The following is a 260,846-nucleotide window of genomic DNA, read 5'->3' on the forward strand; positions in this document are numbered from 1 at the left end:
AAAGGCCATTCAAGACGTTTTGCTGCCTCAGTCATAAAGCAGATGGTGCCATGATTTTCCTCTCCCCTCCTAGACAAGAAGGCTCCAAGTCCAATCAAGTGATATAATTGGTGTCTTAAACAGTTATTTGCCTTCTGCTTCTAACTTTCCTAGAAATAAAAATAGAAGAGACATATATAAAGGAATTAAGTATTTGCAACTCTTGCATGATTTTTAGTTCACTGTGCCTAAGAGTCATACTTACTGGAGAAAATGAATCCCACTACACCTAATTAGTAGGAAAGGCAGAATGTCATAACTACTGTTTTTAGAAACGGTTGTTTTTCCTTGTTCTGTTCTCTATTAAATATAGGTGAAACACAACCCATCTGGTAATCAAGATTTGTGAGCTTAAATTTTGGGGGTATATCCTCCACTTCCATATAAGCAACCACCATGATTGCCATAGGATTCTTTGAATGAAGAGGATAACTAAGTCACAAGCTAATAAGCTGCATTAGTTTGATTATTATTATTTTAATTAAGGAAGCATATTTGCATAAGAATCTGCTGCCTACCCACCCTCAAAGAATAAGAAATATATTAGTTATTAGAGATATATTCAATGTCACAGCCAAATGTTATTGCTAATATTAGTTCTTTGGTGCAGTTCTTTCTCATATTTCAAAATGTTCACTTTATAATCTGCATTTGAATCTTATCTAACTGTAGACTTATGAGGACATTTCTGTTCCCACACCTTTAACTTTAAAATGTGATTGAGTTTTAGGAGGAAAACATGGAAGGGGATTCAATTTCACTTGAGTTATTGCTGACATATCCTCTTAAACAATAAGAGAATTGATACCTGAAGAGTGTTTACATTCTCCAGAAAATAAAATTGGTTTTATGTAAGACTTGAAAAGTTCTGTTTTATGTAAATATGACTGTGGATGGGGGAAAATGCTATTTGAACACTAATGAAATAATATTGCCAAGTAAAAGCTCTTTAATGTTGTGTGTTTGTGTGTGGGTGTGAGACAGAGCGCGAGTGCTAGGCTTCTGTGAATATAGAGACTACAGAAAATACAGAACTGTATGATTTCATAATTTTTATCACATTGACATAACATCTTTCTAGGGAAAAGCACATTATATCAGAGGAAAAAAAAAATTAAGATCATCTTTTGAAGTCACAGTTGCTATTCAATAAAGCTCTTGAAATTTGCATATTGTTTCAATATGCGATCTTTCTGTCAAAAGGTAAGTTAGGAAATTTGAACCTTATACCAAAATATACTCCTCATGCACAGATGACACAACTTTTTGAATTCCAAATCTAACAAAAGGGACACTTTGCACCAAACCAGAGGCGGTACTCAGCAATTTGCTGAACACATTTGCCCCTGGATCTCCATTTGTACCTCCAATATGAGCTACAAATTCAGACCTTTTCTCATTTTCAGATGGTGAGAAGTTTGGGAAACAAAAATCATGCTACCCTTTTAAATAACAGGAAACCCCCTCCCCAACTGGGTCTCCCTTATGAAATATGGGGGTTGTAAAGATTGCCTACTGCTGAGCTAAGCTCTAATGGTTAGCATAGTTTGGGCTTAGTGTGTGTTGTGCAAACCCAGCCATATTTTTTATTCAATAAATCATTGGTGAAAACAGAGTAGGGCTTAGAATAAGTTGGGGAACCTTTCTGTAATGGCTCAACATTTTTCTGTGGTTTGTGGGTGCATAAAATAGTAGCATGACTGAGGAGATGGGGAAAGATGTTGGCTTTTTGGTGTGTGTTTTATGTGTACTCAGTGGGTCAAGAACACTGAGTCGTAAAGCACTTGTGTTGCACTTTTTGCCTTTTGCTAAAAAGGTTATACATCTTGCTAATGAAAACCAGCATTTTTGCTTTGCAGTCTAGAGATATTTTGAAGCAGAGATCAGCTAAGTGATCAAAGCCAGGCCCTTTTTATGTAGTATTGCATGTGTAGCACATGAAAATGGGTGCACTTTGATTGCACAATAGAGGCAGACATCAATAATTCTTTGACCCATCTGCTCTAGTATCTGCAAAATAATGGGGCCAGGTGAGATGCACAGGTCCAGTTGAGTCTGATGTGTTTTATTATGACAGAGATGGTGGTCCCTGTCTCCAAGATGGATAAAGCTATGTCTTGTTCAAGCTGGATTAGGTTGATGGGAATTCAAGATGAAACTTCAGGAAGATGCTGTTGTCCTTATTCATCATGCCAGAAATGAAATGATGCTAAAAAGATCATGAGGGCCCTAGGAATGTTTGAGTTTCCCCCACCTCTCTCTTAGAGCATAATTAGAATTGGGGAAGGAAGTCTTTATCTTTAAACTTGCAACATCATAATAAATCTATGACTCTCTTCACATAACTTGCATTAAAGCCAAGCAAAACACAATGTGATTTATTGTGTTATGCAAATCCACCTAAGCTGTTGTGTGAATACTATCTACAAGTCAACAGCAACATAATACGTCAGACAAAATCATGCTTTGTTTTCATTATGGATCATCAATCCATACTAGACCATTTATTAATAATTGTACCATCTGTACAACTCCAAAATATGTGTTCTCCCTGTCACATCACCCAGCTGCTTACTACATTGTGTAGCGTATCTAACCTTGCTATATATTTTGACTCCCTGAAATAATTTCTCAGGATTATTTGTATACATCTGTTTGTTAAATGGTGAGCAGTGAGATTTATTTATTTATTTTGTCAAGCGATTATTAGATAACAGGTATAAATATAAACATGGCTATGAATACATCAAATGGATACGAATAAGAAAAAAAAAACAATAACACAGGGGTGGTAGGCACGTCGGTGCACTTATGCACGCCCCCTACAAACCTCTTAGGAAAGGGGTGAGGTCAATAGTAGACAAAGGTTAAAGTTTTTGGGGTTTGGGGAAGAAACCACAGAGTCAGGTAGAATATTCCAGACATTGACCACTCTGTTGCTGAAGTTGTATTTCCTGCAATCAAGTTTGGTGTGGTTTACCTTGAGTTTCTATCTATTGTGTGTTCTTGTATTGTTGTGGTTGAAGCTGAAGTATTCATTGACAGGTAGGACATTTCAATATATAAGTTTATGTACTATACTTAGATCGGACCGAAGGTGACATAGTTCTAGGTTGTCTAGGTCTAAAATGTCAAGTCTGGTGGCATAAGATATTCCACTACGAGTAGAGGAGTAGAGGAGTAGAGGCTGAGATTTTATTTTATTTGTGCATATAAGTTGTAAAGGGGGATGAAAAAATTGACAGCTGTGGCGATTGTGCACATACAGTGGTCTGAGCAAGTTCTCAAAATTTACATACAGAAGAATGTTTAATTTTTAATAATCAATACCCCCCACCAGAAAGTCTGGTCAGTTAAACATCTTAATTTCAGTAACATCACTACCTATTTGCTATTGAGTATCATTTGTTCCTTTTTATTATTAATTGCTTTTGAATAAATCATTATATGTGATTAATAACTAGGTAGTATCACCAGAGATGGGAGGATTAGGAGATGTTTAAGTGAAAAACAGAAGTGTCAAATTTTAGTCAAGATTAATAGATCTATTGTGTACCTTGTTAGGAACAAAAATGAAAAATTGCATTGCACAAAATAGGTGGTTTTCCATCAGGTTTTGAGAGGATTGGTTTGGAGAGCAGCTGCAGTCCAATATCTTTCCGCATTGACACTAGAAATCCTTCCAATGCATTTAAGCTTAAGCCCTGTTAGTCTTGATTTGCCTTGTTTCATAATTTGATTTGCCAGCTTATCCTCCTACTCTTCTCCCTGAGTTTTAGTAACTTAAACACACTAAAACCACCTGCCTTGGTTTTCCTCACCCAAAATAAAACTAAATATCATTAAAAATAAAATCAACAATGGTAAAATACATATGAAATATATTTTATAGCATAGTTATATAATGTATAAAATATATAAAATAAAGTTTCCTTGGCAAAATTAGCTGCCTCACTGCTAATTTCCAATTATGAAATATTATAACACAGTACAGGTAGTCCTTCACTTACAACCACAACTGAGCCCCAAACTTCTGTTGTTAAGCAAGACATTTGTTAAGTAAGTCTTGCCCCATTTTACGACCTTTCTTGCCACAATTGTTCAGTAAATCACTGCAGTTGATAAGTTGATGAACCGGTTGTTAAGTGAATCTGGCTTCTCCATTGACTTTGCTTATCAGAAGGTCGCAAAAGGTGAATCTGCATGAACCCGGGACACTGCAGCTGTCATAAATATGAGCCAATTGCCAAGTGTTTGAATTTTGATCACATGACTACAGGGATGGAACAATAGTCGTACGTGTGAAAAATGGCCCTGTCACTTTTTTCACTGCTGTTTTAACTTTGTACAGTCACTAATCGAACTGTTGTAAGTTGAGGACTACAAATAATAAAGGTTATTATTATTCCCTGTGGAAGATGTCCATTTTTCCTCCACTACGTGCACTTCTCTACTCATTTGCCCCTCCCTATTAGGATGTGTCCTTTTAGCCTATGCCTTGAAAGCTTATTCCTTTAAAGCATGTGTGTTTATCCTTTTCTTCACTGGAATTCTTGAGTTTACCTTCTGCTTTTTGCAGTTTGGCTCATTTTAACTTTGAAGCAACTGACAGCACCACAGGATCCCTTTCTATTCTTTCTAGGTAAGAATCTTAAAGGGGAAGTGTAAAGTCATCTAAAACCTACTCATTGTATTTTGAGCACCAATTGTCCTAATGGTTGGAAATAAAAGTAATAAGTGGTCTATATATGCCAGTCATAACAGATCTGGTTTTATTCCCAGACTCAGCATAGGCAAAGTTGATAGTCAGTGAGTGTGTGTGTCTGTGGATGAGTATATGTGCATGTATGTGTAAGAATCTTATTCTGGAATTTCATGCATGTCTGCTCCAAAGATAAACAGGGAACAAATTTGTCAGTAATGACTGGTCACCATTCTTCACTTCTAATGTCAGTTGTTTAACATATTTTATTTGAGTCTGGATTTGCTTGTATATCTGGCACTATTAAACAGATAATTTCTTAATGAGCTTTGCCTGTTCACAAAGCTTCAACCATAATCTTCAGAGGAGGGAAAAGGCTAGTGGATTAAAATCTGCATTCACCTAGTAATTTATATAACTGTGTTTAGACTAGTAATCTCACAAAGATTTGTTTTATTTTTTTAAATATTCCACACTAAAACAGCACTGTTCTAGGATCACAAAGCTAGCCATACTGCTGGGAATTCTGGGAGTTGTAGCTCATTTGGAAGATAGCAGGTTTACATATCAACAATATCTGTCATTGTAGGAGGGGAGGTGTGTTAATTATGGTGGCAAAAAGGAAAATCAAGGATCTTGTTAAGTATGGTCGGTGGGTCCCATGAATAGACGAGGCTCGAGTAGTGAACAACAGCTCTTTATTTAACAGAAAGATTCTGAACCGAAAAACCCTAGCGCGCGGCAGCTCTTCTTATAGAGCTGGCCGTGGCTAGGCAGCCAATGACAACTCTTTGAGTTTGCCGCGCTTGGTTTCAGCCAATCGCGGCAAACCCTGTATGAGCCAATCAGGAACGTTCAAGCCATCCAATCACGATCCGGTTTTTCTGGACCAATAGGAACGCAGGGTTTCAAGCCTGCTAATATGGAACACCCCTCCCCTCTTGGTTCCGTCCAAGGGGCGGGGTAACGTAGTCACATAAGTAGGCGGGTCTTTGGACCTGCCTACTTGACTTGCGCGGTTCATAATGTCTCTGGTTGTCGTCAGGTTCGGACGGGCTCCGCGTCGCTCTCAAGCTTCTCGATGAATCGCCTGGAAGGATGAGCTGGGCCTATAGCTGCGACTCCCGCCTGGTGTATCCGGGTTGGTCGAGTCGTTCGCTCTGTCGCTCCTGCCTGGATTCTCTGGGCTGGTTGAGCTTGTCCGGCTGCTACTTCCAGGTGAAACACCCGTCTGCCTCGGTTCCCTGTTTGTAGGTAAGTATTGCTGGTTTAATGTTTGATTTTTATTTAATGTGTGTGTGGGGTGTTCTGCTTGCGCAGATTCTGGTTCTTTTTCTAAGTTTGAGGTTTCCCCCCCCTCTGATTTCTTGGTTAGAGTCTGTGAGGGGAAAAGTGGCCAGCCTAGACTGTAGCTGGTCAATGTGCCGTTTCCAGCTCCTCCCGTCGGTGGTCTCGAGTCGGTAGGTCCGGGGGCCGGTGACTTGGGTGATCTTTGCAGGTAGCCATAGTGGATCCCCAGTAAAGTTTTTAGCGAAAACAGTGTCTCCCACGTTGAAGGCTTGGTGTCTGCTAGTAGATCCAGGGGGTTTCTCTGGAGTGTAAGTAGGGTGCAGACGGTCTAGAGGTGACCGGAGCCTTCTGCCCATGAGTAATTCCGCTGGGCATTTGTTCGTGGTGGTGTTGGGTGTGATATGTTGGATTAGAAGCATTTTGTTGATTTTTTTCATGGATGTTGCCGTGTTCAATCTTTTGGATGGTTTTTTTTGTGAACTGAACCATGCGTTCAGCTCGCCCGTTCGCCGCCGGGTGAGCGGGCGATGTCAATGCATGTCGGATGCCACGGTCTGCCAAGTATTGCTCAAACGCCAATGCGGTAAATTGAGGTCCATTGTCAGATACTATCACATCTGGCAGACCATGTGTGGCGAAAAGTTTGTTTAATTTTTTGATAACGGCTTCTGTGGTGGTTGTTTTCATCTTGCTTACTTCGAGCCAATTTGAGTAAGCATCAACAGTGATTAAAAAGGTATGTCCTTTGGTTGGCCCCGCGAAGTCAATATGGATTCGCGACCAGGGACCAGGGTTTCCCATTCTAGTGGTGGAGCTGCAGGGGGAGTCGAGCGAGTCTCTTGGCATCTGCTGCAAGCGGCGACCCAAGTTTCTATTTGTTTGTCCATGCCTGGCCACCAAGTGTAGCTTCTGGCCAGGGCTTTCATCCGTACAATGCCCGGGTGCCCGTCGTGCAGCATGGCTAGAACTTTTTTCTGTAATGTTTCTGGTATAACCACCCGGTCTCCCCAAAGAATGCACCCCCTTTGTGAAAAAAGTTCAGTTTGCCGGTTTTTAAATGGTTTAAAGAGTTCATTTTTTTCACTTTCTGGCCAACCTTTCTCCACCCAGCTGAGGACTCGCACCAAGCGTTTGTCCCTTCTTGTTTCGCGGGCAATGTCCTGCGCGGTCAATGGTGGCGTGGTTACTGTTTCTATTTGTAATATTGATAATGTGGGTGCTGGGTCGTCTTGCATGTCTGGTAGGGGGGATCGGCTTAAAGCATCAGCGTGCGAGATGGTCTTGCCAGGTCGGTGTGCTAAATGGTAATTATAAGCGGCAAGAAATTCCGACCATCTTGTCATCCTAGGTGACAGGATGTTTGGAGTGGCTTTGTTCCCAGCCAAAATGCCTAGTAGGGGTTTGTGGTCCGTAATAATTGAAAAGGTCCTACCATAAATGTATTCGTGGAATCTTTTCACTGCGGAGACGATGGCTAGGGCTTCTTTGTCCAGCTGGCTGTAGTTCCTCTCGGGCTTGGACAGGGTTCGTGAGAAGAATGCGATGGGAGCCTCTTTCCCATTCGGCAAGGTGTGGCTTAGGATTGCCCCAACGCCAAAGGGTGATGCGTCGCATGTGACAGTCAGCGGCAGGGTTTCATTATACTGAATAAGGACTGCGTCAGAAGTTAAAAGGTTTTTTATTTGTTGGAAAGCATGTTCCTCTCGCCTTCCCCAGATCCAGGATGCCGCTTTATTCAGGAGCCTATGCAAGGGTTCTGCGACAGTCACCTTCTGGGGTAGGAAAACATTATAGAAATTAATGAGTCCAAGGAATGTTTGGAGTTCCGTTTTATTTTTTGGTCTGGGGGCTTCCTTGATGGCTTTTAACTTTTTGTCAGTAGGGTGAATTCCATGTTTGTCTAGGAGGTACCCCAGGAATTCGACCCTTTCAGTACATAGTTGGCACTTCTCTTTTTTTACTTTGAGGCCGGAGTCTTTAAATTTTTGTAAGACTGCTCTTAGCCTTTTCTCCAATTGTTTCTTATTGGGGGCTGCTACTAGCACGTCGTTGAAATAGGGTACGACTCCTTTAATTCCCTGCAGCAGTCTTTCCATTAGGCTTTGGAAAACCCCAGGTGCGATGCTGACTCCAAATTGGAGTCGGTTGCATTTAAATGCCCCTCGATGTGTCACGATCGTTTGTGCCTTGGCGGTTTCAGCATCGACCGGCAGTTGTTGATAGGCTTGTGCCAGGTCGACCTTTGCAAAGATTCTGCCACCCCCAAGTGAGTGTAGGAGATGTTGGACTACTGGCACAGGGTAGGCACTCTGCTGCAGGGCATGGTTCAGGGTGGCCTTGTAGTCTCCACAGATTCTCAGGGAGCCATCTGGTTTGATGGGGGTGACAATGGGTGTTTCCCAACGGGCATGTTCGATAGGTTCTAAAACCCCTTGCGTGATGAGCTTATTTAATTGCTCGTCTATCTTAGGCTTGAGTGCAAATGGCACTCGACGCGGCTTGAGGTGGATGGGAGCGATGTCTGTATGGTGGTTTGACATTGAAATGAGACACAGGGAACTGTCTCTGAGAAAAATGCCAACCCTGAGAGAACTCAGGTAGCAGTATTTATTGAGAAAAAACACAAGCAAAATATACAGTATGCATATTCAGAAAACAATGACCTCAACAGGAGATTACTTCACCAGCATAAGAACACACAATCTTGGAAAGTCCCAGATGTTACCTTGCTAGGGTGAGATCATGCAGCCACGGAAAGTCTCATGGGAAAGTTTGGAAAGTCCCATGAGAAAGCACAACTGTGTATCTTGTACCTTGAACTTTCACCCATTTTCCTATTCCTTCTAAACTGGCAGAATCAAAACAGAATGAGGCACTCTGAGCAAAGATACTCCTACCCCCACCAAGAATGCCCACATCTTCCTAGACTTACTGCTAGTTATACAAAGGCCTTACAGAAAATGATAAAATGATCAATAGGTTATATTACCACATTCCCTCCTTTTTTATTTATTCAAAGATAGGGGGTGTTTTAGTGGCATAGTACACAGTTCCCTCATGACCTGATCCCTCACGCCGGAAGACTGAGGTACACATTTGTAATAGATTAGGTATACATTGAATAAAACAACATAATAAGATACATATAGCAATAATAATAACAACCCCTTGCAATAAGGAGCGAAACCATGATCCATCAGGAAGCCAGGACCACAGACTGTCCCAGAATGATGCATTAAACCCATCGGCTCCAGATTGATGCTGAGCAATACGATCTTCCATGTCCTGAACAGTTTTTGTAATGTTTGGCTCATAATTATGTATAAAAACACAACAATGTGAATGAATTAAAGCACAAACTCCTCCTTGAGCAGCTAACATAATATCTAAAGCATATCGATTTTGCAAAGTAACTGTACGAATTTCAGACATTTCTACATTAATCATCTTAATATTCTTTATAGTATCATTAAACATAGCAACAGTAAAATTATTTAAAATATGAATATCCCTATAGTTCATAGCAATTCCCAAAGGTGGGATAAGACCTCGAAAATTTGTGTCCATAGATTACCTCCCATGGTTAGACCCGAATCCAATTCCCGACGATTTCGGATCCGAACCTCAGGAGGTAATGTATCTAACTTATAGATAACCGGAATGACAAACCCCAAAGTACATGTCCCTGACCAATTTGCAGGGATTTGTTGATATGCCCACAGTCCACATAAAAACCAAAACCCTTCCAGCTGTACATAACCTTGTTGACTTGCCGCTTGCATCAGCTGTTTCATGTCTAGATATTGATACTGGCCAAATGCGTCAGACTCATTTTTCCATTTACCCAAGTTATGTTGTTCTCTGAACCATTTGTCCACTTAATAGTGTAATTGCAGACACTATGATTCCCCAAGAATTGTGAGTTTGTAATGTTTTGGAAACATAAATGTGCTGGAGACTGCAGTGCAGTCTTCACCTTGACTGTGAAGTTCATGGCATATGAAATGTTATGCTTTCCGGTCTGCAAAGTAGACCGATTAAATGGAACTCCATGTAGAGTCAGTCCTTCTCCCACTCTCCCAGGAAGGTGCATACACAACCAACAATTGGTGATGTTCAAGTTTTTGGCAGTTGTGCGCAAATCTTTAATGTAATTATTATCGGTCCACAAATCATCGCCCAAATCTCCGGCACGCTGAACATGCTGTCGCTGCTCTCTCCGCACCCGAGCAGCCCAGGACAGATTAGGCAGAATCAGCAGGATCAGGAACCACAGATGCGCCATCCTGCTCCTCCGAAACTTCCTTCACAGGTGCCTGCGAATGATCAGGCCGAACACACCGACCAGGAACCCAACGAATTTGACCAAGATGTTCAACTGCTGCATAACCACGTCCCCACGTTATCAGCTCAGCAGGAACCCATGCCGGATCTGGAAGGAACCGCACCAACACCCGAGGTCTCACCGCATCTGTAGAAGGAGAAGAAAAATGCCTGCTGGCCGCGCCGCAGGGGGTTACCAGACAAATTTAAAAATTTAAAGTATATAAAGCTAGATTTAATTGATCTTGAATCGCCGGAAGCCCCAGGAGCTTCCCTCCTTTTTTATTTAATTTAGTTAACATGGTCTTGAGTAAGTATCCACAGTCACATGTATATATTTCCAGGGCGCAAATGGTGGATATTGAGTAACATCCATTTGCCAAATCATTGAAGGTTTCAACCCTCTGGGGTTAACTCCCATAGGGATATTCGTGCCCTGCTTTGAACAAGTTGGACATTGTTGAATTATGGCAGCAGCTTCTGCAGTAGTAAGTTTAAATTGCTGTGCCAATGCTTTAGCGTTTTGATGAAAATAACTATGACTGTCCCATGGCTGGACAGTGAGAACTGAAGTTACAGCACTGTCAGCTTTGGCATTACCTTGTGATAAAATTCCAGGCAAATTACTATGACTACGAATATGAGCAACAAAACACACATTCACACGCTGCTCCAAACATCCTTGTAACAGCAAAAGCAATCTTAAAATATCAGGTGATATTCCAGGAGACAAATAAGAACCTGCTACAAAGGGTAACAAATTATACACATACAATGAATCCACTATTAAATTAAAATCCTGATTGTGAAAATTTTGAAAAGCCAAAACTACAGCAGCAAGTTCTGCCTGCTGGGCAGACTTCTGCTCTGATGTCACTTTTGTATGCCAAATTCCAGATTTATCTTTCCAAACACAAGCACCAAAAACTTTCCCTCCATCAGTAAAAACTGTAGGAGCATCTGATATGCCCAATGGTATCCTTTCTTACATTTTGGGCACACTGATTTAGGACGAACACCCTGTCCCATTGATCTCTTATACTGCTGACTTTGACCTCCTCCAGGAGCCCGACATTGCGCTTTAAATGTCCAGGCTTCCCACAATTGAAACAATTCCCCTTTTGAGCATGTCCTGTTTGTAAAGCCAGAGCTAAAGTTTCCATGTTAAAAGACTGACTCCCAACCTTCCTACATGCATTAATCAAATCTGCGATTTCTCGCTCCCCACTTGCTACCAGTGGATTTAAAATCTTTTTGCAATCTGTATTAGCTTGTTCTACTGCTAACTTAAAAGCAACTCTTTCTGGGCGAATTGATTATCAATTTGTCTTTCAATAGCCAATTTCAGTCTGCTAATGAAATTTTCATAGGGTTCATTGTTCCCTTGTTTGATGTTAGTAAAGGTCTTCTCACCACCTTCGCCGTCAGGGAGAGACCCTATGGCTTGAAAAATTATTTGTGGGAGAAGAATGAACCCTTCCTCAGGCATACCATCTCTCTGTTGTTCCACTGTTGTAAAATTACCAGCTCCGTAAAGCTGATCTGGGGTAACATTTGCTGTTCCCCTCTGGACTGCCAGCTGTCTCCATTTCTGATCTAACACCAAATATTGAGCTGGAGTTAAAATCATATTCAACAGAGCTTTCCAGTCAGCCGGAATCATTTTATTTCCATAACCAACTGCTTCTAACAATGCCTGAGTATATGGCGTTCTAACACCATATTCTTTTGCTGCTTGCTTAACTTCCCTCAAAATTCTGAGCTGTAAAGGCTTCCACTCCCGCTGCGGATTTAATGCAGCATCCATGACAATTTCCACTGGATTAAGTTGAATTTCTACTCCAAACTCCACCAAATCATCTCCTGATAATTCCCCTCTATTCTTTGCTTCTTGAATAGCTGCAGTAACTGCATCCACCTGAACCCTTAAAGGTAAACTCTTATCCTCTGACAAAGTATTTCTAGCGCCAGACAGTCCCCCAGATTTATCTGGAGGTGCCGTCGGCGGCAACAAACGTACCGCATGGTAAAGCGGCAAACCTTCTTCGGGGGTGATAGGAGCGGTTGTTCATAAGTAGCTAATGCATCCATAATCACTCTCCAGGTTAACAAAATTGAAGAAGGGGCACGGGTTCCTCGTGCAAAAATTTCCCTATCTTTTCCAGGACTCTACTTTAATACTACCTCCCTCCGGATATGACTTAATATTTTTCCAAACATACTGTAGTAAGTCCTCAATTTCTTTCTTTCCTACAGCACAACCCCTACTGCCAATTCCAAACCCAAAACTATTCCCAATGATCCCTCTCAATTCCCTGATGTGCTCTTTCTGAGCCTTCGAGAGATCTCCCCATACTCACGAAAGAATCTATCTTCGTCCAGCGAAGAAGATGAGGGCCCAGTCGACGTCCGCGACGATGAGTATAGGATGCGGGAAACGTATAGCTTTCAAGCTATCACGTCGGGGTCACCATTTATGGTGGTTTGACATTGAAATGAGACACAGGGAACTGTCTCTGAGAAAATGCCAACCCTGAGAGAACTCAGGTAGCAGTATTTATTGAGAAAAACACAAGCAAAATATACAGTATGCATATTCAGAAAACAATGACCTCAACAGGAGATTACTTCACCAGCATAAGAACACACAATCTTGGAAAGTCCCAGATGTTACCTTGCTAGGGTGAGATCATGCAGCCACGGAAAGTCTCATGGGAAAGTTTGGAAAGTCCCATGAGAAAGCACAACTGTGTATCTTGTACCTTGAACTTTCACCCATTTTCCTATTCCTTCTAAACTGGCAGAATCAAAACAGAATGAGGCACTCTGAGCAAAGATACTCCTACCCCCACCAAGAATGCCCACATCTTCCTAGACTTACTGCTAGTTATACAAAGGCCTTACAGAAAATGATAAAATGATCAATAGGTTATATTACCACAGTCTGGGCTAAGATTGAAGGAGATTGGGGACCCCTTGTACTTGCCTAATGTGTCATCGAAGACCTCTTGGAAGTCTCATACGAGCGTCGCCTCCCAATCTTCTTCGTCTGTGTGATTGATGCCTGCCATCTCGATCCCTAGCGGTGTGAACCATTGTAATCCGAGTAGGCTGGGGTGGTCTTTATCTACAATTGTAAGTGGTAGAATATTGGTGCGGTTTTTGAAGGTGATCTTGAAATGCCCGATGCCAGCCACTGGGATGCGGTTCCCTTGGTAGTCCCTCAGGATCAATTTCTGGTCACTTAGTTCCTGGCGGCGTATGCTGGGTATTAGACGCTTTATGGTGCGCCAGGAGACCATGGAAAGGTAGGAGCCAGAATCTACCTCCATGGTGCATGGTTGGTTTTCGATACCGACCTCAATGCGTATCTTCCGTGCATCTATTGGTGAAGAATGGGCGATGATAACTGTTTGGTGTGTTTCTTCTCTTCACGGTGCCTCGTTGCATCTTTTGTTTCGGCCGTCCCGGCTCCACCGGCTGTCAGTCTGGCAGTCCCGGTTTTTGGTGGGGGTGCCATCTTGTCTTCTCGGGCTGTTACCTCGACGCCGGGAGCTGAAGTTTCTTTTATTACACCATACTTTAGCAATATGCCCCCGCTTCTCGCAATGTCGGCAAACAGCGTCCAGGAACTTGCATTCGGAACACGGGTGATTTCCTCCGCAGCCAGCACACTGGTACCCCGACTTACGACCTCGCCGGTCTTGCTGATCACGTTCTGACTGAAGTCGGTGAATCTCTTCTTCTTCGCTGTCAGAAGGGGATTCGATGTCGCCATGGTGGGTGGTGGCTGCAAGTTTTTCTGGTGTGGTCGTTGCCTCGCTGGTCGATTGACAATCGGTTCCGTTTGAACGCCGCATTCAGGCTGCTGATTTGTGGGTAGCTTCGGCTGCGGTTGCTTCGGCTATGGCGTTGGCCAGGGAGATGTCACCCTTGGCCATTAGTCTGCTTTGGAGCGCTGGGTCTTTCAGGCCGAGAAGGACTCGGTCTCGCATGGCCTCATCTAGGTTAGCAAATCCGCACAAACCTCCAAGGTCCCTCAGGTCGGCCACGAATTCACCGATGCTCTCACCCTCGCGCTGGTCTCGTTGATAAAAATCATGCCTTCGGATAAGAGTCGGAATGGGCGGAGCATAGTGGTTTCGGAGGATGGGAGCTAGGTTGTCCCAATCCATCATTTTGACATCTGCGGGCTTTGCTAGCGCCTTGGCCATTTTGAAAACGGCGGGCCCACAGTGCATTAAAAATACCACACGTTTCTTGCTGCCGGTGGCGTCTTTCAAGTTGTTGGATTCCAAAAACATTTGGAAATGATCAATGTAGGATTCCCAGTCCTCGCTGGCTGGGTTAAATGGTGCGGGCGGCGTGGTGCTGCTGGCCATTTCACTGGTCGTCTCTGCGCCGTTTGCCACATGCTGGTTAACCTTGTTGTCTCAGAATCCCATCCTCGTCGCCAGTGTTAGGTATGGTCGGTGGGTCCCATGAATAGACGAGGCTCGAGTAGTGAACAACAGCTCTTTATTTAACAGAAAGATTCTGAACCGAAAAACCCTAGCGCGTGGCAGCTCTTCTTATAGAGCTGGCTGTGGCTAGGCAGCCAATGACAACTCTTTGAGTTTGCCGCGCTTGGTTTCAGCCAATCACGGCAAACCCTGTATGAGCCAATCAGGAACGTTCAAGCCATCCAATCACGATCCGGTTTTTCTGGACCAATAGGAACACAGGGTTTCAAGCCTGCTAATATGGAACAGATCTGATAATATTTGTTCTGATTTTATTAAAAAGTATATCATTTGGGCTGATGTAAACAAGCATAAAATACATTAATTAGAATCTATCATTAAATCTATCTATCATGGATCTGAAGGCATGGATGTTCTCAGGGAGAAACAAGATGGCGGTATAGGATCTTAATCAAAGCCTTGCCCATTTTATACATGAATGTCAAGTGGTTGGATTTTGATCACAGTACTGGACCCACCATCTTGCAGATTTTGACTGCCTCTTGTAGACACTTCTGCTTAAAGATAGAAGTCCTCTGCATACTATTCTTTTGATCTTCTTTTATGCTGTTTTTAATATATTTTACAGAGCTATCTTTCTTGGGCAGGGGGGTTAGACTAGAAGACCTCCAAAGTCTCTTCCAGCCCTTTGATTATATGATTCTAAGAAGGCTGCTGACATAGCTTCTTACTGAGAAGGTACCCTCTAAAATTTGTTCCTATCCATTTCATGATATTATTATGGTAATTGACTGAAGAAGTGGGGAGACCCAGTGTGGTATATTAGCTAGTTTTATATAGAGACTCATGTACTAGTTTACCCTCAGTTATAGAAACTCGGTGGTTGACTTTGGGCCATCACTCACTGAATCCAACTTACCTAATGGCTGTAGTTGGAGGGCAGGGATGGGGAGGAGAGAAGACTACATCGGTTGCCTTCAACTCCTGAACAAAAGAAATGGTATATAAATTTAAGAAATAAGTAAAGAAATAATAAAAGTATAATCAATCTAAGCAGAAAAGATGGTTATTTATACCTTCTTCTTGGATAGTGGATTTAATGTATGAATATGTGCAGCATCCCCCCTCCTTTCAATGCTAGCGGTACAATCCTCAATATATTGCTTAAGAGGAAATTCAGTGAATTGAGCTGCTAATTAGCTTGTATCAGCCATAGTTCCTACAGAAAGTTCTGGTTTTTGTAACAGGAAACTTTAACGTTAGTTTTTATAAATATTTGACTTTCCTGTCTAGAAAACAGAAATCGTTTTTCTCTGGAGTCAAGATGGAGTCAAGGCTCTATTTCCCCCGCCCCCCAAGGGATACAGAGGACATCTCTTAGTCTGGAAAGTGTCATTTCTTAATATTGTTAGTCTGAAATATAAATAAGCCATTTTCTGGAACAGAGGGCAAGCCATGCTAGCCTGTGAAGAGACACAATTAGTCTTAAAAAAACTAACAGTTTGGGGGCAACACAGGTCACTTCATTAGAGTCATGAAGTTGTGAGGTACATATATACAATGAAGCCAGAAGGAAATTAAATACAGAAAGTACAGATTGAGGCTACTGCATTATTAACACTATTCTCAAAATGAGACCATGTCAATTATTGATAAACCAGTGTTTTGTATGTATGTATGTGTGTATATGTGTGTGTGTGTGTATAATAGCCCATTTTTCTGATTCACATGCACAATGAAGAGTTCTTGGATTGGCCTGGAGAAATGTCTATGAAAAGACAATGGTTAAAAAAAAAAAGCCTATCCCAGAAAACTAGGCTTTTAGGAGGGAATACTTTCAACATGGAACAGAAGAGAAGTCATCATTGGAAAGAAAAATTACAAGAACGAAATCTAAAGATATTTCAAAGGCTCATGTACAGTATATGACTTGTAGAATGAATGAGATCAATAGCAAACTGAATATATTTAAATGAATGTGACATTATTCCCAGGAGCAGAGGCAGTCCTTGAATTATGAACACAATTGAGCCCAAAATTTACGTTGCTAAGTGAGACATTTGTTAAAGGCGTTTAACAAATCACTGCTGTTGTGTAATTAGTAACATGGTTATAAAGTGAATCTGATTTCCTCATTGTCTTTGCTTGTCAGAAGGTTGCAAAAGTGACCCTGGGACACTGGGCAACCATCATAAATATGAATCAATTGCCAAACATCTGAATTTTGATCATGGAGGTGCTGCATCAGTCATAAGTGTAAAAATGTTCATAAGTTACTTTTTTCAGTGCTGTTGTAACTTTGAGCGGTCAATAAATGAACTGTTGCAAGTCAAGGACTATCTGTAATAGAAATACCGTGAAAGCTAATTTTCCAGGGTCACTCAATAGTAAGCAAAAACCAGACAGAAGCAGTGGTGGGATTCAATTTTTTTTTACTACCGGTTCTGTAGGCGTGGCTTGGTGGGTGTGGCAGGGGAAGGAGACTGTAAAATCTCCAGTCAGAGGTGGTATTTGCCGGATCTCTGAACTACTCAAAATTTCCAGACCTGGTCAGAACCTGCTGAATACCACCTCTGGACAGAAGCAAATGTTGTTTAAAATAATAGAAGCTTTAATCTTCAAGAAGAAATTGGGAAAGTGTGTCAGTAAGCATTACAAAATACAGATTTGCAATATTATAAATTTCATAGAAACAAAAAATCTTGCTAAGAAAGGTTCTTAATAAACTGTGTTTTACTAGTTTGCATTTTAAATATACTTTACAGCATTAAGGAAATTGGTTAATATGATGTTCACAAGTTAAACCCCCATTTCAATGTGTGTTATTATTCAAAATAAAACAACCTCTAAACATTATATTTTATTGCATCCTGAATGAATCTGTATTCTATATATACCTCTAGTTGGTGGGATGTGATGAAAAGAACATTGGCTTGCAAAATAATCTTATATCAGAGACCCTAATCATGTTTGGGTTGTATTTGTTCAGGGGTGGGATTCTACCAGTTCGCACTTATTCGCTAAAACCAATTGTTAACATTCTAAGCAGTTTGGAGAACCGGTTGTTAGAAGAAATTACTGGCCTAATCCTGTAAGGAAGGCAGGAAGGAAACATTCTGGTGTTGCTTACAGAAACTGCCGTTCCGTTAACCTTATTACATTCTTGGCAGGACTAGACTTCCTGTCTTAGGAATGTCTCTGGAGTTTTTTCCCCCTCCTTTGCTGGTACTTTGCTTGTGCAGAGTGACCATTCAAAGTTACAATGGCACTGAAAAAAGTGACTTATGACCATTTTTCACACTTATGACTGTTGCAGCATCCCCACAGTCATGAGAGGCCAGACAAGGAGATGCGTGCCTCGATGTGAGAGATATAGAGTTGGCCACACCCAGCCAATAACATGACCACCAAGCCATGTCCACCCAGTCACATGACCACCAAGTCACACCCACCACCTAAGCCACGCCCACAGAACCGGTTGTTAAAAAATTTGAATGCCACCCCTGTATTTGTTGTACATTAGCTAAAATGTCCCCAAGCAGAGGTTGATGATGTGGCGTGGGTACAACTGAAGGTGGTTGTCTCAAATTGTATTTTTTTGTTTTGCCAAAAAGCTTACACAAAAGCCTTGTTTGATCATGTTTACTTAGCATTTAAGCTGATCTTTTCTTGCACTTGCGGCAACTTAAGTCCAAAAGCAAAAACATAATTGGACAATGACACTTTTGTGACAGTGCACAAAGGATTCAGTCCAGATTGCATGGCTATCACGCCCCTCTATTGGAGAGCTGCCTGGCTACTGTGCTCTCACACTTTTCCACACCAGAAAAGCAATAGCAGTCATACCAGTGTGGAATATTTTAATATCTATGATATATATGTACAGTATGTAAGAGTGGCATTTATTTATACATATGTGTGTGTGTGTGTCCCAGATATTTACAGAAGTATATATATATATATATATATATATATATATATTATATATATATATATATATATATATATATATATATATATATATATATATATATATATATATTATATATATAAATTTTATTTGGTTTGTCAATTGCTTACAAGATAATAGGTATAAGTAAAAACATAGTTATGGATACATGGATACATATAAGAAAAATAAAAGAAACAATATCTAAATGATATTAAATTAGGCTCATACAACAACAACCTTTAACATAACAAATCTTTTCTTGCCAGTTATTTTACACTCAATTAACCTCGAGTTCTTTTCTTCTTCATTAGTGCTGAAACAGCATACTATCTAATAGCTTTACCAAGTAAGAAAAATGTTGATTTGAAACCCAAAAGATTTTAAAATGAGTATTCTTTTTACTTCACTTTGAAATTCTTGCACTTCAAGGAAACTGAAAAAATAAAGGAACAATTGAACCTTCTTCATTAAGTCCTCAGCTACCTAAGAAAAGAAAATTAACCTAGGAAACAAAATAGTAATTTTTAAAAAGCACTGTTTATTTCCTAAGGGAATAGCAATGTATGTATGTGTGTGTGTGTGTGTATGTATGTATGTATGTGTGTATGTATGTATGTATATGTGTGTGTGTGTGTTTCTCTCTCTCTCTCTCTCTCTCTGTGTTATTTGATCACCAAGAAGCCCTTTAGTTATACCAAATTTGAAAAAGGAAAAGTATGATATGAAATTTAAATGATACAGTAAATAAAATTTCTCTTAGTCCTTTTACAGGATTAGATGGTCATGAATTCTAGAAGTCTTCCATCTGCCCCCATCTCCCTTGGTAGTCACCCATTCAAGCAAGATTTTTCTATATACATTCAATACATTTCAATATTTTAATACCTGACACCTGTTACTTCCTGAACAAGTTGTTCCTCAATGAAGTAAGAAACAAACTGAGACATATTACAGGTAGTCCTCGTTTAACAACCACGATTGGGACCTGCAACTCTGTTGCAAAATGATGCCATTGTTTAACATCAAGTGATCACCACAGGCTTACATTCACTGCAGTCATTAAGCAAGAAATCATGTGATTACAACTCTTACTTCCAGCTTTCTCACTGACTTTACTTGTCAACAGCTGGTTGTACAGTGGGCAAATGGCAATCATTGACTGTGGGATGCCATGATGTATATCTGAAGAGAAAGTTAGAGAGAATATAAATATAAGAAACACAATCCAACTCCCCCAAGTGACAATATATATCTGTACAATAATATACAAAGATTATGCTTTGTTCAAAGTTCTACTTGAGTTTACAATATGGGGAAGCACTGCATGCCAAAAATGTTCATAAATTTTTAGAAGAAGGGATAAAAGCAGGAAAAAAAATCTTTTTGCTGACTGTAGCAATGCTGAAGTAAACATGTCAACTCTTTGAGGTACATTTCAAAACATCAAGTAGTTTGCTATAATTTATCAAAAATATGCTTAGAGCAATTTAAAAGTAAAGATCCTATAATGTTGCCCAGGTTTAATAATTATAAGGTAGATTGATTTAAGAAAAGAACCTCAGGAATAAGCCAATCAACAATTCTGAAAGTCTTTGGCAGATTAATTGCTCCAAATTTCAAAAATAAGATACTACACATTAAAAGCAATATTTGGAGTTTCCCGCTTCTTCATAGTTTTGTTCATGCTGTTTAAGATGTCTTTGTCTAACAATGTTTTCAATCAGTCTCTGTAGTCCACCATATATGAAGGGTATCACATTGGAAAAAGGTGGGTTGATGTTGCATTTGTTATCCTTGTGATGATCGTAACCATACATGTTTTAATTGGTAGCAAACAGCCTTTGCTAAAGTAATCCATAATAGTTTATAACCTCAACATCTTCACGCCTGAAATTAAGGCACATGGGAACCTTTCACAGATCTGATTTGTGCAATGCATGGATTTTGTTCATGTGAAATAAACTGTGAAAGACTGCTATTTTTAGTTTCATGGCACATTCCTGGCCAGTTTTAGCTTTGACATTTGCAATTCAGAGTGATTTAAGCCAAAATGGAAAAATAATAATACTCATTTCCACTTTCCAGAATCTCCAAATCCAGCTTGGATGTAAACATTGCTTCCTTGTTTATTATTTCTTATTTAACCAAAAGCTGTTGTTTCTCTGCAGTTTAACTAGTATCTGGCACTAGCACATTTATACGTATTTGCAAACCCCCCACCCCCACATGTCCTTCAGTTACATGTCTTTGACCCTTTACCCATTGTGAGATGGCAGAAAATAATATCCACATAAAATTTGCAGCTCCCCATCACTGATTCCTACCCTGTCTCCGTTGCACAAGAATGCCAACATCATTTATGATGCTAAACAAGCACTGTACCAGTTGGAGGGAAAAAACATTATTATTTGTTCAATTATTAAACCTATCTTGCTGTGGGGCTACTGTAGGTGACCAGTTCCATATTTTGATTCAGTAGGAATGGAAAGAGATAGGATTTGACAAAAATGGCACTACTCTGCTTAGGCTTCTATCAATTGTTCTCTTTCTCTCCTTTTACACTCATCTGTTAAAATACAAGTTGACTAAAGTGTAAAAAAACACCCACAGGAATTGCAAGGAGAGAGTCAAGTCATTGGCAGAGATTCTCAAGGGAGAGCACTTCTGGCTACTATGTAGTCAGAAGACAGACACCAGATCGCAATACAGCAATCTTCCAAGGTAATTGTGTGGAGTAAGATAATGGTTTCTCCCAGAAATGGTTGCCCTTTTTAGATTTCTCTTAAAAAGTGCAGTCATTTCTGGGAGGAAACATTATCTTGCCCCACATGATTACCCTGAAAGGATGCTGCATTGTGATCTGATGTGTTTCTTCTGGCAATGTAGTTCTGTGGGGACCATGTGGAGGAGGACACTTAAAAGGCTGGGACAGTAAAACAATGAACAATCTATTGTTCAATGCTGCAGCAGGAGGAGGAACGCTAAACTCCCTGGCAATCTTTCTTTTTCTTTTTTTTTAAAAATATACTGTAGCGTACTTGTATTGCTGGCAAAAAATTATCAGCTCTAGCAAAGATATTTCTGTTTTAACCTTAGCTGCTGCACTTTTTTTAAAAAAAAGTAAAATTTCTGCCAAGATATTGTTTCCTATATTGTTTCCTTATTGTTTCCTATAGAGTAGAAGTACATAATCTGAGACCTAGAGATATATACTTTGTTACCCCAATGTCTTCAGTATACATGCCCCAGCAACTCTGCTAAAGCTGTTATTGAATTCTGATTTTTAATATGAAAGAAGAAAATTAAGTGTGGTGTTACCAGTAGTGTCAATTGCTGTAAGATTATCGCTACAGGAAAAATTGAGCATGGACTATTGCCACTTGGAAGAAAATGGATTGATTACAAATTTTCACTTGTAAAGCTAACCAATTAAAATTATTGTTGGCATTCATTTATATTTATATGAACTTAATTTCATTTATTTTCTTGGCTGCACTTAGTTGCTTCCTTTTCTATATTGGATATAGATGCAGGCTCCTTAAATGTTGAAATGTAGAACATTTTTCCCAGAATAGATGTCTCTCAAGGGGCAAAACAGAAATCTCTCATTTTAGTTTTTCTCCAGAGCAACTAGTTTTGTTACTCATAACTGATACTGTAGTGGCCATGTTGCTATATATATTTAGCTATATCAAATTTCCTTGTGAGCAGAAATAATTAACTTGCTCCATTAAGAGCAATCTAAAACGATGAAAATTGGATCACTGATATAAATGATAACAGCATTCTTGCAATGGATACAATAATTCCATACTTATGCCAATGCAAGTGAAAATGGGACAAGACAAGTTATGATAGGATAAGCCAACCTTCTAAGAGCTGCCTTTTCTCTAAACAGCATTCCTAATTTGTTTTACATTCTGGTCTATTTTTGTCTCATGTCTGAACTATGTAAAATGGCCCAGTAATCATTCAAGATTTGTACAGGATGTGTAATTTAAACAGATATTACTCAGAGCAGAAGAAAGTTTAGAAGAAACAGAATTGAATTTAGTTTCTTTAAAGCAGCACCACTGGGGACTGATGGTGCCAGCGGTGTATATGTTTACATAAAAGCAAGTGCAACATGTTGAGAATCAGTGCCCTGCTCAAAAAGGGCTGCACAGATACAGGATAACCCTACATCACGTTTTCAAAGAACAGATGCCCACCTGAGATACCTTACTTTTTGGCTTACTTTTTCATATTAACATTTCTTTACTATCTTCAATCTGCCCTATTTTCTGCCATTGCCTATCCCAACCGTAATGGTATGTGGGAATGATCATGGGAGACAGAAGCTAAATTAACAGTCTGATAAAAAAAAATTGAGTGCAAAGGACAAGGAGTGGCAGAATATTGCAGAAGGGATCCTTCCTGGTTTTCAGGAGAATAAAAGTGAAAGATGGGGAGGAACTTTTAGACTTGCAAGCTTCTGCTAATGTAATCTCACCTTTGAGCTAAAACTCCTGGTTGTGCGTCTTGCAAAGTTAACTAATAGAACAATGATTGCAGCTAACCTGACTTGAGTTTGAGTTACTTCGCTGACAGACCGAAACTGCAATCGTGCGCGGTTTCGATCTGTGCTCGCCGCCGGAGCGCCCTGAGCCGGCTGGTTTTGGGGCTAAGCCACCCCGTAGAGGTGGTGAAGAGGGGGGAGACTGCCAGCAGGATTGAGAAGAGCCGCATCTCTCCTCCCCAGCTGGCCATTACTCCCTTTCCTGAAGGCGCTTGCAGTGGTGGTCAGAAATGGCCACCTCAAAGAAGAACTTGACCGGAAAAGAATGTGCAGGAGGAAGATAAGAAGAAAAAGTTTTGGTCGACTGGGTTAAACTGCAAAAGCAACAACGTAAGGTACCCTGGAATTTAAAGTATAAAAAAAAAATAACATTGTTCCCAAAGAAGATTTTGCAGCAGCGAAGGAGAGAGGAAAGGGAAAGGATTTGGTTTTTTTCCCCTTCCCTATACTGACAGCTAAGAGATCTTAAGCAAGAAATTGAAAAAAAAAATCCACTTTGACATCAATAGGCATTTAAGCTGAAAATAAAATATCAAAGGGATAATAAAGATTTCTGGATACTTAAAAGCTTTTAAAAGCAGGAAAGGAGAGAAAAAGAATAAAAGGGCAGGATCTGGAAAAATGGAGGAGACTGCCTGGAATTAAAAGGAATTTACAGTGAAACCTCAACAAGATTCCTAAAAGATACATTTTAACTGAAACTTGGCAACAAAATAATAGAACCCCAGGAAGAGAAAGTGGAAAAAAGAAGCAAGAAGAAATAGCTTTGGATTATTTGGATTACTTGGTGATCTTTGGATTTTTGATTATTGCATTTAAATGACTAAAATCAATCGGGTGGTTGTTTAAAAGTGTTTAAAATGGCATCACTTTTAGAAGAACTGAAAATGGAACTTAAAAAACAGAAAGAAGATGCACAAGAAGGAAGAGGTTCTTTTGGCTTCGTATTTCAATGGAGATCTGGAACTATGAGAAACAACAAGAAACACTTGTAGAACAAGAAGACTGGGACAAAGAAGGAGCCATCTTTAATGATCAAGTAATTTTTTTGTGGGGGGAAAAAAGGAAAGGGGGGAAAGAGAATGAAAAGTTTAAGATTTGAAAAAACAACCAAAAAAAGAGAATAGTTTGAAAAATAAGTATAATATTAGAAAACAACAGAAGAGGGGATTACAGAAGAGAGAATTACAAGTAGAGAGACAAGGGGGTAAAAAGGGGAGGGAGAAGAAGAGGGGGAAGAAGGAAAGCAAAAGAAGTTATAAAGGACAGAAACAAGATATAGAGAAACAGGGAAAAGGTATAAGAATTGAAAGTATAAGCCTGTTTAGAGATAATGGGTGAAAACTTAATTGTAAAAGGGATTCTGCAAAGGTACATAAGATAGTATTGTTATATTACAAATATAAATTTTTAGAAAATATGATTAAAATGATGGATAAAATATTTATCGTAATCTAGTGGAATGTTTGTTAATAAATAAATGAAATAAAGTGAATGAGAAAATTAAATTAGGAAAGGATGGAAACATTTTAATTATTAATGATTTATAAAATATAAGTGAAGAGAAATATGGGGGGGGGGAGAATTAATTATGGAAAGTTTATAAGTGTTCCCAAGGAAGTATGATATTTAATTGAAAAGAAATGTTAAATATGTTAAGATTTTAATGAATATTAATGATAGAATTGAATTGGAATGGAATGAGTGCTTTATTTACATATATATATATATATATATATATATATATATATATATATATATATATATATATATATATATATATATATATACCCTGTTTCTCCAACAATACGGCCTCCCAATAGGAAGTCCCAGCATGTTTTATAGGCATGAAATGAAATTAAGCCCTCCCCCAAATTAAGGCCTATATTAAAACATGCGAAATGGGGGAATGGTGGGGGCTTGCCATTAGGAAGTACTTTTGTTGCACACCGGATATGGTGCTGCCTGCATTGACCCTGATACGAAGTGCCCACCAACGCCGAGGTCAACATCCAAGCCGTCGCTACCCGCCCGAAGATGCAAGGGGGATTAAGTCACCCCTGAAAGACGGCCAGCCATTTTTCGGCTCAAAAAAATAAGACCCGGCCTTATTATATATAATCTTTTTAAGAATATAGTGTGTATTTTAGAATGTACCAAGCAGAATTCGATTGGAAGTTATGTATTATATCGAATGTTATAATCTTAAAGGTATACATTGAAGCTTAAATAAGAGTTGAATGGATAAAATTAAAAGATATAAAGGTGTCATACTCCAATTAGTAACTACAGGGGAAAATTTGCTTAATGAGAAAAGATAATATGAAATTGAAACAGGACAGACAAAAGTATAAATATAATGATTTGAACTGAGTTGAGATAATCAAAATAAAATTGAGAAAATTAAAAGAGAGGAAAAATTATGTAGAAAAGGTAAAACAGTAATAAGATATGGAATAGAACATAAAAATGAACATGAAATTGAGTTTGTGTCTGATGAAGAAGTGATAACCCGGGACCATGCTATTTTCAAAAAAAGATGTTTTATTTGTATTATGTTTTTTTGTGTGAAAACCCAAATAAAATTTTCAAAAAAAAATAAAATAATTGCAGCTAACCTTTAAAGCCTTTTATCATGCAACATCATGATACATCGGCCAATGTCTTTTCGAAACTGAATCTGCCATCAAGAAATTGGTCTGTTTCTGCTTCTACAGCCTCACACAGTTCAAAATGAGAGGGTTAGGTGAAAAGCATTCTCAGTGGTGGTCTCCTATTTTATGGAATACTTCTGGAGGTACAGATGATCCCAGCTTTTTGGCATTTCACAAACTGACTAGAGTGGTCAGCTTTTTCTGGGTATTTGTCCTTTAATGAGCACCTTTAGGAGACTGAATTCTTCGATGACAGTCAGGATTTCAGGCAGACCCCAAATACCCAGCTCTTTATTTTGACTTACAACTCAGATAGGGTTTTACTAAGTTTATGCTATCTGTTAATTTGGATGTTTTTACTTTATTGTTCTTATATTTTTATTATCATTGTAATAATGAAGCCAATTTAATACAAATTGAAATGATTTATTAACTAAAATGATAGACTGCTCATTTCTCCAAACCTTTTTAATGTAAATGTTTTAAATAGTTTAAATCGATTGACAATTCAAGAAAAATTGCCTTGAGTTGAATGGCCAACTTTATTCTGTAATGTCACATGTCTACATTTTCCCTTGTGACTTTTTGTAATATTTGCTTTGATCATTTTACATATTCCATCACCGCTGTTGTCGCTATTCCAAGCAACTTGCACTTCTATTAACATTCTACACAGTAGGTTGCAGAATGAATTACAATTACTCATCATCTTCTAAAAGGTTTTTACAACTCACAGTTTCAAGACATGTCCATAACTCAAAGGCAGAAAAAAGGATCAAAGAACCATAACAAACTGGAGGGTTATGTTTTCACATTGTATAGGAATCAAATATTTAATTCCATTGCTGTGAATTGATATCAGTTTTCATGCAACAAACAAGCAATACTAATAAAACACATTGTTGCTTTGTCTTATAATTTCCCCTCTCTTTTTCAATTGTTAGAGAGTATATGATTTCATGCAATGTGTGTATATATCAAAATGGAATTGTTTATTACAATTATAGATAATTGGTTATATAACCATTCTTTATAACAGAATAACAGAGTTGGAAGAGACCTTGGAGGTCATCTAATCCAACCCCCTTGCTGAAGCAGGAGACCCTATACCATTCCAGACAAGTGGTTATCCAGCCTCTTCTTGTAAACCTCCAGTGATAGCACATCCACAACTTCTGAAGGCAAGCTATACCACTGGTTAATTATTCTCACTGTTAGAACAATGTATTTACTACACAATATATTTGTATTATATAATGTATTTATATAGTACAGTGTATTTATTTGCTTATCAATCAATCAAATTTAGATGCCACCAATTTCATTTTGACTTGTGGCTTACAACAGTTAAATTGCACATGAAATGCATGACAGTATAAGCAACAAAACACCCACACCTATAGTAAGAAGTAAAACATTAAAAGTATTCACTAACATGTTCATGGAAAACAATCTAACAAAGAACACAAAGCAGTATAATGCCCTACCATTATAGTTAACTAAAATATACCCCTAAAGACAGCAACAATTTTATGCTATCAAACAATTTAAACTTGCAAAATAGAAAGAAGTCCACAGGCTCTCCCATATAGCTTGTCTTTCTTGCTTTCCAGAAGATGCTCACAGTGGGGATTTACTTAATTCCAAAGGAAGCTGTGGTATAACTTTGATGTTAGCAGAAAAACATGATGTCCTAGCCTGATTCCCTTTATCTCAAGAAAATGTGAGATTAGCCAGAGTTTCTCCCATAATTAATATACCAGTTGGTTCTAATTGGAACACAGCCTGCTTCCTACAGCAGAAAGACTGACCATTTGTTGAAGTCATGTCTCCATCTCATGACCAGCTTGCTGTTGAGCTGGAGAAAGCATTCTGGCATGAAAATAGTATTTTGTATTTTATGCTAGCACCAGGCCTCCTTTGTTGTGGATTCTTAATTTGTTGAGGACCTTTTTGGAAATTGATGATTTGTTGAAATTTGGCTGTGCCAGACCTGGAATTATTATTAAATACTCGAAGGACACAAGTTGCTATTTGGAAGAAGATGAAGAGTCAAACCAATGGGTTGCATTCTCCAACACAGCATTTTTCAGCCTTGGCAACTTTAATATGTATGGACTCCAATTCCAAAAATCCCCAGACAGCATGCTTTAAGATGTGTGGACTACAACTCTGCAACTGGGGAAGTATGGAAGTTGAAGTCCACACATCTTAAAATTGGTAAGGTTGGGAAACATTGCTGTAATCCAAATCCCTACTGGAAGCATGCACAATGCTTCCCTGGTTCATTATTTCTACTAGCTGCCTCTTTTCTCTATGGTGTTTTCTATGGAATTGATTTATGTATTTTTCTTAAAGCTGGTAGACAATAAAACTGATCCCATTGTCTTGATAGTCGGGACAAAGGATAAAGGAAGAACTAAGATATCAGCTGGGCTGCTTCACAGACAGTTGTCAAGGTCATAGCATTAGAAATGGCATCTCCATCTAAAGGCAAGGAAAAGCCATAGCTGAAGTGAGAATATGATTCTGGATTGAGGATCCAGAGTGAAGAAATAATAGATGCTCATATCATATGGAAGTGAATATGGTTATAAACTTCCTTCGTGAATGTAAAACCCCAAACCCCCAAAAAAAAAATCAACCCTAAATAAAACAGTCATAAGAGGAGTTTACGTGCAAGGAAATGAAAAACTGAATGAGAGTCAATCAAGAAAAATATGAAAATGGAGAGATGGGCGGAAACTAGGAAAAGTATACTATGTGCACTAGAAAAATGCATCAGAACCAGTGGTGTATTAACCATTAAGCACACTAAGCACGTGCTTAGGGCACCAGGCCCAAAGGGGGCACCACAAAGTTGAGAATATGGCTTCATTTGTACAGTATGTTACAAAGGAGGGGGATACCAAGATTTGCCAGTGCTTAGGGCACCAGTGAGCCTTAATCCACCACTGATCAGAATTACACCAAACAAATATTTTAGTGCTTTGCTTCTAATTTTAATTTATGGAAAGGTAATACTTATACCACACTTCTGAATTAGTTTTGCCATTGCAAAAGCTTCCAGTCAGTTCAAGCACCCAAACCAAACAAATACCGGTAGTCCTCGACTTGCGACCACAATGGAGCCCAAATTTTATGTTGTTAAATGAAACATTTCCCCATTGATTTGCGTGTCAGAAGTTTGCAAAAGCAGATCACATGAAAACCAGGATATGGCAATGTTCAGAAATATGAACCAGTTGTCAAGGGTCCGAATTTTGATCCCGTGGCCATGGGGATGGTGCAAAGGTCATAAGTGTGAAAAATGGCCATACGTCACATTTTTTTCAGTGCCGTTGTAACTTTGAATGGTCACTGAATGAAAGTCGAGGACTTGTAAGTCGAGGACTACCTGTACCAAGGGGTGAGCACTATCAGGGTCAGAGCTTCTGTTTACAAGCTGAAAAGAAAACAGTCACAAGGTCATTGGAGAAATTCCTTTAGGCAGAGGCAGCGTGGTCTTCCGTTTCATGTTCAGGCGACATAACAGTATCAGGGCAAATAGTTAATAGTTGCGTGTGAGGTGGGGTGGAGGAGCACGTGTGTTGGGGGCAAAAGTTGTCCCATTAAAACTACTGCGCTCCCGAAACGTCTATCCACGCGAAAGGGAACATTAGTGGGGTGGAGAGGGATTCTCCATAACTTTCTACTAAAACTACTCGGGGGCAGGGACAGAACAGGTGAGAATAAGCCATGTTCCTTCTGTAACGTGGTGGTCGGAGACAGCCTGTGAAGACAGGACCTGAGGAGATGGAGGAGGAGAGGCCATAAATCCACCGCTCGCCTTCGGGCGGGCGAAGCGGCGCGCGGCGAGGACAAGCGAGGCGAGAGCGTGCGCAGCGCGGCGTAGTCGGGCGCTTGGGCGCGTCTCGCTTTCAGATCCCTCCACTTGAGCTCAGTCGCCTCCTTATCCTTAGGCAGACGCCGACTCCCGGTCAGAGCCTCACTCGAGCGGAGACGCTCTGGGGCGCAGCTCCTCCTGGCTAAAGCGGGCAATCATGGACCATGGCCTCAAAGAAGGGGACGCTGCCGGGCCGACTGCTGGCGGCGCCGCGCGAGGAAATAATGCCGCCGCTACCACTGCCGCCGCCTCCTCCTCCGGCGGCGTGGTCGTGCAAGTGCGCGAGAAGAAGGGACCCTTGCGTGCCGCCATCCCCTACATGCCGTTCCCTGTAGCCGTCCTCTGCTTGTTCCTCAACACCTTCGTACCTGGACTAGGTAAGCCGCCCCTGCCCTTCGCAATTGCGCGCCCGCTAGGCGGCGCTCGCGTGACTCCACTTGCAGGGAAAGGGGGGAAATCACTAGGCGGGTGCCCAAAACCAGCGGAAATTCCTCCGTAAGCGAGGCGCAACTTAGCCGCCCAGGTGCGAAGGTGTTGCCTGGCGTGGCGGCTGGGCGGGATACTCCGACTTGCGTCGGTCTCTTCCTGTACGTTTTGGGTTAGCGGGGAGCTGCCACTTAGGCAGCCGCTTTCGCTGTCACCCTCGGGCGGCTACTTGATTCCGACGGTTATCGCGGTTGCTGGGGAGGTGAGAAAGTGGGTCTATTAGAAGCGTTCGCTGGCAAACGAGTCAAGCTGCCTGACAGGCTAGTGGGAGCAAGTCGCATGGAGAAGAGGAAAGTCCGCACAACACGTTTGACGGCTGTAATAACTCTTCTCTACAGTATCACTGAGTAGAGGGAGTAGAGCTTGCAACTCCCTCGCGGTGGGTTTCTTATAGGGGAAAGCGGGGCTTTCTGTTGGATCAGGCCGAATGTTCAGTATACACAGTCTAGGACTGTCTTTTTTTGGGCAGTTGACCAAATATACAAGCAGAGCCCAAAAACATTTTTAATTGTTGTTGGTAGAGCTGTATTCCATTTGATTATCCAAAGTTCTGGAGCTAAGAACTATAATCATCTTTATCCTCTGTGAATTTCTTTCAATTGCTGTTAAAAATAGTACTCATTTAAGTTAGTAACTGTTGCTAAGTACTGGGGTTTTGAATTTTGTAAACCGATTTTGGGTTGTTTATCCTGAATTCATTGTGATGTTTTAGAATGGAGCCAGGAGAAGTCTGTTCTCAAAATACTTTATTCAAAACCCCAAGTGAAAGTTGAATAATGCTTTTGCTCGCTCAAGTTCTGGCTTTCTTGTTAGGACATGAACAACTACAGGTGGGGAAAGAAGTGTAAGCATCTTTTGCTTTAATTGTAAGAACATCTATAGTAGTATAAAATACACATTTTCTTTTAAAGTTGGTGAGGTTGATCTGCAATCACCAGGCGAAATGTTTTTGCATTTGATTGTTGCCTTTTTCTTTTAAACACTGGGTTCTCTTCAATAGAAGCCTCAATTCTCCACAAAATTTCCATTTAGTTAGAAAAATACAAACTCTTTCACATGATGAAACAAATCCATCTCAAATGGAAAAAGAAAATGCTCTTGCATTAGAATGGGAATATTTAGAAAAAAAAGTCATCATCCAGAATTAGGTCAGTTTTATCAAAGAAAAAGATTACTAAAGTTTCATGCCATCCCATGGCTGAATTATACCTCTTCTGATATGAAGATTCAGAGAAGCAAAAATCCCATCTGTTGTATTTCTCCTTCTAGTATCTGATGTGACAACCTGTCAAAAAGATGAGTTATTTTCTTCTTCTAGCTATATTGACTATTCATGAATGAAATTCCTCTTTGTCTTGTCTTTCCTTTGAGAAATGTTAAATTTTGCAATTATTTAAACTTGTTAATATAGCTGGGATAGAATGACAGAACTAGAGGCTATTTGCAAAAAAAAAGAGAGAGAGAGAAATTGTCACAATTTCTTTATTATGAAGAAATACTATGGAAAATATGAGCAACTGTGTGTGGTTGGCAAAATTCTTGAGTACAAAATAACTGGGTAATGTGTCCTTCAGCAGCACTGAGTGAGATAAAACTTTACATATGGTGACATTGTTAAAATAGCATGCTGTTTAATCCTCCTGTAAATATCTTAAAAGCCAAAGGATATTGCCATGGAATTGGCTCTAGACGTTCTTTTGCATGGTGTGTTATTTCACCAGCACATTGTTGATAATAATGCATGCTAATAGTTGTTATATTTTAATTAAATTTTAAATTTATGAAATATCAATCAGCATAAATGAATTTCCTAAATGTTATGTCCCTTCTTGATAAGGTACTGGTGCAATCTAAGACCCCCTTCAAATATCTCCATGATATATGGCATATATTCAAAAGGAAATACTGTGAAGAATATTTTGTAGTGTTTCCTCTGGAGTTGCATTACATACCCTTTCCCATAAATAAGAACTACCTTGTCTTACCTGCTGGGACTACCCTTTTCCTCTTGTATCATAATTGTATCACAGAAAACCATGCCATTTGAATCTAAGATTGTGCCCTAAGCTACCAAATCCACCAGTCAAAGCTGCACATTTGAGGAGAGCTGACTGATCTGCCCCTCAGCCTCTCCATACAATATAGACACTATTTGGGGGCATCTTAGAAAGGTCTAGGACTTTTCATCTCCTACCCTTGGCTGCACCTTCTTTTCCGCCAGTGTTCCTCCTTGGGCAATTCTCCTCTGACTTTTCTCCTTGGCTGACATGCCTGATTGGTTGAAGGCTAACTGTCCTGGACGGCGAAAAGCCCAAGACGAACCCTGCTTGGGCAAATCGGCCATGCCGAAGTGCACAAGATGGAGGGGCCCAGGGCGAATGGGCGGGGGCGTGTCAGCCGAGGAGAAAAGTCAGAAGAAAATTGCCCGAGGAGGAACACTGGCAGAGAAAGAGGCGTGGCCAAAGGTAGGAAACAAAAAGTCCCATTCCATCTTGGAAGCAGGTCTATTTCAGAGTGGCTTCATTGCAGCTGCTTCCAAAATAGTGCTCACTTCTGGGACGGTGCCACACTGCCTCCATGTAGGAAGGCCATGTGGCAGAGGGGCTATTTCCCAAATGGCATCTATAAAAAATGTAAGTGACCGAGCTGTGATGGGGATTGGGGAGGAGGATGCGAGACCCAGCAGGGTGAGAAGCAGGCTCAAAGCCTGCAGGGACCTGGCAGGGAGGGTTGTGGGAGGAAGGAAGGTAGGCAAGGGAGTTGCTGCAACATACCTGCAATTGATCGTAAGGTGAATAGAGTAGGTGAATTCAGGAGCATCTGAATTTTGTTCATGTGACCATATTGGCACTTCAGTGACCATAAATTCAGGCAGGAGTCCTAAGTCCCTTAATTCAGCACCATCATAATTTTGAACGGTCACTGAATGAAGGGACTATTTATAAGGCATGACATCACACACAGACTTGATTATCAGATTCTGCAACAGGTACAATGATACACCTGACTGTAATTTCTCCTTCAAATGAATTGATGATCCTAGAGGTTCACATCCTAATACATCAATGAACAAGTATAGTGTTTTTGACTCATTTGATTAAGTGTGTTCCCTTTATTTAGTTTTAGGATTTGTGTGGAAAACAAATAAGATTTTAGGTCATATTTATGCAGAAATATTAAAGATGCTTACAAACTTGTAGGTACCACTGTTTCTAATATGAAAATGAAAAGTCACTAACCAACCAAAGTTTTTAAAATTCAGAGCATCAAAGCATTCAGATTGGGAAAATATATATTTCCATTCAGCAATTTTAGGTAGGTTGTATTCTTTTCATAGCATTCCCAAAGTCTTAAAAGTAGTAGCAGTGATATGCTAATTAAAGGTGTTAACTTTTTTTTAAATAAAACTTTTCATGCACTAGGAATTATTTCAGACAATTTCTCATGAGAAGTATTAGATTTAAATCTTATTCCTAGTAATATGTTTTGGTGTCTGTTGTTTTCAATACAGCTAATTTCCAAACAAATTACAGCTGAATGCCTGTCAGAATATCAGAGGAGCCAAATAATAATTTTCTAGTTGTACCCATAGAGGCTCACATTCAAAATAATTTCCATTCCAAAGAATGTCAGAAGCCCAATGGTATAATTGAAAATCTGGAAAATTAAACCCACTATTTTTAGCTGGGAGTGGCAGTAAAACAGAGATAATTGTGGGTCTTTCGTCCTGATTCCTTTATTAAAAATCCATCAACTGTTGATTAATTTGTGTAAAATATCTATAGTAGGTGGGATTAACATATTCTTCTTAAAATCTATTGAACTAAGTGTTGCAACAAAATTCATTTTCGCAAGATTTATTATTTCCCATACACTCAGAGATATTTTCAACTGTTGTTATAACTCATATTGTTAATATCATTTACTCATTTTACTGCATCTACATCTAACAAAAATATTTTTCTTGGAATTACTACCCCAAATATTTAAGAGATCCCAAACAAATAAATCCTAGTGTTTATACATTATAGAGTAACACAAATATCTTGGAAGAAAGTATGCAACAACTATGTTTCAATTTTATTTTATTTAGTAAATTTATATGATTCCCCTCCAACTCACACATAGGTAGATTTCAGGCAGAGTTATTGTTACTAAAACATTAACTTAGCATTGGAAAACAGGAACACATGATTGCCTTCACCTTCAGACTCTGAAGAAAGAAAGGCAAAATGCTGACAGGTTTTCAATATTGTTAGTATAGCTTATATTAATAAATCAAGTACATATTAACAAAATATTTCTTATGATGTCTATATCGTGATACAGCTTTCTTCAGAGGGCAGAGATTATTATGCAATTGGTAATATTTTTTAAATTCCAATTTATTGTACATTCAGAAAATATACTTGGGTAGAGAAGCTTAAAAGTTGTTGATTAGACCAAAGTGTTGTCAGCATGTAATTACAACTTGTATTTAATTTCAGCTAAACCTTAAATACCTATAGATTGTCTATTGAAACAGGCCAAATATTCTAAGGCAATGGTAGATATGTTTTAACATTCTTGATGGATTTTATAATAAGGTCACCCAGGATTTTTAATGACAAATTTCCAATGGAATAAGATAATTTTAACTCTATTCTGAAAGCTCAGTAGGGGGAGTAGCCAATCTGGTAGGGTGAGAAGGGGGAAGGCTGTGTATAACAGCTGAACCACAATTATAGGTGGGAGTCGAGGTAAGTAAGCCTTTTAAAATTATCAACAGCACTTTGAATTGCATTCGGAAGCCAATTGGCAACCAATATTCGCTATGCATAGATGGCACGCAGCAGAACAATACATCAGACTTAAACTGCAGGGATCTTGGCCCATAATGAGTATTTTAACAGCAAAAAGCATTGGAAAATAATTGGAGGTAAGCCCACCCATAGCTTTACTTTGCTTTAGTCAATTGGCCTAGCAACTCTTTTTTCAGTAGAACTTAATCCCAATATTACAACATAGCTAGGAGAGAAAATTATTTTGAGTGGATGCTACATATATAAAATTGATTTCCTTTATCCACTACTTTGCAGGCCTCAAATAAGAGGTGGAGGGAGGCGAATTAAGAATCGATGAGTAAAAATGATGCCTGGATTTGAGAGTTGCTTGTTTCATTCTATTCTCCTAAAATCGTTGTATTTCAGGGATGGTGACAACATTAAGCCATAGCACAATTATAATAGACATAAGTAGCAAAGTCTTAGTTTATATTTTGCATACCTATGGAACACATTTTCCTTCATTCACCCACACAGTTCAGTCACGGGAATGCAGGATCATTGGCTGAGCCCCAAGTTGTGCTGCTACAATGTTGGGGCAAATTCTTGCTCAGGTGTTGGGTTAGTTGTTATTATGGCATTCTATATATTGGTCATCTGTGCATTCGCTTGCTGCTAGTGTTTCAAGAATGCTACTGCCAGATGCTTAGCAGATAGTGGAGTTCCTTGGGAAATGGCGGCCATTCCTGAAATTCCTCTCTTTGAAAGACAATAGGAAACTTGCAAAATTGATGTTGATTTCATGGGATAAACCAGGTAAGAATCATGATCAGATGAGCTACTTCTACTTTATTGTAAATCTATATTGACAAAATCTTTCAACTGATTTCAGTTCTCTCCCCTGTCTCATTTACAACACAAGAAAGTGGAGAAGGTCTCTTCTAAGCCTCTGGGCCCACCCACTGTCCAGTCGTGACTGTGCTATTTCTTATCTAAGGGCTCTCTTGTCTTTGCCCAATCTCCCATGGTCTTTCTCACATATCATTACATAGCCCAAGTGACAGAAAAGATGTTACAAGTTCATTGGCAGACACATTGGATGCAGGGGTGGGATACGACAGGGTTAACTACCGGTTCGGGATTTACGAGCTTCCCTACCTGCTGTGAGCTACGCGCCTGTAAATCGTCATTAGCACACTGCGTGCCAAGAAACAGCCTTTGAAACAGCCCTCTTTTCTTGTTTTTTTAACTGCAGCTGTGTCTCGTTCGGCAGCTGAAGTTGAAAAATCAGGAAATAAAGATCAGGTTGGTGGGCGGGCAAAAACATCAGCAGACATAGAACTGGTTCTATGTCTGCTGCTCTTCAGAGCTACCGGTTCTACAGAGGTGGACAGAACCGGTAGAAACCCACCCCTGATTGGATGGGACTAACAAGTTTGAAGTACCAAATGCAAGAGGGAATTAATTGAGGGATGCCTCATATAAAAGATCCATCAATGGAAACTACATGTCCTCAAAGACTCAACTATAGAAAAGAGTAGTAGGAATTTCTCCACCATGGATATGAGGAGTAAAGAAGCAGTAGTCTTAGTAATCCTTGTCCAAATAAAACTCCTAGCCAGGCTTTTTGAATTTGCCAGTCTATAAGTGTAAATAAATAATCATGGTTGCCAAAGCTAAAAAGATTAAAATCCAGATGGCAATTTCTTAAGCCATTTTCATTTCTAGTGAGAGAGAAAAGCAGCCTAAAGCTGCTGTGCGGAACAATCCTTTAGCTTAATGTTATAGGTAAACCAAACCAATCCAGCTTGTTCAACAAATTATTATTAACACAAATTAGTTCTGTTTTTGAAGTCAGGTTTTTCATGAACAGCAAATGTTTCATTTACACTGTTGGAATGCTTCTCTCAATTTTGTGCCTTCCTGTTAGAAATTTTTAATTAACAGCCATCCTCATCGTGTGTGAAATTTATGTAGGCATTTCTGTGATTTGGATTAATTTGTTTACAGTTCAGGTGTTAATATCAACCCATCATCATAACAAGAGAGCAGTGAACCAGGCTTCCTACCTGTGTTTTTATTAGACTGATCAAACTCTGTCTTCAAAAATATTCTTTTGCTAATATGGTTCAAAATATTTATAAGAATGTCAATATTTTTATCCTTCTAGCAAGAATGTTTAAGTTGCTAATTAAAAATTCTGGTATGATAGCTTTATTAAAGATACATCTTGAGCATTCTGGATGCTTACTCCTGCAAATCATTTGTACATTTTTTTTATCTGTTGGTTGCAAAATATGTACTGTAATGCAATTATTACTAGAACTAGATGATTTTTTTCAAGCTGGTAATAGATGGCATGTAATTAGTAGTTGCAGAATTGTATTCGTAATGGTGTTAAAATCTCTCATGGATAATTTATTTGTATTAAAAACTATATGTTTAAGATAACTATTACAGCCATTAATGATTATTTAAAAGTAACAAATATAAATTACATTTCATCTGAATCTGATAAATGAGTCCTGGGGTAGAATCTGGAGCTGAAGTGAGAGGGGAAAAGTTAGGAGACTGACTAGCTTAGAATTGCTGAGGGGAGTGGGGGAATAAAGGAAAGTGTATCCTCTCTAAAGTAGTTTCTCTAGTCAGTGCATGGATTCCTGTTAATAGGCAAGTAACAATAAACACCATTCTGAGCAGCTGCCTGTGTCATCCTTGTTCCTTGCACCTGACAGTTCAACAACATTTTATAACTGTAAAAAATAAAGAGTTTTTCTTAGAAGTTTACAAACAAAATACAACAATAATTGTGAATTGCAGTTTTTGCCTAAGTCGAAAGTTACAATAATTGTGCAAGATACTATGCAAAACAGATAAAAATACTTTAAAATGAGTATAAGAAATTATTTATTTATTTATCCAATAGAATCACCTGCCTTGAATTAATCTTAAATGATTTTTTAAAATAATTTAAATTTACGATGTGGCTGTCCTTTATTTTCTGCATACAGGGAAAAAGTGTTTCAGTGTATTTGTGAAAGAATATATTTTGCATAAATGGTTCCTGTTAATTTGCTATTTTTAAAATATTTCTGAGTTCTTTCTTGTTGCCATGACAATTTCATTTTCATAAACACATTTTTGTGGTGTCTATGTCTGTTCCTATCTGACATTCTGGAAATTATATAAAATTGAAAAAAAAACAAATGAGTAATTTTGATGTTAAGCAGATAATGCTATCAATTTTTATTGGTTGTATATTTATGCATTTTATTGGGGTAATTTTACACTGCTTTTTGACCCCAAAATACTCCTTCAAAGTAGTATACAGTCCAATACAATAAATAGCTCAAATGCCCAAATCAAATGACAATACTGTAAAATTGAGACCAAAATAGAATGACTTATACACAATACATTTTCCTAAAACTAAAAGCTGGAAAAATATCTTCACAGTTCATCCAATACTCAGAAAGAGATGGAATCAACTGCTACCTAGAATCAACGGCTACATGAAACTTTCAATCAAATGAAAATGCTCCCCATCTCCTATGCTATCAATATCTTGCACAAGTTTTTCGAAAGTATGAGAAGAAGTAATTCTCATACCCAAGGTAGGCTTTGTAACAAGCTGAGTCTGTTTAAAAAGAACTAACAACAGAGAAGCCAAGCAGGATCTTTTTATAGTTCTGCTAATACAGTGTCAATTTAGCAAGCTGCTAATAAACAGAGTGGGGAAGGGACATACCAGATTTCAAATTAATTTGGGCAAGATATTATCATAGGTTAAATCAGCTGCTGTCAGAATTTCAAGATAGCCCAGACTGGGAGATCAAAACCATAAATTCAAATACTACCTTTACTGTAGTTTCAATTACAGAATCTTGCAAGTCGGAAAGCGCTTCTCCTTTCCTCTGCCTTCAACTGTGAGTTGCTTTATCCACCTCCATTTCTGTACTCAGACTGCTCTTATCAGATCATTGTCTAGGCTATATTCCTTCCTCCTGTCTCTCAAGGTAATTCTGATAGTCCATTATAATTGCAAAGTTAAGAATTAAAAAGATAAAAAATACTTGTGCCAAATATATAAATTGTATCTTATTTGATTGGCTATTCTATAAACATGCACTGAGACAATAACATGAGCAATCATGCATGTACATACATGCAGCATCCTGCCCCAGGAACTGCCGGAAGCCCACATTTTTACAGCTTTACAAAAAAAACCGGAGTAGGTACCATATGAACTTCAGGGCAAATACTGTTCCACGGGAAAGGCATAGCTACCGAGAAGACACGTCTAATTCCCACAAAATGACAGTGCTTTACAGCTGCAGCCTGAAGCGAGTCAACTCTAGCAAATCTTGCTGCCAGGGGAAAGTATTCAAATTCTAAGCCATAAATTGCATCTGAAAGCCCACTGGTAATCAGTGCAACTTGAGTTGAGCCCAAGCTCATTTCTTTCCCCAAAAACTTCACAGCCTCCAGGCATCAAGACAGGATCTCCATGGCATTCCCTGTCTATCCAGAGGTTAAGATTTAAAACTGAATACCATTTGTATATTGATGATGCTTGACGCTCATGCCAATGGGTGACCTCATCCACTTGTCTCATGTAGATGTTGAATTGGAATACATAAGGAAAGCGTCAAACTCTGTAGAATTCTATATTGCAAGAATTTTGCATTACATCAGTCCCTATGAACACCAACTGAAACCAGCCCCAGAAGGAGAATCACTATAGTACAGTGCTCCCTGCTCCTAACTCTCAGCGAGAGTTTTTAGAATTGAATAGGGCCATTTAGAATTGAATTTAAAAGGGCCATTGGACACTGATAATTGTAGTAAGATAATCATATACTGCAATCCTCATGATCACTATGTAGACTGTAATGCGGGCATAGTCATATTTAGACAGACTTATTTTTCATCTTTCTCTAGTGGCATTCTAGGCATCTCTTCTGGCTACTCTATTTCCCTTGAATTGTTAGAAAACCAAGGGGCTCAGTATGATTAGCTGCTGCTTACATACAGTCCTATACAACACAACTGACACTTCCCCATTTGTGGAAGCAACTAGGGTTTCTGGTGAACTATCCACCAAAGAAACAGGAAAATTTCCAAATACCATCTGAAAACCAGTTGGGTTCCATTATGCATCTATTGCAGACCAGTCTAAGAAGGTCCATCTTTTTTCAAGATGGAGGACATCAGAAAGTTTTAAAGGAACCAGCTTCAAAGGAATCAATTTCTGAACCATGGTCAGAAATTGATCTGACAATGACAAGACAAAATTACAGTCCCCTGCAATCTTCAGAAGCCCGGGCTTATTATCTAGCAAGATTTTTTAAATTGTGATTTGCAGAATTTCTCTCATGTACAACTCAACAATATGACTCTGGACATCGTACAACAAAAATAAACATTTTTAAAAAGTAACCCAATATATAAAATGGTGAATGAAAAAGGACAATAAAAACAACCAGAAGCAAGGTCTTAAGACAAGTAATGTGGGGGCCTGTCATATATTGACTCTTGATCAGGAATTCTGGATTGTTTTAAAAAACATTAATAGATGCCACATCCTAAGAAATGTTTAAAACCTGATCTAGGCAATATGGTAGCATTAAATATACCTCCTGGTAAACATATTTAGTATAAATATAAGGATTTGGCTAGAAAAGAACAGATCAAGAAGCATCATTCTGTTATATTGTCCCAGATTTCTGCCTCTGAAATTTTAAGTCATTAATTCATCCTTCCTCTCATTCACCTGTACAGGTGAGCCATATGATGTTGGAATGATTTCTTTTCTTTGGGTATAATGTCTTTGTGCTGTGACAGGACTTCAAAAAGAGCTATGAAGCCTGTATACTGAGTAGAATAAGAGCAAAATATAAACGAAGGTACTGTGCACACATATTCACTCAGAGAACTGTTTAATGGATGAAAAAGCAATATTTTCCTGACAAGTTTGTTTTTAAAATCCTGGTTTTAAAGGCACAGTTGGGATTTGTTCCCTAGCAACATTGTACATCTAAGGCTTGTGAATGATTGCCAATATTGTGAAAAGCTGCACAGAACAGTGAAGCAATTGGGAATGTGGGGGTGAGAACAGTTAAATGAAAAGGTATGATGAAAGAAATTGTCAAATATTTTCTCAGAAAACATTTTTAAATAATGGTCAGGTACATTAAAACTTAAGGCTTAGAGAAGCAATAATTATTTCATTGACAGCTTATTCACATAACCACTTTTTCATAACCAAAAATTAATATATTATTGAAGCAACTGAATAACATCACAACTGTACAGCTGTTGAAAATCTATGGAAAAAATAAGATGGGCTATGTTAGTAACTGCCAATATTAGGCAAGGAAAGCAGTTTCTTCTTAGGAATGATCCTGACTTTCAGAAATGATTGTTGCAGGTGTTGAAGGATCTTGAGAATGGTTCCTGAAAGCAGAATGTAATTTGAAAGAATAATGTTATTCTTTGTATAAGAGGTATAAAGAGGAAGCTTATACACAGCTTAAAAAGAGTCTTTGTTTCCTACTTCTATAGATAAAGAGAATTAGATTCAGAGATCAAGTAAAGAAAAAGACTCTATGAATTTTTTAAACTATAAGTTTTAATCTTCCATTTTCAAATACTGGAGATGATGCTTCTGGGAGTAGATTCTTATGATTTTGGGGGGGCTTGGTTCTATTTCATACATTTGAAAAATTTGTCCAGTAAGATGGAAAGCAAATACATGTGCAGATAAAAAGCAAACTTTCTCACGTGATTTTAAATTGGCCAACATGTATTGTAAAAGCTGTATTTACGAATTGAAAAAATAAGTGATAGGTTTCCCAAATTTGCATATATTCATGCTATTATATTATTCCCTTTCAGGCTATATAAATCACAGAAGGAGATTTAGAAATAGTAAGCCCAATAGTAAGAGATAAGAATATAATGAGATGATAACTCTAGGTTTCACTCTTTATGTAAAATTTGCATTAGTTCATCATTTTTCCTATATTAGTTTTCAGATTTGGTACTTAGCGAACAGTTCTTAAATCTGGCTATGAAAGAACTATATTAAACAACACACTTCTAACATCCCTACAAGGAAAGATCAAACATCTCTTACTGTCCAATGTTGTATGATTTGCTAACAATTCCATATATTCCACAAAATTCTACAAAATATTCCATAATTCAAGCTGATTTGTTTAGATTCATAAACAGGAAGAGGACAGCATTCTTCAGAAGCGTCTAATTGAAAAATAAAGCATTATAAGTAGTTGTGATGACCCAGGGTGGGATACAAAATAAACAAAGTCCCAAAAATAACTGAAGCCCCTTTTATTCCTTCACTTTGCTTCAAAGCTCCAAATATCCTTGACTGGGGACAAAAAAACTCCCCCACAAACAATTACAGAAAAGAGGAAACGGCATTTAAACTAAAACTTCCAATATTTGAGGGGCTGCCACAGAGAAGAAGGGGTCAAGCTATTTTCTAAGGCGCCTGTAGGCCAGACAAGGAATAATGGATGGAAACTGAACAAGGAGAGATTTAACCTGGAAAAAAGGAGAAACTTTCTGACAGTGAGAACAATCAATCAATGGAACAGCTTGCCCTCGGAAGTTGTGGGAGCGCCATCACTTGAGACTTTCAAGAAGAGATTGGACTGCCATTTGTCAGAAATGGTGTAGGGTCTCCCACTTGGGCAGAGGGTTGGACTAGATGACCTACAAGGTTCCTTCCAACTCTGATTATCTGTTATCTGTTATCTCTTACAGCCCTATTATAAGGATCCCTAATCTTGTATCTGTGGGCACATGTCAATTGTTAAGAACCAGAATAGCTCTTACAAAAAAGTTACTTTGACACACCTAGGTTCTCATTTATTGATTTGTTTAATAAAATGTGAAATGAAAGGGTCAGTCAGATGGACCCAAAAACGTTGCGGTCATTGTAGAGGAGTAGTAATTCCATGTCTGCAGCTTTTGAACTGTTCAGTATTTTAGATATAATCCTCCAAGGGAAGCATGCACTGAACTGGTTTTGCCCTGAACTAGGCCAGTTGAGATACAGTATATTATTTCTTATTTTCTTTTGAGAATCTCATTCTGATCGTTTAAGTCTGTTTCAGTCTCGTGATAACAGGAGATGTTTTTTTGTTTTAAGAATAGTGTCTGCATTAAAACTCAGTTACCTTTTCCATGATTTCATTTACTTGTCTCTTTTTTCTTTTGAATACATACTTCCACTATCAAATTCTTAGATTTTTACAATTTTAATATTGTTAAAATTATATTTTTATTCTGTAGTGCAAAAATTGGAAACTGCATACTATGTAGCCAATAGAACTACACCTGGATGATTCTGTGGTTCACATAAAAAATGTCCTGTTCTAATCAAGGAGTGAGAAAAAAAAACATACTACTGCATCTGTTGAAAAGTTAAGACTATTCAGTACTTAAATGCAGTTTCAGTGCCGGCCTATACTGGTTCTCTTGCAATTACTTTTTCTAAATTATCATTTCATATAAGCTGTTTCCTTTATATTTCCAATTGTTAACTGAGTTACTTCTACTATTCTATTATTGTTTCTTATCTTCCATTTTCACAATTTTTCTGAATCAATTCCAGTTCTGCATTTCTGAATATTTTTGTTCTGGTAATTAATCCCCTTTGATCTGCTAATTGTTATTGAATGATATTTGAATCTGGATAAATTCTTTTCAATGTTCAAAGGTTTTGCTTTAAGAACCCTACTTCGTTTGTTCTGATTTACAATACAGATTGCCATGATTTTCATGCCCAGTATACTTTTGCCTTTTCTGTGGTTTTTGTTCTTCCAGTAATCCCAAAGGTGCTTTTTCAGGAGGCAAATTGGATTTTCTTGTTTTTTCTTTGAAGACATTTAGCTTCTCATCCAAGAAGCTTCTTCAGCTCTGACAGGATAGTGGGGAATGGAAGGATTTATATTCCTTGCAAACAGCTGGTCATTTGAATTCATTTAGAGCAGGGGTGTCAAACTCGCATCGTCATGGCATCATCACATGACATATCTCAACTTTTTCCCCCTCTGCTAAACTGGCTATGGGCATGGCCAGAATGTGACACACCATTCAAAGGGTGTCCATCTCTAAAAGTCTGTAGAGATTCTCAGTCATCCAGGTCATGGTTGCTCCAGGATAGGACTTTTAGCTATACAATTTGGGATGGAGACCCTTTGAATGGTGTGGGAGTAGTAATGGATTTCCAGAGAGAAAAAATAGCAGAATACAGGAACCAGGAGCACTACTCAGGTGACACAGAAAAACCTCCAAATGCTTCAACAACACTCTAAAAGGATGCAAATGACCAGCTGTCTGCAAGGAATATAAACATCTTTGAACCATCTTCAAAGAAAAAACAAGAAAATCTAGTTGCCTCCTGAAAAAGCACCTTTGGGACAACCATGACCTGAATGACTGAGAACTTCTACAGACTTCTTCCAGTAATCCTACAGCCATATTTCTTCTTTACCCACCTTCAACAGATGCCCAGGAAGTCTGATATCTGATGCAGTACTTGTTGATTTAGACAATGTCTGATCTGATATAGAATTCATTATGTTTTCTCCCCATATTAAATGGATCGCTGAATACCCTTAGTCTGGCTCTTCTGCTAAGACCTTTCTGGCATAGGTGACTGTTCTGATAGATATAGTACAGCCAGCATAGTTCTGAACCTTATCAAAGCATCACAAGCCCCTTCCCTATGGCAAGGAAGTATTGTTTCCCTACTTATTTCCCTCTGGGGGTTTTATCTTTTAGACAGTGCAGTGGGGTGCATCAGTTCATCCATTTGAATCTCCAATGACTTGAGCTAAAACAACCAAGAAGAAATTTCCTGACAATAAGAACAATCCATTAATGGAAGGACTAGTTTCCAGAAGTTGTGATTGTTCCATCACTGGATGCTTTCAAGAAGAGATTGGACAACCATATGTCCGGAATGATATAGGGTTTTCTGCTGGAGCAGAAGGGGTTGGTCTGGAACAGGGGTGTCAAACTCGATTTCATTGAGGGCCACATCAGGGTTGTGTTTGATCTTGGAGGGACTACGGGGGAGGGGGACATGGCCAGGGTGAGCAGGCCACTCATGTCAGAGGTGCCTGAGTGCTCTGCCAGCAAAAATGGGCTCCCAAGCTCCGTTTTCTCTGGCAGAGGCACTGCGGGCTGTTCCTTTGCTGTTTTCAGGGCCAGATTTAAGCACTCTGCAGGCCGGATTCGGCCTGCGGGCCTTGAGTTTGACACCCCTGGTCTACAAGATCTCCTTCCAACCTTGCTATTCTATGTTCTAACATAATCCCCTCTGTAGTTAAGCTCTTGTAACTCAACTGACTGGAGAAATGATTTGACCCAGCCACCTTTAGTTTACAGCACCAGGCAAGCGTTAATAACTATTGTTCTGCAATACAATTACTAGTGTAGGTAGTTCTAGAAGGCATTAGAAACCAACTGGGCAGTAAGAATTTTATTTTAAACCTGGCGTGCCTGTTTGTGTGTGTGTTAACTTTTGTGTATAAATTTAACTTAACTTTCTGTGTGTATGTGTGTAACAAGACATACCTCCATGAAGGAAAGCACTTGGGAATTGTTTTCCCAAAATAGAATGTGGATGGCTGAGGAACAGGGGAATAATTCAGTTGGAGGACAAGGTAATTACTGTCTGGATTCAATATCTCATAAGTTTTGCCAAATTATCTCAAATGCTATAGCATTTTAGCATATAAAATAATATATTCTGGAACATTTCTAATTAATTTTCTTATTAATCAAATTGTTTTTGTTTGTGCAGACACTGAACATTTTCCAGAGCCAGCTATGTTTATAAATATCTATAGTATTTCAGGTGCTGCTATAAAAAAAAAAGAAAGTGATAATAATAATGATTTGTGCATTTTGTTTATCTTGAATTTTCTTAATCTTATTAGAATATTAGTGTAATGCTTTTAATACAGTTTCTCAGAATGGATTTTTTTGTTTAGTATTTAATAGATGGATTACTATGATTGAGCTGCATAATAAGCATATGTGTTATGAAGCTAATTTTGTTCTGAATATCTGTATACTTATTATATATTTACTGTCCAAATTCATACAGTTGTGAACTAATACAAGTATACAATAAAAGTATACACTATTTTTGTAAACTTTTTCCCATATATTTTAGGAATTATATAAAGGGTATTATTTTGTACATAAAATAGCATCTTTGTGATAGTTTTGTAGCTTTTATGTGTCTATGCAGGTCTTCCAATGCCAGAACTAGGAATGGAGAGAACCATGTTCTAATCCAGCCTTCATCCCAGAATTACGCTTTGGGCCACTCATTCTCTTTCTTCACATCTACTTCAACTAGTTGTTTGTGGCAAAATGTAGGTAGAAGTTGTGCTCTGAAGGTTACCCAATTCTTTAATAGGACAGAAACAAAATAAATAAATGAAATGTGTGTAATTAATAACAGAATTGGAAGGGACGTTGGAGGTCTCCTAATCTAATCCAATCCCGCTCTCATTTCAGATACCATTTCAGACAAATGATTGTCCAATGTCTTCTTGAAAACCTCCAGTGTTTGGTATGAAGATATTTCAGTTCACCACTTATAAGGTCTTCCATAGGTTTTCCAAAGAACTGGAGAAGACAAGATAGAATTTCATAGTATCAAATAGTATAAATTCTACAAAATAAGGTTCAAGTAACTTTATGACAAGGTTAAAGCTTTGAAAGGTTAGTGCTGGCCCACCTGAAAACCATCACAGATGCGCTGTTTACCTCTTGCAGTTTGCCTACCAAGCAAATAGATCGGCAGATGATGCTGTTAATATGGTTCTGCATTACATCCTACAACATCTTGAATCTCCAAGGACTTATGCAAGAGTCCTTTTTGTAGACTTCAGCTCAGCATTCAATACCATCACTCCAGATGTTTTTCTCACTAGACTGGTAGAGCTAACCATGCCTGACCTCACTTGTAAGTGGATCATAAGTTTTCTAACAGAAAGAAAGCAGCTGGTGAAGCTAGGCAAAATCACATCAGATACCTGTTCAATTAGCACACCCACCAACTCAAGCTATGTGCTCTTTCCACATCTCTTTCTATACCAATGACTGCATCTCAAAGGATCCCTTTGTTAAAGATTTTAAGACAAGCCCTTCTATTCTACCATCTGTTACAATACTTGATAACACCGTATCAATAGTAGAGATCTTCAAGGTTCTTTAGAACCTTTCTAGGTTCTATAATCTCAACACTTAAAATGGACACCCAACATCAAAAATGTCATCAAAAAAGCAGAACAAAGAACATTGTTCCTGTGCCAACTCAGAAAGTTCAGGCTGCCCAAGGAGCTGCTGATACAGTTCTACAAAGGAATTATTTGCACTTCTATAACTGTCTGATTTGGCATTGCAACCAAACAAGACAGTCACAGATTTCAACAGATAGTTAGAACTGCAGTAAGAACAATTGCTACCAGCCTGCCTTCCACCGAGACCCTGTATATTTCATGAACCAGAAAGAGAGCTGTGAAAATATCTATAGACCCCTCACATCTTGGACATAAATTCAAGACGATGTTATAGGGCATTACATGTCAAAACAATTAGACACCAGGACAGTTTTTCCTCCATGGCATTGTTTTGCTGAACAACTAATTCCTACAACACTGTCAAACTACTTAGTAGGGCTGCACTACTGTTATCATCTTTTCTATTACCCATTTCCTTCTCTCCTTATAACCTGTTCTGTTCTATCCTATTCTATCCTAAATGTACGATACCTTTCCAACAGGATGTTTTTTTCCACAATACTTTTTTCACAATCCTAGATCCTTTCTCTTATGAAGATATGTAGAATTTCAATTCCAACTATTTTGCAGTGTTAATACATGGGCAGTTTGGGGGATATTGACAAGAAGATCAGAAGTACACTTAGATCTCAACTTACAGCCATTCATATAATGACTCTTTGAAGTTACAATGGCACTGAAAAAAGTGACAATCATTCCTCACTCTTTCAACCATTGCATTCCCACAGTCAATATGATCAAAAATTGGGTGCTTGGCAACCTACTTGTATTTACGATGGTTGCAGCACCTGGTCATGTGATCGCCATTTCCCAGCTGGCTTCCAACAAGTGAATAGGGGAAGTTGGATTCATTTAACAGCCACATGATTCACTTAATAACTGCAGTGATTTGCTTAATAACCATGGTTAAAAAGATTGTAAAATTGGCTACAACTGATTTAACAACCACTTTGCTTAGCAATGGAAATTTTGGGCTCAGCTGTGGTCATAAGTCAAGGACTGTATGTATAGGAAGAATATCTCCTTTTGCATTTCTAATATCTTAGTTGATAATGTGAGATCATGTGTTTGCAAAAATACAAATTTCTAATTTCATAACTTTCTGTGCTTTAATACTAATCCTGAAAAACTTTGTATTTCTTTTCTCATAAGTTACCCTGTTTCTGAAATATTTGTGTAAAACATAAAGCTTTTCTCTGACTAATATAACTAGTTGGATAATGAAATGACTGCAAGCAAACAATCAAGTTCAGAGAGCACCAAGAACTCAAAAATTCAACCCTGAGCTATAAAAGATTCTCTTCCACTAATAATGCAGCTGTCTTGGAAGACTGGGATGTTAATAATACTATGTTGTCAAGCATCTTTAGGGGCTTTTTCCAATGAGTTTAATGAGAAGCCTTCTTTCAAGTCCTCTTTTCTGCATGCATTCACTGAGAAATACCAGGAGAAGGGGACTGACCTTGGGAGATTTTCCTAGTAATTTCTTTGTACTTTATAATAGAAAATGCTACATTTTAATGCAACTAACAATTTGTTATTTTTATCATTCGTATATCTTAATATTATTGACATTATTGACAGATGAAGTTTTCATTTGCTTTACAGTTAACACTTTTAATCTGCTTTTGCCTTTTATCAGCTTTTAAGCTTTTATTTAGCTCTGATTAGATGTTGCTCTGGAAATTGCTAATCAGAAAGGTAGTATGTTTGCTACAGTGCAGAATCAGTAGAAGCTCAAGGTTGGTCTCTTAATATTCTCTGAGCTTGCTTCTTTTCTTGTAGCACAATTTGAAACTTATGGTGAGCATGAGTTGCCTGTTTTAGAGGAAAGTGCCCTATAATGTCCATGTATTTTCATTTCATGGTGATGACTTTTGTTTTTCTTCACATTTCCCCTGCTGTGCAGCTTTTCAGGGTTTTTTTCCCCCCTGCAAAAAGTACACAAAGTGGGCAAAGTATTGGCTACAGTAGCTATTAGTGACAAGGGGGTCATGTTTTAACTGTCCCATTAAGAAAATAAGCACTTGCCTTTGCTAATCAACTGGAAATTCTTTCTGGTCAGAGGAGAAGCAAATTGCACATTTTTACTACTTAATCCTGTATTGAAATGGCCCTGGAATAATAATCTTGAAACGATTTGTTACACTGGCTTGAACTTCTGTACAAATGACAGAAAACTTCTGTTTTAGACTTGTTAGGAAAGAAGATTGTTACTGGATGTGAAGGCTGGATTGTTTTAAAATTTGACATCTGTATGTTTGTGATAAAAGCAAAGAGGTTTGCGTTGTTTTCACAACATTTAAAGGGTTTAAATAAATGAATCATAGAGCAACAAGAACTTTTTTTAAATACTGAGACTATTCTGTGGTGTTCTTATGTCAGAACATTTTAAGATTGTAGCAAAATCTATTGATGTTTCTTTGCCCTCAATAAATCAACCAGTCCAACCCCAACAGTGTGGCCAGATAGGTTAACATTTCATTTCTGTCCATCTACTTTTAATCTGGTCCAGAAATAGCCGTTTCAAAAGAAACCTTGGATGGGATGCATTGCAAAGATATAGCTTGAAAGGTAATGCCAGCATGAATGGCAGCTGTTTGAATCTGAATGGAAACCCCATCATATTCTCATTAGAGAAAGCAGATGAAAAGCACATTGTCAGCTATGGCTTGATAATAATAATAATCTGATGCACTGAGTATCTCATGTTCTAATTAGGCCAAATTCCAATAGCTCACTGGGCACCGCACATATTTTATTTTGTCAGTAACCCTTTGATTCTAATATAGCTGAAAAAGATGAAACCTTGGAGCCCGTATTGTACAGTCAGCAGGTAAAAAGTTTTGATTCATGCCTTTCCTTCTCTGCGTGTTTAATTATTACTTCTGATTGAGCACCCATCTTACCACAGGGTAACTCTGGGCGGCTTACAATCATAAAAAGATAAAAACTATACAAAAGCTAAAAGACATACATAAAATACTGTGAAGATCCAAATACTCTGGCCCAATTAAAAACTTGGGAGGGCAGGAGCAGGATGGGAGGAGGAGGGAAGGCGAGGTAGGATCTGTTAATTGATCGTCTCCACTGTGATGCTCCCCCTTGGGGCTCCAAGCTAACTGGCAGAGCCAGATCTTCAGGGTCTTACAGAAGGTTGGAAGGATTGCAAGAGGCTCCAAAGGGCAGGTGCAAGGGCAGAGAAGACTCTTCTCCTGTACTTGGCCAGACAGATTACTTGTGACAATGGGATCTGCAGCATGCCTACTCTACTGGCAGGGATGGGGCAGGCCAATCCCACTGGGATGAGATGGTCCCTCAAGTCTTCAAAAAGTCTTTTGTAGACCAATCAGCCTAACGTCAATACCCGGGAAGATACTGGAAAAGATAGTAAAAAAACAGATCTGCCAAACAAGTAAAGTAATAACTAGCAGTCAGCACGGGTTTGTTAAGAACAGATCATGCCAAACTAATCTTATTTCATTCTTTAACATAGTGACTAAATTAGTAGACCAGCAAAATACTGTGGACATAATATATTTAGATTTCAGCAAGGCATTCGACAAAGTAGACCACAACCTACTTCTTAGTAAGCTAGAAAAAAGTAGAATAGATAGCACCACCACTAGATGGACTTGCAACTGGCTGACAAATCGTACTCAACAAGTAGTCCTTAATGGATCTAAGTCTACATGGAGGGAAGTAAGCAGTGGGGTGCCACAAGATTCTGTCTTAGGCCCAGTACTCTTCAATATCTTAATTAATGACTTAGATGAGGGAATAGAAGGGGAACCTACCAAATTTGCAGATGATACTAAACTGGCAGGAATAGCTAACATCCAAGAAGATAGGCTCAAGATCCAGATGGCTCTTGACAGACTAGAACACTAGGCCGTATCTAACAAAATGAAATTCAATGTAGAGAAAAGTAAAGTCCTACACTTAGGCAAGAAAAACCAAAAGTACACATATAGACTGGATGAACCCAGGCTCAATAGCAGTAATTGTGAGAGGGATCTTGGAGTCTTAGTGGACAACCAGCTAAATATGAGCCAGCAGTGTGCAGCAGCAGCCAAAAAAAGCTAATGCAATCCTAAATTGCATTAACAGGGATACAATTGAGATCAAGTGAGGTACCAATTCCACTCTATTAAGCCTTAGTAAGACCACACCTAGAGTACTGCATCCAGTTTTGGTCACCCACATTATAAAAAAGATGTTGAGACTCTAGTACAGAGAAGAGCAACCAGGATGATTAGGGGACTGAAGATTAAAACATATAAAGAATGGTTACAGGAACTGGGCTTGGCTAGTCTAGTGAAGAGAAGGGTCAGGGGAGACATGATAGCAGTCTTCCAATATTTGAGGGGCTGCCACAGAGAGGAAGGGGTCAAGCTATTTTCTAAAGCGCCTGTAGGTCAGACAAGGAATAATGGATGGAAACTGAACAAGGAGAGATTCAACCTGGAAATATGGAGAAACTTTCTGACAGTGAGAACAACCAACCAATGGAACAGCTTGCCCTCAGAAGTTGTGGGAGCGCCATCACTTTAGACCTTCAAGAAGAGATTGGAGTGCCATTTGTCAGAATGGTGTAGGGTCTCCCACTTGGGTGGGTGGTTGGACTAGATGACCTATAAGGTCCATTCCAACTCTGATTATCTGTAAGTAACCTGCACCCATGCCACAATGGGCTTTAAAGATTATTACCAACACTGAATTGCACCCGGAAGCAGACCAGCAGCCAATGCAGCTCATGGAACAGTGGTGTTACATGGGCCACCCTTGGGGCCCCAAGAATTGCCTGCACCGCCACAATGTGCACCAGTGGTGGGATTCATTTTTTTTTACTACCAGTTCTGTGGGCGTGGCTTGGTGGGAGTGGAAGGGAAAGGATACTGTAAAATCTCCAGTCAGAGGTGGTATTGGCCGCTTCTCTGAACTATTCAAAATTTCCGCTACCGGTTTTCCAGAACTGGTCAGAACCTGTTGAATACCACTTCTGCTGTGCACCAGCTGTAGCTTCCGAATGCTCTTCAAGAGTAGATTGCAGAAACTATGTCAAATTTGGAATCTCTTAAGATTTAACCTTTTAAAAATAAATGTTTGGAGGAACCTACACCATTTTATAAGATCAAGATGACATCCACTTCCTGAAAAGATTGCTGATCTATGCCATGATAGCAAGCACTGTGCTTAAATATCACCTGTCTACCACACTAAAATATACAGGGCTATTTCTTAATCTCTTTTACCATTATCTGCCACTTGCTCTTAGTGGGATATTTTTGTTATAAGAAAAATACTGTCAAGAGTTCAATACTATAGGAAAGAGAGGTTTAATTAAGTAATATCAACATTCTGGATTTAGAGTTTTTTTTAAAAAATTTTTTATTGATTTTTCAAAACAAACATAAACAAAACATAAAAACATCAAGCTGTCTTCCATAGGTGTACATACAGTATGCCGGTTGGTTTACAAATTGTTTTGTGCTTCCATTTCGTAGTCTTCAATTACAATTACATTACATATAATCTCATATTGTCAATCAAAAACTCAATACCTTAGTATCATTACTAATCAATCATTTGACTATACTTTTATTCATTCATGTTTTACAAGATAACCATAATTTACTTAATTTATTGTATAACAGTTCATATTATCATCCCAAATCTATCCTAAAATCATTTTGTAGTTATAATAAGAAAGAAGTACATCTTTATATATTTATTATCTTCTAGAAATCTACATATTTCATTACTGTACTTTGTTATCTAACCACTGATAGAAAAGACCCCAAATTTTATAAAATTGTTTATCCTCTTGTTCTCTAATTTCAAATGTCAATCTACTCATTTCAGCACATGCCAATATTTTCTTAATGATTTCCTCCTGTGATGGTATCTTCTCATTTTTCCAGTTTTTAGCAAATACAATCCTAGCCGCTGTTAATACATTTACAATCAAGTATTTCAAGTCTTTACTATATATTTCAGGTAAAATTCCCAATAAAAATATATCTGGTTTCAAGTCTATATGTTTTTTTGTCATTTTCTCCAACCACATGTGGATTTTAGTCCAGTATTTTTTGACATCCGCACAGGTCCACCACATATGGTAAAATGAGCCAGGTGTTTGATGTGGATTTAGAGTTTTTGTGTGCAAAGCCTTTTGTAACCTGAAGGATACTACAAAAGAAGATAATACACAATTCTGCAAAGTACGTTAGAAAAAGTCCTTTGAGTCGAATATCCTCCAGGCAGTCTTTGTTATTTTCTCTCTTGTGTTATTCTATTCTCCAGTTTGATTCATGGTGTTCAAAATTTAAGTGGGATTGTGAGAAGACTGTTTGACATAAAGGGGAGCTCCAAAGAACTTGATATTAATATCTGCTTTTTAAATAAGTATAAGAATAAAGCCAGAAGTATTGTGGACATGTTTGACTTGCTTTAATTTCCAAAACGTTTATTCCCCTAATCTGAAAAATAAAAGCCCAGGCAAGTTGTATCTCAGTTTCAGTTCAGAATTTCTTTATTGGTTAAATTTTGACCGGTCCCATTTAAAAAAAAAATTGTTACGTTTATATAAAAACTGCAAGTACAGGTAGTCCTCAACTTACAACCATTCAATTATTGAAGTTACAATCACCTGAAAAAATGAATTATGACTGTTTTTTACACTTATGACCACTGGAACATTCCCATAGTCACATGATCAAAATTTGGATGCCTGACAACTGGTTCATATTTATGACAGTTGCAGTGTCCCAGGGTCATCTGATCATCTTCTGCAATTTTCTGTCAAGCAAAGTCAACAATTGCAATAATTAACTTAACTTTGGCAAGAAACATCATAAAAATGAGACAAAACTCACTTAACAATTGTTTTGCTTAGCAACAGAAATGTTGAGCTCAGTTGTGGTCATAAGTTAAGGACTACCTATATCTGTTTCAATAACAACAATTGGAATCGATCACGTCTACTACACATTTTTTCTTACTTGGTCTTTTTTCTTTGGTTGCCTGTATTTTGAGCTATTGTTAGATCCTGTATTTTTACCATAACTATTAGCAAATGAAAATATGTTGTTGATTTTACCTTTGATTCCTTTGATGATATTTTGGTAGCTTCTGCCATGGAAATACCGTGTTTGCCGGCGTATAAGACGACTTTTTGCCCTGAAAAACATGCCTCCAAGTGGGGGTCGTCTTATACGCCGGGAGGACCGACTCCCACTTGAGCTTGAGTTGCAGCCGGGAGGGAGGCTGGGGGAGCGGTGTGTGTGTGTGTGTGTGTGTGTGTGTGTGTGGCGGGTGTCACTCGCCACGCGCTGCGCAACCTTTCCCCCTCTTCCTTCCTTAGCGGTGTGGGGAGGAGAGGATTCGAAGATCCTCACGTGCGGCGTACTTTTCTTTTTCTTTTTTTCTTTTTGCACGCAGGTTTTGCATGCGGGCGGCTGTAGGTTAAGGATGGGGAGCCCGGGTGGGTTATCAGGTTTTACGGTGCTTCCAACATGTGCGAACGGTGGGAGAGAGGAGAAGAGAGCGAGCGGCGCCCGCTGTGTGAAATCCTGCCGTCAAAGCAACACTGGGGAGGCAGGGTATAAATTTACCAGGTTAATGTAGCAATGGTGATTAATGCCCAGAACATTGTTTGCGGTATTGGGGTGTGTGTGTGTGTGTGGTGGTGGTGAGGAGAGGTTGTCCTTTGAATGCGGAAAAGTAGGTGTGACCTTGTGTAGGAAAATAAAGAGATCCTTTTTAGCGTGTTTGGCTTCTTTGCCTCCCCTCGTTCGTTTTGACGTGGAGATAATGGCCTTCGGGCGGGAGGGGAAGAAAACGGTAGCTGGATCATTTCAAATTTCACTTACTCTCCTGCCTCACTTCAATATGTCTGAGCGACTCCAGATACTGGAAGACTTTTTGAATGAAAGTGTTACCTCCATTTTTTTTTTAAAGAGGGCCACTTGGGGAAAAAAAAAGATTCTAAGGAATTCCTTGTTTCTTGATTAAAGAGAAGGCATTGAATATACTGTTCCTTGGCAGCCTTTTCAGTGTCCGGGTTTTGGTGTGTGTGTGTGTGTGTGTGTGTGTGAGAGAGAGAGAGAGAGAGAGAGAGAGAGAGATCAGCTGTATTGAGAAGAGAACGTTTCCTGTGTTCTCATTTTATTTACAACATATTTTACGCTTAATGGTAAGCAATGAAAAATATTTTTAAAACTCATTTCTAAACTCCATAGCTATTTGCATATTCTTGGTTCAAAATTGGATTAGCTCATTTCAAAATTGTCCAAAGCAGAAAAGTGCGTCAAAAAAAAAAAAAAGTGCAAAAGTGGAAGGTGTGTGGAAGAGGGGGTAGTCTTATACGGCGAGTATATAACAAACTCTATATTTTGAGTGGAAATGTTGGGGGTCGTCTTATACGCCCAGTCGTCTTATACGCCCGGCAAATACGGTAGTTCATTTGTTGATTTTTATTTACACACAGGATTAGGAGAAATAAACCATCTTAGATTTAACACAAATTGGTTGGTATTATTGACAGACCAGCAGTAGGAATCCAGGGTTCTAAGCAAGTGCTCTTTTCATCCATGACTGCATAAGCTGGCCTTCTACATTTAAATCATGTGATGTATCCTTATGTTGAATCATCTTCAGTTAATAAATGAAGCAAGATAGATGGATTCAAGTTAAAGTAGGGATGGATGCACTGTTGGAAGACCTGAAATGGGTTATCATGGACAAAATCTATATTCTGTATGTGTTTTACTTGATAGCATATAATCAATTTTAGTCAAGATAAGGCTATTGCTTAAATGTGGGAAATCCTTTACTAAGTAGTGGTTTATGTTATTATTATTAATTTAGCTTATATGGCCACCCATCTTGCCACAGCAACTGTAGGTAGCTAACAGCGTATAAATACACAATACAAAAAGCATTAAACAGCAACACATACAGCCAAAATAAAAACCATTTTATAGTAAAATCATAACAGCTACTACATAGATTCAAACTAACCATGTGATACCCATGCCCAGGAACACATTGGTGTCTTCAAAGTCTTCCAAAAAGCCATTAGATCATGCCCAATTTAATTTCAGGGGCTGCAATATTCCATTTAATTGTAGAAAATATATGTCAAAAAATTAAGATATGTCTTTGCTTATTTAGATGTAATGTCTGCAGCAGAAATGTGTTTCTGAGCCTGGAATTGTCAGTATCCTTACATGTCAAAACCTAGAGATGGGATAATAGCCCAGCTATTTTTATTTCAAAGGATTTCTAAAAAGTTGTGACTTTCAGAGTAAACCAAGCTGCATTGTCAATAGTTTCATATGTTGCTGGACTGTAATTCTGCAGTCCAGCATATTTTTTGTATTTTGTTTCATATTGTGCTGGACTGTATTATTTGAACTATGGGTGAAGAATTGTTGCTGAAATATTTTTGCATTCAAGATTATTTTTCTGCACAACTGCTTAATTATGGAGGTAATTACTGTATATACTCGAGTATAAGCCTAGTTTTTCAGCCCATTTTTGTGCTGAAAAAATCCCCTCGGCTTATACTCGAGTCAGATCCCTCTGAAAAAAAATGGTGTGGAGTCGCGGCCTCCGGCGGCAGCGACTCCCAACAGCCCAACCCGGGAAGGGAAAGGCAAAAAGCGCTTTGCCTTTCCCTTCCCGAGCGGCGGGACTGGGGCCGCGCCGGCGGTAGTGACTCCTGACTCAGGGGGCCTCCGAGGGAGGGGAAGAGAGTGACTCCTGCCTCCCGCTGTCATCATCATCTTCTTCTTTTGGGTTAGTGAATCAATTAAACCTTTCATGATAGTGAGATCGTTTCCCAAATTAATTATTTTTATTTTTGAAATTTACCAGTAGCTGCTGCATTTCCCACCCTCGGCTTATACTCGAGTCAATAAGTTTTCCCAGTTTTTGTGTAAAATTAGGTGCCTCGGCTTATATTCGGTCGACTTATACTCGGTATATACGGTATATGGGTGGGCCTTATTGAAACCATACTTTCCGATCCTCCCAGCTTTATATGCATTTTTTTTAAGGCAACTTTTATGAAATGTAAGGGGCTAAATATCCTTTGTCTCTCTCCTTCAGAAATCTAGCACATTTGAAGAATCAATTAAATATTTAAATATTGATTTGCAGATTTTCTCTGTGTACTTTGTTTCTGTCATCCAGATACAAACTTCCTTGTAGCGTCAGAAGCAATACAGCCCAGCCAAGCCTATGCAGGTAGTCCTCAACTCATGACTGCAATTGAGCCCAAAATTTATGTTGCTAAGTGAGAAATTTGTTAAGTGAGTTTTGCCCCATTTTACGACTTTCCTTGCCACATTTGCTAAGTGAATCATTGCCGTTGTTAAATTAGTAACACGGTTAAGTTAGGTGGATCTGGTTTCGCCACTGACTTTGCTTGTTAGAAGGATGCAAAAGGGGATCAAATGACCCCAGGACGCTGCAAACATTATAAATGTGAGTCACTAGAGCAGCATCCAAATGTAAATCACATGACCATGGGGATGCTGCAACGGTCATAAATCTGAAAAATGATCATATGTCAACTTTTTTCAGTGCCGTTGTAACTTTGAACAGTCACTAAGTGAACTGTTGTAAGTCAAGGACTACCTGTATCTTTCTAGGTGCAAAGTGTCTCCCACTCTTCTACTATAATATTCCCTTATGAAGGAGGGTAGCAGAGAACAACTCGGGGATTTCTATTTCATTATATAAAAGCAGAAATCTAAGTTTCTTTTTGCATCCCCACTTGCCTACCAATAAGTTATGCTTGCATAGAATCATGTATTATATCATTAGAGGTCTTGTAGTGCTTGGGTCTGCATTAAGTCTAATGTAACTACAGGCAGAGCATAGAGAAAAATAGCTGTTGTCATTTTACACCTGCCAGCCTCAAAAGAATGTAGATTGAGACTGGTGGCATACAGTACTGTTTTTGTCTATGGTATATTTAGCGTCTCATCTCAAAGTAAGACTCCCTTTCTTTTCCCTTTCAGCTCAGTTAAGAAAGAATGTATGTTTTCTTTGGCTGTCTTCCCTGCTCGTTACAAGAGGGGGGAAAAACAAACAAACTTGATTCTGAGGCGAAATTAATCAGACAGTAATTTGTTAGTTGCACCCAGTCTGGGAAGAGTTATTAAGTAAAATAAAAACAATAAGTGTGAATTCTGATTTTCTCTGAGACAGATTTCTTCCTGTATCATTAGAAAAAGTTGTCTGTTTTTAAAGGTTGTGCGTGTGTGTATGTGTGTGTGTTTGGCATAAATACATTCAACTACTGTCTGTATAAGGTCTTAGTCATCCTAATTTGTATCTCCGTTGGAGAAGTGTGGGAATGAACATTTGGAACAGTAAAGTAACCCAGCGTATGTTGAGATACTGAGCCAAAATGCACAGATCAGGCTTACTGCCAGAGCTTGAATCATCCAGCCACTCTACCACTATATTAGTAATTAGGTACTTTGTTTTGTGTTTCATTGACCTCTTTATTCTTTTGAAGGTATAATTTCTTTATTTGCAAAGCAATACACTGGCAAATTAGAAGTCTGAGACAATAGTGAGATTTTAATCTGTTTTTATTTTTCAATCCTTTTTATTGCTACATTTTTGCTCATGGAATAAATAGCTACTTCCTTATAAGGATAGGAATGATGTGGTACACTTTAAAACTTAATTTCTTGTCCTTTTAACAGAGCTTCCCCATGCCTTGTTACATTATCACCAGCAGTTTGTGGGCTGAGATCCATGTAACTTGGAGGGAGGAGAACATTAAGAACAACTACACTTAGTGGGTAGAGAAGCTTGGGAGCTTTTTTTTTAGACTTTTAACTATGGCAAGCCTTTTTTTTAAGGACTTTTCCTCCTTCAAAAGAGTGGGAAAGCAAACTGTCAATGTTTGACATTCTCTGGTTCTGGGATTTCTTGAACAGGCTTTGGGGGGGGATTTTTAACTTGCTACAGTCATTCCTTAGAAACTAGGGATAGAATAAAAATATTCATTTTATATTTGGATTTGGATTTTCATATTTTGAGGTACTCATCCCATTATAAAGGCCGATTGATCTGTTTTGGATTTCTTTTAGGGTTTTGCCATTTTATATCATTATGGAATGTGGAGAAGTTACCAAACCAGAAGTTTCCCTGGCAACTCTAGTCTTAAATATTGAATTTCAAAATAGTATATTTACATATAATTTTATTAAGAGTTTTGATTATAATAGTAAAATCTAATAATTTTCTTTATAGCTTTTTACTATCTCTTTCAGTTTGTTCAAGCTTATAAATAGTTTTTCTTTTGTTCAAGGCTTAAAATAAATTCATCACTGAAGATATTTGAAACTTTTTATTCTGAAGGTCTCTAATAGTTTTAAAGTTAATAGGAAATTTCCAAAAGTGATTAGAAAGTAAGGTTTGCAATCTTAGTATCCTTGAAAAGGCTCCTCCACAGGGGTGGGATTCTACCAGTTTGCACCTATTCCCTAGAACCGGTTGTTAACATTCTAAGCAGTTCGGAGAACCAGTTGTTAGAAGCAATTACTGGCCTAATCCTGTAAGGAAGGCAGGAAGGAAACATTCTGGCGTTGCTTACAGAAACTGCTGTTCCGTTAACCCTTATTACATTCTTGGCAGGACTAGATTTCCTGTCTCAGGAACGTCTCTGGAGTTTTTTCCCCCACCTTTGCTGGTACTTTGCTTGTGTGGAGTGACCGTTCAAAGTTACAACAGCACTGAAAAAAGTGACTTATGACCATTTTTCACACTTACGACTGTTGCAGCATCCCCACAGTCATGAGAGGCCAGGCGAGGAGATGCGGACCTCGATGTGAGTGATATAGAGTTGGCCACACCCAGCCAATAACATGACCACCAAGCCATGTCCACCCAGTCACATGACCACCAAGCCATGTACCCACCACCTAAGCCACGCCCACAGAACCGGTTGTTAATAATTTTGAATCCCACCCCTGCTCCTCCGTGGTTGTGAACAAGATGGCTAGTCCTTTGTCTCCCAGTGCTCCAATTCATAGAAAACCCCTGTCCTGTGGTTGGCTTGTGAGAAGCAATCATCCAGAGTTTGTGTGGTTGATCTCTCATCCTGTCCTTATATGGAGAGGTTCCAAGGAACTCACAGTTGTCTTCTGTTTGCCATTCATCCCCCAGGAGTCTGTGAATTTCAAAATCATATCTGAATGATCAAGTAAATTTTGAGTTAAATTCTAAATCAGAAATTCAACTAGTTTAATTCTCAACTGCCACATTTTAGCCATATTTAATTAGTGCTTAAATAGAAAATTATTTTGCAAAATAATACCACAACCTTGCTACAGTTTTGTAAAAATAATAATGCTGCTTCATAAGCATTTTTAGCACAAATAAGGGAATGACACCCATTCCTTCCACATTATGGAATTGTAAATTGGCCCACCAATGGCAGGATGTTTAACTGACTAGTCACTACAGTAGTAACATTAAGTAATATGGATAGGCAATCCAGCTGTATGAAATGCCATAACCTATGGAATCATCTAGACTTTGCTTTTACAATGTGATTTTGTCTTATTTTCTGCACTGTCATTGCCTATTATAATCACTGTTGTTTATTTTGGCTATGTTAATCTTCAGAATCTGCTCCATCCAAAAAGTTAGTTTCTTCCAAACATACATAATGAGAGACAATTCTGGTGTGGTTAAAAAAATGAGATTTGTACTTGGTTGACCACATGTCTATTTTAATTGTTTTACTTGCTTCAGAATAACTCATTGTACAACTTCTCTTCTAGAGTGGCGTATTTCCCGCTTTGGATTTGATAGCTACTGATTCAATGCAGTAATACAATAATGACAGTGCAGAAAATAAGACAAATTGATTCAATAGGAAAATAAAGACCACAGAAAAGTGTCACATTGCAGGAAGACTCTCCTGTCTTTCTTCTTCTCTACATACCACTTTCAATATAAAGTTCCTTTTCTGGGTCTTTGCAGCTCTCTCCCATTCCTGCTGCTCCTTGCTTTGCTTCTGAACTGATTTTGGACATCTGTGGTCTTTGGGAGGTAACGTGTACAAAGGTGGAAGAGTGGTTTTACACACTTGGGTGATAACAAGATAATACTTAAATAGCAATGCCTAAATTCTTGTCTACTCTCCACATTAGTATCCACAAAACCTACTTGTGTTAGGAAATAGACTCTGAATTTTCAGAAAAGAATCAAAAGAAAGTAAAACTGAAATCTGGCATGCTCTGTTAAACAAGCAAATAAATCTGTAGCTCATCTTATAGCCTAACAGCACATATAATCCAGGACTGTTATTGAATTTAATTAGCACCTAACTTCTAGATTTTCTTTCTATGGCAATATTATGTGGGCTGATCTGTGGAAATGTTGATTGTGATTTGCTGTGTAGGTAGGAGGAGTAGGCTAAAATGTAATGGATTTGTTCCTTTCCTATTCTGGGGTCCTATAACAGCTACTACATAGCTTTTTCCAAGCAGAAAATAATATGCTTTTTAATATATTAAAATGCTGCAAAATGTTTTCAAATGTGAATTTCTTTTTTAATTTATGTGTGCCTTTTGAAATAAATGCAGATCATTTCTAAGGCTGTGCCTGCCAGTTATTCTCCTGCCTTATATGATGGTGCTTCGTGTGATGTGTGTGACCTTTGATTTCTTCTGAGTTTTTAATGCTGATCTTCCTTCCTACAGGGACATTTGTATCAGCTTTCACAGTCTTGTGTGGAGCCCGGACAGATCTCCCTGACAGACACATTTGTTGTGTGTTCTGGTTGAATATTGCAGCAGCTTTGATTCAGATTCTCACAGCAATTGTGATGGTTGGCTGGATCATGAGTATATTTTGGGGGATGGACATGGTCATTCTTGCCAGTAAGTTTTTGTTCATGTTTGTTTGTTATTTTAATTATTAAGTGAGCTTGTGGGATGGGGGTCCTAGTTAGATCAAATAGTTCTCTAACAGCTGCAAACTCTTTTTTTGTCTGAGTTGATACCTATCTGTTTGCAGAAACAAGCTAAAGAGAGAAAAAAAACACTTCCTTCTCTTTTTCCCTAATATTTCTTTGACAATACTAGGATATAGGATATAGAGAATAGCTTTTGTCATGGAGTGATCTCTAAAACACTTTCCTTCACATTCTACTGGTTTTACAAGTGTACCGTACTTGTTCTCTATACTAATCAAGCAGTTGGCTCCCAGTAACCATAAATGGTACATAAGGGCAATTACGATTTGTCCATTTTAAAAAAAATCAGTTTAGCCATCTCAATTACCAAAGGAATTCAAGGCAGTATGCAGCAACATAGTAAAAACAGATGATAACAAACCTAACAAAAAGCAGTGTACCAGTAGAGCTTCTCATGAGGGAAATGTTAATATAATTATATGGCTAAAAATTAAATGTTATAAACTGGGTCACAAAGGAGCCTATCCAGGGGCCTGATCAAAAAGTAAGGTCTTCAAGGCTTTCCTAAAGGCAACTGGGTCCCAAGTAATGCTCTTTCAGAGGGCAATACAGATATAGAGAAGGGGTCTCTGGGGTCCCGTAAGATAACACTCCTTTCAGCTATGGGACCTGGAACATGCTTACTCTACAATATTTACTAAACAAGCACACAACCAAACCATAGAGAGAAAAAGATACCCATGGAGTTAAGATGAAGGTGCCAACTAGCATGCTGAACTGCAACTGGAAGCCAACTGGTAACCAGTACAGCTTGCGAACTAGAGGTGTCACATGGGTGAAATGATATGCATCTGCAGCTACTCATGCTACTTCATTCCAACTGCAGCTTCCAGGAGCAACCCCAACTGGAGCATGTTGTAGTGGTACAAACAAACAAAAATATCTAAAACCTGAAAGACTATGGGAAGGGCCTCCCAAATCAGAAAGAAGCATACATAGCTAACTAAATGTATTTGTGCAGAAAGCTCTCTTGGTCATAGCTGCCACTAACCCCCCCAAATTGTGCCTGGATTACTGCAATGCAATTGAGAACTAATATTAGAAAATCTCTAGAACAGAAGGTCCTTGCATCTTCAGTGTTGCTAGAATTGTGAAGAAAACTCACCAAGGCTGAGAATGAAAACAAAGTATTTCAAAACATAACTAATGAAGAGCAGATGGTTGTTTCAGTGTCAGGCTTATTTGGGAAAAAATGGTGCTTAGTGCTTTAGTTTCACAATCTGGGAAAAAAGGTTCAATAATTCAGTGATCCCACCTTAATGAATTCATTCCTAAATGTAGGTAGGAATTTTGCTTATTTGGTTTCCAAAGTTCTATATCAGGGGTCCTCAAACTTGGCAACTTTAAAACTTGTGGACTTCAACTCCTAGAATTCTCCAGCCAGCATAGTCCACAAGTCTTAAAGTTGAAGTCCACAAATCTTAAAGTTGCCAAGTTTGGAGACTTCTGTCTATATCAGTGGTTCCCTAAGTGGGCAGTACCGCCCCCCCTGGGGGGGGATGCCTTAGGGGGGCGTTAAGAGGCAAGGGGGCCAGCAGGGGGGGCACTAAAAGGCGGCAGGGGGATGTTCGAGGCACTGGCCCCAGGCTCACCCCATTGACTGTTGCACTGCTCCGGAGCCGGCGCCTTGAATGCGGTGGCGGCGGCTTTACTTTACTTTCCCAAAGTGCTGCCCTGTTGCATACTGTTTGTCTGTCCATCTGTCTGTCCGTCCATCCATCCATCCATCCATCCATCCATCCATCCATCCATCCAAAAGGTCTGCCTGTCTGTCTGCCTGTCTTCCTGTCTACCTACCTACCTGTCTGCCTGCCTGTCTGTCTTTCTGTCTACCTACCTACCTATCTACCAATATAGATCTACCTACCTATATACCTACCTACTTACCTACCTACCTACTTTATCTATCTATCTACCTACCTATCTATCCATCCATCTATCCAAAAGGTGTGTCTGTCTGTCTTCCTGCCTGCTTGCCTGCCTGCCTACCTACCTACCTACCTACCTATCTTATCTACCTACCTATCTATCCACACATCCATCAGACAGACATCTGTCTGTCTTCCTGCCTGCTTGCCTGCCTGCCTGCTTATCCATCTATCTATCTATCTACCTACCTACTTACTTATCTACCTATCTACCTATCTCTCTCTCTCTCTCTCTCTCTCTCTATCTATCTATCTATCTATCTATCTATCTATCTATCTATCAATATATGTATCTATTAATCTATCTACCTACCTACCTACTCTATCAATCAATCTATCTATCTTATCTGTCTATCTATCTATCTATCTATCTATCTATCTATCTATCTATCTATCTATCTATCTATCTATCTATCTATCTATCTATCTATCTATCTATCTATCTCTATCTCTATCTCTATCTCTACCTACCTACCTATCTATACATCTATCCAAAAGGTCTGTCTGTCTGCCTGCCTACCTATCTATCCATACATTCTTCCAAAGGTCTGCCTGCCTGCCTGCCTACCTACCTACCAATCTATCTATCTACCTACCTGTCTCTGTCTGTCTGCCTGTCTCTCTCTTTCTATCCATCCATCCATCCATGTTCGAAGCGCTGGCCCCGCAGGCACATCGGGAAAGTAGAGCAAAACCAGCCTGGGAGGGAGGGAGGGAGAGAGAGAGAGAGAGAGAGACCTGATGCATCAGATTGAAATGAGGCCTAGTTTAGACTGAGGCCCTTTTCCACATTGAAACATCTTTGCCAGCACATTGAAACATCTTTGACTTCTATTACAGGTTTTGTGGACAAAACATGGTCAAGACTATCAGGAAGCTCTCACATTTTGTTGAGGCTTTAAACAGGATCCATTGGACCAGATCTCCACTCTAAAAATTACTTTTCCCCAATGTATTACAGTGCCAATTCTGAAGAAGGCAAAACCAAAATGTACTGGTAAATTGCAAGGAGAACACACACACACACACACACAAAAAATCCCTTCTAACCCTGCTGGAGCAGGTGATTGGACTAGAATAGATATATCATTATCTTTCTCCTCCCTCCCTCTTTTATTTCTTTTTCTTTCTATCCCTTCCTTCCACCCCCTCTTTCTTTGTCCCCTTTTTCTTTTTTTCCCTTTTCTCTTTCTTTTCTTCCTTCTTTCTTTCTCTCTCTCTTTCTTTTCTCTCTCTCTTTCCCTCTCTCAGGCTCACCCCATTGACTTGGTGCACCGCTCCACTCCGCATGTTTGAAAAGTAGAGCAAAGCCAGAGGTCGGTAATTTTTTCTGCAAAGAATCACAAAAGTTTCTGGGTTGTGCACAAGAAGAGACACACATGTCAATGCAATTCAGCAACATAAAATAAAGAAATACAAATAAAACAAATCAACAAGAATCAGCAAAACATCTCTGATTAGATTTTATTCACTACTAGAATCTAATCAGAGATGCTTTGTTGATTCTAGTCCAATGACCTGCTCCAGCAGGGTTAGAAGGGAGTGTGTGTGTATGTATGTGCATGGCTGTCAAAACTCCAAAAACAGGTCAAGTAGCTCTGGGGAGGCCAGTCATAAATTAGAATATACTTGCTAAACAACCAGCCATTAAGTGAGGTCCACTTGTATTTGGTTTGCTGGTCACCTGGCCACGCCCACCCAGTCACATGACCAGCAAGCCATGCCTACCCAGTCACGAGACCTGCAAGCCACACTCTCAAATTAGGCCACGCCCACAGAAATTTGAACCCCACCCCTGGGTGGAGGGCACCGAGGGGGTGGTGGACTGAAAAAGTTTGGGAATCACTGGTCTATATCCTCACCCCTTATTTCATGTGACTCTTGCTTCCCCTGCTGCTAAGGACTGGGCAGGTTGACCCTGATCCTGTTCCTCTGTATCCACCCTTGAGGCACTAGGACAAAACATTGGCATATTTGCCCATTGAGCTTGGGATTGAAATACACTATGGGATGTCACCCACATATTGACACTCCCTAACAGTGTTTCCAGGTTATGCCACATAATACCCTGATATAGATGTTAAATCAGAATGGGGAATGTGTTGCATCCTAAGGGATCCTACAAAATGAGGGTTTCAGGTGTCAGGATGCTTTCTCTCCCAACGCAACTGGACCCAATCCCAGAGAAACATGGAAACTACAGTATGATAATTTTCAGCCATTCATTCAACAACTGTTCAAGGTTATGTTGACACTGAAATATGGACTTAAAACTGGTCCTTAAAATTCTAGCCATCCCCACGGTCCCATGATTGCAATCCAGGCACTTGAGAGCCTGGCTTATGATTAGCCTGTGTCATGTGATCGCCACTTCTGAACTTTTCTGTCAGATTCCCATAAGCAGAGTCCAGTAAGTTGCCCTCACCTCTTTTTCTCCAGGGAGCCCATTACAGAGATACCATATACCTTAGTGCCCTCCTCCTGTTTGCACTCCATAGTGCATGCCTGCTCACACCTTCTGCCAGCCTGCCTATGTTCTCCATCACCCACCGAGTCCCTCTCTAGCTTGCCCACACTCCCTGGCATCCAACTGCAGGCCTTATTAGCTTACTTGTGTTCTCCGGAATCCACTTTTCAGCCTTACCAAGTGGACTAGACAGGAAACACAACCAAGTAAACTAATTCTACTTTATTATGAAGCTACCGCAATAGAATCTTGCAAATCTGAAAATACAGTTTTCCTGCCATCAACTTTACAGCCCAAGAACTCCGGGAGGATTCATTTTAAGCTTCTTGCTTTACCTTGCTCTATAGCTGCAATCTATGCACTTTCTTATCTGGCCACTCCTTGCATTGCATTTCTTTGCCCTGCCTCCCAAGTTCATTCCCACATGCCATTTCATTATCTGCAACCTCTGGTAACCCCCCTGAGGCTTCTGACAGCTCTCCTGCAGCCCTGCTATTCTGCCCACATAACATAGTGTCTTCCTGTGGCACCAGCACGCTCTCACCAGCACCCCCTGCCCCTGCTTCTTGCTAGGGACTCCCTTGTTTCCATTTAATGACCTTCTGGGGTTATGATGACCACTTGGATTGCTGGGATGGGTGTTGCTAAGTCATCTGATCACATGTTGTTGCACTTTACAACTGTATCATTTAACAATGGCAGTCCCAGTCCCAATTGCTGTTGTAATTTGAGGACTCCCTGTAGCACAGTCCCTTCCATTCCCAACTCTGATTCAGTCTGGAAGAATACCATGACTAATAGTATCAAAAGTTGTTGAGGTGTCAAGGAGGGCATGCAGAATTACGCCTCCTATATTCCAATATTGTCAAAGATGGTCCATAAGACCGGTGCCACCTGAGACATGTGTAAAGCCTGAATTTCAACTGAAAGGGGCCTTCCCATAGGCAACCTTCCTCTGATCCTGGACACATTTTATTAATATCCTGAGATAATAATCTTAGCTGGGGACTGTCATCAGGTGATTCTAAGTTTGATAGTTTCTCATAGTTTTAACTATGAGAAAAAATATAACTTTAATCACTTTCTACTAGTTTAACGTTAACTCCTTATATATAGGAAAATTTCCCCCCTCTATACTATACATGACGTTTTATCACTCTGTCATGTTCTCTGATAAGTTTCCCCCCCCTCTATGCTAGCTAATGTGCCTTTGGTAGCACATTTAATCCATTAATTCCTCATTTGGATTGCCATTTTAATACATTTCTAGCATTATAATATTATTTTGGAAAGATAGCAATTAGAATTGTACTTAGGGTATGAAGTATTGTCATATTGTATTAATTTAAAACATTGTGATTACAGTTTTATTCATGATATTATTACTTTTGCTCTTGTGTTGAGTCAAGATTTCAATTGACCTGATCCTTACAAACCCAGGGTTATTTTCCTTTGCAGATTCCCTCAAGGTATATCCAAGTTTATAAATGTGTAATTTCTTAATAAATGCTTCATTTTCTATAAGCAAATTTAAATTCTTTTTAATTAGGGATTTGCAAAAAAAAAAAAAAAAAGCTTCAATTCTAAAATACAATTCTTTAATAAACAGAGTAGCTAATCACTGTACTTATGTTTTTCCATTTTGTTCTTTTTTGAATAATTTCTTATAATTATGACTTGTTTTTCTCTTTTATGTTTCACTTCTTCTGAATGATCAACCAAGTTTCACAAGGTATGTTTTTTTTTCTTATATTTCCCCCCACAATTTAATCAGTTTAAAGATAAACACTTTTCCTCAGGGAAAATGTTTTAAACACTAAACTAAGCCTGCATTCTTCTATTAGTTTAAACCATAATGCAATTGGTTCATGTGGGGCTTAGGATATTTTGAACTAAGCCACAAATATTACTAAATCATCACTTTTAGCTTTGTATAAACTCAAAGAAGTATGGTTTATTCAGTAAGTCGTGATAAAGCAAACCCTACCATGAACCCTATCTTTAAGGCTTTGGCCAGAGATCACTAAGAACAATATGAACAACATTATGAAGCTTGAAACAAACTTAAGCTTTTTAAAAAACTGCACTGCAAGGAGCATATTCAGAAAAAAATCTGCAGAAAAATTAGGTGGGCAACCATTTCATAAAATATCTGTATGGGGAATTATTTTTTGTATACCAAATGTTGCATTCAAATGTGTCCATTCCTCCTCCTCACCAAACCTAATGTTAATTTGCTTTCCAATCCAGTTCCACATAAGAATAGATATACTGTATATTGGGATCCTGCTGTACCTGATATATATTATAATAGTGGCATTACTTGTAAATTAAATCAGAGTCCTTTTTTCTATAATTTTCCCACATCTGATTTACAGGCACAGACAAAACCAATAATAAAAAATAAGTCTTATTAAAATGTATTTACTTGAGGTGAATAACAATTCAGGGCAGTTCCGAAGAGAAGAATATGTGCCAAGCACATACACAGTGTCCCTCTGAGCTTCTGTCCTGATTTATCATCATGCAGACTAGAATGCAAAATAGGTGTCAGCTGTTATTTACATGATGTTCCTTGTATAGTAGAAAAAATATATCCTTAAGCTGTGCTTAAGTTTAATCATCCATGTTTTAAACTTCATTTACATGTAAGGAACTTTGACTTTGGAGAAATAATGCTTGCAACTTGACTCTCAGGTATTTCAGACTCCTAGTTATGTCCCAGGATGTAGTGAACAGCATATGGAAACACCTTTAGAAAATGAATGGAAACACATTAAAATGAAATTTTAATTTGATATATGCCATGGATGCAGAGCAGGAGTACTTTTTGAGTGCCCTTAACAATTCTCTGAAAACTCAGATATGTATCCTGAATAAAATCAAGGAAATCTTGTACATAATTCTTTTCTTATTTCTTTCACTTTGCCCAGAAAGGCAATAACTATGTCTAAAGTTGCTGGAAATCCTTACCTTCTACCCAGGTAGTTTCTATATCCACCCACACTTGTTTTTAATCAAATATTGTTTTTATGTTTGCATTTATACTTTGCAAATCTAAGACGTAAATAAATAATTTTCAGTAAAATAAAATTAATGATAGGATTCCCCAGCGACTGACTTTGGTTGCTAATATTCATTTCTACACTCTTAAGTGCAATCACAGAAGAATATTCTCCTCCTATTTCTTATTAGCTCTGAGCAGTAGTCCAAAATACTAAGATTTATCTCATTGCTAAAACAGTGCAGATTGTTTAACCTTCCTTTTCCACCAGAACCTAAGATACTTTTGGATTCCAATGGAACCCAGCAATAACTTCCTTTCCATCTTCTTTCTTTCTTTTGTGTGTGTGGTTGAGTATTCAGCAGAGCGGAGGTGCAGATCAGCAGAGAGTGACCTTCACTGATCACTTGGACAGCTAACACTGCTTATGGAGACTCTGACGTGTGGATTTTTGAACTGGCACAGTCAACATGCCAGGAGGACAGGCAAGCTGTTCCAAAAGTGGGAGAAAGCCACTGGTTAGGTAGGGATATGGCTGAGGAGGAAGATAAAATTTGAGCAAACATCACTGAAGAAGTTGCATTTTTTTCCATCTTATGGGACAAACTACATGGAAATATTTCACTTCCTTTGTGTCTTCTTGAGGAAATGTCCTGATGTGAATATCAAGAAGCAGAGGAAATATTGATAGATAATGTGCAATATATCAAAGCCAACATTTGAAGGGCATTCCCCCCTCCCCCAAGGGCATTCCTTTAGTGCAGGAAAGTTCAAGTTGTGACTTTGCTGCTTGTGTATGTACTTGTGGGATTTTTTTGGTGCTTGTTGAATAACTGTTTTTTGCAACCAATTTAAGATTCTGCTTGTTGCTTTTGTAAATCCCGTCACTATTGCTTACCTGTTCATGCATTTTGCCACTTTTTACCTTCTGAATGTTGGAAAGAAGCTGTGAACTCTTTGTCTAACCAGAAGCAAGAATTTGGCTGTTGCTAAATTTTATTATCCACCATTACTTTTTGCAGATGTTTTATTCTTAAGTGTGAGGACTAGTTTTAAGAGATTATAACATAGAGAACATTTTATTGTATAATATGGAAAATGAAAGAAGAAAGAAGTAACGTTTTCTGCTCCCTCAAAGAAAGTGTGCCAGTAAATGTTAACGTATTTTGGAAATTTGCATATAAATGATGGATATTATTTGTAGCTGAACTCCAGTAAAGGCGTGATATCTCTCTTTGCTAGTATATGTAACCATAGGTAAAACAACTTAATACTTTTAAGATGCATACAAAAATAAGGTTGACAATTTACTGAAGTTATCAGAAGCAAAGCCCTATTGTGGAATTTACTGAGCAGAACTCCATTATGCATCCCAAGACCTCATAACAACTTAGTTATTTTTGACCAGCATCCATTCAGATTCTTGGTTATGACTATTGGCGTCTTTATAGATCATGATGAAAAGAGTTTAATAGACAAATTCCAGTCCATATTCAGCCATGATGACCTTGGTTCACTTACTTTTTCAGCCATAATATTATTAGATTGTTTTGAAGGAAAAATAGGTGTATGTGTGTGAAAATCATTAATGATGCCTGAATGGTAAAATAAACACATAATATTGTGAGTGAAGCATGACACTTTTTCCTTTTCAGGAATTTTTTTTTCAGAAACTGGAAGTCAACTACCATAAAGGAAGTTCAAAAGTTCTGTCAAGTACATGACTGCTAAACTGTGATTATTTGCTCATATATTAGCCAGCTAACAACATTCTGCAGACAGTCATGGTTTTTTTTAATGCCAGATTTGAATTACTGCTGCTGCATTCAAAATATTCATTGCCTATCATTTTAAATGTATTATTGGTTTGCTACCCAACCCTGAATTAGTTAAAAGGCTTAATGGAAGTATCTTGTCATAATTGAGAGAGCTGACATATGCAGAGAATTAAATTAAAAATCTAGGAATATGTAATTTTATCAGGTAAAACACCATAGGACCAATTCTGATACTGCAGCCCACCTTCCACCAGGTTTGTGAAAACTCTAATTATAATTCAGGTAGCACTGAAAAGCTGTGCAATCTCTGTACCTGTGACAAGAAAAAAAAAGGTACTGTGGAGGTTATAGCTGTCCATAGCCTTTGAAAGTGAGCTTTGCAACCTAACAAGTTAAGCTCCTCCTTACAAATAAAATAGCCATTTCTTTTATTAAGCTCGGCCTCTTTTCTTTAATCCAGTGAAATCACTGGGCATGAACCCAAATCTACTTCAGAAGGAATAATCACAAATATCCTTTTTATTTATCATCCCTTTTATTTTTGCTTATAAACAGAGAATTCTAATTCATCTCTTGCAGTAAATCAAGGGGAAATTGTTTAACACCCTCAAGTATCACAGCATCGCCAGATGGATTGGTAATTGATTGACCAACCAGCCTCAATTTCTAGTCCTTAATGGAACTGCATCTACATGGAGGGAAGTATGCAGGGAAGTACCTCAAAGTTCTGTTTTGAGTCCAGTACTCTTCAACATTTTCATAAACAATTTAGATGAGGGGATAAAAGAGGAACTTGTCAAATTTGCAGAAAACACCAAGCTGGCAGGAATAGCCAACCCTCAAAAAAAGAGGCTAAAGATCCAGTAGTATTTTGATACATCTGAAAACTGGTCCCTATCAAACAAAATGAAATTCATTGTTGAGAAAAGTAAGGTTTTACACTTAATCAAGAAAAACCAGGTATAGAATAGGTGGCATCTGGCTCAACAGCAGCAACTATGAGAGTGATCTGGGAGTTCTGTTGGATAACCACTTAAATATGAGCCAGTGGTATACTGCAGCCACCAGAAATCCAACACAGTCCTAGGCTGCATTAACAGAGGAACAGAATCAAGATTGCATGAAGTATTAATACTACTTTATAATGCCTTGGTAAAACTACACTTGAAATAGTGCATCCAGTTTTGGTCGCTACAATGTAAAAAAGATGTTGAGATTCTGGAAAGAGTGTAAAGAAGAGTAACACACATGATTCGGGGACTGAAGGCTAAAACAATTGAAGAACGGTTGCAGTAAAAGGATATGTCTCGTCCAGGGGTGTCAAACTCACATCATCACAGAGGCATCATGTGATGTATTGGGACTTTCCCCCCCTTTGTTAAACTGGGCATGGGCGTGGCCAGCCCGTGACTCATCTGGCCAGAGGGCCAGGAATTTGACAGCCCTAGTCTAGTCCAATGAAAAGAAGGACTGGGGGTGACATGATAGCAATCTTCCAATATCTAAAGGGCTGTCACAAAGAAGAAAAGGTCAACCTATTCTCCAAAGCATCCCAAGACAAGACAAGACAAGCAGTGGATGGAAGCTAATCAAAGAGAGATCCAACCCAGAAATAAGGAGAAATTTCCTGACAGTTAGAACAATTAACCAGTGGAATGGCTTGCGTTCAGAAATTGTGGGAGGTTTTTAAGAAGAGATTGGACCACCACTTATCTGAAATGGTATAGGATTTCCTGCTTGGACTAGAAGATCTCCAAAATCCCTTTCAACTTAGTTATTCTGTTCTGTTCTGATCTTTCCTACCTTACATTTTACCTCCTATTGAGATTAATGAAGCTTTAAAACTTTTAACCAGTCTGAATTTTGGTTGGCTAATATTCTATTTTAAAGCCAGCCACTACTATAATTATATGCTTATTTAAAGTAAAATCCCTTTCAAGGAGAACTCAACTCCTGGCGACTTTATGAAGACATCCATTTAGTTCCCTTGGCAACACTACAGAGACAGTTTCCCATTACATCCTGCCAGGATGTTTCTCACCTTTTCCTGCCTAGCCCACAATCCTAGTTTTTCCTGGTAGTCTCAAATTCTAAACTAATCCAACCCTGTTTAGCTTAAGTCAAGGTCAGGTAAATACTGCCATCTAGCTGAGAATATGCTTATTTACTTCTTCTGTATTTGTATCATGTTGAATAAATTTGTCTTGTTCTTGAGAGGAAGCTCAGTTTTAAAAACAAAGTTTATCTGAGCTAGAATTATTTGATAGATATTGATATCTCTGTTTAAAAAATATATAGGCAACATAAGGCCTTCAGTTGTTGATGAGCTAAACTCCCCACCTAGACCAGCTAGCTCTTCAGAGTTTGATAAGAAACTTTCACTAAAAGTTCAGAAGTATCCCTTTTTTCTGGAGAATAATAAAGTTGAAGTAGCCATATTGTCAAGGACAATATTTCTGCACCCTTTCCTATTGTCATGATAGGATTATCTCCTGTTGACTAATTATTGCCATCATGCTGGTATCAACTCTTAGCGGGCAGAAATGTAGACTTTTACCAAGATGTTCATATTCATTCTGGACCTTTGGAGTGCATGGCTCACATGGTTAGGGCAATAGATTGGAGGTTAGCAACCCCACTTAGAAGATGTGAGTGCTATTGTGTGATGGGGTGAGCTCCTGTCATTTGCTCCAGTCCCTTGAAGGACATGAAAGGAACCCCAAATGCATCCCCGGGGCAATGGTGATGTCATCAGCTAATCATTTCAACACAGAAGCATTTTAAATGGAGCCTCTGACACACACAGAATGGGACGAATATCTACTTCAGGTCTTTCAATAGTGCACCCATTGCAGCTATAATAAATGTATCCCTCCATCTTGCAGTTTATTGCTGCCTTCTCTTTCCCTCCATCTTTCCCAACATGATACTTCTTGCATAATGTACCCAGGGTATAATTTGAACTTAGTTATTCAAGTCCCAACTGAAAACTCTGAACTGATTTATTCTGAGGTAATTGTATCTTATGAGGAAATTTTTTATAAGGTGTTTATTAAATATTTAGTTTTCTAGCATGAAGAAGATATTCATAATTTTGAAAGACAGCATGGCAAATAATGCTCTCCTTTGGGATTCAACATAAAGCTTTATAAAGTATAAGTCAACATGTTTACAATGACTGGAGAAATAATTTTTGTTCCCACATGGCATATTTGATTTGAGAATCCCTACTGATGTTATGGGTCAGTATCCAGTTCCTATCTTGTAAAACTCAATAACTCACTTTATTATTATATAGCTTTTTTGTTTTTTAAAAAAATATATTGTCCCATGTGAAAGAATAAATCACATTCTATATGGTTTGTTCTATGTAAAGATAAACCAACCTCTGATCAAGTTCAAAATAATACATACATTCTGAACCTTGTCATTCTCCATATATTTAAATGTAGTTAATAGATTTGACATAAAGAAGGGAGAGATTATGACAAAATCTAGGTAGTCAAAATGGGGAATATGCATACACACACACGTGCATGCACACACAGTCATCTCAGTTTCAGAGACATATAGCATACTTATTTTTCTTTAATTTTATTCATGTTTAATATGTATTCCTCCTATTTTCTAAATGCTTTCTAATCTAGGTGGCATAAATATGGAAGCTTCAACAGAAGTCACTCAAGAGTCAAGGAGGCATGTAAGCAACCCAACACCTTTTGTTAAACATTAGGGCAAGAAGGACAGTGAGTTTTGATGGTCCTCTTTATCTGACGTCTCAAAGTTCCCAACTTCATTATTTTTAAAGTTTCAATAAACTGAGAAAGAATTAGAATTAGAATTTAAAGAGCAAAGTTTGTCATTCCATTTTATTTGTCTCCTTGCTTGTTCAGATTATTTTTATAGACACTTTATTCATCATATCAGTTTATACAAGTGATGCCCCTTTCACAAGGCAACACTATCAAAAATTGTGTTGGGCTTCCGGTTTGAGTTCCTTCAGCGACAGACAGAAATCCGTGATCATGCGTGGTTTCGGTCTGGGCTCGCTGCTGGAGCGCCCCGAGCCAGCTGGTTTTGGGCTAAGCCACCCTGTACAGGTGGTGAAGAGGGGGGAGACTGCCAGCAGGGTTGAAGAGAGCCTCATCTCTCCTCCTCAGCTGGCCATTACTCCCTTCCCTGAAGGCGGTTGCAGCGGTGGTCAGAAATGGCCACCTCAAAGAACTCGACCGGAAAAGAACATGCAGGGGGAAGATAACAAGTGAAAGTTTTGGCTGACTGGGTTAAATTGCAAAAGCAACAACTAAGGTACCCTGGAATTTAAACTTACAAAAAAATAACATCGCTCCCAAAGAAGAGTCGGAAACAGCGAAGGAAAGTGAAAAGGGAAAGGTTTGGTTTTTTCTTTCTTCTCTCCCTTTCCCTATACTGATAACTAAGAGACTTAAATAAGAAATCGGAAAAATCCGCTTTGACATCAACAGGCAATTAAGCTGAAAATAAAACAAAATGTCAAAGAAATAACAAAGATTTCTGGACACTAAATTTTTTTTTCATAAGCAGGAAGGGAGAGAAAAAGAATAAAAGGGCAGGATTTGGGAAGAGGGAGGAGACTGCCTGGAATTAAAAAGAATCTACAATAAAACTTCAACAAGACTTCTAAAAGATACATTTTAACTGAAACTTTGTAACTAAACAGTAGAACCCCAGGAAGAGAAAGTGAAAAAAAAGAGCAAAAAGAAACAGCTTGCGTGTATTTGGATTACTTGGTGATCTTTCGATTCTTGGTTATTGCATTTGAATGACTAAAATTAATCAGGTGGTTGTTTAAAAATTTATACAATGGCACTACTTCTGGATGGATTGAAAATGGAACTTAAAAAGTATAAAGAAGATGCACAAGAAGGGAGAGGTTCTTTTGGCTTTGTTTTTCAATTCTTAGAAATGGAGATTTGGAACTATGAGAAACAACAAGAAACGTCTGCAAAACAAGAAGGCTGGGACAAAGAAGAAGCCATCTTTAATGAACAAGTAATTCTATGTGGGGAAGAAAAAGGAAAGGGGGGAAAGAGAATGGAGAAAAGACTTATAAAACCAAAGAAAAGAAAAATAATTCGAAAAATAAGTATAATACTGGAAAGCAACAGAAGAGGGGAATACAGAAGAGAGAAATAGAGGTAGAGAGACAAGGGGTAAAAGGGGAGAGAGAAGAAGAGAGGGAAGAAGGAAAGGAAAAGAAGTTATAAAGGACAGAAACAAAATATAGAGAAACAGGACCTATTTAGAGATAATGGGTGAAAATTTAACTGAAAAAGGGATTCTGTAAAGGTACATAAGATTGTATTGTTATATTAGTAATAGAAATAACTTTCAAAAATTGGAAACAATGTATGATTAAAATGAGGGATAAAATAGTGTAATTTAGTGAAATGTTTGTTAATAAAATAAGTGAAATAAAATAAATGAGAAAATTGAATTTGGAAGGGATGGGAACATTTTAATTAGTTAATGTTTTATAAAATATAAGTGAAGGGGGGGATTAATTATGGAAAGCTTATAATTGTTCCCATAGAAGTATGATATTTAATTGAAAAGTAATGTTAAAGAAGTTAAGATTTTAATGAATATTAATATTAATGATAGAATTGAATTGGAATGGAATGTGTTGTTTTAATTACATATATTTATAATTTTTTCTTTTTTAAGAATATAGTGTGTATTTTAAGAATGTACCAAGCAGAATCCGAATGGAAGTTATGTATTATATTGAATGTTATAACTTTAGGGTATATATTGAAGCCTAAATAAGAGTTAAATGGATAAACTTAAAAGATATAAAGGCGTCATACTCCAATCAGTAACTACAGGAGAAACTTTGTTTAATGAGAAAAGATAATAGATAAGTGAAACAGGACAAACAAAAAAATATAAATATAATGATTTGAATTGAGACAAGATAATTAAAATAAAATTGAGAAAATTAAAAGAGGGGAGAAGTTATGCAGAAAATGTAAAACAGTAATAAGATATGGAATAGAACATAAACATGAGCATGAAATTGAATTTGTGTCTGTACAAAGAAATGTAACCCGGGATTACGCTACTTTCAAAAAAGATGTTTTATTTGTATTTTTTTTGTGAAAACTCAAATAAAATTTACAAAAAAAAACAAACCACAATTGTGTTGGGAAGATTTTGGCTAAATAGATAAGATTCTTAACTGTTAGATGAACTTTGCAGTGGCAAAACCGAACTCAGTGTGTTTGATAGGTTATTTCATTTTTATATGTCCATTTTATTAGTTGCTTTGGGGGCTAAAAGAACATTCCAAACAAGCTTAAAAATCATTAAAAGCAAGTCACTGAAACTAACACAAACTCACAAATGAGCATTCCTGTGTTGCTTTGGAAGGAATAGGCCTATGGGATTTCTCTGAGGGAGATTCCACAGATCAGAGCAGGAGAGATGCCATCAATACTTTAGGTACTGGGTAATGTACCTTTCGTGTAATGATTTGAGCTACTATGAAAAATGAGTAGGCCTCTAAAGTTGAACCACAACTTCCTTTATCCTTTCCACTGGCTATATTGACTTGAGCTAATGTATGTTAGAATCAGGCAGTGTCTGGAACCTTGCAGATTTTCCATTACTGTACTAGAAAGTCTTTTAACTCCTATCACTCTTTTGAATAACAGAATAACAGAATTGGAAGGGACTTTGGTGGTCTTCTAGTCCAATTCCCTGCTAAAGCAGGAAGCCCTATCATTTCAGCTCTTAAAAATCTCCAGTGTTGGAGCAAACCACAACCTCTGGACACAACTCGTTCCACTGATTAATTGTTCTGTCTGGAAATTTCTCTTTAGTTCTAGGTTGCATCTCTCCTTGATTAGTTTCCATCCATTGCTTCTTGTCCTGCCTTCAGAATAGATTGGAGAATAGATTGACTCCTTCCTTGTGGCAGATCCTTTGAGGTTTTTGGTTTTTTTAAATAAAGTTTTATTTGGGTTTTCACACATACAAAATACAAGTAAAACATCTTTTTTGAAAATAGCATGGTCCCGGGTTGAACTTCTTTATACAGACACAAAACTCAATTTCATGCTCCTTTTTGTGATCTATTACATATCTTATACTATTCTACATTTTCTATATAGTTTTTCCCTTCTTTCAATTTTCTCAATTTTATTTTAATTATCTCATCTCAATTCAAATCATTATATTTATACTTTTGTCTGTTCTGTTTCAATTTCATATTATCTTTTCTCATTAAACATTTTTTTCCTGTAGTTACTAATTGGAATATGACAACTTTATATCTTTTAATTACATCCATTCAACTCTTATTTAAACTTCAATATATACCTTAAGGTTATGACCTTCAATATAATACATAATACATAACTTCTGATCGAATTCTGCTTGGTACATTCTTATAATACACACTATATTCTTAAAAAAAAAAGATTATAAATATATGTAATTATAAACCCTCATTCCATTCCAATTCAGTCCTATCATTAATAATCATTAAAATATTAACATCTTTAACACTTCTTTTCAATTAAATATCATACTTCCTTAAAGACACATATAATCTCCATAATTAATTTTTCCCTTATTTCTCTTCACGTTTTGTAAATCATTAAATATTCATTTTGTTACATTTATTTATTGACAAGCATTCCACTGAATTACGATAGCTATTTTATCAAACATTTTAATCATACATTGTTTCATATTTTCTAAAATTATTTGTTTCTAATATAACAATGCTATCTTATGTACCTTTGCAGAATCCCTTTTTCCATTAAGTTTTCACCCATTATCTCTAAATAGGCCGTTTCTCTATATTTTGTTTCTGTCCTTTATAACTTCTTTTCCTTTCTTTCTTCCCTCTCTTCTTCTCCTCTCCCCTTTTTACCCCCTTGTCTCTCTACTTCTAATTCTCTCTTCTGCATTTCCCTCTTCTGTTGCTTTCTGATTTTATACTTATTTTTCACTCTATTTTGGGGGGGAGTTGTTTTTCCCAATCTTAAACTTTCCATTCTCTTTCCCCTTTCCTTTTTTCCCCCCACCTAAGATTACTTGTTCATTAAAGATGGCTTCTTCTTTGTCGCAATCTTCTTATTCTGCAGGCATGTCTTGTTGTTTCTCATAATTCCAAATCTCCATTTCTAAAAACAAATACAAAGCCAAAAGAACCTCTCCCTTCTTGTGCATCTTCTTTGTACTTTTTAAGTTCCATTTTCAGTTCTTCTAAAAGTGGAGCCATTTTAAACAGTTTTAAACAACCACCCAATTGATTTTAGTCATTCAAATACAATAACCAAAAATCCAGAAATCATCAAGTAATCCAAATAGTCCCATGTTATTTCTTCTTATTTTTTTTCCACTTTCTCTTCCTGGGGTTTTTGTTGCGATATTTCAGTTAAAATGTATCTTTTGGAAGTCTTGTTGAGATTTTGCTGTAAGTTCTTTTTAATTCCAGGCAGTCTCCTCCCTTCCAGATCCTGCCCTTTTATTCTTTTTCTCTCCTTTCCTGTTTTCAAAAGCTTTTGATTATCCAGAAATCTTTATTATCCCTTTGACTTTTTATTTTCAGCACTAAATGCCTATTAATGTCAAAGTGGATTTTTTTCCAATTTCTTGCTTAAGTCTCTTAGCTGTCAGTATAGGAAAAGGAGGGGGGAAAAACACCAAATCTTTTCTCCTTTCTCTCTTCTTCGCAGCTTAAAAATCTTCTTAGGGAACAATGTTATTGGGTTTTTTTTAATAGTTTCAATTCCAGGGTACCTTATTTGTTGCTTTTGCTGTTTGACCTGGTCAACCAGAACTTTCTCTTCTTATCTTCCTCCTGCACATTCTTTTCCGGTTGAGTTCTTCTTTGTGGTGGCCATTTCTGACCACCTCTACAACCGCCTTCAGGAAAGGGAGTAATGGCCAGCTGGGGAGGAGAGATGTGGCTCTCCTCAACCCTGCAGGCAGTCTCCTCCTTCTTCACCACCACTACGGGGTGGCTTAGCCCCGAAACCAGCCGGCTCGGGGCTCTCCAGCGGCGAGCACGGATCGAAGCCTCGCAGAAATGAGGTTTCGGTCTCTCGCCAAAGAATCTCAAACCAGAAGTATATGGAGTTTTTGAATTCCTTTCCTATAGTGAATCATGTCATTAACTTGCACATAGTACTTAACTTTCGTTATTTAAACAGTAAAGTACCAACCCCTACTGCATTTTAAATCTATTTTCCCTTACTTTTAAAAAAGTAAAATTACATTAAAGTAATATATACGGTCATATGTGCTAAGGAGGGGCATTAGATCCATCTAGATTAGAACAATATTTCTTAGTTTCGGCAATTTAAAATATGTGTGGACTTCAACTCATGCTGGTTGGAGAATCCTAAGAACTGAAATCCACTCATCTTAAAATTGCCAAAATTGAGGAAAACTGATCTAGAAAATTCCTGTATTTTTTTTTTACTTTATAACATGAAGAGAGTTATTCTCTGAATGTTCCAGGAAGGCGTAAGAACTTGATCTGCCTACATATTCATGGCTTTTTCTGGGTGCTTTTTTATTATCCAGAAAGCACACTGAATCAGGAAACAGTTGCTATGGAAATCTTGAACTCCTAAGGATTGCCTGTGTATTGGGAGACTACTACTATTTAATTATGCTTGGACATGTTGACTGCTTTCATTGTTTTAATGATGTTGCCAAAGATCGCTTCATATGTAATATGAGCTGGCTTAAGGATATATAATTGGTATATAAATATTATTTTATTGCTTTGGGTTTTTTTTTAAAAATATCCACAGTTGTGTAAATTCAGTGTTTCAATTGCTTATCTGAAATGGAAACGAACAAGAATCTATGAATTAATTGCATGCTGAATTGTGCCTTTATTTCATGAAGAAAAGTGCCCGTCAAACTGAATTTGAGTGTCCAATCAATTTTAATTAACAGTGGTTTAATCTTCCATGTTGTTGCTAACTTAGCTATATAAATATCACCCAAGATTTACAGAAAAACACATAGAATTAGAGTTTCCTTTAAGTTCTCACATTTAAAAACATAACAATACAATATTCAAATTTTGTTTTAATGTTGCTTGCTCAAAGTCAATTTGTGAAAATCTACATGACAATATTTAGTTAAGGATAGAAATGGATTGACTTGTGATGGGCTGTTTGACAGTTGAAAGCACAAAAATCTGATGAGATTTTCTCAAAGTAACTATTGAACCAGCTGAACTATTGAAGAGACTGAAGTATCTGTTCTTCAGTGTCCTATAGACATGATTTATTAAGTGTGATTAGGTGCAAATTTTAATAAATGCCATTGCTGCTTCATCTTGGATATCTGAATTAATAAAATCTGGGAATCTAATAATTTCAGCTTCTCTTCCCTTGAATAACTCAGTATGTGTTTTAATAACAAAATATTTTCTAGTTCTTAAAGTCAATAGTCTCTGTTTATGCTAGCCAGCATAAAGAATTAGTGAAGTGGATATAAATTCAAGAGATTTCAAGTAAGCAGAAACTTTCAGACCCTGCTTTGATCAATTCTAAAGTACTTTGTTTAGACCACTGTCTAACCTAACAGCAATATAGCAAATTCTCTTATACCAGGCATCCCATGATTTCATTGACTAATCCAAGATATACCGGTAATATGGTTTGTTCAGCTCTGGCTTAACATACTAATGGAATCCCAGCTACTGAGGTTCATAAACCAGGGTTGTATCTTAACAGATTGCATGTGGTGGTCAGGCAGATGTAATTTATTCAAGAACCATGGCAAGACAAGCAATGCAAACAAGCAATGAGAACCCAGTTAATATGCTGATTGTAAAAGAATGTAGAGGAAGTCTTGGAAAGAAAAACAGAGCAATGATCCACTAAAAGGGAGAAAATATTACTCAGTCCAGAGGAAATAGAAAGCATAAGAAAGAACCTTAAAAGAGCCCCAGCATAGTTTTGAAATAAAATGTGGTAGAAAGAAATTGTCAGACTTTCAAGATTCTGTTTATAACAAGAAGCTTTCCTGAAATGCATGCTGCTTTTGTTTCTTAACCTTGCCAATCTTGAAAGGCTGACATCCATGTAGCTCTAATCCAGGGGTCCCCAAATTTGGCAACTTTAAGACTTGTGGACTTCAACTCCCAGAATTCTGGCTGGAGAATTCTGGGAGTTTAAGTCCACAAGTCTTAAAGTTGCCAAGTTTGGAGACCTCTGCTCTAGTCTATACTACCCTCACTGATTGGCAAAAGCTCCTGCTTACCATTCCTTCCTGCTGAAGTCACTGTAGTTTAATTTTGTTTGTTTAATTTTGTAGAAGTTGGCCTTCTTTTCTGACTTTGTCTGTCCCGTAGAATCTCTATGGAGATTCTCAATCATCCATGTCATAATGGTCCCAAAAGTGCTTTTTTTCAAAAGGCAACTAGACTTTCTTTTTTCCTTTTGAAAATGTTTCATTTCTTGTCCAAGAAGCTTCTTCAGTTCTCATTTTGTTAAAACTGAAGAAGCTTCTTGGATGAGAAGTGGAATGTTTTTAAAGGGAAACTCCCCCCCCCCAAAGTCCAATTGCCTTTTTTTGGGGGGGAAGGCACTTTTGGGTTGCCTTGCAGAAATCCTTCAGTGTTTCTGAGAGGTGCTTTCAAGACATGTTATATAATCAGTGAAGTTCAGGAGCCAGAGAGTGAGAGGTTCCCTCAAGATCCAAAGGTAGAATCAACCTGAAAGCAATTCCTCTTGTCCCACAATTAAGCTAGCCCTCAACTGGATCTGAAGCCAACTTGGGAGGAACACATGGAAGTTCTACTTAGCTGACTTAACCAATGACCTCAAAGTTATACATATATCAACTCCACTCTTATGGTTTAATATAAAAATCACACACACACACACACACAAACAGGATTTTAAAAATAAATTTATCAAATGATGAACTTTATATAAATACTACAAAGTACTTTATATAAATAGAAGACATTTTTATATATTGCAGGCAAGGTTCCATTGGGAGAAACTTCTAAAGAGCCAAAAGAGAAATGAATGTGGTCCACCTAACTATGTTCATTAGTTTGTTTTTTTCAGGTTTTTCTGAATGCAAATCCTTGATGATTACTTAAAAAGTGCTATTTGCCTGGAGGAATGTCTGCAGAGTGCAGCCTTGAAAATCAAGATGATGTTTGTGATGGTACAATCAAAAGTTTGATTGTTTTGTATCTGCACCACACCCCTGCTTGCATGACTTGTGGTTTCAGAGATTCTTTGAGGTGAGAATAAACTTCCTGTATTTTCCATTGGCTGCACAAAGCAGCTTGGAAGGTAGGTGTGTGTATAGGAGTGTGCTACTTTACAAAAAGTAAGAAATTATCTTGAATGTCTTTTTCTTGCTCCAGAGCCAGGATCTCTTTAATATGGTATAGAATAAGTAGTACCTGGCTCAACAGCAGTGCTGTGAGAAATATTTTGGAGTTCTAGTGGAGATGATCACTTAAATATGAGCCAGCTGCAGCTGCCAAAAAAAGCCAAAACATCCTTGGCCTCATTAGCAGAGGGATAGAATCAAGTTCCCATGAAGTGTTAGTACCACTTTATAATGCCTTGCAAAGATGATACTTGGAATATCGCAACCAGTTTTGGTCCCCACAATATAAAAAAGATGTTGAGAGTCTAGAAAGAGTACAGAGCAACAAAGATAATGAGGACTGAAGGCTATAAAACATATGAAGAATGGTTGCAGGAATTAGGTATGTCTAGTTTAACCAAAAGAAGGACTAGGGGTATCATGATAACAATGTTCCCATATCTAAGGGACTGCCACAACAAAGTGGGGAGGGGTCAACCTGTTCTCCAAAGTACCTGAACACAGAACAAAAACCAATGGATGCAAATTAATCAAGGAGAGAACCAACTTAGAACTAAGGACAAATTTCCTGATAAGTGAGGGCAATTAGTCAATGGAAAGCCTTGCCTCCAGAAGTGGTGGGTGCTCTATCATTGGTGGTTTTTAAGAAGAGATTCAACAACCATTAGTTTGAAATAGTGTAGGGTTTCCTGTTTGAGCAGAAGGTTAGATTAGAAGACCTCCAAGGTCCTTTCCAACTCTGTTATTCTGATATGGTGCTTACAGAACCCCCACAAAGAAAGCTGATATGCTCCAAAAGATCTTCATTTTCAAGAGCATTTCTCAAAAGAATTCTTAAAAGCAAATGCTTGCAAACAGCCTGGTATTTCATTGCCTCTTCTGTCATTCTATAATGGATCCAGCTACATCTGCTGAATATCTGCCTACCACACACAACTGTAACATGCCAGAAATAGAAAAGGGCCCCCCACTAAGACCCATGGTTATTATTTGCTTTCAGTAAAGGTTAATCACCAGGTTAAAAAGCATGCAATGAGGATATGTGGAAACTGACCTGAGGGATTTCTGTGCATAAGAATTTCCTTTGTCCTTTACAGTTTGTGATTACACATCCACCCATGCTGCCCCTTAACAGAGACAAGCTCTCCCATCAATCACTGCCAAGCATTTAAAGCATCCTCTGTAAAGTAAATACTGTAGAAGTATCATTTATTTCCCTGTAAACTAATCCGATAGGATTAAGACAAGGATGGTAAAAATGGGTTTCGATGCCAGCCCTAATGACAACCATGAAAAGGGCAGCAGCTGCCTGTGAAAAGAGGAAGAGGGGAGCCTGTTTTGCTGGACCATTCTTGAATCTTCTTTAATGTATCAAAGATATACAGTGCATGGCAAAAATGTCTCCAGTCTACTGTAGATCCAAAATTCATCTCTAGAATAGAATAAATACAAGAGGAGAGAGGAGGGGAGAGAGGAGAATACTTTACTTGGCCGAATGTGATTAGACATACAAGGAATTTGCAGTATAAAAAGAAACAGCAGATTGTACTGATATGGACCACAAATCTATGGAACAGAGAAATTAATTAGGCACTACTTTAAATGCACTCCTTTCAAAACAAAACAAACAAAAAGGTGATTCCTCAACTTTGTGACAACTTCCCAAAAAGCTCTCCCTCATCTTCCAAACTCTCAAGACTCATTGTTCACAAATATTTGGAAGTCTTAGTGTCAGTCAAAACACTTTTCTTCTCTAATATCCAGGCAACTGTGATGGGCACAATGCTACATTTTTCCTATGGCACTTCTCAGCAGTCCGTTATACTCCCTCTTGGGCCTATTTAGGCATAACATGATTCCCACAAGTAATTTAAAAATCATTTCCTTTTGTTCACTAAACTGCCTCAGACAAGACCTCCCCTTCTCTTCCATCCCTCTCTGCTCTGCCCAGCCAAACAGCACTTCCACATAGCATCCAAGACCACCTGTCTTAACACAGTGCTTTGTAAAAAAGAAAAAAAAAACTGGATTAAAACAAAATTAAAAACAGAATACAGGAAAATGTATTTAGATCTCCATCCTTTGAGGAATGGTTAAGGTTAAACTAGGTATGTGTAGCCTAACAAAGAGAAGAATTGGAGACGACATGATAGCTGTCTTCCAGCAATGAAGGGCTGCCACAGAGGGGTGGAGATTTATTCTCCAAAGCTCGAGAGGGTAGGACAAAAAGTGATGGATGGAAGCAGTGGTGGGATTCAATTTTTTTTACTCCCGGTTCTGTGGCCGTGGCTTGGTGGGCATGGCAGGGGAAGGATACTGTGAAATCTCCAGTCAGAGGAGGTATTTGCCAGTTCTCCAAACTACTCAAAATTTCTGCTACCGGTTCTCCAGAACTGGTCAGAACCTGCTGAATACCATTTCTGGATGGAAGCTAGCTAAAGAGAGATTTAACCTGGAACTAAGGACACTTCTTGAAAGTGAGAATAATTAAGCAATAGAACAGTTTGTCTCCTGCAGTTATGGATGCCCCATCACTGGAGGTTTTTTTAAAAAAAATTTGGCCGACCATTTGTCTGGAATGGTATCAGGTATGGGCTATAGGCAGAGGGTTGGACCAGAAAACCTTCAAGATCTCTTCTAGCCCTACGATTCTATAACTTTGAGATTGAAGCAGTGAAGAGAATAAAATAAATAAATTACACACAGAGGAATGAAACAATCAAGACTAAGATCAAATTCATCTAGTCCAGGATTCTGTTTATCTCAACAATCCAATGTAACCCCCATTTGGTTGGTTTCCACCATCTGCTCCATCTAAATTGTGTTTATAAATAAAAAAGATTGGCTTCCCATTAGCCTAAATCACAATTTACATTTGTCTTAGTTTGATGTGCAAAATTGAATCCTAATTTATTTCTGATAGATTTTCCCTAAGTTAAAAAAGATTTATCTAGATATTGTAAATGAATGGTCTCAGAAAAGAGGGATTAGGAAAAATCTTTCCCCTTTATACTGATTAAAAGTATAAAGTGTAACTCTATTACAATTGATAGAACAAGCCTGAGTTGTGAAGTACTTTTAAAAACTCCTAACAGCTTACTATCATTGATAGTAATCCAAGAAAAGATTCCCATTTCCTTTTCTCTAATTCCTCAGGCCCTTTAAGATGCCTGGACTTCAGTCCCAAATTCATGGATGTTGGCTAGGGAATTCTGGGAGTTGAAGTCCACACATTTTAAAATTCCTGTGGTTGAGAAAAACTGGACTAATTTGATTCTACTGATCTTTTAATTCGGAGGTCTGGTTTCTGGAATAAGGAGAGAGAAAAACTTCTTAATTGTCCAAAGAATAGTCAGATCTGACCCAGGCACAACCTGTTGCTGATAACAATTTGAGACATATCTACTCTTATGCCCGTCTGATTACTAAAGTCTCTTCAGAACATTTCTTCCAAATCAATGGATTCAGTGGATTGGGGATTCAGCCAGGCAAGGAATTTATTGTTATGAAGGGCAGGAAGATGCTGCTATCTCAGTTGGGGGTGATTTAAACAGGTTGATAATTCATGAATTCTAGATTCCCAATTTGGGAAAAAGAAAATCTAATTTCTAGCAACTTCTGTAATGAAAATTACAGTACCAACTTGACACAGCTGCCTTGGCACACATTATGCTTCCTTTTATTATTACTCAGATGCAGGAAAAACAGTTTCATAACCTAATGACTGTATTTGAGCTAGTGCTTTTGTTCTTTGTTCTCCCTGCTTTGTTTGCTCGAGTTCTTCTGAAGCTCCTTTGTTTCTTCTTCAAAAGGTTGCCTCTTGTCAAAGCTGCAGTTTAAAAATAGATCTGATAGATCCCAAGCTTCTGGTGAAAAGCAATACAAACAAAGATGTCACTAGCATGAAACATTACCAGACATTTTTAGATCCATTTAATAAAAACTGATAGTGATCTAGGGCAGCAGTCCCCAACCTTTGTGTCTTGGAGGCCCGGGGGGACAGGGGAACTGGGCCACGCAAGTGGTGGGCCGGCACACAGCTCAACTCACACAAGCAGCAGACCAACACACACACGCACACACATCGCAGCCTGGTTCCGAATAGGCCATGGCTCAATAGTGGGCTGCGCCTGGAGGTTGGGGATCTCTGGTCTAAGGCAGTTTCAGATCTAATCAAGACAGCTAGGATAGTTTAGTTATCTAATCAAGTCTGCTCAGATGTCAACCAACATCGTGAAAATTCTTCCAATTACATACTGTATTTTCTGCCTTTCATCTTTCTAGATCCTGTTGAAAGTACTGTCACACTGTTAGCATGTTATGTCAGATTGACTTAACCCCAGAGTACATCCTTCTGAGGAAATCTTAAAATGGAAACATTTAAAAAAACAGACTGAAGCTATATGGCAGGAGCAAGTGGGGGATAGTACTTAAAAATTAATTAAATGGTGACCAAAAATCATTAGTCACGTGACAGTAAAGTAATGAGAGGATGAAATCATTTCAGTGGGTGGTTCTATGATTTCCAAGGGTTCAGAGTTTGAAGGGGTAGGTCCTCATCTTCTGAAGTACTGTTGAACATTATGAACATTTGTTCCCACATTCTCCAAAGAGCCATATTTGCAATTTTGGCAGTACAGCTTTAGGAGTACAGAAAAAGCCAAACAAGGAATGCAGAATATAGTTTTCCTATCTTTGTCTTATAGATCCCATGCTAAATCTGAAAGTAAATGCTAATATCTTAGTGCTGGATTGCAGAAATGTGCTGGACCACAAAATACTTGGAAAAATCTGATGTTGCAAATCATGGTGCCATCTATAACAAGAACCTGATAAAAGGCCTATTTCAAACCCTAGTAAAGACTAATGAAGCTCAAGGGTGATTGACAAGTTTAAGGTAAGCAACCTCCTCACCACTGCATACCATTTATTCTAGATGGCCTTTTAAGTAATATTTTTATCATTAAATTATTAATATAATATTACCAATAAATATTATTTACAAATAGCAAGGTAAACAGCTAATACAAACTAAGAAAAATATCAACATAAAAACCACAGAGAAAAAAAGGGAAAAAAATCTAATAAAGAAATAAGAAATATAAATAAATGACTTCCACCATCATAACAACTGCAAACAATTTCAGTAATTTATCACCTCCTCTAACAACACAACAGAAGATTTCATGTCTATAAACAAATCTTTATACTTAGTTTTGGTCAACTCTGTGTGTGTATATTTATCAAATTAACCAAATTTATATTTCTTCCCTTTGATTTTAATAATCTTGCTCTTTAATTCTTTAAACAGTTTGCAAGAATTTTATTTTTCTCTTCTCAAAAATGCTCATTCAAAACTTGTGACATGTGTCTTGTAAATCCAAAATAAATTACCTTATCTAAGTCACTATTGTTTGTTATTTGTATATTCCTTTTAATTATTACAACACCCTCTGGTTTTATATATAAATCCAGTGTAACATTTTTTCCTGAATCATTCTTACAAACTTGTCGTTTTTAAAGCTACATTCAAATCAGCCTCAGTGTCAATCCTGTCCAGCGAAACCTGACCCTCATCTATAACCTTTTATGATAGAAGACTTTTATGATAGAAGACTCCAATCTTCAAATTTTCATGTTTTTTCTAAATTTTCCCATTTGAAGGCTTTCATATATTTTCCCATTTGAAGGCTTTCATATATTGTAAAAGAATTCTAAACAACTCACAGAATGGATTCTTGCAAATAATTTCAAGATCTTATTTCTAATCTATAGGACCCGAGTCCATTTATAAGTTTTCAAAATCAATCTAAAATCAATCTTTTGTTGTTCTTTAGGTCCATAAAGCTGCATAAAACTTCTTTTGCCAAAGATTGAAGGAGACTCGCCTATATAATGAGACTTGTCCTTCTGAAGGTTCTCAATGTGCAAAACTCCTTTTAACAAGCAATTTCATGAGTAATTCAGAAAGGAAGTGTGTAAATACAGTATTCTTTAAAAGGAATTGACTGTGGCTTGGGCAAAGATGGCAATCTTTTGGTTCCCTGCTCTCCAAACCCACTGGAGACTTCTGTCTTACAGACATGTTATCTGAAGTACTTTGGCCTATTCTGAGTCCTCTGCAGAGAAATTCCTTCAGAGAAAAATTCTGAGAAGCCAGACCATTCACCAACTCCTCATTCTTCCATGGTCTTCAGTTCATCATTGCTTCCCTCACATATCATAAGTGGCTTTGAGCTCTTTGGGGGGGAAAAGTGAGCTAGAAATGTAGTAACCAAGCAAGGAAGCTGGCAATAAATTAATAGCTATCAGGGCAGGAAAATGATACCATATCTGAAGGTTGCCATATTTGGCAAGACTCACTGAGAAACCTCTGTTGGAAGATCTGAAAAATGGTCATTTGGAAGCACTAAGACTTAAAGACTTCACACATCTCTTGAGTATGTAACTTTACACCTGAAGTGACTGCAGGGAGTAGTTCTGTCCATCTGAGCTAGTGCCTTCCTTTCACTCAAGAGAATGCTTGTGTTTCCAGGATGTACACTATACCAAGTCAGAAGCTAGTTCACTACTTGTTATATACCTCAAATCCAAACTCTGTGCTTAGCTCACGATTCAGTGTGTCATGCAGAACCAGAAAATTGGGTGAACTCCATAAACTAGAGTTAACCATGGGTATGACATATAAACAGAAGTTGAACTGAGCCCTTGCCAAGAATATACCAGACATTTTCCTTTCGCGGGAAAGGGCTAAACATTCTTCTAGCTGAGCCATTATTTCAGCATAGTACAATTCAGTTTTAAATCTCATGACTGATCTTGTATTAGCTAATATTGGGATCCATTTCATCGCCACTAAATTGAGAGGGATATAAAAATGAAATAATGCAATCTGCTGTAAACAGCAGCAGCTCATAATCAGCTTCAATGAGACTCTATGTGATTTACTGTCACTATTTTCTGGTAGCCTTTCTCTTTCTAATCAGAGTTATAATATTAGAAATATGTGATTATGACAGTTCTGTACTGGGGAGCAAGCATCATTCACCAGATCACGTAAGTGTTACTTAAGATAGTTCAATATTTTTCCAGGTGTCAGTTGCTGTACTTATTTCTGAAATTGAAAGAATAAATTACCACCATTATTTCACAAGGCACGTAGGGGGAACTGATGAGTTCTTCCTATTCCTATGGATAATTTTGTTGTGGGTCTGATGTATTTGATTATGTTTTACTGTTAATTGTCGTGCATAAATTTATATTATTGTTAAGCCATTGTAAGGCTATCAATATGTTGGATTTCTCAAATACATCAGAATCAAATAAGATGTACATGTTTTCATTTTTATAACACCCAGATTTTAGTTATGCAGAGAATAAAATGGTATATAGGAATCTGAAACTGCTAAAACGTTAATAGGCCATGTGTTTTTGAAACCTATTGCTTCTTTCTTATGAAACAGGCACCCACTCCTTAGTTCTATTATGAAGTCATGACTATCATTAGTTCTGAAACTAATTTGGATCAGATCGTTTTATTCTGTTCTTGCTAGTGTAGTGTAAACAAGAGAAAGTGTTTGCAAGTCTCATAGGAAAATACTGCCATCTTTTGGCGAGACTGAGCACAACCATCTCACCTTATAGGAAAATTGTTTGTAAAGGCTATTGTTAAATGCACAGCCAGATCTTTTGCCTTAATTAAATAAAAAATGCTGAGAATATATTAAGCTGATTATACCATAAGTGACAGATCCTGATTATTTCTAGCCCTGGTTACTAAGAATTATGGGTGATGAAATCCAAGAATCTGAAGGGCTCCAAGTTGTATAATAAAGCTTGTTCTGTTTCATTTTGCCTTAGTCTTTCTTAGTCTTCAGACCACTTGAAAAAATTCAGAGACATAATTACAAGCAGAAAGCTAGAAGTATTGCTATTTCCCTCAGTAATGAATGAGAAATAACCAGGAGAAGAAAAAGCATTGAAATTGAACAGAATCATTGTGTAAAATTTGCATGCAATGAATCCCAAGTACAAGAGTCAAGAGATCAGCCAGGTGGCTATTAGTGAAACTCCCTTAGTGATTTCTCACCATTTCTTTTTTAAAATCTGAATGCTGAACCAACATAGCCGGTTTTCAGGAAAGGCAAAATTGAAAAGCTGATAAAACTTGATAGAATTCACTAATCCATGTCAAAAGTTTGTGTTGGGGAACTACAGCAATAAGAGCCCATGCAATTTTCACTAAATTTGGTACGTCTTTCTCCACTGCATAATCTAGGTGCCATTTTGACACCTAGATTATGCAGTGTCATTTATCCTGATTTCAGGAATTGTGTAATTACATTAGACAAGTGCTCTATTATAACATTTTTTCTGACTCTTTTGAAAATGGGCAACTGTGACTACTGAGATCTATGCTTATTCTTAGGTATGAAAAACATCCAAGAGCTCCCAGTCTTGTGCAATTATTTTGCATTTATATTTGTCCCTATAACTCCTGAACCAATTTTGATATGGTAACTGGAGTTGCTCAGAACTTAGTTCCCACCTGATAATGAAGATGACAAACCAAGGTAGTTCTGAGATAAGAGTGAATGGTACCTTTCCCTCAAGAAATACCATATGTGCCATATGTGACAGATCCTGCATCTGTCTTTACACAAAGGGAAGAAACAGTCCAACCTATCAAAAAACAGCACCACAAAAAACAGATTAGGAACACAGGTTAAAATAAGGAAGAAAATGGTAAGTGAGCACCTGTCTACCCTGGACAAGTTCAAATCACCAGGGCCAGATGGATTACACTCCAAGGTTCTGAAGGAACTGGCAGACAAGATCTCAGAACCACTGAACTATATCTTTCAAAGATCCTGGAGCACCGGGGAACGGCCTGAGAACTGGAAAAGAGCTGATATAGTTCTCATGTTCAAAATAGAGGGGGGGGGGGGGAAATAGATCCAGGAAATTACAGACCTATTAGCCTGACGTCAATACAAGGGAAGATTCTGGAAAAGATAATCAAGCAGCGAATCAGCGAACACCTAGAAGCAAACAAGTAATAATCAAAAGCCAACATGGGTTTGTCAAAAACAGATCATGCCAGACTAATCTTATTGCATTCTTTGACAAAGTGACAAAATTAGTCGACCAGAGAAATGCTGTTGATATAATTTACTTGGACTTCAGTAAGGCATTTGATAAAGTAAACCATAACCTACTACTTGATAAAATAGAAAAATGTGTATTAGACAGCATCACCACCAGATCAATTCGTAACTGGCTGACCAACTGCATCTACATGGAGGGAAGAATGCAGTGGGGTACCCCAAGGCTTTGTTTTAGGCCCAGTACTCTTCAACATCTTCACCAATGATTTGGACGAGGGGATTGATGGGGAACTCATCAAATTTGCAGACAATCCCAAGCTAGCAGGAATAGCCAACACTCCAGAAAATAGGCTTAATATACAGAAGGATCTTGACAGACTTGAACATTGGGCACTGTCTAGCAAAATTAAATTCAATGGTGACAGAAATAAGGTTCTACATTTAGGCAAGAAAAACAAAATGCACAGGTAGAGTATATGTGGTACCCTGCTCAATAGTAGTAACTCTTAGAGATATCTTGGAGTCCTAGTGGACAATCACTTAAACATAAATCAGCAGTGTGTTGCAGCTGCCAAAAAAGGCAACACAATTCTAGTTTGCATAAACAGAGGGATAGAATCAAGATCATTTACTTGGAATACTGCATCCAGTTTTGATCGCCATGATGTAAAAAAGATGCTGAGACTCTAGAAAGAGTGCAGAGAAGAGCAATTAGGGGACTGGAGGCTACAACCTATAAAGAACAGTTGCTGGAACTGAGTATGTCTAGTCTGAAGGACTTGGGGTGAGATGATAGCAGTGTTCCAATATCTCAGGAGCTGCCACAAAAAAGAGGGAGTCAAGCTATTCTCCAAAGCACCTGAGGGTAGGACAAGAAGCAATGGGTGGAAACTAATCAAAGAGAGAAGCAACTTAGAACTAATAAGAAATTTCCTGACAGAACATTTAATCAGTGGAACAACTTGCTCCAGAAGTTGTAAATGCTCCAACATTGGAAGTTTTTAAGAAGAGATTGGATAACCATTTGCCTGAAGGGGTGTAGGTTTCCTGCCTAAGCAGGGGTTGAACTAGAAGACCTCCAAGCTCCCTGTTATTCTATTCAACATATAAAGCAACACAGAAACACTGTCCCTATTATGTTAGTTTGCGTGTTAAAATGTGGCTAAATTTTTGGATATACCAATCAAGCTGTCTACCATTCAAAGAACCTAATTCTGGGATATCAGAATAAAGTCCAATCTGGGTAACTGAAAAGAGCCAGAACTCTGAGAAAAAAGAACTTTCTATTACCAATAGTTTAATATGACAGTATGCTATTTAAGTGATAGCACTGGGACTTATTTCCAAATCGCTTACTATAGTATGCACAATCTTATGTGCATTATAGATAGAGACCATACAGAAAAATAGAACACTGAACTGACTTATACTTTTCTGTTACTTATTTATACCCCAATGAATACTTATAGCTCTCACCTTGTAGGAACATGCTTGTTAAGAACGGACAGTTTGTTTATTGAGATACATAGTAAGATGGAATAAAAAATGCTGGCATAAAAATACAAAATAATTGGTGTTTAAGAATTTATTAGCATGGCTTAAATTTAAGATATTAAATATCTCTAAAATATTACTCTTTGCTATACAGTAGAACTTCTGGTCACAAACACTTCTGATTATGACCAAATCGAGTTCCGACCAAAAAATTCACATTTTTTTCCCGTGGCCGATTTCCCCTTCCACACCATTTTTTTTAAAGCGCTAAATTTCCAAAATTAGATTTGGGTCACAACCAAATCGGGTTGCGACCAAAGTTATGGAACGAATTGTGGTCGTGACCAGAGGGTCTACTGTACTATAGTTTGAATTGAATAATTCATTGACTTGAATATCAGACAATTATACACCTATACCAAAATCTAAATGTACATCAAAGTGTTAAGTAGATAGATTTGGAAATTTAGTAATTTTGGTATGATAGAATTTAGGACTTTGATTGTCCCATATTGTCAACACTGTAGTACCGGTCAGTAGATCAAAGTATTGTATATTAAGAAATATACAATTTCTTACACCAGCCTCTCACGACCAGAATATCTGATGTAAGCAATTACAAATGATAATCTATCACAACAAAAAAATCATGTTGTATGTTTTTATTTTAAGTTGTTTGACTTACAGGCACTGTGCACTGGTGATGTTCCTCTGCAAGTTCCTCATCTCCCTGCTAATCAAGGGGAACGGGGTGGAAAGTGTTAGGAGAAATACCTCACAGCAATAGTTCCAGCCTCCAGAAAGATCCAAAAGATATCTGGAGAAACATTTCACTTCTTTAAAAGCCATAAAGCAAAGAATCTTATTTTACAAACAAACCAGCATTTTTTTAAAAAAAAGTATGTAATAGAAGTAATTTAAAAGCTAAATACATTTTTAAAATAGGATGACTTGAAGCTGTTTCATGGTCTTCCTCTTTCCATAAATGCAGAAAGAGATTTCAAACGCCAAGCATTATCCTTTACAAAATTCCATGCATTAAGACTTAGTGTTCTAGATAACTACTGTAAAAGTATGACAATAAATAGTACTTTAAAAAACCACATTTTTTTTCATGACACTGAGTGGAACAGACACTAGTCCATAAGGCACTTTCAGCATAGGCTATTATTAAACAGCATAAGAAGCCTGAAGGGAAAAAAACTTTTAAGCAAAGCAATTATTTACAACAGCACTAAAAAAAAGCAACATTATCTTAGTGATACATGAATGGAACAATGGGATAGAATCTTTCTGGAAAGCTTTCAAAGGGACTGAATGCCAATGAATAGCTGCTCTCTAAAACAAATGCAATTGTTTCAAGGACAGCACCTCTGGATGCAAGAAACAGGATTACAGCATTACAGTTTGGAAGAATAGTAACAACATATTAGCTATAGAATATGGAATACATTATAAATATGGAAAGGTTGAAAACAATAGCCAGGAAATGGCTCAGAAAAAAATGTAACATAGACTTATAGTCTCAATATCCAAGGTTTCTGCAGTATTGAGTTCTCCAAAGAAAATCAAATGCACCAATAATATTTCTCTCCCAGTTGCTGATCACTTGATTTCAGCAGTCCAATTCAAATGTTCCAGGAACTTGTATAATAACTTGTATATCCTAAATAGAGACTCAGATATATTTGCAAGACTGAACGTGGCAAATCCTCATTTAGAGTCTGCCTATATTACTACCAAATTACTTACCATCTCCTTTCCCATATTCCTTGCCAGACATACAAACTTTACCATTATAATACTCTGCTTGCTGATATGTTAGGTCTAGTTAATCTCTCTTCTTACAATGGGAGATTTGGAATGATTTGGGAACTCACCTGAGAATGCACTATCATTTTCAAGAGGTACTGCAGTGCTAACAAAAAGACACCCAGAGGACGGCAGTCAGTGCCTTTGTTACTCTGCAGCAGCCCCTTTCCTGCCATGTGACCAGGTCATCCCAAATTAATGGAAGGGTAGAGAAAGGATCAGACCCTTGTTTTCAGTAGTCCAAACTAATTTCAGTAGCTAAATGAATGCACCATGTAATGTAACCCACAAAGGCAAACTTTTGCAGTTGCTACAACTATGTATATATTGCACAGTAAGCCAACAAGAAATTACTTCCTTATGTAGAGAAGTCTATCTGATGTTTAATTATTCCTATAAACTATTATATTCTAATTCTTATATTTAGGAAAGTTAGTAAATATAAATTGCTACCATTCCTTTTGTGGGGCATTCCCACAAAGAAAGAACACCTATAAAAATGCCCAATATAAGCATGTTTTCAACATCAGTTGCCCCAAATAATGCTAGCTTTGGACATGAGAGGGCAGCAGATAACTACAAATGTATCCTTCACTCTAGAGATTATTAACTAGATACAATTTAAACAAGTCTAGGGCATTATCTTTCTGGTACTCAGGCACATAATAACTTTTATCTGTTTTTTTACACAAAAGTTATTTTCCATTTTAGGATGTAGGAGACCTAACTCCCAAGGCCAATATTGCTATCTGGATTAACTTCTTGTTCAGTGTTTCTTCGGGAAAATTACATTTTATTTATACCTTAAATCATGGGTCCCCAAGCTTGGCATCTTTAAGACTTGTGGACTTCAACTCCCAGAATTCTCCAGCATAACTGGCTGGAGAATTCTGGGTGTTGAAGTCTACAAGTCTTAAAAGTGCTACGTTTGGGGGTCTCTGCCTTAAATAAAAGAAAAGGAACTTTTAAATTTTAGAACTGGAAGAGAACGTGGAAGAAAAGTGTCTTGTAGTGCAGATCAGAAAGTCAGTTGGAGGAACTAGGTGGTGGACTGTGGACTCTTGGTTTTAATGCAGATCTTCATGTTGAGACAACTCTGTTAGGATCTCAATAAGATTATCCAGCCCCCATAGGTAGCCATCCTCTCTGTTCCCCTCTATCCAGGGCACATTGTGCTGCAGAACCTGTCCCTCTGGAAGTGGAGTGGTTTTCCCAAAATCAATCATCCATACTTTGGCCTGCTCCTTCTTGTCATGGATGAAGAGAAGAGAACTCCCAATTACCTGCAAAAGCAAATGCAAAAGAACTGAGGATCCCAGAGCAGGAATTAAAGAACAAGTGTTACAAATTCTTCTGAAGATAAGATTGCAATTTTAAAAATATCTACAGGATATTTGTATTAACAAATTAAAAACTGAAATTTTAGGTTCTGAATTTTTAAAAGTAGCAATATTTCAGCATGTGAGGCAGTAAAAATTGTTTCCGTGGGTTCTCAATGCACACAGTTGTGATGTATAGGCATATTTTTGAATTTTCATGAACCAAATGCCCAATGATTTCCATTTGTGTGTTTAGGTGATATGATTTGACCTAGCTCTAAGTTTTTTAAAAGACAAAAGGGGAAATGAATAATTTTACCTCATGGGTCTTGAAGAATGGTGATGTTTCCAAAGTATCATGTATTCCCTTTAACCGGTTAAGATAACTGTTCTGAAGTTGCAAGAAAATATATATATAACTCATACATGCTGTATTTGCATGCATTCATGCACATAACACAACACAACACACACACAAGCCAAGGCATTATTCCTGAATCAGGTATGACCCATATCTCAGCCCAGATACCAAATGACTTATAAAAAATGAATAAAAGGTGAGAGTAGAGGAGGGAATACATCACACAAGTCTGAGTGCTATAGTAAGCTCTGAAGCACAGACTGTTCACCTTTAACATAAGATATTTGGATTATGGAGTTACTTAACTTTAATTTTGTTCACACCTTCCTACAAGACAGGATTGCAAGCAAATTTATTTGCATAAAAATTATTTCACATTGAACATAGCCACTATCCCTTCCAGCACTGCTCAACCTCATTTCTGGGGTGGTGATGGAGTTACTCAATTTTATGGTGCTGGGTGACTTTAGGTTGTCCTTCTTGGTTGAACTTGAACTATATGGGTTAGGTTTGGGGGAGCCGTTTTGCAAATTGTTCTCTTCCTTTTTGAGTAATGGAGTAATTACTCAAGTAATATTATGAGTAATATTATGGTGTCTTGCAAGGCTTGGTTTTCTCATTTCTTCTTTTTAACATCTCCTTATATGAAGCTATTGGGAGAAGTCATGGTTAAGCATCTTCAGTATGCAGATAGAACTCAGTTGTATATCTTGATCCTGGGCCAAGCAAGAGACATGACTAATGTTCTCTCTTGATGGCTGGAGGCTATCAAGATATGGATGGAAAAGAAGAGGCTTAGGCTTAATCCCAGCAAGACGGATAGCTAGTTCTAGACAGATTGCACTATCCTAGACAGAACTGATTCAAAATCTAGGGCTCTTCCTACATGCCCAGCTTTTTAGCAAAGAGCAGGTAACATTGTGGCTAGTTGGGGTCTTTGCATAAATTACATCTCATGCGTCAGGTACAACTTTGCTTGAAAAGAGTCTCATACCTTAATTAACTGTTTTTGGAATATTGCAATATGCCCTGTATTGGCTGCTTCAGAATGCAGTGGCTTGAGTAATGATAGCTAGGTATTCCTATGTGACACACTATTCCAGCAACTGTGATGGTTGCTAGTTACTTTCCTATAGTGACCTATATGGTTTGGGACCTGAATATCCTGCTCTCATTTCCATTTCCATCCATATGTTAAGTCCTTTTTTAAGAGAACATCATCCACGGGGATTCTGAGGATGAGTCGTCTTTGTGAAAACAGACTGCCCACCCACTCACCTCCGCAAGATTAGACTAGTCCCTTTCCTGTTAACATTCTGAAAAGTCTTAAGGTCTGGCTATTTCAAAGCCCTTTGATTCTTGTGTAGAAGGAAGCTCCCTACAGTTGTATGTGTGTGAAATTTGTTTATTACTTTGTGCAAAGTTTATTGCAAATGGTAATTTACTGTTTGTCTTAATTTGTTTGCTATTTTAATATATTACTTTTTAATCCTTTTATTGGAAAGGGGTTTGTAAACTGTACTGACTCTGTGGATTAGAATGGTACATTGGCTCTAGAAAATAAACAGATAGCAATTTAATAAAAAAAAGAAGAAGAAAAATATTCTATTAAATCTGATTGGGCTTAACATTAATACATTCAACAAACTAAAGAGATAACACAATTTTGATTATATATTTCAATTTTTATATGCTTCCTTTCAAAATCAGTTTCTTCTAAGGAACATTTAAAATTTAAAATTATGTTTATAACATGAAGAGATTGAAAAGCTTTGAGCAAGATGTCATAATTTGAACCAATCTATTTAAGGGTTTAGTTTAGTTAAAGCAAGAGGCAACTTTATTTTGCTCAGTGGCAACACTTATTTTTATTTTGGAGCCCTGCAAAAGCATATTACTATGACATCATCAACTATTTCAAAAAACAATCTTTTGGGCTTACTTAGCTGTGGTGCCTGTATTGTTTTTACACAGAGTGGGTGCTAAGCCCAGAGGTGTATCACTTATTTTAGGGGCTCATTAGTAAAAAGATTCCCACCCAAACCCCACCATTTCCCTGCTGCTGAATTTTGGCAGCACGATATTGGGGTGGGAGGAGAATTCAAAGGAGCATAAAAATGGATTTGGGGGCAGTTGTGGCCTGCTGATCCTTGAGTGAAAGTATAGCCCAAGTCATTTACACATCTCCCCTTTGCATTTTAGCATGTGGTTTCGGATGTTAAATTAATCCAAAGTAAGGAACGCCAAAGGAAATAGTTAGAGTGATTCACCAGAATGTTATGGTTTCCTTTTGTAAATTCCCTGAAGGCGTCCATGACTTGTTCCTTTGTCCGAGTCTTCTTGAAATCCCTGTTCACAGTGCCATCTTCTTTCTTTAAAAAAAAAAAAACAATGACAAAAACATGGCTATTACCCAGAAGAAGCTTTTTCTATTAATACCACTTGCTGATCACTAAACAGAACTCACTATATCCTACGACAAAATTTAGGGCAAAAATTTGAGACGGTAATCAGAGCTTAATATACAGTCATGGTGGGTGGGGGAAGACTGCTTTTTTGTTGTTCTGGGGACACTGAAGAAGTCATTTCTATGTTTATAGCTTTCAGTGAAATCAGTTGCATCCAGCTGCTGCTGTTAGAGGCATTTTTCTTCCATTTGAAACTTTTTGGAGGGTTTGATATGGATTATTTTGAATATGATTGCAAAGGAGGTGAGAAAAATTCATTTCTTGAGCAGATACCATATCGAATAATGCTAGATATGTAGCGCTTCAACAGAATGCATTTTGGCATCATGGAAATTATAAGGCTGGAAAGAATCTATATGTTTACCCCAACTTTCTGTCTTACAAGTTATTATATTAAGGTTTTAATGTAGTAAGCTATTGTAAGTGCAACAAGTGGAAGCTGCAGACCATTATTTCATTAAACTCAGTAATGTTATTCCTAAATCTACTATCCAATGTTCGTTTAAACCACGAGTGTGAAACTTGTTTTCATTGAGTGCCGCATGAGGGTTGTGTTCGACCTCGGGGGGGGGGGGCAGGGGTGGTGGTAGCATGACATCACTCGTGTTGGGGGTGCCTGTGGTGGCCTGAGAGCTCTGCTAGTGAAAACGGGCTCCTGGGCCCCGTTTTCAGCTGCAACAGCCTCCTATAGCCCTCTGCCAGCAAAATGAAGTTTTGGGGGGCATGTGTGCCTCCTGAGCTTTATTTTCACTGGCAGAGAGTTGCAGGAGACCATCGTGGCCGAAAACGGAGCCTGGGACAGCTGCGTGTGGTCCTCCTGAGCTCCGTGTTCACTGGCAGAGGCACTGAGGGCTGGACCTTCACTGTTTCCAGGGTGGTCCTGCGGGCCAGATCTAAGCACTCCATGAGACAGATCTGGCTCACAGGCCTTGAGTTTGACACCCCTGATTTAAACCCATGGGATTTATTATATAACCCTCCTCTTAAGCTTTAGTTTAATGAGCACAAAGATGCCCAAAGTTGGAGCTAATATAAAAAAGCAGATATAACTCACTGGTGTAGTTTAGAACTGTATTGGAATGACAAAATATCTCTCTCATTTGGCACCATAGTTCCTCTAGTCCAGTGGTGGCTAACTTTTTTTGGCTCCTGTGCCGAAAATTGCTCTCATGCACGCGCTCATGTGCCAGCACCCAGAAGGCAATACGCACAAGGCCACTCCCTGTGCCTGCACTCACCTCCACGTGCACTGCGTGTCTCTGCGCATGGGCGCATCTCCCGCACACACCCCGCCCCCTGTACATGCACGCCAGATACCCAACAATCAGCTGTCGAGCAGGCGGCGCACACACATGTGCAGTGGGGCTCTTCCGGGCGACCTCTCACATGTCGGCAAAAGTGGCTCTGCGTGCCACTTCTAGCACGCATGGCATATGTTCGCCATCACGAATCTTAGTTTTACTTTTGCTTTCACATTCCTGAAAATGAGATACTTGCATGCTTTGGGCTCCAATAATTGTTCAGATGGCATTTTCTTTAAAAAAAAAAAGTATTAAAAACAATGGGTAGAATAAAAAACAACTTTTTATTGTAGTTTCTATAAGAATTTAATATTTCCTTCCTAGAAGCTTAGCTTTACTAAGAACTGTTATCTGAAACCACCAGAGACACCGCCAAAAGTTTCAATGTGTTAATGTCACTCTATTACCCTTTTTGTACTTCTTCAGATATCCAAACAATTGGGGAATGTTGTAATGTCTGCAACATCCAGTAAACCATTTACATCTGAGCTTTTACTGTTGCTCAGATAGACAAGGAAGAATAAGGTATGAGACACATTCCACTTATATGAACATAAGCAATGCCCTGCTGAATTGGACTCTGGCTCATCTAGTCCAACAGTCTGTTCCCTACTACTTTCCCATTGATCCCCATGACTTCCATGAATCAGTCCATTCCTTTTCTGTAGCCAGACAAAATGGCTTTTGTAGCCAGACAAAATGGCTCATAAGGATGAGGATGTAGTGAACCTAAGCCTCCGAAGAATCATACTGGATTGCACTAGTCAGAGTTTCTTAGGAAAAATTCACATGTTGCTATATTATCCATTCATAAGACCAGTCTCTTGGTTGAATAAGTAGGTTAAAAACTACTATTATATGAACTTTACATAATAATGTAATAGGGCAAGGCAGAGCAAGGCAAGAAGTTTTATAACTGCCAACTGCATATTCAATACAAAAAGGAGAAGGGAAAGAGTTAATGCCACAAAGAATTCATGATCCTGCCATACCAAGTTAATAATGGGAAATCACATCTGTCTCCAAAGAAACTTGTCTTAATAACATGTACTTTGCAAAGATATATTATATATGGAATTGTTAAACCTAGACAAAAATATTTGACATTTTACATTACATGACAAGTTAATCACAGATTCATTTCCCATGCACTGTTGCAACAGACAAATCTGAAAGTCTACCTTTATTCCTTCAATACGAAACCCTAACGTTGCTGTAGAACTTATAGTTTCTCTCCACTGCATGTATCGAGGCTTGGTCACTGCATGTTGAGAGTTCTCTTCCTCAGTCGGAGCCTCAGGATCTACTTCGATCATCTTCTGATACATGTCTTTCCGCAAACTTGGCTTCTTTCTGGCCTTTGATAATTCCTCTTCCAAATAGGTCCTGCAAAGACAATATATGTTCACATTACCATATTTGGAAATCAATTTATTACTACTATATCACAGATGTCTGGGCAGATGGACAAGTTCCTTCCTATCTTCTCAACATGCAATAAGGCAAGATGCAGTTATTGAAACGTAACTTTTATTGTTGGGCATCATAGAGGGATACAAATTACTTATCCATACTCTAGAGCATCTTCATTTATTCCAATATTATGGAAGCCAACATCATCTATAATCAGTATAACAATGGCAATTTTTTTGAACCATTGAAGTCAACATATTGGAGTCAATCAGATTTAAATATTGGAAGCACTCTCTAATGCAGACAGAATTATCCTCCAAGGGCATGGTCCTTCCTGTATAGCCTACTCTGAAAGGATGAAGAAATCTTAATTTCCAAAGTACATGATATGAAGACAAAAAACAATTGTTTTCTTCTTCAATGATGCATACAGTAAGTAGCCAGAAATGGTCTGAGTCACTAGTTGCTTCTGAAAGCCCCGTGATAGATGTGAATGGTTTCCTTAAGATATTAAATTGTGTATTTTGGGATGTTTTCCATATCTAAAGTGCATCCATCATTTACAGGCAAGTAGACATGAAAGAATGCTACTGACATTTCATGTTATTTGTCATACAATGAACCTAGGTATGGAATACAATAGATTGAACAAAAATGGTTATTGTTGTTTTGTTAATTTTCCCCATTTGCCCACCAGAGAGCTCTGTTCTCCAACAGCTGTACTGTACTTCTTGAAATATCACTGTGGAGTACTTATTCAATAAAAGATATGCAACTACTCTGCACTTTTCCAGTGTCCTTTAACCTTAAATATTAAGATTCTGGTTACAGATCTTATAAACTACAGATTTAATTTTACCTTAATTCAGCTCCATATTTGCAGTACAGCCCTAGTCATGACAGCTTCTAATTTCTTAGCAGTTGTTTTGTATCTCAAACATGAAAGGGTCTACATGTACAAACTGAGAACAGCATGCAATATATGCAGAATGTTCACTGACATATTTATTGATCTCAGAATGATAACATTTTAAATCATGGGTAGACAGCCTACTGTGCCCATAGTGATTTTACTCTTCCCATAATCCTTGGCCATGCTGACTGAGCTACTGAGAATTGAAGGGTCATACACTACTATCCAAGGGGTCGAACAGGTTGCTTTTTCTTTTCTTAAATCTTACCATGATAAGTAGAACTCTACCAGATTACATTGAGTGATCCCACAATCCACTATCTTCTTTATAGCTTCTAAGTAGCCGCAGTGGTGCGGTAGTTAGAATGCAGTACTGCAGGCTACTTCTGCTGTCTGTGAGCTGCCTGCAATTTGGCAGTTCGAATCTCACCAGACTCAAGATTGACTCAGTCTTCCATCCTTCTGAGGTAGGTAAAATGAGGACCCAGATTGTTGGGGGCAATAGGCTGACTCTGTAAACCGCTTAGAGAGCGATGTAAAAAGCACTATGGAGTGGTATGTAAGTCTAAGTGCTGTTGCTATTGCTAAGGCCACAAGCAGAGCATGCTTCCCAGCAGTTTCTGTGCAGCCATATTCTAAATCTGATCTTCAAGGTAATGCTTAATAAATGTCAACACATCTCTATTCACTGATTTCTTTGAAAATCATCTGAATTAATGATTACATGACACCTGTATGGAAATGATGCCAATATATGTGTGAGGAAACAAATTTAATTTGTCTACTGAAAATCAGCTTAATTGTGCAACCTTGCTTATGGTTTGAGATAAAATAAAAACAAAAACACTGAATTGATCCTTCTCAGCACTCTGTTTTCTGAACATTGGCACCAAGGATTCCTCTATATCAAAGTATTCAGTGGACAAGAAATACATTCTAGGATTGCATTCTGCTAATCATGGGTATTGAACAATTTCATATCCTTTAGTTTTTCCTAATTTTCTCCAATATATACTGGTTTTTTTACCAACCTAGTTAAGAACCTAGTAACTCTTAGGACTATTGTGTCTGAAGTTACTTTTGCCATTGGCCATGATATCTGGGAATTTTTGGATCTGCAGTTCCAACAAATCTGGGAGACATTAATTTGCTTGAAATATATAAATGGAGTCACTGATCTTTCATACATATTATTAAATAATATTTCTGTATATTTATTTTCAATAAAGCAGCCAAGATTCTATATATAGTTGAAGAGCTATGCTAAACACACTCTCAAACACAGTTACAGAAGAACAGCAAATTTATAGTTGTTTCTAGATCAAGTAAACTGTAGTAATCCTCTATTATCTTTCATATTTTTGGAAAAATATGCTGGTCGACCCACAGCTTTGAATGTTATTCCATTTATTCATGCAGTTAATTTGAGTTTTGCTTTCCTTAAGTGCAAGAAAATTCTAAATCAAACAGCAAACAGCCTTTTTCACAAAGAGTAAATTTATGATGACATAGGGCAGTGAATTTCGTTATCTATCATGGGTATGGAGTGGCTAGAGAGCACAATTCAATACCAAAAATGCTATTAAAAAGTAGTTTATGAAGGACATTTTCCTCAAGAAACCTGGAAACCACAATTCTAGTTCCACCTTAAGCATGAAAGGCAGCTGGATGACTTGGGCCAGTCACTCTCTCTAACCCACAACACAGGGTTGTTGTTGTGGGGAAAATTAGAGGAGGAAACAGTATTAGGTATGTTTGCTGCCTTGAATTCTTTATAAAAATAAAGGTGAGATAAAAATAAAGGTCCTAGATACACTACTAATCCAAATGAGTTACAATTCCCCTTTTGTCAAATTCCCATGTTTTAAATTATTTAGATAAGAATTGCAGACTATATCTTTAGTTATATTAGACATCACCGTTCTTATCAGTCAACATGACCATCTACTGGTTCATGGTAATGAGAGTTAATAGCAAATCAGAATGACATTAGATTAGGGAAGTTTCTTTTGGATTGTTCTTTCTGTTATTCAGTGGAGAGAACAAACTTTCACCTACAATCAGGCTTCATTGGTCTGTCCATGCTTAAACTTAAAAAATGAAATCATCTGCTTTTTCCAAGGTAATCATCTCTGTCAGATTTCAAACAGAGATAAAAAATCAGCTTGATCTATAGTGATCATGCAAAAACATACGATGTGAAATTGAACTTCAGATTTGCATTAAAGCAAACCAATCAGTAGGTTTTTCACTGTTTCTTTAACAAGCCCTCAGCAGGGCTAGGGCAGGGCAAGGCTAAATTGCTCTGCTGGCTTCACATACAGGTAATAAAATCTATATTTGCCTCACATTTCTTTTCAAATATTGTTGTAAGAATCAGGTTACTCTATATTTTTGTCTATAAAGAAAAGCTAACCTGACTCCCATCTTGCAGTCCATGACACAAGGAGAATCAAAATCAGCTAGGAGATCTTCCATCTGATTATACCTCTCCCCATCCTTCACAATATCTCCATGGTAGGCAGGAACATAAGGCTTAAGGACATCATTCATCAAACGGTCCAAACAACGCTGTTCAGACTCACAATGCTTCTTTAATATCCTTCCATTTGCTGCAGCTTTGAAGCTACCTAAAACACAAACCAAAACAAAATTGTCTTTAAAATACAAATGGAAGCATTTTTAAAAGTTGCCACAAAGAATATTTTATGGAATGCCCCAGCTCTCCTGCCTGGTACTCTCCAGGATGCAGGATTTCATTTCCTATAACATTCAGTAGCATCTGGACAGCAACAAGTTGGGATCAGCTACAATTCTTAGCTTTTTCTATTGTATTTAAACAAGGCTATATACACTGAAATTTTATAGGTGCTGCTTGGGCTGGGACTCTACCCCCCACAGCCGTGGAACCAAAGAGGGGGCCTCGGCCGCTGTCCAGGGCCGGAGGAGAGATGGCTCTGCTGGCCAGAACCATGGAGCAAACTGAGAGCTTGCGGCCGTCAAAGACGGCACAATATGGCTGCACCGGATGGAGCCAGGAAACCATCTATCAAAGTTTATCTCTTTTTTTCCCTTTCTAGATTGAAAAGATTCAGAAATGGTGTACTCGCTCTCCAAGTTCTGGGAGCTAGTTAAAACCCATCTGTTGAGCTCTAAGACTGAGTTAAAACTGGGGACCGTTAGCAGGGAGGCGTTTCCTCAGAACTTTAACCCAGTCTTCAGAGCTACAGGACCAGCATTAACCCATTCCTGGATCCCCTCGCCACCACCCTGGAGAATGCAAACAAGATTAGTCTTTTGTTCTTTGATTCTGTACACCTAGACACTTTCTACTATGATATTGAATGAATGGCAATAATATAGATTTACTTCAGACAAAGCAGCATAAAAACACCAAATAGAATATTTTGTTAAAATGTTTTTTTCCTTGGTTAATGTGGGAAAGAGACAGAAAATGAGACTGAAAAAGCATCTCATCCCAACTAATAAAAGTGTTTCAATACTCTCTTATGTACAAGAGGAGATGATCTAAGGTTACTCTCTTATGATTATGAGGCTGAACCCATTATGTCCATGTTATTGACATATGAAATATATGCATCTCATGAGCAAGTTGAATGACTATAGAGGAGAATGTTGCTAATTCCACATACACAAATATAACTGACTTTCTTTCTGGTCAATTGTGTTGCTCCAAACAACTTTTCCCTGCTTTTTGTACTAAAAATTATCTAAACATTGCAAAGGGGTTTGTATAAAGGAGTTTGTACAAAAGGGGTAGGGGAATGTCAATAAATGACTTCATGACACTTTTTAAAGCATTTCTGGGTTCCTCGTTTTGTTTTGATCAATCCTCTATGTGTGAATAAAAGAGAAAGGTGAACAGAAATCTATATCCACTACAGTCCTACTTGATTTAGGACAGACACCCCTGTTCATGTGCAGATCATGCAGTTTTCCCTAAGTGGTGGTGCAACTTCATTACATCAGGAATGCGAGATGGGCAAATAACACATGCTCATGCACATGCTTCTGAGGCATCACTGGTAAATGCCTTCTGAGGCATCACCACTCCCTCACAAAAGGAGTCTGTATTTCCTTTTCTTGCAATGAATTGTGCACAGAATTCTGCTGATATATATATAGGCATGGAGAGAAAGCCGGAATCTCTTTTCTTACAACATCTTCACTTTGTTTCTGTAGACAGGACTTTGTGGAGGGGAAAAGCTCTTCCACAAGAGTTTTGATCCTAATGGATGTGCAAACTTACAGACTCACAGGCCAGAGGTGCTCCACCCCTACTTTAATAATATAACTTAGAGCTGTTTGGGTAGATAACTGGGAACTCTGTGGGAAGAATTGACTCCTATCACATAGTAGCAGATGGAAATTAGAGGGAAGTCTTAACATCTAAAAAACTGCATAGGAAACTAGCAATATTGCTTTGCTTACAAAAACAACTTTACAATTCTCTATAGGAGGCATACTCAGGACATCCTCAATATGGAGAAGGGCCTATACTGCATGGATCATTCTGATGTAGTATCAGAATACTATTTTTTCTAAGACGCACAGAAGATTTGTTTTATAAGAAATTCAGAGTTGTCTGCAGCAGAGTCCTAGGCTTGCTTTGTGCCCAAACTGTTAACATGACAGGACAAGGGGAGGATATAATATATTAGTCCCTGGGTCAAATATTTCAAGTAGCATTACAGTTTTAAGATTTTACATGTAATTCAGAGTTAAGTAATATTTTGGAGTTGTTGAGCACAACTGGAATTTTAAGATAAAAATATTGGGTAAAGCGGCTGTCATAGGAAGTTATGCATACTTATGAAATGGTTGTCACAGCTTGTTTCAAAACTCCTTCCCAAGGATGAGTCTCATGATCTCTTCTAGCCCCCAATTTATTTTTGCCATTTTTTTTTTGACAGTGACACATTTCCAGACAAACACTAGATTGCACACACATTATTTTTATTTTCTAGGAATGTTTAAGGAGACTATTATATAAGGTAGAGTCATTCTCCTTAAGCTAAAACTATTTCAGAAATCCCAGAATAACTGGGAGTTGGGCAGCATATACATTTAATACATCATCAGCATCATCATTATTATTATTAAAAATTATGTTAGAAGTTGGTGTCTTGTTGCCAAATAGCTTTGCATTTATTGTAATCATTTGATTAAAATAGTTTTAAAATCAGAACAGTCAATTTCTTGGGCATTACTGATTTCCTCAGGTGCCTGCTCTCCTATGTCTAAAACAAATCAGCAATTCTAGTACAAACCTAATTTGACCTTATTATGATAAAACAGTAGGAGAAAAATACAAGTACTTATAATTCAATTTACGGAAGTAATTTATGTTGAGACTAGCCAATTATCTTAAATTCCCCAAGAGACTTTCTGAGCATTTTCTTTTCACTAAATGAAGTTTCCCTCTGAGAGGCAAATGGCAGAACATGATCTGTATTACCTGCATGCCCTGCTAATTGGATCCAGGGATATTTCTTCTTAAAGGACATAACAAAGGGGGACCAATGCACCATGTTCTTGATTTTCCGCCACGATTTGCTCTAGAAAAAAAGAAGAGAAATTAAAAAGAGAGTACAGAAATTGTATTTATAGCAACACCTAGTTTAAAACCTCTGGTTAAATATGAATAGTGAGATATTGGTGGCAGAACACGCTCAACCAGGCGCCTATGGTGAAGAAAACATCAACTAAACAATTCAAGATAAGCCAATCTACTGTGTATTTCTTCTTATAAGACTCGTTCAGATGTTTACATTTTCATGATTTGCTTGCAATTCTCACCCTTATACTTGTATACATAATTGGTAGAGGAAAAAGAAAGATATATTTGAAAAGTAAGTAAAGAAAGATATATAAACATGTTTAAATTTTTTCCTTCCATTCCCCATGCATAACTGATCTTTTGTTTTTGCTATGCTCAGATTTAAGAAACCCGTTTTTCCGAGAAAGAGATCTGTTTTATTTATTAAGTTTGGACTTAAATGTCACATTAAGCAAACACTGCACCAAAGGCAGCCCCACCTTTGATCACGTCATTATTATTACGTCTCCCCTATACTAGGAGCCCACTGAATGAAAGGAGCAGTGAAAAACAAGAGTTTCCCACTTCTTTTCCAAACCTAGCTAGAGCAATGTGCACCATTCTGCTGCTCAGAAATATCCATGGCAGCAGAAAGCAGCAACACGATATTAGCTAAGACCAGACAGAGTTGTATATTAATTACACAAGAAGTACCTTGAGTACTGTACTGTCCTTTTTCTCTTCCAAAATATCTTCAGGGTAGAGGAGTTCCTGAATAAGTTAGTCTTGTTATTATCTTTTAGGAAGAATTTTCTCCAAAAAAAGAGAAACTTTAGCTAGCTCCATCAGAAAAGCGCCACTTAGAAAACAGAGGAAAGCCTCAGTCCTTCCTGAAGGAAAATAGTTTCCCACAATTTGCACAAATGGAACATATAGCTAAATTAAGGCCGAGGTGTTTCTTATCTCAAAACCAGAAGGCAAAGTGAACTGTCTAAGAAGAAACATGCAAATAAAAAATAATGGGTGAAGTGGGTAATAGAATAAAACAAGACAACAAGGATTTTAACTCTATGCAGTCAAGTATCATCATCAAAGTCCATACTGAAATGCCGAACAGAGTGCAGAATAATCTAAGACATATAAAAGAAACAAAATGTGAAATTGGGCATTATTCCTAAAACAATTACATCTGAAATCTGATACATTGGACAGAACTATCTTGTGGCACACATAAAATGCTTTTAAATTTTACAATTATTTATAGTTAAGAATATGATAATTTCACTTGTACTAGAAGACCAAGGAAAAGCTCAGCCATAAACCATATGGCAGTAGTTTTATTCAAAAATACAATATGTGCAACGCATAAAATTTTGAATAATTATTCTCTTATATTAGAACTTCATCATTCTTTGCTGGCTGCAGTTTGCTGTTTTTCCACCATTGCAAAATCATATGTAATTTATGCAAGTGTACCTAAATTTCTAGAACAAAGTATTGTAAACACATCTTCTGGCCATGAAAAATTTAGGAGCAGCTATGACATGCTCAAGAAGATAAGTGAAATAATTAAGGAGTGAAATAATTTCAGCGGCCTCTTTTCCTTCTTCAAGTTCATGTTTATCTAGACTTGTAGCTTTAGCCAATTTACTGTCAACATTGCTAAAGGCATCTTCCTATACCAACATGTGGGTTTCCAAGAAGAATGCCAGGAGCCCTGTACTTTGGCTTTTTTGTTCTTTGTTGGCAGAAAGCACTGTTGGATTCCCCTTTACTAAAGTGTTTCTTTGCTTTGACTCATGTTTGCTTAATTCTTTTAAAAGGAAAGCCTCTCGGGGCAATCTGGGTTTCCACATCAATAAGACTCAACTTGCCCAGAAGAGGGATCCTCCTATGAACATGCAAACATTAAGTCATTCAGTTCCAGCATAAAATGTTTATGAGAGAAGTAACTGTTCTAGAGCCAATTTTTTCTTTTCACACTGGTTAGAGAAATCACAGAGCAGAAGAAATTCTGAGTTACTTCATAGTATCATAATAGCTCCCCAAATGCTGTTATAAATATGCTCTTTGTCGAGATTAGTATTTCCATTCTACATTGATAATGTTCAAGTCATAAAATTGAAAAGTACAGGGATAAATATGGGTTAAAAGCATTGAAATGTACATTTATGATCTCAAAAATAATTTTTATAAAATGATATGTACAGTGTCACTGGAATGCAACATCAAAAAATTATCTAGAACATATAGCACTTCAAATGTAAGTTGGAAATGTAAACAACAAAAAGGTTCATTTTATCATGCTTAGTAAATGTGTAAAAAAAGCTAAAACATTTGGATCTAAATACATACTTTGATACAGAGGATTTTCCAGATCAATTGAAGCTGGAATTTTTCCTTTTAAGATTAAGAATATGTTGTCAACAGTTCTTCTGACTGGAAGCCTGTTATGGACTTTTTGCATAAAAATGAAAAAACCTGTGACTTACAGTTTTGATAACTTTAGACATGTTAGATTATAGAAAGAAGAGTAATATGATGTAACTTCAGAAAGATGTCAAGATATATTTGTACTTGTGCTGCTGTAAATAAAATCAGAAGCCACTAATTTATATTTTCTTTCTATTTTCCTTCTAAATTTGTATTTTCTTTTCTTGTACTTTTTGCTTTTTCTTTTTTCTTTCCTACTTTCTATTAGTTTCTCTCTTCCCCTTACCTCCCTCATTGTTCTGTGTGTTGCACTCTTTGATCTTCTTTTCAGGTGTTGGAAAAATGCTTTCATATCCTGATTCAGCCATCCTTTTTCAAGACTAAGCGTACCCTTCCCCCCAGGCTCTCTTCCTAAAACTTAAATTTACCAACTACATTTGTTGACTTTCTCTGTATCCGGTCAAGTTTCTCTGAAACTTTCTGAAAATGTGGAGCTTCGAACTAAACATAGTATTTTGGGTCTGACCAATGCAAAATAGTAGAACTATTATTTCCTATAATTTGGAAAATAAACTATGGATAGAGCCTAAAATTAGTGATTCACATTCAATTGTGATATACTTGTGATATTTCCAAGTATGATTAACAAGTCAGAGGCTCTCTGTCCTATATCTGTAAATGTGATTTCTTGTTCCTAGGTGAAGTACTTTGTAATTTGCATATTACATTTATTTTGGTATTTTCAGCCCCCTTCTGTAACAGTACTATTAACTCTAATAATATATGCTTTTTGGAAGGTAAGCTTATGTCTCTAGCAATGTAACATATATTTTATGCCATGTACTAAGGGGAACAAAAAAACTAATTCTCGTGCTGACGAAGTCTTCCCTTTCATGCCACATGTGAAAACGTATTACGTATTTTAGGGAATCTTTATCTATGCATTGCCTATTAATGTGTGAAAGATGCATACCTATCAATACTTGTTTCTCTGGAATATAGACACAATTCACTTATATAAGACAATACACAGACAGTCAAGTTGATGGCACCAGTTAAGGCACCAGACTGAATCATGAGTTCCAGTCCTGCCTTAGTCTTAAAGCCAGCTGAGGCAGGGGTCCCCAACCACCGGTCCATGGACCGGTACGGTCCGTGGAACAAGTCCTATCGGGCCGCTGGTTTGCTGGGCGCCATCTTTTTTTGATGAAAAAGTGCTTCCGGTGAGCTTTCCGGGTAGAAAGCTCACCGGAAGCACTTTTTCATCAAAAATGGCGGCGCCAGCGCTTCCAGTGAGCTTTTCCGGGTAGAAAGCCATTTCTGCCGGAAAAGCTCACCAAGCGCTAGCACCGCCATCTTTTTTTGATGAAAAAGTGCTTCCGGTGAGGTACCGGGCCGCGCCATAAAAAAGGTTGGGGATACCGGGCCGTGGCATAAGAAAGGTTGGGGATCACTGAGCTGAGGGACTTCACTTCTGGGCTGCACCAGTCACTTTCTCTCAGCCCTAGGAAGGAGGCAATGGCAAATCCCTTCTGAGAAACCTTGCCAAAGAAACACTCCAAGACTTGGACACAATTGAATGGAAGAAAAAAAAACACATAAGTCGTTCAGCACTAACATTTCAACATAAGCTGCTGAAACTGGGAAGGATTTTTAAGTAGACTGAGCATAAGAAAAATTAACTTTAAAATTATTACTGTCAATTCAAGAGATAAGTCTTGTACTGAAAAAACATCAGTATTAGTTCAATGAGCACCTATCAACCGTAGCTGTTTTCTTTTAGTTTATATTAAAAAGTTAAAAAAAAAAAATTTGTCCACATCAGGAACATATCAAAGTGGCTTAATGATATTTGAATAATTGGCATTCATTCATCTGAAACACTATACAGTTCTCTAATAGAAAGAAAGACAGCATTGAATTATCTTTTAATAGATGGAGTGAAGACTATGGAATCTTCTAGAGATTGCTGAGTACAACTGAGTACACCTCCAGCACTTCTAATCATTAATCATATTGGCTAGGGGTCTCCAGAAGTTGTATTTCATAATATGCACCTCTATTGAAGATTATATACAGTCTTCACTGGGTGGCAGGCACTGATATTGAAGTAGTGGGTTGGTAAGAGTTGGCTTTGCCTACTCAGCAGCTGGTGCTTTTTATAAAAATCATATCTATCTAAACAGAGACTAAGAATTTCAAATAAGCGCAACAAGATTTTAAATTTAAAACTGACTTAAGTAATCCAGTGTGTTTTCTTATAAATATGTTTGTATGAAGTTCATTGATTTTTCAGTGTTTTTGTGATATTATTTTACCTGGTTTCACTTCTGAATTAGGTGGAATAGCAATCCAAGGTTTTGCACATGTGTTGATATTGCACTCTCATTTACTATAGAACTTTTGGAAGGAAAGTCACTGCTTATGACTAATTTTTACTACCATTTTTTTAGCCAAGGTTGCAAAGGAACTGGCATAAGATAATTCTCAGAAGAAAAGGGGCGTTGGTCCTACCTGAACGCTTCTTCTCGGGGAGCCGAAGGGAGAATCCAGGCTGGGGGTAGTCTCTAGTCTCCTAGCTCTGCAGACCGAGTTGAAAAAACTGAGGACACACCCCCTGGTAACGGTCCCCAGTTCTGAACGACATTGAAGCGAATTCAGCTGCTCCTTGTCTTCAAACAGACAGTTCATTGATACTGAGAAAAAAAGGGATATTTCCTCCCTATTCCGACCAGACAGAATACAGGGTGGGACTGGATTCTCCCTTCGGCTCCCCGAAAAGAAGCGTTCAGGTAGGACCAACGCCCCTTCTCCACTGAGCCGAAGGAAGAATCCAGGCTGGGACATACCAAAGCTGGCTGATGGCTGTCCTATGGGTGGGAGCTGCATTGGTCGGAAGTCCCCACCTCTACATGCACACCCTGGAGGACTCATCCTCCAAAGGACGCCTCCACTGAGGCAAAGGAGTCAATTTTGTAATGTCTTATGAATGGGGTCACCGATGACCAGGTCGCAGCTCTACACATGTCCAGAATCAATGCCTGCATTGCTCAGGCTGAGGTGGTCGCTGCACTTCTGGTTGAGTGTGCTGTGACCCTCCTGGGCACAGGAATGTTCTGTAACTCATAGGCCCTTGCAATGCAGGCTCTGAGCCAGCGACCTACTGTGGAAGGTGTCACCCTGCGACCTAAACTTGACGGCTGAAAGGAAACAAACAAGGCTTCCGTCCTCCTAAAAGAAGACGTTCTTTTAATGTAAATACGGAGGGCCCTCCTAACGTCCAAGGTGTGCCATTTTTTTCTCTAGTGCATGGGTAGGCTCAGGGCAGAAATTAGGCAAAATCAACTCCTGGGAACGATGGAATAAGGAGTTCACCTTGGGCAGGAAGGTAGGGTCCAACCGCAGAACCACCCTGTCTGCATGGAATACACACAGATCCTTCCTGATGGATAAGGCCGCCAACTCCGAAATATGCCTGGCCGAGGTAATGGCCACCAAGTATACCACCTTGCACGTGAGAAGATGAAGGCAGACTTCACGTAAGGGTTCAAATGGGGGAGAAGTTAGTGCCTGCAGGACCTTAGGCAAATCCCAGGTGGGGTAGTGGTGGAGCACTGGTGGCCTCAGATTCATGGCCCCCCAAGGAAGGCTTTCACCCTAGGATGTTGGGCCAGAGAAGTAGAGCCCTTGACCGAAATCACTGAGGTCAAGGTAGCCACCTGTCTCTTCAAGGTATTGGGGGTGAGACCTTTATCTAACCAGTCCTGCAGGAACTCTAATACCTTTGCAACAGAAACTCCCGAGGGTTCCAATTGGTGACCAGCGCACCAACTGCAGAAAATCTTCCATGTTGAGTTATATATCCTGGTCGTGGAAGGTCTTCTGGCTGCCTGGATGGTCTGAATGACCTTTGTGGAAAACTTCTCCCGTTTCAGGATCCCCCGCTCAAGCACCAGATGGTCAACCAAAACCAGGCTGGATCTGGGTGCTCGATCGGGCCCTGGCTGAGGGAGATCTTGTGCAGGGGGAGTCTGCAGGGTCTGGTGACTGACAGGCCCATCAGGTCAGCAAACAAAGGACGCCTGGGCCGGTAAGGTGCTACCAACAGAACTTCCGCCCTTTCTATCAGTACTTTCCTGATTGTCCTCGGAATCAAGGGAAGGGGGGGAAGGCATACAATAGTCCCTGGGGCCACCTGCACCAGAGAGCGTTGACCCCTTCTGCTCCTCGGGCAGGAAATCCAGCAAAGAACCTCAGGAGGTGCGTGTTCTCTGGTGATGCAAAGAGATCCAGAATCAGGCGGCCAAAGCATTCTGTCATCTCCTGGAATAGACTGGGATGCAGTCGCCATTCTGACTGGTCGACTGTGGCCCTGCTCAACCAGTCTGCCTGCATGTTGGATACTCCCGAGATATGTTCTGCTCATAATGACAACAGGTTTCTCTCCGCCCACCTGCACAATTGAGTTGCTTCCAGCATTAGAGATCTGGAGCGTGTGCCCCCCTGCCGGTTTATGTGGGCCTTGGTAGCCACACTGTCTGTGAGGAGAAGCACGTCTCCCCACCACCTCTTGCCTCAAATCCTTGAGCGCTAAGCGGGCAGCCCTGAGCTCTAGCCAATTTATGTTGTGGGTGAGCTCCTCTTGTGACCACCTCCCCTGGGTGACCTGGGCTCCCAGGTGGGCCTCCCAACCATAGAGACTGGTGTCGGTGGTGATGGTAATCCTCTGGAGTTCCCTGTACAAGCATCCCTGATCCATGGTTTGGGACTGCCACCAATAGAGGGAATGAAGAACTGGCAAAGGGATGCGAACCCTGCTTGGAGAGTCGCCCCTGCTCACCCTCTGGTAAGGGAGCAGGAACCACTGAAGGGTTCGGACGTGGAAGCGGGCCCATGGAACAATCCCTATGCACGATATCATCTTGCCGAGAATTTGAGACAGCAAGATGATAGGTGCCTCTCTGGAAGACAGGATCAGTGATGTGACTTCCCTGATACTGTCTCGACACTCCTGGGAGAGAAAAACCTGACCGGCCGAGGTGTCTATAAAGGCCCCCAAATGCAAGATCCAAGTCGATGGCACCAGGTGGCATTTGTCCATGTTTATCGAGAACCCATGCTCTTGAAGAATCCTGATTGTTGACATCAGATCCTCCTCCGCCTGGGGTCTGGCAGAGGATGCTATCAGGATGTCGTCCAAATAGCATTGGATCCTTATGGGTAAAGTTCTGAGGTGTGCCGCTACCGCTGCCAAGAGCTTGGTAAAAGTCCGAGGGGCTGATGACAGGCTGAACGGAAGAGCCCTGTATTGAAAATAGCGGCTGCAATAGCAAAACCTTAGGAACTGACGGTGGTTGGGGTGTATGGGCACATGGAGGTAGGCCTCCGTCAAGTCTACTGAGTCCCTCTAGAATGGAGTGGAGGGAGTGCATCTTGAACCTTCGGTAGATTAGATGTCTGTTGAGCCTTTTCAGGTTGAGGATTGCTCGCCACCCCCCTGAGGCCTTTGGAATCACAAACAACATTGAATAGAAACCCTGTCTCTCCTGGTCCACCAGAACCGGCTGGATGGCCCGAATGTCCAGCAGATAGTGGATCGCTGATTCCATGAGATCCCTCTTTGAGGGGTCCCTGGAGACAGGGCAGCACACAAAGGCTTTTGGGGGGGAGGGGAGAAACTCTAGAGAGAGACCCGATCTTAAGGTTGACAGGATCCAAACATCCGTCGTGGTCTGTTCCCACCTCTGCCAGAACAGTCCCAGATGGCCCCCTATGGGGGATGAGGCTCGGGTGTCACTTGTTGCGCCTGAAGGGTCTGTTGGAACCCCTAAAGGATCTTCTGCTCTCTTGCCTCTGACGCCCTTTGGCGGCAAAGGCCTGTCTATCGGCCTGAGAGGAGGATCTCTGGAATAAGGGCCTACTCTGACGGGGAAAGCCTGCCCCAGCTTCCCCCGTTTAAAGCAGGGCTTCCTGTAGTAGGGATGAGACCTGTAAACAAAGCGCCTTCCCTGGGAGGGCAGGATCTTTCGCTTGTCCCTGGTTTCCGTCAAAAAGGGATCCAGGGCTTCCCCAAAAAGCCTCTCTCCCTTAAAGGGAGCCAACGCCAGCTTCCGTTTGGTTCTGACATCCATCTGCCAATTTCTTAGCCAGAGAAGCCTGCGTGCTGTTATGGAAGAGGCCATGGCTCTGGAAGAAAATTTGGCTGACGTGAGGGTGGCATCTGTAGTCAACTGAGCCGCAGCTATAATGTTATTCAGGTCCTGATGCACCCTGAGATCCTCAGGTGGGATTCTGTCTTGTAGTTGCCTCAGCCACCACAAAGAGGCCCGTGTAAAAAAAGGATGCGGTCGTCGATGCTCTGATGGTCCAGGCGTCGGCTTGATGAGCTCTCCGGAGTGCCATCTCCTCCTTCCGGTCCTCTGTCTTTAGAACATCTGCCGCATCAGGTGGGATGACAGATGAGGATGCTAGGGCTACCACTGGGCCATCTACCTTTGGCACTTCCATAATGTTCAAAAGGTCTTTGTCCACATTAAATAAGGTAGACTCAGACCCACTGGAGTGAGTGTACATCCCAGGGGACTCCCACTGCTTTTTGATCAGGTTGAGAAACATCTGGGGCACAGGTACAGCGTCCACCACAGATGCTTTCTCAGTGAACAGGAAATCCACCTGATCCTGTCCCTCAGTGGGAAGGTCCTGAATGACCGTGTCCTTTTTGAGATGAGTTGTGTTCTTGGCCTTAACCAGCAGTCTTGAAAAAAGCCGGCTGGAAAAGGCCCTTAAAGGAGAGGGGACCTGCTACCTCTGACTTCTCATCCGAAAAATCCCCCTCGGAGCCATAAATTTGGCTGCTTTCTGAAGGGGAGGAATAAGACAGCTGGCACAGCTGGTTGACCTCTGCCTGCAATTCCTGTCTTATTGTCTGGGATATCCAGGCTCTCAAGAAGGATGGCATTTCTTGCATCTGGGTCTCCTCCGGCCGTAAGCCATCTGCTGTAGGTGTAAAGGTGGCTGCAGGCACAGGTCTGGCTCCACCGGAGACTTGGTCTGCAGGTGGCGCCATCAAGATCCCCTGAGGCGGCTCAGAAAAATTGTGAGAGTTCTCAGCCCTGATTTGGAGGTTACCCTGCAAATCGTGGGTATTTGAGACCCCAGGGGACCAGGCTGTCATATACTGCCTATCTGCCAGTTGGTCTGGCTGCCTGTCATCTTGAGGAGGCAAAGTTTGAGGGGTGGCTCTGTATTCAGCCATCCTGGAATCTCTCACTGCCCTGTCAAACTGTTTGTCTATGGCCTTTTGTCTATGCCTGGCTTGTCTATCCTCAGCCCGAGAGGATCTCTTAGGGGCTAGAGCCCTGGCTCTAATCCTAGCTGCTGCCTCCAGACCAGCAGACCTGGGCTTAGGGGATCCCTTTACAGCCTTCTCTCTACCCTGCTGAGGAACTGACAATTCTTGATCAGCTCCCTTGGCGGCCATCTTTGAGCCCGCCAAAAATAACTGTCACTTGACAGGGGTAGAGAAAGGGAGAAAGGAGTAAGAATAAAATAAAAAAATATTCAGCCTAAGCTGTCAGCTACAGCCACAGTAGCTGTCCACCACTTCAGGAGGCTAGTGCTACCCAAAGTGGTGAGCTCAGCCCAGTTCCACAATTCAAAAGCCAAGTTAAGGAGGGGGGAATGGCTGCCTCTTTGAATTGCAGCAAGCCCTGACAGGGCAGAGGCTTGCGAGCCTGGCGCTGGCTGCACCGCAGGCTTAAGCATCTCGCAGCTGCCACAGTGCTCTGGGGACTGGATGGGGGGTCGGGATTAAATCCCGATGGCCAGAACCCCCCCACAAGGGACAATCCTGGAGATGAACTGCAAGATTGCCCCCGAACGAAATAAATGGCCGCTGCCGCCAAAAAGGGACAGAAGCACTTAGTGGCAGCTGCGGCTCATCCCGGGCAAGGGAAAGTGGATCGGGAGGAGGCGAGTTCAATAAGACGCCGGCTCCCACCCCAGCCCGGGCCACACGGGCTCTCAGGGTCACCTCCACTCCAGTTTGACAGGAAAAAAACAACAACAACCAGTCCACCAGTAAGGAAAGTCAAAAATTAAAAGAACAAGCAAAAATCATGAACCGGAAAAAAGGCGCGAAAAAATGAAAGTGCTAAACTGGCAAGCGGGCTACCTGATCTAAGCCTCTCTGCGAAAAAAAAGCTTAATCCAGGGGGTGAGTATTCTTCTACAATCCTAACTATTCAGAGCCCTTAAAGGGAGGTCTGAACACGCTGAAACCGAGTGAAGAACTGGGGACCATTACCAGGGGGTGTGTCCTCAGTTTTTTCAACTCGGTCTGCAGAGCTAGGAGACTAGAGACTACCCTGGATTCTCCCTTCGGCTCAGTGGAGAAAGTATGAATCTATCTGCTTTTTGTTCTAGTAGCAAATATCTCTTAAATGGGCAAAAATCTGAATTTTGAATGTGAAAATGGGCGTTGGTTCTTACCTGATACGCCCCTCCTCGGCGAGCCGCGAGGAGCATCCAGAGACTGGGATGTGCTTCTGAGTCCTCTTCTTGCAGGCTGAGCTTTAGATGAGGAAACGCTCCGCCCCTCACATGGTACCACGCAGCGTCTCCCCAGTTTTTGCGATAACGAGAAGAGAGGTTATTAATTCTTTCTAATCTACTATTGGCTCCTTGGCTGAAGCAAGAGTCCCCACCAGACGGAGAAATAAGGGGGCTGGATGCTCCTCGCGGCTCGCCGAGAAGGGGCGTATCAGGTAAGAACCAACGCCCATTCTCCCTCGAGCCGTTCGGAGCATCCAGAGACTGGGACATACCAGAGCTGGGCTGTCCTACGGGTGGGACTCCGTCTGGCCCGAAGGCCCCTCCGGATCACTGATGACCCTCTGTAAGACCCGTCGGCCAAAAGAGGCCTCCGCTGAGGCGTACGTATCTATTTTATAATGTCTGATAAACGGGACGGAGAGGTCCAGGTGGCTGCCCGACAAATGTCAGCGATGGGGGCTTGCGTGGCCCAGGCCGCCGAGGTGGCTGCACTTCTGGTGGAATGGGCAGTTATTCCACCCGGAGCGGGCAGAGAATGGGAAAGGTAGCACCTCGCAATAGTAGCCCTGATCCAGCGACTGATGGTGGAAGGAGAAACCTTAAGCCCCAGTGACCTGGGTTGAAAGGATAGGAAGAGGGATTCCGACCTTCGCATGGATTGAGTGCGCTTAATATATATACGCAAGGCCCTTCTAACATCTAGGGTGTGCCAGAGGACCTCCCTGCCCCTGGAGGGCCTAGGGCAAAATTTGGTAGAACCAGTTCCTGTGACCTATGGAAGGGAGAGTTCACTTTGGGTAGGAAGGTGGGGTCGGGACGAAGGACCACCCGATCAGCGTGGAACACGCATAGATCGCTCCTAACTGACAAAGCTGCTATTTCCGAAACTCGACGAGCAGAAGTGATAGCTACTAGAAAAACTACCTTAAAGGTGAGAAACTGAAGGGAAGAATCCCTCAAAGGTTCGAACGGGAACGTGTGAGAGAGAAACGAGGACCTTGTTGAGGTCCCATGTGGGGAACCTGTGAACAGTGGGAGGGCACAGGTTGGTGGCGCCCTAAGGAAAGATCTAATTCGGGGTGATGAGAAAGGGAACCGTAGTTATCACAGGAGACCACCGTTGAGAGGGCAGAAACTTGTCGTCTCAGGGTGTTAGGTGCGAGCCCCTGCGAAGGCCTTCCTGAAGAAAATCTAGGATCTGAGCCACAGAGGGAGAGAGGGGATCAACCTGAGACCCGCTACACCACTTGCAGAACCCCTTCCAAGTGGCATCATAAATTCGAGTAGTGGAAGGTCGCCTGGCGGCCAAAATAGTGTTGATGACTTGACTCGAGAGATTCTCACTAGTCAGACGGATCCGCTCAACCTCCAGACGGCTAACTGGAGCCATTGAGGCTCCGGATGCAGAAGGGGCCCCTGAGAGAGGGAGACCCTGTCCGGGAATCCTCCATGGGGCGCTACCGATAAATTGCGGAGATCCGCAAACCACGGTCGCCTGGGCCAATAGGGAGCCACCAGGAGAAGGTCTGCCCTCTCCTGAAGAAGTTTCTGTATTACTCTGGGAACTAATGGGAGCGGAGGGAAGGCATATAGGAGCCCTGGGGGCCATGGGCAGCGCAGAGCGTTGTGATTTTCCGACCGGTGAGATGGATACCGGGAGAAGAACCGTGGAAGCTGAGTGTTGGACGGGGAGGCGAAGAGGTCCACCACCGGAAGGCCGAATATTCTGGACGCTTCCTCGAATAGGGATGGATGGAGACGCCATTCTGCCTGGTCCACCGTGGCCCTGCTCAGCCAGTCCGCCTGAGTATTGTCTACTCCGGAGATGTGTTCGGCTTTTAGTGATAGGAGGTTGGATTCTGCCCAGCGGCAAAGGCGCTCGGCCTCCCTCATTAGCTGGATGGACTGGGTGCCCCCTTGCCTGTTGATATGGGCCTTGGCCGTGACGTTGTCCGTGAGAACGAGGACGTGATGTTTGCGGATCTGAGGAAAACTGCGCAGGGCCAGATGGACAGCGTGAAGCTCTAGCCAATTGATGCTGCACCTCTGCTCGGTCGGCGACCATCTGCCCTGTGCCGAGAGCGAGTCGAGATGAGCGCCCCAACCGGACAGGCTTGCGTCCGTAGTGACGGTGAGTCGTTGAGGTTCCGCGAAGAGGTGACCTCTGTTGATGGCGGGATTGGTCCACCAGAGAAGAGACGTGAGGACCCTTGGAGGGACCCTGACTCTGGCCTTGAGTTGCTTCTTCCGGATCGTTGGAACGGGAGCAGGAACCACTGGAGGGATCTGCTGTGTAGACGGGCCCAGGGAATAATAGAGATGCATGACACCATTTTGCCCAACAATTTAGAGAGGTCCAGTAAGGCCACCCTCCTTGAACGCCTGATCTGTTTGACCAGGGCTTGAATGCTAAGGAACCTCTCCTGGGAGAGGAAAACTCTTTGAGAAACCGAATCAATTAAGGCACCCAAGTGGTTGATTCGGGTGGAAGGGGTAAGTTGGCTCTTTGCCAATTGACTAGAAACCCGTGTGCCCGTAAGGTGGAGAGGGTGACCCTGGTATCCCTGACTGCCTGGGATTTGGACGGGGATAGAATAAGGATATCGTCCAAGTAGCAGTGGAGGCGGACGGGAACGCTCCTGAGATGAGCCGCCAGGGCCGCCAGGACCTTGGTGAAGGTCCGGGGGCCGAGGCCAGTCCAAAGGGAAGGGCCACGTATTGATAATGAAGGCTATTATGACAGAACCTGAGGAATTTGTAATGGGAAGGCCTGATTGGAATATGGAGGTATGCCTCCGAAAGATCTATGGAAGATAACCAGTCTCCCGCCTGGTGCCTAAAAGAATTGATTGCAAGGTGTGCATTTTGAATCTACGCTGGATAAGGTGACGGTTGAGCCGTTTCAAGTCCAGGATGGCTCTCCAACCCCAGAGTGTTTGGGCACCACAAAGAGATGGGAGAAAAACCCCTTTCCTCTCTGATCCGGAGGGACAGGTTGAATGGCCTGGATGTCAAGAAGATGATGGATGGCTGCATCCATTAGTGCACGTTGGAGGGATCCCTTGAGGAGGGGGATGGGATGAAACAATCAGGGGAGCGGACCTGAACTCCAGGGCGAGACCAAACCTAATTGTGTCCCTAACCCATGCATCGGATGTGGATATGTCCCATTGGGCGGCGAAGTGGCTGAGGCGGCCGCCAATGGGGGGAAGAGGCTCTACCTTCTGCGGTAGGGCCTTCCTCCCGATCCCGAAAGGGTCTCTTGTAGCCGCCACCGCGTCTGGATCTGTCGCCCGGTCCGTGCGGTCCTGGGATCGGAAGGAAGGGGGTCTAGGGTATCTGGGCGGGAAGGGGGTTGGTAGAAGGGGCGTGAAAGCTCCTCCGAAAGGGCTGAGAGCCCCTGGCCTCCGATCTTCGAAAAAGGGAGGGCAGATACTTTCTCTTACTGCGGCCCTCGACCAGCAGTGGTTCCAAAGCTGGGCCAAAGAGTTTATCTCCCGTAATGGGAGCAGTGGCCAGCTTGACCTTATTCTTTACATCCGCCTGCCAGTGTTTGAGCCATAGCATGCGTCGAGCCGTGACGTGCGACGTGATGGCCCTGGAAGAAAATTTTACCGACTGGTAAGTGGCGTCAGCCGAGAACTCGGCTGCAGCCACTAACTTCGCTATATCCTGGTGAGCTCTGAGATTGGAAGCAGGGATGTGGTCCTTGAGCTGACGTAGCCAGCGGATAGAGGACCTCGTGAAAAATGAGGCGGCCGTAGCTGATTTAATGGCCCAGGCGTCACATAGGTGAGCCCTGCGTAGCGCCAGCTCCGCCCGCCTGTCCTCAGGTTTCAAGGCCTCTAGGGCCTCACTAGGGGTAGAGGAGGAGGCTAGACCCACAATGGGGTCATCAACCTCCGGAATATTCAGAAGGTTAGACAGAGCCGAATCGAGATTAAAGAATCTCTTGTCTTGGCTAGAGGAGTGGGAGGGGTCCCTGAGGAGGTAAGTTGCTTCGCTACCAGATCTACGAAGATGGGAGGGGATGGAATGACCTCAGCTTCCACCACAGGTTGGGTGAAAATGGAGTCTTCCGGGCCCTCTGGGACAGGGGGTTCTGCAGTGGACTGGGGAAGAAGGCCAGAGACATTCTTGGCCTTAAGGAGGAGGGACTTGAACATATGCGGTTTGAACAGCCCCCAAAAGTGGGTTGGTCGGGGGAAGGGCCCTCGTCCTCCGACATCTCCCCTCCATGATGTCAGCCTCTAAGAGGGGTTCACTGTAATGGGAGGATCCCATCCGGGAATCCTCTTCCTCTTCCCTGAAATCCCCAAAGTCCCCTTCCTCCTCCACCTGGGCCCCAATCGGAGGAGGGCTGTCCCTCTGAGAGAGTACCTGATCAACTGGGGGACCGGTTGTGGAAGGGATCTGATTGATATCGAGTCGTGCTCGGAGGCTCGCGGAGAGAAGCCTGATCTGGTCATGTGTTGTAGTCCCTCTGCTATGCCCTGGCGGATGGCTGATTCCATCCAAGCCCTGATGTGAGGTGGGACCTCGGAGGTAGAGGGTTCATCGTGGCGCAGACCAGCGGCTGTGGGTGTAAAGGTGGCTTCGGGGGTCCGTCTGGTCGGAGGTCCGGGGGTCGGAAGACCCTGAAGCGAACTGCGCCTAGGTAGGGAAGAGGGGTCTGAGGGGAGAGATTGAGCAGAAGGGTTTGGAGGAGGAGGTATTGACGGCTCCGAGCGGGACTCCCTTGAACGCCGGTCAAACTCTTTTTCCAACGCTTTGTGGCGCCTTAAGGCGTCACGTTGGGCGACCTTGGAAGGTTCCTTGTCCTGTCTAGAGCCCTTAGGTTCCTTGTCCTGCCTGCGCAAGTAGTGGGACTTTGCCTTAGCCTTCAAAGAAGGACGTTTAGAGGATTGTCGCGTCTGCCATGTCAGATAACAAATACTAGCAAAGGCGGTTGGCTCGCCCAGATCAGGCCTGAATGAGGCCGGGTGAAGGTGAAGCTGGCCCTCTCCCCTTTTGGAATTTGTTATGTACAGAGATAACAGTAAGGTATCTAAGAAATATAGTATGTACAGAAAAATAGATACTCTAATTTGTAATTCTCCTTTTCCTTTTGATTGTTTTTTATCTTTATTATGCTTTTTGTACCAAATGTATATACAGGTTATCCGTATATATTTATATATCTAAAAAATATTATTGTACAAAACAAAAATTATTATTATTATTATTATTTTTTTTAATATATTCCTTTTGTATTTGTATTAAGTATATATCTATATATATATAGATTTTTTTTTTTAAAACAGTAACCGTAACAGTGAGAACTTCGTATATCTCTGTACAGGCCGGATCAGTCAAATAAACACCTGAGGCCTATGGTAGAAGAAGGGCCTCTGGCAGCAGGCCTCCAGACAAGAAAAATAAAACCGGAGGGGGCTGCAACTTCGCCCAAACGGGCTGCGGGAGGCCAACAAGTAATAAAAGAGCGAGCCAGGTGGAAGAAATGGGCAGCTAAGCTTTGACCCAAGGCCTGGGGCTCCAATTCACCGCAGCTAAAGAATTAGAAAATGGCGCCCGACCACGATGCGGAGCCAAAATGGCGGCCGCAAGCTGAACCGCCGGGACGCCGGGACGGAAAGGGAGGGCTTAGCTGGTCAGCTCAGCGCCTAGGGCCCTAGGGGCGATGACCCTCCGATCGGCGTTTAGGGTGGGGGGAATCCAGCAGTAAAGAAAACGCGTGCCACGAGGCAACGCGGAGGCAGCGACGCGATCTGATAAGGGTGGGGGTCGCGCTATCGCGCTGCGAGCCCGCAGCTTCGCCCCAGGGACGGGAAAATTTTCCCTTAAGTCCAGACCCTTTGCGCAGGAGGAGGAAGGAAAGGCAAACCTTATCAAGACGAGAGGGTTGAAATAGGAAAGAAATGTGCGATCAGCCAAGGAGCTCTCTGAAACACAGCCTGACTCTTCGAGGCTGAGCAAAAGACTGGGGAGACGCTGCGCGATACCACGTGAGGGGCGGAGCGTTTCCTCATCTAAAGCTCAGCCTGCAAGAAGAGGACTCAGAAGCACATCCCAGTCTCTGCATGCTCCGAGCGGCTCGAGGGAGAACTTTGGTTAGCTTCTGTGAAAATATTATTTTATTTGTCTATCCTTCTAAGTAAATTGATATTCAGCAGATAAGGAATGGTATTCTGTCAAATTTTCTCAACTTGTATTTCTTTTTCAAAAGAAAGTGAGGAAAAACAGAAGCTAACTTAAGATATTGGCCCAGGTATATGGAGCAACATGTAAAGACTGGAAACAGCATTTTGCTGTGCAAACACAGCTTTCTTTCTTTTGTGTAACAGTAATGAATTATAAGAACAGTCAAAAGAATTTTAAAGAAGGAAAGGTGCTTGCTGCCAAATAAGTCACCTTTTAAAGCTTATAGTGTAAATAGTCAAGAAATGGTACACCTTGGCGGTAAGCAAAACTTTCACCCTTACCGAGAGCTGGATAGTTTTTAAAGAATGAGAGGGGGTTTAAAGAAAATACAGGAAAAACAAATACATTCCCTCTTCCTGTACGCAATACAGAAGTCTATTTTGGACAAGAAACAGTGGACTCGTCTGTTTGCAAGCCTTGGCAGGTAGAAACATCTGGTTGAATGGCTTACGCCAAAGCACAGCTATTTCAGACATTTGGAATTCTCTGAGAATACATAGAGACATTTTCATTTACAGAAAATCCATTTTGGTTAGTTGTGAGTACTCTAGTCACATCCAAAGACTTCATTATGTGCTGCTGTTTTTGAAAACTTCAGCTAGTGTGGAATAAAATTATTTGGAGCCTGCTGGCACTTGAAAGTCAAATCCTATTACACCAACTCTAAAATAGCTGTATTAGTTGTCAATCTGTATTTAAACATAGTCAGGGGTACTGTTTATTTACAAAGTGCCCATATTTAGGGTCCAGTTTATTTGAATAGCTGTATAAACTTGCTTGGATTCGGAAATCAATTTTGGAAGCCCTATCTGTAGTCCTGCTACAAACATCTGTGAAGTTGGATAATACTTGAAATAGGACAAGTTGCCAACCTATAAAAGTATACTGAGCAAGGCATAAGTTGCAAGGCATGTTGTTGCTTTTAAGAGGGTGTTTCTTCCAAGCTTTTAGCTGAAAGCCTTGATGAACTGCAAAAAGAGCCAATCAGTCAGTCTTGGACTAAATAATGATTTGAAGTGATGATCAACGAGCAAAAAGTCACATACTTGGCATGCAGCATGAGGGGATGGTGGACTGGAAAAAATGGTTATGCTTGGCAGGGTTGAGGGAAACAGTAAAAGAGAGAAACAATAGATAAGGAGGATAGATGGGATCAAAGAAATTATGGAAAAATTCTTTCCTTGAAAGAGCTGCAAATCATTACAAGTCAGAGATTGAGGCAGCAAGTACCTGTCTACCCAGTCACCCAAGACTTGGATCTGGTTGAATGGCACCTAAGATATTTTTGAAAAACAGTGGCATTGAAAAGCAACTGAAAATAGGCTGATTGAATAAATAAAATTACCTCTTATCCTCAGATTTATTTTCCTATTTTTCTTACTAAGTTTCAATTCTAAACTTCCCAACTGTAACTAAAAATTCTGATTGATGTAAAATATTTACTTTGTCATTTTTCATCTAGCAATTGGTATTTAGAGTATGGATAATAGATAAATAGACCTTTTAAAAAGAAACAGGAGTATAAAAATTCAGTGAACATCAGATTTTTGGCAGCACCCAGGGCAATCTATGATTTTTAAATCTAAACACTAGTTCGCTGAACTATTGTGATTGAAAAGTTCTTTCATTCTGCATTTGGGAACCAATGTGGAAGGAGGTTGTACAGGAGCTTGGGATATATTTATTTGTTTTAATATTATATGGTGTCATGATAATAGAGTCATTTTATGACCATATTATGATTTATGTAAGAACCTATGTACTAAGTAATATTTGGAATATAGTAAAGAGGAACACCTAAGTTTCCAATGGGATAAATTAAGCTACAGCTCTAAGAAACCGATGCAAACCTGCTAATAAAGTTTAGTGTTTTAACAGTTTCCTTTTAAAAATACAGATCTGTGAGCAATTGTTTGTTCTTCAAAATTCATTCAGAATTCATTTAGAAAAACAAATTCTAAAACACAGCTCAGTTTTTAATAACACAAGTTTTTAAAACCAAATAAATACTGCTGAACAATTCTGACATTTTAATTCCTTTCAGCTCCTCTTAATTGCTTCTGGTTTACATTTGTCATTAGCTACATCAGTGTTTAGGCCACCCTTTAGTAATTTAAAACTCTATTTGTAATGTTATTGTTTTGCAGACATTGGACCTGAAACTGAATGTTGGTAAGAGGGCTAATGAGCTCCTCAATAAGCAGTCCTACAGAAATCGAACAGAAGGCTTAAAGCAATGTATCTCTAGGATAATCTGAGAATATAATTGCTTTAAAGGGTTTTAATAAAAGGAGTGTTCATGGTGTCAATTTAAATGTTAGGGAATCAATTGCATTTTTGTTCATTTAATTTAAAAAAAAAATAACATGAAGGCTTAAAACTGCATTTTCAGATGCTGTAGAACCCTAAAACTGATTCATTGTATGAGGTAAAGAAATATCTTCTAAACTAAAAAGGAAACAGTAATTGGAAACAGGAAAGTGGAACGTTTTAACATTAATTATGAAGCAACATTTAAAAGACATGCACATGCTTGAAAATCCAAAAGAACAATGCTGAGATAACAGACCAGAAACAATTCTTGCAAAATCAATTACTCTGGGCAGGATGTGTCCATTGTCATTTACAATACATATCACACAAAGCCATTACATTCTTATCTGGGCTTCCTCCAAAGGGTTCATGGCTTGTAAATGGAATCACGTCATGTCTCTTAGAAGACTCTTTTTTGAGTAACAGCCCTTATATTACTTCATACCCTTAATCGTGTACTATGTAAAGATGCCTGTGTAAGAATCTCATAAATGCAGAATGAAGAAACTTTTTCAGGGTCTGCAGGATGCAGCATACAACTTTAATAAATTGTGATATGATGATCTCACACAAATGTTGAACTTACACCAGGTATCAGAATGTAAGTATATAAGTTGAAGGTATATTACAATGCCACTGTATTTTATTGCGGACACTTTTGCTCCTGTTTCACGTTCATAAATCTAAATAAAGCAGACTGAACATAAGAATATCCCTACAATATCAGACAAAAGTCCATCCTAAGGCAATTTTATCCGTAATAATGTTAGATTTTCATAGCCAACCAGCTGCTTCCAACGTGCTCACAAACAGGAAGTAGAGATATATCCCTTTTTGACTATTGATGGTCCTCTGCAACTGAAATTATAGGCACGTTATAGTTAACTCAGAGAGTTAACACCAGATTCTTAAATACCCCCTAATAAACCCACCCTCCTTTTAAAACCATCCAAAATGTCATAATATTATATGGAATATCAAAGGCCACTAATATGCTGTCTCCTTTCCATCAATGTCACTGGATGTCCCAATTCTAAAGTTTTAAGAGAACAAAAATTTCTCCCTGTCTACTTTCTCTACACCATGCATGATTTTATGTACCTCAAAATCATTTCCCCCTCTCAACTGCTTTTTTCCAAGTCAAAGAATCCCAAACATTTCTCATTGGGATGGCATTTGGGCCCCTTGCTCATTTCAGTTTTTGCATTTTGGAATTTGCCTTTTTCCTAATTGCTACACCTCTTAGTTGAGACAAAATATTTTATGTAGATCAAACATTGTATGCAGAATTGTATCTTTCCTGAAGCCAGTGAATTCTCAAATTGTTTCCAGGTCCCTACTGCAAAGCAACTTAAACAGCTCTTAGCTTTTAAGATGATCATGATTCACTAGCAACAGGAAATGCTACTGTAGTTTGAAGAGGCTTAACTTCACTGAACCAATAACCAATGGCTGAACATTTTCTGCTGTGTTTAGAAAGCCAGTTAAATTCTTGGCATAGCTCACAAAGTATCTTTCTGTTGGCACAGTACTAGTTGCAGTGACACCAGGAAGTTCTGGTATTTCCCTGTTCTACAGCATCTCACTCAGTGGGGGATGGTGGGGAACACAAATTGCACTTCAAAGCTTGTGCAGAAACTGAAAGGCAAGTCTGACTATTAAGAAGAAGTGCAGCACAGTGGTTGGTTGCTAAGTTACCACATGACGTACATACAGAGCTTGTGTCTACATTTTTCCATTACATTCTCCTCAGTTAGGCTAACCAGCCTGAATCCGAGATGGCCCTCAAACAAGTCAACTTTATACAGATTAAAATAATTTAAGTCTTATAAGGAAATTGAACTCAAATTCTTAAGGAAAAAGCATTACATTATATGTGAGCATCATACAGTATGACAACAGATGTGTTGATGGACTTGCACAAAATTTATACAAAATTTAATGTGTGAACCATAAAAGAACAGAGCTGTCTGTCTTCCCATCTGATTTGAAGCAGTATACTTTAAATCACAGTTTGGATTCACATGCCATGTAAAAAAAAACCCACCACATTATATCTTAGTGCAGAGTGTGAAGTCATTAAAATTGTGACTCCTATTTTTTAAAAAAAGTTGTGTATAGGAAAAAAATGCTTCACAGAGTGGTTTGTCTGGTTCTGTGTTTTGGGCTTGACTTTCCAAATGAATGTAGAGGTGAATCACAGCTTCACTTGAGAAATCTGTTCCTTGTCTAGTTTGTTTATAACTGTTCAAATGTCTTCTTAAATAGATACACGCTAAAATTATGTGAATGGGAAGTATATATTCTCCAGGTACAGTCACAAAGATAAATTGAACATGATACATGCATAATCAAAACTATTCTGTTGTGTAATCAAAAATTCACGTATCAAAACACCTAATTGGAAGGGGGGCGACTTGACACTTTGGAAGATAAATAAATTTCACGTTCTTGACAAGAGAGAGCGGAGGGCTTTACCTATGAACCATGTCTTAGGAAGTGAAGCTGAAGGATGTATCAAAAGGTTATACAATAGTGATCTTCAAATAATCTGAATATATTACCCACATATTGATATAAATACATTTTATTTCGCTCTAGATAATAGAATCCATGTCCAATAGGTTCAAATTATAAGAAAGGGAATTTCAACAGAAATTAATCACAACTCATTATTAAAGTAGACTCTGAAGGGTCACCTACTGAAGATGCTATAAGAAAAGTTCTTACCATCATATTAAAAAATAAATATACCAAATTTGAAGTTGCAATTGAGAGGTGTTTTTTTTTTGTAAAATACAGATTTGAATAGATCTTTTTCACCTGTGCACACAACTGTTTCCTTATATTTTGTATTTTAAAAAAAGCCTAGGAAAAATTCCCTGACTCAGTGCTAATTCACATTTATAAAAAAGAAATAGGCATGTCCACTGGAAAAGATAGATACAGCAACAATAATTTAAATAACTATATTAAAGGCAATATTGTTTAAGAATTGTAACCTAGAAAGGTTCCAAAATGTCACTTCTTTTCATTACCTTCTTCTCATATAACCCTACACAAATGGGAAAATACTGGATAGCTTACTTATTTTAGACAGTGGTCTCATTCATATTCAAGAGAAGTAGTTGAAAGTTATATTCACTGCTTATCTGTCTTCTTCAAGACACACAAACATACATATCCAAGCATCCTTCCAAATAGAAATAAACCGGGTGGGTACATCTGTAACTGAAACAAACAAACTTAGGAAATGCATTCATGCATCTGATAGCACATTTAAGCACCACTAGTCGTTTCAGGAGAAAAGGTTACAATTTAATACACTACTTCCTTAATTAACATGATATGCCCCAATGTTTTGCTGAAATGAGATCTAGAGAATAATAAGCAAAAAATAGTTAGCAGATGTGGTTAACTGTACTGAAGATAGAAATAAATACCAAGATGCAGCTACTCTAAAAAGGACATTTTAAAAAACAGAACATTTGGATAAAAATCATTTGCATTTGGATAATTACCTTTACATTTATATTTGCCACTGTAATAAGTTTTCATTAAATGCAACCTTCCCTCTGCTACCAAATCAACAACAAACAAAAAACCAAACAAATCCTTGGGGAAATGAAGGAAAATCCCAGCTAATTTGCAAACCTGATGTGGCTATATCCCTTGTACACCCTCTACAGTCCTTTATCATCTTATAAATATAGTATCTGCAGCCCCTAGATATATAAAAAAATTAACATGATATAAACAATCACTTACCACCTTATTTTATGATTTGTAGAATCTAGTATAATTGCAGCCTTAACCTCATTAAACTATATAAATTATGATTCTATAGACAGGGTGGATAGAGGATTTTCCTGACATGTGAAGGGCAGCCAGGAGGCTTTCTGGGCAGAGAAAAAATTGCAAGTGCAAGGATATACTAAGATACAGGTTCATGTGTAGACACAGGAAATTATTAATCATTTAAATGTTGCAAGCTGGAGTCACCTATGTTTGCTTGAAAATAATCAAGCAACTCTTGAAAATAATCATAACAAAGTATCTGGAGTTCAAGACTGTCATTTTATTATATTCCATCATATAAATAAACTGCAGATATAACATAGCTACTCTGTTCTACTTAAGAACAGAAAGCCCATTTCTACACAATTAAGTTCATAATACAAACAGCTCGTGACTTCATGCTCTACCCTAAATAATCATTTATTGGCACAACAGCTCATGAGGAAAAAACAATGCCAATAGTTTAGATATAATGTATGTCTAACACTTAAAATTAGTGAAAATAATACTAAAACTAAAACTTTAGCAGTGGTAGGAAAAATAGCTGCAGGGCTGTTCTTTGCAAGGTACTGCAAAAGCTAACAGTTACATTATATTTTTAGTATGATGGTGTTAAATCCAGAACCTGAGAAACATCCTCATTACTTTAGCAGAGTTTCATGAATTTGCAATCACTGCAATGTTTTTTTTCCTTCAGAGAGTTGACTCAAATTGGGAAGAACTATCTTATCTCTGAAAGATCCTGGCTGGTTTTCATGTGCCTTTTAAAATTATAGCTTAATGAAAAAGCCACAATGTCTGTATTTAGATAGACCATGAAGCCTTAAACTATGGTTTAGAAATCACAGTGGCTTAGTTCACTCCAAAACCACAAAAACCATATGATGGCTTAATGTGTATGTGAACAGAAGCTATAAATATAAGACTATAGCAAACTATTTACCTTGCATAAGCATTCATAACTATTTGGTAATGATCTCCCTTCAGTGATTATATTGTTCTCTTTATCTGAGAAAACAACCCTGTGTTACAGTGGTACTCAAACATTTTGAAGCAGGCAACATCCTTCTTTGAAGGGTTGCTATTTATAATTATTGAAACATATGTTCTATTAACGCAGTTGTACAGTATTAATCTATCTATCTTGGATGCTAAGAAAAATTTGCAGTCTCATTAATTGAAGAAGCTATTTCCTTACCTTAGATAAAATGCTTTTGGGAAATAGGACTTACCCATCGTGGCTGTCCCACTTTGGAAACCCTGGCATTGCCATTCAATGCAATTCGTAAATTCTTTTTTCTCTGAGAATATAATGCATGATCAGAGTAAATAGTGCCAGCACTATATTTAGCTCTTTCTTGTTCTTAATACTTCTCAAAGTGATTTTGTTACTTGAACAACAAACACTCCATCCATCCATCACAGAGATTTCCCACCTCAACTGCATAGCAATTGGCTATTGCTACTAATCAATTTTTTCATTCCAATTTGTGCCAAGGTTACTTCACAGCACATACTGTACTAGATAGCAAATGATTCCTGTAAACTACTTACTCCAATTCAGATAAAACACTTCCTTTTTCCTTCCTTCCTGACAGAAACAAACTTAACGCCATATAAAAACAATGATAAGACAACAGAACTAGTAAGGAATCCCAGAAATCTATGAAGATTATCTCAAAATGCAATGGTTGCAAAAAAAAAAAAAAAAAAAAAGAGGTTTCTGGTAAATAGAGTACACATTACTGTTTTTAAGCTTTTGGAGCCAAACTTAATTTTTTTTTTTCAGGGAAGAACTCTTGAATAAAAAATATTGTATATAGAGTGTGTTTTCTTCCCTATCATGATCTCTTCATGATTTCTTCATGGCACTCTTATTGATCTATTGCAGAATCTGTGTGTATGTGCGCGCGTGTGTATGTGCACGCACATATATATATAAGCTTTACAAATCATTAAAAAAGGCAAATGGCATTTTATAGAAATCACTTTCAATTACTGGATGTTTTGATTAAGAAAGGAATTCTAGATTAGGATTGTATCAACTATTATTACCATTTTGAAGAGTGTGCAAACAGTAATTTTATTTATATATTTATTTGATTTGTGTGTTATCCATCTCGTCTAGATGCTATGACCTTTTCAAATACTAATACTAATATTTTAGCAACTTCTTGCCAATATAGCAAGAATATTGGTTCATAATGTTTAGTTTATAGAAATAATACTTTCTATCAACTCTACTCTGTTCTGGTCCATTTGAAGTGTTATTTCTGAAAACACAACATTTCAAAAATGGTGGAGTATGTGGAAACCATGTTCTATGAAGAAGAATGAAAGGATGTGGTCATTTTTAGCCTACAGAAAAGACCACTGAGGGAGATATGATAATAGTCTTCAAATATCTGAATGGTTGATACATAAAAGGGGGAGGGAACTTATTTTCTGTTGCCTCAGAGAATAGGACAAGAACCAGAACCAGAGGGCCAAAATTACAAGGAAAAAGGTTGAGATTAGATGTCAGGAAGTTATTCTGGACAATATGAACTGCCACCACCAGAATAGGCTGTCATATGAAATGATGAGTTCTGCTCTGCTTAATGCCATATAGATGGGTCTACGGTCTCTTCCAATTCCCATGACTATATTAAATTATGCACATAAGCCTGCAGAAATTGGTGGCAAATGGGGATAGCCACTGTATCTATAATTTTAGTTATTTCACAGAAAAAAACAACAGCAAAGAAATCATAATAATTTGGTTATCTTTGTTTCTCTCTTGAAACATGAAAGAGAAAAATAAATCAATTGAAGTTCATGAAAAGTAACAATATTTACAAATAACAATAGCATTTTAAAATGTTTAAAGAATGGTTAGCCTTGATTATTCTGATTACAGAATGCATAACATAAAACATTTGCTTTTTAAGTATAGTTTTGTCTTTTAATTTTTCATGACACTATACTAAAATACAGTATAAAGTGTATGTTTTATTACATCTATTCTAACTAAAAAAACATATAAGGATCTGAATTGAATACACATCACATTTTCCATAATATCCTTTGTTTATTGTCAACAAATTTCAAAAATTACTTCAACTAAGAAAATAAGTTGTGGCTTACATTGCTTTAGTATCTAACTAATAAAAATCCAAAACAGTTAATAATTCTCGTTTTTTAAAAAAAACGCTTAATTCTACAGGCTAGAATCTTTGTAGTACCCAGGACACCATCTTGCTATATTATCTGAGATTCTTTTTGGCTTGTGAACTTTAAGGAAGTGGATAGAGTGCTGTCTAGGTTGTCCTCTTTCACTTGTTCTTTGGACCTTTACACATTCTGGCTGTTGTGGGGACTTAGTGAAGGAATAATCATTTTAATCCAGACTGTTCACAGTATGGGGGCTCTTTCTGGGCTCACACACCCTAATTGAACAGCAAATGGAAACTGTGACTAGATGGGCATTTGCCCAGCTTCTGCTGATGCAATAATTGCAGACTTACCTGCTTCAGGACATCTTCGATATAGTAACTCATGGCTTCATTACTGTCTGGTTAAGCTAGGACCATATGCTTTATGTATGGCTGATCTTAAAGACTAGTTGGGAACTATATCTAGAATGAGGAAATCCACACACTAATTAGCTTTTCAATTAGGAGAAGATCTGCAGGTTGTGATTGATTTTAGCTCCTGATGTTTAATCACAATACCCTTTATTGCTTGACATCTCTGTGCTTGTTGGTCTACCAACTCTAACAGGAATTGGCCTAACCCATTGCTTGATTTCATTTATTTATTTGATTTCTATAGCTGCCCATCTGCACAAGTGACTCTGGTTGATGTACATCATAAAACATAAAAACAAATTAAAAACAATTAAAAACAATATATGCTAGTTCATGGTTGGACATCATCTTGATTTTAGAACTTCCACATTAAACCGCTTGAGGTTTTGAATTTGAAATGAACATAATGAAGATAATTAAATAATGGCAAAATTAATATCTGATACTTTGTTACATGGACAGTAAAGTTGTCCATTTCAGATTTTAAACTGTTGGCTGGAGATATTGGATGGAAAGAGGTAACCCTTTCTGACCAATTCAGAAAGAAGTTGACCTTCAAGATGAGTTGGTAAGGCAAGGAACTCCAGGCCCTGGATTGAAGCAGAGTCATGGTATCAAATACAGAAGTGGCTATGGGTTGACAGTCAGAGTCTCCCTTCTCTGGCTGCTGTGGTCCCAGATCCAGGAGTTGAGGAACCGATACAAACTGACTGTGGTTGCTGAAAGCTGACAGAAAGTTGCTTTATTTAGCAATCACGAGAGGAAGACTTGCTATCAGTTAACAAGACCAACTAAAACTACAGGGATAGCCATTGCTAAACAATGCTGTCAAATTTTATGACCTCATTGCCGTCACATTCTTAGGGCCTCATTGCTTAGTCATGGAAATTCCAGTCTGAATTGCTATTTGTAAGTCAAGATCTACCTGTACTATCATATATGCAAAGAATATAAAAACACAGAGACAGCATGCAAATAATTTTGAAAATGAATGTGTTCTATTTTCATTGGTAATATATACGCATATACCAGAAAATCAGAAGTTTGATTAGTCCATCTCTTTGATATGAATAAATATATAAACAGTAGTATGTCTAATCCTGTTGGAAGGACCTTCTGGGCATGTTCAACACATGTTCAGAGGTAGAGGAAACAGTCTCAGTGGCCATCATAATTCTTCAAAAAGATGTGGTTTCCTCAAATGGTTTGCCCTGTCTTAATAAACAGATGCATAATTTTCACAATCCAGTTATGTTACACCTAATGTTTTGCAATAAAGATAAAATGAAAATGTCTAATTTTGTCTTTATACATAACTACTTTCCACTAAACAAAGTTAATAATTTGGTGTAATATACAGAGTGCTATATCTTTGCACTCAAGTTTTTCATTAAATCCATTAATAGATAAATGTAATATTTTCCTAATTTTAGTTATTATTTTGTAATAATGTATATCATAAAATTATATGCTTAACTAAATCTATTTAGCAATAGAAAAACAAAATCCATTTTTTTATTTTCTCATGACCTACCATTCCAAAATAATTTACTTGATTTATTTTTATTATGAAAATAGAATTTGCATAGAATGATAGGAAGAAAGCAACCATATATGAGATGACATATAAACTATTTACTCTTTACACAGGATCACTGAAATTTACTAAATTCTTCTTAGTAGGAATTATTTAATCTTATTAATTACTATGAATGAAAGTTCTTAAAAATAGTGAAAAGAAATGAGATACTTTTAGAAAAAAAAAAAGAATTAACTGATAATGTATCTACACATCACTGAACTAACATACTATAATGAATTGGCAGGATCACCCTCCCTACATCTGAAAAGTCATAATTCTGCATTTCTATTAGAAGGCATATGGAAAACAAAATGTTTTTGTGACACAAAGTAAAACTGACTTGCTAGTGTTCGCAAAATGCATTTTTGCTTTTTAACATTCAATTAATACTATTTGAAAATGCAACATGGCACCACTTTAAGCCATCATATATTTCAAATGAAAGAGTATTTTTTTTCTTATAAATCCACAGACTTATAGGGACCCCAACATTACATACAGCTCTTGAAGGGCTTAGATGCAATCCCCAAAAACACTTTAATAACAAATTTAATTTTTTATTGTGGCAAACAAGAAAATTGTTCCACACAATAGGTAGAAAAATAGAAATAATATACTTAATTTAAAATATTTATTTAATGTAAATAAAATAAAATGTATTTTTCTTGGCCTTACCACTTGTTTGTCCTAGTCCACACCTACATTTTGCAGTGGTCACTGACTGAAAAATGTTACTCTTCATTCTACCAATTGCTGCAACAATATACTAACTATGGCATGCAGCTAGAAATTTTAAAAATATAATTCTCATGATTTTAGTGTTTCTAAAAGTTTTCTGATCATGCATGCCATCATCTGGAATTGTTGAATATCATGGGAAACGCATTTCACATAACGCAAGTATTTCTGTATTCTTTTTCACCATGCACATTTTTTTTTCTTACTATATGAAAATCATGATGATTTTTAGACAAATCCTGAGACATAATTTAACTGTGAGCATAATGTTTAGCAAGCATATTCTATCCAACTCTTCAAATCCTGATAACCTGGAAAATATTTTAACAATATTCTAGTTCAATCTGCCATGTGTTAAGTATTGATGGAACAAAAAAACTTCATAAATTTACAAGTAACTTGGCTCTTTAATTCCAAATGATACCAGAGGATCATTTTCTTAGGATGAAAGATGGGTCAAATATGCAAACTACAGCAGTTTTTTTTCCTTTCTCGGATGTTTTCGTATGTAAATTAGGCTTGTGCAAATGGATCAGCTTTCTAAAAATATGATCCAATTGATATGTACAATAATGTAAATTGATAAATCAGACTGCTAATTTTAGGCACATTTTTAAAGATAATTGCATAGCCTTGCTTTATGCTTTGTCCTCCAATGTTTCTTCATTCCTTATGTTAAAATATTTAAGGGAGTGATGGTTATGCTTTATCAAATTAAATACACAAGTAATCTAAGTTAATGAAATAAATTCCACCCTCCTTACTATTATCTGGCATTATTTCTATATTTTAGCTGGGAGCTTTTTAGTGTGATTTTTCTTATTATTATTCTTATGGGCATAAAATCCTAGGTGGGATTGACATAGTTATTTTGTCCTGCTCCCATTTTACAGCCAGCAGGGAATCAGCTTTAACAAACAAAATTCTAAAGGCCATTAATGGTGAATTTCCTCAACTAGGCCTGCTACAATAATCAACTGCATGAAAAGCGCTCTCCAGTTAATGTGCACAAGGTTCTGTATTTTTTCCTTTATTTATTTCTATGGAATTGATATTGATTGTACTTTCAGGGCTTTGTACTCTCTGGGTCACTAGCCTCTTTAAAACATTTTTTAAAGAATTTGGATGCTGGAATTCTGTTTTCCCTCATGGCCAAAAGAGGATTGAGGACCAAACCCCTTTCCTCCCTAAAAAAACAAAAAAACAAAAACAGAACAGAACAGGGATAAATGGAAGAAAGTTCTAGAGGAAACTGGCAGACATCATTGCAGCCATGAGTTTGCTAGCACATAGCATTTGAGGCTGCTTAACGCAGGTACATAAACATGTGCACATCAGCAGTGGTCCTACACTGCCTTCACATAATATCTGGAGTAAAGACAAAATATTATTTGCGGGGTGGATCATCTAAAACCAAACTGGCTCAGCTGCAGATATACAGTAAGATTTGTGTAGCGTGTAGACGTATCTTCTAGAAATGCATAGTGGGCCATCTTTATGCTGAAGCAAGGAGGCTGGATGGATTTGCTCCAACCTCTCATATTTAAGCCATGACCCACCTGAACTCCTTCCTATATAACATTTATATAAAAAGAGGGGTTAATTTGTATTTATACATGTTTCAAATTCCAGTTATGATCTGCTTACAAAGAATAAACTATGTCTATTGTAATAATTGTAAGCCTAGACTTTCTTCATTCTTTCATTCTCTTATCCTTATTCTCTGAATATGTTTATACTCAAATCTTGTACTATATCATTGATTTAAATGTACACCCACACATTTAAAAGGCCCAACCAAATATGCACACTTGCTCCTCACCAAATGCACCCACACACTTCCCTTCTATCAGCTATAATCTGGTGAAAGTGTTTGGATGAGGCAGACATGCTCACAACATGTGTTAAATAGAAATTGACTTTATTCAGTCATAGTCTGATTTCCCCCATTCTAATCCTCAACTATCACAAATATTACAATCTTTCCGATCAAACTGTAAACATTAGAGCAATGCTAATTAGCACCATTTACAGAACCACTGTTGCTGCACTCACTGGAATGATTTACTTTGAGAAAACCCCTCAATGCAGAAAATTCCACTTTAATAAGTATGTTGATAGGCAGATGGTTTCACAGTTACTTCAGTTTAGCACATGCAGAATGTCCTTTCACAGCTTTAGGCATGCCTGCTCTAAAGTTGCTCAATTTTACTGTAGGAGCAACTCAATAAGTAGAAAAATTTGACAGACAGCCCCTTTGATCCTTTGGGGCACAATCCTTAGAATTTTGACAGTGACACTGAGGTTGGAGCGAAGGCAAGGCACAACACTAGAATGAGAATGATGTGAGCAGCATCAATACGTATAGAAAATAAAATAAAATAAAATCTTACACTTGCAACTGAAGACCATACAATCCATCTTTTAAAATTCTTTCTCTCTTACAAAAAGAAGCATGTGTTGCTATATAAGAAGCCTCTAATTTTATAGAGGAATTGTATGATAAGATTTACAATCATCAGTAATCCATGGTTTATTCATCATCCCAAAACCTAAACCAGAAACTATGCCAAAATGGTTGGATTTGTGTAAGAGGTAAATCAAACAAATCTCATAGTTTAATTTGATTGGTGAATAGAGCTTGTTGGTTCTCACAAGATGAGAGACAGCATTTTTTTCTTCCATTTACATCCTATTCTTGGAGACTGCCTGGACAAGCCTCTGTGGTTTTCTTGGCAAGGTCTTTCAAAAGTGCCTTGCCATTGCCTCCTTCCTATGACTTAGAGCAGTGATCCCCAACCTTTTTGACGCCGCGGCCCGGTACCGGCATCAGCTGGGCGCCGCGCCCGGTACCGGCATCAACTGGCGCCGCCATCTTTTGACGAAAGCTTCCGTGAGCTTTCTACCGGAAAAGCTCACCGAAGCACTTTACCAAAGATGGCGGCCAGCAACCAGCGCCCGGTAAGACTTGTTCGCACGGTACCGTCCGCGGACCGGCGGTTGAGGACCCCTGACTTAGAGAAATGACTGTCCCAAGGTCACCCAGCTGGCTTTGTGCTTAGCATGGGACTAGAGCTTATGATCTCCTGGTTTCTAACCTGATGCCTACACTACTGCACCAAACAACAAAAATCTCACTTCTTAAACTTGACTCCTGAATATTGCCTTTGATTTTCATAAAATGAGAGACAGCATGATGAGGATAGTAAAAGATAAATGTAATTCTTCTCCTTAAAGAATTCCCTATTTCCTCAAACTGTTTCTAACTATCATTGCTATTCAGAATAAAAACAGGATACAGTATTAAAAATATAATTATATTCCAATACTTTCTAATCACCTCCTAACATACCAGTCTTATAATGGTTACTCTGTGATTAATCAGTGTTAATGGTATTACTAAGTATTTTTTCCTGTTGGTAAGTGCAAAAGTTACAAAATAATACATTAATTCATCATTATGAGAAATCCTAAAACCATTTTTCCATTGTGTGTTCTGAAGCTTATAGTTTGTTCAACATCATACAATAATTACAAATCTGAATTCAACAAAAAGAAATAGCTCAAAGAAACCATTTATGCTTTTGCTTCTAAAATTAAGCCTATGCATAAAAATTACTTGATTTGAAGAACGTAAGAACGTATATAAATAAGCCTATGGCAAGAATTTTTAGATCCAGAATCCCCAAATACACATGTACCTGTGTATTAGTACTTATTTGTGGACTAGATCCAATTCCTCATCATTATCAGTTAGTAAACTTTTCTCTGCAGTAAAAACATGGTACTTGAATAGGGAAGAACTCAGGAAATTCAGGGTTGTTTTCTAGCCTGGGAATTAAAAAATAACCCACCCACCCCAAACCAAGAAGACAATGGTAAGGCTCTTCCTGATGTTCCTGAGAAAACTGTATGACAAAAATCACCAGAATTAAGTTTAATATGCCCATCTAAGTGGCAGTACCAAGCCACTTTTTATTTAAGTATTGTTCAAATGAGGCAATTAATACAATGTCTATGGAGATTCTCAGTCATCCAGGTCATGGTTGTCTCAAAGGTAGTTTTTCAAGAGGCAACTAGACTTTGAGAAGCAAAATGTCTTTGAAGACATTTCACTTCTCATCCTAGGAGCTTCTTCAGCTCTGACTGGATGGTGGGGAATGGTGCAGATAGCTGGTCATTTGCATTCTTTTAGAGTCTCATTGAAGCCACTTGGAGGTTTATCTGTGCCCTCAGAGTCATCTGAGTAGTGCAAATAGATATGGAACTTTCTTGGAACTGCTGAAAGAATTCTGTTGTAGGCTGGAGATAGATGATGTCATATCCCTCCCTCTCCCTCTGTTGAGAGAGGGCTTTTCAATATTGATACAGACATTGATATCTTTGGCCTCTTTGACCCTCTTTCAAACCAGTGGTCATCTCTGTCCAAAATGTGAACTTTGCTGTCTTCAAAAAAGTGGCCTTTATCTTTTAAATGCAGATGGACTGCTTAATCTTGTCCTGATGGGTTTGTTCTCCTATGTTGTTCAACTGAATTATAGTGGTGATGAGTGCACTATTGGAAGATCTGAAAGACCAGATTAGGTTCAAATTGTCATGAAGAAAATCTATCAATGTGGTCTCTAAGAGTCTATATCAACTTGATGGCATATTATTAACAAAAAATGGGATTGGAAGGCTACCTCCAATTTCCATTCCTGTTCTTAAAATTCTGTTTTAAAAAATGGCCTCAAAAATGTCAGTGTCAGTGATAGAGTAAGAATGTTGGAGAGTGAGGAGGCAAATTCTGGAATAATAAAGAATTACAACAAGGCAAATTACATTTTCGTAAAATGAGAACAGAGTTTTGTATAGAAGAAATCAAAGGAAGTTACAATGATCTACAACATTTTCAAAGTTCATGATATACATTGGTAGCATCATCGCTGGATATCAAGAATACTAATCAAGAGCATCAAGGATAATTAATCAAATAAAAGTATACACCAAAATAGCTAGATTATTTGTGAGAAATGTTATTCTTTAGTCAACTACTGTGTATGTATTGTTTGAAAGGAGTGAGGGGAGATATAAGTGTTACATTTTTAAAAGTATTTGCTGACTGTGCAATGACTGTTGGCAGAGTTGGTGGATGAGTTGTACTAAATAGTAAATTTTCATATTCATTATAAATTTAAATCATCCTGTTGATAATCACAGAGATCAGTACCATGCACATGCTCATTTTGTCAGCCGCTAATAAAATGAGCTGAATATGTCAGAGATCAATTATTAAAGGTCAACTGTCACTGATTTTATTACATATTATATGTCACATGTTTATTAAATGAAAGCAGAACTGTCACAAGGAAAAACAGAGCTATTTCATGCTCAGAATGTCATATGCCTACACTGACTTTTGCATTCTTCAGTCAGAAGATAAAGCCACAAAGCAGGGAAGGCTGGTTTGACCAATACCCAATATAATGAAGGGTATGGAAAATAACTCCTTTGTGAAGCCTGAAGTGTAACATAAACTATTGTCAAGAGTAGACTGCAGAGTTAAAGAAGCTTTTTGGATCAGAAGCTAAACATCTTCAAAGAAAAACCTGAAAGTCCAGTTGCCTCTTGAAACAGCACCTTTGGGACTGTAGTAATATGTTTCACATATATTGTAATCACTGCCTGTTTGTTAAAAGCCTGGAGGGCATGTATGTATATAGAGATTTTTCCATATGATCTTGTCAAGCTGTTCCCCTGACCAACTCTGTAATAGATTATTGAAAACAAAGGAACTGCCATAAAGTTGAGACAATTTCCTGCTACTTGTGATTATGCTACAACATGTAACTGTCATCTAAAAAACGAGGAAGAATTGCTATCATTTTCACCTGAAAAAAGACTCTGGGCTTTTTTCCAAGCAGAAAAAATACTTATCTTTTTAAAGTTATCCTTGTTACCCTGTTGTTCCATTTGTCAGAATACCAAAAACATCCTGGTAACCCTATTAATAAGTCAAAATTATTGAATCATGCCTTGAAGCACATTTTCAATCCAACAGAGCTAAGTGACTGCATTATGCTGACACTGAACTATAGGCAGCACATAATGAAATAGTATGACTCCCAGGTTATACGTGACAGGCATCTATCACATGCCTGTTTTAGAAAGAGGAACGTGATAGTTTTATAAGAATATAAACACAGCCGGCTTTCCTCCCACTTTTTATTTTGAATTTTCAAAATGTATTTCCCATTCTAGTATCAAAGAATTAGGACTAAACAACAGTAGCATATTAAGAATAGTCAGATAGACAAGGATCTAGGATTTGTTTGTTGCCTGTCCTTCCTGCATTCTTTGTGGATCTGTCATAATATGCTATTATTCACGAGGTGAATCTATGTAAAAGATTGTTTCCATACAGTTATTAGAGTACAGTTTATTTGGTCAAGTTTTCCTTTCCAGTCCATGAGCACATATGAAGACAAACTTTATTTTTTTCATCCTTACATGTTTTGTCAACCATTTCCTCCCAGTGGCCTGAAAAAGCAAAATAAATGTGCATCTTGTCTGATGAATTTTTAAATCTATGGAAATATTAAAAACATAACATTAACACTATATTCTAATTCACAGAAGGGTGTTCCCGAGTTAAATTCTTAATTCTGGTTAAAACATCTCAGCAATATTTTTCGACCGTGTGGATTCTTTTATAACATTTCCCAATAGTGTGTTAATAGAATCCAATTAAAAAGCTACCCATAAATTCAAATATGAAGATATTGGATGAGATTTTTAATAAAGCTAGATTGCACAAAATACTTTCAGTCTCCCTCCCTGTTTCCTGCCCTCCTTATAACTATAACGGATGTTGTTTGCTTATAATGAAGCGATGGCTGACTGTCTGGCATTCCATTTAGCAAACCAGTTGAATAGCGTGACTGTTAAATATCTGGAAGAATTAACAGCTACCTTCTGCCTATATATACATTAAGACCTTGGAAATTTCCAGAACTGCAATTAAGTTTCTCCAAAAGCTGCTAAAAATATCCAAATGTGTTACAGTTTTTCTTGAGTTACAGCTTTTTTATTTGATACTGTACTATTTGAGTTTAAATGATAACCAAGCATGGTAAAGTTGTAGCTCTAATAGTAGTAACAGTTTTATTTATTATTCATACATAATTAGAATATGATTTGAGCTTATTTTTATAGTTACAGCTTATTCTGCCATGGATAAATTCTGGGTAACACACATGATATCTGTATCTTTGGGCTTGTTCCATTACAAAGATATAATCTGAAGTGGCACAATTTGATGGCTCTCCAAAGATACTGAATCCAAGCTCACAACAATTTCCTCCTTTTTCTATGAATTCTCATGATATCCTTCAATCCTCAGTAACATTTCTCAGGGTATATTTGATGCCTTCTACTTAGATCCTGAACTTCCACATCACATTATATGGTAAATGGATTGTGTTGTCTCTTCCAAAATTAACTACTTTCTCTACTAATCCCTGTGCCCTAGAATTTCTCTCAAATACAAATTAAAGCCAAAAATCTACACTAGGGCAGCAAATGGCATAGTGTCAAGGGGTAGGATTCAAATTTTTAACAACTGGTTCTGTGGGCGTGGCTTAGGTGGTGGACATGGCTTGGTGGTCATGTGACTGGGTGGACATGGCTTGGTGGTCATGTTATTGGCTGGGTGTGGCCAAATCAATATCACTCATATCGAGGCATGCATCTCCTCGCCTGGCCTCTCATGACTGTGGGGATGCTGCAACAGTCGTAAGTGTGAAAATGGTCATAAGTCACTTTTTTCAGTGCCATTGTAACTTTGAATGGTCACCCCACACAAGCAAAGTACCAGCAAAGAAGGGAAAAAAAAACTCCAGAGAAGTTCCTGAGACAGGAAGTCTTGTCCTGCCAAGAATGTAATAAGGGTTAATGGAGAGGCAGTTTCTGTAAGCAACACCAGAATGTTTCCTTCCTGCCTTCCTTACAGGATTAGGCCAGTAATTTCTTCTAACAACCGGTTCTCCGAACTGCTTAGAATGTTAACAACCGGTTCTAGCGAATAGGTGCAAACTGGAAGAATCCCACCCCTGCATAGTGTAAGCATTTCAATAAAATTTATACTACCATTCCATATTATCATGTAGTCACAAATAATCCTAAAAACTTTTTATGGGATGCATTGGAATACTAAGACATTACATTAGGGCTGTGTTCTAGTTTAGGGTAAAGTCCAAACCTGAATAGTGTGGAGCAATTTCAACTTATTCTGATCAGGACAAATGTATCCTGTGTGCTCTGTATCAGATTCAAACATCTCCTTGATTCCTGAAAACTTGGTCCTCCATTTTTTAAACACTAGATGTATTATTTTAAAAAAAAGTTGTGATGATTACTTTGCAATCCAACTGGGTGAATCTTAAATCTTAAATTTATTGACTACGACAGGTATCCCCAACCCCCGGGCCATGTGAGCGGTGGGCATGTCCATCCACCGCTTGCACAAATGGAGCTGCATATGCACACCTACCGTTCATACAAGACTATCCCGTCCCCCACACTGGGCCGCCATGCTGGAAAGGTTGAGGACCACTGCCCTAACATTGGAGTGATTATTAAGACCAAGCAACCATCAGATTGTGGAGAGAAATTTATAATTTCTTTTAATAACAATTTAGCCCCACTGTTGTCTAAACATTCTTTCCGTCATCCAGAGTTAGTGTATGTGATGGTATTCTGGTAAATTAGTTAGATAAAAAAATTTTCATCAGTGTTGGGTCTTCTTCAGTTGGTTTCTACCAACTTTCCACTTCTCTCCTTTCCTATTACATCTTCCTTCACAGATACTAGAGGAATCTCTTTAGTCTGAACATTCCAAAATGGGCGTTGGTTCTTACCTGATACGCCTCTTCTCGTGGAACTGCGTAGAGCATCCAGAGAGTGGGAGGTGCTTCAGTCCTTCCTTCTCACAGGCTGAGTTATAATTGAAGAACGCTCCTCCTTCCTCCACGTGGCTCCTCCATGCGTTCTCCCAGTTTCACGAAGACGAGAGGACAACCATAATCCTCTAACTGAACTAGTAAACAACTCAAGTATATACAATAACGATCATTGGCCGAAAAACAGAATTCCCTACCAGACGGACCAAGAAGGGTGGAGCTGGATGCTTCTACGCAGTTCCACGAGAAGAGGCGTATCAGGTAAGAACCAACGCCCATTCTCCGTAGAACTGCTGCGAGCATCCAGAGAGTGGACATACCAAAGCATGTTTGTCCTACGGGCGGGACTCCGTCTGGATCGGAATCTCCTTAGGATCCCCAACCACTTGCTGTAGGACTCGCCTGCCAAAGGACGCTTCAGCCGGCGAAAGTGTCAATCTTATAGTGGCGTATGAAAGGTGACGGAGAGGCCCAAGTGGCCGCCCGGCAAATGTCAAGAAGCGAGGCTTGAGTAGCCCAAGCTACTGATGTAGCTGCGCTCCTGGTGGAATGAGCCGTTATCCCACTGGGGATTGGAAGAGCTTGAACTGAATAGGCCTTGGAAATGGTCGCCTAATCCACCGGCCTACCGTGGATGGTGGTACCTTTGACCCAGCGTTTTAGGCTGAAATGACAAAAACAGGGACTCCGATCTCCTGATGGATTGCGTGCGACATATGTAAATACGCAACGCCCTTCGAACATCGAGGGTGTGCCATTGCCTCTCCCTATCATGCAGAGGCTTTGGACAAAAATTAGGTAGGACCAACTCCTGCGCCTGTGAAAAGCAGAATTGATTTTTGGTAAAAGGAGGGGTCTGGTCTCAAGACCACTCGATCAGAATGAAAAATGCACAAGTCCTTCCTCACGGATAGAGCTGCAATTTCAGATATCCTTCTAGCTGAGGTGATCGCTACAAGAAAGACCACCTTAAAGGTGAGAAACTGGAGTGGTACCTCCCTGAGAGGTTCAAAGGAGGCCTAGTCAAGGCCAGGAGAACTTTGTTAAGGTCCCATGTTGGATATCTATGCACTACCGGCGGGCGCAAATTAGAAGCCCCTTTTAAAAGGCCTTAATGCGAGGGTGGTGGGAAAGAGAGCTGAAGGAGCCGCCAGTCACCACCGTTGAGAGGGCGCGACCTGTCTTCTCAACGTGTTGGGAGAAAGACCTTCATTTAGGCCATCCTGTAAAAAGGCTAGAATTTGTGCTATAGAAGGAGAGCGAGGATTGACAGAGGATTTTCGGCACCACTTACAGAAGCTGTTCCAAGTTGAATCATAAATTCGAGTAGTGGAAGGCCTCCTGGCAGCCAGAATGGTATCTATGACCTGGGTAGACAAGCCTTCTTCAATCATTGTTTCCGCTCAACCTCCAGACGGCTAGCTGCAGCCACTGTGGTTCTGGATGAAGCAGAGGTCCCTGTGACAGGGAGATCTGGTCCAGCGGGATCCTCCACGGCGGAACCACCGATAGACCGTGAAGATCCGCAAACCACGGCCTCCTGGGCCAATATGGGGCCACTAGTAGGATCTCCGCCCTCTCGAACAGCAACTTCCGAATTACCCTGGGGATCAGCGGAAGCGGAGGGAAGGCGTACAGGAGGCCGGGAGGCCACGGGCAACGCAGGGCGTCGTGGTTCTCTGCCCCGTGGGAAGGGAACCGAGAGAAGAACCTTGGTGTCTGCGTGTTGAGCGGCGAGGCAAAGAGGTCTACCAGAGGAGACCCGAACCTGTCTGCTGCTTCCCTGAACAACCGCGGATGCAGGCGCCACTCTGCTGGGTCCAACGTGGCCCTGCTCAGCCAGTCTGCCTGGGCGTTGGAGACCCCGGAAATGTGCTCTGCCCTGATGGAGGAAAGATGCGTCTCTGCCCATCGACATAGTCGTCGGCTTCTCTCATGAGGATGATGGAGTGGGTGCCTCCCTGACGGTTGATATGGGCTTTGGTGGTGGTGTTGTCCGTAAGGACCAGAATGTGGTGCCTTCTCACCTGAGGAGCGAAAGCTCGCAGGGCTAGGTATACCGCATGAAGCTCCAACCAGTTGATGTTGTGTCGTCGTTCGAAGGAGACCAAACTCCCTGGGCTGACAGAGACTGCAGATGGGCCCCCATCCGGAAAGGCTTGCGTCTGTCGTAAGAGTGACCCTTTGGGGCTCCTTGAATAGATGACCTCTGTTGGTAGAAGGTCGAGTCCACCAAAGAAGGGATGAGAGAACCCTTGGAGGTATCCTTACCACTCGACTTGATGTGCTCCTTCCCGAGCGCTGGTACGGCAGAAGGAACCACTGCAAGGATCTGGAATGCAAACGAGCCCATGGGATAATAGAAATGCAGGAAACAAGTTTCCCCAGAAGCTTGGATAAACTGAGCAAGGACGCTTTACCAGTTCGCCTGATAGTCCGGATAGCAGTATGAATACTATGAAGCCTCTCCTGGGAGAGGAAGACCTTACCCTTAACAGAGTCAATTACAGCTCCTAGGTGAGCTATGCGGGTGGAAGGGCTAAGTTGGCTCTTCTCCCAATTCACTAAAAACCCGTGATCTTGTAGCACTGAAAGGGTAACACTAGTATCCCTCTCGGCCTGCTGTCGGAAGGGGATACGATAAGGATATCGTCGAGGTAACAATGGATGCGGATGGGAACCTGTCTAAGATGGGCCGCCAGAGCTGCCAGCACCTTCGTGAAAGACCTCGGGGCTGAAACAAGGCCGAAAGGAGGGCCACATACTGGAAATGTTGGTTATTATAACAGAATCTCAAATACTTTGAGTATGAGGGATGAATGGGAATATGGAGGTATGCCTCCGACAGGTCAACTGACGTGAGCCAGTCCCCTTCCCTGATACCCTGTAAAATAGACTGTAGAGTCTGCATCTTGAACTTCTGGCGCCTGACAAAGCGATTAAGTCGCTTGAGATCTAAAATAGGTCTCCAACCCCTGAATGTTTAGGCACCAAGAACAAGAGAGAATAAAAACCTCTTCCCGTTGAGAGGATGGGACAGGTTGGATGGCCCTAATGTCAGCCAGATGTTTAATGGCGGAATCCATAAGAGCCCGCTTTGTAGGATCCCTAGAGACAGGTGAAATCCTGAAATGTTCGGGGGAGAGGAATTGTAGAACGAGTCCAAAACGCACGGAACTCCTCACCCAGGCATCCAAGTGGACCTCTCCCAGAGGTCTGCAAAATGCCTGAGACGACCGCCTATGGGAGAAGGTCTGAGGCCCTATCTGGGCCGGCGGGAGGCCCTGTGACCGGAGCCTCTAAAGGATCTCCTAAAGCTGCCTCCTCTTCGGCTCCTGTCTCCTGTATCACTTCGGTCGTGGTAGGATGACCGAAACGACGGGGAACCCTGGAATCTAGGGAGAATGACGACTGGTATGGGGGCGAAAGGAGCCCCTCCGAAAGGGCTGGGACCCTCTAGACTCCTGCCTGCGAAAAAGCGAAGGAAGAAACTTCTTCTTACTTCGAGTTTCCAAAAGCAAGGGTTCAAGGGCAGGCCCGAACAGCTTCCCTTCTGCCAAGGGGGCTGAAGCCAACTTGGATTTATTTTTAACATCGGCCTGCCAATGCCGAAGCCAAAGTAATCTCCTAGCTGTAACATGGGAGGAGATGGCCCGTGAAGCGAACTTAACCGAATGAAAGGTGGCATCAGCCGCGAACTCCGCCGCTGCTGTGATCTTTGCAATATCCTGATGGGCCCTGGTATTAGTCGGGGGATATGCTGCTTGAGCTGCCTGAGCCACTTGATGGAGGAACGGGTGAAAAAGGAGGCGGCCGTGGCCGACCTGATGGCCCAGGCATCGGACTGGTGAGCTCGCCGAAGAGCCATCTCCGCCCGCTTGTCCTCTGGCTTCAGCGCCTCCAACGCATCCGTAGGGTTGGAAGAGGAGGTCAGCCTCACAATTGGATCGTCTACCTCCGGGTGTCTAACATAGAAGAGAATGCTGGGTCCAGATTAAACATCCTCTTATCCTGACTAGAGGGGCGGGTGTAGGACCCACCGAGGCCAACTGCCTCGCAACCAAGTCTGAGAAGATTGGGGGCCGGAATAACTTCTGCTTCCACAATCGGTTGCCTGAACATGAGGTCATCTGGATCCTCCGAAGTCGATGGCGGTGGATCAGAAGGAGATTGAGAGGCCAGGCCTGAGCTATTCTTAGCCTTAAATAATAAGGACTTAAATAACTGGGGTTTAAAGAGGCCCACAACCGTCGGTTGTTCGGGAGAAATGCCCTCGTCCTCTGACATTTCCCCCTCCATAGGGTCCCCGAGAAGGAAATCAGAATACTGCGAGGACCCCCTCTCAGAGCCTTCCTCCTCCCCGAAGGGCTCAAAGCCCATTTCCTCCTGTTCCTGCGAGACCTCCTGAGGCTCCTCCCTCCTGGGGATGGGGCATCCGTATGAGAAGGTACCTGACCCTGCTGGGGCGCCTGCCCGGAGAGAGATCGACCAGATAAAGATTCAACGTCGGAAGTCCTCCCTCGAGAACCAGGTCTGGATAGCTGCTGCATTCCATCAGCTATACCCTGACGGATAGCAAATTGCATCCATTCCCTGATACTATCAGGGATGATGGTTGACGGCGGCTCCTCAGGGCGAAGACCTGCAGCGGTTGGCGTGAAGGTCGCCTCTGGAGTACGGGATGGCTGGCGGCTCCGGGTGGATGTACTGCACCTGGAGGGGAAGAACGACTCGGCAGGGAGGGGGATGGGCAGAGGTAGAAGGTGGGGTAGTTATAGTGTGCAGTTCTTTAGATCGTTACTGAACTCCTTTTCCAGAGCTTTGTGACGCCTTAAGGCGTCCTTTTGAGAAGCACTGGAGGAGTCCTTGTCCCTCTTACGAAGATAGTGCGTCTTCGATTTGGCCTTCAGGGAAGAGCCAGTTGGATTGTTCTCTGCCATGGTATCAAGGAAAAAACCTTACAACAAATATGGCGGTTGGCACGCCTAGGAGTTCGGCTTACAAACGCAAACCGGTTTTCCCAAATCAGATCACGTCCCCCTTTGAATAAAAATTTTTTTTATTATTTTTTATTTTTATTTTTTTATTTTATTTATTTATTTATTTATTTATTTGAATTTGTTTTTAAAACACCAAGTACTAAAAAACACAAGGAGAAAACTATCCAAAAATATCTACACAAAAGCTTGCTGGAATATATTATAAAATAACTAATAATAATAATTTCTTTTCTCCTTTTTTTTTTTTTTTTTTTTTTTAAGGGCGGGGCCCAAGGACAGGGCCAAATAGGCACAAGGAGAAAATAATAATAAAAATTATTAAATACAAATCCAAATGAGCCGAATGAACGCAGAGGCCAAAAAATAAGGAAAGCAAAATAAGTATAATAGGTAGGCCTCTTTAGGCAGCCTCCCAACACAATGGGAAGTACGTGCCCGCGCCTCTGAACAAGCTGATTGATACAGACAGAAAAAGCCAACAAGAAAAAAACCTCTAAAGGAAAGACAGCAGGGCCGGAACCACAGTGTCCTCCAATAAAAAAAGGGGGCTCCACGCGGCCTGACGGTCCCGCTTAGGGCCTCAATCCACACAGCTTAAATCCAAAAACAAAATTTACACACAGCCAGGAAAAATATTATTTAAAATAAAACAAAATGGCGCCGGCCACGAGGCGGTTCCAAAATGGCCGCCCGGCACGACGCGAGGCAATCAGAGGCGCACCAGCCCTATTCGCTTACCAGGCAATCAGGAACAACGAAAAGCCAGGGCTGGGAGAGGAAGCGTTGCTTCCTCTAAAGCGTTCTAGGGGGAATGATAATAGTGCAATAAATCAAGGCACGGAGACAAGCGGCTGGATAAAGGCACGCTCGGAAATGCAGAGAAAGAGAAGAGGGGTGGGGGGCGAAGTAAAGCTCCGAGCCCTTAAACCCCTTCCTACAGGCAAAAAAATGCCTCACCAATTAAATTTAAGAGCACACTATCAACGCAGGGACAAGGAGGAAAGGAATAAAGGCAAACCTGAACACTTAGAAGCAAAAAACTCTGAAAAACGGCCAAGGAACAAGAGATCGCTGCCTGCTTTCTCGAAGGCTGAGTGAAAACTGGGAGAACGCATGGAGGAGCCACGTGGAGGAAGGAGGAGCGTTCTTCAATTATAACTCAGCCTGTGAGAAGGAAGGACTGAAGCACCTCCCACTCTCTGGATGCTCGCAGCAGTTCTACGGAGAATTCCTCTATTGCTTTGGTAGGCATATTTTGATTCTGTTTTATGTTGCCTTTGTCACACTGCTGTTCGTAACATCTACCAGGCATGCTAGTATTCCTGGTCCCTCACTTCTGTTGCTTAATAAAACTCAACAAAACTATTAAAACTATTAAAACTTGAAAAAAAACTAAAGCATTCAATTAATACAACAAAAAGTAATGGGTTAAAATAAATCTGAAACCTAACTATTATCCTGAAATATAAAATTATGAGGTGTTTGGCTGAAGACCTGGTTTTCCTTTGTCATCCTGGGTCCCCACCACCACCACCACCACCATCAAACCACAAATCCCAGTACAAATCCCTACTGGCTGCAGCTGCAGAGGGCTGCAGTTCAGTGTACTTTTAGAGGGTCAAGTTCAGGGATGGGGTTCTACCTGGTCCAACTGGTTCTATAGAACCGGTTGTTATGATTCTGCCCAATTTGGAGAACTGGCAAATTGCGCCCTTGCTAACATCTTTTTCAGATGTTGATGAAAGAATCCATTTTAATTGATCCAGTCTTAGTGCTTCTATTAGGGTTTTCCTATTAAAACTTGAGAAACATAAAAAACCATATGTTGTATATTTTACTTTTGTATCTGGATACTTGTCATAGGATCTTAACATTAATTCAATAAACTGAATTGAGTTATGTTGAAAATGACACAAATAGGAACATTAGATTTCTAATTCTTATAGATCTGCAACAGCTAAACTCATGTGTTCAATGTGTAAATGCATTAGTCATTAACTCCTTAACTCTGCTATTAAGGATATACCAAACATGTAACACACCACACTGAATTACCATGTTATTATCACAAGTGGAAAGTTAAGGCTATTATTTTTTATTAGGAACTTTAAGAGACAAGTCTTTTAAACTTGCTTTAGAAACATTTTCCACAACTGTTACAAGCATATACTGATAATGGCAAATAAGAACAATTTTAATGTGGACTAAATTAAAAGAAGTCTAATACAATACAAAATATTTGTATACATAGTTCTGATGAGCATTCACTAGTTCTCCACTGGACAGCATTTTTGTTAATTCCTATTTGTTAAAAAGATGGGTGCAGACTTTGTTTACTAACTCCCTCAGCAATTATATGAAAAAGTGGTGCTTCATTAGAACAAAATAGCTTTTGTGTGGAAGAAACGTTGGAGACCACTTCAGTTTAAAATAATATATTAGCATTTACATATGTTTATAGTCCTGCCTAAAATCAGGATTATTGTTTCTTTTTGCAGAGCAATGCCAAAACAGTTATTTCCATGTGAAGATATTAAAGGATTATATTGTTTAGATCATTTATCTTTCTTGTTTACTGTTCTGGTGGTAGCATGAAGGCGATGGAAAACAGAATCATTACTTGAGCAGCTTCTTAAATTATTACCATTAAGCCTGTTAAAATAATTGCTTTCGATATGGAAACACTGCTGATTTTTCATTATTTTAAAAAGCACAGAACACTACAGAGTCTTATTAGATTAGGCAACCTGATTCAACTCCAGCTGTGGAAGAAATACATAGAGATCTTATAGAATAAATTGTTGTGTGATTGAAGTCATCAAGTTGCCATAGATAAAGATAAAAACAAAGAATGTTGCTAAAATTGAAAAAACATTTTATGTGAGTTGCATAGGGGTATAGTAGCACTGTGCTTTAACATAAGAAAATCAAGCTGTGCAAGCAGACCAAAACATTGCAGACTTGGCTCTTTAATTTCCAGATTACAGAAGCAAATCTCCCCTATTTGGAAATTGCTTTCCTAGCACTATGGATTCAAACACAAGGACAATGTGTTCGGTGGAAACTACTCAACAAACCATCCTATTATAGAAGCAACATCATAACTATTTACAAAAGTTTAGTGCTTACAAAGCTTCCAATAAGGATAAATTATAGAATGTCTATGTGAAATGTACTACTACTACTATTAGTACGGTAGTTATCTATTAACATATGGAAATGGAACAGCCTGTAAATCGCAATAACAGAATCCAATTAATCTGTAATCAGCCGTGCTTTTAGTTTACAATGTGCCTAACCATTTTCAAGAAATACAATAATGCAATTAAAATAACCTTTTCAATCATTGTTTTCTTTGGAATAGGAGACACAGACTTCAAGAGAAACCGGAAGTATTCTGTTTTTATCCCTTGGTCTCCTATTACAGAATGGCTAAAGGATTCATCCTCAGCCACTAGAGTGTTTTTTGTTATCATGAAGTGTCACATGTGTTTCACGTGAGCAACATGTAGGTTAAGAGACACATGCTGTTTTCAAGATTTTCTTGTTGATTGCAACACGGAAAATTTAAGATGTTTATAGTTTTGCGTGGTAAAATATGAGCATGGGTAATGATTTGTAAATAACTACATAAGACCAAAAAAGAAATGCATTAAAAGTCTAAAGGTGCATCTGTAGGGTAAAAAGTTTTGAAAGAAGCAAACTATCTTTGAAATCAACATATTCGGTTGAGAATTTAGCCACAAACATATTTTCAAGATGAAAGTAGACTTCTTCATTCTTTATATAAGTTACAGTATAACCAAAGTTATTTTCAAATTGTGTTTTATAAATATTAAGATACAACTTTTAAATCTTTCCTAATCCTTAAGCAACTGAGTTTAATTATTTCCTTAGTACAGCCTCAGTATAGGAATCACCAAAATGTGATGTATTGGAGAGTTAAGTTTTTTTTTCACAAGAGAAAATAGACTTCCTAGATGTGTAGCCATATTGATTGCTTATAGTCCTATAAGCTGCCAGCTCAGTATATTTGGAAGACATCTGGCTGGGAAAGGCTGGTTGTTGTTTTTTTTTTTTTTTAAAAAAGGACTTGCAAGTATTTTTATAGAATTTGCACCATCTTACCAATAAGGAGAAGTCACTCTACCCAATTTTTCTTTCAACAGGATTTTGATGAATACTTATCTGAAATATGTATTTATGTACACCAAAGATTGGCAGTGAGCTTTCAGTGCTCAAACACCAACATTTCTGAACAAGAACAGTCAAACCCCTGTTCAAAAAAAGTATGCTGAAATCATGTGAAATTTGTAATTTCATTATATTTTGATTATTGAAAATATTTTTGATGTTTACAGCACTAGTGCTTGGCACCTAAAAGAGTTGCTCATTATGATTTCCATATTATGCATGAAAAAAACAACACTGAAAATTACTCTTGGGAGAGAAAGAAAAATAATACATATTATGGGTATTATTCATATCTATAATAATAATGGATATTTCTAAAAGAATTCAGATATTTTCCTGTCATGCTAGAAAGTCTTAAAGAAAATCATAGCAGCAGAGAAAACAGAATGTAAAAAATGGATACAGGCATCATACAGTGCAAAGATTTGTCCATAGCTGACAGAAATAGCTAGACCCCTGTGACATTCTGAACTATGGTATGTGAAGGGCAACAAGTAAAACTGACATCCTGTGTGTCAGGACAATATTTCACAAAGGATGCAAACTCAGGTCATTTATATGATGTCATTGTGATATCCATAACTTCTATGGATTCCTATCTGCTATACCTATTTATTTTCATGCTGCCCAGAGTCACTCTATTTGTTTGGTATAAACAAATAAACACCAAAACCTAATGATACAATATGCAAAGTATAAATTCTGCAGGTGTGTAGACTATAGTGACACTATACAACATTGTCCCAGCACAAAAAATATATTATTTCTACAATGTTTAGGGTCAATTATCGACAAAGGCTATTATTTTATGTACTGCTACTATACAATCCTGAACTTTACATCTTAGATTCTGCTTTATGGCTGAATAAACTACACAGCTGTCACTGAGAACCCATTTATATCAAATACAGAACCCAATACATTGTAATAAGTAGTTTTAATGGTACCAAAACTATGAAAAATGTAGAACTGTCCTTGAATGATGAAGAAGGAATGAGGAAGGAATGAGCAAACTCTAAAGGGGACTGTTTTAGAAAAGATTACTCAGTTTTGAAAAAGAGGAAAGTGTGAGGAAAAAATTAATAAATTCCATTTTGATTCAGTTTAGCATACATTTATAATTGAAGAACTCTAGGTTTCCAAGTTTTACTATTCTACTGTACAAGAAGAAAGAGAATTCCAGGAAACCTCACTGAAGCTGTCTATCTCAAAGGGTTATATGATCAATCTTGAGAGTCTCACTACTTTCTCGAAAGAGATTGGACCTTGCCCTTTAGACCCAATATACAGTACCAGATCTTTCAAGTGTCTTACTGTCAGTGGAACAAGTTTCTCAGGCATTATTACACCAGTAACTGTAGGTGGATATGCAAGTAAAACATCTACCCAACACCATAATACTTACATTTTTCACAATTACAACCTTAGCAGCATCCCCATGATCATGTGATCAAAATTCAGATGCTTGGCAACTGGTTCATATTCATGACAGTTGCAATGTCCCAACGTCATCTGATCACCTTTTGCAACCTTTTGGCAAGCAAAGTCAATGGCCAAGCCAGATTCACTTAGTAACCCAGTTACTAATTTATCAACTGCAGTGATTCATTTAACAAATGAGGCAAGAAAGATTGTAAAATGGGACAAAACTCACTTAACAAATGTCTTACTTAACAACTGAAATGTTGGGCTCAATTGTGGTCATAAGTTGAGGACTACCTGTATTTTGTCATATATTCTGTTTTACAGCACTAAGGAGTGTTCTTCGAATCCTTGCTGTGCCTGTTTCTGGACTTGTCTACCCCAAATGGCTGACAAAACCTAACAAGGATGTAAAGTAAAGCAACTGTACTTTTGCCAATCTGAACATTGTACTTAAACATATTTTGTTAACTTTTATGTCAGGATCCCATTTTTGGTATGTACAGGCTTCCTTCTAACAGTCACCTTTGTTAATATTTGTTATTCAGAGGAAAAACCCATTGAAATTATGTAATGATTTCTGAGAAAACTTAAATTTCCATATATTGATTACAGAATTCTAAAAATATATGACATGAAATGTTGCTTTGGCTCTCTCCTTCTAAATCTAAACCTACTCAAAATAATTGGGTATATTCACTTTCTGAAACATAAACATGAACTTTGAATGTTATGGAAGGCTAGATTTAGTCACTATGGTGTCTATACTATACAGGTATTAACATAAATGGAAATGTGACATCAGTGCTACACAATGTTTAAAGATTACTATTGAGCTCACATTTTAATTAAACTTAGATTGATTCTAAGTCAAGATGTCAAATAATAGTGAAAACATAGGAAAAATTATATCATGTTCTCTAATGACATATGTTACTATCTTTAAAAGATTAGTAAGTATTTAGATGGCAATTTGAAATAGCCCATAATTTTAGAACTTATTTATCAAGATTAAAGCAAGCATATATTTTTTTTAAAAAAAATGCCTTATGTGAGTATGTAAATTTGAGAATATGTAGAGCCAGTTTGGTTCTGTGGTTAAGGAATCAGGCTAGAGCCAGGAGCCTGTAAGTTTTAGTCCTGCCTTGGGCATGAAAGCTGACTGGGTAACCTTGAACTAGCCCGCGTCTCTCAGTCCAATCCATTTCACAGGGTGGTTGTTGCAGTGAAAATGGGAGGAGGTAGGAGTTTTATATTTCCTACTTGAGTTATTTATAAAAATAATAAAAGTGGTATGTAGAGTATATGTGTATGTGTGTATGTATGTATGGCAGGAGCAACTTGTGGTTTCTTGTTGGCTTCTGCATTGTTTTGTTGTGGGAGCCCGGCAGGAAATGTATAAAATTCTCCTTGTTCAGCACCATTATTATTTGGAATAATTGCTGAACAAATGACCATAACCTAAGAACTACCTGCACCAGGTATTTTAATGGAAGATTTAAATAAGATTTAAAAAAATCTAAATTAATGAACACTTGCTTTTTTAATTGCTGAACTGCCCCTCTAAAAAATTTTGCTTAGAAATTCTGATTGGAACTCCTTTTAATATGACCTGGATTGGCAGCTCCAGAAAACCAAATTCTTCAATCCAGCCTTGGGACCTATAAAGTCAGTTTCACGTAAAATCATGACCTGATTTTCAGACTGCTGAAGAAAATATAAATGTTATCTACTTGTAGATCTCTATTTGTAGTTGATCTGTAGTCTCTTCTTCAGAAATATTTCTAACTCACAGAACCAGAAGCAACTGAGGATGATCTGGTTATTACGAATAAATTATTTGGTGGAAGGACTACAAACTGAATTTTATTTTGATACTTAGAATGTGCTGGGTTATTTAAATAAATAACCACTCTCAGCAACCATATTATTAGCCAGGTTTGCATAGATGCTCCAGAAAGTACGTTTGATTTTGTTCATTGTCACTTTGTATCTTTTTGACTAGTATTCCAGCAAAAACTTCAACATTAAAATGGGAATAAGACGAAACTGTTTTGATTATTTAATGTATTTAATGCTAAATACATAAGCAATATTTGTGGTGATACCAAAGGTGTATGACTTAAGCATATGACTACATATACAATTTTATATACAAATATTTTCCTGTTACTGATTGAAAACCCAAATTATCTGCAACAAATATTAGATACCTAATACATTGCAAGATGGAATATGGATCTGAAAATTAATTTACCAAGGAGCAACGCAATTTAGTTTGACCTGGAAATTATTGAAAATGATACACAAATAGTGAAAACTAAACCAAGTAGAAGAATTTGTATTTTGGGGGGGTAAAAATGCTTACTAAATGTGAGAAAACAGAAATGTTAAGATGTGTAAATACTAACAGATATAAGTGGTTACTTGTGGTCTGCAGCATGGAAGGAATGTTCAGTAAAAGAAGTAAAAGTGATTATGTATAAGTGCATGCTTCTACTCACTACAGGTAGCCCTCAACATACGACCACAATTGAGCCCAAAATTTATGTTGCTAAGTGAGAAATTTGTTAAGTGGATTTGCCTCATTTTACTACTTTTCTTGCCACGTTTGTTAAATGAATCTGGTTTTCCCATTGATATTGCTTGTTAGAAGTTTGCAAAAAGGGGATTGTATGACACTGGGACACTGCAACTGTCATAAATGTGAGTCAGTTGTCAAGCATCCAAATGTAAATCACGTGACCACAGGGATGCTGCAATGGTCATAAATGTGAAAAATGGTCATGTTACTTTTATTAGTGCTGTTGTAACTTCAAACGGTCACTAAGTGAACTTTGCAAGTTGAAGACTATCTGTATGTAGAAGTAGAGATTGAGTATGTCGGTGAAAACATAAATATCAGTTTAATGTAACAGAAATGGGATACTTAAGAAGTACAAGATCAAGAATGAATGAATATTGAACTAATGTGTAGTGAATACAAAGACAGGTGATCAGTGTGGAAGACATACTTATAGTTTGGACATATAGAAAAAAATGAATGAGGGTGAAATAGCAAATAAAATTTATGAAAGAAATAAAAAGTTTGGGGAATACTGACAAATCAAACAGTAATGGTTGCCTGTAGCGGATTAAGTTCACAAAAAAATCCTGAGAAATTTAAAGAACAAAAGTGATTTAGAAAGCAATTCATGGACATACTTGATGTTTTATATAAACTAGATATGTTTAGATATGTTTCCTTAACTTATTTTTGTGACTTTAATTTCTTTCATTTACTACTTCTTACTCCTTTTCTGCACTTTATATAATGTTGCTTACTCTGAAAGTGAACAGCATGCTGTTTATATATGTACTGTATTTAATTCTAGTTTCTTTTTTTTTCTTTCACAACAACTAGCTATTGCCAAATAATATGTTTATTTGTTTTCCCACTCCCAAGTTCCTAGAGAAGAAATAAGAGTGGTTTTATGTAGGAAATTAATCATTTTTGTTATTGCTGTTGTAATTCAGTGCTTTTGAACTCCTCAGGAAAAACAAAACCAAGGGCTATGCATATTGCTTGAATAAAATATATCATTATAAACTACAGTAAGCACATTTCAACATTATTTCTCACTAACTGCCAATCAAAGAAATGAATAAGCTTTTCATTTCAATACCAAACACTTGCAACACTTCTCAATCTTTTGCTTATGTTAACAGTGTTTTTTGTTCAAAGTAGGCAACAATTTTAGAATGCTTTGTCCTTTGCTTGTCCTGGGAAGCAGAAATAAAAGTGATTGTTCTATTTCAGTACTAAGAAACGTTTTTCAGTAATTGACCTTAGGATATGAGGCAATTAAATAGTAACATATAACCCTTTTTTCTACTTTACATTCCACCTGGAGCCATCACACTGTGCCAGTTGGAGAAACTAAACAAGCCCTGGGTCCAAGAGATCTGAAAGGTGATAGATCAGTAAAACTTTTCAAAATATTTTTTATTACAAATACAGCATTCATGAACTGTTGTGACTATGTAGCAAATAGTTTACCACAAATCCGTCTGCTGTCATAATATTTTGGAGGGCACTGATACTTTGCTCTAATACAATTTTTATATTAGGATTCTATTAGCAGTTATTAAGATAGACCTTCTAAATGTTTCAAAGTTAGGGAAATCTTCCTTCATAAAGAGGTATATTGGTTTGATAATCTGGATATTAAATAATCTGGAAATTAAAATTTTAGTATATCTAGAGGTTACCAGCTTGGAGATGAGAGATTTGCTTTCATGGCCTAACTAACCTCAGCAAGCAAAATAGCCTTCTATATTGAGCAAAAGCAACATTTTGGTAGCAACTATGCATAGACTTTCCAGTCAAAAATAGGCATGTTTACCACATTTTTTAATTCTAAAGGCATCCTCCTTAGTGTTCTTATGAAAATATTGTATTTAAAATCAGAAAAAAGTACCTTAAAAGTGCTGGACTTTTGCTTTTTTTGCCAAAAAGAGAATAGATTATTCTCACAAGAACTGGAAAACTGTGTATACACTATTGTGAAAAGAGAGAACAACTAAAAGCAAAATATGCCATCAATATCATTAATTTTCCCAACTGGGGTTATCATAGGCTTTATATAACACAAATGTATATTCTTATTTCATAAGAGGCTTTTTTCATTGTTTTTACAAAAGCGTACTCTCAAAATCACATACGTAATTGAACTGAAAGTTAACATTCTTAACTGTCTCTGGGGAAACCTTGCAAATTCTGAAGCTGTTGTTGAAATGTTGCTATATATGGATCTTCCTTCAAAGACAAACATATTGTTTGTAATGTTTTAACCTAAAACAATTGTAATGCTTAACCTAAAACACATGTTCTATTATAGATAGAAGTTTTGAAACAGGAATCTGTATTTTTTAAAAACCATTGGACATGTACCATTATGATAAATATTTCTTGATAGTAAGTTCTTGCATGCTTTGTTTGGGGCCTTGAATTTACAGTACGAGAAGCTTCCTCTCAAAAATATTTTAGAACAAGCCTGGACCAACATTACAATTACATCTTCAGGGACTAATGATTCTTGTATCCTACAATCATTTTCTATAACAAAGGATTATAGAATTAAAACAGAATGAAGTATGAAATACATGACATTGTTTATCTCATCATTAGGAAAGTTCTGGACTCAGATCAATCATGAATGTTTTTTCTCAACTGAAGAGGACTAAGAAAAAAAATGGAGTGACTGCAATAGAACTTAAAACTGAGTAGGTTTTAAAAACATACATTTATGGTCATAAATTCAAAGCAAATTGAAAGTTTTATTAATTGCTTCATATCCAAAATGAGAAAAGACACACATCACACTAAGAATAAACAACACAGGTGCACATTGTGGATTGTTAGGAGCCAACACTGCCCAGAAAGCTGAAGGTATTTAAGTCATATCATGTCTTTTCATCAGAGTTCTATACTTTAGTAACAGCTTTAGTTAAGTGAAACTACACGTGATTTGTTAAAAACAAGTGAAAACTGAAAATTTCAGAGTAATGTTACATTCCATGAATTCCATGCTGTGTGGGGTAAGAACTTAAAACCAGCGTGATAGATCACAACATTCATTCATATAGTTCAGAAATATAACTTGAAAACTAGCCAGTAAGATATTTCTGCAAAGCATAATGATGACAACCATCTAATTATTCCAGACATCCTATATTTATACATTTACTGCTTTTAAACATATGATATTCCATTCTTGTCTATTATATTAAATAGCTATTGACATGTTTGTTTTCCTTGCTCACAATCTTCTAAAACTTTTTACATTACCATATCTTGTGATATGTAATTCTATAAAATATCTTTGTTAAATGGATTTTGGTCTTTTCTAGAGCCTATTATCAACAGCTTCAGCCAATAAACCTTAATTCTCACGGCACTGAAATTATGGAACTTCCAAGAGCATAATGTAGTATACGATAGATATGATGCCTATTCCCTTATTTATTATGAATTTTTAATAATCCCATTCTGTGGTACTTGTGAAAATTAATCTATTTATCTATTTTTCAGTAAACATTCTGGTTTTTCCATATTTATACATTAGTTGTTATGATATATTGACTTTATATCATTTCTTTTATATCTGTGTTTACAAATGGATATCTGAAATATTTTTATACTAATCCATTAGATTTTTTGTGCAAAATCTGTTTTTAATCTGAATTCTTTTTCTTTGAAAAAACAAATTGTGAGTCTATGAGAATGAATTGAAAATGATTCTCTCATAGGTACAGAATCAAAATGACATCTGTGCTGGCAGTTTGTCTAACTGAAGTAGAATATTCAGTGCAAAACAGAATGTGATCTAGATTCTAGAATAGAGAAAAATAGCATGTGACATACTTCAAAAGAATGACTTCATTGGCTCAAGGCAACACTAAGTCAAATGATGAAAAGTCTTGCAATTTCACCCAAAATACATCGCAAAATTATGATGTTAAAATTACAACTGACTCCTTTCCAAGTATATGCTGATAATAATTTGCAATAAGCAATAAGCTATGATTTGCTTCATCAAAAAGCTGAATATGTACAACATATTTAATCTTAAACCACATCTGATTCACATAATATATTAAATTAAAACCACAAGCATTATTATTCCTTAGTGTGATATGTGAACCAGAACCACTGAGTTACAGGACATTAACCTATTACAGGACATTAGAAAGTAACAGAAGCCTTTTTGAAAAAAACTGAAATGCTCTGCAGATACTACTGGCATAGAATATAGTGTTGCTTGATGTTCTTATCTAGACAAGGACTAATTACATAGTATATTTATATGGTATTGTATGCAATTTAAGCAGAACCTTTTTAAATATAGTGATTTAGTATATTTTGGTACAGTACTAAAACAGTAAGATGGGACTTGCTTCAGAGTGTCTTCCTTTTTCAGAATAAAAATATATTAATTTTAATCTAAAACTTTCTTGTTTAAAAAGGAAATATGGATTGAAAAACATATTGAAGTAATATTGTGTTGAGACATCAATGCAGAAACTTACCCACAAAAAAAATGAGTTACAATAGACAAGCAGATGTTTCTGAAAGATTTCCTCATCATTCGGTGTTGATTAAGAAAAGGATGATCACGAGAGCCTTCAGTTATGAGTATTTCAATAAGGTGTATCCTACTTTAAGTCATCATTTATTCTATGTCCTTATTAGGACGTTCAGTTGAGTAACAAAAAGACAAATATTTCATTCCTACATTGAATAAAAGTTTTAGTACATGTGCTGATTATAGGGGAAAATTACAAAGCAAAGGTTATATTTGGACACATTAGTTTTAAAAAAGCTAATTGGAAACAATAAAGTAGAAATTTTAAAAATATATTGTTTGGTTAGTTTATATTTGTTTATGCATTTATTTTTATTTCATATTTCTAAACTGCCTAGATCCCTCAAAGAGAAACTCTGGGCAATGTGAAATATAATATAACCGATAAATAAAAAAGTATAAAATTAACATTAAAATTAAAAATGGAATTAGGGTTAAAATTTGCCCCCTATGTAAGACTGCAGACCCAAGTTTAGACCCTTTGCAGAAGGCCAAGAGATTGGGGGCTTTCCTGTCCCATGTAGGGCTTTATAGGTGATGACCAACACCTTGAACTGGATCTGGAAACAAACTAGTATCCAGTGCAATTTGAAAAGTGTGATATGTGCCCTTCTTTGGGCACCCAATATGGCTTGTGCTGCTATACTCTGCACCATCACGTAGAGTGTGTTGCAATAGTCCAATTGGGAGATCACTATATTTCTATATAGACTATAATGTATAAATTGTTCTCAGGATCTGGATGCGTGAAATTATTTCTAGAAGATAATTAATCAGGTAGCTTCTTAATCATGAAAATACTGATGAATATATTAAAGATTCTTTATACTGAATCGGCAAAGGGGGCAGAATACTGATGTAAAATCGGAACAATTTTCAGTCCCTTTTATACTTTGTGTTTTCATACATAAGATTGGTTTGCTTGGAAACATTCCTGATTTTTCAAGCATTAAAATATAGCTGCAGAATATAGCTAGTCAGCAAGATTTGGGGAATGTATATCAAACTATCATCAAAATATCATCAAAACTATGTCTCAGATATTATGCTTAGCCATATAAAAAGACTGGATGGGATTAGTTGAATGGATTAGATTGCAAGTTTAACTTCCCCGTAACTTTAAGCTTTCTTCAGTCTGGCACTTTCCAGGTGTGTTCGAATGGCAATATTCAGAATTCTCAGCTACCTGTTAGCTATTCTGTATAGGAACTGTAGAAATTATAATCTCAGCATAACCAGAACTTTTTCCACTTTAGGAAAATCTTGTTTAATACTATTGCAGAGCACATGGATTCAATCTCTAAAACGTGCTTCAAGCTGTAAAGGAGCACAAGTACAATATTTGTCTGCTTAACTAGCTGCACTTCTTCAGCTCCATAGTACCTTTTGGAGATTAAATTTTGAACAATATCCCTTGCTACAATCACTGTATAAAAAAGAAATTCTTACACTATTCATGATATCGTAGATTGTCAGGTTGGATTCTAATCTAACAAGCCCATTAGAAAGCTTCTTTCTCAGAGCAATCTTAATAATCTATTTTCCTCTCACCAGATTTCAAATATTATGTTGTGTTATGATTTAACCATGGTTAAATGGTTAACCATGGTTTACAGAATCAATCACAAGTGGATAATCTTTCAATATATACTGAATATGTACTGAACCATAAATCATAGTTTATAGCAAACTTTAAATGCTAGATTTACAAAGCACTCTAAACTAAAACCAAGAAACCGTGTAAATTAGTTATGGCTTAGTTAGAAGTGTGAACCCAGCCATTAACTCTTGTAATAAGTGGGTGATGCTCTGCCCTAAGAAATAGAGGTATCAAGGAGTATGTAATCCAATATCCCCCCTGTATTTCTATTTTAAAATGTCCAATTGTCTAATTTTCTTAGCTTTTTTCTCTTACCCATAAAATAATGACTAGATTCTTCCCTCTGAAATTAAAAAAAAAAATCTTCTACTTTGATTTCATTCTATAAGCTGCAAAAAAGTGGCAAATCTCAAATGTGGTATATTCTACCACATATTGACAGGCTAATATCTGACCAGATAAAAAATGATATTAGCAAATTTCTGATATATATTTGGGGAAATCTCACATGCTTTCACAGTATGTTCGTATGCTTGCAACAGGAATTTCCTGAAGCTGTGAGGTAACTATATTTTGTTAACATGTTGTCTCAGATATATATTATGCAATTTCCCCAAAACACCAAATGATGGATTACAGTACCTTCACAACAGAAATAAGAAGTCTGTGGGATCTTAAAAATATTAAATATATCCTCATCTGATCATGCTCTTAGTAAAGTATCTGGAATATAAATTTAATGGTATAAACTAGGGAATTATATGCCTAAGAAAAGCAGCTTCTACCTTGACAATAATGCCTATCTTTGTAGTTCACACAAATTAAGTCACAAGATCATGTATTTAGTATGATAAATGAGGGGTATTATGGTTAAGTATAATGTGTAATCCATTAACTGTGTATCCATTAATTGTGAGCACAGAGACAATATTTTGGTTTATTTGTAGTAGGAATTGGAAATATATTAAAGTGAAAATCTGATGTACTGAGTTATGCTCAAATCAGAAATCCAGGAAGCTGTTTCAGAAGTTGAATTTTGACAATGTGTATTTTGAAAACCTGTCTATTTTATTTATATACTATATGCTCCTGGTACAAACCAGAAATCAGGAAGCAGGTTGAGGATATTAGAGCATATTTTCTGCACATAAGAATGTTTGATTATGACTAGAAAAGCAAGGGAATAAATCAGAGTTAAATGTTAACATTCAGTACTGTAAAATAAATTTAAAACACACCAATAGTACACAAAATAGCTTAATAAGGAATTACGGACTGTCTGTTCAAATAAAGATTGCCAATAAGGGAGAACATACATAAGATTTATTATCTTAATGGGCGTGTTAGCTAAATTAGTATGATTTGCCTATCAACACACACTAGAAACAAACTACAACATAGCTTTCTCCAACGTGATGAGTTTCAGATGAATTGGTATATATGTGGCAAACCCGAAACCCTTCCCCCATGACCACCAAAGAGAAAGTAAGAAAAAGAATATATACTAAACCTAACTAAAATGGCTACACATATGTCAATTTCAGGCTTGACAGGCTGCCCCCCCTCATTTGAAAAAAAAAAAACCTGCAATGACATAAAATACACAAAGATTGAAATTAGGTTACACACAATCATACAATGCGCATGTGTAGCAGGCTCAGATAGCTTTGAAGACTTAAGTTTCCCTGTACATATATATTTTACTTTGTGACACTGAATATTGGACTATACGTATTTCTTTGTCCCATACCGCAAAACACTGGATGTTAGCTAACTACTGTATATTGATGTTGCTTTAGATATATATACATATTTCAGAATGAAAAAAGTTAACATCATCATCATTTCCTCTACTTATTAGATGACTTACATCACAAGATGTCCAAGTTATATGCTACTTATAACCATTCATAAAAAGCCACAGCTAAAAGAACTGGATAATGCCTGACACTTGTTCTGACTTTTTATTTCAGAGTTACAGCATGAAACACCCCCAATTAATAACAGCTGATACATTTCTCAATTATGAAATAAAATTGTGTGGCAAATTGGCAACTTTTAAAAAAGTGACGAATAAGTCATTCTTCCCATTCATTTGGGGTAAATGTTAACAGCTGAAACTCTCTGCTCCAAGCAAGGCCTTAAAATTCAAATTGCTAATTCAATATGATTATCTGTCCTCATTTTTTTTTCAACCCATGTGGTATTTGATTATAAAAAGCTGAACCTACAACAATTATAGGCCTACATGAGTTTCAAAACCATCACACTCATTGCAAGCAATATTGCACCATCTCATCTGTCTTTTCAGCATTGTAATGAGATTAATACAAAGCCACTATTGTATACTGACAGTAGGTTTAAATCACTCTTTTCCCTATTCCTAATTTGTTCTTCAAATGGAAATCTACATTGCAATCTTAGTCTTCAAATAAGCCATCCGACTTATGTACAGATAATGACAATGGAAGTAGGTATCTAATGTCCAAATGGACTTCTGCAGTACATGTGAATTTTTTAAATGATATTTTTGCTTGCATAGTTCTATGCTCTGTTAGACCAGTTAGCATGCATGCTTGTTTGGAAGAATTAGGTCAAGAATGTCAAGGAATTTTGATTTAGATGAGTAATTCTTTAACTTTAGTGATTTAAATAATTTAGTTAATTTTCTTTAAGAGATTCTACAATGGGTGGGGGTGAATCTTGATGATCTCTGGAGTGCGTTTGAAATTTATGATTCTGTTTAGGTCTATTACACACTTATTTAGGAATAAATCCCACTCTGTCCATAATTTAATTATGCTGTAATTCTCCCCACCAATAAATTCCATGCCAGTTTCTGGATTCCATAATTGATGGAAAGGTCCCTTAAAGTCACCTGGAATTGAGATACAAATTTTATGGCTCAGTTTGCAGACTCTTTTTCCTTTTTAATAAAGTAAGATCAGCAGAACAACTAAAATGCAGGGAAAGTTAATATCACAGAAACTCATTTTTAAAAGACCATTCCTTAAAAATAAATGTTAAAGGTACTCTATCTCCATTAAAGATGATCAAAGAAATGTTATCACCTTGAGAAGATACCTGGCTCCCCTAATCATTTGAGACATCGCTTACTCAGAACTTACCACTCTGGGTTTATCCAGGGTCTGCAGGAAGGCTGGACTCTGGTCCAAGGATCGCTCAGGATCACTGGAGATATCTTCTTCAGACTCTTCCCAGGATGAGGAAAAGCCAGTGGAAGAAGCTGAGGAAGAAGACAGCTTCCTGATTGGCAGGTCCTTTGGGGGAGCTGCTCCTGTTTTATCTTCCTCCTGAGCATCCAGGTCTGTCACAATAACAGCAGGAATGGTTGCACCTCCACAGCAGCTCCCCACTTCCACTAGGGAAGGCCTCGGTTGTGGTAAAGCTGCAGAGGTCCCTGACGGAAGCTGCTGTTCCTGCAGCCCAACAGCATGGGCTTCAGCCATAATCTCAGTCCAAGACTGCTTCCCAGAGAATGTCAAAGCGAACAGGCTGCTGCTACCTTCCTTGCTGTCAGTTCTGGCAAGACAAGGCGGGTCTCCTGGAGGGAGCAGCTCTCCAAGGGGCATCTCTATTGCTCCTGAGCCCTGCCCTCCAGAAAAGTCCCTCCTCCAGAGCTCAAGTTCTATGAAGCTTTGATTCTCACAGCAACTGCTCACCTTGCTTGACCCCTCCAAAAGTTGTGCCTCGCCTTCATCTGGCTGCATCATGATGCTCATTTCATCAGAGCCCCGAGTTTCCTCATAGCTTCTCCTGCTCTCCACCTCTTTGGAGTCTTTTTCTTCCAGAGGCTCACCTCTCACCTCAAAGCCCTGCCTCCCAATAGGCCACTGTCCCCTTTCCGTCTGCCTGGACTCCTGTGCCCTGGAAATCCCATTCACCCTCCCCATCTGGTTAGAATTGGGCCCTTTCAACAATGCACATCCTTTATCCATTGGATCTGACCTCCACATCCCAGTTTGGCTCCTGCTCTCCACCTCTTCCAAATCTTGTGCTCCAAAGGTCTCTTTGGCCCAGTGCCTTGGGCCCTGCTCTCGGAAGAGTCCGTTTTCTTTCTCAGTAAAGGGAGACGCACCTTCCTTTATTCCCTTGCCCGCCACCTGTAATGGATAGGTGTCCCCAGAACCCTTCTCTGCCTCCTTCTCTAACGCCTTCCCTGTGGTTTCCAGTCGGAACCAGAGTTTATCGAGTTCCTTGATTCCCTCCTCAATCTCTCGTTGCCTCGACGGGGTATCCTCCACCAGCTGCAAGGGGCGAGGTCGGCTTGGGGAAGGAGGCGACTTTCTCCTGGGCAGGCGGGGACTCTTTAGGGGGAAAGCGGCGCCCCCCGAACTGTGCGCCTGGATGTGCGCCTCGAACAGCCCCACTTTCTCAACCACCTGCACATTCTGCAGCTCCCGCTGGAGGACCCGCGACGTCCCGCAAGCCTCTTTCCAGCCGGGCGAAGGAGAGAGGCTCTGGGGGCTCGTCCAGAGAGGGCTGCCGAGCTCTCGAGGGGACCTGAGAACGGGAGCCACCTCCGTGGCCCGCGGCGGCTCGGCTGGAGGGAAGAGGAATGCAGTGGGGGAGCCGCTGGAACTGCCGCTGCCGCCCAGAGGCAAAGGGCAATAGCTGCTATGCCTCTCGCTTCCCCGGACGACTCCAGGTGGCCCGTGTCTGCGCGTGGCAGGCGGGGTCTTGCTCCTGCCTCCTCTGCAGCCTCGGCTCTTCTCCTCTTCCTCGCCGCTCTTCTTCATGATCACTAGGCTGTTGAGCGCATAGCAAAACACGGCCATAGTAATGGGTCCGGCCGCCGGGGGACAGGCTCCGCTTCCTCCTCCTCCTCCTCCTTCACCCAGGTCAGTTTCTGCCGAACAGCCCACGTCCTCTTAGGAGGGGGAGGCGGCGGCGGCAGCGGCTGCAGCATTGCCCAGGGAACGGGAGACGCGTAGGGGCGATGAGCGGACCCCGGTCCACAGCTCCATAAACACGCGAACTGGATGGAAAGAGAAGAGAAGAGGGGAGGGGAGAGAGTCGCGACAGTGAGCGCGCGAAAACAGAGACAGCTCGAACCGGCCCTGCCAATTGGCTGCGGGAGACAAGAGTTCGGCCAATGGCTGCAAAGCTCTCGCCTCGGGAGCCCGGCTGCGAGAAAGACGTGACTTTAGCCGCAAAGGTTCAGCAGAGTCCAGCTCCGCCTCTTTTAAAAAGTTCATTACGTTGATCAAAGCAATAGCATATTAACCTGAATCTTTACACAATCCAGATTCTAACTTCAGTGCCAAGTTTCAGTCCCAGAATGCGCGGATAATAAAGAAGGATCCTTTATGTGAGTAGTACAGCAAGGATCGAAACTCTATGATCCCCGGATTGCCCCAAGGACCCAGGGCTCTCCAACCTTGGCAACTTTAAGCGGCTGCTGGCTGGGACATTCTGGGAGTTGAAGTTCGCCAGGCTTAAAGTTGCCAAGGTTGGAGACCCTTGCTTTAGGAAGCAGACAGACCCCTTTGATCATGCCTGCTAAAACGTGACAGTGCAGTTTCTCGTCGCTTTAACGTTGAGAAAAACATCACGTTTTGGAAGCGTGACCCCACCCGCTTTGGTGAAATATTCTAAACTTTTCCCAGAGTGCTAAATGCAACCCTTGGCCACAAAACGAGAACCTTATCAACCTTGAAGTAAGCTGTTTTACATCCATATAGAGGTAAATAAGCTTGTTAACGTTTTCCATAGTTAAATGAATGACAGGAGGAAGAAAAGAGAGAGAGAACAGGCCTGTGAAGGCTATAGCAACATAAATTAGAAGCCAAGGCTTAATTTTCCAGTTGATTAAATAAGCAAATAGCAAAAGTGATAGGTGAATTAGAAGGATGCCTCTAAATGTGTGCAAAAAATAAATAAATCTCAGCAAAGCAATCACAATCAATATTAAAAGCAAATATACATGTTCCAGGGTAGTGATGCGAAATTAAACTTGGGTGAGTCAACCTGAGATTTACTGTTCCAAGCTTTTGGATTCAACGTGGAGCCCATCTTCAGGGAATTTCTCTTTACTGGAATATTTTGGGCTGTTCTGTGAGTCATGTTTATGTGCTGCCTTCCTATTGGCTGATTGGTATGTTAATGGCTGGCGATTGGCTGTCGTTTCTTTGTGCTGCCAAGCCCTGGGTTCCTATAACTCCCTGAAGATGGGCTCCAGCATGAGTCCCAAAGTTTGGAAGAGTAAATCTCTGGTCCCGGTGACTGACCCAAATTCGATCTCACAATCAATATTCCCTATCATTAAAAAAAGCTTAATGGCAAGAAGATTGGTCTTCTTGGTCTCTTTAAGTTGGCCTTAAATTCAGATTTGTTTCATAAAAGGATAAAAGTACTGCTAAAGCTACAAGTTCTGCTTCTCAGGCAAAGCCCCAAGAAGACACTGAAATGGTCAAGAAATGGAAAAGCTTGAGATGCTATATTATCGTAAATTAGTAGCTAGTGTTACCAATCACCCACATTCTGGCCATGTCAGAAAGAAAACAACAGATAGGAAGAAAGTAGCCAAGTATCAGAAGATGTTCCATGAAAATAAAGGAGCAAGTCAGGACTAAATGTGGGTTTTCTCCTGGGAGCAGGGAGGGAGAAATCATGGGACTTAGGAAAACCAAAACTCACTACACAGATTTTTTTTCTTTTTAAAACAAAAGTAACTACAGAAAGGAATGGTGGAAGGCCTTAAATGCTGGCCTGGGAAGTTATGAGAAGGAATGCTGGAAGGCTCATCATTATATGCTCTAGAAATTGAATTTGAGGAAACTAAAATTAAAATAACATAATTAAAACAATAGTATTCATAAATATTTGAAACATACAGTCAGAAGCCACCACAAGGCTAAAGGAAGCAGAGCTGTAGCTTTTCCTCTGAATTAATTTTTTCTGTGGTGGAACAGTATTGTGCAGCAACACTTTGCTCTTTTACTTAATTTCTTATTATACCACTTTAAACTGTACCTGTGCTCATTTTTATTCATTATACAGTATTGCCTAATGGGAAGCTACAAAATGTGTAGCCTTCTTGCTATTATTGCACCATCTCCCATCATTCCTGGTAGCCATACTGATGGAGTGTGATAGAAATTGGAATGAACTTGAAAGTCAGAAGACACATTACTGTCTTGTTGGGTTAATTGATTTTTGAAACTGTCAATAAATTGTCTCTTTACTGAAGTTGGGATTATACAGGTAGCCTTTGATTTACTATCAAAGTTAGAGTACTTACAACCTGGCACAGTTGGGCTCCCTCCAGGGTCACGTGATTGTATTTTGGACCCCCAGCACCTGGCCTGCATTTATGGCCATCTGAAGTGTACTGAAGTCACATGATCGCCTGAAATAGGTGTTTACTTTGTTTCCAGCAAAAAAAAAAACATCCATTGCAGACAAAGGATTTCCTAATGACTAGCTTTCGCTTAACAACTACAGAATTTGTGTTAAGTTCACTTAACGACTACTGCAAAAAAGGTTGTAAAATCAGGCATGGTCACATGATGACTCATGTAATGACTGGCATGATTTACAATAGTGATTCCATGCTCAATTATTTGCAAGTCAACAACTACCTGTATTAGAATAAATTCTACTGAACTGAGTGGGATTTATTTCTAAAATCTGAGACAACACAATATATAATTATTTCCTGCTGTAAGGATATATAGTTTTATTAATATTACATATTTAAGGGTGTATTTATATGTGTGCTATGCTATTTGTGTATTGTAATACGGTAGTATAGACATATTTATAACCTTACGCATAATATGCATCTGTGTAGTACTGCTTCTCCAAATGAAACTGCACCTCTTATTTTTGTACCGTGTTTCTCACATAATAAGGCCGGGCCTTATTTTTTGACCCCGAAAACCGGTAGGCCGTCTTTTCGGGGTGACTAATTTCCCCCCTTGCATCCTCGGGTGGGCGGGCGGCGACAGCTTGGATGTTCGGGAGACCTTCCGCCACCGTTAATTTCCCTTCTCCCTTGCTGCCGTAGTGTTACAGCAACGCCGCGGCGTTTAGGCGCAGCCACGTGCAGCCAGTCAGGGCTCCTCCCTGCAACTGGAGCCCTGAGGAGACACTTGGCTTCAGGCGCTCCTGTGGCCGCCTTCCCTTTGCCTTGAAGGTAAAGTGAATTATTTTAAAAACCTCCGCTCATCCCATCAGGGCGCGCCGGAGCCGTGCGAGCGGAGCAGAGCCGTAAAGCAAGCCGGGGTGTTTCCTGGTTCTGCCCAGCCCGTGCGGCTCTGCCGCGGCCCTGGCGGGATGAGCGGAGGTTTTTAAAATAATTCACTTTACCTTCGAAGGCAAAGGAAGCGGCCACAGGAGCGCCTGAAGCCAAGTATACCAACAACAAAAGGCAAATCCTCAAGGTGGGCTGGAGGGAGGTGGCTACGTGCCCCCGGGCTGCTTCAATGCAAGGTCCTGACTTGCAGCATCCTGCCGTTGCCGCCGCGTCCTTTCGCCGCCGCCTCCCTCTCCGACTGCAAAACTCGTGTGTGCTTCGCCAACGCTCCGAGCGAGGCGAGCTCTTTCATACATAGAGAGAGAGGGAAAGACGCCGGCGTGCTCCGGGAGGCTGGCTCTTTTCTCTAGCCGAGGCTGACAGGAAGTGCCTCCAGGGCCGTGGCAGGCAAGCCGCGGGTGTTTCCTGGTTCTGCCCAGTCCGCACGGCTCTGCCACGGCCCTGGCGGGATGAGCGGAGGGCCCGGCGGGGAGGCACTCGTTGCCTTGGTGACATTTCGGGTGCCTCCGCCGCCTCCTCGCCCATCGCAGGTGGCGGTGGCGGCGGCAAGCGGCGGCGCTTCGCTGAGGGAAAAGAAGACAGCGCAGCCACCTTGCTTGCTTTCCCACCTGCCCACCCCAGATGGCCTCAGGAGCGGCGGCAGTGGCAGCAGGCGCGCACACTCCTGCCGGCGAAGGGAGGAGAGGCGAGGAAAGAGAAGGGAGGCGGCAGCAGCGGCTGTCACAGTATCATCTCATAGCGGGCAAGGCTGGCAAGCTGAGGTGGCCGCACCAGAGAGCGTCACTGCCGACCCCGTCGTGAGGATAAAGGAGCGGGATAGAGATTCAGTCAGATGTCAGCCTCGGCTAGAGAAAAGAACCAGCCTCTCAGAGCACGTCGGCGTCTTTCCCTCTCTATGTATGAAAGAGCTCGCCTCGCTCGGAGCGTTTGGCGAAGCACACGAGTTTTGCAGTCGGAGAGGGAGGCGGCGGCGAAAGGACGCGGCGGCAACGGCAGGATGCTGCAAGTCAGGACCTTGCATTGAAGCAGCCCGGGGGCACGTAGCCACCTCCCTCCAGCCCACCTTGAGGATTTGCCTTTTGTTGTTGGTATACTTGGCTTCAGGCGCTCTGTGGCCGCCTTCCTTTGCCTTCGAAGGTAAAGTGAATTATTTTAAAACCTCCGCTCATCCCGCCAGGGCGCGCAGAGCCGTACGGGCTGGGCAGAACCAGGAAACACCCCGGCTTGCTTTCCCGGCTCTGCCCAGCTCGCACGGCCCTGATAGGATGAGCGGAGGTTTTTAAAATAATTCACTTTACCATCGAAGGCAAAGGGAAGGCGGCCACAGGAGCGCCTAAAGCCAAGTGTCTCCTCAGGGCTCCAGTTGCAGGGAGGAGCCCTGACTGGCTGCACGTGGCTGCGCCAAACGCCGCGGGCGTTGCTGTAACGCTACGGCAGCAAGGGAGAAGGGAAATTAACGGTGGCGGAAGGTCTCCGATATGAAGTGCTCCACCAACGCAGGCAGCACCATATCCGGGCATGCAACAAAGTACTTCCTAACGGCAAGCCCCCCGCCACTCCCCCCATTTTGCATGTTTAATATGGGCCTTAATTTGGGGGAGGGGCTTAATTTGATTTTATGCCAATAAATCATGCTGGGGCTTTCTATTGGTGGAGGCCGTATTGTTGGAGAAACACGGTATCAGTTATATAGTAAGCATTTTGATTCTGATGGAACTTAATGCCCTTCATGCTGTGGCAAATGTAATTGTTTATCTGTCATTCCATGTTCTAGTCTTCTGTATGAATCTTTGGAATTTATCCATCTACCTGCATACAAGAATAAAGTGTAGATTTTTTTTACTTCCTAATAGGTTTGCCTAATTATTTACCCTGCTTTGAATATTTAAGTTTCTATGCTGTTGAAACTGAAGTAGAATTATATAATGTGCACAGCAAACATTCTGGCAAGAATAAACCATAATGAGAGTAAGGAACCTGATAACTTTGGGAGATCATGTTTGATTAAATAAAACAACATAATGTGTAAAATATACTATCGTTATTACTTTATCTTCTAATCCACACTGAGTTTTTCAACCAAGAGCCCTGTAGTACTTGAAAGAGGACTCCCAAAGGTGCTTTTTCAAGAGGTGAGTGGACTTCCTTGTTTTTCTTTGAAGACATTTCACTTCTCATCTAAGAAGCTTCTTCAACTATGACTGGTGGGGATGATGGGGATAGTGAGGAATGGGAGGATTTATATTCCTTGCAGACAGCTGGTCATTTTCATTCTGTCCAGCTGTCTGCAAGGAACATAAATTCTTCCATTCCCCACCATCCAGTCAAAGCTGAATAAGCTTCTTGGGTGAGAAGCAAAATGTCTTTAAAGAAAGTCCAGTCACCTCTTGAAAATGCATCTTTGGGATAACCATGACCTGAATGACTGAGAATCTCCATAGACATTTGGAAGGACATTTGATAAATACGTGGGTCAGAATGCATTTTTATCAGAAACATGAAAAATCATGTTCTCTACCTTTGGTGGTCAAGGTTGATATGGAAATGTGTACTTTTTAAGTTTTTATTTTTAAATCTTAATGTCTGTTATGCTGGCCATAGTGGAAGATTATTCTAAATAAGGTAAAGGTGCTAGAACAGTATTTAACATTTCCAGTTTATATTGGTTTTTTTCAATTCCCAATCAGTATCTTCATGAAGAAACTAATATAGTATTCAATTTAAACAGGAAAAGCAAACGGGTTTAATAGCATCTCATCCTGCCCTATGGTCCTGACTGAAATTGCCTTACTCCATTTATTTATCTGTTTGTTGGTTTAATTTATATGCTTCCTGTCTCCCTATCCTGAGTGACTCTAGGCAGCAGCTTACAATAACTTCATTGCTATAATTAACAACTCTTAAAGATCAAAATAATTGGACTCCAGTATTTTCTTGAATTTGGCTTCTTATCAGTGGATGTAGGCCACAATAAATGTGATATTCTTTCCTTGATTTTTTTTAATCCATCTCTAGTAACAATATATTATATCATTTACTATCAACCATATAAGTTTTTTTTAATGCTAAGATTATACTAAATCTTAGAAACATTACAGAATTAGAAATATTACAGAATCTATAGCATTGGCATAGCATTGCTAGGGTTACTCTTAATATTTCTAATGCTAGGTGTGGCTTGTCCAGGTCTTTTATATAGTACGCTAATTGGGAATGAACTAAAAAAAGTAGCCCCTTTCTTTTAGCGATCAGCTGGATTATTTTGCCACTTTAATTCAGTGATTTGATCCTATTGAGTAATCTTGTGCAGCTACATCTGAGTTTGTAAAGTTTTCTTTGAACCAAAACTATGCTTGTTTCAACAGGTTTCCATGATATTGCTTCTTGGAATATTAATAATTATATGCGTCCAGACAATGTTTTACCATTGTATAGCAAGCACAGTTATATTTATAGTTTCATGCATATTTCTTCAACTTTACTCTAATCAATTTTTAAAACGTTTTCTTGAATTTCTGAAAAAGGTTCATTATCTTGGGAGTCTTTATCTTTTATTCATGTTTTAAATAACACTTTCTCACAATTCCAACAGTTGCCATTTCTGTGCAGATAATAGTGCACAAAGTAATTTGTTTGTGGATCTAGTAAATAGGAAGTCTGGTAGCTCTCTATTTGGGCAGTGGCTTATCTACTGGAAGAAGTAGCAGTCATGTTCAACCATACTGGGCAAATTCTGGGCCTCTGTCCCTGAATGATTCTTAAAATTACACTAAGTTTGTAAAAATCATGTGTCCAGTATTCAAAGCGGGAAGGCAACGGCGTGAGATAAATAATTTGTAAACTTGCTGGACGCGGCTATGTGTATTTGTGTGCAAGCTGAACCCTGTGATGCGTGTCTTGCCCTCATATTATATGGAGGAAACAAATGATGGCAATCTCTATGGAGACCCGAAGATCAGGGCTCCTTTCGCTGTTCTCTGCAACAAGAGTCCTTCTCTTTCTACGGAAGACAGCTGAATATATTTTGTTTCCAGGATAGTTTCTCTCTCTCTCTCTCTCTGTGTGTATTCTAAACTCCGGCACCGGTGGAACTTATCCGAAAAAGACAACTTGCCAGAGGCGCCCCCGACAAACAAAGCGGTTTCTGATAGTCCTCAATAACGAAAGCTCACTGCCCATTTGAGTTTGGCACTTTTCAGAAGTAGGAGCGGTTTGAAGCTCGTTTTTCGCTACTGATCCATGCCCGTAAAACCTGATTTCTCGCCCGCTACTGATCCCAGCCTAAATCGGGGTTTTGTTTGGTTTTTCCCTCCGACCCCGTCTCCAGAAAAGGCGATCGCTTTGAAGCAAGAGTTGGAGCTCAGGAAAGAAAGAGAAATACGCAAGGATTAGGATGCACGGAGAAATGAGCAAAGTTTAAGAGAGTGAAATCGGAGAGGTTGATCATACCTGTCCAGGAGAGATTGGCACCTTTGACTATCCAATTGCCTCGGGAAAAACTCTAGCCATGAAGACGCACAGACTTGAAAATTGCTCTAGAAATAATAATACCTTCCTCTTGGTCAAGATGTTTAGACGTCTCTCTTGTCCCCGCCTGAGGCGCGTAACTGAAAAAAGCGAGCAAATTCTATTGTCGGCTGGATCTGTAACTTTATTATTACTGCTATTATTTTTCAACTGTTCAGCCGCCGTGATCGTTACTCGTCTTTTCCAACATCACCCTTGTCATTGGCTGTTTCTTCAGTGTGTTGAATGTGCGGGAGCGAGAGTAGGGAGGGGAGGGGGTCGGAAAGCAGGAAGGAAGTTGTGAGCCTGTCTGGGGTTGAACTCAGCGGAACAAGTTTCTTTTCTTTCTTTTTTCTTTTTTTCCTATTGCTTGGCAGGACTGATGGAGAGAAACATTAAAAAAAAAAGTTTCCATTGTTAGCGAGCTCAGAACAAAATCTGCTCCACCCTTTGTGGGTTAAAGATACACCGTCCATTTTTTTTCCACTCCTTGTTCCTCCTTACTATGTATAACTTGCTTCAGCTATTTAAAACCTCTGAAATGCTCCAGCTTTTTCAGGAACAAGATGAGATGCTGGGGTTATTGCTCTGCAGACTGGATTTCCCTTCCAAAGGCCTTCAGAGAGCAAGTGAAAAACTGTGACCCATGTGAGATCACGGATATTTTTCAGGTATAGTGATTATATATCTGTAAATCTGTTAAGAGCCTAAGGCTTCCCTTTAGTTTTATCTTAACTTTTCAGACTAATTTTAATTATTATGAGAGAGGTATAGTCATACTGTTACATATTTAAAAGGGAAAGTGGCCCTTTAAGAATATGTCAACTCTGTTTAAACCAGTCAAATACCTGGGGGCTGAAGGAGACTCCAAATATGTTTGAATAAAACTAAACACTGAGGAGGCCAGTTACCCATCCTTAGCCCAACCCAATTCACTGGGTTCTCATTCTGGGGCAAAACAGGAGGATGAAGTGTTATGTTTCAAACCATGAATGAGCTCCTACACAAAAAGCAAGGTGTAAGTCTCAGAAATAGATAAATATGTTTCCAGGTATTCCCCTGTTCAGTCTGCAGCTGGAACTCTACAATTACCTCAACAAGAGGTATTTTTCACATTTGAATTATTATTAATTTAAAAGCCAGAAATTAAACACATAAATCTTAAAATCCTATCTGTATGATTCACTTCAGGTCAAATATGCTTAGGCTAGTGTGACATATACTTTTGTTTACAGAATCTAAGTAATGGGAGCTTGCTCCACAATATGTCTTTCTGATTCTTCTGTTAGAAACTATTCCACCTTCCTATTTCAGGGAAAGAAAAGAGATATTAGAAACCCTTTTCAGCTTTGATCAGCTTTGCTTAGAAAAAACTTCCATTTGACATGGAATGATCTCCATATGGCATTTAATTTTATGGATCTCCCAAAAATGTATAAATCAAATCAGAAACTGTTGGTGAAATCATATACACATATGTGCAACATGGCATACATGCAAAGTAATCCCAAACCTAAAATTATAAAACAAGTCGTCTCAGCTAAAAAGAAATAAGAAAGATGCCCTAGATCTCCAGGTTATTACATAAAATGTGGTCATGTTTATCTATCTCTCAAGATCTGAACTGGTAAGTAAAAAATTGGTTTCTGACACATTATAGTAACATACCAAAAATAATGTTAAAAGTAATTATACATCCAGAGGGATAGTGTGGCTGTTATAAATTGGGACTGCTGGGGTAAAACTGCTGCAGTTCAATAACACTTGGAGGACTGCAGGTTCTCCAACCCTTCAAATAGCCTATAATATTTTGTCTTCAAGGTGCTACAAACTGCACTTCTTTGATATACACATACTTACATATACTTACATATACGCACGCATACACATACACACCCCTCTTCATTTCATTTTAATTATTGATTGGGGGAGGCATTCTATTATTCATAAATTGTTGGTTAAATCAGAATGTGTCAGCCATAATGCCTCATTTCACATCACCTGCATAGTGACAAATGCAATAGGAATTATTTTTATTATATTTGAAATCCATTAATTCAAAGTATATGCGTGTGTGCAATATTATGTATTCAATAGGCAATGTTATTTTAGCCACACCAGACACCAGGTTTTGAACATTTCTTATTTAATAAATTCATGATTGAAACCTTATCTCTTTTCAAAGTGCAGTTAGATGATTGATCTTCCAGAACTCAGAAATAACTGGTGAAATATGTGTCATAAAGTCTATCCTGAATATCATGTGATTTACTGTTGTTTTTCTACAATGGATCTGTAATGACTAGTAAGCCGCTCTTTGCAGGATCAGAACCACATTAAGCACAATTAAGTTTTTGTTGAAACATTGCCTTTCTGTTGAAACTGTCTTTCAATTCCACATTTCCAGTGCAGTTCACATTAGCTGATAAGATCCAGGAAAACAGTTTGCATGAAAAAAGGCAATGCCAAAAACAATCAGACCTGACATTTTAAAAACAACTAAATTAAAAAGTCTGGGGAATATACTGAGCAATATCGATCTGTCATAAATCAGCATCCTCCTGCTTGCTCTTGGACTGCAATCTGTAATGTGCAGTCTCTTCTGAATAACCATATGGATATTACCAATCCACTTTTTAGAGTCTGTTCAACTCTATTGCTTCAAAAATGATAATGGTTGAAAGCAACACATTCGTTTTAGAGGCTGTGTGTATGCAATTGTAAGTAGAGCTGAACAGAGGAAAAGAAAAGATTGAAAATAATATTATTTATTAATCAAATTTATATGGTGACTCATCTTCTCCCAAAGGTGACTCTGGGCAGCACACAACAATAAATAAAATAGCCAATAAAAAGAAATTAAAATCTTACTATAAGAATAAGCACATAGAACAAAGCAATGGAGAAATTGAGGTGAAGTCAGTGTCCACTTATATAGAAAGGACACTGTTGATTAGTAGTTAGAATAGAATCCAACATTAGTCACAGTCATGAAGGTCACATATTTTCATTTCATTTCTATTTTTTTTCGCTCAGCAAACTTACCTCATGAGTTTTTTATGAGAATAACAAATCGAACAGAGGAACCCTTAATCTCTTTAAAGGAAGGATATGCTAAAAATATAAGAATAAAATATTTACTTAACTGTTATCCTGTCTCTATTTCCATTTTGGGTTCTGTGTGCATGCACGCATGCCCTTTGATGTAAAGGCTCATTCACACAACAGACCCTGCATCATTAGAACTACCAGATCTGGACTGCAAAACTCGTAATGAACCCTGAATGGCAGAACAAAAATAAAGTAGTACAGTAAAAGTAGTCCTCAAATTACAACCGGTCGCTTAGCAACCGTTCAAAGTTACACAGACCCACCTGCCCCAAAGGTACTTAAGATCCAATTCTGAAGTTCTGATGGCTGCCTATCCCCCCCCCCCCCCCCCACTCACATGACTGCATGTCAGGCACTTAGTTTTACAATGTTTTTGCTGAAAACTAGCATTTACTTCTGGTTTTCGGCAAAAACACACCTTATAGTGAACCATGGATTTGCTTTATGACTGCAGCATTTGCTTTACAACTGATGCAAAAAAAGTCATAAAATTGGGTCGGTCACTTGGGTGACCTGCTTTAAGACTACCATGACTTATGACATAATAGGCAGGCTCCGTTACTGTTGAAACTCAAGGACTACTTGTACTATATACATATAGTTCATGCCATTTAGTGGCCATTTGGAGTTTTGCAGCCATAATCTGAAAGCAATATGCATGATTAGCAGACAACAGATTATACTGGAAACATAAAAACAGGAGATACAAGACGTGCTCAGTCTCTGCTTATTTGTAATTTCCAAGGGATCCTCCTCGGTACAAGCCTTACACCCAGGGAATTTGTTTGTCTATATCTGTGGTTGAGCATTCTGTCCAAGAGTTATTTAGATGTACAAATGTTTTGTTTTGAACCATGCATTCTTTATTTAGATGGTTGACTCTTAATATGACTTTTTTTTTATTTGTGTGGGACAGCACATCTAATCTTTATTATCCTAAAATATAGTGGATTTCACAGCTGAAAGATGAAAACTTTGCTGTAGGTTAAATATTACAGGAAAAGAAATTTCAGCAGCTATTCTTTCTCCAAGGATGTTTTGTGCACATGTAGCTGGTTGGAAATATAACAAAGAGCAAGCAGATAGCCTTGGAGAGTAAGAGTTTTCCATTGCTTTCCAGTATTTTAGTTGTTATCTGCTCTGGACTGTAGAGGCGAAGCAATTATATTATAAAATAACTAATTTTCAGAAGCATTTTAAAAAGCCAATATTGCATTTTTAAGCATTCACCCAAACATGCACACATCCTAGTGTAACTTTGCCATCTTAATGCAAGTTCACTTGGCGTAAGACCATTGAGTTCAAAAAGACTTGCAGTTTGGAAGTGTCTGAATACTAATATACTAATATATTCTGAATACTAATCTAATCAGAATATAGCTGGAAGGGACCTTAAGAGGTCTTCTAGTCCACCCCCCTGCTCTAGCACGAGACCCTGTACCATTTCAGACAAATGGCTGCCCAGTCTCTTCTTAAAAGCCTCCAGTGACGGAGTGCCCACAATTTCTGAAGGCAAGCCGTTCCACTAGGTAATTGTTCTCACTGCTAGGAAGTTTCTCCTTAGTTCCAGGTTGCTTCCCTCCTTCATTAGTTTCTATCCAATGTTTTTGTGTTGCCTTCTCTTGCTTTGGAAAATAAAGTGACTCCCTCTTCTTTGCAGCAGCCACGCAAACACAAATCTTTTCATAATACATTTTATAATATACATTATAATGTTTTGCCAGGATATTTTAAATAATAGCATGTTTTAATGTATTATGTTGTTATTAATTTTGTGTGTGTGTGTGTGAACATACATACATACATACATACATACATACATATCAGGTTAAAACCTGTTGCATATTTATTTATTTATAACATTTAGAATTTTTTCCTTCAATTAGCCAAAATAAAACATTACATCCAAGATAATAGTTTGCCATAAGTAAATTAAACTAAATAAATAAATCAAGTTCATCACTATTACTGTGTAAGCCATATTGAACTGTCATCTTTAGAATTGCTATGCCATTGGTGCTAATTGATGGGTGAAGAGAGAACTGATTGTTCCTGTCCTGCTTGTGAGTTTCCCATAGACATCTGGTATCCATTTTTGGAAACAGGATGCTGGAATTGAAAATTACATCAAAGCAATGCAAATGGATTTTTCGTCCTGCAACAGGACTTCCCTTATTCTATCTTTCTCTGTACGTCCTGTATGTCATTCTCTAACCTCTAAACAGATTTGGGGAGAACAAGGAAAAATTGGGGGAGGGGGGGGCTGCTGGCTGATCTGCTCTATGATTGAACAAATCTGTTCTTGCGATCAGAGGAAAAGATGGCAGCTGTTTAGATTCACAATTAAGACATGCTGAGGAAGTTTCCTTTGTTAGCACACTTTTTTTCTTAAGATTGTGTTTGGACAAATAATTATTACAGTATAAAAAAGGGAGAGGAGGAGTCTACAATATATCCCAGAAAATCATTTTTTTCTTTTCCCTTCTTTAGTACTTTTCTTCTCTCCTTCGGCTTTGTAGCACATAATATATGTATATTTTGTGCCGTTGATGAAATAATCCACAGCACCTTTTATGGATGACATGAGCTGAAAATTACAGGAAACAGTATGAAAGTTTCCATTGTCTGCAGCTTATTTTGTAGAAAAATAATAAGGTATTGTGGGCTTGTGAGGGAAAAGAATCACTCTAACAAAACGGGATGGTGGAAAGTTCATATACCCAAGATTTCAAACTGCATTGTGTATTATATATAAATGAATATAATTTGCCATATGTGGTGATGACTTAACAATACAATAAGTTTTTAATTTTATCAATGGGAAAGATCACTCTGAAATCATGGGAAATATTAATAATTTTTTACATATGTTACTGCTAATTTTGTAAAGTTAAAAAAAAATGAAAATACACTAACTGGTAGTGACAATTTATCTTTTTTTTCATAAACAAAGTCTAGCTCATAAGTTTAAAAGCAATAGTTATGAGAATCTCTCAGAAAAGGTGATATTTGGAAAGTTATTTTATTCCTTTCTATTATTTCTTATTCTATTAATTTCAGGCACTGATTGACTCCAAAGCGAATTGGGTAGCTTACAATATAATAAACCACAAAGCGAGTTGGGTAGCTTACAATATAATAAACCACAATAACAAAATACAAAACAAAATCTGTCACTCTATACAAAAACATAGACAAAACACATCTAACAAGAGGCTCCATCCATCTTAATCCAAGGTCTCCAGAGTAAACCACCAATCTGAAGCATTTTTTATTTATTTATTTATTTGATTTGATTTGCCAATTGTTTACAAGATAATAAGTATAAGTGTATACATAGTTGTGAATACATGAAATGGGTACATATAAGAAAAATAAAAGAAGAATAAGAGAAACAATAGGACAGGGACGGTAGGCACGTTGGTGCGCTTTATGCACGCCCCCTACAGACCTCTTAGGAAAGGGGTGAGGTCAATAGTAGACAGTCTAAGGTTAAAGTTTTTGGGGTTTGGGGAAGAAACTACAGAGTCGGGTAGAGTATTCCAGACATTGACCACTCTATTGCTGAAGTCGTATTTCCTGCAATCAAGTTTGGTGCGGTTAACTTTGAGTTTGTATCTATTGTGTGCTCTTGTGTTGTTATGGTTGAAGCTGAAGTATTCATTGACAGGTAGGACATTGCAATGTATGATTTTATATACCATGCTTAAATCAGACCGAAGACGGCGTAATTCAAGGTTTTCTAGTTCTAGAATTTCAAGTCTGGTGGCATAAGGTATTCTACAACGAGTAGAGGAGTGGAGAACTCTTCTTGTGAAATATTTCTGGACTTTCTCAATTGTGCTAATATCAGATACGTAATGTGGGTTCCAGACTGATGAACTGTATTCGAGTATTGGTCTAGCAAATGTTTTGTATGCTCTGGTTAGTAGTGTGATATTACCAGAGAAAAAGCTACATAGGATTAGCTTAACAACTCTTAATGCCTTTTTGGCTATGTAGTTGCAGTGGGCTCTAGCACTTAGATCATTAGAGGTGAGTATTCCAAGGTCCTTTACAGAGCTTGGGTCATCAACAAGATCTTGACTATTCAGCTTGTATTTTATTTGTTGTTGGTACATATAGTTTGATGACTCTTTTGACTTCAAGTAAAAATATGTTGTAATGGTCTTCAACAGTATTGCATCCAGTGAATAGAGATTGCCAATCAAGGGATGAGAGATCGTTGTCTATAAGATCATAGTTGCCTTTTTGAAGTTACAATTGGGGATTACATCATCATTGAAATGCCAACACAGTACAGCCATAAGAATTTCAAGAGAGATCTCATTCCAGAGGGCAAGCACCATGACAAAGAAGGCATGTTTCCTGAGATGGCACTGTTTAATTAAAGGAATCCCAAGTATGCTAACTACCACCAGATACTGATCAGGCAGAAACCACAGGAGAAAGATGATCTCTCAAATCATTTGGCCTTATGCAATGTAAGGCTTTATAGGTCATAATCAGCATCTTGAATTCCATCTGGAAACATAGATGAGGTCAAGGAAAAGAGCCTTCTCTGCTGTTGCCTCTGCCCTATAGAACATCCTGTTCCTGGAGGTGAGATTTGCTCCCATTCTTTGGGTCCTTCTAGAAGAATGTGAAGATCTGCCTTTGCCAACTGGCATAGGGATTGAAGAGTGGCACACAACGGTGGGTTTGGCTAGTGATTTGAGGGTAGTCCTGCCTTTCTAATTTGTCTTTTAACTTTGTCCCTATTTTATTCTTCGAATTATATGCCTTTTATATGGTTTTATTATTTGTATCTGTTAACTGCCCAGAATTACTTGGATACTAAGATGGGTAATGCCTATTTGATTAATAAAATAAACAAATAAATACTGGCAACCAGTGCAGTTTTCACAGTAGGGCATTTAGTCATGCTGGCCACATGACCATGAGACATCTTCAGACAGCGCTGGCTCTTCGGCTTTGTAACGGAAATGAGTACTGTCCCCTAGAGCTGGAAACAACTAGCACGTAGGTGCGAGGGGAACCTTTACCTTTAAACTGCCCCAAGTTACCTTTATGTGAATTGGATTGCTATATAAATTTGTTTAACAAACAAACAAATAAACAAACAATAAAGCTAACTTATTAAACAAAAATCACAGAAGATGGCAACAACAGATGAGTTTTGTACTGTACAGCTGCCAGGAAAATTATGTGACAGTGTCCCTGTGGCCACCAGGAGTCAACGTATGACTCAAAAGAGACTTTAACTTGATACGAATAACAACGCAAGAATAATCAAGTCAGAGGAAGGAAAGGAAGAAAATATCACTTTAGCTAGTCAAGAATGTGATTTAGGATGAGAACACAGCATGATAAAAACTGTATAGCCTACTCAACTGTATGCTGTGGAGCAAATTTTCCATCTATCATTTCTCTTCTTGATGTGCCTGACAGAAATCCCAATATACACAAGATTACAAGTAAAGAGAAAAATATAATTTGAAGAGAAGATCATCTTGGGTATATATTATGAAAAACTACACATTTTATCTACTTCAAAATATATGAGCTAGAAAAACATTCATGGAAACTGACTACCCATATTCATTTGCTGCAGCTGCTTTCCCCATTTTTAATAAATTGTTAAATTCCAAACTGGAATCCCCAATTTTTGGATAGTGCAATAAGCAGCAAGAGGATAGTGTGTGTATGTGAGACATGATGTTTAATTTTAATATTTGTTAGGTTAGAGCAATGTTTCTCAACATTGGCAACTTTAAGCTGTGTGGACTTCTACTCCCAGAATACCTCAGCCAATCATAGAAACATTGGATTAGATTGAGGAAAGGTTCCAAGAAGGAGTCATCACCTGGAGAACCATCATACAATATTCTACTTCAGAACTTTCTAAACCAGTAGATTTTATCATATTCCTTGGCAACCCCACAATGCATTCCCCACTGCCTCCACATGAGATGGCAGCTGCAGAATCAACAATGGCTCTGTAGAGAATTCTGACTGCTTGTACGCAATAAACCAAGCCACCTTGTGGCTATGTCTAGATAATTATTAGATAATAGTTTCTGGATCACATCATGGACCAAATTGTTTTAGGGAACTTCAGCCCTTTTTGGAAAGAATGCTTTGTCGTGAAAAACATTGTTTCTGATTGTCTTTCAGACAAACAGTCCAACTTGTAAGAGAGATTCTTATACTAACAATAAGACTTGAAACCATTATGTAAGCAAAACATAAGGTCAAACTGCCTTGCCAGCTTGAAAAGATTGGTGTTGTCTTAACTGAAACCAAAAGCTGAGGTAGAAGAATTCCAAGGTTAGTGGCTTTTAATCGCTTATAAATAAGTTCAATTTCTAAATGCAAAATTACTTGCCAAATATTTGAAATAGTGCTTCAGCATTTTCTCTAATGCTTATTAAGCTGAGTCCAAGAGAATTCTTTCTTGTTCTTTTCCAGCCATGTTTCTAGGCAAATCTTATAATCAGGAGTCACTGAGTTGAATGGCCATATAAAATTTCTTAAATAAATAATTCCTAGAGCCAGGGATAGAAGATTGAAACAGCCATAAAGATTAAAGTTTCAGTGACATGGTAGCAACTGTTCTTTATTTTTTTTCACTGAAGCTGAGGAAAATCCTGTCTACAAATAATGTTCACTGGATCCTGCAAAATACTTACTGGCCAAACATGGCAGTTTAACCAGCAAACTGTTGCTAGATGTTATGGAACTCATTGGTTTACCCATGGTTAATTTCAGACTAGACTGTTTTGGTAAAATGAACATAATTTAAAAGAGACATGGTTAACAGGACATCCAGGGCTAGACATATTCCAAAAGACCTCTGATGCTGTAAAAAAAAGATATTTTGGGGTGCATTATAGTCAGCATCTCTTTCCTGTGAGGCGAGAATATTTTATAAATTGAGCTGCTCTGTGCTGGCGTAGATGCTTTGTTTGTCAGAGACCTTTTGACTACTGCACCTTCTAATGATTGTTATGCTTTTACCTGTATATGGAAAATTTTCTAGGAGAACTACTGCTAGGATTTATACTTTTGAAACTAGTCACAGCTACACTAAATATTTGAAGTCCAACAAATGCATCCATACAAGCTAATATAGAACCTCACATGTACATACAAGTTTACAAATATAATTACTGTCTTTTTTTTTTCTTTTTTCTTTTTGATGCACTAATATGCACTAATATGTTCTCAGGAAGTTATTCCTTCATTCAGTGCTTTCTCTCTGTTGGATTACTAACAAAAAAAAGCAAAACTGAGGCTACTGTTGATACATTGGATAGGGTTGCTATCAGTTTTGTTTATACAGAATACAACCTAATAAATCACATTATTTTGAGATTGGGTAACGAGAAGTAGGAAATTTACATATTCTCAGAGCCAATGTTTGCTGGTTCTAGTGTTAGTCAGATAGACTATCAATTTTCTAATAATATAATTCTCTATGCAGTTTTATTTCTTACAAAGGATTAGAATTTCCAATAGAAGGGCTAATAATACTGCAATGAGATGAGCTATCAGAATAATATGGAATGACTGTCCACTTGACCACATTCATTTATTTCTTTATCAAAATCAGTGTAACAGAAGGAAAATAGCTTCATTGCTTTGAGTTTGGATCTAACAAAGGATTCTGATACAAGTAAGTTCCAGCTATTTTTTCACAGAAGGATGATCAACATTTAAGGCTCTTATGGGCCAGATGACACTATCTTCCACCATCTCTGATGTCTAAACACCATGATAAATATTCAGGTGTGTACTTAATGTAAACATCTGCATCATCACCTTCCTCTTGTCTTACATGGATATTTAATTGTCACAGCCTTTCTAGAATTAAGCGCAACAAAGCAGCTCGTACCTCCAGTTAACATTAATCAGAATTTGAAACTGTTATATATTTGCATACTTACCTATGATAGGTTGGTCCGTGGCGGCGGGAGATTTGAAGAGCCGTCATTGGCCACGAGCTGCAAGCAGCCGGCTATAAAAAAGGCTGCCGCGGTTTCTCCGCACGCGGTTACTAGAAAGAAAATAAAAAGAGAAAAAGTCAACTGGGTCTCGAGTCTCTTTTCCCACAATGCAACACTGGCGACGAAGGTGGGATAGTGAGACAAAGGAGCCCAGTTGCGCATGTGGCAACGAGGACCGAGCAAGACGAAATGGCCGGGAACAACTCGCTACCCGCACCATTCAACCCAACAACCGAAGACTGGGAATCCTACATCGACCGATTCCTCATGTTCCTAGAAGGGAGCAATCTCCAAGGAGTATCCGAAAATAGGAAGAGAGCCGTCTTCCTCACTCACTGCGGTCCCACAGTATTCAAAATGGCAAAGGCATTGGCAGCACCCAACGATGTAAAGACGATGGCGATTTTAAATTGGGTAGGTAAAGGGTGGCCAGAGACTGCAAGTGACGAGACTGTTAAACTGTTTCAGAATAGACAAATGGAACTATCAATCTCAAAGGGATGTATACTATGGGGGGATAGGGTGGTCATATCGAACATATTAAGGAAACGAATACTTGAATTATTGCATGAGGGTCACCCAGGTATTGTCAGAATGAAGTCCCTGGCTAGGAGTTATGTATGGTGGCCAGGGATAAAGACATAGGAGAATGGGTAGCAACTTGCAAACGATGCCAGGAATCTAGACCTGCACCCCCTTCTGCACCTATACATGAATGGGAAACACCTAGGGGACCATGATCTAGAATACACATTGATTTTGCAGGACCAGCTAAAGGACACACATTCTTAATAGTGGTAGATGCTTACTCAAATTGGCTGGAGGTAAACATCATGCACTCAACCATGACAGAAGCTGTTATTAGACAACTAAGAAAACTTTTTACGACACATGGATCGCTGGATTTAGTTGTATCCGACCATGGACCACAATTCACGGCAATAACATTCGAAAGGTTCCTGGCAGAACAAGGGATAAGGCATGCACTAACAGCACCGGGACATCCAGCTATGAACGGACAGGCGGAACACATGGTCCATTACACTAAAGAAGCACTACACAAATTGGGACCGGGGAATATACAGGAAAAAATAGACAAACTACTAAGTATACAACACATTACACCAAACACCACAACAAATAAAAGCCCAGCAGAATTATTAATGGGAAGGAAACTAAGATCAAACCTAGACAGGCTACACCCCACATATAGCCCAGAAAAGCCAGCAGACTCCTCCAGTAAGTGCCGCACATTCAAAACAGGGGACCTAGTCTAGGCAAAAAACCTCACAGGGGAACCATTGTGGATACCGGCAACAATAACCCAAATAACGACCCCGGTCATACAGGGTAGACACAGAGGACGGGAAGAGCTGGAGGAGACACATAGACCAAATCAGATCGAGGACCACACTGAGAAACACTAACAATCAGGAAGAGGAGGGGGGAGAACCTACACAAATAAAGGAATTGCCACAAACATTAAACAAAAATAGCCAAACCAGAGAGGGGGGAGACCCCTCAAACACAAACAAAAGGGGAGGGGGAGACCCTCCACAAGTAAAAAAAAGTGACAAAACAAACCCTAACAATGACACAACAACCAATACTAACATTAGTCCCAATCGGAAATCGCAAACACGTACCTGAAACTATAGAAGAAGAAAACAACTTGGGGACGCTGGAGCAGACTTTGAAGAACCATCAGGAAGGCACTCCTGGTGGGAGCGGCCGAGCCGACTCAACCAGCCAGGAAAGGCTTGGCGGGAGCGGCATGGCCGACTCTACCTTCCAGAAGGCTCCACGGAAAAGAACGGGAGAAACAGCAACCCTGTCCGAACAGTCCAGAGGCGAACTCACGACAATTGCGCAGGTCCAGTCGGAACCATAAGAGCCCCACCTACCTACGTGACTACGTAAGATAGGTGAGGCCCGGATTGGTTAGACTGGACCACATGGGGAGGGGTGTTATATATTTACATACTTATCTATGATAGGTTGGTCCGTGGTGGCGGGAGATTTGAAGAGCCGTCAAGCAGCCGGCTATAAAAAAGGCTGCCGCGGTTTCTCCGTACGCGGTTACTAGAAAGAAAATAAAAAGAGAAAAAGTCAACTGGGTCTCAAGTCTCTTTTCCCACAACAGAAACAACAGAAACCATAATTATTTGTAGGTTTTACTTTTCAGGTAGTGCTAACTTGAAATGATTATGGCATTTGCAGATTACTCTTAACCGCGAAAGAGCTGTCAACTGTAGTTAAAGAGGATGCTAAGTAATGAGGCAGCACGTTAGCCATTAGGAAAGGCTTCACATGTTGTGTCAGCATGTCTGATGACTTCCATCCCTCTGACAGAGTAGAGTTGTGAGCTCTTCAACCAATTACCTTGTCCAGAAACAGAGCTCACAGAGTTGCACGGCTTAAATTATTTTAGTATTTTGTTGTGTTATCACCTGAAAGAAATATCTGAAACTTACACAATTCAACAGCCCCCCTCTTCTCAATAAATATAAAAACGAATAATATACACCAAGGTACTAGGATGTACATTGCTTCAGATAAAAAGGGAAAAGGAGATTTGAGCGACCCCAGAAATTAATTTAACATCTGCTTGCAATTCCTTAAAGGAGCTGCATCTTTTTCTGGGATAGCACAACTATCCATTGGCCATACAATCTCATGACAAGACACACTACAAATGTACTGTCGTTACATTCATAAAATGACAGCTACACTCATTTTCAAAAAATGACTGCAAAATAATTTTCTTTTGCAAGCAATTTTTTCCCTATCACCCTTCTGGCTCCCAGGATGGTCTACTGTCCCAACTTGAGTTTGGTGGGTTTTTCCTTTCCTTTTTTGGGGCTACTTCTGAAAACTGCTGGACTGCAGGTACTGTCAGCTTGGTGAGGAAGGTAGTACAGACAAGAAACTCATCCCAAAGTATTAGTTCTAACCTTATTGTAAGATTACATTAATAAAATGAATGTACATCTTTCCCCTTCCAACTTTTTAGTCCTAAAAACAAGAAAGGGTTCCTTCAAAAAAGTTTGCCATACACACATTCCTTCTGCAGACTCAACTGCTGCTTGTCTGACTGTCTTCAGTCTGCAGTCTTCCTTCTGTCTCCCAAGGTCATTTCCATAAATCACAAGTGAATCTACGGAAATCTATGCTGGTAAATCTTTGCAAGATTTTTTGGTATGGCACTCAGTATGCCGCTACTGGTTAACTATTATGGCCAGTTTATGTCATAATCTTTCAATTTCAGTTTCAGATTTTGATACTTCATGATCGTCTCCAATTCTTTGTCATCTATTCTATTATCCCTTGGTATTGCTATATCAATTATCCACACTTTCCTCTTTTCAACCACAGTTATATCTGATGTACTATGAGCCAAAACTATATCAGTCTCTTCAGAAATCTCCAAATATTTCAAGCTGCTCATTCACCTCCTTTTTCAACTCTAGATCCTTACCAATTTTTCATTACTGGTACACAATCATTTTTACAGATGTATAATCTATCAATAACACTATGATGATGTAATGCATAATGAATAGACATCAGTTTTCCTTGTTTGTTGACCAAAATTGTCCAGTTTAGTTTGTGTCCAATTAATAATTTCAGCATATCACAAGTACGGCACACACATATATCTTACATCTGATATAAATGTAAGGTTTTGAAAGAGGATTGCCTTTTAACAGATTTTGATCATTAGGATTTACATTAAATGAAAAATTCCTATCTACTGCTTTGAGTTGTAATATAGAAATACCCCATAAATTAATAACATTAGTTATTCATATAGTTGATACATATAACATCCTTGACAATGTTGGACAAGGTTTTGAAGAACTGTTTGCTTTTTAATGAATCAGTCCCATGTGCATTTCCTTGTGCTTCCCAATAAAAACATTAAGAATTACTTCTGGAAAACATACAACTGATTGACGCCTGAAATGGGGCCCCGCTGTTCACTAGAATCATCAGTTCCTGAGAGATGTAATGGAATGTAATAAATCTGTTGCTTTTTTTGTTGATTTTATTTACTTGGGAAACCAATCAGAACAACTTCTGTCTCAAAAGGATATCTTGCCAACAAATGTATTTTTGGCAGATCTACAAGCTGTGGCAATAGAGTTATACTAGCCAGGTTGGCTAGAAGTCCTAGTGCTATGATCCTAACACATCTGGATATCTCCAGAATAAGGGAGGCTGTTTTAAGCAAAGTCTGTAGAACACAAGCAGAAAAGAAGTCCTGTTCAGAAAAAGAACAGGCAGAATGTTAAAGACAGATTAGGGATTTGACTTTTTGGAAATTTTATTTGGGAAAAAATGTACATGACCAGCCAATTGCATGACATTTTCTTCTTTTCATTTCAAATATAATCCTCCCACATCTACAGTACAAGATCCAAAGTTAGGGTGAGCTTGCTAATCAAAAGTAGAGGAAATTATGACAGAAAACGAAGCACCAGCAGTGCAGTGTGGTCCTGGAAAGACCTCCAAGGAACATTATGTACCTTTCTCTTTCCAAACCTTTAATGGAAAAATGTCATAAAGGTGTCATCTTTAGAAATGTCATGGGATGCACTGAATGTTCTGAACGCTTATTGTTAAAAAAAAAAAGCTTAAAATGAAATATTCTATATAACTGGAATGTTGCCTTGGAAAAATAGTCTTTTTCCAATCCATCCCCTTTCTCCCCTTGTATTTTATTAAATCTAAGCTTTCTAAATCTAAGATATAAATCTAAGAACAAAATGCAACTGCAATTTGTCCACTAAATGCAAAAACAGTAATTGCAGACATTAAAATGACTGACTCAAGTTGAATTTAATGTACTCCTGGTACAAGCACTGAAGTTTCACAAGACTTTTTAAGTTTGTATCAGTACAGATGAGGTCCTCCTAAACTTGCTGCTCTCCAGATGGATTCAAATGATAGTTTTCACTATTGCCAACTAGAATGTTTGTGTTTGGAATAGCTAGTATTGGAATATTGAATTTCATAGTGTTCAAAAGGATGGGCAAAAGACTTTACTGGTTCTTTGCTTTGTTTTTTCTTCAGAATCTTATCAGTAATTAGAAGAATAGAGTAGAGTAGAGTAGAGTAGAGTAGAGTAGAGTAGAGTAGAGTAGAGTAGAGTAGAACAGAAGTAGAGTAGAACAGAACAGAATAGAATATTCTTTATTGGCCAAATGTGACTGAACACATAAGGAATTTGTCTTCATGCAGACTCATTAAAACAGATGATCCTTATTTGTTTCAACTTTTATATTTAATAAATACATAAAGACACATCAGTTGAGTTCAGGCACTGCACAAAGCCTAATATATATAATGTTAGCAGATCACAGTGTATGAACACAGCCATTGTCACTATTATAATAAAGTCTTATGGTTTCATAACCTTGAAATAGACCTTTCTATTTCTAAAATAGATGTTTTCACAAGACAAACTAACCATAAAACCGTACACATCCACATCTGCAGTGTTCCAAGAAGAATAGCAGCGAATTGTCTAGACATGGGTAAGTGTTCATGTTTAAGCCTATACCATGGTGATAAGGGGGAGGGGGAGAGTAAACCAGGCTTACTTACTGCATTCATAGACTCTGCTTCAGCAGCCTAACATACTCATTATTGTGCAGTTGGAATTAGGAAATCATTCCCAGTGTTAATGCTGGGTGAGGAAATATTTCCATTGTGATCTGAAGGTCCTCCTAGATTGCTGTCGATTGCCAGATAAACAACTGAAAGTTATGGCTTGGGGAATTTTTGCCCAGCTTCAGCTAACACACCAATGATAGTTCTTCTTGGAAAATCTGGCAAGTTTTGGTTTGAACTACAGTTGTACACTTTTTATGGGGCTACCTTTGAAGACCACTCAGAAGCTGAAGTTCAAGAATGCAACAGCCCATTTACTGATGGGAGAAGCTACCAATGCTACAAACTCCAGAATTGCTTGTCTCCAATAGGAGTCTAAGTACAATTCAAAGTGCTGGTTATAATTTATAGAGCATTTATGACTTGGCATCTAGATTTCTACAGGCCTGCCTACTTTAGGAGAAGCATCCCATCCAATGAATTCAGCCCTCAAATGAGATAAGAGAAGAGTGGGGGAAAGTGATTTTTTTAATGTTATGTGCCTCTTGTATGGAACATCTTGATTCCTCTCTTGCTGTCAATTTAGGACAGCAGTATGCTGTTCCTTTGCAGGGCATTTGAGGGTGAATTATAAAGAAACTGCTCTCTTGCCAGGGTTGCTTAGATTGGGGTTTTTGTGGGAAGGAATTTTCATATTTGTTTTTACAGAATCTAAATGTTGTAAACCTCTGTGAGTCTGTATTCTGCAATAATCCGTTTTCACTCAGTTGTAATACTACAAGCTCATGGCTGGACAGCTATCAAAGGTTTCTTAATCACTGTTTAATCATAGTAAGAAAGGAAGCAATAAAACATACCAATCCAGGGACACTAACACAACCCTTAATTAAAACAGGCTCAAATAGCATCCAAGCTCAACCCAGTTATTTTAAATACATAAAATTACTGCAAAGCTTCAATAAACTTCTAATCACCTACAAAAGAAAGCCAGACTTAGAAACGTTCTGTTCCACTATCTTTCGTACCATTGCTGTTCTTAGTCTGACTTTTTCAAAGTGACACAAGTTTATCATTAAAGGGAGAAAGAAAGATGAAATAATCTGTTACATTTAAAGAATGTTTAATTTCTTCCAGAGAAAGAGATGCTTCTATTAGCTAATTCAAAATGGATGGTTGCCTAGTCCCGAATGCAGTTGCTTTGGTTACCGTTTTGCCGGGCATAACAACAGTTATTCAGCCAGCAAGGAACACCCCATTCTACCCCACCCACTCACCCATGCTTGTCTAATATCCTAAGAAGGAAGCAAAGGCAGATGTCTGCCTCCTGTTCAGACAGACTGTAACTGCACAGGTTGCTCTCCCTTTGGGAGCCAACTTGTTCTGCCAATAATGTGTAATGTCTTGTCCTATCTATAAATGGCATGAACTTTGGCAGTTATGGCCATCTAATTCATTCTAGTAATTCATGCAGAATTACCAAAAGGGCTTATGCTGGTGATATTTATTTGTTTTCAGTCTTTATATATTTTCTTACAGTAGTTCCACAACTACCGGTCCTGGTTCTCAGCCAACCGGACTGAGTCTGAGTTCACTTGTCATCAGATGTCCAGGAACTTCAACATCTAGCATAGTTTTTAATTGGCCTAAGTGGCAACTGATGTGGTATGGGTTTCGGTATGTATGTCTCACCATATTGTTTGAGGGAGAGACACTCTTCATCTGGCTTCTCTGATGAAATGTATCCAGCTCATACAAGTGAACACAGAAGACCCCATATCTTATTAGATAAGCAAATTTCCACATTCATGCAATGATGACTATACATTGATGTCTTTACATCACTCTTCCTTAACCTGGTGCTCTCTAGATATATTGTATTTGAATTTCTGACATCCCTAGGCAGCACCAGATTAGAGAAGACTGGTATAACCAGGTTAAGATGATGCACATTGAAGATCAATATATCTGGACAGCACTTAGCGCTACAGAAAATGGTTGTATGCCAGAATGATGACATTAAACAACTACCTAGAACCGGTTTATTGCCTCTACTCTGAGATTGTGGACAAGCTTTTCTGAGGGAGACAATTCAAAAACAGTTAACCACTGATCAGTGCTGTGAACACCTCTCCCTGATGCTTGATTCTTTTTAGTTTCAGTGGTCAAAAAGTCAGAATGAGGATTTACATACGTACTATACTAGCAAATAGCTGACCCTAATTCAAATTAATTTCCATTGGTTAGACGTGTTTGTTTTGTTTCTATCTTTCCATCTGAAGTTGTGTGCCCTTACATAGTGAATGCTTGTCCTTGTAAAAACACAACATAAATGTGATGTTATTGTAATTGCTCGTCGAAGCTCAAATGCCAAGTCTTGGGACCTCTGCCGTTACTGCACATTGCCTATGGAAATCTTAGCAGCACAATGGCCATGGCCATGGGAAGATTCATTATTCAACCCACTCCAGACAGCAGGGGGCATTTCATTCAAGAAGGAAAAGCAGACCCAGAAAGTATAGCACTTTCTTTAACCTCCATCTCTACTTTCATTAAAATGTATACAAAAAAAATATATGCCAATTTTCACCTGTTTTGGATAACTTACTACAAATACTATCACTTAGGTTACAATTGCTATTCTAAGCCATCATATAGTTTATATGATTTGTGACACAGCATGTTCCATGCTCCCAGTCAATTGTTCATTCTACTCATAGTTAAGTCAGTCCTGATTTACTATAATATGCAAACTAATCTGATTTAATAAATTCAGGTCTGCAGGTTTCATCTGCCCTGTTTGAAATGGCAGAACTACAGTGAAATAAAATAAAGCTTCATTTGTTAATCAAAACAGCCATATAAAACATTACAATAAATTAAGAAAGTCTTTTTTCCCCAAGCTAAACTAGAACAGGGTCTGAATCTAAGTATCAACACAGTTCTACTGCTGGAGGTGGATTCTCCTGCTTCCTTAAACTTTCCAGGATTTTAGATGACGAAGGGATGACGGGAACATTAGATTCTTTATTTTATGGCTTCTATGACAAAGTACCTAATAAAGTAGTTGATACTAAAGTTGGGGGAAAAAACCTCTGGATGATCATGATATAATTATGTAGATGCTAAGTATCTTTTAATTAGTCTCTCCCTTTTTATTTTACCTGTTTTATTGAGTTTAGATTCCCATTGACTCTAGAGAGCTTACAGCTTAAAAAGGAAGAATAATATAGAAACATTTTTATAATTGAGTAGGAAAAATTAAAGGTTTAGATTGGAAAGATGTAAATGCAGAAAAGATCTAAATAACTTAGTAGATCACAAGCTGAACATGAGGAAACAGTGTGATGCATTTACATCACATGCTATACTGACTCAAAAGAAGTACACTGTCAAAATCAAGAGAGGTCAACATGCCTCTCTATTCTGCCTCAGCTAATAAATTATTTCAGGGTATTTGAAGGGCAGCTTTATCCATACCTTTCCCAGAGTGATTCCAGTTACAATGGTTCTTTTGTAGTTATGTGGGATGGTGATTCCAACTGCTGTTGGAATCAATTTTAGGCAGTTGTTGGTGTGTTAGTATTAGTGAAATACATCTCTTGCTTATGAGGGCCCATGCTCAAGATCCAGCCTCAAAGGCAGTTAGCATCTCCCTGACATTGGGCAGATCATCATTGGCATATGTTAGTAGAGACAACTCTTGGGATAGTTGGGAAGTAATTAGCATAATTCCTTCACAATTAGGTAAGAGGCTGTGATTCTTGCTTGAATATTTTCCATGCTATGGCTCAAACTCTCAACTCACGGGCCGGATGTGTCACATACTGGCCATGCCCATGCCTGGTTAAGCGAAGGGGGGAAAAGTCCTGATACATCACATGCCACTGCCGTGATGACATGAGTTTGACACCCCTGCTCTAGGAGTAGAGGCTTTGTATACTTGCTATTAGTGTATGGCAGAGCCTCAAGAAAACTACATATCCTGGAGCTAAATCTGTACTTCAGAAAGATGTTGAGTAGGAAATAGTGACTCTAACTGGGAACCATTCTTCATGGCTTTATCTTGCCCATGTAAAGGTGAGAGGTATGGTTGAAGCCCTTCTTGTTATTTGTTGTTATTCATGGATTTCTGATGGGCCTCATGCACCCTTTCATTGGTAAGAAATTTTAGGTGAAAGGTGTTCATTACAACTCTTCCATGTTTCCCCATATTTCTTGTGTCATGGGTAGAAAGGGAGTCCTACAATCAGGATATTCCATGAGAAGAATGGGCATCCCAATCCTGGGATAAGAGATTTGAGTGGGGACCCTCTGTATTTTGTTGTCTTCTCTACCCAGGACTGGGTAATGTGGGGCACTGATAATGGGGTGAAAGAGTTCTGTGGGATCAGGAATGATCCTGGCACAGAAACTAGAGTTTCTCAGGGGTCTTCTCTGGGTAACTTCCTTCTGCTACCTGGGACTGGATGGTAAAGGATGGCTGACTGCTTGCTTCCTGTCTTGTGGGAACCAGCCTTATTGAAGGTCTGGAAGAGACCCTTGGAGAGGAGTCTTGCCCAGTCATTTGGAAATTGTTTGAACTTTTTGGGCCTGAGGAAGTGAACATGTTCCTTGGGAACTGAGCTCAGCCACCTGAGATCTGTGTTTTCCCTGGCTTTTTAAAGTGGCCCGGTGGGTATTGTTTTCCCAAACAGCATACAAATAAGGTATTCCAAATAATGCATTCTATGCATCACTGACACAAATTAGCATGTGAATCTGCTTTCTATTTGTCTAGTACTTCAAGGATCCAAAGAATTGTATTCAGTTGTGTGAGTAGGAAGGCAAAAGAATGTGCTTAAAATAACACATATAGTTTGGATTACAATTTCCATCTTCCTTAACATGATTGTTAGGATGGATGAAATTCAAATCCAAAGCAAGTTACAGAGAACATAGTATGGCCTAGCTTTAGGAGGAAACCTTGTCAAAGGAGCAAAGTCCCAAAGAAGAGACCTTGTCCTCTTCTATGGTAAGCATGAGAATTTAGAGGCAAGCATTTCCCCCTGCAAACTGGCAATTTGTTTGCTTGTTTCTAAGGCCAAGATATTACTATCATACTGCAATCAAATCAACTTTCACACTGCAGAAGTCTTTCTTAATATAAAAGATAATTTCTAAGCCCTTTGAATTTTTCAGGAAATGGTTTTTATCATAAAACAGTTCAATGCAAAGCATTACATAAGGGGTGGGGGAGAAGAAACAACCAAATTCTTCAGCTTTGTTCAAATCCAATTTCTGTACCACCAACTCCCCATAAATTAATCTGAACAGAAGTGCAGTATCAGCAGGAAGCTATCAAGAAAGCAAACCCACATCCATAAAGAGAGAACACCATGTTTTAAATAATCTGTCATTTACAAGGTCTGCTGGGATACTCTGGTGCCATTAGTAACAATTCTCCTGTTAAGATGAAAACACACCATTTTCCAAACAATTTCTGGACAATTCAGTCAGGCAGTAATATTCTATTTTTAAACAGCACAACTCAAACTTGAATTACAGAAGGCATTGTATACTCATGATGTCCCATTTTGCACTAAAAGACAATTATACAGAAGGCTTTCACCCCCTAGTGTTACATTCTTAGGATTCCATTTATGGGGGCAGAAAACAACAACAGACCACTTAGTTACAGATCTGTCATCTGAAAACTTGTCAGCTTCCTAATATTTTAAGTTGGAATTACAGTTTCCAGCCAGATGCTTGACCTGCTGGTAAGGAATTCTTAAAATTAGAACCCCAAAATATCTGAGAGCGACAGGCTAAGAAAGGCTGGACTAGGTATTTCTTTCTTATTTGAATATCTAAAATCTCAATTTTTTTCTGGGGAAAGTAGATTCAAATACAATTCAGATATTAATACCATAACCTTATTGCTACAATAAGTGGGGAGGGGGGAGAGAAAGAGAAAGGAATGATTATTCTGTTTTAATATAATTTTATTGAAGTTGTTAATAAACCTAGTAAAAGCCAATACAAACTAAATAGCCACGGTGGCACAGTGATTAGAGTGCAGTACTGCAGGCTCCTTCTGCTGATTGCTGGCTGCCTCAGTTTGGTAGTTCAAATCTCACCAAGCACAAGGTTGACTCAGCCTTCCATCCTTCCAAGGTGGGTAAAATGAGGGCCCAAATTCTTGGGGGCAATATGCTGATTCTGGAAACTACTTAGAGAGGGCTTTAAAGCACTGTGAAGTGGTAGGTAAATCTAAGTGCTATTGCTATTGCTCAATAGAACAGAAAAAAGTAAAAAAAAGAATAGAAAAAGGGGCAACAAAGACAATAATAAGCAGCATCACATGGAGCATAAGCTAATATGACGTTTTGCCCTTCTTAAAAGTATATATAAAACAATTCTTTCTTTAGATTTTATAGAACATATAATAAAATATTAGTTTTATCTATATGCACTTCAGAAATAATCCTCTTTTCAGTCCATGCAAAAAATCCATTAGGAGTTACCAGAAATATCAAACAAATAATTTATCCCTGATCAAATAGTCCAACCTTATAGTCCTTCTTTGTATGCTTCTCTATCTTAACCTTTACATTATTTTAATAGCATCACAGGATTTGATCTTTCATCAATTTTTGGTGTTCAAGAGTGGTCTTCAAAGCTTTCGGTAGTGTACTTCGTAAATCCCATAAAGAGGCATTGGCCAGAATTACCAATTACTGGTAATGATCACAGCTGTTCCATGTTGAGATCCTTTTTTTGATATGTCTTTTGTATTCTCATTTTGACAATCTCAATTATGCTACTTACTATGCCTTCAAACTCTATAATGTCTGTCAGGTAAAAGTTTTTTTCATCAATTTTGTAAATATTTATCCATTGAAATATGTATTCTTTCTGAGATATTAGTTTATATATCATAAATATTAATATCACAGTCCAGTTGAAAACTTTTTTAGGGTAAGCAAAAATTATAGTCAGCTTAGCTATTTTAACATTTTTCTGCCTGGTTCTTTAGTTCCCCCTCCAGTGTCCATTTGCAACTTCCATGCCTCAGTTCTTCATATGCGTTTAGTTCTGTTTGAGTCATATCACACAAGTATGTTACTTAATTATACACTTATATACTATGGCAAAATATTCCGAATTTATCTGGTCTCTACATCTATTAAAACTTAATTGAATTGTTTTTGTTTTTTGTCAATTATTACAGTATTTTAAAGTCTTAAATTACTGTTTAATTTTTTTAAAATCAAAAGAAAGCAAAACTCACCAGGTGTTAAATTAAGCTCATTGTTTTCAAGATCTTTAATATCCATAAAGTAATTAAATTGAACTTTTCCAAATGTGACCCCAAAGAGTGTTCAGCTGGCTTTTTAGTGAGAAAACTGGTTCAATGCCGAAATCAAAAGGTTTATTTTTAATCTTAATTTAAAAACAGGAGTTACCAGTTAGAAAACACAAAGAATGCTTCTTCTATAAAAATCAAATCTGGTCCTACTGATTTCATTACAACTTACTGCAAGCTGTACAAGACTGTAGCCTTAACTGGATGTAGGTTCCAGCGGGTGTTATACATGTTCAAGTTTATACTTAGTTTATCTCCTTTAATATATGTTTTAATATTTATTCCAAGGCATATTCTGTTTTATTTCATGGAAATTCTACTTGGTTTCAGAAAGGCATCCCTCCCTATCTATCATACTTCAACCTCCTCAAAAGGGTCTCGATGCCATTTTATAAAAATATAAGTGCTCTTATATATTGGAACAGAGAATCCTTAAATTCAGCATGTTGGTGCTACGGGGAATATATGGCAAATAGATTATGAATAACCAGTGTAGGGTACTGGTTAAGGCCAAACTAGTTACTAGGTATACGGTACACTTTGGAGTATGATTTAACAAGCTTTTGCCTTTGCCTGTTCAAGTCTCATGGATGTGCATCACAGTTGGATCACTGTTCCTATTCTGTCTCAGTAAACAATTATAAATAAAAAATAAAGAAGTAATGAGAAGTGAAAATGGCTTTCTTGGAAGTAAAACTCAGAATTCAAGAATTATTAAAACTAAGCAAGCTCATCCTTGCCATATGGTTTTAAATTTGATGATTATTTCCAAAGAAAATAAGCTTTCTAAAGTTGCAGGGTTCTGTCTTGTACCAAGCAGACAGTTGGATTAGATGACTTCTGAGCTTCTTCCAACTGAATGATTCACATGACATTATGTGTGTTTGTTCCTGCCCAAATTCAATGCAAAGAAAATAATTTTATTCATGGGGAGAAGGAAGACACACAATTAATTTACAAATCATAGGTGGTCATGACACTGCAAAATTTGAGAAGCCCTGGCTTAAGATACTGGACCATATCCAGGAACTGTCAAATTCGAGTCCACTCTCAACCTTTAGGCTAGCCACTATCGTAACTCAATCCATCCTTCACAAAGAGGAAGAAGGACAATATACACTGACTTTAGCTCTCTGAGGCCAGGCAGGCCATAAATGTAACAAATATATGAAAGAGTTATTGTATATATTAGGATTGTGCAGACCTTCAGATTCAAGGGCAACAGGCATGTCTGCAACTCTTTAAAGCTTTGAATTTTCCTAGCTTGTACAGCTATTACTTAGATGATAAAATTTTCTCCAACCATTAATCAGAAATGTTTTTTTATTAAAAAGCTGCAATAGATTCCCACTTTTAAACGTATCACTTCAAAGATTATCTACTACAAAGATTATCTACTACAAAGATTATCTACTACAATAGAAAAGCAGATAAGGAAGTAATATGCCAACTGTTTTTGCTAGAAGTATTATAGAGAAATGTGCATTCCATTCACTGAGGCCAATAATCTACATTTTCCCTGAACTCAGAACTGCTTCAACAAAGAGTTTGACATCCAACAGCTTAATAAAATGTAACATACTAGTGTACTATTCAGTGTTCCCATGTGCCACATATAATATCTTCCAAAATACTTCATTGCAAGTTCCTTTTATTCTTTTTTCCAACAATTGCTCTGTGTTCCGTGGCTAATGAATACTCTTTGTCCTTAATGTGATAGGACTTTGTAAGAGGGGAATACTATATATTTTAAAAGTTCCTTCCAAAAAGCATTATAATAAACCAATTATACTTAATATAAACCACCAATACAAGCATTCATATCAAATAACATTGAAATTTAGCACACAATACAATCAAATCCTCAGCTAATTAAACAAAAAGAAAAATTACTGAGAATAAATTGGTCTTTAGGCCTGTATAAAAGCCTAGAAATAGAAAACTTGCTGATACCACTAAAGATGGTTTTAATGAGCAGGCACATTAATATAATCATAGACCAAGGTTTTGATATCAATCTTAGTTAATTGCAAACCAATAACTATCTTTTGCTTAGCCACGATTTCTTGAACACTTCTCAATTCGATTCACAATCTTAAACAATAGACTAAGCCATAATTCATGGTTTACAGATCATAGTAACTGATACAGCAGACTAAGCTAAAGCCAAATGATCTTTTTTTTTTTTAGCTTGGTCCAATCTGTGATGCTCATCTAACTATATAGCAGAATTTTATAGATTGGTGAAGAAGTTCAGAAGCAAGCCACTTGGAATCTGAGTAGCTATTTATTTCCCACTTTTAGTACTTTTATAAATAACTCAAGATAGTGAACATACCTAATATTCCTTCCTTGTCCTATTTTCCCCACAATAATAAACCTGTGAAGCAGGTTGGGCTGAGAGAGAGAAACTGGCCCAAAGTCACTCATCTGGCCTAAAGTGGGATTAGAACTGAATCACCTGGTTTCTAGTCTGACTCTCTAATAAAAAGAGAAATATAAGCAGAAACTACAGGTATGCCTCGACTTGTGATCATAATTTAGCTCAAATTTTTTGTTGCTAAACAAAACAGTTGTTGAATGTTGTCCATTTTATGACAGTTGTTAAGTGAATCACTGCAGTTGTTAAATTAGTAACATGTCTGTTAAGATTAGTAACATGGTTACCGTTAAGAGAATGTGGCTTCTCCATTGACTTTGCTTGTCAGAAAGTTGCAAAATCACATGATCCTGGGACACTACAACTATCATAAATACATGTCAGTTGCCAAACATCCAAATTTTGATCATGGCTGTCAAAATTGTGGCCCATGTGCTGGATGTGTAATGCGCTGGCCACACCCACACCCAGTTTAGCAAAGGGGGAAAAAGTTCCGATAAATCACGACGCCGTGATGACATGAGTTTGACAACCCTGATGTAACCATGAGAATGCTGCAATGGTCATAAGTGTCCAAAATGGCTATAACACCCTTTCAGTGCAATTGTAACTTCATATGGTCACTGAATAGTTTGTAAGTCAAGGATTACCTGTATGTATGCATAGAAGCTATGCATATTTTTAAAAAGTAAACATATAGCAAAGGCAAAACACACTCCTGTACTTGCCACCAGATCCTCATTCCTGCCTTGACATTCCCTGCTCTGCAAATGAAGTTGTTAAGATGTTAAGTCAAATATTCTGGATTCACGTCAACAGTATGTTCTCCCAAGATACTCAGCAATACAAATCAGAATCACTAGAAACAGTAATTAAGTTTCCTCTAGGGTCAGATGTTTAACATATGATAGTAAATAGCATGCAAAGCTTGCAAACATTTAAACATCAGTTAAAGATAGAAAAAGTTCTAAGCTGCCATATTTTTTTTTCCTGAAAAAAACAAAAGCAAAAATTGCACAGCTGAAAATATTTCATTTTAGGGCAGATAAAGAACTGAAATCAAATATCCATTTTATCATCAGTTAAAAACTTTTGCTGTAACTGAGTATATTTGGTATGAAAAAGAGTAGGGATAACTTTCTTCAACAACGTGTAATTTTTTTTCAGGGTTTAGGATTTGGCTGAAACATAATATTGATATATGCTGCCTGGAATCAAAATCACACAAGCTGAATAACTATGTAACTTTTTTTAATTTTGGACTGTTAATGAACATTGTCTACTATTGACCTCACCCCTTTCCTAAGAGGTCTGTAGGGGGCATGCATAAGCACACCAACGTGCCTACCGTCCCTGTCCTATTGTTTCTCTTATTCTTTTATTTTTCTTATATGTACCCTTTTCATGTATTCACAACTATGTATACACTTATACTTATTATCTTGTAAACAATTGGCAAATCAAATAAATAAATAAAATAAATAAACATATATTAGTAACTCCATATTTGCACACTGCATTAGTCATATTTAATGGTACCCTAGTATCAGATATGTGTTTAACAAAGCAAATATGACAGATAATTACACAAAATCTCAAAAGTACACACATAATAACAAGCTACTGTTTTAAGAACAGCAAAAGGGGAATATCGCAATTCTTCCAGCTTTTTAAGTGCTGCAGCAAAAAAAAAAAAAAAAAAGGATTTTCCTCCATCGCAGCAAAACCTTCAAGCCACTGATCCTCCCGGCTTGATTTAATCCCGGTCTCCCTTTCTGCTTCTGCTTGAGAGCGCTCGTTCTCCATTGGCAAATTGCTCCTCCGGCCGTTCTTCTTCATTGGATGAGGAATTGCTTAAAGGAGGCGTTTTCCTGAGTGACAGCCGGCTGGAGCAATAATACGCTGCGCTCATCAAAACTCACCCTTCCGAAATAGGTCGTGCTGAAACTAATGAAGGGCGTCAAGTTGTCGCGGTTTCCGTAGGGAGGAATTGGTAAGCAACGAGCCCCAACAATCCGGGATTTGCATGCCAGCGGAATCGCTCCCGGGCAGCGAGCAGCGTTGAAGCACTCAGGTGAGAGATGCTTAGGAGCGGCTGTCGGGCGCGCGCTTCGTTAGAAAAGCAGCCCGGCCTGTTTCGTAGGCATCTACTTCCTGGGCCGGTTTCTGGGAGACCTTGGCTTGGGACGTTTTGCATTTCGGCACCTTGCCTGAATCAGTGCAAAGTTGCCGCCTCTCGGGCGCACGCGGTACGGTCTCGGTAGGAAAGGGTCTTCGTTCAGGAAGATGGCTCCTCCTGCGAGCATCCTTAATGGGGGCCTGCCTTAGGAAGTAGATGAGATCTTATAAGGCTGCAAGCCCTCGGAAGTGACAGTAGCTGAAGTCTCGGACTGGAAGCAATTCTCACTGTTACTAAAGAGAAACTTGCTAACAGAACAATTAACCAGCTTGCCTTCAGAAGCTGTGGGTGCATCATCACTGGAGGTTTTTAAGAAGAGACTGGACAGCCGCCACTTGTCTGAAATGGTATGAGGTCTCTGCTTGAGCAGGGGGTTGGACTAGAAGGCCTCTTAAGGTCCCTCCCAGCTCTATTCTGAACTGAATTGAATGGACTTCTTTCAAAGTAAATATATGGGGGATATGCTCTTTTGCTCAAAGTGACCCCTGCAGCCATTCTGGTGCCTTAAAACCTTGTTCTTTTCCTCCGCCTCCAGTGAATAACTGCCCAATTAGCAGTTTTAATGTTAAAAGGGCAGTTAAAACTTCTTCAGTTTGTTCCCCTTGCTGTATGGCTGAAGAAGCAGGAAGTGGGTAGGGAAAAGCTTATTTAGCTAGATCAAATATCTAGATGTGCTTTATTGGGGGAAATGGTGGGTTTTCATTCAGGGAAATGTGAAAAAAAAGCTTAATTGCTGTTGCCCTGCAGAATTTTCAGTGATTTTCAGTATATGCTTTCCCAAGATAGATTGTGTTACATTCTGTTACACGTGCAATATATGTTCACATATTCTTTCCAAGAGATGCCATCTCTGTAAAGAATTTGTATTGTGTGAAACAATTATCAAGTGCAATTAGTCTTGCAAGACATTAGTTTGGTTAGAAAATAAAGGTTATGAGGCTCATCATTTAGTATTCATTGTAATTGTGTGACTGGGAATTCTGGCAGCTGAAGTCCATACAGTATATGGTAAAGTTGCTAAGTTTGAAAAAACATTGCTATAGCTGATATAGGCAGGCCTCCTCTCTTCCAGGGCCATTCTGGTTTCAGTAGTATGGGTGTCTGGGTCCTTCAAACTTCTACCCTTGACTCAATAGATACCTGAGCTGATCCCAAACTTGCAGAACTGACTTTAAAAGAGGAATTACACCAACTAACAAATGACAAGCCCTGGAAATAAGAAAGACTATGACACTATGGAATCATTCCCATGTGGTTGGTCAGTTGAGTTATGGTAAAACATAGGTGCAGTGCTCTTTCAAAAGAGTAGTAAACCCATGTTTAAAACTTGTCTGAAATGGTATAGCATAGTCTGATGACAGGCCCCAGTGTGTGCCCACCATGCAGTCCCCCCAGTCAAATATAACAGTTTAAGGTCCAAAAGAGGAAGCAGTGGCAGAGGGGAATACAACTCTTTACTCACCAAATAATCAAACACTGAAGTAACCCATCTGCTTTTGTATTTTGCCTACTCTTCCATTCTGGAAATCAATTGTCTGGAGCTTCTCAAAGCTTTAAGGAAGTTTTGAAGATGCCTGAACAGGTCTAGTCAAACTCTGCTTTCTTCTACAGTTCCATTCATGATTAAGGAGAATGATTGGTAGATATTTTCCGGCCAGTTGGTGACATTTATTGAGGAGAGAGGAAAGCAAAGCCAGGGGATCCACCATTTCCTTAATATGCCCTGTACACAATAAATAAGGGCAACATCGTTAGGTGGGACATTTCCTTTAGCAGGATACAGATTGACAGTGGAAACAGCAGGCTTTATGCTGGTATGGTTTTCTGATGACAGAATCATAGGAAGGACTCTTTTCAGGTAATAGGCCAGTATAATAGTGTTCCTCATCCCTTGGCGATTAGTGGCAACATTTGGAATTTTGACACATGTTTTGGATATATTAACAAAAGACTACTGGAACTAGCCTGAATTCACAAAATGGCTGACATATGTGAAATAACAAATACCAATTCGAATGTTATCTGCTACCTTCTCTACCTACTTTTCTGAAGGATGTTTATTACAGTTATGCTATTTCTCAATAGGTGGGTAAATTTTCAAACATCATTGGGAAACAACATTTCTATAATCTTAAGAAAGGTGTAAAGTCATATTTGTGACTCAAGGCATTCTGGATAGTAATAATATTGAAATTTGCCACAGGTTATCTCCCCATTTTAACTAGATTTGTTTCTTGGAAAAGTACAAAATTAAGTGGGGCAAGGAATCCGGCAGGCACATTGACTGCAAGCCACGCAGATACTTTAATTGTATGCACTAACTGTGGCATAAGCTTTGTTGAAAGTAATAATATTTACTTTCAAATATGCATCTCTGGGTGTTGATATTAGGCTTTATCTTTCCACTTAAAATAAACGAATTAAATATAAGACTTGCAGTCTTTACATTTATTAGTTTTGCTTTTTTTAAAAAAAAAAAAGTTTTCTTTCAAGCTTGACATTGTTCTTGGCTCAGAAAAGGCCCCCTGTATATTGGAATTTAAAGCCAATGGAAAATACCTCTACAGAGAAAGGATGTGGTTTATCTTTGCAAGCAGAGAAGATCTGTTGTATTTTTAAATAGATACACTAGATCTGCTCAGGTCTGTTCACTCTAAATGCTTTTTTTTATTCTTATCAGACCAGTATATTTTCAATAGTAATTTGGCTTCTGGTGATACCCACTAATACTTTTTTCTACCTGATTTAAATCAGGTATATGAATATAACTCAGACTTTACTGCTGTGTTACTTTTATTAGAATTTCAAAGGTTGCTAACCAGAACCAGGTGAAAAAGCAAGTACATTGGTAGAACTAGATATCTGCTGTATCTTATGAACAATTCTTCAGTTCAGACCTGGAGCTAGGCTATATTTTCTCCCCTCCCCCCAATAAAAAGTATTGTATCCTATTTTTATTCTTTTTTTAAATGTATATCTTCCAGAGTATCTTGGAATCAGGCAATGCCTAAACAAAATAATAATTGTTGGTTGCATATTCAGCCAGATATTTACATTGGATTTTGCATTTTTATCCACTATTGCAGAGGTGTCAAACTCACGTCGTCATGGCAGTGTCACGTGACATATTGGGACTTTTTCCCCCTTCGCTAAACTGGGCATAGGCGTGGCCAACGTTTGATGCATCCAGCCCAGGGGCCAGGAGTTTGACAGCCCTGACGTATTGAATTCTTCTCAAAGACCTGGGATAAGTAGATGTTGTTTGGTGGTGTTCGAATCATATGGCTGGAAGGGACCTTGGAGGTCCACTAGTCCAGTTTCTTGCTCAAGGCAAGAGTCCTCATACCAGTTTGGATAAATACTTGTATAAACATTTCTTGAAACCTCCAGCAATGGAACACCCACAACTATGGGAAACACGCTGTTCCACTGCTTAATAGTTCTTGCTGTCAGGAAATTCCTCTGTATTTCCAGATTGGATCTCCCACTGACAAGCTTCCACCCATTTTTTTCTTCTCCTATTCTCAAATACTATAGACAATAAATCAATGTTCTCTTCCCTGTGGCAGCCTTTCAAGTATTAGAAGACTGCTAGTATGTCTCATCTAAGTCTTATCTTCATGAAACTAAACGTATCTAATTCCTTCAGCTGTTCTTCATAGCTTCCAGACATCTTACCATCTTTGTTGCTCTTCTTTGTCATCTTTGTAGGACATCAGCATCTATTGTATTGTATTGTGGTGACCAGAACTAGACACAGTATTCCAAATATGGCCTCACCAATCTGGTATAGAGTGGTACTATACTTCTCTTGATCTTGATACTAACCTCTATTAATGCAGCCCAGGACTGAGTTGGCTACTGATTCATCTTTAAGCAATGGTCCACCAGGACACCTTGAATGCTCTCATAGGCACTATCCTGTACTCTACTGTATTTTTTTGCCACTGAATTGCATCTAGGTGGATAGGGACCCATGTTTACGTCTGTCAAGATCTTTCCGACTCTTGTGTCTACTTCTGAAGTCTTAGAAATTTCCCCTGACTTTGTGTCATTCCTTTATCTAAGTTGTTTATGAAGATGTGGTATTGTCACAGAATGTAAGCTATTCCAAGCAAAGGTTTCTTTTTGCAATTAACCAATAATGATTTTATCAATGCCAGCATTCAAGTAGTGCTAGTGGTATTTCTTGCAGATATTCCAATGCATCATTATTGCTACTTTATCATTCTGTTACTTGTAGGTGAATCTTCTTGCAACAGCTAACAAAGAACTCCACTGTTTCTTCACCTTCTTTTCAGAGTTGGCATTTGCTGTCTCTTCCTGTTTTTTTCAATTCTGACTATATATGCATTTGTTTTTAAGGTTTGTCTTATGTAACTGGAATTAGCCCTCCATTTCTTTCTTCAATTTTCCTGCTCTTAATCTTTTTGTTATTTGCTTTGCCTGCTATGTTTTTTTCTGTACTGGCCATGTCATAGTTTGCCTGCCACGTGTCTTTTCTACTCTGCATTAGGCCTTTCTTGTAGATCAGTTTAGTCTCTTTCCATCAGTTTAGTCTCTAGATACTCTTCCAATGCCCTTTTCCCCCCAACTGTCTGTGTACTTACAACTTCCATGTCCAGCTATTTGCCTTGGTAAGTACAGTCTGACAACATTGCTGCGAGGATGAAGGTCATGATTCATTATCATTATTTTCCTGATCTTCTTATCCAGAGCCTTTAGTTCTGCTTGAATCCAGGTCATTACTTCAACTATACATACATACTACACTCTTCTACACTTTCATGATGTATTCATTTCTAACCTTCTTCCTGACTTCTGTCTGCTTGATGTTGTCAGCCTGAAGGATGCTGAGGTATTTGTAGTGATAATCTTTATCCAGACTCTTGATGTTATTTCCATAGGGCACCTTGATTCTTTCAATATTCACTATTTTTCTCTTGTTGATGTGAGAATGGCACATTTGCCTTGTTCAAACTTCATTGCAATATGTTGGCAATACTTATGGACAATCTAGAGCAGCAAAAACAGATTTTCTCAGGAGTTTTGTATGACTGTATACATGCTAATTCTTTCCTGTTTTGTTCTTCACATTTGAGGGTCTTTTTGATATTAACATCAATAGCAGTAGCACTTAGACTTACATGTTGCTTAATAGTGCTTTACAGCCCTCTCTATGGGGTTTACAGAGTCAGTAAATTGCTCCGAACAATCTGGGTCTTCATTTTACCGACCCTGGAAAGATAAAAGGCTGAGTCAGCCTTGAGCCGTTCAGAATCGAACTCCTGGAGTGAGCAGTGAGTTAGCCTGCAGTATTATGTTCTAACCACTGCACCACTATGGCTCAGTTAATATGTTTAATATGTATCATTCATTGTGTGTAACTTTCACATACTGTAACTCAGAAGGGGAAAGGGAAAATGCACCATGAAAAGAATGTCTTAAAAGAATGCAATTTTGCATGAATTGTGCATGCAGTATACTGTATTTAGGGGTAACTAGAAAACTCATGTACCATTGGGTTGTTGTTTCAGAGACACTTCCGTACCTAAACAGAGAAACCAAATGCCGAAAAGCCGTGAGAGCAGTAACAGCTTCTGATTTACTGCTGTGTTTCCCATTGATTACCTTTGTGGGAAGCTGGCAGGGAGCATTAGAAATGATGGTCACTGTGGCTAAGTACAACATTGCTAAAACTTTGCCAAATTTCAATCCCAAAGGAGGTAATGGGTCCTGGATTTTGGATGCATTCTTTAAGTTAGCCTAGTTGAGGAATGTTGATTCAAAATTTGTTGCCCTACGATGTACAATTTTGCCCAATTTGAAGGTTTCAAACAAACAGCTGAGTTTTTGTAGTGTAGTTGAAAAAGAAATACACTGCATATTTCACTTCTGTGGGGGAGACTAGATGATAAAGATCTGTTATTGGTAACATACGGCATTTAAATCTGTTTCTATGTTGGGTAGAAGTGGTATACAACAGTAGCCTTTCCCAACCTGATGCTCTTCAAATTTAGCGGCAATTAAATAAGTGGTTGGGATTACCCAAAATGTAACCTAAGTCAGCTAGAAGGTATTGGTTTTGAGAGTCCTAGAAAAACAGTATTAGCCCTTTAAAAATTAGATTCCAATACTTTTTTTAAAAAAACCCACATCCGATAGCATAAAAAAAAATCAACTTTAAATAAAGGTGAAATATTTTTAATAGTTCTGGAATATTAGTTATTTCAGAAAAAAAAATCAGTTTTGGAAGACTCTTTAATTTTGTTATTATTCTGGGCAGTTTGCTTTGCTTTTACTCTTCTACATTACTTATTTCTACAGCGTCTGGAGTGTGATTAAGATTCTCCATGAAGAAGGAAGCATGATCGCCTTCATGAACAATTCTGACAGTGAAGAAGAACCTTGCAATGAAAGGACATCATTGATGTCAGCTGAAAGTCCCCTTCTGCCTTCTTATCATGATGAAACACAAGCATCTGAAGTTGCAGAAACACTTTCCCACAGGGTAGGAGTCTTTGGAAAGGAATGTGCAGCTTTGCTTAGAATTGGCAGGGATTATCGAAGTCATTTAGTCACCTTAGGACTAGACTCTCTCGAAAAGTTGTTGCTCAATAATCTTTAGGATGGAAAGAGTCTAAAATCATTTATACATACCATATGAGATATTAGTATTCATTGTGTTTAATGAATGAAAATTAATTTAATGGCATTTAAATGAAATCAGGTTTTCTCTGAGCCCCATAAAAGGTCCCTAATGGACATCACTTCCTGCTCAATGCAGTACCTACCCGTGTTACAATGTCCTTGACTGATGGCTATTCAACCTCTATTTAAATAGGTCAAGCAAAAGGGAATTCACTATATCCCAACGCAGTTCTAATGCTGAACCGTATTAGGAAATTTCTAAATTTAGTTAGAATCAGATTTGTCTTCCACGCGCTAAAAGAAAAGAAATCTGCTCTTTGAGTAGCATCCAGTTATAGTATATAATGGTGACCATGTTCTCTGTGTGAGGTCATTTTCTGTGAGTCCTTTTGTATCTTTCAAAAGGGCTAGACTGGCAGTTTCAGATGTTCAAGAACATTAGGGTAGTTTTCCCGCTGTTTCCCCATCACAGCTATATTGGACTATGTATACTAACCAAGTAGGACTATTAATCATCCAGCATCGGGCTGGCTGTATTAAAGTGAGCCTCAGCCACCTTCTTACACCAGGACTTCACTATTTTTAAAATCAGCCAATGGCTAATAAACCAAAGACCCTCACTCCTACCATAGCCTCACATTGCAAGATTGCACAAGTGAAGATATGCTCTCACTGAGGAAATATATCTGTGTGCCATCAATTGTGTTCTCTCTCTTTTTCTTTTAATTGTGTCTGATTTTTTTGAGACTGCCTGGACTTCCCTTGTAAATTTTCCTTCAATTTTCTTCTCAGATGTGATTTGCCGTTGTCTCCTTCCTTGGCTGACAGAAAGTGGCTGGCCCAAGGCCACCAAGCTGGCTTTGTGCCAAAGGCAGGACTAGAACTCATGGTTAAGAGACCATGAGTTCTAGTCCTGCCTTAGATTAACTGGCTATAGACTCTAATATAGATTCTATATAGTAATTATATTTATATAGATTCTGTATAATTACTATAGGCTCTTGTTTTTACAATTCATGAGAGAAGTTGTCAGATTTTAGCAGTTAGTAAGTACAGTCATGTAATTGTAAGGATCCATATTGTATTTTCAGAATTTGATTGTGGTGATAAAAGATGGGGAAAGAAGGTAGTATTGAACTGGGTTATTTCATGCATCCTTCTGTCACATTGTGTCAGCTGAGGCATTATGGTTGCTGGGCATATTCCTTAGCCCCTGAAAATGGCAACTTCTTGGACTTCGGACTCTTTTATTACTCAGTTTCCTACAATAGGAAAATTCTTAGGGACTACTCACACCCTGGTCAGCACTTCTTCACTCTCCTACCATCGGGTAGGAGATACAGAAGCATAGCCAGCCGCACCAACAGGCTGAAGAACAGTTTCTACCCGTGGACTGTCAGACTTCTGAACAGAAAATAACTTCATGTCAACATAGTATAACAGACTTGTGGGGCCAGCGCGTTGTGCATCAAGGTCACACAGGGTAATAAGACTGGATCTGGGTTAGGGACTTCTGTCCTCACTGTGAGTTGTTTGGGGGCGGGGGGTTCACGAAGGGAGGCTCAGCCAATCTCATTGTACACATGTTGTATTCTGACAATAAAGGTAATAAATGCACAATATTTTAGTCTTCTCGGTTTCCAGATGTCTGAAATGACCACTTTTGGCGAGAGCTTTTGAAGGCATTAAGCAGTCAGAAAGAACTATGTTGGGAAAGCAGATCTGCACAACAGTTGCTAACTCTTTCTGTTCATTGTTATTGCAGAATAGACGTACTGGCAGCACTGGCAGCTCCAATAAAGCAGAGGGACATGAGCCTGATCCAGAAAGAGCAGCAAAAGGACATATTGTGCTGGATAATGAGGAAGAAGAGTTGACCTTAAAATATGGAGCAAAGCATGTGATCATGCTGTTTGTGCCTGTAACACTCTGCATGGTTGTAGTTGTTGCGACCATTAAGTCAGTCCGTTTCTACACTGAGAAGAATGGGCAACTGTAAGTGATTCCTCACAGACTCTCAAACAATGAATGCATTGTCCCAAAAGTGCTTTTTAAAGAGGCAACTGGACTTTCTTTGTTTTTCTTTGAAGACCTTTTGCTTCTCATCCATGAAGCTTGTTCAGCTCTGAGGAAGAAGAAGCTTCTTGGATGAGAAGCAAAATGTCTTCAAAGAAAAACAAAGAAGGTCCAGTTACCTCTTGAAAAGGCACTTTTGGGACAACTGTGACCTAGATGACTGAGAATCTCCATAGACAATGAATGCATTATTTGCATTAAGTTTATTTTTTATTATTTAGTTTTTTCCAGGGGTGTTTGGATTGCAAACTCCCATAATTCCTAAGTGGAAATAGTAAATTTGTGGTAAAGCATGGAGATATCCAGGAGTCAAGTTTTAAAAGGCTCTTAAATTTTTTTAACGTATTCTGTCTTGTTGTAAGTCCACATGAAATCAGATATATACATAAATAAAAACACCACTGGATTTCACAAGTTGAAAATCTGTGTACCTCAACAATATTTCCATAATCATCTGCGCATAGCAAGTTGCTCAATTTTTTTCCAACCTGGGATCATTCAGATGTTTGGTGTTCAAATCCCTTTGGCCGTACTGGGTGGAAATTAATGAGTGGAAGCCCAGCATACCTTGATTGGGAGATGGTACTGTAGCTAAAGATATGATAAATCCAAAAGCTACCTTTCCTATTTTATAAATGTCTTGTTTCTGTTGCTTCTGTGTTTGAGTTAAGGATTGGCATTTTGTAATACATACGTTTTGGAGGGAATTGGGTTTTGACTTGATAGTCAGTGAGCTGCTTCTATTAAGATATTTTGCCTTTTCTTTCAGGATTTATACCCCATTCAGTGAAGATACCCCCTATGTGGGCCAGCGTCTCCTGAGTTCTGTGTTGAATACCATCATCATGATCAGTGTTATTCTAGTGATGACCATCTTTTTGGTTTTGCTGTACAAATATCGTTGCTATAAGGCAAGGCTTTGAATATGCTAGTCAAAGGCATCAAATTATAAAAGCCTAAATTCTATCAGATGCCTTCACTTCATGGTTATCAACATTCTTTATGCCTGATCCTCAGTGATTCTTATAGTATACATTTGCCACGTCATTGTAGGCAATTAGTCTGCATTTTTTCATGGATTGGAAATATTTAGAAATGTTATTGTCACACCTTTAAAAAATGTTGACTGCGGAAAAGTAATATTTTAAAGAATTTTGCAGGATTTAGAAGAACCTCAGTGTTATTTTTCAATATTTTAAATTATTCAAACTGTAAACAAGTAAGATCTTTTTATAGTTTTATCATTAAATAAGAGGCTGATATCGTGATCAGAGAATATTAAAAAACCAGGCGTTTTAGAGAGGGGCAGGTGTAGAGAAGGAGAATGTACTAGACATTTGGGACAGAGGACTGTTTGACAGGCCCCAGGGTAACTTTAAAGATCAATTAGTTGGCAAAATAAATGAAGGGGAAATCAAGCTTTTTACTCTTGTCAGAGTTGCACAAATAGACGGTCCCTCGGAAGTAATTTTTCCCTGAAAAGCTTTTGGTATTTTGCAGTAAAAACCTTGTTTCTAACTTCCTATGAATTTTTTTGACTTTCATTTAGAGTTTGAAGTCTTCTTTACTCTTCTTTGTCTTCCTAAGGAAGCCTTCCCCTCTCTGTCAGATATACTAGCATGTGCTGGGAAGGCTTCCTGTAACAGAATTGAAGAGAGAGCTATAGCAAAACCAGGTCAATGTAGTTATCTTCGGAATGTGCAAGAAAGACACCTAAACAGCATATTGTCATCTTTTGCAGTTCATTCATGGGTGGCTGATTCTTTCATCGCTGATGCTTTTATTTCTCTTCACTTACATCTACCTTGGGTAAGTGAGAACTGTGAATCCTAAATCACTTTGTATTCCTTTAAACAAGGGTAGGTATAGGTTAGTGTAGATCCTAACGAGGGATTGCTAAATTATTTGCAACAGTTTTTCATTCAGATTTTTGAAGAATAACAGGAAAGCGTATATGATCCATGAAAAAAGATGAAACAACATGCCACCAAAAGAGAATAGCATGAGCGGGGAAGAGGAAAAAAGCAAGTTCCTTAAAGATGAATGATCATTCTTAAATAATGAGTGTCTTTATATGATTAAAGAAGGGGACTAGTCTGTTGGAGCTTTGCTTTCATTCTCATATTTCTTATAGTCTGATAAAGCAGTCACTGCTTAGTAACTATGCCAGGTTATTAAATAGCATTTGTATAATTGTGTGGAACCTAGGTTGACTGTGTTAGCAAAATTTCAGATAGCGTTTGAAATATATTTATGATAGATAAGAGTAGATGGCTTTTGCCTCTATTTGTTAGCTTTCAAAATTAGGTTGACTTAGTTATTGGGTGATGTGTAATATCCCTTTCCTAATCTAGTTGCTCCGTATGTATTTTGTATTCTGAATTAAAATAACAGCCTTCCCACCCACTTCCAAGGAACCTGTAGTGGGGACAATGGCTTATTTGGATAAGTAGTTGTACAACATCTCTAATGTGGTTGTTGTCTTCTCTTTGACATCACATAATAACTTACTGGGGAAAAAAATGCAGATCCCGAAGAGCTGTGATTAGATTAGAATCTGCTTGGCTAGATTAACACATACTATAATGTGACATGGGACCAGATATTTTGATCCTATTTTGACCCCATGAGCCTTGGAAGCTCAGTTATACAGCGCACGATTTTGGTCATACACCTGCAATTTCCCTGTTCTTCCTGTCTCCTATACAATACAGGGTCACCTTGTGCTATTAGTTCACAGTTACTACATCATGGCAGTGAACTACTTTTTTTTGTTTTTGTTTTTTCGTCTGACAGCGAAGTACTCAAGACTTACAATGTGGCTATGGATTACCCTACCCTGTTCTTTGTCATCTGGAATTTTGGAGCAGTTGGGATGATTTGCATCCACTGGAAGGGGCCTCTGAAACTTCAGCAAGCCTATCTCATTATGATCAGTGCCTTGATGGCTTTAGTTTTCATTAAGTACTTGCCAGAGTGGTCAGCTTGGGTCATCCTAGGAGGTATCTCTGTTTATGGTATGTCTACAACAGAAGAATTTGTGAGGTGATCCTCCTCTGCAAACCGAGTGTGTCTTTTGTGAGGAGACTAAGTTAATGCCATGTCCTAGAAATCATAAATAATGATAAATATTAAATGTTTGCATTTCACTTCAGAGAGATTGTTTCAGCTTTGAAACCTATATTCAGAAGGTTGCATTCAAATATTGCAATAAACCTTGATTTATTATGGTCTTCTCCAAGCTAGGTTTGCGTATACTCTAATCTGATTGCAAGCTCCACTCTGATAACAGTCACTAATGCTTTTCAAACCTGACAAGACATAGTTTGTCAAAAATGGGAGTAGCAATATTCTAATTGTTCTGTGTAGCTTGTGGATAGACAAGGAGAGCAAACTGTGGTAACCAATTATAATCATTCATTATGACATTGTAACGTGGCCTGGAGTCATATGCATTGAAACAACAACCACAGCAAAACTTTAAAGGGATTTTTTTTAATCCAATAATTGTTCTAAAATACATGTTAAGAGATTCTGGCCAATTTTAAGTACTATAGATCAGGGGTCCCCAACCACCGGTCCGCGGACCGGTACCGGTCCGTGGAACAACTCCTACCGGGCCGCTGGCTAGCTGGGCGCCGCCATCTTTTTCATGAAAAATGCTTCCGGTGAGCTTTCCGGGAAGCTCACCGAAGCACGCCATCAAAAAGATGGCGGCGCGCGCCCAGCTGATGCCAGTACCGGGCGCGGCGTCAAAAAGGTTGGGGATCACTGCTATAGATAGTCCTCAACTTACAACCGTTCATTTAGTAACAGTTCAAAGTTACAACTGCACTGAAAAAAGTAACTTATGGTAATTTTTCAGTTATAACCTTTGTAGCATCCCCATGATCATAGGATCAAAATTCAGATGCTTGGCAACTGGTTCATACGTATGACCATTGCTGTGTCCCAAGGTTATGTGATTATCTTTTGCGACCTTCTGACAAGCAGAGTCAATGGGAAGCCAGATTTACTTAGTAACTGGGTTACTCACTTATCAGCTGCAGTGATTCACTTAACAACTGTGGCAAGAAAGGTCATAAAATAGGGCAAAACTCACTTAACAAATGTCTTACTCAATAACAGAAATTTTGGATTCAGTTGTGGTTGTAAGTCTACCTGAATACAAAAAAATGCTTCTCAAAATTAATTCTGTACAGTCTAAGAACATGTTTCTACTTAAATATTTCGCCAACTCTTAGTTCCATTCCAATTGTCACTTTTGCTCTTTCAGTTATTATATTGGCTACATTTCTTCACAATATTTTCATTGTAAGGGAGGGGTAATTAAGAGACTTAAGAAGAATTTGCATCTGGATGTAAATGAAGTAAGAGATTGTTTGCCATCTCTTCAGTGATATCAAAATTAATTCATAAGTCCAGTCCCTTGCTTTGACTAATGGTAAGGTTGGACTGTGTTTGTCAATAAGGGTTAGATTCTGTGTGCCATATAAAGTTTGGTGGTTTTATTTCCCTAGAATTGCTTACATTATATGGGTGTTTTATTCCCTGAATTTCTCTTTCCCTGATTTGATGTTCTGAAATTGCATTTATCTCCTCTTTCATTTCAAAAAGGAAGCTCTCCAAGATTCAGAAGGTTTTCTTTGTATATTATACTCTATTTTACTGCTATTATCATGATTTAGTAAAGCTATAAGTACCTTTGGAGAACTCTCTGCCGTGTATCAGCAGGAAAATTAGATGTTCAGAATGCTGCTTGGGGTTAAATAGACATTTTTTTTCTGTCCACAGACTTGATAGCAGTTTTATGTCCAAAGGGACCTCTCCGAATGTTAGTGGAAACAGCACAAGAGAGAAACGAGCCAATATTTCCTGCACTTATTTATTCCTGTGAGTAAAATACATACTTCTTTCGTGTGACTGGCCTTTATAGAATTACCCTTGTTGTAGCAACTAGTGGTACCTTGTAAATTGAAAATATTATCTCAGAATAAAAATGGAACATTGAAATTCTCTCCTGATTCTTTTCTGTTCAGAAATATTGTTGGATATTTGCAGATTGTGAAATAGATATAAAATTCAATTTCCTGATTATCTCAGCATTTTTTTAAAAGGAAAGTTTCTGGCCTTGCAAAGTTAGATTTGCAAGTATGGGCCTGATGCCCAGGCTCCAGATTTCTTTTGATGTTACAAATTTTCTCTAGTAAATGTTTAAATTTAGGAAGGAAACTTGTTTCATAAGTTGTATATTGTTTGCGCTTTCCTTCAGCTGCTATGATGTGGACAATAGGAATGGCAAAGCCAGATAATGCACAAAGAAGGTCTTCTCAGGAGATATGGGATCCAGGTAATTGATACATTTGATACAACAAGAGTCATTCTTTTGTTATTAAATAGAATTTAAATGGAATCTGCAATTCATTATATTCACTGGATTTCTTGCTTATTGCAAGCTAATTATAAAGGGAAGTTTCCGAAAGGTTTGTATTGGAAACTGCATTAGAAATCTCTGCAGTGAAAGAGTTAATTCAATTACTGACTGAAGAATGGTTCCGAATCCTTTGACAATTTATGCACAGAAAAAAAGATTTTTTTATTTATTTGAGAATGGGTTGGTTGTAAGATTCAGATCCAGCATGACCAGTCAAATGAATTTGTGAACCTTGTAAACAACATTAGGAAAACTATAAATTCTACATCCTGGCTCTGTGATAACAGAGAACAAATCAGTTATCTTCTCCATGACAACTAGGTTAAATCAGTATTATTGCACAGTCTTGTTATAACAGGGGGAACTTTTATTCTAACAATTTTTTTCTTAAATTTTACTGTAATACATTGATTTTTCTTGTTTTTGCTTGTCTTTCTCTCATTGTTATGCCTCAAATTGAAGAAGCAGAGACCCATGGCAATTCTTCACATGCTGAGCCTGAAGTTCCAGAAACGAGAAACTCAACTATTGATCAAACTGGCCAACAACTTGGTCAAATTGCCCGCAACTTTGAGGAAAGCCAGGAGGAGGAAGAAAGTAAGCTGTTGTCACTTAAGCAAATTAAAAATTCACTATTATTAATCCTTTAAAATAGGAGCAGCTGTCTTTAAAAGAAGTATTACAATTATTTGTAGATTTCAGAGAAGGAGCAAGGATTTTGAGCATGAAAGAGTATTTCCATCACTGTTTTCTTTATGACATACACCATCTGTGAAAAATCCTAGGGAGGTCCTGGATTACAGCAAATCTGTTTGAGATTGGTTCTGCATATTCATTTATTTTGGCCCTGAATTTACTTTGTGGCTGTAGTTAAAAAATGCAGGAACATTGGGTGCTTCCTTACATTAAGGTAGAAATCAAATGTTGGCCATTTCATATGCTTTGGTGGTCTTAAGTGAGGGCCACAAAGAAATGCTATTCTGCATGTAGGAAATAACTAAAATATTACTTTGTAACATGAGGTATGTAATCTTTTTGGGATGAGGACTCATTTCAAACTTAAAATCATCTAGTGTGTAGATTTGGCCACAACTGTGAGTATGGAGGTCACCCATTTTTCAGCAAGTACTTCAGGCACCCTGTATCAATCTAGAGAGAGCCTTAAGACCACATCAGATTGGTGCAAATGTATTTATTTATTTTATTTAAATGATTTGTAGAGCTGCCCATCTCATAGCAATGACTCTGGATAACATGCAAACATTAAAATACTATAATGCAATATTTTAACAATATAACTAACTGTATAAACTCATTACGTCCTGGTTACATAGTAACTCCCAAAAAAAATCACATCATCAATAGATATTGCCTACCATTGGAAGAAATATTTGTAAATCAGGCCTGAACTGGAGTCCTTTTGGGATTATCTGAGCTTGGTTATTTTCTTGCAGATGTTTCATTATCCAACTAGATAACATCATCAGTGCTTACAAGGGGTTTGCTCTATGTTACAAGTGGCTTGCCCTGTCAGTATTGGTGGGGATCCTCCTGATTATTCCTTGATTAGTTTACTATGTGATTGTTTGTCTGAATGGTTCCTTGATTAGGGAATTGTTTACTACTTGATTGTCAGCCTAGTATTAATCTTGGTGTTAGTCTTTGCTTATCTGGGTATTGATTGCTGGCAAAGAGGCGTTTTGACCTTTTTGTTTCCTTTTTAGCTTTTTGATAGTCTCTTCTGAATGTAGATGTTGTTTGTGCTTGTTGGTGGCTGATTTGTCTGAATGCCAGACTTCCAGGAATTCCATAATGTTTTTGAACTTAGCTTGGTGTAGATAATCAGTTTCCCATCAGAGATCCAACACCACTCATTTTTAGCACTGATTAGGTTATTTGGTTGGATAATGAAATGTCTGCAAGAAAATGACCAAGCTAAGAGAGCACTGAGAACCCCACAGAGATTGTCCAACTTCCTGGACAAAATTTTGGAGGAACAACCAGGTCTTCAGAGCTTTATGAAAGACTAAAATGTTGGGGTCTTCAGAATCTTTGGAGTGATGCCCTTTCTGTTAGATTTGGGAGGGGGGGGGCGGAAGAAACAATTGGGGACAGGTGGTCCCACAAATAGCCTGATCCTATGCTATGTAGATTTTTACAAGTGGTAATCAGCACCTATAAAAATAAAAGTCTTATTTTTAAAAGTCAGAAAATTTGAGGTGCAAAGGAAAGTTTCTGATATCCCTTGATGTTCATAAATGTCATGTTTGCTTAAACCTAACGTAAAATATGTGTTGGAAGACAGGTGCAACTATCTGATGGAATTATTTTTACTTCTAATAGGAGGAGTCAAGCTGGGTCTAGGGGACTTTATATTCTATAGCGTGCTTGTCGGCAAGGCAGCTGCCACTGCTAGTGGGGACTGGAATACAACATTGGCTTGTTTTGTAGCCATCCTCATAGTAAGTAAAATTAACACAATAAGGCAGTACCATTATACTTTCGGCTTCTTTCCCGGTTGTGCTTCCTTTTGAGTGTAAACCTGAGGATAAGAATTATCTCAGAGTTGTGACCAGTTCTGGGATTATTTTTTTGCATGGGAAAAAAGACAAAAATGATTTAAATACCTGTTCTTATGTTTTGTCTTTTAACACAGGGGTCCCCAACCACCGGTCCGTGGAACAAGTCCTACCGGGCCGCTGGTTTGCTGGGCGCGCCATCTTTTTTGATGAAAAAGTGCTTCCGGTGAGCTTTTCCGGGTAGAAAGCTCACCGGAAGCACTTTTTCATCAAAAAGATGGCGGCGCTTAGCTTCGGTGAGCTTTTCCGGTAGAAAGCCATTTCTACCGGAAAAGCTCACCGAAGCATGCGCCGCCATCTTTTTGATGAAAAGTGCTTCCGGTGAGGTCACCGGAAGCACTTTTTCATCAAAAAAAAGATGGCGGCGCCCAGCTAATGCCGGTACCGGGCCGCGCCATAAAAAAGGTTGGCGATACCGGGCCGCGGCATAAGAAAGGTTGGGGATCACTGTTTTAACATACTATAAAACAAGGTTAGCAGCATGGATTATCAGCATTGGGACCTAGACACTTGGGACTGAAGAGTGAGTCCCAGTACAGTTGGGATCACACTTGATTGGGAGAGCTTACTCAAATGATAATGAGTGTGTTCTTTAACATGATCAGTTTGAATCTTTAGGGTGATACGACATTCTGTTTAGCTTCTAGTATTAAGATCTGAAAGGTGATGATAACCAAAATATTGTTTTCCTTTTTTGCTATTTCAATAAATGTTCCAAAACCTTAGCAACTCTAAGATGTATGGACCTCTACTTCCCAAATTTTCCAGCCAGCCATTTTTTAAATGCACATTTAACACTGGTTTAAATGTTTATTAAAATATTTGGTGCACAACCAGATATTAAAAATGCCCCAACAGAAGCAAGAATAGAAGTTTACCTCTAGGCAGCTGAAGCATATTTAGGGGACTGAAGTAGGGTACAACATTAATAACGCAGCAGGGCAAACCCTTATTTTATTTTGAGAAAAATAAAAGTAAAAGGTAAGCTAATATGGTAGGGACCATCCTGGTCTCAGGGAACAAGATATTCAGTAGGGGAGCACTGCAACTGAGAAGGCCATTCTCCAACCCCCTGTTTTCTTCATCTTCTGGAAAGGTGGAAACTTTCCAAGACTATCTTCTTGCTAATGCATACCAGGAGAGATTTAGTAAACAGTTTCAGGGTAAATGGACCCAATCCAAAAGTCCTGTAGTTAATAAATAGCACCTTGAATTGTGACCAGTGCAGCTGCTATAACAGGAGGAGGAATTAAACCCATTTTGTTTTGTTAAACCCATTTCTACAGATCAGCAAACCAACAACTATAATTTGTGCCAGCTGTAGACTTTGATCATCTTCATGGGGTAGCTGGCCATGTAGGTCAATTTGCAGGAATCCAGCAGACTTAATAGCAAAGACACGAGTCACTATCTTCATATGAAATAATTTCTAATTCATTTCTTTTTGTATCTTTCTGGGCAAAGCCCCAAAAGCATCACAGGATTTTCATATTTTTAATATTTATCTGTAAGAAAAATATCCCAGCTAAGTGTATTCCTGCTGATCATGTTCCTTTTCTTTCTCTTAGGGTCTGTGCTTAACTCTTCTATTGCTTGCAGTCTTTAAGAAGGCACTACCTGCTCTTCCCATCTCAATCACCTTTGGCCTGATCTTCTACTTCTCAACAGATTATCTCGTGCAACCTTTCATGGACACCCTTGCAGCTCATCAGTTATATATCTAAGAATAATGGTGATCCTGTTTAAGAGCTTCCACAGGCAGCAGGCCAATTTTTAGTGCATAAAACCTTGTGAATTTTACACTTAACTCGATACCTTTTTCACAGGAAACACTAAAAAAACCAACAACTCAGTTTTGCTAGTTTCTCCTGGAACTTCACAGCTGATTCTTCAGACTATCAGTGCTGCAGGTGTCAGGATCTATGCAGCTGAACCTACTTGCAGATATTCAGAGCTGAGTTCACCCAGATCATTTGGAGCATAGAATTATTATTGATGACCTTCCTCTTCATATTTTTCATACATTAATTTTTTACTTTGTGTAGAAGGTAGATTGATTGCATTACCTTAAAGTACAATGAAGAATCCGTCTTGAGAGAGCATTGGTATTGAGAAGTTTAAAGTCCACTTTATATAATCTCACAGTAATAATAATACAGGGTATTTTTTTGAACATTGAAAAAGCACTCTTTGAGAGAAATACATTTCAAGTACAGGAACTGTCTGAAAGGAGAGCAGAGTATAGAGAGTTGTGGTTTCTATAACTACCCCCCTGAAAGTGGGCTGTTCAAATCTCTAATATAACAGCTAACCATGGGCTATCATAGAACTTTTGATATTCCTGGTTTCCACAGTAAAATCAGCAAGAAGCACATTGCAAACAACAGCTGTTTTAGTGATCCTCTGCTTGTTCCACTGGGAGGCTTGATGTTGACGTAGATTAGCTTACCTTCCAGGTACTCTAAATCAGGGCTGCTCCTAAATCAGGTCAAACTCCCGGCCTACGGGCCAGATGTGTTATATACACCCGCTTTAGTGAAGGGGAAAAAAGTCCTGATACATCACATGATGCTGCCGTGATGACATGAGTTTGATACTCCTGCTGTAAATGAAGGTATCTGCGTCTCTGGCTATGTTCCCACTTCATTCATAGCCAGATTTCATGTAACTATGATTTGCTGAATAATTGGCTGGATTCATGTTATTAATTAAGCCACAAATTAAGACTGATATTGATGGGGTCAACATACTTAGCAACCTCATGTTGCATGTTAGCCCTGATTTTATTTTCTTTCAATATCCTTTGAATTAAAAACAAAACGAGAAGTAAAGTGATGCAAAGCACCACTGTGTAGGTTTTTATAATAATGGGACACAATCTTGCCACTTAACCTTCTGTTAGAGGACTGCCTGTGTCTACCATTTCAACCATTTGTGGGAACACCTATAAACTCTTCTCAAAGTTCTAAATGTACCACAGCTCACAAAGATTAATGTGGACCTTAAACTGGGTTCACATAATATACTATGCAAAAGTCAAATAAATCACATTATGAGTATAATAATGTGTAAAACCATGTCACACTGTCAGTCTCATCTGCCCATTCACAATAGTTTATTTGGCATTGCTCATGTAAGAAAAATGACCCAAGGAAAAGAGAACTCATGGCATAGTTATAATTCCATTATTGAATGACCTCATAAATAATGGCAAGAGGGTTCTCTTTCCTTCTCTTCCTAGATTGGGTAGCATTAGTGTGACCAAAAAGCCATTCAATAAAGAGTTTAGATTTGATCAGTGGAATAAGTTGGGACTGCTTTATTCCTTAATCATAAATCCTCTGGAGGCTTATCTTGTACTTCATCAAACGATGACTTTTTATACCTGTCAATAAAACTAGATTGGGTTTTGCTAGCAGTAAGAATTCTGGGAGTACGGACAGTTTGTCTTGTCCTAGTTTCTGATCTTCAGAAAGTCCTACATTTAGAGGATTTTATGCATAAAGCAGGTCTAATTCACTATATTTCTTTTCTCCAAAGTAGAACAAGAGCACATGTAAAGTAGGCTGAAGTATATATAGTGGTACATATAGTAGGACACGTAGATACTGTATATGCTATGTAACATCTTTTTAATTAAAAAAGATAATTTCTCTCCAGATCAATACTTCATTATCACCAGAGAAAAAAAATAAAGGGGGAAATGAAAGATTAGCTTGTTATAGTTCTCAAAATTAGGTTCTTGCTGAAAATAGCATTGGCTGCAAAAGTAGTATTTCCATTTCAGCTCTTTGATTTCTCCCACCAACTCTTAATGTTTTGTTGCATCAGAACTATTGTTTTGCCACACTTTTTATTAGACCAACTTGGCACAGAAAGTTTTATTCCATTCCATTTTTCTAAGCAGCCCCACCAGAGGAGCTTCAATGATATTGAAAGTTATAAAAAGAGATTTGATACATTAAAGTAAATTGCAGTTCATTTTCAGTGGGTTCTTAGATAGAAACGTTACGTAGCTATTATGATGTGAACTGTAAGATCAGTATACTGTCTCTATTAACTTATTGTGTGCTTATTTTTTATTCCTTGCGATTCATATTCCTGCATTTCTACCCTACAGATTCCTTTCTGACAAGTCAGTGCATTTAGATATCTCTTTGCATAGACAAAGTACTTATTTTAGGGGAAGACAGTCATTTTGCCCACCTACGTCAGATTATTTTTTACCTTAGTAGTAACACAGGGAACTAATGCTGGGCACACTGGAGCCTTAAAAGGAGATCCTTGCCTAGCTCCACTTGGGTTCCTTGCTTCAGGGAGATGTAGATTTTTTTTTTTTTTTTTTTAGATAAAATAACTGCATAATTGGTGAATCTCTTCAACCTGAAAAAAAATGCTAAAGCTCTAAAGTGTAGAACTTCACTTTCTACTTTGGATCGTCTTAGTAAAAACAACTTCGCTTTGGCTTTCCAGAAAGTTGTGTTGGGAAGAGAAGGTCACTTTGGAAATGTTTTTAAGAATATTTTAATTTAAAAGTGAATTATTTTGGAACTATTATAGCTCATAACAACATTGAAAGGTCACATTGGGTTTATTATAAAAATTAGTCTAAATAAATAGTTAATTCAAGCTTCTTTCTAGGTATATGTATCATTGTAGGATTTGCTTATTGGTGCTTTATGCTTGTTTTGCTGGAAACCTGAGTTTCCCCCCCTTTCAGATGTTACTTTTTGCGGAAAAAAATTCCTGATTTAAGTGCAAAGGAATAATGAGTTGACCTTGAATATATATTTCCTGAATATTTTACAGGTAATAAACCAGATTTGGGGCCAGTCCAAGATAGAAAAACCCAATAGTATACCCTATTATTTTACGTCTTAATTTATTTCACATACTCAGAAGAATTCCATTACCATTAACAACACTGACTAGTTCTAATGGGAACTGTACCCAAGCACATCTCTAGAGCACCAGTTGGTAAATGTGAAATGTGCTCCTTGAACCATATCTGATTTGCTGTACATTTGGCCTACAGTGATTAGCATATACAGTACCATATTTAATTCTATAATCCTATTGCAGCTTAATCAGAATTATGCGGTACAAAACAATTCATACCTAGCTAAATACAGATAGTCCTTGATTTACGATCACAATTGAACCCAAAATTTCTTAAGTGAGACATTTATTAAGTAAGTTTTGCCCCATTTTACGACCTTTCTTGACACAGTTCGTAAGTGAATCATCACGGTTGTTAAGGGACATTGGAGCTGTCATCAATATGAGTCAGTTGCCAACGGTCTGAATTTTGATCACATGACCGTGGGGATGGTCATGTGAAAAATGGTGATAAGTCACTTTTTTTAGTGTTGTAACTTTGAACAGTCACTAAATGAACTGTTGTAAGTTGAGGACTACCAGTACTTCCATCCTGGGCCAGGGTTGGAGAATTTAGATCTTTAAGATGTTGAAATAATTCCAGCAACCTAAACCAGAAGGATATTCCTTGTGTAGCATATATTTAGTAATTAATATCTACTTCAACACCCAATCCCACCACCACCCAGCACAGATAAACTCTGTGGCCAAAACACTAATCTCCAGAACCAAACGCCTGGCAGACAAGACACACATAAAGACTGAACTATGCACCCTGACTAAAGTACTGACAGCTAACGTCTTCCACAAAAGCAAAATCACTGGCTTGAGACATAATAGAGACCTAGAAGATGAACAGACCTATGGAACAGCTGTCCTGCCCTACATAAGAGGTACTACAGACAAAATCAGTAAGATACTATACAGGCATCACATCAAGACTGCCTTCAAAATAGACAGAAAAATAGCAGCCGTCCTAAGAAACCCCAAAGATAAAATTGACCTGGAAAACCAAGGCATATAGGAAGTCCCCTGTGCATCATGCCCTGCCACATACATTGGACAGACCAATAGAAGAATAAGTACCCACCTGGATGAACACAAAAATGCAGTAAAAAAGCTGGAACACACTTCCTCACTAGTCCAACACAGGAAAGCCACAGGTCATAGCATCGACTTCAATGGCACCAAAACCCTCGCCACTATAGAAAACCCCAGCCACAGAATTATCAGAGAAGCCATAGAGATTGAAAAAAGACCTGAAAGCATGAATAGAAGGGATGATTCCACCAGACTGTCAATTATTTGGAAGCCTGCACTCACAAACAAAAAAATCTCCACACCACAAGCCAGGCAAACACCTGGGCACAAACAGATCCCCGCTGATACCTCCAGCTCAAACACACCCCAACCAGGCACCCAGATGAAACCTAGCTTCCTAACAAATGATAGACGTCCATTTACTTGGAGCCAAGCTGCACTAAAAGCCTCCAATACAGGAACACAATGTTGCCAGCCAATCAAGACAAAAAAAGCCACAAAACAGACAGAAAATATTAGAAACACCAATCAAGCAGAACACAGCAAACTCCAAGACCAATAAACACAGACCAAGACTCCCAACCAATCAGGATGAAGAAAAAACCATTCTGGCACAGCAGTAGGCTAGCCCCAAATTTAAAACTGAAGCAACTGTAAAAGTCTGACTCACAGACGAACACAATACAGAAGCCTGATGATGGCAGATGAGATTATAGGTTATTTCCACAACCAAAGTTCAGGAAACTAAATAGCATTGTTTGTATAATATGCCAATTTTAGCAATGGAACCTAAATCATTTTCTGTACTTAGTGTTAACTTCCAAAACTGGATATTGTCTAAAAGAAAACTACACTAAATCACTACACTAAATATTCATTATTAAATTAAACTACAATAAGCTAGCCACACTCTAGCCATCTGTTCTCAGTATATGGTAAGATACAAATTGTTTCAACCTTTTGGGCGCCATGGCCTGGTTTTTCTGTGGTGCAGAGGGGGCATGGTTTCACATGGTGCCTGCATCCTGTGGATGGCGTTTCACTTGTTTGCACGGCCCAGTTTCTGGCATGCTGCGCCTGGTGCCAGTCCACAGACAGGGGAGTTGGGGACCCCTGATGTAATGGATACCTCCACTTTAGGGAACAGTGACCGATTTCCTATTTTTTAGAAATGCCCTTCGTTAGAAAAATCAGCGAAATGAAGTATTGTGAAACACTGTGCATTTTGTCTGTTGAGGGCTAGAGAATGCTAATTTAGTGCACTCTTTTAATGCACAAATATGTATTTTTTCTTTATTTAAAACATTTATACGGCCACCCATCTTATAACTATTTTTTTCCTGCTCTTTAGAAAGTTCCATCTGCCACCAGGGAGCAGTGTGGCAATAGAGTAGCTTTCTCTCTTTTAAGGAGATTCCAACTCTGCCTTTGGAGTCCTATGAGATCTCTAAAACCTTTACTTTTTTAGTTAAGTTGCTATTGTCTTCACGTTGGTAGCAAAATAAAGCATAGGAGTGAAGGAAGGTAACAGTTCAAACAGAATGATGGGGAAAAGAACTATTCATGTTCTGTGCAGGAAGCATTTTTAAGATAGACTGCTGAAAAAACATTCCACCCCTGAGCATATGCTAACAAATGAAGCAGAACAGACTCAGCATTCATTGTAAGAGGAAAACATAACAAACAACAGCTCTCTCATTATGTAAAAAGTGCAAGTTTTCACCATCAGTCAAGCACTGCCTAAACAAGAAGCCGATTGCTCTTCTAGTCCATGTCTAGAGGACATGGTGTCCTTGAGAAATGTTCGACTGTAACCCAGGGGTGGGATTCTACCAGTTCGCACCTATTCACTAGGACCACTTGTTAACATTCTAAGCAGTTCGGAGAACCGGTTGTTAGAAGAAATTACTGGCCTAAATCCTGTAAGGAAGGCAGGAAGGAAACATTCTGGTGTTGCTTACAGAAACTGTCTCTCCATTAACCTTATTACATTCTTGGCAGGACTAGACTTCCTGTCTCAGGAACGTCTCTGGAGTTTTTCCCCACTCCTTTGCTGGTACTTTGCTTGTGTGGAGTGACCATTCAAAGTTACAATGGCACTGAAAAAAGTGACTTATGACCATTTTTCACACTTACGACTGTTGCAGCATCCCCACAGTCATGAGAGGCCAGGCGAGGAGATGCATGCCTCGATGTGAGTGATGTTGAGTTGGCCACGCCCAGCCAATAACATGACCACCAAGCCACATCCACCCAGTCACATGACCACCAAGCCACACCCACCAACTAAGCCACGCCCACAGAACCAGTTGTTAAAAAGTTTGAATCCCACCCCTGCTGTAACCTCCTTATTCTCAGATTGGGAGGATTGTATTAAACCTGTAAAAATAATAATGTCCTTCCCAAACATGAAGTGGTTTTAATATGGGCAGTTTCAAGTTACGGTCTGCTCTTAAGCAGTGAAACATGTCAAGCCCAAGAGGAGGGTGTGAAAAGAGCACAATGTGCTCCTGAAGGGGAAGCCTGCAGTTCCTTTTATAGAGCGTCCATAGTATTTTGTTATGACATTTCTGTTCCATGTTCAGAACCTAATGCACAAAGCCGTGCTGCTCAGCCTCTGACCTGAACTCATACATGATCTCACTGGCTAATTATGGGTTCAGTTTTAGTGAACAAAGACTTGCAGCAAAGTTGTTGGCTATGTTTAAAAAGGTGACAAGCAGGATAAAGGTGGGTGGGTGGGTGAGTGGGTGACATACCATGACTGAAGACTGACACACTTGCTAAAAGGGATTATGCTTTATCAGCTGATACTGGCAGAAAGAAGGACTTTGGGTTAAAATAAGAAAAGACAGCCTGGTGCCCTCTGGTTGTTTTTGGAAGATTGGCCATAGGCTGTACTGGTTGGAGCTTATGTGGGAATTAGTCCAATGTATCTCTGACACCATGTTGCCTGTCCTTGCACTAACCGATCAGCAATAACTTTAGGAAAGTAACTATTGCAATGGGGAGAGTAGTATTATCTCCCATAGCAAATGGCTTGCTTATTTGCTTTATTTATCTGAAATGGTATAGGATTCCTGCTTGAGCAGGGAGTTGGATTAGAAGACCTCCAGGGTCCCTTTGTTATTCTGGTATTGTGTTATTTACCAAGTTATTTTTATAATCCCTGTGTATGCATGGTCTTTTTGCTGAGTCAGTTGAGAATTTCAAAACAAGATTCACAAGGTGGGGGGAGAATCACACTTGTATTCTGTGTGACCATACGGTGTTCCTTTCAAGCGTGTTGTTCTGAAAAGCCCCACTACCCAGGGAAGGTAAGTACTTGTACATAATCTGACGAAAACCACCTTCATACAAAAAGCTACTTGTCTTCCCAATTGCCCTCTCTTTCCAGTGTGCACATAATTCTGGTTACCAAAGTTATTTGGGGGTCATCTGTTGTATCTCTTCCCCAGAGTGCGGGAGGCAGATGCAACTGAAATAACCCTCAGCATCACATCACTGCGTGGACTTATCTCCTACTACATACCAATCTTGTTGATAACAACAAGTAAAGCTAGCACAAAGAGAGGGTGCCGGCCTCTCCAGGAGTATCAATGCCCTGCACTATTTCTGGAATTATGTAAAGAGAGATATAAACAACCAGAGGCTCTCAAGTGATGGCAATTGGGGACATTTCCAGCCTGGGAGGCAGTTGTGCTGGCAAGTTGTTTTTTTTTTTTTTGAGCTTACAGGTTTTAGGATAAGGAACAAAATGGATCCTCACATGAACAAGTCGAGTTAAGGAGAAATCAGCCCGAAAATAAGTGAGGTCATAAGCAATGCTCTGAGCTTCTATGTATGACAATAGGGTATCCACCATCAGGAGACAATACATACATCTGTCCTTATTGTGACTCTTCAAATCCTGTACTGCAGTGATCCCCAACCTTTTTTATGCCGCGGCCCGGTACCGGCATCAGCTGGGCGCCGCCGTCGGCATCAGCTGGGCGCACCGTACGGCATCAGCTGCGCGCCATCTTTTGATGAAAAAGTGCTTCCGGTGAGCTTTCTACCGGAAAAGCTCACCGGAAGCACTTTTTCATCAGAAAGATGCGGCGCCAGCAAACCAGCAGCCTGGTAGGACTTGTTCCACGGACCGGTACCGGTCCGTGGACCGGTGGTTGGGGACCCCTGCTGTACTGTACTTGGAACTGAATGCAGACCATTACACTTTAGAATCTATGCGTCACACGTTGGCCATGCCTGGTTTAGCGAAGGGCGAAAAAGTCCGGATATGTCATGTGATACCGCCATAATGATGTGAGTTTGACACCTTTGCTTTAAATGATTATATACTGTACATTAGCTTTTCTAGATACCCCTTCCCGCGTTTGCTAAGCATCAGGATATGGAAAGCTCCAAAAACTAATAAGACTATATAGCCTTATACATTGCTTTGCCCAGAGTGCTAGGAATAAAAGGCACAGCTTGGAAAGATTATACAATGGGCAGTGCATCTACATACTGAGGAATCACAATTTGGATAGCAATCCCCCAAAGTTAACCATTTCCTATATACTCAGTGCATCCTTGCTAGGAACATATCAACAGTAGCATTAGCCTAATAGAAGCTTTTCCTCAAGCTTGGTATTCCTAAATAAGCAAATAAAAAAAATAAAGTGTTGCTGAGCAATTTTCTTGTCTCTCCAGCAGCCAAACCAAAAATTACCACCCAAGACCCAGAGGCAAGCAGCTAGATGGAAAGGGATGGTTCTGCAACAGGCCGGTTGGGGCTCTAAAGCTCAGATTCCACTTCCATGCACTTTAGAATGTTCATATAGGTTTTCTTCAGAGGTGGTATTCAGCAGGTTCTGACCAGTTCTGGAGAACCGGTAGCGGAAATTTTGAGTAGTTCGGAATACCACCTCTGACTGGCCCCATCCTCATCTATTCTCAGTCTCCTGAGTCCCAGCTGATCAAATAAGCACAAATAAGCTTTGTTGCCCTGCACAAGAGAACGGAGCTGGAAAGCAGGTTATTGGGGTGGGGAGGGAATGGGATTTTGCAGTAACCTTCCCCTACCATGCCCACCAATCCACGCCCACAGAACTGGTGGTGAAAAAATTTGAATCCCATCACTGGTTTTCTTCCTTTTTATCAATTTTCTGCCACTACGTTTGGTCCAGCCTTTACCTGCATCAATCTAAGCTAATCACAAAATGGATGGTCTATTATGACAATACATCCTCCTCCAATATAAATGGCATGTCTTCAAGCCAGTGTAAGGAAGGTGTATGAATGCACCCACAAATAAGCTACACTAAAAAGCACAAGAAAGTAATTACATTTTTCCACTCTGAGATATTTTTCTGCCTGGGGTGAAGAAGGATTAGATACTACCCCACCTAACTCCACTCAACACAGGTACCAATTGGATTTGTAATTGGCAGGGAAAGGCATTTCCATTTGTACTCAGCTTAGTTATAAATATACTAAATAAAATTACTACAACTACTCTTTCTTTGTCCTGCTCAGAATTACCTCCAGATCTGTATTCTTATGCTGTCTGTATTCAACAGTTGAGTTGATTTATTTCTGAGTTACTTGTGTTATACCTAAAAGGTCAATAACATTTTGCATAGCTTCTGAGGCTAGATTCCTGCTTCAGCCTATTTTGTGTGGCTCTAGGGCTTGGAGCAGATACTGCATTTAATTCAACATGTCATTAAAGATGACAGATGACTTGAGAAGTGTCCACACAGCTAGTACTAAGCCCATCATTGCCAATCCTAACTTATAACATTGTTTGAATTGAGCTGGGTTGTATTACCACATCACAGATCCTTGCAATGGTTACCTGTATTGTACAGTACCATAATTCAAGAGAGCTGAGTTAAACTAACGAACGCTTCTGCTTCCCTCTTTTCTTTACTAGGAGGAGCAAAAATGCAAAGCACTAGAGTGCTAATTGTTGTTTTTCCTTGTTTGGTGGAGGGGGAGGTGTGGTTGCAAAATAACTGCCATACTATTTTGCTAGCTGTTGTAATTCATCACAAGAATATAACCCCCCCCCCCCCCCAAATAATGGCTGCACTACGCAGTTAGTTTTGCAATCCTTCATTTTTAGAAACTGCATGGGGTGGATGGGAGGTGTTCATTGCAAACAGCCCAGAAAGCCATATGTATTTGAGGAATATGGGGTGGGGGCTTGCAATTTATTATTATTACTTTTTCACTTTTAATGAAAGAGTGAGAAACCTACTCCTTTGACAGGAAGTATGGCTGAATAATATTTTTTGCACTCTCCTTTGATACATTGGAGGGAGAGCACTGACTGGTTTGAGGTGTTCCCTGTCAAATCTCTATTCCAATGTCAAGAGGAATAAAGAGAAGCATGTTGGCATCTTCAAAACAGTTTGGAGGAACTGGGGAAAACCAATGATACTGTATGGAAAAGCCATGAATCTTATTTCATTACTAGTGATGAGATGATATGTTCCCCTGCACTAGAGGGCAGCGGAATAATTTATGGTGGATAAGGCAGTTTATCTGATACACATCACTTAATCTTTCAACACTTCCCTGCTGTGTGCTCACTGGTCTGCCTGGCACCTGCTTTCAACCCACTCAAAATGTTGCAATGCAGTAGTGACAGTTTTAATAGACATTAGATGAACAGAATGAAGCAGGTAAACAGCTTGTTCAAGTGATTAAGTGCAGTTGCCTCTTCAGTCACTGGACATTCCCAATGGATTGAAACGAGCAAAGGAATCTGGGTTGGTTGAGTCAAGTCAGCAACAGGCAAATATTGTTGCGTGTTGCTGACTTGACTCAACCTGCAATAGAATAGCTGGTGTTTAGAAGGAGGTGGGGGAGAGAGAAAGAAGATTGTCACCACATTTCCCCCCTTTCTATATTATCCATTTCCTGAAAGCTTTGGTAAATAAGACAGAGCCCAATTGTTATCTTTTTAGACAAAGTGCCAGGCTAATGTCTCTGCAGACTATTTTCTGTAGAGTGCTCCTGAAAACTCCCTTTTTCCTAGACATCATCTCCTTATCTAAGATGACTCATCTAAATAAAGATTTTATTTTTGGAGGCAGCAGATTTTTTTTTTAACTCAATCCTTGTATTGCAAACAAGATTTACTTCTGGCACAAACTGTGTGAGTTGAAGGATTCCTCCTAATTTGTTTATGTATGTACACGTGTGTATATGCAGTGTAAATACCACTGTCCAAATATTAGAAATTAGTAAACTTTGAACAAAGTCAGAATAAGAAGTAAGAAGCTGACAAATTAATCAACTTTTAGGACATTACTCCCTCTTCCCAGGACAGCTAAACTTTCTTTCTTCTCAGAAAGTCGGTGGGTCAGAATCTCTGGGCTTATCTATAAAACATACTGAGAAGGTAGTGCCCTAGGAAAGTGCCAAGTGCATCCTGCACAGGCTTTTTTGTTTATTAAGAGGACCAAGCTGAGAGAAGGAGCTGTAAAAGAGATCCTGAAAACAGGTGGGAAGAGCATCTGCACTCTGGAGGGGTTAGTACATTCCAGAAAAGTTGAGTGTCTCCATAGCTGTTCTTCTCTTTTTTTCATAACAAATGTTGGTGCTTATTTCTCCCAACTAATGTCAACCGGCTTAATGTAATCCATCTATGGGTTCTCATCTCTCTTCCACATTACTATTGGCAAGGCAAAGAATCTTTAACTGCCCAAATATTTTCATCAACAACTCTAGGTGTTTAAACTCTAGGTTTGATGGTTGACACCAAGATCCTCTTGCAATACAGATTATATATTTTTTTCCTACAACTTCCCCTCCCCTCCCCACCCAACTTAAATGGTGCCATAACAGTATTAATAAAGTTCAGACATCCCGAAGGAAAAGGAAAGAGCAGATGCCATTGTACTGTTTGCTTTGATCTACTGAGATCTATTTTATTATATAAATGGACTTCATTACTTGCAACCTTCATAGCTGTATGAAAGAGAGATAGCACAGAGCAGACAGGAAACATTTTAAAAATGAAAGCTGACTGGAACATAATGTCAAATGGGATATAAGGAATTCTGGGAGTTGAACGCCACATGGCTTAAAGTTGCCAACATTGAGAAATACTAGTATAAAACAAGACTTATCTGTATGGATCAGTTTTGGCGGTTGGTTGCCTTAAATTATCTACTGTAGCTTTCCTCAGTCTGGCACCCTTGCTTGAAAATCTCAGCAAAATATTCTTCTGAAGTCACATTTCATGCACAACATAAGCGAACTGACTGTAGGTAGTAATTCAGGAAGCATGGGGGAAGATGCTGGGCATCACAGTCATTTACTGTTTTTCTAACTTTTCCCTCCTTTCTTCTTTTACCTTTACTCATCTTCTCTTGCTGTATATATTTAATTATTGTTTCTAGCCGAGGAAAAATTCTGATCACAGTCTGAATGTTAGGACTTAGTTAGCAACTTTTTAGTTCCAGTCAAATGTTTTATTTTGTCATTTATTCCAAAGCTATCTTTCAGTTTGAACAGGTGCATTGATTCAGCCTTCAAGGCTACTTTTGTTTTGCACATAACTTACTATATACACAATGTCTCTCAATGTTTCTAAGGGAGGAGTAGCACCAGGCTTATCTGAGCTCTGCAGAACAATGTTGGCTGACTCCCTCTAACTTGTCAATATGCACAGTTAAGAGATGCTTGTAGGAATTCCCATGCACAAACTGGAAAAATACGAGTATTAATAAAACCTCACCTTAGAATGTGGTATTTTGAAACCACAGGCTATAGTTGCCTAGAGCTTCTGCAAAGCAAATGAGGAGAGGAAAGCATTTCAACTATGAAGTAATAAATTTTCTTTCTTATGTCCAGTTATTCTTATGAGATAATGGAGAAGAGTTATTACTATATTTTTTTAAAAGAAAAATCAGAATTCTACAGCTCTCTTCTCCCAAAAGTCTCCTAAAACAGAGTTGATTTGCCATCAATAAAATCAAATAGTTTCTGTCAGCAGGCTTCAAAACAAAAAGATGCCATAGAATATTTATTTGAAATCCTGCCTGGCCTGGCTCCAAGAACCTTTATCACGCGCACCATTGAAACCTGCCTGGCCTCCAAGAATCTGAAGTAGCTTTGAAGCACTACCCTTTCCCCCATGTTATGTTCACAATAACAACCCAGTGAGGTAGTTTAGGCTGAAAGAGAATGATTGGCCCAAAGGTCAGCTGCAAGCTCTATGGCTGACTGGAGATTGGAACAAATGGAACAAATGCCATTAAAAAAAATTCTCCTCCAGCTTTCATTATCCATTCTCTTTCATTTTGTTGAATAAAAATTTTTCAGCTTTCTTTTTTTTCCAGAAGGGAATATTGATAAATGTTTGTAAGTGAAATGTGATATTTTTTGCACAATGTAATTAGAAGATAACCAAAAGGATGCTCTGTTTTTTTCATTTCACAATGATTTCTCCAGCTCTCTGCAGCATATGTGGCTCCTCAGTTCTTCTCCTTCAGGAAAGGGGGGAATTCTTTCCATTGGATTTTTCAGATTGGAAAATGTAAGCAGCCTGGAAGACTTTAGCATGATGGAAAGACTTAGCCTTTTTCACACAAATGTTAGTATTTAATAATGGTCACATTCTTATATCTTCAGCACTGGGCTAATGTAAATGCATTGCCTTATGACTGCCGATAATAGGCATTGGGTACAAACTATGATTTCTTGAAACTTATGAAATGTGTGCCATGATATCATGATGCAAACTGCAGATTTTCCTACTTGTGTCCTGAGGTCACATTCCACATAAAGATTAAAGTTTAATTATTTGGTCCCCATGTGTAGCACCTTAACTCAGATTGATGGCTTCTCCTGTTAAATGTGTTTAGCGAAAGTGAATCAACTGTTTCTTCTATTTAATAAGTGGAATTTTAAGTCACCTGTATTAACTTAATCCAAATTCTGATTAGTATTAACTAGAAACAGAAGCAATTTGCCATTCACATATTACCCTTAATTAAAGGAGTGACTGAATAGAAGAAGCCTGGAACAGGGAACCAAATATACCAGTATGTGCTCACATTAATTAGATGGAATGCTTTAAAGTGTTGTGTAAACAGACTCATAGAATATTACAAAATAATATATCATCATGGTGCACACAGTACTACAATGAAGATCATATCATTAACATAGTAATTATGATTATCCCATATTTTTTCACAATCCTTTGTAAATTGTCTGTCTGCTCTGAACTTAATCTGCTATCATCTACAAGGGCTCCTAGTATTAACAACTATTAAGGTGCACACACAATTAAAGTGTTCATACGACACGAAATTAAAATATCCTTTCAAGTTTTAAAATATAAATGTATTTAAATTATGTGGTAATTTTTTTAAAAAATTAAAATCAATTAACAGATAAATGAAACCAAAATACAATCATACAACAGCATGACTAGATAAATATCCATGGGAAAGATGACAGAATCTGGCTGCTTCTTCTTCTTCTTTTAGCCCTATCCTCTCTTTCAAATATCTCCAGAGCATCTTCTGAGAATTAGGACACTCTCCAGGTCCCCTTGCCTTTTCCAAATATCTTTTAAACATTAATTTTCTGTATCTTAATTTATTGCTATCTTTTTTGGTGTTGTTTGCTTTTGAAAAAAATAATAATTTTCTCATTGCGTTAACACCCCCCAATATTTTCTTAGATCTGGAGTATTTCTTTAAAAGCTTTCTAAGATTATACAGTTTGGGGAAAAATGATGTTTAGTGAGTCTTACCATTATATTTATCATCTATATCCTTTTCTGAGCAAGACATGCATTATTTCAGTAATATTTGCAATGTTTTCCTCTAAAATGGAATTTATTTATTTATTTGTTAAATTTATTTGCCACTTACTTTGCCATGGGGCTACTCTGGGCTACTTACAACAATGAAAAGGAAGAACTGAAGAGTATAAGCAAAACTGAAGTAAAATAATGGAACAATAAACAATGAAAAAGAAAGCGAGAATATATCAGTATGATAAGATGGGTAACATGGATGTCTGTAATGTTCTCTCTGAGGAACTACCCTTGAAGATACATGTAGACTGGAATAATATTGGTGCCTATAGGATTTTTACATATTATACCTAAACTGTGCTTGTTGTACAGAGCAGGGGTCACCAACCTTTTGGACCTCAGGGACCACCAAACTCATAATTTTAAATCCGGCGGACCAGAGACCCTGGGAAAATCCCAAAAAAAGTCTGCCGGAAAATTCCCCATCCTGTTTTCCTACCGATCTATCATTCTTTATTTGGGATTGCAGGATACCATCTCCAGCTCCATTCTCAGGGAGGGAGGGAGGGAGGGAGGGAGGGAGGGAGAGAGAGAGAGAGAGAGAGAGAGAGAGAGAGAGACTGAGACTGACTGACTTTTGGCTTCATGCAAGGAAGGCAGCAGAAGCAGCAGAAGTCTTTCTTTCTCTCCCCCAAACTCTGCCGGAAATGAGTCTTTGTGAGACTTGTTGTGCCAGCACAGCCTCTTGGAGCAGGATGCCTTGCAGAGTCCCAAAGACTCATTTCTGGCGGAGTTTGGGGGAGAGAAAGAAAGGCTTTTTCTGCTTTCCTTGCGTGCAGCCAAAAGCAGAAGAAGAAATAAGTGGAAAGAAGCAGCCCAGTGGCCAGGCGAGGTGCAAGGGGCAAGTGGGGCAAGTTCCTCCACCTCTGCCCTTTCCCCCCTCCTCTCTCTACCTCGCGTTGTTCACAGTGCAAGTGACACAAGCCTTGTGTTCCCACAGGCCATGTGGGCGGCGCAACCTTGTGTTCCCACGCAGCCTGGATTATTTGCTTTGGGGGTGACATTTCTCTGCGGACCACCAAAATTTTCTCATGGACCACCAGTGGTCCCCGGCCCACTGGTTGGCAACCACTGGTACAGAGTACATGATTAGACTTCCAAAGAAATGAAACCAAGAAAAAGTTACTGTTCAGTGGGTTTGCCAGGCAAAAGAAACTGCCTGTTTTAATGGCTAAACCAGCAGTACCTCAGGTCATCTGAAAAAAAAAAAACCTGATTCATTTCCATCCTCACTGGGCTGTTGTTTTTCAGCAGAAAGAGGAATATGTTGTCACTAAGCTCATGTTTTCTCTTTTCAGGTCCATGCAACCCTATTTTCTGGAATGTTTTTGTCAAATGTCTAGACTGTCTGCACTGGAGGGTAAAACTAGGAGATATTGTAAACCAAATTGGGGTCATTTTCTTGCCTAATTTGTATTGCTGGTTTTGGACTGGTCCCTAACCATTGTGGGGTTTGAAAGCTGAAAACTCCATATTGGGAGCCATACTGGCCATGAATGACAGCCATCAGATGTGTACAAACCTTGTGCTGCAGTGGCTCTCCCACTGTTGCTCTCAGAGCAATTATCTATGGGCTTATAAAAGAATCCTGCATTTTTAAAATAAAATTCCACTTAACTTTTGAATGCATTCTATGCATTGTGAAGGGCACTTTTAGCTGCTGCTCTTGTTTTAATTTCTTGGTTTCATTGATTTATTAAACACCATGGCAGACAGCCAAAGATACATTCTGGCACCAACTACGGTATGTATCTCATAGAGCTTAAAATCCCAAATCAGAGAAGGACCTTTACCTTAGCCCAATTAGTAAGCTTTCCTTCAGCACTTTGGCTGGAAGATACAAAAGAACCCCATCAAACTCATTACCAGTATATCCTTACGACTGTGTAGATACTACAGAAACTTTTGCCAGTTTCATACGGAACCTTGAAACACCTTAATTATCCCATTCCAAAACAGGATACAACAATGAACAGTATAAGCAATTTCTATTTTCTGACATCAACCCTGAGGTAACAGACATGGTTGCCAGGTTTTGTGTGGTGGCATGCAAAACCAGGTAAAGAATAATTAAGAGCAATTGAATCTGTCTGAGTAATGGATACAGTAGCCAGAAGTGGCTTAGGCTGAGCATTAACAATTGGCCTTAGGGTATATGTGCCGTGTCAGCTATTGTACTATATTTTTTGTAGATGTGACGGGTCTGTAAGAAAAATTATAATTCTTAAATCCCTTTTGGGTAATTTTAGTTTTTATTTTCGAATACATGTATTTGAAATGTATGTGTGTATTTGTATTTTATTTCTATTTTATACCATTTCAAAGTTTATATTATCCAAATAGCTAATTTTAATTTTTCTTCTTATTGCATATCAGTAGCCTGAGCAATAATCCCTTTAGCATATTTTGATTTAATGTTCTCTTTTACCCATTTTTTTTTCTGACTGTACTTTTCTTAACCATCCTGATACTATCAATTTAGTTTTGGATATTTTAATACCAATTCTCTTGTGATAATTAATGACTGCAATAAAGTTAAGTAATAAAGGTTTATTAAATAATATTGCATAACTTTAATATAAGTTGATTTAAAAAATTACCAGCTATATCCCCATCTCTCTGAAGGTTGCATTCACATAACTCTTCTAATTTATCTCAATAACTTTTCTATAATAAATAGGCTGATAGTATTACTTCCTGATTCTAATCCAAGAGTCACTTTAATTGATCATGTTATTGTTTAGCTGTTTTATTAGTTAGCTTGCAGATCATGTTGGGGGGGTCAAAAGGTAAAACTTTTAAGTAAACAGAAATTGCCATAATACATATTAGTACTGGTAATACTTATATAATATGTCTCTTGCAAAATGGTCCTTCACAACATATAGATCAGATTCAGCAGAAGGTAAGAATAAGTTTATTGCCTCTTGCTCTGTTTGAGTCAACAGACTCGGTGATGAGGGTGAGGTTGGGAGAAAGATCTGCAACTTTATGTTTCTTTGATCCACTTTTGACTGCCTAATGCAGTATAAATCTATTTTGATATTGTACTTATAAAATAGGTGCACAATCACACATAGTGAAGTATGGGCCCCTATCATATACATCATGGGTGTCAAACTCGTGGCGTCACGTTGCTGTCATGTGACATTTCACAATGTTTTTCACCTGTGTGGAGCTGGGGTGGGCATGACCTGTATGTGATGCATCTGGCCTGCGGTCCACCAGTTTGACACCCTGAGAAGAATGGAATTTTAAAATCCCTGTCTGTTTCTACAGACATGTTATTGAGATATGGCTACTTCTGTTCCAATCATTGGGTGAGGGGGGGGGAGTACAGAGATGTGATAGTCATCAGGCATTTGTGGCTAATTTAACACCAAATGCATAATCACTCAAGGAAACATCTGGCAGTCACACAGCATGTGACTTAACAATAAGGAAACTTCAATTCAAAAAGAGATCACTGGCGGAAAAACAAATCTGGTTACGTTGCCAACTTCAAAAGCTGATACAAAAATTTATGCCACCAAATAAAGACTGAATGCACCACTTATCACATTAAACAAGAGGAAAACCTTCTATGCACCAATTCCACCCGCGCTTTCTACAATTTTGTAAACAAAGACTCAAGGTCCATCCCACCCCTGAAAGGACCTAATGGTAAAGACTGCAATGACGACACCATTAAAGCCAACCTCTTTAACACATTATTTGGCTCAGTATTTGTAAACAGCAATGGATCATGCCCAATATTTCCTAGTCAAACCATAGACAACTACAATGATCTAATACAGGGGTTGCCAACCTTTTGGATCTCAGGGACCAATAAACTCATACTTTTAAATCCCGAGGACCACTAATATGTTTTTTTTTAAAGGTAATATATTTAATATAATTTTTTATGTTAAATATAAATTGTATATATATATGTGTGTGTGTGTGTGTGTGTGTGTATGTATGTATGTATGTATGTATGTATATATGGCATTCAGCTTTGTTAGTTGTGCACAACTATAATGACGTGGGAAAATACCCAAACAAAGCTGAATGCCATACATGTAAATATCCACGAAAACTTAAGAAAACGTGTGTGTGTATTTATATATATATATATATATATATATATATATATATATATATATATATATATATATATACACACACATATACACACACACACACACACACACATATATATATACATATACACACATACATGATACACACACACACATATACACACACACTTACTTATTTAATTATAACAAAAATGTAAATGCTTAATGATAATAAAATAAAACATTCTGGGCTGGAAGCCTCCCCCCACCTGGCACCTTCCAAAGAGACAGAAGAGTGGGCGAGGTGTGTGTGTGTGTCTGAGCTGAGGGGCCTGGGGCAACTGCCGCTGGGAGAAGCAGAGGCAGAAAGGGGGCTTTGCTCTCCTTGGGGGGGCAGCGCCCCTTGGCTGCCACTCCAGGAGCTTCTCAGCAGGCATCTGCCTGCAGAAGGACTGCCGCTCTTGGTGATTAATTGGGGGAGGGGAGGGGGAGAAAGTGGGAGCTCCTTTCAGATCCCGGATGGAGGATTGAGAGGCTCAGATCTGCAGCCGAGGAAAAGCTGGGGGGGGGGCTCTTCCAGCGTCACCTGGAGATAGGCAAGGAAAGGTGTCCCTGGGGGCATTTTGCTCGCTTTAGCACTTCGCTGCCAAACCCAGACACAGCCAGTGATTATTTGGGGAGTGGTGGGGGAGGGAGAAAGCATCTCTCGCATTACCAGGGGAGGAAAGGAGACAAAACAAAGCTCCCTCTTTCACTGCGACCTACAAAATGCCAATCTGCCGTGTTCCAGGAGTTCTTCGAAATCATCAAATGCTCCCATTTGCAGGTCCCGTGCCTCCCGGCTCAGGTCCCTGAGATGCACGCTCCCACACACGGCGGTGGCGGCGGCAACAACAGTCCCCTCCCCCAGCGCCCGCTGGCCAGCTGTCCCCATTCGTTTTCTAGCTTTGAATTGCTCCCGGCTCTCTCTCTTTCCTCGCCCCCAGCCCACTTGCAGGCAGGAGAGGAAAGGGAGATGGAGCCATGCACAGCTCTCCCCTTTTCCAGCCCTTGCTGCCTCTCCCAAAATCAAAGCCTCGTCGGAAACGCAGGCAAAGCCGCCACAGCGGTAGCGCCCTGAGTTGCTTGCTTCTCCATGACTGCCTCCTCCAGCACCACTTCCTTCTTTGGGTAGGGCGATTCTCAACTAACCGAGCATGCTAAGGCAACTCAGGACGCTACCGCTGCAGTGGCTTTGCCTGCGTCTCCGAGGCTTTGATGTTGGGAGAGGCAGCAAGGGCTGGAAAAGGGGAGAGCTGTGCATGGCTCCATCTCCCTTTCCTCTCCTGCCTGCAAGTGGGCGGGGGGGGGGGTGGAGGAAAGAGAGAGAGCCGGGAGCAATTCAAAGCTAGAGAACTAATGGGGAAGAGCTGACAGCAGGCGCTGGGGGAGGGGACTGCTGTTGCCACTGCCGCTGGGTGTAGGAGCTGTTTGGCGTGTGAATCTCAGGGGCCTGACTCCCCTCGGAAAGCCGGGTGCAAGAACTGCGCGGCCCAGATTAATTGCTTTTTGGGCCATTTCTTCTGTGGCCCACCAAAAGTTTTCCACAGCCCATGGCGACCACTGATCTAATACATATCGATTTTACAGAAGACAATGCTGAAAAAGCACTATACAATCTAAAACCATCTCTAACTATTGGACCAGATGGAATACGTGCCTACTTCTTTAAAAAGCTATCCACTGCCATAGCAGAACCTCTAAGCATAATCTTTGAAAAATCTTTCAGGACCAGCTCCTTGCCTAACCTATGGTCACAAGCCACAGTCATCCCCATCTTCAAAAAGGGAGACCCCAGCCTAGTTGAAAATTACAGACCAATCTCTTTATGCTGCATCACCTGTAAAGTCATGGAATCAATTATTAACCAATCCATTATCCTCCACTTAGAGACAAACAACCTACTCTCTAATAAACAATTAGGTTTCAGAAAAAAACTATCCTGTAATCTGCAACTCTTACACTGCAAAAACATATGGACTACACAACTCGATCAGGGCAAAACAATAGATGCAATCTACATAGACTTCTGTAAAGCCTTTGATTCAGTGGTACACGACAAACTACTACTAAAACTAAAATCTTATGGTATCTCTGGACATAACTGGATAGAAGCATTCCTGTCAAACAGACAACAAATGGTCAAAATTGGGAGCATCCTATCAAATTCTGTACCTGTCAACAGTGGTGTCCCCCAAGGCAGTGTTCTTGGACCAACTCTCTTCATACTCTACATAAATGACCTCTGTGATCATATTAAGAGCAACTGCGTTCTCTTCACTGATGATGTAAAGCTATTCAAAACTATGGACAATACTGCTACCCTTCAAAAAGACCTCGACTATGTATCAGAATGGTCAAACAAATGGCAACTTCAAATCTCAACAAATAAATGCTCTGTCTTACATATTGGCAAAAAAAATCAGAAAATAAAATACAAGCTGAATAGTTAAGACCTTGTTGATGATCCAAGCTCTGTAAAGGACCTTGGAATACTCATCTCTAATGATCTAAGTGCTAGAGCCCACTGTAACTACATCGCCAAAAAGGCATTAAGAGTTGTTAACCTAATCCTATGTAGCTTTTTCTCTAGTAATATCGCACTACTAACTAGAGCATACAAAACATTTGCTAGACCAATACTCAAATACAGCTCATCAGTCTGGAACCCACATTACGTATCTGATATTAGCACAATTGAGAAAGTCCAGAAATATTTCACAAGAAGAGTTCTCCACTCCTCTACTCGTTGCAGAATACCTTATGCCACCAGACTTGAAATTCTAGACCTAGAAAACCTAGAACTATGCTGCCTTCGGTCCGATCTAAGTATAGTATATAAAAGCATACATTGCAATATCCTACCTGTCAATGAATACTTCAGCTTCGACCATAACAACACAAGAGCATACAATAGATACAAACTCAAGGTTAACCGCACCAAACTTGATTGCAGGAAATACGACTTCAGCAACAGAGTGGTCAATGTCTGGAATACTCTACCTGACTCTGTGGTTTCTTCCCCAAACCCCCAAAACTTTAACCTTAGACTGTCTACTATTGACCTCACCCCTTTCCTAAGAGGTCTGTAGGGGGCGTGCATAAGCGCACCAATGTGCCTACCATCCCTTTCCTATTGTTTCTTTTTATTTTTCTTATATGTATCCATTTCATGTATTCATAATTATGTTTATACTTATACCTATTATCTTGTAAGCGATTGACAAATCAAATAAATCTAATCAAATCATGTTAAATGTGGTTTTAAGTCTTGCTTTTATCACTAAATCTAGCCTATTTAGTTTATTTAGACTTCAGGGCATTGTGCAAACTAAAAAATGGATTGATTCAACAGCCATGTGAATGCAGCCACAGTGTTCCTCACATCAAGGGCCTTCAGAATTTGAAGTATTCTCTTCTTGCTGGTTCAAAATAGAAGCCTGTTACAATTTAGTTTTTTCTAAGATGTTTCATGTGACTCTTCTTTTTGTATACAAATATAAAAGCACAACTAGCCCAAGGCATAAACAATCCTGAGATATCAATGTATGTTTCTTAGAAGCAAGCCCTATTTAATTCTATGAGTCATAAAGCTTATTCATCTGTACCTCCAATTAGACCTTGACGAATTGTTCTTTAAAGATAGGACATGATGATGCTTTCCCCCATTCCCAGGATATAATTGAAGACCCCTAACTTTGTGTTCATTTGATCTGATGTTAAAAGGATTACTTCCAAATCCTCTTGACACAAGTTTTGTGGGGGTGTGATATTCCAGGGGCTTCATTAGTCGTATGGCTCCAATTTGCCCAGCTTCTATTGACTGCTTCTGGTTACAGTGTACACGTGTTGGTTTATGCTGCTGGAGAGGAGCACCAGGAATGGTGTAGCAGAAGCAAAAACCCTAGATAATAAAGTAATAAATATAGAGATAGATAGATGACAGATGACATGATAGATAAGTAGATAGATTCTAAAAAGGGGAGAGATCACTACAGTTACCTAAAAGGCGGCAATTATGATGGTCAAGCAGTTGACATGAGATTCACTGGCAATGGAAGAAGAGTGCCAGGCCTGTGATTTGCAATCTCCCATAATTTAGGTCCAGCCCACCATATCGTAAGGAGAGAAGTTGCTGGCTCTTCTTTCTGCCCTATGGCAGAACTGCTCGTGGGAGGGAGATGCATTCACCAATTACTGTTCCTTAACTTGTCCCACATGCTCTGGCTTATTGCTGAAGCTAAATAGAAACTGACTATAGGGTGAGAGAACACTCTGCTGCTTTTATATTTGTGTGTGATCTCAGGGAACGAAAACACATTCAATTAGTTGTCTGGATGAGCTCATAATATCACCCCAGGCTGTGCTAAAATATTATTTAGCTGGTTCATCCAAGATTCTTACATGTGATTAGTTTGACATAATAAAATGCCATTATTGTCAACAGCTGAACATTATTTGCTATCATAATTTGTGAAGGCAGATTAAATGAAATAATCTGTGGGATGGCATAACTTGTGCCTCTCACTAGACCTCAGATGTAGCACCCAGAATGCTTCCAAAATGGTTTCAAATTATAATTTCTGGCAAATCAACAGAATATTAGGAAATAATTATTTAAAAATGGTTGTAACTATTTGTATGTCAGCAGGATAACGTTCCAAACTTGAAAGAACAGGATCAAATTTGATATGGGGAAAGAAGCCGGAAAAAGAAAGGTTGAAAATGGCTTAGATCAAGGGAGAGGTGGTGCAGAACATCATTTCAAAGCAAATTCTCCCTGCAATGCTTCTCCATGGGAGAGACAGTTGGGCAGCAGCTGAGAACAATACAGGTTGATCCATTCTAAGCCTCACCCTCATAGTCACATAACCTTTTATGGAGTATACACAGCTCACCTTATGCTTCTAGTGTATACATACATATAAACATGCAACATGAGGCAAGAGCAAAATATATAACATGTTGCATATTTGCAGGAGTGTCTTTTTTTTTTGTCACAAATTTTTGAAAGGAGTAGGTTGAGGTGGAAAAGAATCTCCCTGAATAAATAATATTGGATGCAGCTTTCTTCCTTTTTAATTAATTAAGGTATTTAAGACACTCCTGCAAATATGCAACATGTTATATATTACTACAATACAAGCACCTTCTTTGTGGGGATTTTTGCAGCTCACATATAGTAGTCCTAGTCATCTCGTTCTAAACAGAATGAAAAACTTATTTTTGTTCAGAAATGATAGTAATAGAGTACATAATTAGCTAGATTTTCTTCAGCCATTTTCTTCCATTGCTATTATGTCAACCACTTGTCCCAAAGATGCTTTTTCAAGAGGCAATTGGACTTTCTGGGTTTTTTTCCCCCCCTGTGAAGACGTTTTGCTTCTTATTCAAGAAGCTTCTTCAGCTCTGACTGGATGATGGAGGAAAAAAAACCAGTTGTGTTTTTATCTGGTGCACTTAGATTCATTTTCCTGAATTTTTTTGTGTGTGACCTGCTTTGGAACATTTCTGGTATTGAGTTCAAACAATCAAACCTGATTATTTACCTGTCAGAAAATTCTTATTTTTTGCAAAAACAAAGGCTTCATGAATTGGTATAACTATTTTTCAAGAAAGATGTGTGAAATAGGTACTTCTCAAAGAACATATTGTGGATATTAATCCTGAAAAAATATAGTTTCACTTTAAGAATCTCAAGTTCATATATATTAAAAAAGTCACTGTGTGAATTGGGTGGCTATATAAATCTGTTAATAAATACCTTAATTAATTAAAAAGGAAGAAAGCTGCATCCAATATTATTTATTCAGGGAGATTCTTTTCCACCTCAACCTACTCCTTTCAAAATTTGTGACAAAAAAACCCTTCAAAACTGCTAAGTAAGTCTGGGAGAAAAGCACCAAAAAGAAAGTAGAGAAATTTACAGTGTGGTAATAGTTATTTTATTGGTCAGAAGCCATTCAGTGCAGGCCAAAGATCCCATCATTAAAACGTAATTGTCAGTGTAAATTATCTTAGGCCATACAAAGCTGAAGGCCAGTTCAAACAAATCAGAAGGCTAATAAAAATACTGATGTAAAAGAAGATATCTGAATAATATTTATTCCAAGTGGAGGAAAAGAAAACTTTCTGCTATAGAAAATACTGAAATCCACTTCAGATAAAAATTATATAAATTTACACATAAAATAACATAATGAAAAAGTTAATATTTTTAATGACACTTTTTATTATTGACCTTGTTATCTACAAATATGTCATACATATTGTGGTCTAGCAAGAATCCTAAAAATTCCTTTTTAAATTGAAAACCTCACTCTTTTTGTATGTGCATATAAATACAAAAGGGTGAGATTTCTGCATTGTCCCCTCTACTGAGAGACTTTGACCCCTTCTTGTGGATGACCCTGACACTAAAGAAAGATAGCTCCTGGGCCTGATGTTATTTCTATGTCAATTTATTACCTGGAATACTTTTCTTGCTACAAACTCCAAGTTTAATCAGAACTTGGGAAAGAATCTTAGCTCTCTCTTTCCGTTTCCCATCTTTGACTCCTGCCAGAGAACCATCTACAGTATCCCAAAAGTGTGTGTGTATGTGTGGGGGGAAATCCTATCTAAGAGAATCATCAGGTGTATGAGAAATCTTACTTTGTACTAAAGTAAGGATCTCTCTTGAGAAATATTTTTCCTGAGGTAAGAGGATGTATACAGCAGCTGTCCATCTTGTAAATGCCAGGTGGCATCACAACACATGCATGTAACAGAGAGAACTTTTTACAGTTTCATAATTGAAGCAGTTTTATTCTAACATGATATCTCTAATTATTATTTTTTTAAGGTAAAGGTTCCCCTCATACAAATGTGCTAGTTGTTTCTGGCTCTAGGGGCCAGTGCTCATTTCAGTTACAAAGCCAAAGAGCCAGTGCTATCCGAAGACGTCTCCGTGGTCATGTGGCCGGCATAAATGCTGAAGGCCCACGGAACGCTGTTACCTTCCCAACAAAGTGGTCCCTATTTTTCTACTTGCATTTTTGCATGCTTTCGAACTGCTAGGTTGGCAGAAGCTGGGACAAGTAATGGGAGCTCATTCCGTTACACAGTGCTAGGGATTCGAACTGCCAACCTTTCTGATCGACAAACTCAGTGTCTTACCACTGAGCCACCACATGATTTTTTTGGCTTTCAGAATGAGCTCTGTTAAAATAATAGGATTACTATATATGAGTATTTGGGAGTAAACATCCTTGAATCTCATATTATTGGTATGGTTGCACATTATTTACAAGTTCCTTATATACAGTAATGGCATTCCATTATTGATACTTTCCAAATGAATTTTTAGATATATTTTATAATTTTACCAGTTGCTTTTATCTCATGTATTTGTAAAAAATAAAATAAATTTGAACAAAACAGATTTGGAGTAGACGACCTGAATGAAATAAAATTATATTTAGATCTCAGCGTTTACCTTTTACCATTATCACAATAATTTGACATTAGTTTGGAATCTTAATATTACAAATATCTCTCAACCAGACAGGTAAAGAGAATACAGTAGGGATTTTCAAGCTTTTTCAGTACATAGAACTTGTTAGTTAATAAAGAAAAAAAAATCCCAGAAGCCTTGATAAATAGGCAGTAGAAAATTGGTTGTGTCTATGTGAAGAGATGTGAGTATGTATTGGTTTTAGTCTGTCATGAAACTCTATTTAAGTTTTTGTCGTGTCCGTCGCGGGAAGGAAGCTCGGAGTCAGTGACTTGGTTTCAGCTCTTTATTGGCTCCGGATACAGCTTAAGCTTGGAGGGAAAGACTGCGGCTTTTATTTCCGAGCCGCGGCGGCCATGTTAATGGCACCGCTGAATCTCCCGCGATTAGTTTCCACCAATCGCGGGGACTCGCAACGGGCCAATCAGTGCGGCTCGCTCGACCAATCCGTCGCCGCGCTTTAGCCAATCGCGACGGGCTACGAGTATGTAAATTGACTGTACAGAACACCCCTCCCTCTTGGTTCGGTCCTACGTAACGTAGTCCCGTAGGTAGGCGGGCTTCGTACTTGCCTACTTGACTTGCGCAGATTAGTTGTTGTTTGGCTCCCGGCCGGTTCGGTCGGGACCTCTGTTTCTCTTGGCCTTGTCGATGGAACCCCTGGAAGGTGTCGCTGGGCCTCTTGTTGCAGCTCCTCCCGGTCTACCCGGGTTGGTCGAGTTGCGACTTTCGCCGCTCCTGCCTGGTCTTTCCGGGCTGGTTGAGCTGGCCTGGCTGTTTCTTCCTGGTGAGACTTCGGGCTGGCTGTTGACTGGTGAGTATTGCTGGTTATTTTCTATTTGATTCCCTGTATCTTCCCTCCCCTCTTGGTTTGTGTTAACGGGTCGTCTGTGTTTGGTTGCGTGTCGGTTGTGTTTTTTGTTCTTGATCTTAATTGATCGATGTGGCGTTTCCATGTTTGTCCGTCGGTTGTCTGTAGCCGGTAGGAGTGGGGTCCTGTCAGTTGGGTTATAGTTGCCGGTACCCATAGTGGGTCTCCGGTAAGGTTTTTTGCATAGACTCGTCGCCTGGTGCAAAAACCCGGTGCTTGCTTGATGAGTCCGGGGTTTTTCCGGGTTGTATGTGGGGTGTAGTCTGTCGAGTGGTGACCTTAGTTTTCTCCCCATCAGTAATTCTGCCGGGCTTTTGTTTGTCGTTGTGTTTGGGGTTATATGTTGTATTAGGAGCATTTTATTTATTTTTTCTTGTATGTCCCGTGTTCGATTTTTTGAGGGTTCTCTTTGTAAATTGAACCATCCGTTCTGCCCTACCATTGGCCGCCGGATGCGCCGTCGCTGTCAGTGCGTGTCGTATGCCTCGCTCCGCTAGGAATTTTTCAATTCCAGCGAGGTGAACTGGGGTCCGTTGTCTGACACGATGACATCCGGGAGGCCGTGGGTTGCGAAAAGCTTGTTTAAGACCTTGGTTACCGCATCTGACCAGGTCTTCATGTTGCTTACCTCCAGCCAGTTGGAGTAAGCATCCACCGTGATGAGGAATGTGTTCCCTTTTGTGGGCCCGGCAAAATCTATATGGAGTCTCGACCATGGCCCCTGGGCGTTTCCCATTCTAATATTGGTGCTGCGGGGGATTTGGTCTGGTTTCTTGGCAGCGCGAGCACTTGGCTACCCAGGCCTCGATCTCCTTGTCCATACCTGGCCACCACGCATAGCTTCTGGCCAAAGCTTTAGTCCTCACAATCCCGGTGCCCTTCGTGTAATAATTTTAATACTTTCCCTTGCAATTTTTCCGGTATGACCACCCTGTCCCCCATAGCAAACAACCTTTCTGTAGTGACAGTTCTGTTTGCCGGTTTCGGAATGTCCTGAATGCTTCATCGTTGTCTTTCTTCTGGCCATCCCTTTTCTACCCAATGTAATACCCGCGCCAGACGCTTGTCTTTATTAGTCTCTCGGGCAATGTCTGACGCGTTATGGGTAGATCGGGCAATGTCTCTATGCTGAGGGTGGTCGCGTGGGAGCTGGGTCGCCGTCTAGGTCGGGAAGCGGCGAGCGGCTCAGCGCGCGTCTGCATGGGAGATCGTCTTACCGGTCTGTGTGAGCCGGTAGTCGTAGGCGGCGAGGAACTCGGACCACCTTGTCATCCTGGGGGATAGGATGTTCGGGTGGCCTTGTTCCCGCCAGGATGCCCAGCAGTGGCTTGTGGTCCGTGATGAGGGTGAATCGGCGGCGTAGAGGTACTCGTGGAACTTCTTTACCGCTGCTGACGATGGCCAGTGCCTCCTTATCTAATTGGCTGTAGTTTCTTTCGGGTTTGCTGAGTGTTCTCGAAAAGAAAGCGATGGGTGCTTCTTTTCCGTCCGGAAGTGTATGGCTGAGGACGGCGCCGACGCCAAATGGTGAGGCGTCGCATGTGACGGCGATGGGTAGGGTCTCATTATACTGAATGAGGACGGCATCCGAGGTGAGCAGGTCTTTGGTGTTCTTGAATGCGGTGTCCTCCCGCTTCCCCAGGTCCATTTGGCCGTCCTATCCAGGAGCTTATGCAAGGGCTCCGCCGGTCGCTTTTTGGGGCAAGAACACATTGTAAAAATTTAGCAGTCCCAGAAATGCCTGCAGCTCTGTTTTGTTCTTGGGTGTGGGGGCTTCCTTTATGGCTTTGATTTTGCTTCCGGTTGGGTGGATGCCATGTCGGTCTAGGAGGTACCCCAGGAACTCGACTTGCTCTGTGCATAGCTGGCATTTCTCTTTCTTCACCTTCAGCCCGGCCCCTTTGAATTTTTCTAGTACCTCCCTTAGGCGACCCTCTAATTCCTCCTGGTTGGCTGCCGACACTAATACATCGTCAAAATAGGGACCACCCCTTGATTCCTTGCAGCAGCCTCTCCATGAGGCTCTGGAAAATTCCTGGGGCCACGCTGACTCCAAACTGGAGTCGGTTACAACGAAACGCTCCCGGTGGGTGACTATTGTTTGCGCCTTGGCGGTTTCTTCATCGACCGGCAGTTGCTGATAGGCTTGCGCCAGGTCGAGCCGCAAAGACCTTGCCCCCCAGCGAGTGTAATAGGTATTGCACTACTGGGACGGGTAGGCGCTTTGTTGCAGGGCGCAATTGAGGGTGGCCTTATAGTCCCCGCAGATCCTTACTGACCCATCTGGCTTGACTGGGGTGACTATAGGGTCTCCCACCGGGCGTGGTCGATGGGCTGTAAAACCCCTGTTTGACGAGCTTGTCAATCTGCTCGTCTATTTTCTTCCGGAGTGCAAAAGGCACCCGTCTGGGTTTTAGGCGTATGGGGGCGATATTTGGGTCTAGGCTGAAGGAGATAGGGGCCCTTTGTACTTGCCTAGGTGCCATCGAATACTTCTTGGAAATCCTCGCCAGTTGCTGCTCCCAGTCGGCCTCTGTGGTGTGGTTTATTCCGTGACCTCGATCTCGAGTGGCGCGAACCATTGGAGTCCTAAGAGGCTGGGTCGGTTCCGTCCACGATAGCCAGGGGAAGTTTCGCGGTGCGGTTTTTGAAAGTCACCTCGAACTGTCCGGTCCCAATGACAGGGATGCGGTTCCCCTGATAGTCCTTGATGATCAGCTTCTGGTTCTCCAGTCCTCTTTTTGGATGTTTGGCACCAGTCGCTTGAGTTCTTTCCAGGCGACCATGGAGAGGTAGGATCCAGAGTCTACCTCCATCCGGCATGGCCCGCCCTCGATGCTCACCTCCACGTAGACCTTCCGGGCATCAGTGGTTTCGGCATGGCCGATGGTGACCGTCTGGTGGGTTTCTTCTCTCTGGCGGCCTTCCCGCTCCGTCGCCTCGGTTGTCTCGGCTCCAGCGATTGTCGGCTTGGCGATCTCTGGTCCTCGGGGGTGTCGTCTCGTCCCGGTTGCTTGGTTCTCGCGGCGGGGCTGTGTGTCTTTCTGAGTCGGCAGACTCGGGCGATGTAGCCCTTCTTGTTGCAATGCCGGCAGATCGCGCGATGAATCGGCATTCTGATCGAAGGTGATTTCCCCGCACCCGGCGCACTGGTTCCCCGACTTACGACCCCGCGTTGATCTCGCCGGTCCCGTCCTGTTTGTAGCTGGTGGACGCCTTCCTCCTCGTCCGTGGTATCGGAGGCGGAGTCCAGGTCCCCGTGGTGTGTGGTGGTCTCTCGTCGGCTTGCCTCGGGGTTTCAGTGCGGTCCCGTTGTCTGCCCTCCGAAGTCTGGCTGCTGACTTCCGGGTGGCTTCGGCCGCGGAAGCTTCGCCAGGGCGCCCCGAGGTCGATGTTGCCTTTGCCATCAGTCGACTTTTTAGTGCCTGATCCCTGAGGCCTAGGACCACGCGGTCTCGGAGGACATCGTCCAGGTCCCGAACTCGCACATCCCCTAGGTCCCGCAAGGCGGCTATGAAGTCGCTGATGCTCTCGTCCTGCTGCTGGTTCCGCTGATAGAACTCATCCCGCCGGATGAGGATGGGCACAGTGGGGGTAGTGGTTCCGAAGGAGTGGCTCGAGATCGGCCCAGTCCATTGCCTTCACATCCTCGGGCTTCGCAGAGGCTTTGGCCATCTTAAACACTGCGGCCCGCAGTGTGTGAGGAAAACGGCCCTTTTCTTTTGCCGTTCATCCTTCAAATTGCTACTTTCGAGGAACATTAGGAATCTATCCGTGTACGATTCCCAGTCCTCGGTAGCTGGGTTGAAGGGTGCTGGTGGGGTCATGCTGGCCATCTCGTCGGTCTTTGTCTTCCTCGACACGTGCTCGGTGGTTATTCTCTGAATCCCACCTTCGCCGCCAGTGTCGTGTCCGTCGCGGAAGGAAGCTCGGAGTCAGTGACTTGGTTTCAGCTCTTTATTGGCTCCGATACAGCTTAAGCTTGAGGAAAGACTGCGGCTTTTATTTCCGAGCCGCTGGCGGTCAGTAATGGCACCGCTGAATCTCCCGCGATTAGTTTCCACCAATCGCGGGGACTCGCAACGGGCCAATCAGTGCGGCTCGCTCGACCAATCCGGTCGCCGCGCGCTTTAGCCAATCGCGACGCGGGCTACGAGTATGTAAATTGACTGTACAGAACAGTTTTCATAGTAGTTTGAAACACAATCCACTCAAGCAGTCATTTAGGAGAATCAGAGTTTTATTTATGCTATGCAAATGAGACACATACTGTTGTTTCTTTAGAAGAAACAGCTGAGTACCAGTAAGTATAATATATGCATAGTTAGTAATAGTAAATGGTGCCTAAAACTATAATTATATATAAGAATTGCTTTTTGAGGTTATTATCCACAAAAATATATACTAATTGCTTATGTACCTAATATCTGGCACCTTATTAGGCTAATGGTCCAACATACTCAAGGTATAATCTAAGAGCATATAATCCCAGCAGGGTCATCCAAATATATAATCCCAGCAGGGTTATCCAAGGCATGACTGTCATCCCAGCTGTCTAGCTAAAGCAAGCAGACATTGGCAGCTTGTGATAGAGGAAGATGCTGGAAGTAAGAGACCTGTTTAATAACAACAGTAATGGATAATTTCATGTTGTGCAGGAAAAGTCAATGGTAAACCACTCTATATTTTATCAAGAAAATCATATGGATGAACAATATACTGTAAATCTATGTTACTAAGAGTTGTTACTATGTTGCTAAGAGTTGACATTGTCTTAATGGCACATAATTCAAGACCTTCCTCTCAATCATGTTAAGCACAGTACTAACAAATATATATATTCATTTAAGAAGGCAACTGGGGAAAAAGTACTGTATGTTCTATCAAGTTGAAATTATTTGCATCCTCTTGGCACAATAGAATAATGGGTTACTTGACAACCAATCGTCATTCAAAACTCATACAGAGAATTTAACACAAACTATAATAATAGAAGGATAAGACCTTATTAACTGCAATTAGGTTGCAAAACAGTTTTATTTTAATAACAGAATGCATGTAATCTACTGAAAAGACAAAGGATTATGAATATCAGAATTTGCATTTTTTGACCTGTTCTTGATGAGACTGGGATCCTAGATGTGCTAAGTGTGCTGATTTTATTTCAGCTGCTTAGTCATTTAGTGTTTTTGTTAATGGTGTTTTTATTATTAGCCATATGTATGAGATGGATATAAACTGAATAAATAAATGCTGTCTACATAGCTCTACCCTTGAGCATTTAGAAGCTAGTTCAGCATATGGCAGCATGCTCAATATTCAGTGCACCACAGTATACCCATGTACTATTGTAAACCGTCCTGAGCTATTTCAAAAAGAAATGGGTGGCAAGTAAAGTTAATAAATAAAATAAATTTAATAAATATAAATGACATTGCTGCTACATGAGTGGCTTAGTGGGGGCTTAGTGGGCTTTCAGAAGCAATTAAAGCAGAGGTGGTATTCAGCAGGTTTTGAGCAGTTCTGGAGAATCGGTAGCAGAAATTTTGAGTTTGGAGAACCAGCAAATACCACCTCTGACTGGCCCCGACCCCATTTATTCTCTGCCTCTCGAGTCCCAGCTGATCGGCTGGCTCTTCTTTTGTTGCCCTGCACAGGACAACAGAGCTGGAGATCTGGTTAGTGGGGTGGGGAGGGAATGGGATTTTGCAGTAACCTTTTCCCAGGAGTGGGGAAGGAATGCAGATTTTACAGTATCCTTCCCCTGCCATGCCCACCAAGCCATGCCCACAGAAGCGGTAGTAAAATAATTTGAATCTCACCACTGAATTAACGGCACTGGTGGTTATCCTGAAAGTCCTATAAGGCACATAGGACTGCTTGTGTTTGGTGTCTGTCTGTCCCACCAAATCTGATAGGATGGAAATATTCAGGGTCTCCTGAGTATAGCAGCATTATCTGATAGGGCAGAAAAAGCATGCGTTCTCTGTCATGGTGTCTGCCTTATGAAACAAACTTTAGCCTGAGTTTCAGCCCCAACAGAAACTTTTTGAAAGACCTTGACCTGAGTTTTCCCCTAGGGCTGTGATGTTAATGGAGCTGTTAATGTGGTTAGGGTGATTTTTTTTTTATTAGGGCCTCTACTAAATTCTGTTGGCTGATTTAGTTCATTTATTGTTTTTATCTTTTGTTTACACCCTACATTTTTC

The 260,846-nt window shown here is 39.1% G+C and overlaps 3 protein-coding genes and 1 long non-coding RNA gene across 15 annotated transcripts; 2 read left to right on the forward strand and 2 right to left on the reverse strand.

Annotated features, from left to right (window-relative positions):
• The first annotated feature begins 29,731 nt into the window (after positions 1 to 29,731).
• On the forward strand, positions 29,732 to 71,518 carry STUM (stum, mechanosensory transduction mediator homolog). Of its 2 annotated transcripts, XM_087964802.1 has the most exons (4): positions 29,732 to 30,244; positions 62,214 to 62,397; positions 66,659 to 66,663; positions 70,250 to 71,518. In XM_087964802.1, exons 1-4 carry the CDS (start codon positions 30,025 to 30,027, stop codon positions 70,288 to 70,290), a joined length of 450 nt encoding a protein of 149 aa, XP_087820928.1. In that variant the 5' UTR covers positions 29,732 to 30,024; the 3' UTR covers positions 70,291 to 71,518. The 2 variants fall into 2 exon arrangements, with proteins under 2 accessions (XP_087820928.1, XP_087820922.1); XM_087964796.1 differs by lacking the exon at positions 66,659 to 66,663 and having other exon boundaries at positions 62,214 to 62,409.
• Positions 71,519 to 95,285: 23,767 nt separating this feature from the next.
• ITPKB (inositol-trisphosphate 3-kinase B) lies at positions 95,286 to 180,305 on the reverse strand. 2 transcript variants are annotated; one of them, XM_026681924.2, is made up of 8 exons: positions 179,985 to 180,305; positions 170,383 to 172,253; positions 109,705 to 109,804; positions 106,642 to 106,855; positions 103,081 to 103,285; positions 100,401 to 100,502; positions 98,089 to 98,160; positions 95,286 to 97,733 (listed from the first exon to the last, which is right to left on the reverse strand). In XM_026681924.2, the coding sequence occupies exons 2-8, from the start codon at positions 172,051 to 172,053 to the stop codon at positions 97,518 to 97,520; spliced, it is 2,580 nt and encodes an 859-aa protein (XP_026537709.2). In that variant the 5' UTR covers positions 172,054 to 172,253; positions 179,985 to 180,305; the 3' UTR covers positions 95,286 to 97,517. The 2 variants fall into 2 exon arrangements, with proteins under 2 accessions (XP_026537709.2, XP_026537718.2); XM_026681933.2 differs by having other exon boundaries at positions 180,087 to 180,297.
• LOC148132813 (uncharacterized) lies at positions 110,500 to 134,435 on the reverse strand. The gene is made up of 3 exons (XR_015749452.1): positions 134,316 to 134,435; positions 132,940 to 133,010; positions 110,500 to 110,556 (listed from the first exon to the last, which is right to left on the reverse strand). It is a non-coding gene; the product is annotated as an uncharacterized LOC148132813 (long non-coding RNA).
• Positions 180,306 to 180,691: 386 nt separating the features above from the next.
• PSEN2 (presenilin 2) lies at positions 180,692 to 229,130 on the forward strand. 10 transcript variants are annotated; one of them, XM_087964839.1, is made up of 11 exons: positions 180,692 to 180,712; positions 215,009 to 215,192; positions 217,098 to 217,327; positions 218,178 to 218,319; positions 219,150 to 219,217; positions 220,205 to 220,425; positions 222,203 to 222,301; positions 222,681 to 222,758; positions 223,305 to 223,439; positions 225,186 to 225,304; positions 226,990 to 229,130. In XM_087964839.1, exons 2-11 carry the CDS (start codon positions 215,049 to 215,051, stop codon positions 227,143 to 227,145), a joined length of 1,392 nt encoding a protein of 463 aa, XP_087820965.1. In that variant the 5' UTR covers positions 180,692 to 180,712; positions 215,009 to 215,048; the 3' UTR covers positions 227,146 to 229,130. The 10 variants fall into 10 exon arrangements, with proteins under 10 accessions (XP_087820965.1, XP_026537788.1, XP_087820989.1 ...); XM_026682003.2 differs by lacking the exon at positions 180,692 to 180,712 and adding an exon at positions 208,426 to 209,028; XM_087964863.1 differs by lacking the exon at positions 180,692 to 180,712 and adding an exon at positions 208,426 to 209,028 and having other exon boundaries at positions 223,308 to 223,439.
• Positions 229,131 to 260,846: the final 31,716 nt, after the last annotated feature.

This window comes from Notechis scutatus, chromosome 1 (genome assembly GCF_049901735.1).
Source record: "Notechis scutatus isolate UNSWTSFEM ecotype Mainland chromosome 1, rNotScu1.2, whole genome shotgun sequence".
NCBI classification, from domain to species: domain Eukaryota; kingdom Metazoa; phylum Chordata; class Lepidosauria; order Squamata; family Elapidae; genus Notechis; species Notechis scutatus.

What these genes read in the sequence shown, in the direction of transcription:
- STUM (XM_087964802.1), top strand. Translation starts at nt 30,025, where the DNA reads ATGGACCATGGCCTCAAAGAAGGGGACGCTGCCGGGCCGACTGCTGGC. An exon ending in CACCTTCGTACCTGGACTAG is followed by an intron (nt 30,245 to 62,213) that starts GTAAGCCGCCCC and finishes TCCTTCCTACAG; the next exon opens with GGACATTTGTATCAGCTTTC.
- ITPKB (XM_026681924.2), bottom strand. Translation starts at nt 172,053, where the DNA reads ATGGCCGTGTTTTGCTATGCGCTCAACAGCCTAGTGATCATGAAGAAG. An exon ending in CCAATTAGCAGGGCATGCAG is followed by an intron (nt 106,856 to 109,704) that starts GTAATACAGATC and finishes TTTGTGTTTTAG; the next exon opens with GTAGCTTCAAAGCTGCAGCA. An exon ending in TTCGTATTGAAGGAATAAAG is followed by an intron (nt 100,503 to 103,080) that starts GTAGACTTTCAG and finishes TTTTTTTTAAAG; the next exon opens with AAAGAAGATGGCACTGTGAA.
- PSEN2 (XM_087964839.1), top strand. Translation starts at nt 215,049, where the DNA reads ATGATCGCCTTCATGAACAATTCTGACAGTGAAGAAGAACCTTGCAAT. An exon ending in TTCACTTACATCTACCTTGG is followed by an intron (nt 219,218 to 220,204) that starts GTAAGTGAGAAC and finishes TTCGTCTGACAG; the next exon opens with CGAAGTACTCAAGACTTACA. An exon ending in TCAGGAGATATGGGATCCAG is followed by an intron (nt 222,759 to 223,304) that starts GTAATTGATACA and finishes CTCAAATTGAAG; the next exon opens with AAGCAGAGACCCATGGCAAT.